At 41.8% G+C, this 239,228-nt stretch overlaps 2 protein-coding genes and 1 long non-coding RNA gene across 14 annotated transcripts; 2 read left to right on the top strand and 1 right to left on the bottom strand.

Annotated features, from left to right (window-relative positions):
• The first annotated feature begins 2,626 nt into the window (after positions 1 to 2,626).
• On the top strand, positions 2,627 to 86,839 carry LOC149305094 (ribosomal protein S6 kinase 2 alpha). Of its 5 annotated transcripts, XM_089478197.1 has the most exons (24): positions 2,627 to 2,811; positions 22,987 to 23,031; positions 53,203 to 53,263; positions 55,537 to 55,601; positions 60,817 to 60,933; positions 62,429 to 62,510; positions 62,888 to 62,968; positions 64,762 to 64,841; positions 66,674 to 66,780; positions 68,788 to 68,825; positions 69,015 to 69,157; positions 71,942 to 72,012; positions 72,656 to 72,744; positions 74,031 to 74,095; positions 74,504 to 74,606; positions 76,022 to 76,149; positions 76,752 to 76,877; positions 77,558 to 77,647; positions 78,360 to 78,518; positions 79,596 to 79,757; positions 81,422 to 81,498; positions 83,793 to 83,910; positions 84,224 to 84,361; positions 85,193 to 86,839. In XM_089478197.1, the coding sequence occupies exons 1-24, from the start codon at positions 2,737 to 2,739 to the stop codon at positions 85,313 to 85,315; spliced, it is 2,343 nt and encodes a 780-aa protein (XP_089334323.1). In that variant the 5' UTR covers positions 2,627 to 2,736; the 3' UTR covers positions 85,316 to 86,839. The 5 variants fall into 5 exon arrangements, with proteins under 5 accessions (XP_089334323.1, XP_089334320.1, XP_089334319.1 ...); XM_089478194.1 differs by lacking the exon at positions 55,537 to 55,601 and having other exon boundaries at positions 53,203 to 53,256; positions 60,820 to 60,933; XM_089478193.1 differs by lacking the exon at positions 55,537 to 55,601 and having other exon boundaries at positions 53,203 to 53,256.
• Positions 73,266 to 82,059, bottom strand: LOC149305095 (uncharacterized). Its single transcript, XR_016271805.1, has 3 exons — positions 81,752 to 82,059; positions 76,746 to 76,837; positions 73,266 to 73,434 (listed from the first exon to the last, which is right to left on the bottom strand). It is a non-coding gene; the product is annotated as an uncharacterized LOC149305095 (long non-coding RNA).
• An 18,925-nt stretch (positions 86,840 to 105,764) lies between the features above and the next one.
• Positions 105,765 to 236,051, top strand: ARID1A (AT-rich interaction domain 1A). Of its 8 annotated transcripts, none has more exons than XM_089479309.1 (24): positions 105,765 to 106,869; positions 110,165 to 110,243; positions 110,384 to 110,540; positions 111,971 to 112,055; positions 113,505 to 113,579; positions 177,266 to 177,478; positions 177,958 to 178,425; positions 181,010 to 181,123; positions 209,521 to 209,761; positions 211,070 to 211,159; positions 211,775 to 211,942; positions 212,863 to 213,178; positions 214,174 to 214,319; positions 214,414 to 214,523; positions 219,529 to 219,738; positions 220,337 to 220,541; positions 225,009 to 225,141; positions 225,274 to 225,446; positions 225,620 to 225,761; positions 226,261 to 226,386; positions 226,492 to 226,588; positions 228,342 to 229,215; positions 229,597 to 229,727; positions 233,004 to 236,051. In XM_089479309.1, the coding sequence occupies exons 6-24, from the start codon at positions 177,278 to 177,280 to the stop codon at positions 234,741 to 234,743; spliced, it is 5,685 nt and encodes a 1,894-aa protein (XP_089335435.1). In that variant the 5' UTR covers positions 105,765 to 106,869; positions 110,165 to 110,243; positions 110,384 to 110,540; positions 111,971 to 112,055; positions 113,505 to 113,579; positions 177,266 to 177,277; the 3' UTR covers positions 234,744 to 236,051. The 8 variants fall into 8 exon arrangements, with proteins under 8 accessions (XP_089335435.1, XP_089335438.1, XP_089335440.1 ...); XM_089479312.1 differs by having other exon boundaries at positions 110,131 to 110,243; XM_089479314.1 differs by lacking the exon at positions 110,165 to 110,243.
• Positions 236,052 to 239,228: the final 3,177 nt, after the last annotated feature.

Below are 239,228 nucleotides of genomic sequence, written 5' to 3'. Positions count from 1 at the left end.
CACACTGGAGGACCTAGAGATTCCTAGATGAAACACTTGCCCCCCAGGAGGTAGTATTGACAGCTTTGAGAGGGAACTTTGAAGTTTGCAGAAGTCTGTGAATACATCAGAAAAAGAAACCTGAAAGGGACATTCCTCAGACATTTTACTGACAAGCCCAAGCACTCTGCACTGCAACGTTTTACTGCAGCCATTTCTTCTGTATGAAATTTCCTCTGTATGAAGGTATGTGCCATAGCCACTCACTTTTCTTCATTCTTATTTATTAAGAATATTTTCCAATGTGTCTTCATTAATAATATTAAAAGTCAAAAAATTCAATAAAACAAAATCACAGTAACGAAACCATTTGAGAAGCAGCAGAACAAAATGGAACGTACTAATCAACACGACCAAAACTTAAAACGCCTGGATAAACGCCAAGGTTTTACCCTGGGGCCAAAAAGCATTGCAACCCTTGCATCAGTTCAAACTTAATAACAGCAGCAGTAATATCTATTTAAAATGTTTCAACGCTGTCTTTCATTTAATGGTTATATACACCGTAATCGATGGAACAAGTAGGCTCTGCGTTCTGCCAAGATCCTGTTCCCCTTTTGCAAAAGCTTTCCTTAGCAGTCAGCCCAAGTAGCGCCAAGGCAATTATGATATTTGCCAGGGTACAGTCCAGTTGTTCCCATCCATACCAATCCCATTATCCTCTGTGCAGGAGGAGATGATGGGAGCTGTAGTCCAACACGGCCGGGAGAGCGCCAGGTTGAAGGAGAAGCTTACATAATCGTCTGTTGTTTATTGACTGTTTACTTGCTTGATCTTCCCGGCGCTGGGCTGTTTAAATATTTGAAGGGATGTCATATTGTGGAGGGAGCAAGCTTGTTTTCTGCTGCTCCAGAGACTAGGACCCGGAGCAATGGATGCAAGCTGCAGGAAAAGAGATTCCACCTCAACATTAGGAGGACCATCCTGACAGTAAGGACTGTTCGACAGTGGAACAAACTCCCTTGGAGTGTAGTGGAATCTCCCTCCTTGGAGGTCTTTAAACAGAGGCTGGATGGCCATCTGTCAGGGATGCTTTGATTGAGAGTTCCTGCATGGCAGAATGGGGTTGGACTGGATGGCCCTTGCGGTTTCTTCTAGCTCTATGATTCTATGATCTATGATTCTATGAAAGAAGTGCATTACGATTTCACTTGAATTAAGCCTCAAAGGCTTTAATTCTCCATTATTATTGTCAAGCACACTGTGAATGTGCCACTTTCCTAGATATGAAATGCTTTGAGATGAACAAGCGAATGGCTGTGTATACTTGTGTATAAGTCTAGAAACTGTAGTCAAAAAGATTGACCCAAAAGACCTGACCTGACTTATCTATGGGTTCAGTGTAAGTACTGTACTTTAGCTCCTATTTAAAAAGGTGAAAGGCAAGAGTGCAATCTGTCCTGGAAGCCCTGACCTCCTTCCGCTCTCATCTTCAGTATGATCCCATAAAGTCATGCCTGCTGGTCTTTTGTAAGTTCTTTGACATTGTTTTCCTTTGGTTCAAGCCCTTTGTTGCACACCCCTAAGTCTTACCCCCGACTTATCCAAGGCTCATATCAAAGAAGCCAGCATAGCTTTGAAAGCTTGCGTCGTGGATTTTTTGGGGGCATTTTGGTTGGTCTCATAAAGGTATCACTTTTTTGTTGAGGGTTCTGGAGCTGCCCTTAGGGAACCTTGGAGGTGGCTGCCTCATCCCTCTGCCAGTCGATTAATCGCTTTCTTAGCCCCCAAAATAACCTCAAAGGGCGGAGAGTCAGTTTCACCATGGTTTTGCCCCTATGGGCCCTTTGAGAACCAGGATAGTCCTCCTTTAAAAAAAACACACAACAAAAACAGGAGTCTTCATCTGTGGTGAAGAAGCCGGTGTAGCTCTGAAAGCTTGTAAGATGGGTTTTTGTGCCTTTTAGTTGGTCTTATCAAGGTATCCATATTTTGTGGGACCCTTTTCATACCGCTAAGGGTCATGGAGATGCATTGAGCCCCAGGAAACTTTGGAGGTAGCACCCCTACCACACCCTTCTGCCAATCGATCAATCAATCAATCAATCAAAATAATCTCAAAGGGTGGAGGGTTAGTTTCATCATGGCTTTGCCCCTCCGGGTCATCTGAGGACCAGGAGAATAATCAATCAATCGGTTACTGTCATCACTTTGTTGTCCCCAAAATAACTTCGAGGACTGGTGATTGCAGTCCATTTCTGGGTCATTCGAGGACCAGGAGAGGCCTCCTTTAAAACACACACACACACAAAACAGAAGTCTGTGACGAAGAAGCCGGTGTAGCACTGAAAGCTTGCAGGATGGATTTTTTGTGTATTTTAGTTGGTCTTATAAAGGTATCCCTTTCGGAGGGAAGGAGGAGGGTTTAAAATAGCCCCGCCCAGGGGGAGGGTTGGAGGAGCCTAAGGCCTGCCCGCGGCGTCCGATTGGCCGCTTGGGTTTGCGGGGCGGGGAGAGGGCGGGGAAACCCCGCCCTCTCCCCGCCCCGCAAACCCGAGCGGCCAATCGAACGCCGCGGGCAGGCCTTAGGCTCCTCCCCCTCTGCTTCCCCGCGCGAACTGGGCACCAGACGCCGCAGGCGGTCGAAGAGGAAGGTTCTCCGCCTGTCCTCCGCGGAGCAAAACACAGCCTGGGCTCTTGGTGCAGTTTCTCCCCTTAGGAGCCCTCCAGCAACTGGGCTTCTTCGCCTTCTTCGCGATGCCTCTCGCCCAGCTGGGAGCCGAGCCTTGGCCCGATGTGGAGCTGGTCGACATGGAGCTGGACGCGGCGGAGGTGAGCCTTAGCAGGGGCCCCCGGATGGGAAGGGCGAAGGCGGGGGGACCTGGGTCTTCTTCTCCCTTGGCTCAGGGCAGACAAGGCGGAGGTCCCTCTGGGAGGAAGAAGAGAAGGAGGCTCCTCCAGGGTTGGTCTGCAGTAAATAGCAGCAGCAGCAGCAGCAAGGCGAGGATCCGCACTGCTTTTGCCTTGTCGCGGGATCATCGCGGGGCAGTTGCGGGTTGGAAGGAGGGAAGAAGCAGCGAAGGGGTTTCTCTCTCTCTTTTTCCCTATTCAAACCTCTGTTGCCCTTGGCTGCAAAAAGAATCCCCCTGTTGCTCCCCCATTTATATGTTTATACAGTATTATATATATGTGTGTGCGTGCGTGTGTGTATAAGCATTCAACTATATATATATGTATGTATGTATGTATGTATAAACATATTGATAAATACTCAAATTAGAATGACATACTGGGTCTCCCTCTCAATATATATATATATACACACTTAGACTTATAAACACTCAACCCAGAATGACATACTGGGGTCTCTCTCTATATCTATCTATCTATCTATCTATCTATCTATCTAGTATATATACATAAATATATAAACATATATTTATTAACGTTCAAATCAGAATTACACACTGAGTCTCTCTCTCTCTCTCTCTCTCTCTCTCTATATATATATATATATATATATTACTATATATATATACACACACACACACACATAAATATATAAATGTATTGATAAATACTCAGAATGACATACTGGGTCTCCCTCTCAATACATATCTATATATATTTAGACTTATAAACACTCAACCCAGAATGACATACTGGGGTCTCTCTATATCTATATCTATATCTATCTATCTATCTAAGTATATATACATAAATACATAAACATATATTTATAAACACTCAACTCAGAATGACACACTGGGTCTCTCTCTCTCTTTAAATATATAAATATATAAACATATATATTTGAATAAATATGAAAATACATACACATATATACGTGTGTTTATTTATACATATATGTATATATATATATGTATATATGTATGTATATATTTAAACAGGCAGAGAAACACACACACACACACGTATGTATGTATGTATATATTTGTTGTTGTGTGACTTATGGGGACCCTAAGGCAAACCTATCCTGGGGTTTTCTTGGCAAGATTTGTTCAGAGGAAGTTTGCCATTGCCTTCCCCTGAGGCTGAGAGAGTGTGACTTCTTGCCCACTGGGTTTTCATTGCCGAGCCGGGAATCAAACCCTGGTCTCCAGTTTCGTAGTCCAACATTGAAACCAGTATGTCATGCTGGGGGTCTCTCTCTCTCTCTCTATACACACACACACACACACACACACACACACACAGAGTGTGTGTGTGTGTGTGTGTGTGTGTGTGTATATATATATATATATATATATTCCCATATGATTTAATGTTTAGGATTCTTGGTTGAGAAAGCAGCATTAAAAGGAACTGTCCCAGGCAGCTTCCTCTCCTCCCCAATTGAAGAAACCTGATCCTCAGCATTGATCCGATCAATATGTGTTGCAAAGAACTGCACCAGACTCTCTCCTTCCTCTGTAATGGTTCTGGCCTCCTTCCTTTCTGTTTTCCTTCCTCCTTTGGTTTGGAGAAGGTTTGAGTAACATGGGCTGCATCCACACTGCAGAAAATAATCCAGGTTGACATTGCTTTAACTGCCCTGGCTCCATGTGGCGCCAGAGCTGACAGAGAAGGCTAAAATGTGTCACCAAACTACAAGTCCCAGGATTCCATAGGATCCACTTAAAGTAGTTTCGGATTGCATTATTTCTGCAGTGTAGATGCAACCGCAGTTATTCTTGTTAAGAAAAAGAGAGGAAGGTTGCGAATGTTGTTGTTATATGCCTTCAAGTTGTTTCCAACTCATGGCAACCCTTATTGGGGTTTTCTTGGCAAGAATTGTTCAGAAGAGGTTTGCCATTGCCTTCCCTTGAGGCTGAGAGAGTGTGACTTGGCCAGGGTCACCCAGCAGGTTTGTAGTTTGATACTACTTGAACTACCAAGGCGCTATCCTACAAAATCCTGGGATTTCTAGGTTAGGGAGCCACCAGCAGTCGTTGGCAGTGAAGGCTCAAGACAGTGTAAAACTACAAATCTCAGCAGACCCTAGGATGCAGCTGTGACCCTTAAAAGTAATGCCAAGTCTGCATTACTTCTGCAGTGTGGACACACTCTTGGTTATTCTTGTTCAGAAGTATGTTAGAGATGCTTATATTGGGTTTTATTCCTCCTGCCTTGGAAATGAGGCATTTAGTGCCATCCAGGGATTTTGATTTGCGGTGCCAAGATGGTGATGGTTGTGACCTCAAGGGATGGCATCCTTATGGGTTTTGCATCTGGGCTCGGCCTGGAGAGATGGAAGGCCAAGCTTCTCCAGGGACTGAGTTATTTTAAGGACAGGACTCATTCTTGGATCAAATGTCTGCAAAATTTGTGGCTTCTCGCTTGTGATCCCGCTTCTTTAACTCTTGGAACAGCTTCCTGCTAAGAGCTGGTATGAATTCACAAGGTATGTGGAGAAGGTGAGTGAGGAATTGGGATTAGGAAAGGTCACAGAGATAACTCATATAAAGTACATGCAAGCGGAAGATACAATCCTGTGTATTTTGCCTCATTGAACAAACCGACACTTGGCAGTGTGTGTGTATACGGGAAAGAAAGAAAAAAGGAATGAGAGTGACTGGGTGTGTTAGAGAACCCCTGTGAAAGTGGCGTGAATGCACCACACTTTAAAGGTCTTTCAGCAACTGTAGTGTGAGTTGTGGGGGACAGAATTGGTGTAGTAATTTGTGTGTTGGACTAGGAACTCTGGGAAACTCTGGGTTCAAATCCTTGCTCATATCCCACTGGCTGACCTTAGGCAAGTCACACTCGGTTCAGCCTCAGAGGAAGGCAGTGGCAAACCTTCTCTGAATCATTCTCACTACGCTACTGGAAAATTGGAGTTGTGTTGGCGCATAACAGCAATTGCAACTGCAGTGCCAGGTGTCCTGTGGAACTCAGGAGGGGAAACTACAGCTTTCTCCCTCCTCCTCCTCCTGCCTTTGTGAGGACCAGAGAAAGCCTGCCATGCTGATTATGCCATTCACACTGGCTTCTCTCAGCTGCCAGGGGGGGGATTGGCATCCGTAGAATAACCCACATGTTTTACATTTGTAAGCGTTAGAAACCCTATATCAGGTGTAGGGAACCTGTAATTCACCAGACAATGGTTCCCATCATCCCCAGTTGGACATCTTGGCTAGAGTACAAGGGAGCTGGATTCCAATAGCCATGGGTTCCTTGGGTTGCCCAAAACAGTGTTCCAGTTTCTGTTAATTAGGGTTTTTATGGGACTTTGGAAAGACTTGGCACAAGGAAAGCCGTGACTAGTAGCATAGGCTGTTGTTGTTGTTGTGTTTAATTATTATCAAACAAAACCCAAAGGACCCTATGTAGGGAGATCTTGTAGCAGCTTTGAGACTAACTGAAATGAAGAAGTTGACAGCATGAGCTTTCATAGGCTTCACTCTACTTCCTCCGATGCTTTATTAACTCTTAGGTTAAGAGTTAAATGCCCGAAGGAGCATTTAGTTAGCGGAGGACTGGGAATTGTGTCACTTTCCAGATGTGACTGGATTGCCACTCCCATCAGCCCAGGCAGCAGCAAGAAATGCTGGGAGTTGCAGTTCAACAACATACCCATTAGCAGCTAGATAAAGCATGTTGATGCATAATATCCACAACTGCATAACCAAATGCTTTCACTGTTCCCTCAGCATGGAAATGCTGATGTGAGTTTATGTCACTTATTTATAGCTCTGTGCTTTTATTCCAGAAGTGGGCAATTTGTGTTCCTCCAGATATTCTTAGACTGCACCTTCCAATACCTTTCACCGTTAACTGTGCTGGCTAGGGGCTGATGGGTGCTGCAGTCCATCAGTAACTGGAAGGCTCACTGTTCTGTTTGATGATTTCTCATATCAGAAGAGTACAAAGGAGGGCAATGTCACAAGGTTGTTCTGTTCATTAACTAACTGATTTAATGTCTTGCATGCCAGTCACAGTTCATGTGCTGTGAACTCCAGTTCTGTCAGGAATGCTTTTACAAACCTGCAGGGCACAAAACATTTATTTAAATGTTTATATCCAGTATCATGACTGGAAAAAATAGCATAGAAGAAATATTTTTAACCATACCTTGCTTGCAGATGTGGGTAAAAAGCATTAGGAAGCAAAGACTTTAATAAAAAGTGCCAGTGTTGGTGCCAGTTAGGCCTCTAAGGAAGGATGTTCAACAACAACGGGTGCCATAGCAGAAAAGACCCTCTTCCGCAGTGTGCCACCTCCTTGGGCAAGTCACATGCTCTCAGCCTCAGGGGAATGCAACGTCAAACCTCCTGTGAACAGTTCTTGCCAAGAAAACCCCATGATAGGTTCACTTAGGGTTGCCATAAATTAGGACCAACTTGAAAGCACACATACACATGCGCCTACATACAAAATAATTTATTTTGAAATGCCCTTCTTTTGTAAAGTATTGTGTGTGTGGACACATTCCTGCATGCACATGCGCACCAGTGCTAGCCCTTGATCTGTTTAAATGGCACCAGTACTTTCTGTGTCTTAATGTTTGTTCTCAACAGCCGGTTGGTTCAACACAATAAAAGAGTGTTTAAATCTGTTAGATAAAGAGGGAAAGAAAAAACAGGTCTCTCACTCCCCACCACCACCTTCTACTCCTTCCATTTTCTCCCTTCAAAAGCACTAGTTCCCATGGGGTTTCCTCTGATTCTTTTCTTTCCGTCAAAAGAAGAATGTTGCGTCATTATGGAAATAACTCAGTACCTTGAAACACTGTTAAATTGGAAGTTAAGACTCAGATTTTGTTGCTGTGTATTTTTAATTTTTTGAAAAGTATTCCAAAGGGTTGGACCCATCCTTAGGCTGAGTATGGGGCCCTTTCACACTACTTGAGTATAGCATTAAGTATAGCATTTCATGGGGGGGGGGGTTGCAGTTTTGGGAAGGGTACTTTGAATTCTCTGCCAAAGAGCTCTAGTGCCTCATTGAACTGCAAACCCCAGGATTCCATAAGAAGTAGCTAAATATATTCAAGAGTAGCCATGTTGGCCATGCATCAAAATTCAACAAAATCCTCAAGCAGCGATATCATTATTGGCCCAACTCCAAAGCATAAAGTACATTATGAAAGCTTTCAAAGCTTCACTAGCTTCTTCAGTTGGGCAAAGATGTTAAAAAGGCAGCAGTGGCTGCATCCACACTGCAGAAATAATCCAAGTTGACATAACTTTAACTGCCGCGGCTCAATACTATGGAATGTTGGGAATTGTAGTTCTGTGAGGCATTTAGCCTTCTCTCTCAGAGAGCTCTGGTGCCACAGTAAACTGCAAATGTCAGGATTCCTTATCTTTGAGCCATGGCAGCTCAATTGGAGTCAAACCAGATTGTTTCTGCAGCGTGAACACAGCCAATAGTTGCAGGCCTATATTCTGTCTGAGATTCTGTAGCTATGGAAGTTAAAGTGGAATCACAGTGCTATAATTGTCATGTGAAAGGATCTGTGCTTAAGGATAGGGTCCCTTCTATAGTCCGAGATGCTTTTCAGAATAGAGAGTAACATCCCTGCTCCGTACTGGGAGTACACTTAAATTCCTCAGTCACTACTCAAAGAAACACCATATTGTCTCACCATATGACATGGGAATGGTAGCTCTATTCCCTGTTAGGGACAAGATGAAAACTGGCAGTTTGCCTAGTATGTGATGTGTAAGAGAAGCCAGTGCTATTGTATTGTCTGTACTGTGACAAATAACAGGTGTGGGATTAGCTGGACATTTGAAGCATTGTGCAATCGATAGTAGAATTTATAGACTGCAGATTGTAAGCATCATTTTTTCCAGTGCCCCCCACATGTAATAAGCTAGGATATCAAGCAGAGGGCTATGGCCCCATATAGACAGGCCAAAATAAAGCTGCTTTGGGACACTTTGGAAGTATGCTGTTTAAATGATGCATGATTCCTAAGAGTCGGGAAGCTGCCCTAAAGCTGTGCTCTAGTCCTTAAGACTGGATCATGGCTTTGGTGTAGCTTCCGGACTCTTAGGACACATGCATCAGTTAAACAGCATATCTCCAAAGTGACCCGAAGCAGCTTTATTTTGACCTGTCTGTATGGGGCCTATGTTAGATAATGCTTACTCTCCCTGATGTGCTAATGTCCGAATGCTCCTTCAGGTGCATGGGTATGCAGAATTATTCCTGTATATAGCTGACTGGCATAGCGAAAGCTGGGGACCCTTCCTTTTGATATGTGAGTACAGATCCAGGTTTTCCAACCCATGTGTGTTGTGTGTCTTCAAGTCATTTTTGACTTATGGCAACCTTATCACAGTGTTTTCTCGGCAGGTTTCTTCAGAGGGGGTTTGCCATTGCCATCCTCTGAGGCTGAGAGACTGTGACTTGCCCAAGGTTACCTAGTGGGGTTTTCATGCCCAAGTGGGGATTTGAACCCTGCTCTCCATAGTCCAATGCTCAAACCATTCTGCCACATTGGCTTGTAAAAAATCATGGGGTTTTCTTGGCAAGATTTGTTCAGAGGAAGTTTGCCATTGCCTTCCTCTGAGAGCATGTGACTTGCCCAATCTACTAAGAGTTCAAACATTTTGGGTTGCAAGGTGGAAACTATTTTATCACATGAGTCTGGAAAACAAAGGTGTTTAGCTCTCCAAACTATTAAAAACCTCAAATGTAATTTCCTGCCTCCTTCAACTTACATGGCCCTTTATAACTCCATCCTCATCCCATTTCCGAACAAATCTCTTCATCATCTGAATGGCCTTCCCTTTTATTCCATTAGGCTTTGTGTTTGGCTAGGTAGCTCCTTTCTCTGCACGCCAGCCATGCTCTCTGCATAGGCCAGAGCATCAAGTAACGTTGTATATGAGGCCAGTGTGTGGGAAGGACACAGGGGCAAGCAACTGCAGAGAGAACTTGTGTGTTATTCACATCAGATCAGTCAGGATGCTGCCAGGGACCAAGCGTAGTAAATTGGTGCCTTTGTTGATTTGATCCAGCAGTTTAGTTGCATGCAGGTGGCCCTGGGTTCTACCTTTGGTTTCTCTACTTTAAAAATATTGGGCATCAGTTGAGGGGAAAAGATATATTTTAACAATAACTTATTTGTTTTAATTTGTAGGTTACCTTAAGTCCAGGTTTGGGGGAAAACAGGTTATAAATAAAGATGGTAGTGTTGGAAGATGACGATAATGTTCATGATAACCTGGGGAGTCTGGCAGTTGGAAGCCGCCAGTGTTACACAAACTCAAAATATGTTGGCCTTCAACTCCCAGGACCCACATGTGACCCTAGCCATTGGAAAAGATGAGGGTTATAATCTAACACATGTTCCAGACACTAAATTTGGGGTGGCTGATATAGACTTTTCTGGGTAGACCTGCATTCTTATTGTGGCAAATGCTGATGATCGCTTTTAAGTGGGGTGGCTGGCAGCTTTGCTGTTCTTCTGGCTTTGTTTTGCTCTTGTTATCGAGAGTTGCATTCTAATAACCAGAAGAAAGGTTAATGAGAGTCTCTGTGACACACAGCTTTTGTCAGGGCTGGGATTTATTCATTAATCCTGCAGGACAGGCAGCCAGGTGCTTTCTACTGGCTATGGGCTTGGATATTTGAGCACTGTAGCTCAGCTGCCTCTCGTAGACTTCAGTAGGCTGATGGGAAGCTATTGGAGTTTGTATTTTATGGAGGTTCATAAAGATAGATATTGTAGTATTGCCTTTGCATTTAGGCTCTCTGAAACTAACTGTGGTATCATCATAGTGATATGGAGTTTCTCGCAATCCAAAAAGCAAGTAATCGATTGTCTAGCCTTCTCCTCCTGGCAAATAGGCGCCTGCATGATGGAAGATCACTAGCCAGGTACCATCTTGTTTTATCCCAAGGACTCTTGTTGGGGGCAGGGTTGTTGCATCAAGAAGATTCAGTCTAATGGTATTTCTCATGACAGGAGATTTAAGAAGTGACCAAACATCTCCTGATACAACTTTGGAAATACTAGTTCTGCCTGACATAATATTTCATGTCCATGTCTTCTATCTTTTGCTTTCAACAAAATTGTGAAACAGAAGTAGAACTTGTTCAGAGCATCACAAAGCTGTGAGCAGGTCTCTTTTCCAGGTTTTTCTTATTGTTCCAAGTTGCACTTTTATTCCCCATTATCCCCCTGCTAGTTCCATTTCCCCTTCTATGGTACACGCCTGTGTGCCCGCCTTCACACATTATAGAATAATGAAAGTTCTTGATCTTGGGGCATATCTCTTCTACCGTCTCTATGCCTTTCATATTTCTGTAACTGTTGTAGGTTTCCCCCAAAGTATTCTAAGCATTGCAATTGGAGGTTGCTGAAATGTTGGCATTGCAGTTCCCACCTGCTTTTTTTAGAACTGTGTTTCCCACAGTTCCTTGTCCACAGGGTATGATCAGTTTCCGCCTGGGCTACAGATATGCCCTCTCCATAAACTCTTAACAAAAGCCTCAAACCACTTAAGAGAAGGCTATCATGCTCCATGCGTGACACTAATACTGAACCAGCATATCACCCAGCCACACAGAGGGTGTTTGAGTATAACTGGTTCCCTTAGGCTCTCTGCATGTGGTATGTTGTGATCTGGATTACCGGAGTTAACTTGGTTTGTGTGGGTAGGGCTGATAGATGGATAATCCTGCTTTAGAGTGGGTGTTAGTGACCTTCTGATCCTTTCCAGACAAGAAAATCCTGCGATTGTCCTATACATGGAACTCTTCCTTTGTCCTGGGACAATTTGTGTCTTTTTTTTTTAATGAATGTTCAGGTTGATAAAAGAAGGGAGTAGTCTAATCTGTCTGTATTCACTCCAAAAGCAGAGGAGCCCAGCTGAGAAAATTTGATGAAGTTATAGTCCCAAAAAGTAACTTTTCCAAGCTCTGGTGGAAACAATAGAAAGACTTGGGGGCATAAATATTTGCCTTTTAGTAGTTCATCAAACAGTTTTGTGAACAAGTCTACAAAACAGTAACTTCTGTGGGCCGTTTCAATGCACAGCTATTTTCTAGGCTGAAAATGTGTTTGCAGGATTGTTTTGTGTCCAGCTGTTTACATGGTTAGCATGTTTAGTTGCTTGCCTACTCTTAGTACTTTTATTTCTTTTTTAACCCTATGCCACATATAGAATGCTATAATCAAAACATACATACAATGCAAAATATATATCTGGCAGAAGTTAATCATAGAATCATGCTGGAGGACCTACAAATGCCTAGAGCAGTGTTTTCTCTAGGAGCATCTAGGTTTTCCAGCACGACTCGGCCAACTTCTGGCAGAGTTTCACTGAAGGGCCTAAAGACTCCTAGAGAGAACATATTAATCAAACCACAAATAATCAAATCTGCAAAAGTCAAACCTGTAAATGTGGAGAGCCAACTGCATGTTTTGATTATAGTGTTCTATATGTTGTATACAGTTTAAATATACAGTATTAGTCTATTTACAGTGTACAAATCACTTGTTTTTGGTTTTGGTACCTGTGGTGCTTTCTCTGTTGTGATTCTTCACCAATACTGGTCTTTTTTGTTGTTTCTGTTGGCTCTATACCTTGTTTGTGGCTTCCCACTGAGCTTATCTAGATGGCCTTTGCAGTAGTAGAAGGCTGGACTAGGTTAAGTCTTTTATTAAGTGGAAATTGTTTTATGTTCTTAAGCTGCTGAGAACCAACAGTGGCAGGTTCTTCTCTTCGATTTCTGGCCTAGATCCTCTCCCATTGTGACAAAACCCATTTCAATACTGGGACCAGCTCTGAACTAAGACAGTGTAAGGATTTACTAGGCTGGTAGTCCTTAAAAACATAGGGAACTCGTAAGATTTGGCTACCGTCACAATACATATTTTGTGTGACTAGAACAAAAACTCTGACCAGCTGCTTGAATTGTGAGTTAGCATATGGCTCAGTATGGCAAAAGCATTGCTACGTTTAAATCTCTGCCAACGTATGCATTACAGTAACAATAATTGATCTAATATGTGTTTGTTCTCTCTCCTCTCATCCATCTGTCTCCTTGCTAGAGCTCCTCTGTTTGTCGGACAGAAATCTAATGGATACAGTATTCCTAGTTACTGTGTCTCCATGCTGCATAAAGCATGACCTTATACATTTCTGCCTTTAATGCACCTGACAGGGACACAGGTGTTTTTACCATGAAAACAGTATCAGTGGAATAAGTATGGTACTCTGGGACTCTTGCCACAAAGCTCTTTAAAAGGTCTTCTCAAACCTTGGGGTGACTGAGTCACAAGGCATGGGGTGCTATCGTGATTGCATAGTTGGGCGCAGGAGGAAATGTTATGTTTGCGTTTCTCAAGCTGTGCAAGTGTTAGTATCTTAATTTTAGTGATTAATCACAGTATGTGTCTGTGTGTGTTTCCAACTTTAAGGATTATAGCTCCTGGTCCTATTTGCATGGCTGATATCCAGAGAAGAACTTAAGAGTTAGAAGAGACCACAAGGGCCAAAGTGCCATGCAGGAACCCATTGCTAAAGCACCTGTGAGTGGTGGCCACCTGCTTTCTGTTTTAAAACTTCCAACGAAAGAAAATCTGCAACCTTTTCTGACAATGCTATTCTACTTACTGTCAATCAGCCCTTGGAGACAAACAGTCACATTAATCTGTTGCAGATGTCTGCTGCAAAAGCAGAAAAAAGCTTTAATTTTTATTTCCCCTGCTTTCTTTCCCTTCTCGTGCATGCTAAATTTTTTGCTTGTGACTATTTTTCCTTCCGGTACTGTTTGCTCACAATGCCTGTCCATAAATCTTGCTTGGTTAAAATAAAAAGCTACACGTGTGTGCATGTGCGCGCATCGTATACACACATGCCCAAAGAGCGAGCATAACAAAAATGTTATGAACTCATACCTCCTAGCCCATGTTTCCCGGTTGTCCTCTTATGAGATCATCACGACTGCATAGAAAGATGATCGGTGGCATTCAAAACGCAGCAGACATCTTTTGGACATTGTATGGTTGTGGTTAGTGCTGAACTAGGATTAGAGGGAGACCTGGGTGCAAATCCCTTGTGATCCATGTCTTCACTGTATAACCTGCCCCTACCCTACACTTCAGAGTCATTGTAAGGATGTAAAATAAGGGGAGAGTCCTGTGTACCACCCTCAATTACAAGATAAGAGATGCAACTAATAATAAATTATTGTCCACTTGTGTCTAGTGACTCTTCTCCCAATGCCTGCAGTATCTGGAGCAGCTCTTCCTTACAGCTATAAACTCCAAACCCTGCAGTGGCTACATGACAGAGCTGTACATTGCTCTAGCTGTGCTGTTTATGTTGTTGTGCTAGAATCTCCTCTTCTCTTCGCACCAGGCTGTAGAAATTTGAAGCTCCCCACAAAAGGCAAGAAAGTCTTAAGATCCAGCAGGCCAAAGCATCCTGTTTACTCAGAAGTACGTCTTGCCATGTTCAGTGGACGTACTTGGAGGCAAGTGTGCATAGGACTGCAACCTCTTGAGGCTGAAACACCAAGTTAGGAGATTCATGTAGTGCAATTCTTGCTGGGTTTTACTATTCAGACTTGATGGGTTGCAAGCCTGGTTGAGCTGTGTGTGCTTTTTAAATCAAATTACAGTGTGCATAAATAACCAGCCAGTGTGGTGTAGTGGTTTGAGCATTGGAATACAACCCTGGAGGACAGGGTTTGAATTCTTTCTTGGCCATGGAAACCCACTGGGTCACCTTGGGCCAATGGTTCTCAACCTTCCTAATGCCGCGACCCTTTAATACAGTTTCTCATGTTGTGGTGACCCCAACCATACAATTATTTTCATTGCTGCATGCAAATATATGTTTTCCGGTGGTCTTAGGTGACCCCTGTGAAAGGGTCGTTCGACCCCCAGAGGGGTCCCGACCCACAGGTTGGGAACCACTGCCTTGGGCAAATAACACTTTCTCAGCCTCAGAATAAGACAAAGACAACACCCCTCTGAACAAATCTTTCCAAGAAAACCCCATTATAGGGTTGCCTTGGGGCTGCCATAAATTGGAAATGACTTGAAGGCACACAACAACAGAAAACCAGTATGTTGAGGAAAAGACTAAGACTCTTCATCTTTACTTTGTATATGCAGTTGTTTTTAAATTAAAACCCACAGAGGTATTTCCTCTCCGCCACCATTCCTCTGTTGGTCCAAATGGTAGAGCCCATTAAGAACTGCTTTTCATGAATCCTCCAACCATGTTTCAGCTCACTGTCCAGTCATGTATAACAAGTTTGAGATTTATTTCCAGATTCATGGTGGGTCGGGTTGGTCTGTAATAACTTTTCAGTGACATGTCCAAAATATGTGTCTTCGCGCATGCCTTCAAATCACCTGTCAACCTATGCCGACTCCATGAATTTCATACCTTGGATTAAAATGGGATTGCTATAAACATTGTAAGCTGGCCTATACATTGAAGGAAAAGGCGCAGTTCAGGTTTCACTTGGCAGATTTTGTATTATGTTGGAGATCCCCAAGTTGTTCAGTCTGAATCCTGGAATTGTTCTCATTAGCTCTGTGTGTTCCTCCTGTGTTCCCCCCCCCCCCAAAACCACTGTTTAAGAGTTTCCAGTGCTAATGAATTCAGACTTTCATGCCAAGAGGTACACAGGAGCGTAGGACCCTTTAGTGACAACAGCAGGAGCAAAACAGTGGCAAAACACAGTACAATGAACTGCAGTCAACTTGGTTATAGCCATGCTTTCTAAAGGGCTATACCCCTGTGAGGCGGATTTGCTGCAGGGAACCCATTCAGAGTTGAGAGATTGACTGATCATTGTATATTTGCCACCCTCATTGTATAATTAATTTGAATTTTGCTGTCTCCAAAAAGGTTTCATTTATGTATCGGTGAAGAAACCAAGGGTGGGAATTGCATTGAGTTTCTCCCCAGGGTTACTAAACAACATTGAAACTTTGCTGGTACTTTATTATGCTAACATAACAGCAGTGTAGCTGATGTAAATGTAACACAACCAAGCGTGAGCTGGAATGTTCAAGCTGTATTTCATGAAATACACAATCCTTATGCTTCTCTTTATTTTAAAGTGTCTTTAGTCACAGCGGTGTACTGAAAGAGGTCTCCCATACTGTAGAAAGTGGAGGTTTTTGCCAAGGTGGCTTTGCAGGTTCGTCCTCATTCAGGGGTTCTTAAAGGCCCATTTAAAGAGTTGGAATATAATGAGTAGTCAACATTTTCAATTGCAGAGTTGTGCATTTTTTAATGAGGAGCTTGGTTTCTTATATCCCACCATCCCCATGAAAAGATCCGTGTGGCTTCGAAGGAAATGAGACATAATTCCTGAGCAGTTGCCCTACATTTATCATTGAAATGAACAGAAGTCTTGTGTACCTTTTAAAGATGTAACAGCTTTACTGCTGCATAATTTCAGAGATGCAGCCATGTTAATTTATCACATGGACCACAAGGTGTTTTCTGGCTATAGTAAATATGTTAGTCTTGTAAGGTTCAATACAACTCTGTGTGTATGTGAGTGTGTGGTTGCTACAACAGGATTGCACATAGAACCTTCTCCAGTTATAATAAGCAAAAACTCTTATAGAGGTGGGCAAACCTAACCTCTCTTGACAGGGAATTCCAAACTTTTGAGGTGGCCACCAATACATCTCCCTCTTGCTTCCCTACCAGTTATATCTCACTTGGCAGCAAGACTAAGAGAAAAGCTGTATCTCTTGAATTTTTTTGCCATTGAGCAAGAAGTTGAATTTGCTTTAGTTTCCTGGTGGATTGTAGATTCACTCTAGTTTCCTGGTGGATTGTGTCCTGTGATGGAGGGGAGATCTCCTCCCACCAACATTTTGTGGCTAGTTCCCCTGACTGTTATGCTCCCATTTTCTCTGCTTCTTGCATGCCTCTCCTTGCCATGAATCTTCTGAGCTCAGCTAAGGCTAGAGGACTGATGCCTCTTAACAGTGGTAGTGATCTGGTTTCACATTTCCTGCGATCGAAGCCATAAGTCTCCTCTTTGCTCCGCTTCAGGACTTGCCTTGGTCACGATGGTTCACTTTTGCAGGTTGCGTTCTGTCTGCACAGAGGATTATGTGGAATTAAAGGGCTTTAACAAGCAGCTGCCTCCAGATAAACATCTTCTCTTAGTGCAGCAGCCTCAGGTGAGAAGTTATATAACCAACCAGGCTTAGTTTGATAATTGAAAAGGTACATATTCTAGCTTGAAGAGAAAAGGAGGAGGGTAGCTGTTGGAAAAAGGCAGTTTGATAATTGAAAAGGTACATATTCTAGCTTGAAGAGAAAAGGAGGAGGGTAGCTGTTGGAAAAAGGCAGTTACTGTGAGGATGGCATAGGGATCTTTTGTTGGCCAAGCTGCTTTCTTAAAATTGTGAGTTAGCCAGAATAAACTAAATTAAAATCTGAATTACAGATAATGAGATCCCCAGTTTGAATGTCGCCTTTGCCACAGATTTTTAGAAAGGCGCACTTTCCTAGTCTCTGTGTCCTCTCCCTGTTTGCAATGTGTGGATAAACAATACTGATCTACCTTACAGGGTTGATGTAATGATTAAAGCTAGATCATACATCCAAAGGGCTTTGAATACTTTAATAATGAGCTGTACACATGCTTATTATTAAAGATATTGCGTTCAGCCCGTCCTGCCCCCATTTTTCTAAATATCTGTGCTGAAATGACGATGATGACTAGACAGTAAAGACAGTGAGACAATCTCTAGGATATCTCCCTCTGCCTCATGTATTACTAAACAATGGTTAATTGTGTAGTGAGTCTTAACACAATAAATGGTGGTAGATATTTGTCGTTCCCACTTGTACAGGGGAGGTATTGGACAAAGTCCCACACGATTGGTCCCACCCTTTTGATAAAGTGAGGCACTGGGATGCCAGATTGCAATACTGTACTTTGACACACTTTTTCTCAGGACAAAAGGGAGGAATCTCAGGCAAGAGTGCTGTCTTGAAAGGCATGCATGCGTATATATTTTTCTAGCTCCTTGATATTTTTTGTTTGCATAGTGTACTGTGTGGTTGATGCCTACTTTATTATGTTTGATGACATGGAGGGTGCCCCCTTGTATAATCACCATGGTAACATCACCAAGGCCCGCCTTTTGTGACATCACAAGGGATCATCCTTTCCTTTCATGTTTTGGTCCAAAAATCCCAAAGCCAGGGAGAGTCTTGGCCTGGTAACCCTAGTGAATGAGCTGGTTTTGGGTGCCATAAAAGGACAATACATTGATTGATTATAATTACATGCCGTGTTATTATGGGGATAAAAATGGTGAAGAAGACTATATACACACCTTGGAAGAAAGGCAGGATATAAATATTGCTAATTAAAACTGTTGTGGTTTGGCCATTGGACTATGGCTCTGGGGACCAGGTTTAAATCCCTGTTCAGCTATGGAAACCGACTGGGTCTCCTTGGGCAAGTCTCACTCTCTTAGCCTCAGAGGGGAAGGCAAAGGAAAAACCCCTCTGAACTCAATGACAGGGTTGTCTTAGGGTTGCTGTGATTTGGAAACAACTTGAAGGCACACAACAAAAACAATTGGAGCTATAAGATTTTGAACTGTAGGAACACCTCTTTGGTTTTGCCAGTTTGAGGAGCAGACAAACAACCACAGAAGAAGAAAATTTCAACATTAGCATCAGCATCCAACCAGAGAAAATTACTTTGTCTCCACTATGATCTCCGCAGTGTTGAGCAGACATAATGTACTCATTGCCGTAAAAACAATTGAAAAAAGGAAACCATGATCAGGGATTGTTATGATTTGACACTGCTCATAGTCTTACATAAAAGTCTGACTTTTAATGCAGTTCTTGGAAATCATTTTGAGGCAGCAAATATATGAGCATCTTCTTATACATCCGAAACATTTTGCATTTCAACCAGCTTCTTTAATTCTGCTGCTGGCATTCTAAAGAAGATAATATTTGTTTCTAAATCTTGCTGCTGAGATCAAGGGTTATTCAGGCTTCAAGTGGTTTAACTTAACATTTGTTACCCTTGATCTCAGCAACAAAAGCTGGAGGTGGGATTTGCAAGGGCTGAGTGGGTGGTTTGCACTCTTGTCGGTGGAGTGGATAAGGAGGCAAGAACTAGATGAAAATCCAAGTGGATTTAAAAAAAAACAACCATGATTCAATTTGTTCTCCTTGTTGACTTTGTACCTCTGGATCGCGGGGCAAAGATCCAGCTGACAAAACTCCCTCTTAAAATGGTTTCCTGTAACTACCTGTGAGACACACCCCAGCCAAGATTAGTCCTGGCTGAGTCATCTTTGCAATGATATGCAATGTTATTAACTCTTTCTCTTCGACAGTGTGGAAGGAGCTTGCTCTGAACACCTTGTGTGCCTCCAAGTAATTTCCGATTTATGGCAACCCTAAGGCAAAATTACCACGGGGTTTCCTTGGCAAGTTCTTCAGAAAGGGTTTTCCACTGCCATCCTCTGAGGCTGAGAGTGTGTGACTTGCCCAAGGTCACCCAGTGGGTTTCCATGGCCGAGCAGGGATTCGAACCCTGCTCTCCAGGGTCATAGTCCAATGTTCAAACCAATACACCACACTGGCTCTCTTCTGAATATTATAGTGATGCCTTCAGGTAGCACTGTAGCGCAATGGTATTAGGACTCCATGTTTTCCCTTGATTATACTGTACACTCATCCCTCCATAGTTGCGGCTTTGATATTTGTGGATTTGATTATTCACGGATTTGATTGATCTGTTATCTCTGGGAATATCTAGGTCCCTCAGTGCAACCAAAAGAGATTCCTAGAGAGAATACTGTACTGGCATTTGTAGCTCCTCCTGTGCAGTTCTATGGTCAGTGTCTGTCAGACGTTGACCTCAGAGTTGCACTGGAGGACTTAGAGATTCCTAGAGAGGTGTTCTCTCAGGCAAAAACATGGTGTTTTTGTTATTTGCAGTTTTTCCGTATTCACGGGGTCTTATATTCAGAAGAGAGCCCCTAACGAATATGGGGGGATAAGTGTGTATTGCTTTAGAAGCACATACTGGGTGCTTTGCACTCTGTAGGTAGAGTGGATAGTAGTGCACTTTCTTCTTCGTGGTCTCTGCGAATGCTCACAAATGGGTTATCCTGCGCAGTAAGCTTCGGGATCTTGGCAACAGTTGGGCTGCCATCCAATTGCTTTGACCCTCGAGAGTCAGGGACCAACAAGGTTCACCATAGGACTGAGAATGAAGTCGAATGATCACTCCAAGCCATATAATAACACTTCCTCAGAAGTACCATGGCCCTTAGCCAGGCATGAGAGCAAGGCGAGCGGCCATGGCACGAGTTCTCCTCAGCAAAAAGAGTGGCTCTACCCAAGCTGGGAAGCATGGCTAGTGATGCTTTTATAACTTTCCCTCAGAAATAAGAGGTTTAAAATGCGCCAGTGAGGTGGGCGCCATTTTAAAATTTCCCTCTGAAGAGTGCAAGGGGACTTCGCTAAGTGCGAGAGTGAGGCGGGTGCCAGTATAAAAACAAATTCCTCAGGAGTAAAAAGGGACTTTATCTAGCGCGCCACTCCTCAGACAACAAAGGGCGAAGGCAAGGCAAGCCGCCACTCAAACAACTTTACGTCAGAATTTAAATTAACATTTGCATGCGCAGATTCAAACAGCTTAAAACACTTTAAAACGGTAAAAAAGGCTAAAACATGTTAATTTAAAACGCTAAAGAGGTTAACAAGGCTAGGAGTAGGATTTAGGGTGCGATCATTTGTGTGTATTTGCAGGTGACCACTCAAAGAAATACAGTTACAGGTAAGCAACCTGTCCTTCTCTGTTTTAGGAGAGGGCAATAAAGATGTTCTGTAGCTCTAATGTCATTGCTGAGCCAGTGTGATGTCGTGATTTGAGTCCTGAGCTACGACCCTGGAGACCAGGGTTTGAACCCCGCTCAGCCATGGAAACATGCTTGGTGACCTGGGATGGCCAAGAAGACAAACAAATGGGTTCTAGAACAGATAAAGCCTGAATTGTCCCTGGAAGCCAAGATGACTAAATTGAGGCTGTTGTACTTTGGCCCCCTTCATAAGAAGGCACGAATAATTAGAAAAGACAATAATGCTTGTAAAATTAGAAGATAGGATGCCCGCGTGCCAAATGGTTAGACTCAGGGAGGTCACAAGCCTGAAACTGCAGGAACTGGGCAGAGCAGTTTTGGACAGGGAGATGCCTCATCCGCAGGTTCACTGTGAGTCAATGACTAGAGGGCAGTTAACCACAACAGCCATAAAATGGTGTCTCTTATGTAAAATGGTGAAATCAAGGTTTGCTTTTTTGAATTTGTATTTTTTCTAAATATTTCCAAGCCATGAATGGTTGAAACATTAGATATGGAGGGCCAGGTGTACAGTCAGCCCTCCTTATCCATTGACTTTTTATCATGGATTTAAGCATCCACAGATTGAAATTATAAATTCCAAATAGCAAAACTTGATTTTCCATTTTATATAAGGGACACCATTTTGCTCTGCCATTATATTTAATGGGACTTGAGCATCCATGAATTTTGTTATCCATGGGGAGCCCTGGAACCAAACCCCAGCAAATAAGAAGGACCCCACTGTACTTGCTTTTACAGGAATCAGTTCCTTGTGCTTTTGAGTCTGGGTATAGTTCTGTACTTGGAAGATTAGGATCTTAAAGCAGTGACTCACACAGAGATCTAGCATGAGCACTTGAAAGCTCCTTTCAGCCCAGCATAGCCATTTGATTATCTCTCTTATATGCATCTGACGGAAAGGACTACAGTCTGTGAAAACTTATGTGAAACGGAACTTGTTGTTCTTAAGGTGCCACTAGACTCTTTGAACAGATCTTGTTAACACATCAGAGAACAATGCCATGTTCTGATTTTGGATAACTGCCTGTTCTAGGACAATATAGTATCTGCCTTGTCAAAACACAGTGACTCTCTGCATTGTTTGCACATAAGAATGACTCAGATCACAGCATGAACAAGCATCATGTTGGTGCATGTATCATGTTTGTTCCTGCTTCACCTGGTGAGTAAGAAATTGAAAAAAGGAATAGCTTTATGTAAGATCCAAACCGGAGACTTATCTAGCACAACATGCCAGGATTTGTAAGCCCACCTTATAGTGTGTTTCTGTTTTATGGATCCTGGCTTAGTGGGATGCAATAAACATATCTCATGGGTTTTGTATTTTGTGCTATGCTACCTGTTACCTGTTTATATATAGAGAGGGATACATATGTCAGTATGAAGCTTGCTGGCACTGTAGTTTAATAAACCTAAATCTTAGTTTGTTGTTACATGGAAATCTGGCTAGTAGTACTTTTAAAAATAAAGTAGTGTGGTAGGTTAGGAAGCAGGAGTTCATTCTGTGTGCTTCTTTTGTTTTACATCAAGGTGTAGTTTTGAGATTAATCCATATAAATATTTTCTTGCTGTAAATATTGTAATTTAAATTCTATGATGATGTAGATATTTCTAAAATTTGTGTTATTCATTTGTTGTGAAAAATATCTCGATCTCTGTATTAGTCTATATTATGCATTCTTATTAAATTGTACTGTGTGTATAGATCAAATAAAAATAACTCTATAAAGAAAGGTATCGTGCCACCAGAGATTATAGTCAAAATGATGAGAGAATGGCACATCTTACTTCCGAAGAGAGCCACTGAACTTTTGGGGCTTTTATCAGGTATCAGGCCAGCATGGTGTAGTGGTTTAGTGTTGGACTTTGACTTTGGAGACCATGGTTTGAATCCCTGCTCAGCCATGAAGCTCACTGGGCAATTCAATGCTCTCAGCCTCAGGGGAAGGCAATGGCAAATCTCCTTAGAACAAATCTTGCCAAGAAAGCTCCATGATAGGGCACCTTAGCATCGCCATAAGTCAGAAACACAACAACAACAACAGGCCAGTAAAGGTATAAACATCAAGCATTGCTTAAGCTGCTGCTGTTTTGAGTTAGGCACCCTTGGTTATATTGCTAATGGGATGTTGGCTCTTTTTGTTTTCCAGAATGGACAAGCTGCTCCAGAAGAAAGAAAAGATGCTCTGTCAAAGGTAAGACCCCAGATGAAACTTTCTTCTGGTCTTAATTATACTTCATTTCCTATGAACTGTAGTCTATTTACCTTGCCTGTCTGGGGTAGATTTTAAAATGTTATGTATATATGCATACATGTTCAAGTATTTTGGATTACAGCTCCCTTCAACCCTGGATAGCATAGCCAGTAGTTAGAGAGGGGGAGATAAATATGTGAAACATCTGTTTAAAAGTTGGTTCTTACATTCCTGTAGGACATATTTGCAGTGCTAGGAGTGATAGAGAAAGAAGCCAAACTAGGGGGAGTAGATAATACTCCAGAGGACAGGATCAAAATTCAAGATGACCTGAATAGACTAGAAAGCTGGGCCAAAGCTAACAAAATGAAATTCAACATGGAGAAATGTAAGGTACTGCACTTAGGGAGGAAAAATGAAATGCACAGATATAGGATGGGCGACACCTGGCTGAATGAAACTACATGTGAAAGGGATCTGGGAGTCCAAGTGGACCACAAGTTGAACATGAGTCAACAGTGCAATGCAGCAGCTAAAAAGGCCAATGCAATTTTAGGCTGCATCAATAAAAGTATAGTGTCTAGATCAAGGGAAGTAATAGTGCCACTATATTCTACTCTGGTCAGGCCCCACCTGGAATATTGTGTCTAGTTCTGGGCACCACAGTTTAAAAAGGACATTGAGAAACTGGAGCATGTCCAAAGGAGAGCAACTAAAATGGTGAAGGGTCTGGAAGCCATGCCCTCTGAGGAACGACTTAGGGAGCTGGGGATGTTTAGCCTGGAGAAGAGAAGGTTAAGAGGTGATATGATAGCCCTGTTTAAATATTTGAAGGGATGTCATATTGAGGAGGGAGCAAGCTTGTTTTCTGCTGCTCCAGAGAACAGGACCCACAACAATGGATGCAAGCTCCAGGGAAAGAGCTTCCACCTCAATGTTAGGAGGAACGTCCTGACAGTAAGGGCTGTTCGACAGTGGAACACACTCCCTCGGATTGTAGTGGAATCTCCCTCCTTGGAGGTCTTTAAACAGAGGCTGGATGGACATCTGTCGGGGATGCTTTGATTTGGATTTCCTGCATGACAGGAGGTTGGCCTGGATGGCCCTTGTGGTCTCTTCCAACTCTATGATTCTTTTATTCTATAAGCCTGCATATTCTGACAACAAAATCCTTTTCTAAGGGAGAGATCTTATGTAGCCTAAATTACACCACCTATAGCAATGCTTCTAAAATACTTATCCTTCTGATGTTTATGAGTTCAGCTCCCAGAATTCATGACAGTTGGACGTGATGGCCAGGGATTCTGGGGTTTGAAGTCCCAAAGGCCGAAGGACCTAGCTTTGGAAAGTGCTAATCTACAGCACTACAGGGAGGAGAAAGATTGGGGAATATCAAAGTTCAAAGTTGTAATGGGAAAATGTTCTAAAGAGGTGGTCCTTTTCCCACCCAGCAAACAACCCTGTGAAGACTGAGCATACTCAGTGGGCATGAGATGCTGCTGGTTGACTCTTGTGTGTGGTGTTGGTGGAATGGAGTCTCTTGGTTTCTTGAAGGAGAGCATGGCTAGCAGTTGTGAACAGGCACATTCACACAGCAACATTTTGTTGAGGTCCCATTGGTGTACATTTGTTGCTGTTTTATACCACTTGTATATAGAATGAATCTCCCTTATCCAAAATGCTTGGGACCAGAAGTATTTTGGATTTTGTAGCTTTTCAGGTTTTGCAATATTTGAGTATCCATAAGGCGATATCTTGGAGATGGGACCCAAGTCTAAATGTAAAATGTGTTAATGTTTCATATATATAACCTATACAAATAACCTGAAGGTAATTTCATACAAAATATTTTTAATAATAATAATAATAATAATTTCTATTTATATAGCCTGCCTCTCCCTATGGATTGAGGTGGGAGAACAGCACATATATAATGTTACACATAGTTAAAATACATTCTCATTATACAAAGCAAAATTTAAAAACACATTAAAATACCTGTACATGTGCAATATCAAAATCTGTTTCCGAGTGGAGTATCATCTTAAGCTGTTAAAGCAGGTCTGGGGGGTAGGCTTTAATACTTTTGTGCGTGAAACAAAGTTTGTGTACAATGAACTACCAGAAAAAAGGTGTCACTAGCTCAGTCACCCATGTGGACAATTTTGGAATACAGTGGTACCCCGGGATACGAATTGATCGCGTTACGAAATTTCCGGGGTACGAAAAAGTTAGATTGGAAAAAACTGTTCCGGGTTACGAAAGATTTTTCGGGTTACGAAATTCATTTCGGCGCGAAATTCAAATCCGAAGCGCGGCTAGCGGCTTTCCAGTGCTAACGGAAAGCCTTTTCGGGTTGCGAAATATATCGGGTTACGAACGGCGCCGCGGAACGAATTAATTTCGTAACCCGAGGTAGCACTGTATTTTGGATTTTGGAATTCTGGATAAGGGAGACCCAACCTGTATATTTGTGGCATATGGGAATCTCACAATGACAAGAGACACAAGTTGTTCTGTGGATACTGAGGACATGGACTAGTGCTTGATCTAGAGATATATACCATGTACCAAAACATAATCCACTGGGAAAACTTTAAATAATGAAAGTTGATGGACTCAATAATCCCATGAACTGAACAAGATTTATTACATATTTTTACTTTGGATAACAATACCTTGGTGGGTTTAGTGTCCCTGTAGTTCAATGTTCCAAATGAGTTGGACTGCAGTTCTCATCACCCCCAGCCAGCATAGCCAATGGTTGTGTTAGTTGGAAACGATAGAAATTGTGGCCCAGCACATCTAACAGGCGGCAGTTTGGGGAATGCTACTGTTGCTTCTTACAAATCAGAAGGTTTTTAAATATTCTGCAGTCTGAACACAACTTAATGTAAGCTAAGCACTGGTCTTTTTTCTTGGCTCAAATTGCTTCCCTGATTCAGGCGTTCAGATTACTTTCAGTCTTCTGGAAAGGAAGGGGGTGGCAGAAGGGGAGATCAGAGACGGTGAGTTGCAGTATACAGCGCATTGGATTTGCTGAGAATTTGGGTTGCGAAACAGATTCTATTTTTTTGCGATAGAGTAGATAAAATATTTTGCTCCTTGCCCTGCAGCAGCTGTGCTAAGTATTGTTTTTTGTTCTTCCTCAGTATTAGTAACAACAGTGTGACTTCTGTGTACCAGTATCCCATCTTTTAAAGTACTGTTGGGTTAGTAGGAATTAATTTTTAAGGTTGAGTGTTATACAGGCTCTCCACTTTTGCAGATTTGATTATTCACATATATGATTAATATGTGCTCTCAAAATTTCTAGGTCCTCCAACACAATTCTGTCTGAAGTTGATCATAGAGTTGTGCTGGAGGACCTAGAGATTCCTAGAGAGATGTTCTTTCAGGTTAAAAAATGTGTTTTTTATTTGCTGTTTCCCCACTTCCACTGGATCCGGTGCCCCTAACCCACAAATGAGGAGGGCCATTGTATTTCTGAGTCTCTAAAAGTCTTCATCTTTGTAACTTTCTTCCAGAAACTTTGGATTACTGAGTGTTGCAAGACACTGCGTGATGTGAACAGAGTACGCATGCTTCTCCTGAGTCAGATTCAAAACAGGGTTTTAATATAAAGGACAACATTTATGATTTTTCATCCTCAGTTCAGTCCCCCTTTCTTTAAGGAAAAAGATAACCCAGGACAAGAAAAGCCCAGGCAACTCTTCTGGCCTGTTAGACAAAGATCCTTTCACTTCTTCTTCCAGTGCTCAGGAATGTGATAAAAAGATACAGAAGCTAAAAGAAGATTTTGGAGCTGAGGGTGGAATTGTTGGACTGACCTTTGCATTGTGGTTCTAGGGACCAAATCTGGGGCAGTCTGCATGCCAAACGAGTGCCCTGCCAGGAACCTGGCAGGGCACTTGCTTGGCATGCAGATTGCCCCAGTTTGAGTCTCTAGCATTTACAGTTAATGAAAAGGATCAGAGATCCAACATTATATGTTAGTGGGTTGGATGTTTGGCTAGAACTCCAAGAGAACAGGGTTAGAGTCCCACACAGCCATGGTGGGAAACCTAATGGGTGACTTCAGGCAAGTCACATTCTCTCAGCCTTGGAAGAAGACAGTGACAAACCTCCTCTGAATAAATCTTTGCCAAAAAAATTCTGTGGTAAGGATGCCATAAAACGAATGGAAGAGCATAGCACTAGCAATCTGGTGATAAGGAAGATCTGCTGTAGTTTTTGGTGGGTCTTTCGGGCTATGTGGCTGGGTTCTGGAAGAGCTTATTCCTCACGTTTGACAACACGGCCACATAGTCTGAAAAACCCACAAAAAACTATGGATGCTGGCTGTGAAAGCCTTTGACTTCACATTGTAAATCTGCTGCTTGGGAGCTTAGAGAGGAAACCATTTTGGCTGCATCTACACTGCAGAATTAATGCAATGTGACACAGCTTTAGCTGCTGTGGCTCAATACTGTGAAATTCTGGGCTTTGTTTGTTGTGACACCAGAACTCTCTGACAGAGAAGGCTAAATAGCTCGCAAAGCTACAAATCTCAGAGTTCCATGGCAGTTAAACCAATGTCAAACTGCATTAATTCTGCAGTGTAGATGCCACCATTGTGTACGATGGAGCAAGGGACTAATGTGGCACAAGTCAGCATCCCAGGATGGCTCTACAGGTTGGATGTACAGATTTGCCTTTCGTTGGGGAAGGGTTTTCTGTCTCTCTTAAACTGCAGCCAAAGCACAATTCCTGCTGACAGAAGGTTAAGCAGTTCCCAGCTGTATGATTCTGTGTTCATATCAGATGGCTGCTCTAATCTCAGCTATTAAAAACAAAAAGTTTATAAAGCCTTTCTGAAAGCTTCTTTGAAAACAGCTGGTTTTCTCTAGAAATGAGGTGGTGGTTCAGAAATGTCTCAATATATTCTAGTTACCTTGGCTTTGTTGCTACATCCCTGTGGCTGACAGGCTCAGCCAGCTTGCCTCCTGTTTAGGTAGCTTGGAGCTATATGGCACGCATGTCAATCAGGAGCTGTCATCAATTAAATGAATAGCAAAAAATTAATGGCTTGCTGTTGAAACCACCACTGCTGCTTGTTATGACACTTCAGTTTCTCCTTTAATCTTGTTTTGCTTTTTAAAAAAGATCCTGAACAGGGTGGAAAGAGTGCATCCTCCAGATTTTGTTGGATTGCAGCTCCCATCAACCCCAGGCAGCATAGTATACTGAATGGCAGAGGATGATGGGAGATTTGGTCCAGTAATCTCTGAAGGGCCACAAATTATCTTTCTTTTCCTTATACTTGAGGCCAATCCCATTTTAAGATACCAGCACTGGGATGTGAAAAATCTATAGAACTTAACTCACTGATTTACACCTTGAATCTCTTTCCATTTCCTTTGTCCATATCGGATCATAAAAAATGTGTGAAGCTTGACTGTGCATTTTTCAAAAGTAGAATGCATATTTTTCATGCCATTTTTCCGTGTGTCTGCCTTTTCCAAACAACATTTTGATGTACAAAGTACATTGCAAGTTTGAACATGTACAGACTTCAGGTCACAGATGGCATTCGTTTGGTTCCAGGAAGTGCAAACAGGATAATTTTTACAGTTTTTTGTGGGGTTTTTGGGCAATGTGGCCATGTTCTAGAAGAGTTTCTTCCTGACGTTTCGCCAGCATCTGTGGCCACATAGCCCGAACAACCCACAAAAAACTATGGATGCCGGCCATGGAAGCCTTCGACTTCACACAGGATAAATTTTGATTGGAAACAAGCAAATTACTTTTCTTATCCATTTTCACATAGTTATCAGATTTGAACTCAGCCTATTCCCCAGTCTCATGTGCCTGTTAGGGAATTCCCTTGGGAAACTTCCCTTGAAGGAAGGAAATTCCAGGCCATGTTGCCTTGCTACCGAATACTCCTTTTTCTTCTCATAGAGTGAAGAACAAAGAGGAAAGTAAGTTCATAGACTGGTTACACTTCAAAAGCTTTGAGACGTGATCCAGACCTTCTTGTGGCATTAAGTTTGATCATTTGCTTTCACATTCTGGTTAGAAACTACTCTCCAGGTTGCAAGCCATTCCGTCTGAGTTCTTTTTTAACTAGAGTTATCAAAGAATGAACCCTGGACCTTTCTTCATGCATAGCGCATGATTTTTCCACTGAGCTGCAGTTGACCCATGGTCACACTATTTGATTCAACGAGCCAGTTAAATAAAGTTAAGGAGAACTAATGTGTACCATGATACCTTAAGTATATGGCACTCTCAGAAACATTGGGGCCAAGAAGAACACTTAGATAAATACTCTGTCATCTGCGTCTCCATCCTGTTTTGCAGAGTACCAGGAGCAGCAGTGGTAGGGAATGCAAATCTAAAAAAAAAAATCACGATAAACATGTTATAGAAGTGATAAAATATTTCAATCTCTCACTTGCTACAATAGTGTGCATCTAACAAATACTGTACTTGAAAAGCACCAGATCCTGTCTGATGTTGGAAGCTAACCAGGGTCAGTCTGGTTTAGTACTTGAATGAGAGACTGCCAATGAATACTCAGAATACTTCTGAGGAAGGAACTGGCAAAGCCACCTCTGAGTATTCCTTGCCTAAGAAAACCCTATGAAATTCATGGGGTCGCCATAACTCAAAAGGCAACTTGAAGATACATGTAGACACACAACGAAGCATCGGTTTTGCTTTCACATTGGTGTGATCTCAAGCACGTGCGTCTGTTCCTCCCAGAGCTCTTCACCATCCTGTGCCAAGGATGGGCTAATGGCAAACACTTCAGTGCTATTAAACAAATATATCAGTTCTGCTCTCTTTGTGCTCGAGTCTCCAATTAATAATTGAATAAGGATCTGTTTTCAGAGTGCTGCATTCCTCATAACCAGCCTCGCTTTTTTCTAGTGTTGTGGAAATAGCTTAGTTGCACAACTGGCATGCCTCGCGGCTGTTCCCGAAAGCATTCCAAACTTCTGGTCTTGCTTTTGTAAAAGAAGCATCCTCATGTTCTTTGTCCCTAACCCTCTGCTCTAATAAAAGTTAGGAGCAAACGCATGATGCATTTTCTCAAACAACTGTTAGCCAGTGTCCATACTGGTTCCAACTAATGGTCCATTTAAGGAAGATTCTGGTTTTCTTCAGTTTATTCCGGACGCTTTGTGGCCACTTACTTATCACATCGCTTTTTGCAATATTCAACCCAAGAATACCTGCTGTTAGAGGCAGGCGGCATCTTCCTTCCTGTCTCCTTCCCTATTGTTTTGGCAGTTATTACATCACAGTATCTGTTAATCAAGACATGATGTGATATACTGTTTCAGTATCACCATATCCAGTAATATTTTAATATGTTGTTTCCTGATGTGTATTCTTGGGCTGTTTCGAGTAGAAGTACATCATGTGCATTAGAACAATATACAGCCAGGCTTAGCAGCTGGGGATATCTTTAGTTTCTAGTTAACTTGTTTTCAGTTGCAAAATTCAAAAACAAACCACAAATCACTTGTTATTGACTCATATGCTAGTAAGTTCTACAGATGATATGTATGCTAATTTTAAAAAATGGCCACAGATTTGCATAGGTAAACATGATTCAATCTGTAGACTTCAGTGAGAGCTAAATACAGGGTAACGCTAGACTGCAGTTTGTTGATTTGTGGGTAAAAATATTGTTGTGTGCCTTTCAAATCTTTTCTGACTCTGAGGCGAATCTTTCGTAGGGTTTTCTTGGCAAAATTTGTTCAGAGAGAGTTTGGCATTGATTCCCCAAGGCTGAGAGAGTGTGACTTACCCAAGGTAACCTATTGGGTTTCCATGGATGAGTGGGGATTCGAACCCTGATCTCCATAATCCATCTTAATAAAACTGAGATACTTTTTGGAGAGCAACCCATGTCTTCAATTGGATGCAATCCTCAACAGATTTGCCACAGTAGGGACAGGGAACACAAAAGCCTGTAGTTCCCGTTATTCCCCACCATTGGCTGTACTGGTTAGGGCTGATGGGAGTTGCAGTCTCAGAAGATCTGTGTGGCCACATAGTAAGCAGTACTCTAGAACCTTTGGAAACACTGGCATTTGCTTCCAAGAAGACATGCCTACAGTTGCAAATCTTTTCTCATTTGATCCAGAAGGGAAGCGTGCCTTTTACCCCTCGGTCAACTGTAAATTCTGTCCTCTTGCATTTAGTCACCAGTCAAAGGTGCTGATATTGATATTGATAATTCTTGACAGAAGCAAATGAGGTTGCTATGAGATGTTTTCTGTCTTGGAAGAACCGCCTTAGCTCGAGTTGGTGTTGCTGTGTAAATAGGGTGGTGGTTGGAGAACAGACTTGACCTTCGTACCTTTTATGTGGCCTTATACATTGTGTGCTAAAGGCACTTCACATTGCTTAAGAGGCTATGCTTTCCTCAAAAAGTGGCTTCTTCCTGTGTTGCAAAATCAATATGTCTCTTCTCTAGTCACCCCCTTGAGATGTCTCTTCTCCATCATTCCCCCACTATACAGACAGCAGTGAGGCTTTCTAGTTTGTCATTATAGTCCTAGAATAAAATAAGAACCGAGAATTAACTATAAGCAAATAACGGCTTTGCATTCCTGCTTTATCCAAGAATTAATGAGGCAGATTTAGGCAAAGGGATCATGCATGTATCCCTTAGGGGTGCAGGACCTCCATGCAAATGGTAAAACTGCATATAAAAATAAAAGATCACACTTTTTTTTTACTGTAGAGAACTTCTCTCTAGGAATCTCTAGGTCTTCCCACGCAGCTCTGATGTTGGCATCTGGCAGACACTGACCATAGAATCCCACTGGAGGGTCTACAAATGTCCATAAAATCTGCAACAGTAAAGGTTGCAAATGTGGGGGACCAGTGCAGTTTGACACCACTTTAAGTGCTGCAGCTCTGTCCTATGGAACCCTGGGGTTTGTAGTTTTACAGCATCTTCATCCTTCTCTGTCTCAGAGTGTTGGTGCTTGGCAGATAAAGCATTGCCAGACTGCATTATTTCTTCAGAGTAGATGCACTGTTAAGGCTCCCTTCTCTTCCTCTCTTTGCTGCAGCCTGTTGGAAGAGTTGTTCTCTGCTGAGAGAAGGATGAAAGGCTGGTTTCCTTTTTAGGGGGAAATAATTTTTCACCAGTTTTTAAAAACAAACCAGCCACACAGTTCATTAAACAGTACACTAATTGAGCTTATTTTTATTTCTTGAGTGACTGATTTACTTGGCAAAACAGGGTTGGCAGAAAGAAAAGAATTTTATCCCAAGGAGGCTTTGAAGGAAATAAGTCAAGCTTTGTTGGAACTGTTCTTAAAATTGGTCAGTGTCTCAAATAAATAAAACAAATAAGGGTCCCTCAAGGTTTGCAAATGCATGTGTTTTAACGACATACCAAACTGGTTTAAAATGTCCTTGCTGCTGGATTCATTGTTTAAGGTTTGTGGTTATAGCAATCTTCCTGTGTGTGGAATATTTACACATCCTGGGAGCGTCTCCTGATATGCTGGTGCTTAATATTTGTTTTACTGACTTGCAAGCTAATGTGCAGCAAAATGCCAAATGAAACATATATATAAAACCCAAACCTGAATGACTGAGCATGTAACAACCTGTATGGAAAGATAGCCCAAAAAGATAGACAATAGTACGGCTCCTTTTAAAAGGTCAGGTCAGTGACAATCTAAATCATCTTTGTTCATGTAGATCAAGCAAAGCCTCAGCCAGCACAGTTACATGAATGTTGTATTCAAAACCATAAACGATATTATCCCAGGGTCTGAGGATGGGATGGGATGGGATATTCTGGTATTGCAAATTCTAAATATTTGGCTCTTTAAAAAAGGAATCTTGTCTTGGAGCAGAGCATCTGTAACCCATGTCTAAGGTCCCAGGTGCAATCCCAGACATATCTAGTTTTTAAAAGGAGAAACAGGTAATAGGTGATGGGGAGGACTTGTGCCTAGAAAGCAGCTGCCAGTCAGAGGAGACAAATAGTCTGACCAGACATAAGCAATTTCCTGTGGTTTTTGAAATCTAAATGGCATGATGATTGGTTTTTTGCCCCCAGTCTCTAATTCTTAGACACACTGCCGTCATGTTTCCAAGCTTGTCTGCTGCTCAGTAGTTTGGGACAGAAATAAGTGCCTTTGTTCGATACCACTTTTTAAATAGTGTTCCCAGAAACCTTTCAAACGTACATTTCCTTGATTTGTGGCTGCATGGTTTCTAGCAGCTATTGAGTACTGAATTGTTCTCTTTTTTGTATGAGCTGGACTATGGCTGCATCTGCAGTGCAGAATCTGGTTTGACACCACTTTAACTGCCATGGTTCAGTGCTACAAAATTCTGGGAATTATAGTTAGTTGTGGCACCAGAATTCCATTGCATTGAGCCATGACAATGCAAAGTGGTGTCAACCCAAAATACTTTTGCCATACGGATGTAGCCTATGACTCCAGATTGTTAGTCCTACTTTTGAGTGTAGCTACTTACCAGTTTTGGGAATTGTTCTAACATGCATGAAGTGCAAAAGGTAAACTGACAGGTTGCAGAGCATCTGCAGATTTCTGGGCTAGCTGGAATTTTGGTGATACTTTTGAGTACATACTTGGGATCACCAAACAAAGCCAAGATATACATGTTAATATTAAGAGAACATGTTTATCATCTCTTACTTTATAAGTTTAAAAACACACTGGTAGACCTAAGAATTAAAAGTGGAGTATGCAAGCCTGAAATTGATCCACTCCTTGTCTAGTCCATGAGGAGGTGCTATTTGATGTTGTTTGTTTAGGTGGTGGTGGTGGTAGTAGGGTTTATTAGTAGTAGTACCTGTAATAGCAGTAGCACAGGTTGAGTATCCCTTATTGGAAATACTTGGGACCAGAAGTGTTTTGGATTTTGGAATATTTGCGTATGTTTGTTTTTGTCGTATTCAACTGGCCATATCTTTTGGAACAGCCTGTTTTGGTTCCTCAGGTAGAAAAAGCTGAGTGTTGAATTGTCCTTGCATAGCAGCCAACAGGCAGAAATAGGGCACTGCTGTGTGTCTGTACTAGACTTGGTGACTCTTTCATTATCTGATGGCAAAACAAGGCAGGGCTTTGTCTAAACAGGTATTTGTACCTTGGTTATTTCAGTGGTTTTGTTGGACTGAAAGAGAAACCATAGAGCCTTTTATGCGAAACTGATATATGCAACCTTTTCCAGGCAGTAGATTTGGGAATGCCACCAGGCTTATAAATGGTCAGTTATTTGGCTAATTATTTCCAATTAATTGTTTGGACTGTCTCTGCTTCAGGCACTGAGACATTTGAAGGCGCCTCTGGATTGCATATTATTAGTGTTGAATAAAAACGTTGATGAAACTTGTTGAGTTGCCCTTCTTTTTGTGGAGTAGGAGCCGCTCTCTGTTCTTTCCATGTTATTACTGCCTCCAATACCAAAGTTAAAGAAATGATGCCCAGGTACATGTCCATTTTGTTAACTGAGGTATAGTGCGCCCGCGTTATACACAGCTTTGAGCATTATGTCCAAAGCCGTGCGGGAGCGTGTGGGGTGCAAGGGACGGTGTGTGTACCCTGTCGCGTGCACGAGGCCCATTCACTTGAACGGGGCTTGAGCATGTGCATTATTTGGCTTATGCGGGGGGTCTGGAACAGATCCCCTGCGTAAGCCAAGGGCGCACTGTACATGTGTTTTGGAAATATACCAATAGAAGGAAGCCAGTTCAACTCCTAGAAGACAAAAATGAATAAGCAAACATTATGGCCTATATCCAGTTGTTAGTCCCAACTAGAGGAGACTCCCCCCCCCAATTGTTTTTTTAAAATGTTATCAAATTCCCATTGATTCAATGCACCTACCCTCATTGGTCTAATAATCAGATGCAAGCTATAGCTGAAGCTCAGAACAAGAACTTAAAGATGGCAGGCCTCTCCATCTTTAATAAGGCAGGACAAGCTTTGCTGTTGTTGTTTCCGATTTATGGCAACCCGAAAGCAAACCTATTGCAGAGTTTTCTTTGCAAAACTTGCTCTGAGGGAATTGAATTTGTTCATTGAGGCAGTGGCATCTGTAGGGTGCAAGTAACTCATAGTGACACACACACACACCATTGACCTCCTTCCATACTACACCACACAGAATCCTCAGTCATTTTTTTGCACTAGCGTTACTCGTAAACTGCAATGTTCATATATCACTGATTGTAACAGTAATAGTGGTGATGTGAACAATTAAAAACATTAAAATTATACCTTTAAGCTTCAAGATCGTACGCACAGCCTAAATGTATTTACATGCACATAGTTTTGTGTGGTTGAAGGAAAAATGTGATGAGCTGTGATGTTTTTAAAAGAAAATTTAAAGAGAATAAAAATTTAAATTTAAAAAACACAGTCAGGGACCTCTCCTTTCTCCTCCCACTGAATCTTGCCCCACTTATATTATGTCTTCAAGCATCTCAAAGGGATACAAGTGAACACTGGAGCCCATTTGTGCCAAAAGGCAGGTGGTGTCAACCCACCTTAGGGTGCCACCTGGTGTGATCTGCACCCCCAGCACTCCCCTTGTGATGCCCCTGAATTGAGGTATACCTATATTCCTTCCATCTCTCCCTCCCTTTCTCCTATCTTCCTCTCTATCTTCTTTTCTTGCATGATTTGCGTCTTTTCTCAGCACCAAACACTGATGTCTGTTTAAACAACCAATGATGGAGTGCTCTTGGGATTTTGAATTGGAAGCAGTCAAGTTTTAAATCTCTCCAGTGTACACACAGAGTATTTATGCCCCCTTCAGTTTTGTGGAGTTAGTGCAACAGTTAGCTGTTTGGGAAAGACTCTGGAAAACAGAACTTGTGCTTCTTTCATTGGTGTGTAGAGAAGACCCTCTCCAAGAAGTAATGTTTTTGATCTTTTGGAGGAAGAATGTGACATCTGTACCATCAAATGCAGCCTGATGTCACCTGGGACACCAATTTTTTTTATTAATAATAATATAATCTACATAAAATAATATTGAAAAAATGTTTTTTACATAGTATTTCACATACAGTATGTAATAAATCACATTAATTATCCATTCTTAATTGCCTTATCTGAATCTTATTCATGTTGAACCATTTAATATTAACTAAATATTAGTATCGTTTTTGAGCATGCTCTCAGATGATCTACTACTGCCTTTTTATTGTGACATCCAGCTCTGGGAAATATAAAAACATTCAAAGGATAGGCGTGTTTTATAAATAGGAACATTGAATTTTTCAGCTGTTTGAGAAAGAGTGGAAAGCGTTGATTGAATATATGAAAAATATGGGCGGTTCTGTTATAGTTTTGGATTTTTAGAATAATGATACATAGAGAGAATTTGTCTAAGAGGCATTTCTATTTTTAAAAACAGGATTTAGCTGAATATTTTGTACATTAGGATAATATGATTATAAGATCATAAGCAAGTTACATAAGACTACTGTAAGTATTATATCAATCTTAGAATAAGTTAAAGAGAGTTAGGTAACAGTGTAAATGAACCAAAGTCAGTATACTGGAAGTCGTTATTTCCCTATCTGGTGTTTAGTGTGTAATATGGTTTTTCTGGGTTTTAGTGTGTGTGTGTGTGTGTTTTTTGTAGGGTTTTTGTTTAGTCTTTTTGTGTTCTTTCTTGTATGTTTTTAGATACGGGAAAATAGCTATTTGAAGATGTTTATTAGGTTACTTTGAGTATTGTTACTATTATACTATAATTATAATACTATTATACTATTATAATGGTACTATTACTGTATTACTAGGTTACCTTGGGTGTGTATAATTAGGGCGCCTTACAGACGGGCCTAAGCGGTGCCGTCGTTGCGCCAGGAATATGCGCGAGGGGCGGCGCTTCCGGACGCGCCTTGCCCCTCACACATATTCCGTACGGCAAGATGGCAGCGCCCTATACAGACGGGCGCCGCCATCTTGACTTAACGGACGCACAGCGTCCGGACGTCTAAACCCGGGAGAGCCATCGTGAGTGCGCACTTTCGCACTTGCGGCGGCTCTTCCGGGTTGCCGGAAGGAGTGCGATTTCTGCACTCCTTTTTTGCAGCGCGGGGGAGTCGCGCAGTTTGGCTGCAGCGGCTCCCCCACGCTGCAACCGGCAGCGGCCCAAGACCGCCCCTTTTGGGCGGTCTGTAACGGGCCTAGGTTATGTTAGTTTGATTACTTTAATAAAAATATCATTTTTTAAAAAAGATTTGCACAGTGCTGTACATACAAACAATAAAATAGATAAGAGTAAACCTGCCCATGGCATACAATCTAAGAAATTAGGAGGAACTTCCTGACAGTAAGGGCTGTTCGACAATGGAACACACTTCCTCGGAGGTCTTCAAACGGAGGCTGGATGGCCATCTGTCGGGGATGCTTTGATCTGGATTTCCTGCATGGCAGGGGGTTGGACTGGATGGCCCTTGCAGTCTCTTCCAACTCTATGGTTCTATGATTCTATGAAATAATAGCATAATACATAACAATACAGGAAAGGCTTCAATAAAACAGGCAACAAATTAAAAATGTCAAATAGCAAATAATAGTCACACAATATATATCATGAGGGTGGTGAGTGTTCTTCCTCGCAGGGAGAAAAATGTTTCCCTGTGAACTGAAAATGGCACATTAAGAAAGGAAACGCTTATGATAGAACCAGCTTTTTAGTTTTTATGGAAAGTTTTGAAATATGTGCCCACCCCATTCTTCCACCGCCTTATTCTTCTGACTGTGTTGACTTGGCCAAACTTTCTGAGCAGCATCAGAGACTCATCTGGTCCATGGAATGTGAAACTTCTGAAATCCTTAAAATGAAGCAGAAGATGTAAAGTTTGGCTTCAGTAGGTGGCTTCATCATTTCCTGCTATGGTTATTTGCTAACCTGAAACTGAATCTCTGTCATCATGTGGCTTTAAACACTTCTGCCTTCCCCCAGTGGAATGGTCTTCTGAGGAAGTAACTCCGCCAACCCTCCTTTCTGTAAGTGTTGAAACGTCACCACATCTATAAGTACATTCAGGTTGCCTGTCGACTTATGGCAACCCCATGACTTTCATAGGATTTTCCAGTTCTTTTCTCTGAAATCTAGCCTACAGCACCTGGTCGTCATTGGCAGTCTCTCATTGAAGTACTGACCACTTCGCTTGGAGGCATTTCTAGAAAGCTGCTGATTTCTCTGCTCTTGATCAGTTCGGAGTCTGCCTTTTCATTGCTGATAGGCTAGTGCCTATCAATATGCCAGCGAATATGGAAAACAAAACGCTAGCCAACAGACTGGAAATGCTCAATATACGTTTTCATTGACAAAGAAGACACGAAGGACTACAGCAACTATAGGACCATAGCAAAAACTCCAGGCGGTTTTTAATCATGAACTTTAAACATGAGTTTTATATTTAATTATTGCCCTACGTATTGTAATATAAATATTGCGTAGAGATGCAGCTTAATATGTGTATGCTATGTAATGATTGTGTTTTTAACTATGTTGTAACCTGCCTCGAGCCGTGAGGAGAGGCAGGTAAGAAATAAAATGATCTTTATTATTGTTATTAATTTCCCAAGCAAGCAAAAGTATGCTTAAAATTCTGCAACATACACTCCAATCACATATGGAGAGAGAAATCCCAAAATGTGCCAAGCACTGCCGTTGCTGATCCCAGATCAGTCACCTGCACTTCTAGTTTCCCCTTTCTACGAGACTTTGCCACTGCCAATATCGTCTTTAGCAACTGGCAATGTTTATTTGCAGTCTCCTGGACTTCACACCTTCAGGAACAGAGTTTCCTTCCTGTGACAACTTTATCTTCCGTGTAATGGGAGACTGCACCATACATAACACTTCTGTCCATTTGGGAAGCATGGCCTGCCTTTGTGCAGAACGATCCACAACTGCCATCCTCTGTGGGCCAGAGTCTTAGTTTCATTTAGATCAAGATGGACAGATTGTAGCCATTGGCAAGATGGACTAGGGCTGAGGAAAACTGCAATTCTGCAATCAGGGACGTAGCTAGGATTTTGGGAAGGGGGGGGGGGGTCCAGACTAAGTGCCACCATTATAATGGGGCTTGAGTGTGGGGGCGCAGCAGCACACACCATTCATTTTTCTAATGGAAGGGGGGGTCCGGACCCCAAGAACCCCCCCCCTTGGCTCCGTCCTTGCTGCAATATGTGGAGGGTCACACCTTGCCCTCCCATGATGGAAAGATGAAGAAAGATGACCAAATATCTCAAAAGGAGAAAGAAAAGGATGACCAGACTTCTTAGTTGGCGTTTATAAAGTTCTGAACAAACACTTTGCGCACTTTGTGGTCTTGGAGCTTTGGTGTTCACCCACATCCCATTATTATTATTATTATTATTATTATTATTATTATTATTATTATTGCTTGGAAACTTAATCTCAAACTACTAGTCCCTGGGCCAGCATTACCATTGCCCATGTTGGCTGAGGCATTTTGAGAGTCTCCACTACTCCAAGAAGGGTATGGTTCTTTTTTTAATAAGAGTTAAGTACAGTACTTGCATTGGCCTGTGGGTAAGTTGACCCAGGTTTTTTAGCTTGATTTTTTGACTAAAATTTCTAGACTTATACATGAGTATATAGACTGCACTTTGAGAGTGAGAGAGAGTACTTTGCCCATCTTATGTCTCTTGTTGGCCAACCAAGATAGATGTAAACGTATGCAAGCAATGAGGTTATGGACCATTCTTCTGCAGGAAGAATTATATCAGGACACAGAGGCCTGTTACAGACTGCCAAAATAAAGCTGCTTCGGGTCTCTTTGGAAGTATGCTGTTTAAATGATGCATGCATTCGAAGAATCCGGAAGCTGCACCAAAGCTGCACTCCAGTGCTTAGGAATGGAGTGTGGCTTTGGCGCGACCTCCGGACTCTTAGGACCCATGCATCATTTAAATAGCATACCTCCAAGGAGACCTGAAGCAGCTTTATTTTGGCAGTCTGTAACAGGAGAGAGAGAGATTCGAAAAGTCATTACTAACCAGATGGGTTAATAACACCAACTCTAAGCCTGGCAGCTGTTTCAGTTTAACTGTAGATGGATGGGTGAGAAGTGAGAGAGCAATTGTGAGAAGGCAAGTAGACACCATTATGTATACACCACCATCTCCCTAGCCAACATGCCTAACATATTGCTCGCCCCTTGAGAGTGGCTGTACTAAAGCTACTCACACTACACAAGCATTTATATCAATTGAGCCCTAGTTGCACAGCATCTTTGCACAATCTGTAGACCAGTGCAAGGAAGTTGCTTGAGTTTTCGGTATTAAACAGCAGTTCTACTAGCTTTTGGCCTGTCTTTAGACAGGATGGGCTCTGCCATTAGGCAGAGTGTGGCAACTGCCTCGGGCTGCAGGTTTTGGCTGTTGTAAAAGGACAGCAGAGTGTTCATTTATTATTATTATATTTGTCAGATTTTCTGCCTCAGGCACCAACCTAATTTTGCTAGGTAATATGCAGCTTGACTCTTCGTGTGTGTTTGTGTGTAGCATCTCCTGCTCTGCCTCAGGCAGTGAAGAGTTTTCAACTGGTCCTCCCCTTGGAAGAGTTGATAGTTCTGTTTAGGAATACAAAATCCAACCGGGGGAGTTTTTGTTTTTGAAAATGGAAATATAGATACCATCTGATCAACCAAAGAAGCCTAGGGGATTTGTCCCATGTGAAAGTAACCTGTGACACAATTTTAGCAAATTTCTCAAAACCGGATCAGGTCATCTGTGTGTGTGTGTTGCTAGTAACTTGTGATGAAATTCCCCATGCCATCAGTTGTTTCCATGCCTCCACTTTTTAACAAGCAGTTAGTTATGATACTAATAATTTCACTTCTGCACATAAATAGTTGTGAAATAAGCATATGATGCTAGCGGCTAAGGCTGCTCTTAAAGTCCAACAAACCATGAAAACTTGCCAATGGCTCTTTTTATAGCTACCTTTTTAATTAACCTAAAGAGTAATTGCCACATGAAAAGTGCAGGTTGATTTTGTTAAGTATCCTGGTTTAAGAGGGAAGGGCTCAATCCTTACTCCCCACATTATAATCCTAATGTAATCCCCCTCCATTAATACTGTGTGTGTGTTGTTTGTCTTCAAGTCGTTTCCAGCTTATGGCAACCCTAATGCGAACTTATCACAGGTTTTATTGGCAAGTTTTCCAAAGAGGGATTGCCATTGCCATTTTTGAGGCTGAGAGAGTGTGACTTGCCCAAGGTCACCCAGTGGGTTATCCTGGCCAAGCGGGGATTTGAACCCTGCTCTCTAGAGTCATAGTGCAGTGCTCAAACCACTATACCATGTTATTCTATTGAGTTTTAAAAGGACTTGCTTGTGACATAGTCCTTACGTTGTGTCCATTACTGGTCCTCTCTTTCCCTCTGTTCTGCAACTGCCCTTATTTCCTAGCATTATTTCTTTAGACTAGTTATGTAGAAATTACCGTCTGGATAATTCTCAGGCTTCTCAAAGGTTTAACAATTATGCAATGGAAATGTTGGTTAGCCATGGACACATTCCCTGAAATGTAACTTGTTTCATCTCTACAGACCTTCCTTTGCAATGCTGAGATGCCAGAAATTTCTCTGAAGAGATGTTTCAACTCACTGACAGTTAATACATTTTCCGCCAGCATCTTCCCAAATTGACTGTTAAAGAACCCCAATGTGTTGCAATATGGAACGTGTTTACAGAAGGCTGAAATTTTGCAGCGCAAGCTCACTGGCTTGCACTGTGCCAAATGTGCTGATTGTACATAAACACACTCTATCATTTGGCAAAATAAAGCCAAGCACTGTCATGTACGAACTATATATACAGACATGCCTAAAACACTTGCTGTGTAAACAGTAAAATGTAAGGGAGACACAGGGAATCCAAAAAAGTAACTTTTCCAAGCTCTGGTGTACTTTCTGTATCTGCCACTTGAGGCTGTAGTGTCCATCGATCTGATGGAGCCAGCTGCAGTTTACAAAAGCTTATGCCAAATCAAACTTGTTAGTATGGAAGATGCCATTGGATTCTTTGTTGTATTTGTTGCGATAGACTGAAAATGCAATTGTAATTCACCAAGAGGGCTGAGGACCAGCTTTTCTGACCCTAGACCATCTGAACCTGTTTTGAATCCAAACCCCTTTCAGCCTAGAAAAGCTGAACATTACCGATGAATGCATTGAGCGGCATAGTGGGCAGGGTGACCATAGGGCCTCTTTTTCCTGGACATGTCTACATTTCAACCTAATGTCCAGGGATCTGGAGGATTTGCAAAATGTCCTCTATTTTGAACCATAAAAACTGTCCTTGTGACATCTCAGCAGGCAAGCGAGAAGTACTGTAGCTCAACAGATTTATTACTGTCATGGGTGCTGCAAAGGGCTTCTTAGTTGCAGGCTGCAGAGAAGACTGTCGCTGACCATGTGGAAGCACTGTTGAAGCACATCAGCAACACCAAGGGGAAGGGGGGGGGCAAAGTGTGCAATTTGGGTTGTGAAAGAAGCAGGAAGGATGAGAGAGCAAGTGGGAAAACTACAATAATTTAAATGTGGATTTAGTCAAGATTTTGTTACTAGTAAAGTAACAAGCATTTATTTTGTTCAGCGTTCTATAAGTAAGTATATTGCAAGCCAACAAAGCATTTTAATGAGTAAGTGTCAATGTCCTATGTGGAGAATTTGAATTTGGAACATGGTGAACTACAAAAAGATTGTGTAGGGAAGAGCCGGTTGGAGTAACTGAACCAAAATGACAGGTCCCAATGGTTTTGGTCCGTGTGTGTGCGCACACGCGCACGCACATAGAATTTTGGCAAAGCCAAAATGTGGTGTAGTGGTTTGAGTATTGGCGTATGACCCCCAATGCTCAAATAACTCCAATGACAGGGTTCTAAGTTTGGCCATGTCACACACTCTCAGCCTCAGAGAACGGCATAGGCAAACCCCCTCTGAAAGCTCTATGATAGAGTCACCTTAGGGTTGCCATAAGTCGGAAACAACGTGAAGCCACATAACAACGAAGTCGCCAGTCCCTTCCCTAGAGCATAGAAGAGGTTGCAGCAAAGCATGTAGAGACAGGAAGAAGTGCAGTCCTGGCTATATTAGAGTAAGACAGGCGTGTGTCATCCTGGAAGTGCAACCCTTGTTCTAGAACATACTGAACTAGATGGAACAATCGTCTGGCTTAGTTTAAGGCAGCTTTCACTGCTTAAAAATGCCTGGAAGAATTAAAAGCCTTTTTTCCTGGCACCCAGAAGAAAGTAATGTTGGTGTCAGATGAGCTTTCGTGAGGAGGGCATTCTCTCATCTGTGAATCACGGTGGAAAATGGCATTTCTCCTTTGTCCTCCTGCATCCTGCCATCTGCAGAGGAGAGCGTAGCAGGGATGGCCTCCGCAGATTCCCTTAAGAGTGTAGGCAGGTTGGTATGAGAAACGGTGCTCCTTCAATTACTGCCACAATGAGACCAAGCGACGATGGAGGGAGGGAGCTCATGTGAACATTTTTAGCATGCAAGCTTTGGAGTGGGGCCAGAAGTCTAGCACATAGCATAAAGACAGCTGCTGTTTTGGAGTGGCTTCATCATACCAGCAGCTTCCTGTTTATGAAATGCTGATCTGTGCTTTCACCCTGGTTGTAACTAATACTGTTTTCGCCACCTAATCTACAGAGTATATATGATCTTGATACACAATGGTGGCTGATTTTGCTTTTCTCTCACCTGCTGGGAATGTCACGGTGCCCCAGAGTTGCCCAGGGCCATCAGCCTATCAACTTCCATCGTAGCACAAAGGGCATTGTGCCCAAGCTGGGGGTAAAAAAGGGAATGGAGTACATTTTGGCAGCATTCTTAGCACACAATAAAGCCATCATACATCTAATCCACTGTGAGCTGAAGCCAGTTCTTTTTCCATTAAATCCAATTCTGAATTGCTGTGGAGGGTTATTTAGTAAGAACCAGCTTAGATATTGTGTCTTTATCCTCTTGTTGCACAGTTGGTGTCAGAACAGAGCAAATGGGGCCCCAGAATATAAGTAGTCAATGTGGCCAGATTTATGCATTTCGATCTAGATGGCCAGATTTATGCATTTTGATCTAGATGTGGTATCCTCTTTTCCTCTGTTTTAAAGAGGATTCTGTGTATTTGGGTTGAGCATTGTTTGTTGGATTTATACTTTGCCCTTTTTCCAAAGAATATAATGCAAAAGTACTAGCTTGTCAAAACCTGTGGTGTTTGTGTTTTGTGTGCCTTCAAGTTGTGTCTGGCTTATGGTGACCCCCCCCCCCCCAAGGCCACCATGGACTGGGGTTTATGGGGTTTTCTGAAGATTTGTTCAGAGGAGGTTTGCCATTGTCATCCCCTGAGGCTGAGAGCATGTGACTTTGCCCAAGGTCACCCAACTGAGCAGGAATTGAACCCTAGTCTGCTGGTGAACGAAGTTGGGACCTCTCATAATTATGTTTGTATATATGCAACACACATATGCAGTACAAATTGTATATGTATTATATTGTGTGTGTGTATACAGTATACACACACACACACACACACACACACATATATATATATAGTGTGTGTGTGTGTGTGTAATATTTATATTAAATGTATTTGTATATATTATATATGTTCATAAAAATTACATGCTCCACTGCACTTTAGACTCATAGTAGACTCTCACTTTTCCTCCAGGGAACTCCAGAGGTATACATAGTTAACCCATGACAGTCCTTACAACTACCATGTGGGACAGGTTAGGCCAGCATAGAGGTGGGTAACTGCCAAGGGTCATAGGGCCACATTGTACTCTCCATTCATTTTTGCAGAGGTCAGTGGATCTTCTTTGCAGTCCATGTGCATGAACAGGGTACACCTTGCGACATTTCCCTGTGGCTTTACAGTATGAGGAGAAGATCAGTTGTGGTCCCTCTTTTTCAGGGAAGCTTCTTACCTTTTCCTTTGAGGAACCCAGGCAACCGCAGAGTTCTCTGGAATTCAGTTTGAAAACCCCCTACACTGCTGCTGTCAAGTTGTGGGTGATTCTTGAGATAACATCAGATGTTGAAGGAGCTTGTGGATGGCTTTATTTTCCATATCTAAATGTGAGGTACATTTATGAGTTAGTCTTGTGGTCATACGTTTCCTTTTGAGCCATCTATGGGTTGCCATATTGCCCAGTTAGGTCAGCCTCTGAGCAAGGTTTTCATAATAAAGAAGTCAACATTTTAACTGACCATGAGTATATGTTTCTTGATTTGGAATTGATATTAAACCTAGAATTTCATTTCAGCTTCCCGTTGCCTCTGCCGAGAGCCAACATCATATAGTAGTTTAAGCGTTGGTCTTGGATTCTGGGAGACCAGGGTTTAAATCCCTGCTCAGCGATGCAAACTCATCTAACCAAGTCACACTCTCTCAGCTTAAGAAGAAGGCAGTGGCAAACATCCTTTGGATAAACCTTGTTTGTTTGAAATTTGTGACACTGCCAGCCTGTTCCAAAGTTACTCCTGCATATACAGTGATTTCAGTGCCACCAGCTGATCTGCTAGGATCTTTGGTTCTAAATGCTAACAAGAAAAAAATGCCTTGCTTTGTCACATCACATCCAGCATCCAAGTTCCAGCAACCGACAGCCAGGCATCTAGGCCAAGAGAGTAGCATTTAACCCTGGTTTCCTATTGCTACTACTACTCAGCAATAAACTGTGTCTGTCCATACATGTCAGATCTATTCAGTTATCCTTCTGATTACTGTTGATGGACCTACCCTTTGTCAAAAAAATTAAGAAGCAATAGCTGCCTCTTGTGCATTGCCTCAAGATGGAGGAGGTCATTCACAGAAATGACACTTTCCCCCTCCACATTTTAATTTTTTCTTTAAATTTTTTGAAGTCCACTTGAGATCAGAGATGGAACATATAATAACTCCTCCTAATAAAATAGTCTGATGGTAAGTGTTGACAGAAATGGAATCAAATACAGCTTTTGAGACACAAAAAAGATGTTGTGGGGATATTTAAAAGAGTAAATTATTTCAGACTGAGCATGCTGGTTTTCTGCTGAAGAGAAAACTAGAAAGATTTATGGTCAGGATGGAATTCCCAGTAGGTGCCTATTTTAGAGGAGGAAATTAATAACAGGTGTACTGACACACTGGGAGAATGGCTGTCTATGCTGCAACATTTTGTGGCAGATTTCATCTCTTTTTTCATGTCGGGATGCAACCTCAAACACTACTTCATGGACAAGAATACAAATAATGTTTTTGTGGGCATCCTCTAAATGGAAGTGCATGAGGATCCTTGTTGATGTTGCTGCGTGCCTTTTAAGTCAATTCTAACTTCTGGCGACCTAAAGCAAACCTGTCACAGGATTTTCTGGGGCTGTGAGTGTGTGACTTGCCCAAGGTCACCCAGTGAGTTTCCATAGCTGGATGGGAAATGAAAACCTGGCCTCCAGAGTTGTAGTCTAACACTCAAACCATTACATCACACTGGCTCTTGTTAGGATTCTACCAGAAGTCGTGTGTAGAGTTTGAAAAAGTTACTCTTTCGGATCCAGTTCTCCCAATTTTCCAGCCACTAGGGAGATTCTGGGAGTTGTAGTCCAAACAAAGTACAGTCAGCCCTCCTTATCCATGGATTTTTTAATCCATGGATTCAAGCATCCACAGCTTGAAAATATTGAGAAAAAAGTGTAAATTCCAAATAGCAAAGCTTGATTTTCCATTTTATATAAGAGGCGCCATTTTGCTATGCCATTGTATTGAACAGGACTTGAGCGGGGGACGGCGGGAGGTGTTCGGGAGTCCTAGAACCAAATCCCAGCACATATCAAGGGCCCACTGTAATGTTTCCAAGCTCTGGCCCTGTGTCCCTTAAACACACCCACCCCGCCACTACCTATCTGATTCATCAGCTGTGTCTCTGTGCAATGCTCTTTGTGGTTTATCAGTGGGGAAATTACACAGCTTCCTTTGCTAAAAGTTCCAGAGTATGACCAATTGACACAGAGCTGCTGGCGGGGAACAATCCTGCTCTGGGGAGGGTGACCGATAGGCGATGGTGGGAGCAGCTCCCAAACAGCTGTGGAGATGATGATGAGGCTTCTATTTCGCACCAAGGCAAGTGCAACAGTCCTTTGCCCTTGGCTTAGCTTGTCCATGCATGCTTCCTTGCTATGGGCTGTGCAGCCTCCTGGCCCATGTGAGATCACCAGCAGCGTGTGGGGTGTGAAGAGTCAGCGCTGTGGGATGAGCAAAGAGGAGGTTAGCAAAGCATAGTCAGGATTGTGGCCAAACCATAGAGCATGAAGAAATTGATTGATTTATTCATTCGTTTATTTGGAGTATAAATTGCCCAGAAATCCCCTAACATGGGCCATCCCAGAAATCTTGCCAAAAGGAACATAACATTCCCAATGTCTGTGAAGCTGGAGAGAATGGAAGAGGAAGAAAATTATGAAGATTGCAATGTGTGCCTTCTGGTTTTAGCAAGGCTCTACAAACCATAGAGTTGTAGAAAGTTACTTTCTACAAGTGCAGACTCTTTGTTCCAAATTTGCCTGTTCGAACTGACCGTGGTTGTTCGCGCTGCTTGGCAGGAAGAAAGATTGAACTCTGGGTTGTTTGGAGGACCAAGCAGTGATAAAGCTATATAAGGCTGCATTTTGATGTGAAAAAAAAAGAGATGAAATCTGCTATGAAATGTTGCAGCATAGATAGCCTTTCTCCCAGTGTCAGTACTCCTGCCATCCATTTCCCTCTGCACCAAGTAAAGGCAGTATTTTGGCACAAAAGTATAGCATACAAACTGGCTTTTGTCTGATTTGCCACAGAAACTGAAATGTCTTGGAGAGGGACATTCGGCCTTGATAGCAGTCCCTGTGGTAGAACCAGAAGTATTGACTAGGGCACAGGTCCCCAAACTTTGATTCTCCAGATGTTTTGCACTTCAGTTCTCAGAAGTCCCAGTCAGCTTGGCGAACAATCAGGAATTCTGCGAGCCGTGGTCCAAAACATCTGGAGGACCAAAGTTTGGGAACCACAGGACTAAGGGTTACATTGGTGTGATGGAATGACGAAGAAAGAAAGGTTCCTTACTGGTTGCTCTGTAGCCTGAACAGAAAAGGTACTTTCCATGACTATGTTTCCCAGAGTCCCTTATCCAACTTGGCTTATTAACCACTCTGGAAATTAAAGTTGGGAGAAAAAACTTTTCACAACTTGGAGCCACAATATGGGCCGGGTAGATCGGGGTTTTTTTGCAACGTTGGCCTGTTACAGACAGCCAAAATAAAGCTGCTTCGAGTCACAGTGGAGGTATGGTGTTTCAATGATGCATGCGTCCTAAGAGTCCAGAGGCCACACCAAAGCCACGCTCCAGCCCTTAGGGCTGGAGCGTGGCTTTGGTGCAACTTCTGGACTCTTAGGACGCATGCATCATTGAAACACCATACCTCCACTGTGACTCGAAGCAGCTTTATTTTGGCTGTCTGTAACAGGCCTTAGGATCTTTTCAGTGGTACAATTCAGCTTTGAAACTCCCATCCCTATGTGTGTTTGCATGATGACAAGATCAGTTTCTCCTGTGCATAGATGGAAATCATTTTCTGTGGTTGCTGGACTTGGCTTTTAATTCCTTTTAGATCTTCCTTTTTTATAAAAAATTTTTACTGCTGCTTTAATAATTCCATCTTAAATAGACGGCATTTGAATTGATTACTGCATATTTTAGTATATTAATTTAAATGTTTTTAGCTGCCTTCAGGACACTGTTTCGGAAAGGCCAAATAAAATGTTCTATTAAGGAGCTGAAATATGAGCCTGTTGTGTTTTCTAATGGTAATTGCAAAGTAGTGATAATTCCACTGCCGGTACCTTTACCTAGATCCTCTGTAACCTTGTTGATGGTTAGAGCGGAAAGGTGGCATGCCCTGTTTGGCTTATACTTTATTTTGGTCTCTTGAAGGATTGTGGAACTATTATTTCTCTGTATTTCCTGTAGATGCATGCAAAGGCTAAGGGCAGGATTTCTGTAAGGCATTTCTAAAAACCACAAAACCCCATGTTTTGAATATTTGTGTAGGCAGCTAAGGAAGAGCCTTAAAGGACAGGAAAGAAAGGAGGGTCTCTGAACCTAGGGGTGTATATCTTCACTGATTTTGTTCTCATAGGCAAGAACAAACAGGTTTGCTCTGTGCTGAAGAATTATAAGAGCTCTTATAGATTTTTAATTATTTTCTCCTTATTTTTGAACTTTTTTAAAAAAAATCCTGTTTTGTGCATAAAACCATTTTTGCACCCGTTTTGCACAAAAAACCAAGGTGTTTTTTCACAATGGAATTTTCCATTTTAAACAAATCCCAAAACATTTTAAGAAACCCAATCTTGTTACATTTGGCACTTTTCTTGGTGGGACATCTCAGGCTGCATCAGCAGTGCAAGAAATAATCTGGTTTGATACTGTTTTAACTGTTCATGGCAATCAGGGCCGACAATCCAGAAGTAGCTATTACAGGTTGAGCCTTCCTTATCCAAAATGCTTGGGACCAGAAGCATTTTGGATTTTGGAGCCTGGGGGGTACAGCTTCCAGAAGCCATGCCCAGGCGCCCAGGAACAGGGCAACTATCACATTGGTGTAATGTGCTAGTGTGGCTTAGTGGTTTGAATGTTGGACTATGTATGACTCTGGAGACTAGGTCTTGAGTCCCAACTTGACCATAAAACCCACTGGGTGACCTTGGGCAAATCACTCCCTCAGCCTCAGGGGAAGGAATTGGCAAACTTCCTCTGAACAAATCTTGCTAAGAAAGCTCCATGATAGGGTCCCCTTAGAGTCACCATAAATTGGAAACGACTTCAATGCATACAACAACAATCCATATTCTCCTCCCAATCCCCACTGTTAGACATAGCTTAGTTCTCTTACATATGCTATCATTTGTGTTGTAAAATGTGTAGTTCCTTTTCAGTTGTGGACCTCCTATAACCAGAAAAGGGCAGTTGGTTTGTTTATAAACTATTACATTTATATGCTAGTGATTTAAAAATTCACAAAGAGCTCTGTATCCCTGGATTCTGCATCCACAGATATTAATTCATCCACGACTTGGAAAAAAAAAAAAAAATATATATATATATATATATATATATTCCAAAAAACAAACCTTGATCTCCTCCAATGATCTTAAGGCATGGCTCTTCTCCACCCTCTTTTTCCTAACTACAACAATCCAGTGAGATATGTCTGTTATTGACTGGCCCAAAGTCAAACAGTAGGTTTCATGGATCAGTAGAACCTTGAATATAGGTCTCCCCACATACTAATTGTTGCTGTTGTTGTTATTGTTGTTGTTATCCTTCCCACTACTTTATTAGGATGGCATTGATCCACATTGTGTTTTAGAGTACCATAGGATCAGTGTGATAAACTGGTTAGAATGTTGGATTGAGACTGTGAAGACTTCCACACTATACAGTTATAGCGCTATGATTCCACTCCAACCTCCATGGCTGCATATTGTGGAATCTTGGGATTTGCTGATCCATTTTACAGAAGATATCAGGGACTCAACTGAGAGTAAATGCAGGCAAAGTCCCATCACTGCAGTTCAAAGCTGTTCATGCAAAGGTTGAAAGGAGAACAAATGAATGGTATTAATTGGGGATTAATCTTTGTTGGGAATGCATGCCAAAGAGGAGTGAACCAAAGGCTTAAGAAAAGAGGCAAGTTTTGGGGAGCGATCCTTTATTGGATGCGAGTACCTCTTCATAACCAGTCTTGGAAGGAATTCCTAATTTCTATGCCAATAGAGCTGGGCACCAGGGATTTCAGGCAGGTTTCTAATTGATTGTGGCTTCGCCTTTTTCTTCTCCATCTCACCCGCCAATGCCAACAGAATAGATTAGTGACAGGTTTCAATTTGGTCAAGCGCTGATAGTGTGTGTATGGAGGGGGGCATTTTGTATATATCCATACTGTCAAAAGAGCAGCTGCCAATGCTTAAATATAGGCACAGTACCAGGAAATTTGACATCCTTAGAGGCTATGCAATTGATCACTTATCTGTGGTCTGCTTCTTTAGAATAGAAAGTGTTACAGCTGACTGAGGTGTGATATCACCAGCACCACTGCTAGCACAGCATATAGATTTGCAGCTCACAATGTTAAGTTTCTCCTGCCCTTCTATTGTCCTTTCCCCCCTGTTCTTAGTTCTTCTCCAAGTTATGGATGACAAGCAGGGAGGAAGGATCTATCTGCTAAATGCATATGGTAACTTTAAACATCTCTTGATCTTTAATTTTTCCCAATGGATAAAGATACCTGTATTTTGAGGTTTCATTTTCTCAAGGTGTGATGCTGTCTGTATTGTGTGTGTGTGGTGCTTTCTTTCCTGGGCTTAAGCTTGCTTGGCTCTATCAAGATCCACAGTGCTTTTCAGAGTATAAAAGTTCAGGTCCTTGCCCCAAGGAAGTTAAAATCTAAATTTTAAAACAGCAGAAACATCAGCTGGGAAGGAGGGGGAAGCTAAATTTAGTTGTTAATCTCAACTAGTGTAGACCTGTTGAATCAAAGAAACTCATATAAGTGTTAATTTATCAAATTCCCACCATTTTTTTGGGTCCAGTCTTATCGGGAAAAAGGTTTTGATTTAGGCCAGAGAGGTAGTCTGTGGTTATTCCATTGAATGCATTCAGACCTAATTATCAGTTCGGTCAGACCAAAGTATGAGGATCAAGATTGTGTCGAAGACTTCATGGAAGAGCTGGATTTTGACCAAGTATTTGAAGAAAAAGCCATGGACATTGATGTTCCTCAAAGGCAGTTGTGGTAGTGGTGGTGGTTATTTTATTTACTCATATCCACCTTTCTCCCAATATAGGGACTCAAAGCAGCTAACAGCAAATTTAAAACAGCACAATTTTAAAACAGCACGAAAGCATTTTAAAAGTATAAATGTGAAGTTTAAAAAAGCAATTAAACAATCTAAAATTGCACGTTAAATATATTAAGATGTGTTAAAAACTATGTTCAGCAGCAAGAGAGAGAGAGAGAGAACTTATTATTCAAGACTATTTATTTCTGTTTAAATATGCATATTCGTTTAAAAAAATCTGGGTTTCCCCAAAATGTTCAATTTGGCCGGGAGGAGATTTGAATCCATGAGGATTCGTTTTAAAAGAGGTTAAAATTCTTGTCCGCTGTAAGCATTGGAAAGGCGGGAGGAACAGTGAAAAGCACTGGAACAAAAGTAGTTTATTGGGGTTAAGAACTGGAGGAGCATGTTCAAACAGAGCTGTGTTTAGCTCTCTAGTGCTTTCTAAGGCTGTCGATACTGGTACCCAAAAGCACCTAAATTCTGCAAGCTTGCCTATGACATATATTTAATGCACTGTTGCTCAGTGCTTTCTGTTTCCAGGATTCAAACCAGAGCTTGGAAAGTAATGTGATCAAAGTAGCCAAACTATTCCTGCAATTCATTACTTTTCTGGATAATGAATGGTAATGCTCTTAACTTTCTAAAAGTAAAACAATATGTATACCATTTATTTATTACTCCTCAAAAGTTTTTGAGGGATTTAGGGCTATTTAAGGTGAGGGCTGTTTAGTTCTTTTAAAAAAGCAATTTAAAGGTAGTGCATTAGCAACGTGCTACTGAAAGGTAAACTACTGATTTCCTTTCAAGTAAAGAGTAATGATTAACACAACAAATCACACATTCACACTCAGTATTGCAAAACAGTAATGGGAATGAATGACTACTCTCTTCTTACCTGCTCCAAAAGATTTTTCCAAGCTCTGATTTAAACCGATTTTGGAATAGAAGAGAATGGCAGAGAGAAATTTAATCCCCTCTCCAATTTGTTCTGTCACTATAGTATGTACTAGAAGCTTTACTTGAAAAATTGGAAGACTAAAATATGATATATTGTACATATCCTACTACAATATTACAAGTTCTGAAGATATGGTAACTGATAATCTTGCACATATTGTACTTTTTCTGAGTGGCAATTTAGCAGTGCCCACAAATAACATTTGCTCTTCAGATGAAAACTTGAGGAAAGTGGTGTTTGAATATTCATTGGCATTGCAATACTAATTTTTGTTTATTCTGCAGGCAAAACAGGAACCCACTTGGATAGAGAAAGACTCTGTGAACACTGCTGATAAGGTAAAAGATACATCATTGCAGCACCCCTGCTCTCTTTTTTCACATCCTCACCTTTTTTGTATGTCATAAACTGATGCTGAGAGGGCGGTTGTTTGTTTCTATTCAGGGTTTGAACTGAATTAATGTAGGCTGTGTATCATTCAGAAGTCTGTGCTGTTAACTCACTCTGAACCTAAGCCTGGAAGTGCCAAAACTGGTTACTTCAGCATAGAAACTAGGAGAGAGGTTGTCATTGATTGCCAAAAAATTTACCAGGGTACATCAGACCCAAATGCAAGGATGGTTGAGGTTCCTTTTTCCTCTCAGAGGGTTACAGCTACCATCTATTCACATTTCTGTTTCTGTGGCCTGTTACAGACTGCCAAAATAAAGCTGCTTCGGGTCTCTTTGGAGGTATGCTATTTAAGGTATGCATATTGAGGAGGGAACAAGCTTGTTTTCTTCTGCTCCAGAGAACAGAACCCGGAACAATGGATGCAAGCTACAGGAAAAGAGATTCCACCTCAACATTAGGAGGAACCTCCTGACAGTAAGGGCTGTTCGAGAGTGGAATGCACTCCCTCGGAGGGTGATAGAGTCTCCTTCCTTGGAGGTCTTTAAACAGAGGCTGGATGGCCATCTGTCAGGGATGCTTTGATTTGGATTTCCTGCATGGCAGGGGGTTGGACTGGATGGCCCTAGTGGTCTCTTCCAACTCTATGATTCTATGATTCTATGAAATGATGCATGGGTCCAAAGAGTCCGGAGTTCGCGCCAAAGCCACACTCCATTCCTAAGCACTGGAGTGCAGCTTTAGTGCAGCTTTCGGATTCTTAGGATGCATGCATCATTTAAACAGCATACCTCCAAAGAGACCCGAAGCAGCTTTAGTTTGGCAGTCTGTAACAGGCCTATGACTGAAGCAGGTAGCAAAACAGCTGATGAATACTTAACAGTTTTCTCAAAATTCTTGTCATTGTGTGCTTGGCTCAGCTGCCAAAATGGAGACATTAGGATGCTAGACAGGAGAAAATTGAAGCCAATTGAGAATTAACATGGGGGAAACCACATCCAGGTGCCAGACAAATTCCAACTTTGTGCTCCTCTTCACTGGCTTATGAATGTCAACTAATGGATTGGTTGAAAGTAGAATAAAAGAAACAGTCAAATCAAGAGGGAGGTGATGCTGTGGGTGACTGATCCTCTAGCTAGCTGATACCATACGAAACTGGCTCAGAGTTCATTTGAAGGCTCCTTGTGTGTATGTGTGTATTATCAATGAGAAAAACATAGCTTTCTTCCCCCATTACACATCCATACAGATGCATCAAGTAGAGCTTGTTCCACGCTGTGAATAGATTTCTCCCTGCTAACCTGAAGTAAATGGGAAAGTGTCACAATGGGCCGCTGAGAAACATTTTCAAGGTTATGTTGTGTTGTAGCTTTATTTGCAAGCTTCTACAGTTAGAAAGACTAGATTTGTTTTTTAAAAAACTTCTACGCCTCATTTTCACTCATGTGTTGTAAGCGGTAGAGAAACAGAATTGGAGATATGGGAGTAATGAACATTTTATAAGGCACATACATAAACCTATGCAAGAGAGGGATTTTCCTACTTTATGGGAGTTGTCATGGGATCAGCACATCTAGGGCTCTTTGGTTGTTGGAAGAAGCACTTTCTACTTTTCTTCTCTCTCGCTAATGCTTTTCTAACTACAGTAGTTTTCCCCATGTGAAATGCAGACCTACTGGTCATGACAACTGCAGAAGTTGGGTACTTCTGCATGATGTCTTTCTTTCTTGTTTTTGGTAACAACTACAATCTGTCTCTGCTGTGAAACTGAAATTGTTTCCACACTGATGGAAAAGAAATAAGATTTATGTCTTATAGACATTTTTTTAATGCCATAACACATGCCCTGTAGAGTTTAGGAGAAAGGTTTGGCTTTGAACAGCAAAAGTGAAACTGGGCTACAAAGTTTTTAAAGTGGGCTTTTACCACAAGTGTTTTGCTTCAAGGGAGGACAGGAAGCTCTTTTTTCAAGCTGCAGTACTTTTAAACCTGCACTGCCCCATCACTTCCGTTTGGTTTGGCTTTTGCCACCTGTGTTGGTGACTAGTCCTCTACGAAACAGAGCGTGCTCCAGCTGATAGTGTGCCTACGGAGATCAGCCATGGTCCCTTAGGGAACCCAGAAGACCTTTCAGTTTGAGATGTGCCACTTTGGCTGGAATGGGATAATGGATGTGGCTAAGAAACCCAAGCTTCCTCGCATCTTTGCCTTTCTGGCTCTGTGGCTACATGGGAAGCGCCGTGCGGAGCCCTGCAGCCTGACTCTGCTTTCTCCAAACAGTATCAGCGACATGGTCAGTACTAAAGAAGGGCCCATCTGCTTTGGCTGTGCTTGCTTGCTTGTAGCTTGTAGCAGAGAAGTAACTTCATGGGTTAGTAGTAGGTTTCTCTTCCCATCTCTTGGACAGTTCTTGTTCTCACCGGAACTGAAGATATTAGGAAAATGCCCTGTGTTCTCCTCATTTGTTGAGCCAGTGGAGAGCAGGGAAAGGACCAGAATTTAAAGAACTTTTCTAAGCTGAAGTCCAAAGATGTAGTCTTGGAGGCACATGCTGCAGCCACTTTACTGGAGCTCAACAAGTCTGGATGGGAACTAGCTAGCAAACCCAGCAGATACCACTTTGAATTCTGTAGACTAAAGGAGGGGCAGAAACAGAAATAATAAATAACCTACTTTCTTTGCCTCATATGCTAGAGTTTGCATGGACAAGCTCCTTCTTGTTTGTGCAAACCAATGTGAAAATTCAGTGCTTCAAATACCTTAAGTAGTCAGGGCACCTGAAAAATATTCACTAATCCTTTCCAATGTTACAAATAGACACCTCTGGCCAGGATGCTGTGATAGCAGTAAAATGTCACTTGATTTCCTGGAATCTAGAATTGTTTTCATTTGCATCTGTTACCTCCAGGTGTTCATAAGTAGTTTCAACCTCTTTAAACAAGGGAGCTTTGGGAGGCCAGAGAGAGAGAGACTAGGAAGAGCAGACTTTAGGTTTGTAGTAGGTAATTTGCTGCTGCTGCTGCTGTTGCTTTTACTTGAACTGCAAGCTCACCAGCTTGAACCAGGTACAAAAGACAAACACCTAGTGCTGAAGAATTCTGAGCTAAGGGACTTGTTTTGAGTAGCAGAACCAAGGAGCCAGCAGCATATAATGGTTTGAGCACTGGACTATGATTCTGGAGACCAGGATTCAATTCCCCGCACGGCCATGGAAACCCACTAGTTGATCTTAGGCAAGTCACACACTCTCAGCCCCAGAAATCCCTGTGATAGGGTCACCTAAGAGTCGCAACAAATTGCACAACAGCAACAACAATCAAAACTGGATGAAGTGTATCATCCTTCCATACAAAGGTCCACACTTATCACCATTCTGCAACTATTTAATATAATGAAGGCAGGCTGAGAGGCCTTTTGTTCCTTCTGCTGTTAACAGTTGAGAGTCAAACATCCTTTCCCGTCTGTTTCAAATCATTCAGAGATCCACCAGTAGATTGCCCACCTCTGACTTGGTGCCCTGGATCTGCTCTTAGGTTATTTCCAAGAGGCAGCATGTGACCTAAGGGTAAATGATAAAGAACCTATACACACAGGTCTATGTTCAGTTTGCAGCATCTCCAAAGGGAGTGGGAAAGTTACCTGCCTGAAACCCTGCAAAACTGCTGCCAGTCAATGTAGGCACTACAGAGTTGTGTGGACCAGTGGGCTGCCTTACATGGTAGGTTCCTTTGATATAGGCTTTGTGACTTCCAGTTTTTGCAGATTTTTATTTAAAAGTATGAATCTCAAACAGAGTAGAAAAGAGAAACCTTTTGCCCTTCAGAGGTTCTGGATAATATTTCTGACAACCCCATCCAAGTAAAAAAAGCTGGAGCTTTTAGAAGCTGAAGCACAAAATATTCAGAGGATCAAACTTTCCCCACTCCTCTTTTAAGAAGTGTGTTCTTTTTTCCTCTTATACCTGCCACAACTGGCTAATATGAAATGATGCATTTAATAGGCTATCATGGGTACAATTTCTGTATTTCCTCAGTTCACTTCAAAGGCAATATTTTATCAAATTCACTGTTGGCTCTGACATTCACTTGCTGATCACTGAGTACAGATGAATCAAGCGATGTACATGAGTGTCTGAAATGATATGGATTGTCCTACAACTACAGAACCGATCTGGGAAACACATCCACTGTGCTAGGTAGCTTGGGGAGAAGACCACTGTCACTCTGACGGGAGCAGCTTTTGCTAAGCTTGGTGGCATCTTCTGGCTTTGTGGCTTCAACCTCACTCAACATGACCAGTGATCAGGGACAGTGGAAGCTTTAATCCCAACCATTTAGAGGGTCCATCTGCTTCAGGAAGCTTGGACTAAATATTACTTAAAGAGCTCATAGAGTCATAGAATCATAGTTGGATTGGGCCACAAAGGCCTGAAAGATGCATGTCCAACTTCTGTTTAAAGACTTCCAAAGAAAGAGAGTCCACCATCTTCTGAGACAATTTATTTCACTGTCAAACAGCTTCTACGGTTAAGAAGTTCTTCCTAGTGTTTAGGCAAAATCTCTTTCCTGGTAATTTGAATCTATTGGTTCATGATCTAGTCTCTGGAGCAGCAGCAAACAAGCTATGTCTTCTACGTGACAGATTTAAAGATAGCTATCATGTCAATCTTCTTTTCTCCAAAATAAACATACCCAGCTCTCTCAGTCATTCCTCCTAAGGCTTGGTTTCCTAAACCTTTGATCATCTTAGTTGTCCTTCCCTGGATGTGTTCCAGATAGGCAAGTACATAAGCCCTTGGTTCCAGGATCCCCTGTGGATACCAAAATCTGTGGATGCTCCAAATCCCATTAAATACAATAGCATAATAAAATGGTGCCCCTTATATAAAATAGCAAAATCAAGCTTTGCTTTTTGGAAGTTACATTTTAAAAAATATTTTCAAGCCATGGATAAAAAAAATCCATGGATATGGAGGGCTGACGGTAGTTTGATTTTTCTGTATAAGACAGCTCAGATGGTGGTTGAAGGGAGATGAGACAAATTCATGGAGGATGTCTGTGAATGCCTATCTGCTGCTTCCAGGATCAAATGCCAGTTGATGAGTAGCAACAAGGGGAAAAGGATAGAGCCTTCCTGTCCTGTTTGTGGGGTTCCCAGAGGCATCTGGCTGATCAGTGTGGGAGGTGAGATGATAGAGTAGGTGGGACTTTGCTCTGATCCAACAAAGCTGCTCTTATGTTCATTCTGCTATTTTCCCTTTTCCTTTTTATAAGGCTGTCTCTCTGAGTGAATGTGACTTCTGGGACTACTTACTCAATTTTCTTGATGCAGAATGTGTGTCTTTCTCTCTGGCTGAATGAAGCATGTTTCAGCCCATGCCAGATGCAGGGAGTTGGCATTTGCTCAGTCTTTCCCCAGAGTGAGGAGGAGAGGTTGTGGGGAGGGGTGTTGAGACTGCCAAAAGGCATGGGGACTCCTGCTTCTACAGAATGGCTCACAAAGCTAAACAGATGGCATGGGGGGCCCAGAGGGGTGGGATGGGGTGTCTAGCTTCTTGATGTGCCAGCCGCACCAACTGTGTTAGGCAACAAATCGGGGTGTTTGTCATGGCATGGGGGGGTAATTGTGGTGGCACAAACATTCACACTCCTTGCCACCTGCCAAAGAAAGTCGTGGCAGTCAATGGCAAAATGTACCACAGCTTTTGATATTGTGGGAAGAGGGGGGGGGAGAGACAGAAAGATTGAAGAGAGTAGGAGGCACATATGGTATTGGATGAAAACAGCAAATGTTTGCAAGCCACAAAGCTGGTGTCTTGAAAGCTTTCCTGCTGTCAGGAGCACGACACTGGGGTGAAATTAAGGATATTGTGGCCTCTTTAGACTAACACATTTGCTGGAGTCCAGCCTTCTATGGGCAGAGTCCTCCCATCTGTAAAGGATAAAATTGGCATATATACACACACACCAGAAAATGAGGCCAGAGAATCCAACAATGAAAGGACAGTCATATTGTTATGCAGAGTACAAATGCAAATAGGGTCCTGTTGGCATGCAAGCAGGGGCTTCGACTGAGTCTCAGCCAAAAGGCTGTGAGAGTAGACCGTATACGGTGAACTCTGGTTCTGTAGCAGAATAAGGGACTCATGAGCTCCCTTGGAAATGCCTGCCCCTTCCATGATGACTGCAGCATAAAGTGAATACTTGCAGCAGTATTACATCTGAATGCCAGGTTGCTTGGGCACAATGATTGCTGCTACTGGCTGGTTACCACTACTCAGGACCAAGGATGGGTGAGAATTTCATCTCACTCTTTTGTTGATAAGAATTCGCCAAAATTTGCAAATGTCATTACATCTGGATGGAAAGACTTTAAGAATATAAATACTGGGATGTGGGAAAAACTGAAACTGACAGATTTGTTCATCCAGGCCCCAGGCTTTCAGTTCTTGATTTATAATTTGCCCAGGTTGGAATCCCTGAATATTCAACCATAATAGTGCTGAATTACACCTGCCTGCCTGCCTGCCTTCCCTCTTTTCCCTTATCTTTTAACACCTGTGTGGCAAGCAGGTACCACATGGTTTTCTTCATGCTGGGAATAGTTATACCATTTGAATTGGGCAGGTGCAAAAGCGGGATAATTTTGTTTCAGCTCATTTTTGAAGAATTTCCAAAATTTCTTTTGAAAGTCAGAATTTCACAGGGCTATCAAAGATTGAGATCAGTCAAAATGGACTTTATTGCTACCTGCATTGACATATATTGGGTGGGCAAAGTCTCTATATATTTTTATTGTTGTAACCCGCCTGGATTCCTTGTGATGGGGTGGGCTTTAAATAAATAAATTATTATTATTATTATTATTATTATTATTATTATTATTATTATTGATCCATGGGATTCCACAAAACCTGTTCAGCAGATCCCTATGCCCCTCATCCTCCAAAATTATTTTCTAGCCCCAAATGATCAACCACAAGCCCATAAGCCTCCCAGTGAGCTCAGTTGGCCATTTCAAGAGAGCTCTTCAGCTTATTTTGAGCCTGTGGGAGGTATTTTCGAGAACAGAAGTGGCAAGCTGGGTGCAGCACTTCAGTGCAGGAAACTGAAGAAATGCTAAATAAAACTTCTTGCAAAAACTACTCCTCTCGACTGTATTGCCATTAAAGGAGAGTGTATGCTCCTGCAGCCACCGGCACCAACACTATTATCTTCTCCATATTGTAAATGTAACATACATCTTGTCTCTTGAATGTAATCAAGTTTTCCTAAAAACCTAAAGCACAGCATGTGCAAATACCACTTCAGTGCAGGACATTTGCTAGATGTATACAGGCAGGTTTGATTTTTGAACTCAGTGTCTCAATGCCTTCTTAAGTTGCTGAGAGGTTGAACTTGTTTCAAAACCAATGAGGCATATTTGGGTGTGTTGTTGTTGAAATCACAGGTGATCCTTCTGCTTTGAGCCTGTATGTTGTGCTAACACTGTGATCACTTTTTCCCCAGAAGGAAGGCTCTGTCCAAGAATACACCATCACATACCTTGTGAAAGAAGGGTCTGAGAAGGCTCATCCATCACAGTTTGAGCTGCTTAAAGTCCTGGGACAGGGTTCTTTTGGCAAAGTGAGTTCACCTTTTCATAGATTTATACCTTTTAAGTCTTTAATTTGTGGCCTCACACCTTTTTCCTTTTATGTATAACCACTGAAGGCCACCATCTTCATTCTGAAGAGATAAATATAAAATAAGAGTACTTCTGGGTGTATACAGTGGAACTTGCCCTCTACACAATTCATGCTTAGAGCTAAGAAGCAGGTGGCACAGTTTCTTGATAGGGAAGCAAAAGTGGATGCATTGCTATAAAAAGGTACTTTAAAAATCCCTTCCCATTTCCCCAGGCATTCTTAGGACTGGACAGAAGCAGAAGTTGTCTTTTTAAACTTAAAGTACCCAACATCCCTTCACAGTACAGTATTTGAAAAGCAAAAGTCCAAAACTACTTTCCTCTCTCCTCATTTAAAACTCTGAAAACTCTTGTACCATTGATAAACCTTATGCCCAGACTCTGCATGTGACTGTGGGCTAGCCCTGTTCCTTCAGATAGTGAAGTGGCAGGCATCAGATCTGAGAGACAGGACATGGTGTGCTTGGACCATGGGAAATGTTAGTCCTTTTTGGACTACAACTCTACTAGCCATGCTGGCCAGGGGATTCTGGGAATTGTACTCTTTAAAAAGTAACTTTCTCCAGCTCAGAGTGTGGGTGTCTCCAAATAACTTGTCCTCCCCCCCCCCACAACCTTACAACAATCAATCCAGAGAACGCAGGCCCAATCCCTGATTCTGCTGCAAATTATCCTGACAATATACAGCCATTTCAGCACCAAAATCACATTATACAGTACCATCCTTAAAATGGATTTTAAAAACTCACCTTTTGCTCCAATTCTTCTCAGAAAATCCATGTGCCACCCACTGTCATGGGTATGCGTCTCTCCCTCTCAAATCAGAACAAGGTGTCCCGCTACGTGATTGATGCCAGGCATCTCATTTCCAGCCTCAGAGGGAGTGACTTGTGCCAGCAGCAGTGGGCAGCATATTGGAACACGCATATGAACAACTGCCAGACAACACTGGAGTGCCCAAGTAACATGGATTTCAGGGCAGCTTTTGAACCAGAATACTCCAGGCTGCTCCTAGAATATTCTGGCTTGTGCAGATGCGTCCAGAGTGTGCCTCATGCTTTGTTTTCCCCATCCTAAACTAGCTTGCCACCTTCCAGTGTGGTGGAAAATGCTGTTCTGACAAAAAGTTCTTCTGTCAGTCTGTTTAGTTTCTCAGTGTGGGATGGGGCTTCTGCAGCTCATGAAATTCCAGGTAGAAACCTCAAGACAAGTTGGAACGTATTATAGTATTGGTGAAATACACAAAATGAATCGGGAGGGTAGAGAAAAGGTCTCTGTGTGTTTTTATTTAAGATAGCAGCTATAATTAAAAGAAGCAATTGGCCTGAAGTCACCAAGACATGGTTAAAGATGTCTTCTTCTCTACAAACCCTCTTGTTTGTTTCTTTAATTTATATTCTTCTAAGTCTCTTTTCTGGTGTGGCGTCTGTACAGGTCTTCCTTGTCCGAAAAATCACTCCGCCAGACAATGGGCACCTCTATGCCATGAAAGTCCTGAAGAAAGCAACTCTGAAAGGTAAGGAAGCACCACACATTAGGGACATAAAGGCAGTTGTGGCATGGGGGATAGATTTTTAGTGGCACACCATCCTTGGCATAATTCTCTTCCTTCCCAGACATCTTCCTGAATGATAAATTAATGGAGCACTTGAGCAGGGGAGTATTGATTAGTTTTAAATAAAATATTGGCCTGTGTAGTTTGTGGGTGGATAACATCTGGCCCTCCAGATGTTAAACTGAAATATGCATCAATTCAAGGCAGTATAATTTGGCCAATGACATTAGTAGGGCCATAGGTTGCCCACTTTGCTGTAGCTAGTGCCAGCCTCTTATACTACTGTAACTACTATTATGGCTTCCCTTCCTAAGTTCTGTTGTATTTTTTGTTGACAGTACGTGACCGCGTGAGGACAAAAATGGAAAGGGACATCCTAGTGGAAGTAAACCACCCATTCATTGTGAAACTCCATTATGGTGAGTGTTCCAGTTCATTTTCCTTCATCTTGTGCCGAATGGTCAAGATGGCACCCAGGCAATCTCTTTTAACTTGAATTGCATAAGAAAAATAATACTTTATTGCTGTCTAAAAGAATTGTCTTAAATACTACAAGCAAAAACATAGTCCACCTTTACATAGCACAATGAACAAGCCAGCATGCTGGTACAATATCCTTGCTCTAACTTGCCTCCTGTTGGAAGGCAGGACCAGCTTAACAAATCAGCGTCCACTCATGGTTTGTTTATTGTAACATTTGAACTAGGAACTCTAGTTTGTCTCCACTCCCCACCCAGCCTGGCCTAGCCATATTTTTTTCTTGAATTATTTTGGCTTGTCTGAGGAGAAGACAATCTTTGGCTTCCACATCAAACCCGTGGTTGGGAAATGCACCCATCATGGCGATTTTAATGGTCCCAACCTGCCCGCCCCACCCCCCAGGTTCTGATACCAGCATTTTTGCCCCAAACACCATCTAGGGGGCTTGGGGAAAATTAGCCAAATGTTGGGACTGTTTTAAGCTGAGAAGAGGCATTTCTTGTTGTAATAAAGGCCTCTTCTGACCGTAAAATGCCCCTGTGAAGAGAAACAAGCAAGCTTAGCAAAAATGGCTTTAGAGGCATTTTTTTTTGTTGGGGTGCTGCCCTCCAGTGTTCCCTTGGGAGCGAATCTGACCACTGCACTAAACAAATGTCAGATGTTTACTAGCTCACATGGATGCTACCTTCATGTGTTGCAAGAATGTGCCCAAGAAGCTTTCAGTGCAAAACTAAAAGTTTTCAAGCACAAGTTAACATCTTATGCTTGAAACTGAAGGAAGAGCTCCATGTTCCAATAACTGCTGCTAAAGTGCCAACTTTGTATCAAAATCTTTCCCTCCTTCTTCGTGATGTGCAGTTAAGCTTGCCCATATCCTGGCAATATGATGTTGTACCTTGTCACATCACACCAACCAACAAAATAGAGCAGGAGGCAAGGAACCTATCCTTGATACCAACTTTGTGGGGCAAGTTCTATTGTACACCACAGAGGAGGAGAACTTGACAAAAGGATGCCACTTCTCATAGTAGCTGCACATTTATTGTGAGGTCCAGCTCCATCCTAACAGAAGTACAAAGAGTCAGTATAATGTAGCATTTGGGTTACGATTTAGCATACCCAGGTTCAGTTCCCCATTTCGTCAAGTTCCATAGGTAACCAACTCTCAGCCTGGCCTCACTCACTAGATGCTCTTGAGAATAAAATTGAGGAAAAGCCATATGTACCATTTTGAGCTACTTGGAAAAAAGGGGGAGTTGCAAATGTTACACGTTCCATTAATCCATGGTGAACAAGCTATGAACATATAATGGGGAAGGGCTGGCATTAGGCTGGTTACCAGGTAAACATGGTTAACAAATTTAAGAGCCAGCCTCAGTACATCCCCTTCTTAGAGCAATTTCCTTTCCTCCTGAATAAAGCAATGTTTTGATAGCTAAGAAGTCCCATAATTCAAGATCTGAACTCTACGTCAAACCCCTGTTTTGAAACCTTGTTAAATCACATTCATGGAGGACCCTGGCCCTCCAGGAAGAAGGGGACCTTCCTTTTTGGCCACATTGTTTGGAAATTGTGTGAGTTGTTAATCTGACTCATTTGGAGGACCCTCCATTGAGGTTGTCATAGTGTATGCCTTAGCTTCCAGTGAACACTTGAATGTCATTTAGGTTAGCTTCTGTCACTGGCAGATCAGAGAAGAACACAGATTTCTGTTCTGTTCATTGCATTTCAGCTTTCCAGACAGAGGGGAAATTGTATCTCATCCTTGACTTCCTCAGAGGGGGAGACCTCTTCATGCGCCTTTCCAAAGAGGTGAGTATATCTGGTTTGCATGCTATTGGTTTGCGTAAGGATGGGTGCTGCAGGAAGGAATTACACTGGGATGGGGGGCTGTGTGCATTGTGTGATGTTGTCAGGATACAAACAGCCAGCCCAGCTCTCCTCCTGGAGAAAGCTACTGTGATACCCATGGTAAGGGTATCAGTCAGCTGTCTAAATGAATTTTTCAATGGCTGCATATTTCTGATAGTCAAACTTTCCTAAATTCCCTAAATATATTATGAGTTTTTATTTTGATATCAGAGTCTATGTCAGTAAGTTTCTGCTAACTGACTTCATCCAGACTTTCTGCCAGCTCCATAACTCTGACTCCACAGCCGTGGTTGTGAGAATTGTCTAGCAACATAACTTCACCTCTCCTTTTACTTCTCTAGTCTCTCCTCTGTATAAATGTTTATTGTAACTTCTGTGGGAACAGAGATCTGTTATTTTGGGACTATTTGGAACTGGATTAAAACCCAGTTGTAGCAGGAGCCCAGAATCTTAACACAGTCAATTTATGTGCATTGTGAATACACACATGTCTGCAGCACTTCTACAATTGCACCACACAGTCACACAAAACTGACAAAAATTTACAAAATTTGACAAATCTAAATTTGCCTTATAATGATGAAAAACTCATGTTATAGCCCTTCAGTTATGAAAGATAAAATTGAAAGATTTAGGGGCTGAAGAAGATTTGCCCTTTATGATCAAACTAAGTTAGGAGGGGGATTGCAAGACGTTATGTAACTCTTTAGGGGGAATGACAGATTTGCAAATATTGTTCTCTGCATTCCAGATGTGTTTAAGACATTATTTGTCCTATATTTGCTATTTCTTATAATTAATTTCTTCTAATCCATCCTCTTCAAAACTCCAGTTTCCAAGCTTTGGTCCTTATTTAGTGCAAACTTCTGGGCTTCAGTGAAAAATGCTTTTACAATGAGACAAGAAGCCTACAGTGATCAGAGTTTTATCTGTAACCATGGCTAGGTCCATATACCAATAAGCCAACTGCCTTTCTCTGTGAAACAAAACAAGAGAGTTGCAAAACCATGGCCTACTCTTAATTGCTCTTGTGGGTCTCCTGTTGCACCATGTCTACTCTTAAGCAAAATGACTGCTTGCTGCCTTGGAGAATATGGGGGTGGCAGAAAGGCAGGAAGCACAAAGAGGCTCTGATGGGGTAACAGGAAACTTCTGTGAGAGCAAGGAAGCATGTGAGGTTGGTTGAACAGCTACCTGGTTATCTTCTAAAGAGGAAGATTCCAAATCTATTCTACCCTTTCTTAGCCCTCACCCCAGCTGCTTTGCAACTCCTAAGTCTCCTCCCAAAACTGATGCATTTATGAGAACGTCTTTGCAGAAGAAAGGCAAGTATCCTAGGTCTATTTAATAAAGTAGATGGGGAAGAATATCTGACAGTGCTGTGTGTGTTCGAACAATTCATTCTGAGAATGGCTGCCAGAGCATAGGACCAAATTCTGTGGTAGGAAGAATAGGTTATGCAAATGTCTCATCTATTTCTCCAGATTCTGCTTTGAAACCTCATCCTAAAAAAAATGTGGAGTGATTTCACAGGTTCTGTACTTGAAAACCCAACAGGCCTCTTCAGAGATTTGCTCAGCCATTTCTTCTGAAGTCCAGAAACCTCCTTTCTGAATAAAAACCTACACAGCTAAATCTCAAGTCACAGAAATGAATCTGGATGATCAAAGTTCCTTCCCTACTAAGTAATGTTAAGAAATGCATGGAAAACACACAATCTTGCCATTGCTTTCTGCATTGTATGACCTCTGTTTGTTCTCTGTCCCTCTCAGGTAATGTTCACTGAGGAAGATGTGAAGTTCTACCTTGCAGAGTTGGCATTGGGCCTCGGCCACTTGCACCGTCTGGGAATTGTGTACAGGGATCTTAAACCAGAGAAGTATGCAAAGCTCAAAGGTTTCAGGGTTATTTGTGGGCTTCTTTCAGGGTGTATTCCTGAATGGTTGAGATGTGTATTGGCATTTGGCCCATGGGGTGAATCAAGGCCATTAACTGTTCCAAGTGGAACATACTACTTCTGGGGGCACATTGAGGGTGGAGGGCAATGGGATAATACTCTATACACTGTCTTTCCTTGACCTTGCTCCATGTTGTAGCCTGCCATAGTGTTCTGTCTTCTATACAGCCGAAAAGTGGCTGAAATCCATTCCTGGGTGAAAGGATCAAGCTGACTTTTTGTCTAACTCAGCACAGAAGTTGGGAGAGTTACATTTTTGGACTTCAGTGCCCAGATTTGTAGACTATAATGCCACTGGCTATGCTAGTGAGGAACCATGGGCATTGTAGCCCCCCAAAGTAACTTGTCCAGGCTCTCAACTTGTGCAGATAGAAGCTCACCTCTGCAAATATGTACAAGAAATAGCCAGCCTGCACTTTGGGAGTAACAGTACTACCTTATATGGGAGATTGGGGTAGCCATTACAAACCTGTTGTGGTCCACCTGTCCTTGTAAAGATCACTGAACACAGATCACAGTCTTTGGTAAATTCTCTCACATGGTGCCCCACTGGTTAGGACATGCTTCTTTCTGTCCCAAAGCAACATATATATACACTCTCACTCTCTCTCTCTCTCTCTCTCTCTCTCTCTCTCTCTCTATATATATATATATATATATATATATATATATATACATATATACATATACACACACACACACACTCTCTCTCTCTCTCTCTCTCTCTCTCTCTCTCTCTCTCTCTCTCACTCTCTCAATGGACAGGTGACCTGCCTTGATATAAGGAAGACTATTTTATTTATTTCTTTGTGTGTGTGTATGTGTCTTCCTTATATCAAGGCAGGTCACCTGTCCATTGAGTTCATTAATGTCTGCTCTGACTTGTTTTTTCAAGTCTCAGGCAGAAGTCTTTCCTATCACTGTTACTGAATCTTTTAAACTAGTATTGCTAGAGACTGAAACTAGGATTGCCAGGTGTACCTTATTATAAGGCATGTCTTTATTTGAGGACTGGAATTATTTGTGTCCCTTATATAGGCTGAACAAGTTGCCAAAACTCCCATATTTTGGGCTTGCGGGATTGAGGAGAGGAACAGATGTTCTGTAAATATAACCAAATCTTATATTTAGATTACTGGTACTTTAAATTTAATCATAGTTGTCAAGCATTTTTTTTCTTTGTAGGTTATGATTAAAACAGACTCAGGAATGTTGATGCATGCAGAAAAAAGAGATTTTCATAAAGTACATCATAATGTAACTTACATTTGGAGAATGTGGGCAATATGTTAATTTTACCAAGACGTTCATCACTACATTAATAGAAATCAGTGCTTTTATTTAATACCTAGGTAGAAAGTAACACTGTTAATAGCTACTTCGTGTCAATTCGGCATCATGAATTTTAAGTGTCTCTTATTGCTGTTTTGAAAATTTGACAACCATAATTGAAACTGAGGACTGGAACCTGGCTCCCTGCAAACCATGTGCTTTTCTGCAGAGTCATACAGTTGGCCCTTCTTATACACAGATTTTTTATGCACAGATTCAAGCATACACAGATTGAAAATGTTCAAAAATGTATAAATTTCAAAGATCAAACCTTGATTTTTCCAATTTTTATAAGGGACACCATTTTGCTATGTCATTATATTGAATGGGACTTGAGCATCCACAGATTTTGTTATCCATGGGGGATCTTGGAACCAAACCCCAGCGGATAACAAGGGTCCACTGTACCACCACCGTTAAGACTTGGAGCAAAAATTAAAATCAGAGCAAAGGAAATCATTTGACATGATCTCTGGTGTCTGAATTTTGTCTTGCAAGCCAGTTTATCCAACTATAATCTGTCTGCGTGTGTTCTAGTTGTATATTTTATTCCTGTTTCTGCACGTTATATGCTCTGTCTCTCTCTTTTCCTCATAGTATTCTCCTGGATGACGAAGGGCATATCAAACTTACAGGTACAATGTCCCTTACGTTTGGTGGTGGTGGTTGTTGTTAGTTTTTTCCTATACCTTTGTTCTGAATACCCTTTTTATTTTGTCATTGTTGAGCAGATAGGTTATTGAATTTTACTCTCTTTTGGTTCCCTTCATTCCCTTTCTCTTTCTACCCACCCCAACTCCTCCAATGTCTTCCCCCTTTTGTAGACTTTGGTTTGAGCAAAGAAGCCATTGATCATGAGAAAAAGGCATATTCTTTCTGTGGGACTGTGGAGTACATGGCTCCGGAAGTGGTGAATCGCCAAGGCCACACTCAGAGTGCTGACTGGTGGTCATATGGGGTATTAATGGTATGCCTGGGTTTTCTTTTTTAAATACTGCTTCCCAGCTCTCAGGGTAGCTATTACACTGACATAGAAAAACATCAGAACATCTCAATTAAATAGAAGCAGCCAGCGTCCTATCAGATTAAAAACCACAAATCTAAAAGGTCCCAACAAATCTAAAACTCCTTCCTTGTGCCAAGAAAGCATTGTTTTTGGCACAAGGCAAACTTTTGTGGGGGGAGCATTCCAGAAGTGTTAATGTTGTCAATGAGAAGTCCCTGCATTGGATCACTAGCCCACATCTCCAGAATCATGTTATCTGAAAAAGGGGATCCATTTGAGTGATCAAAGCTATTCTGGCACCAAACCAGATTGAAAAAGATCCAAGTAATCAAATGAAAGGGGGGTTGTGCACCACTCTAGAAATTTCTCTTTGATGGCACTGCAAGGATGGTGTGATGGCAGAGAAGAATTACTTCTTTGCCATACTGTGGATTCTAAAATTAGCTCTTATATCTCCTCAGACTTCTTCTTGAAGTCTTTTGCCACTTCTATCTTTCTCTTTGTACACAAACCTCTAGAGCCAAACAGATACAAACAAGGGAGAGGAATTTCTTGTGCATAACTATCCAACTCAGTTTTGCATTCCACAGCAAGACCTAGACATCAAAAGAAAGGTTGTTCATTCCAACCCCAAATACCTCAAAAGAGCCCTTAGGAAACCAATAGGAGCCACTGGCCTTCAAGATGGACCTCTTGATCACTTGCACACCAGTCTTATATCCTAAGTTACTCTACTTAGTTGTCTCACCATGATAAAATGTTTGGAGAAAATTGTTATGCAACCAGATCATGGTCTTTCTGCCTAGATTGTAACACTGGCACCACAGTGCAACCTCTGGCGCATGTCAGGCCAGTGACAACTTGGGAGAGCCCAATGGTGATTGTGAAGTTCTGAAGGGCCTCCAACAAATAATTCTCACCATGGATCTTGCGGTCCCCTAGAAGAATCCGTCTAGGAACCTCAGACCCAAATCTGAGATCACTTCCATCCATTCAAGTGGGAGGCTCTTAAGAAGTATTTGGAACCTTGCCTTTGGCTGTGTGAAAGCTACCTGTGATGGAAGTAAAGATGGGTGTTTGCTGAGTCAGTGCTGCCATCTTGTGGCAATTAATATTTAAAATCTGTCTGGCTTTCCAAAGACAAAATGGGGTAAAAACAAGAAGGCAGCGTCCTGCAGGTCCAGTGTTTCATTTGAATGCTGGACTGTGGCTCCGGAAACCAGTGTTCAAATCCCTGCTTGCCTATGGAAACCTACGAGTGATCATGGACAAGTCACACCATCTCAACTTGAGAGGAAGGCAATGGCAAACCTCCTCTGAAGAATTTCTGCCTAGGAAACCCCATGGTAGGTTCACCTTAAGATTGCCATTCATCAGAAATGACTTGAAGGCACACAACAACAAGAACAATGGGTCCTACATTGTTCTCATGGAGCAGAGGCTGATCTAAATGCAGGCTGTGTTATTTTCAGATAGTAGAGGCAGAGGGCAAGCAGCAGTGGCTGTGGGACCTTGATGCCTGAGCAGGTGAGCAGCTCCTGTATCTCAGTCGTAATCCTCAAGCTCACCCTTAGGAAAAGTGCAGAGCAGCTACATCTGCTACTTGCTGCCAATTGCCCAAACCAATCTGGATGGTAGTAGTAGTTTCTAGCAGTGCCTTGCTCCTCAAAGTCAGGCAGTGGTGATTGCTATTCTTACTCATTAGGATTGGGTCAGGACTTGTCTCTGGTGGGCCTTCCTGGCACATGAGGACCCCAGCAGCTGACCAGTGATATCAGTCCCTTGACCAAGATCTGCTGAAAGTGTGATGCACACCCACATTGCCTTTTACGCCAGTCTCGTGGCTTTCAAGTTTGCTCTTTTGTTTACAGTACATTGAAACTTAAAAAATGAAACAGACATGGACAACTTTAGAGAAATTTTGGTTTATTTTCTTTTGTCATATGAATCCAAACTAGGATCCTAGAAAGCAAACTACAACTTCTCATGGGTGTATTTGGAACAGTGCCTCTGTCTAGTAGAGAAATGCTCATGAAGTGAACTCCTTCACTACTCTACAACATTTCTTCCAACTCTGTTGTTATTGTTGTTACTATATTTATTTATATCCTGCTTTTCCCCCCAAATTGGGACACAAAGCAGCTTGCAGATTAAAAAACAATACAATTAAAGATATACAAAAGAGAGCATTAAAGTAGTATAGTATTAATATATATTACTTATTAGAAGAATAAAATACAATTTAAAAGCTAAAAAGCATTTAAAACAGTACATATTAAAACAGTTAAAAATACCAAAGCACATGAAAACAATAAAAACAAAAATATAACATTTATTTTATGCTATGTTATGTGTTTATGTGTTTTGGTCTATATGGAATCTTTTCTTCCAAATGAAAAAAAACAACAACAAATAAATGAGAAATCAAGTACAGTTACTTGTAAACATTCTGTAGTCCTGGATTAATAATGTGGGGAGCAAATTGCAAAGAGTCATTATGATAGAGTCAGTTGGCCCATTGCTTCTGCTGTTAAAGATTTTTAAATTTTATGTGTTGCTTCTGGATTCAACCCAGGGCTCTCAACATGCATTACGGTAAAATATACATAAAATAGTAACACTTTTAAAATAAGTAAAAGTAGCACTATTAAAGTTTACAAAATTAGAATAAAATCAACAGACTGAGAGTTGCCTCCAGATCCTCTGGTCCATACATGTGATATTCTTGTTTGCTGTTCATTGCAGTTTGAGATGCTGACGGGGGCCCTGCCTTTCCAAGGGAAGGACCGAAAAGAGACTATGACTCTCATTCTCAAGTAAGACTTCACCGCTTTTCAGCCTGTTGACCTGGAGGAGGGTTGCCCTGGGATAAACCACTACTAAAAGACAACATTTGCTAGGAGACTTCTTTCAAAAGGAAGCAAAAATTAAGAGGGGACAGATGAGTTTTTCTCCAGTGCCTCCACATTGGTTTGTGTTCCTGTGATATTGTATTTTCCCCCCACTTGGGAATTTTACTGTATTTTCTGGCCTTTTTGAATTCCTGTAAACCCCACTGAGTTTGCCCTAACCATTAGATAGACAAAATATAAAGGTTTGTTGCCAAGTGTGGTCACAGATGTTGTTCATCCAAACTCTCCTCTGAATTGGACAATTGGATCACATAACATTGGGGTGGGAGAGATGAATTATGTCTATAACCTGCCACTTGCTGGTGCCTGTTCCATACTTCTTGAAAGTCATATAGTGCTGGAGGAACAATTATAAATACTTTTGCTATTTCAACAAGCCTGACTTGTGTTGTGCAAATGCTTGTATCCATACTATGAAAAACAAAACTGCAGAGCGTTCTGGCATGCTCAGAAGCTGGAGGTGCTGCAGTGTCTTGGTTTCGTTCTCAGTGACTCACAGCTAGTTGCATAGTATATATCTATGTCTGTATATTTGCATTATGTTTAGAGCAAAGCTGGGCATGCCCCAATTCCTGAGCTCTGAAGCACAGAGTCTCCTGCGAGCCCTTTTCAAGAGGAACCCAGCCAACAGGTTAGGTAAGATGATGCCCTGATACACTTTGTGCCTGAGCATGTCTGCAACACAAAAACAACCACAGATGTGAAGTCAGATGCATGTTGCATCATCTATCTATCTATCTATCTATCTATCTATCTATCTATCTATCTATCTAAATATAATTACTTTTATTAATTTCATTATTAAAAGTTGAGAAATCAGATTCTTGAATTACAAATGCATATTTAGATATAGATTACTTCCTTCTCTCGAAAATCTGTTGCTAGTTAATTCAAAAAGGCTTTCATTTCTGTTTTTGTACTTGAACCGCTACCTATATACAAATTCTCCTACCTGTCAAAATATACGTCATATTAGAACATCCATTGTGTAACAGTACATACAACTAATACTGGTCTTCTACATATTGATTATTGAAATTTCTATCTGTTACTTTCATAAGACTAATTCTACATTTTTATAAATCCAAACATATAATACATCAAGTTTGTAAGAATGTAGTGATAATAAAGTTATCATTAATCATTAAATCCCATAGTGTATATGTCACCCCCTCTTTGGCTTAAGTAAGTTATTAAAGGTTCCCATTCTTCAATAAATTGTTTCATTGATCCTTGACTCTCCAACAGAAGTTCTGAAGATGGCAGCTAGCTTAGCTGACTTCCAAGAGATAGATGGATGGATAGATGGGATAAATCATGGAACTCCTGTTAGTCAAGAACAGAATTTGGAAAAGTTAATTTGCCAGACAAGCCCATGGCAGGTGGCCATGCTGACTGCAGGATTCTGCAAGTTGTCATTGAAAATGTAATTTTTCCAAGATACAACCATAGCAAAACTGAGCCTCCAGGCTCAGACATATATCTGCAAATCAATTTCAAAGGGACAAGTAGCAAAGGATGCCTATTGCCACTGAGCTCTGTTTTTGAGCTCCTGGGAAGCATCTGCTGGATTGGATAGTCTTTGTCAGCAAAGCTTCTCTTGTACACAGTGGACTCATTCTTAGCTTTTGGTATTTCAAAAGGCATTGCTCACACACTTTCTTGCAACCATAGGAACTAAGAATTCTACACACAGTTCCTTCTCTTCTCAGTGAAGCCGAGCTTTTCAAGATGCTGAATCCCACCACCCCAATGTATAAAGCTTTGTTGTGGTGGGTGGGTGTTGGTTTGTTTTTTGTTGGTTTGTTTGTTTTTATTTGTGTGGCCTTACAATGTATGTGTCACTCTGAGCATGTTAGTTTCCTCCTGTGATCTATAGAGTATGTAGAAGCAGTACAAAATAGTGTATCTTAATCTTGCAGGGTCTGGTCCTGATGGTGTTGAGGAAATCAAGCGTCACCCTTTTTATTCCACCATTGACTGGAATGTGAGTATAGGTCTTTTCCTACTACTTAGATATTAAGTCCTGCAACATCTGTAGCTGGCTGTAGTACAGGCACAACTTTGGATGAGTTTGTCACAGCTCTCTCAAACCTGGTTCTTCTGCTGTGCTGGACTGCAGTTACCAAAATCCCCACTTACCCCAAGATATATGGGCTGGGGGATTCTCTGTGTTACAGTCCAACATGTGGAGGGACCCACGAGTATTCCATTCTGTACGCTTCTTCCTGAAGTGTACCACTTCAGTGATATCTAGGCCTCTAGTTGGATTTTTATTGAACTGTTCTCCATTTGGAATTCCTAGTTCATCTTTGTTTGCATATTTCAGGAGTATTTTCCCTTATCTGGTAAGTTGGGCTCATCTATCCTTTCTGTATTATTTTTCATTTTGCAGAAGCTCTTTCGCCGCGAAATCAAGCCGCCTTTCAAACCCGCTGTGGGTCGTCCTGATGACACCTTCTACTTTGACAAAGAGTTTACCTCCCGCACACCAAAAGGTCTGCATTTATTTTACTTCTCCAGAAAATAATTTTATAACACTAACTTGGCTTAATTTTGCCTAACCATGATATTTGGATATAAGGGGATGTGATGGGGTAGACAGAACATTGATCTGGATCAATTAGTAGCTTTTTGGATGATTTAGCATTAATTGACAAGGATTTCTGACACCTGGTTCACAACGTCAACAACTCAAGTCAACACACATGCACATACACGTACATCCTTAAATTAGTCTGTTAGAATCTCCTACCTATTGTTATTTGGAGCTTTAAACTAAAATATGGCAGCTGTATTTTATATGGTCCAGCATATGGCTCATGGAGAAGTGTGCATGTAATTGACAACATGCTCTGGGGGGCCATTTTGCATCTTATTTCACCTGTCACCTTCAGACCCCCAGGCACAGTTTGTGCCTGGATCTGATTGCCAGACATCAGACTTCTAGTTGAAAACCAAGGAGATCCCAAAAGCCTGAAGTCTACCCATGCCTGTCATGAAATATAAAATCAGCCATGGACTTGATTTATTAGAACAGTCACTTTTGTATCCAAGTAAAATCAGAGTTGATATCCACAGCAAACAATTCTTGAATCTTTTGTACTTTTCCCCTTAGAGGCATGATAGAATCATATGCTTTGTATCTGGCTGCCAGTTTAGGAACTTCCCTATACATTTTCCCAATATGAAAACTTACCTGTAAGTGAGGGAAAGGCAGCCAGATTTGAGTATTGGACTAGGGCTCGAGAAGACCAGGGTTCAAATCCTGACTTGGCCATGGAAACCCACTGGATGACCTTGAGCACTCTCTCAGCCTTAGAGGAAGGCAATAGCAAACTACTTGGAAGAAATCTTGCCAAGAAAACCCTGAGATAGGGTTGGCATAAGTCAGAGTTGAAAGCGCGTAACAACAGCAAATGTTATGGAAGAGGTATTAGGTTAGCCTTCTTACAAAATAAATATGCTGGGATATCTAAAGTAACTTTTTATGTAGGGGAAGTTTTAAGTTATTCACTTTCCCCCTCTCCCCAGAGCCTGAAATGATACAGGTGGCAAAAGCTGTGCCGTGTGAGTGCCTCAGTCATTTCTTTCTGCTGCAAGGCCTTCTACCACTTCAACCTTTTTGCAGGGATGGGCAACCTGTGACATCCCAGATGTTGCTGAAACTCCAGCTGCCATTAGCTCCAGAGTGATGGGAGCTGTAGTCCAGCATCAACTAGTGAGCTATAGGTTCCTCACCCCCACCCTATTTTCTGTGGATTGTATTTTCTTGTTGGGTCTTACGTTGGGTCTTACCTTGCACTTAACAGAACTGTCTCAGTTTTTGAAAGAGTCTAACAAATGGTCACCTGCTAACAAGCTGCTCTCACAATATGGTTTCTTTTTGCCTTTTTTGCCTGTCCTGTTCCAGATTCCCCTGGGATTCCACCTAGTGCAGGGGCCCATCAGCTCTTCCGAGGCTTCAGTTTTGTGGCTACTGGCATGATAGAGGATGAGAAGGCCAAATCGCCACCAGTGCCTTTACATTCTGTAGTACTGGTAAGAAGAAGCATGAAGAATGCCTGAAAGCATCTTGAAAGCTACATTGCTCCCTCTGTTTGAATTAGAGTCAGGCTTAATTGATGGCTGTCTTTCCAAATGTTTTCAATTTTGCACATTTCCAAAGCATGATAGATAGTACTGTAACTTTTGAAAGCAATACAAGCTTTTTGGGGTTAGAGACCAGTTCATCAGGTGTAAGTTACCTGTTAGGTTAGTGAGCTTGCATACACAATCTTCTGCCATGTTAAGAATCTGTCATAAAATTGCTTGGTTTATACCCTATATCGAGAGCTACAGATTTTAAGACTCATTTGCAGACCATCAGTAAAGCAGTTTCTAGCCTTTGCCAAAAGCACTGTTCATCCTTGAGAGGGAATATTTATGCCAAGGAGGTGGCCTTCATTCAAAGAAGTGTTCAGTGGTTTGTTAAACAAACTTGTCTTGTGGTCTTGAGCTGTATCTCCCACTTATAAGCAATTGCTGTTTGGAAAAAGAGACACAGAACACTTTCAAACACCTCTGCCTCAGCCTCTTCCTAGTGTGTGCCAGTGATGCAATCTCTGTTCCCCACATTCTGTTCTCCTTCTATTTACCTGTAGCAACTGCATGGCAAGAATCTCCAGTTCAGTGACGGTTACATTGTGAAGGAGGCCATCGGTGTCGGTTCCTATTCAGTGTGCAAGCGCTGCATTCACAAGACAACAAACACAGAATATGCTGTCAAGGTTGGAGCCTTTCTCTTTTGCTCTGTCTGTAAATAGTGGGTTTTTTAATGTAGTAATTAAAGAGTATTAATATGGAGCAGGGACAAGGCTGACATTGGACACATAGCAAAGTGCCACCTGTTAATGTTGACCTTCAGAGTCCCAGTGGGATTTTATTTAATTTGCTTCATTTGATTTCTACACTGTCCTTCTTCATAGAAGATCAGGGCAGTTATTCATCTATATAGAAGCACACAATTAAAATCACAAATTGCATATAGCTATAAGCGCCAGCAAGATAGCAGTGTTAACGCTGTTGCAGTAGGAACAACAGAGTCTAACGCCTCTTTAAAGGCTGACAAGTTTTATTTGGCATAAAATTTCATTGACAACAGCCTGAAAAATAATAAACATATGTCAGCTGGTTTTCGTGTTTGTTTGTTTTTCATAATAGGACCTTGGGCCTGAGAAAACACAATGTAGTAGTTGAGCAAGCTCTGAAGGCCCTGTTTTCAAATCTTGTCACCACTAGGCTTTGATTAAGTAGCCTCAAGCTACTTCCTGATGTCTTGGCTTTAGTCTCTAGCTGTAGTAAGGGAATGATGCTGAGCTAACCTGCTCAGACTGCTGAAAGATTGAGGCACTTCCTCAAATACTAAATTGGTGTTGCTTTATAGTAATAAGCAATGTATGTTTTTCAGGTCATTGACAAGAGTAAGCGAGATCCCTCAGAGGAGATTGAGATACTCCTACGGTACGGACAGCACCCAAATATCATCACACTGAAGGATGTGAGTGTAATAGTAGATAGGATTAATCAGCTCCTCATGCTTGTCAGGACAAAACCATTCTGAAAATGCAAGGAAGGCTTTGTTCACTAATGGCTTTGTGTATGTGTCTATATATATATATATATATATATATATATATATATGAAAAAAATTGTGAAGAAGGAACATGTGACAAGGAGGAAAATTCACTCCCTGACTGATTATATTGAGCATAGATGTGGCTTGCAAGATTCCTAAAATTTCTACAGCGAGACACATGCCTGTTATGAAACAGCTATAGATTTTCTTCTTACTCCACCTGTAGAGTGTCATAAAATGAGAGTGTGGTGGTGGAGATGCAACAGTCAACAAATAAGCAGTCACAGTCTGTGACAAAATGACCCTCTGCTTATAAGGTCCTAGAATGGAGCAGCCCCACCTTTGGCTGTGATGCAGGTCATCAATGATCCATCAGAGTGCTGATGGAGAAAGAGAAATTGGTCTTGTGAACATCACAAATTGGATGTTGCATGTGCTTGTGCTCTCAGGTTTCCAAAGGTTATGCCCAGCGCTACATTTTGCATTGCAGCACTGTGCCCTGTGTGGTTTCCTGCCTTTGCATGCAAAAATGTTACTGCAGATTTAAATGCCAATGTTTATCCTTGTATGTAGTTTGAGGAGTGTAGCTTAAGTAACAGCCTTTCAAAGCTACCCATAAACCTCCCTTTGGCAGGTGTATGATGATGGCAAGCATGTTTATCTGGTGACGGAGTTAATGAGAGGTGGGGAGCTGCTGGACAGAATCCTCAAGCAGAAGTGTTTCTCTGAAAGAGAGGCCAGCTCTGTCCTACACACGATTTGTAAGACTGCGGAATACCTTCATTCCCAAGGGGTGAGTATGAGATGCTGAGAAACATGCCAAGCCTTTAGGCAAGTGTACTGCTCAGGAGAGGGAGGGGATGTGACATTTCTACAACTGACACAGGTGCTCCTGTGCAACACTTTACCTGTAGCAAAGCGAGGTGAATCACCTGTCATGTGCACATATCTCAGCCTTTTCCCTTGCAAGCTATTAAGCCATCTTTTAAGCAGTCCATTAATGCTGTTACTGTGTTTTAGTTTTCCTTGGATTATCCCATGCTTCAAATAAAATTCTCCAGAAATTCCCGTGTACAACCAATCCAATAAACACAGAGACATTGCTAATTCATTGAGAATGGCTTTCCCTGTGTCTCATGCAGCAAGAACACTTGGAGAAGACTCTCCAAGTAACATAGTTCTGAGCATTCAGCAAATCACAATACATGACTGGTGGGACTGTAGTCATTTTGGTTGGTCAGAAGTTGTGTGCGACTGGCATAGGGCAACAGCCTTTTATTTTGCCACTACAGAGTTTTCTGTTTGGATGGCAAGCAGCCCAAGACTACTGATAACCTGAGCTTAACTGCCAAGCTTTAAGAACAGCTCCAGAGGCTTTGCTCTTGTCCTGTTTTTTTTAAGATTAGACAAATTAGACAAAGGGACACCTAGGACATATCCAATAGTAGTACTGACATTCAGAAAAACATCCCTGGAGAGATCAGGGAGGATCCATTTCTTTCTGCCTTTAATTGAAGGTTTTATTTAAATGAGATTTGTAGTATCTTATTATCTCCTGCTTTTTAGAATTGCAGAGTTTTCCTCTAATTTTATTGCTGCTGGTTTTTGTGGGGTGGGGGAGGGAGGTTATCTTGTGCTTTATGTCCATAAGCTACTCTTGATATTTGATAAGAAAAATTGGATATAAATAAGTAGCACAAGGTCTATGGTAGGAGCTATTGACCTAAATTCTGTTGTTTGTCTTGACTAGAGTAGACCCATTTTACCTTTGTGTTGACTCACCATTTAACAATTCATTACATGGATCTACTCTAGTTGAAACTAACCAACAGGAGTGGGATGACCTGTGGTTTCTGGTGTTGCTTCGCAGGTGGTTCACAGAGACTTGAAACCTAGCAACATTCTCTACGTAGATGAGTCTGGAAATCCAGAGTCCATTCGTATTTGTGACTTTGGCTTTGCCAAGCAGCTGAGAGCAGACAATGGGCTCCTCATGACTCCCTGCTATACTGCCAACTTTGTGGCTCCAGAGGTTAGTAGCACATGAGCCTAGCTGAGTCTGCTGTGATGAAATGCCTACTGTGGTTCATACAATGACCTAACTCTACTGCTTTCACCCATTTCATATAGTGTATGGTTTTGGCAAGCAGATTTCTAAGAGACCACTTCAGCATGAGTTTTGACAAAGAAAAAAAAAAAGGGGGGGGGACATTTTTCCAAGCTGGAAGTGAATTTTTGTGATCACCTTTCATGCTGTGTGGCTGGCTTCCATCTGTGGCACAGCAGCCACCACATGAGGGAAGAACTTCTCTGAGTTGTTAAAACTAGTGATTCTCAGAATGTGTTGAGGTTTATACATATAAAAATTGTGGACTGAAAAGCATGATGCATGGGGAGGCAATGTGATTAATTGGCCCACATTCCTTGAATGGCCTGGAGATGGACTCATTCAAGGGACTGAACCTGGGACATTCATCCCATGAGGGGGGCAGCAGTGGTGGGTGGAGGGCTGTTGGCCTATCCTGAGCCTAGTGACACAAGCTTCAGGTAGCTTCCATTTGCCTCTCCTGGGGTGGGCAGACCTGACCTCTACTTTGTTTTTTACTAGTCCCTCAGATCATGAGGTTCAGTAGACTCCACTGCCCTTCCTGCCATCGTTTGCACCTCATTCTGATCAGCACTCTTCTGTAAGAAAATCTGCTTGAAACATGCAATACGTCAATAACTGAAAGTCAACAAATACTTGGTGATCTAGTGCAGAACTCTAATAGTCTACTGGTAGATTCTGGTCAACCTCCTGCCCTCCTGTGGCATATCTAACCCTCTGTTTACATCATGTGGAATAGCCAAGACCACAAGCCTAAAATTCAATGTTGAGGAGGAACAAAATGATGATAAATGGGTGATATGACAGTGGCAAGGGAGGGAGGGAAGTGCAAAGAATATTCTTTGTGTGTGAGATCAGATCCTCTAAAGAGAAGTCTGTTGAGTACTCTGTGGTTCTCGGTTACTTTCAGTTGGTGTGTGAATCTCTTTTTTTCTCTTATCTCCACTACCAAAAAGAGGAGCTCTATTCCCTTTTCCTTAAGAAATGGACAGTATGTGCATGCAAACAATCATTTATAGGCAAATCTTGGGCCATTTGCTAAATAGATTCACACGTAGTTTGGTTCCAAGGAATGGACCACAAATGGTTCCTTTTGTAGTAAAGAAAATCACAAATCTATAAAACCCTGGATCGTATCATAACTCCTGCATTGCAGATAATATAGCAGAATTGTCCTCACTACATAACCTGATGGTGATATGTATGCCGTACTTGGCAAATATAACCAAAGCTTGCTGTGAGCACCATTGGCAGTCCAAGCTGGGCACAGCATAACTGTTACCCTTTCTATCTGGTGACATAGTGTGGAGAATTGTTCTCTAAGGTTCAACTGTGTGGCACACGAATTTCTAAATTTCACTGGATTAGTGCTTTTTTGTGTGTTTTCAACCATCTTGTTTCATTTATAGTGTTAAATAACTAAAAGCAGGTGAATCTCATTTAAATGCTTATTTTGAGCACTTTCCTTTTAAGAGTCCAGCTCAATATCCAGCTCAACTTTTCTGCTACTTCTTGACTAATATTGTCATTCTTGTGGGTAATACTCAGATTTATTCTTCTCTCTCTCTCTCTCTCTCTCTCTCATCTAGGTTTTAAAACGTCAAGGCTATGATGAGGCCTGTGATATCTGGAGTTTAGGGATCCTTCTCTACACAATGTTGGCAGGGTAGGTACTGGCGTGCTTTTTTTTTTAGTTAAAAGTAGAGTTCCAGCCCTCCGTGCTTGTTGCATTTGCACCCTACATTTCATGCAAGATCTGAGGGGACACACTTGGCCTGCATAGTTTCAGCACAGTTGCAGCAGTAGGGCAAAGCCTAGCAGTTCACAAAGAAGGAATAGTTGAAATAGATTCTCCGTCCTGCAAAAGCAATGGAAAGGATGCCACACCCTTAGGTCAGGTGTCCCAAAATGGCACTTACCGCTAGATGGCAGCAGTTTCTATTGAGTCCACAGAGGAGGTTTCTTCTCCTCCTTTTTCCTGAGAGCATCATTACAGAGAAAAACGTGGAGCCAAAAGGGAATCCCAGTTAGCCTAGGAAGATGCAAAGGACAGTGATGTCAGAAATGTTTTGTATGAGTAAGGGAGCAACCAGAAATATCAAACAAATCTTGGGAAGAGGCAGGATTCCCCAGTGGCAGCAGGTGGGCATATCTATGATTTTTGGGCAGTGTTCATTGGTGACGATAGTGGATCATGTGGTGATGTTAGTGGACCATTCAGAGAAATGAGGCAATGTAGCTAACAGCTATATAATATAGCTATATAACAATAGGTCTTAGGCTATGTTGCCTCCCTGAATCTTACATGGTCCACTAATGTCACCACTGAACACTGCCCAAAAACACAGATCATAAATTATCCTACCATAGTTGAAAAATATTCTGAAGGGTTTTTTAATGACACCTCAGAATAGGTTTTAGTGGCTCTTATGTGGCACGCAGGTGAGGTTGCATGCAGTACAGAGCAAGGGCCATGTAGATTAAGTGATTAGAGCAGCATCCTTCAAATCTTTCCTAGTGCATCTGCCCCAGTATTGTCCAAAGGCAGTCTTCAGCAATTACTTGGCCAGCATTAATTGAAAACAACAGACAGTCTGACAGTATTTGGGATTCTTTTAATGTTGATGCTTATAAAAAATCTTCACCATACAACATCCACATTTGACAGTTTTGGAGAAGTCCCTTTAAAGTGGAGCATCATTTCTGTAGTAATTAGTCTCAATGCTAAAATGCATGTCTGCTTGCTTGCTATTCTGTTATGCCTCCCCTGGGCTGTATCTATTTGTTGCGCCTGCCAGTTTCATTATGTGTGTCATCTTCAGGTGATAAAAAAATAAAATTATTTGGGGCAGGGAGAAATTATTAGTTCAGAAGGGCGAATGTTTGATTACCCTTACATAATAAATGGCCAGTTTCATGTTGATGTTACTGATATGTACACGGATATGATATTGATATGAACAATCTAGGATCAGACTATCCAAGGCCTTCTCTGTATTACCCTGCACATTCAGTGAGATCTCCAAATTTGGACCTTATGGTTCCATCATCTCCATATGTATGTCTAATAGAAATGAAAAGGGTCTTTTTGGTGGTGCCACTTAACCTTTCAAATCCTCTTCATCTGTCCCAGTACTGGCTACTCTAGTTGGTAGTAGCACTCTTGGAGACTCAGGAAAAGGTCTTCTCATCACCTGCTATTTCCCTTTTTAGCTGGACATGTCACACATTGAACACACAAAGCATGTATTCTGTTACTGGGCTGTGCTTCTGTCATTCCCCTTCATTGGCAAAGAGCAGATCTATCTGGAGTGACCTTTTACGTACTATCGTTAATACTAATTTTTGTTCTCACAAATATATACCATCTTTAAAAGTACATGCTATTCAGAACCACTGATTCCTTTTCAATTCAGCAAAGCCAGAATTTTCTGTATGGCTACTACTAATAACAGCCAACACAAACCATGTATTTCTTAAAGAATTAGGAAATGCTTGTAATTTTCAAAACTGCTATTAATCCATTATAGTTAAGAACTGTAAATCTGTAGGGCTATAATGAACCTTAGGGTCAGTCAGGCCAGCCCTATCCCCTGCAGCAAAATCTTGCATTTCTGACCAGTATTTAACAGACTAAACTGTATGATTCAGCTTTATAATAGGGTGCACTGCCCTATTGCACAGTCATAATTATAATGAACTATGAAATCTTCCAAGTACAGAATCTTTGTCTGTCTGTCTCCCAACAATCCCAACTTTTCAATTTTTAAAGTACAACTTTGAGGGGGGGAGACTTTAAAATTAAACAAATTCTTTTGATCTAACAGATTTACTGCAATAAAAGGAGGTGATAGCGGAAGTTTTCCTTGCTGTACTTCCACCCTGTCTTCCATCCTGCTTTTAATCTATCGGATATTGTGGTGTTAACAGTTTTAAAATATTTAGAAATGCCTCTCACAGGTACACTCCATTTGCAAATGGGCCCAGTGACACCCCTGAGGAAATCCTTACTCGGATAGGTGGGGGAAAATTTTCGCTCAAAGGAGGGAATTGGGACACAGTTTCTGATGCAGCCAAGGTAAGGCTTTCATATTTTAAATTCATATCAAAGATGGGAGGTTGATTTTGTCAGCAAGCCCCCCCCCCCCCCGATAAATTCTTAGGCATAGTTTAAGAAAGCAACAAAGATTACTCTTTTAAAGTGGAGAGAGGTTTGCTCAAAGTATAACTGTTTCCAGACAACCTAGGTCAGAGTGTGAGACCAGATGTCAAATACATTATAGCCAATGTCTTTTTAACAATCTGTACAGTCTTCATCCCAAGCCGAAGTTCCAAAAACCTGTGTGCAGAAAAAGAGTCATACAGCAGCTATCTTTCAATGCTTATTGTAGGACCTGGTATCAAAGATGCTCCATATTGATCCTCATCAGCGCCTGACAGCCAGGCAAGTCCTCCAACACCCGTGGATTACTCAGAAAGACAGGTTGCCCCAGAGCCAGCTGAGTCACCAAGATGTGCAGCTTGTGAAGGTACCAAACCTATGGTTGGAATAGGGGTTTGCATGTCTCCTTATTATAGAGAACATACTGGCTATGGGGAAGGGGGGACTGTTATCTTCCCCTATATGTTGATGCTCCAGAAACCTAGACAATGGCTTAGGTCCTTAGTGGAGATTTTGTTCACTAAGATTCTTAGCTGTCCCCTGGAAACACACTGGTATAGTTAGTATAGGAAAGTATGGTATCCCCTTGTTTGCATAGCTACTCTCTCCTGGAGCCAACAAGTACCTAAGTACACCAAGGATGCAAGAATACACAGGACAGTGACTTTCTCCATAACCACAATCCTTTTGGAATAATGGCTGCTAGGTTCTCACTTTCAAAAGCTAGGCATTAGGGCTGTTTTGTAATTACGTGGCCTTGCTGCCAAAATTTACATTCAACAGAGAGGTGTTGTTGTTGTTTGTCTCTTCAAATCATTTCTGACTACCCTAAAGTGACTCTATCATGGAGTTTTCCTGGCAAGATTTGTTCAGAGGTTTTTCATTGCCTTCTTCTGAGGCTGAGAGCATGTGACTTGCCCAAGGACCCCCAGTGGGTTTCATGGCTGAGCTGGGAATCAAACTCTTGTCTCCATAGTCCAGTGCTCAAACTACTATGACATGCTGGTTCCCTGCTAAGATGTGTGCATATGCAGACATACAGCATGCACGTTAAATCATGTTTAGAGATGCATCTAGAAATCAAGGGGTGAATGTCCCTTGCTGTGCTTTCTTTCTTAATATGACCTGTGGCAGGGCTGCCTTCAGTATATGTGCGTGCCTTTTGAGGAAACACTACTGGCTCTTCTCTCTCTCCTAGGGTGCCATGGCTGCCACGTACTCCGCGTTGAACAACTCCAAGCCAGGTCCCCAGCTGAAGCCCATTGAGTCCTCCTTCCTAGCACAGAGGCGGGTCAAGAAGCTCCCATCTACCACACTGTGACATGGAAATGCTGGGGGCTTCCAAAACCCCCAACCAGGGCTGCTCCTCTGACAAGCTTCCTTGGATTTCCATGGGAACAGGAAGATGTTGTCCCAGCAAGACACCATTTTGAGGCACATCCTCGAATATGTATCAAGGCCAAGTGCATTCGGAAAGACTAGCTCTTGCTCTCCCCATGAATTCCTCTTTTTTGTTTTTGTTTTCAGTGTACAGAGAGATTATTTGTAAAGGGATCTATATAGTGTATCTTGAGAAGCTGAACACACATCAGTCCACAGTTTGTTGCCATGACATAGCCAGTCTTTTCTGCCTACAGACAGGCAAGCTTTGGACAAATTGATGGCTCTGAAATCCTAACCTGGTAAAGCTGGATCATGTTCTGCTTTTCCCTCTTGCCAGTCATCCTAACAGAGGCTTTTTCTTTTTTTACAGGATCTCCCCCCCCCCCCTTTCTACAGATGCTCTCTCTTTTACCTAATCTATGAGATCTGGTATGCGCAAGGTTCTTTAATTTCATGTTCCCAATCTTCCAAGCCATGCAACTGCAATCCAAGAGGACTTTGAACAAATATATATTTTCTTTAGCCATCCTACCCCTCTTTGGACGTCACACTGTCATGGACATCCCCACTTGCAGCGCTGGGATTATTAATCATTTTCCATCTCTTTGAATGCAGTTGATTCTTAGACTTCTGCCAGACCATAGCTAGCTTTTGAACATGCAATGAGCTTATAAGAAAACTGTTTCCCCATGGGGAGATGTTCGGTTTTCTAGGTGGGAGAAGTGTCTTTTGTTTTGAAAACAAACTATGTCAAACAGCACAAGTCAGAGCCTCATCATGTGATGTGCAAAAAATCAGCTTGGCTCTGTCTCTTTTTTTATTTAACTGATTTTGTGTCTGGTAACTCAGGGTTTCTGTCTGAATTTTCAAATAAAACGTCATGCAGTTGGAGTTGTTTTTACTAATGGACCCCATACTCTCCACTCCATCCCTGTTGTGCTTTTGATGTGGTGGTCCAGTTCTCTTACAAAGGAGGAGAATGAAGGGATCCACAGAGCTTGGGGGAAAATTGGGTATTTATGCTATTGTAAACTCACTTACACTCATGTAAAGGTGCATTGTGATGTTGAACGATACGTGTATTCTCGAAAGGGGAGCAAAGATATAACTATGTCTTCAAGATTGTTGTGAAAATGGAGCCTGCAGCATGGCTATTTCACAACCATCCTGATGCACATAGGGAAATGGGAACCCTTGTTGCACAATGGGACATCTTGCCCATAACTTGTTGGTTGTTATGTGCCTTCAAGTTATTTCCAATTTACTATGACCCTAAAGCAAACCTATCATGAGGTTTTCTTGGCAAGTTTCTTCAGAGGGGGTTTGCCCTTGGCATTTTCTGAGGTCTATGACTTGCCCAAGGTCACCCAGTGAGTTTATATGGCTGAGAGATTTGAACCCTGGTCTCCAGAGTCATAGTCCAATGCTCAAACCAATACACCATACTGGCTCTGTTGCATATCATCACAATTCACTACAGTGGTTACATATCATGTTAGCAATGCAGCTCATGCATCGTAAAGTTACGCTTTGAAATCTATGGTGCAGAATCTCAGCCATTATCTTAGGCTTCACTTGGTGGACCTTATTGGAAAGGCAGAATTAAAAAATGGTTTCCAGGTCTGGGAAATAAAAGGCCTTTCACAGGTCTACATTGCAAGGTAATGAGGAAGAAGTGAATGCACCAGTGTTACAGGCTGCAGGCAAGGGCTGTCCTCATCCTGCTGGTACACACACACCCAACTTGGACCAAAGTTGGCCGGTGCACAAATGTTAAGAAATAAATGGAAAGTATGAACTGCAACATAAAAAGATCTATAAAGATAATGTTTCTGTCTGTTGCTGCATCATGTGAAAAATAGCTGGATGGATTTTCCCCACATCTGGAAGGTATGTTTGAGATGACCTTACTATATTGTCATACATGATATGTATGAAAATCACTTTGGGGGACCTTGGAGGCAACTCTTTCTCACTCGTGGAAGAGTAATAATGGCATATCATTTGAAAGAATTCAACAAGCCCAATAATTTTTTTTGAACTTGTGATGTAAAGCTGCATTTTAAGCATCATGCATAAAATGATAGATGGGTTTTCACCAAATTTGAAGGGAATGTTTGGGATGGTCTGACTTAACATATAGGTTATGTGGCATATATAAAATTCATTTGCTGAGCTGGATAGCACTCTAACTTTTTCATTCATACAGAGTAGTGTGTTGAACAGATGACTAGATGAATGCTGTCTCAGGGGCAGATTGATGCGTAACATGAGGAATGTTTGAACGCTGAAAGACGCAGGCACTCTTTCTTCAGAGGTGTTTAAACTAAATTATCATTAAGAATGGTTAATGATTCTCTTGAACAACATTAGGTACAACAGCTAGCAATGAATAACCACTATCATAGCTGCAAATGAAAGATGGTCAGAATCCGGCCTGTATCCAAAACAACATACCAGTACCTGCATTGTTTGTACATGGCATCAACCTAGCATATTGATTTATTCCGGTTATAAAACTGTATTCTTAGCTCTTTAGGCATGCACCCATTTTACCTCTTCTTTAAAATGTATTCTGAATTTAAAATGTATCTTGAAAGTTTTTCTTGTTACAAAGCTATTAACTAAAGAGGGGTGGCAGCACCGCTACATTTCCATTTCTTTCTGAGGACACCTGCTCCCTTCACCCCATCAATCCAGTGGCTGGTCTGTCTCAATTATGTCAATTAGAGATGCAATGCTGCCTTAGTGAAATTAGCTTTTTTCCCTCCCTGGATAGAAATGGAATCTGAACTGCACATGGCTATCAGACTGCTTTTTGTTGGTCTGCAGATTAGAAAATTAGTTCCCATGGAGCCAACAGAAGACATTGATGGTTGAAAAGTAACAAGCCCTTTTTTAAAAGTTTCTTAAGGTTTTCAAGTCCAGGTACACTAGTAGCTTTTGTATGTAACTATTACTCTGTTGCTGTAATCCAGTTATGCACACCTTCAGCATTTTCTATATTAGTGCTTAGATTCACAGCAAGACCTATTTCCAGTGAGTGTTCTACTGTCTTTTATATTCGTATTTATTTACCCGTTCTCTCTCTGCTCCAACTCACCAGTCAATGCCGCATGTTCACCAATATTCAAACTGGCTGCTAGGCTACAAAACAGACATTAATCACATTATACCAAGGCGATCAACAAAGTAAACAAATTGCAGAATAATTATGCAAAAGATGTGCAGACACATTTCAATGTATTAGAGAAGATAAATGCCATTGACCTTTTTTTTAACACGGGCAACAAAGAGAGTGGTTCTATAGATCTCACTAGCTTGCTATTCTGCCTGTAGCAGGGATGGTATCATAGCTATTAAGATGTAGAGCTCTGGACTTCACAGAGTGGACTGAAGGATCAGCACCATGGGTTGTTTTAGCCATAGTCCTTCAACATGATATGCCTCCTCTGAGTTGATTTACAAATAAATTAAATTGATCCTCAGACCAACAACAGATGGCACAATAGTAGATCTCAAATTTTGGTGTTTGAATATTGGTGATTTATGTAGTGTGCCTTCAAGTCACCTGCCGACTTATGGCGACCCCATTAATTCCATAGGGTTTTCTTAGTCAAGGAATTCTCAGAGGTGGTTTTACCAGTTCCTTCCTCTGAAATATAGCCTTAGGTAAGGCATACTCAAAGGTGGTTTTGCCAGTTCCTTCCTCTGACATATATAGTGATGGTAGTCAATTATTTTTCTGCATGTTCTGAATGCAGGATAACATCAACTGGAGCTGGGTCTCATATCTTCCAGCCATGTTGGGCTAAGGAGATAGATGAGACACAATTATGGGGTACCAGCAACAGAGCTAATTCAAGAAGTAATTTGTAAGTCATTTGAAGGAATGCTAGGAGTAAAAAGTCTTGCTGATGGTCCTGTTGTACATAATACATAAAAGCAGTAATTCAGCAACTGAGAGAAATATTACTTAGTCACAAATAATGTAAATTAAATAAGGTTTCTTCAGAATGTTACAGATGTGTTTTCTAATGACCCTAAGAAAATACTAGTTGTTCAAAGAGCAAAAGGACAGAGTAGGGCAAGCCACATTAGTTCCACTACCGTAAGTAATTGATAGTCTGTATCTCAAGATCTGTTCACAAAGATTTTTATGTTATCTAACCAAACAAAATGTAGTGGAAATGGGGCAAGAAATGTGAGAATGCTTTACAATTAGAAAGAGAGGGAAAAGCAGCATGATTAATGGCATATTTTTCATTCTCAACATGCATGGAAGAGCCATAGCAAAATTTATAGCATAACAAACTACATTTAAATTCCTTTTTTAAACTCAGTTATTAAAATTGTGGGAGTCTTGTACTGTTTTGTATCTGACCCCCTATATTGTTTGTTATCCATCTAAGCTCCAAAATGAAGGCAATTTAAAAGTCTAATAGATTAATATCATACAAGGTAGTTCATAAGATCAGGTGGGAATTAGCTGCCCCAGATGTTGCACTTTAATTCCCAGAAGTACTATCCCATGTAAACAATGATGAGGAATGCTGGGAGCTACAGTCCATTCACATTTTGTGGGTTGCAAATATTCTAAAATCCAAAATGCTTCTGGCTCCAAGCGTATTGGATAAGGCAGACTCGACCTGTGTATTATGTAGAAAAGCACACCAATGGTAGTGTAGTCTAGGAATAGTCTCATGTTCTAGATTTTTTTTTCTTCCTATGTGTGACATCTTCGTTTTCTTAAAGGAATGTGAGTTTGCAAGCTAGGATAGATTACATCGTTTTGTTCAATACAGTTACCTGGATGCTTCAAGCAACAAAAAGTGTGAGCATTTTTCACAAGCAACAGGATAAATTTAAGTCTGAAGAAAACAGGATGAACTGAGAAACAGAGCTTTAGATAGAAGAGAAGTTTGGTGTTGAAGAACTGGACAAAGGTAAATAGAGAGATAAATAGTATGAAGCTGCTATGATTATATATATGAACTGGATTGCAAAATTAGTTGAATAATCCAGATCTTGGTCTGAGGCTCTACATACACATTTAATTAAGTTGTTCATTGTCCATTATAGAGTATGGTGCAGACTCCTGAATTATCTATGTATCTTTTATCATCTGGCAAACTTGCCCCTAGAGATAAGAACATTTCTTACTCACGCCACTAAGAAGAATTTTCTTACTCCAGGACAGCACATTATGATTACTTTGTGATGAGACAGGGGTGAGCTATAGGAACATTATCTCATCCTGTTCCTTAACAGACTGCCTCAGAGACATACAAGTCCCCTTACAATCCCACTTAAAACTCCTTGCCTCTCCAGCCCTAACGTTCTGGTTCCATCTTCATTGTTGGTAATACTTGGAAAAATTATTATTTAAGAAAAAAAGTGTTGATTTAAAAATGCATTGCCCTATTCAGAGCCAGTGTGGCACAATGCGTTGAGTGTTGGACTACTACTCTGTAGACCAGGGTTCAATTCCCAGCTCGGCCATAAAACCCACTGGGGCCTGTTACAGACTGCCAAAATAAAGCTGCTTCGGGTCTCTTTGGAGATATGCTATTTAAATGATACATGGGTCCTAAGAGTCCGGAGGTCGCACCAAAGCCACACTCCATTCCTAAGCACTGGAGTGCAGCTTTGGTGCTGCTTCCGGATTCTTAGGACCCATGCATAATTTAAATAGCATATCTCCAAAGAGACCCAAAGCAGCTTTATTTTGGCAGTCTGGAACAGGCCTGGGTGACTATAGTTTTTGTGGGTTTTTTGGGCTATGTGGCCATGTTCTAGAAGAGTTTTATTTCTGACATTTTGCCAGCACCTGTGGCTGGCATCTTCATGCATTCTCTGAAGATGCCACCTACAGATGCTGGCAAAATGTCAGAAATAAAACTCTTCTAGAACATGCCACATAGCCCGAAAAAACCACATAAAACTATGGATGCCGGCCATGAAAGCCCATTGGGGAGCCTTCAACTTCCCACACTGTCTCTGGCTTGAAGGCACACAACAAATTGCCCTATTTACTTGTGTGGCTTACATTTTTTCTCTTTAAACAACATAGCAAGTGTTCCCTCCATGTAAAACCATGAGGCTAGACAGCTACACCCCTGACCTGATGTCTGACAATTTTCTGGTTTTAAATTGGAGAGAAAACGAAATTAGCCAATTAATTGTTTGCTCTGTTTTTGCTAGGTGTTGTGTCAGCTGCCTTAAGCTTAGCAGCCAATTGAAAGCCCAACTGGAGCCATCCCATTGAGGAGGTGGAGCTCTGCGTTGAGATTTGCTATCCGCAGAATGTCAATCACATTAATTTTAAATTACTTCTGTACAGCCTGCTGTCAAAATGATTAAAGCATGAAGGAGAAAGCAGAGAGAGACACATTTACCTTGCAATTACAACAAGGACATTTTTTAAAAAAACTTTTCTTTAGCTTCCAAACTTGTGGAAACCTTAAAATATTTGTCCTCTACAGACATTTATGAGATATCTAATATCAAACCAAGTTAGATAACATACTCTATTATTAAATATTGCTATAGAAAGACGAACATGACATCTGCTTGGGTTTTCCACATTGAATGGAACATGGGAAAAACAAATAAATTAAATGCCTTGTCTCCTACCTGTATCTTAGGAGCATTAGTCAGGGTGAGCGTTCAGGATTCATTTGGCCCAGTTTAAAAAAAGATGGAAACTTAGCATGTGAGGTCTTTTGAGCATCAATTGTCCCATTTTCAGTCATGCTCCTGCAACTCTTCTCCCTAAATGCAAGGCTGCTTTAAGTACTTGAAAGGAGACCTCCCCCCCCCCCCCCCCCGCTTCTCAAGACCAAGTTGTAATCCTCTCCTTAATCCTTGTTTTTCAGCAGATGTCATGTGTCCCATGGACTAGGATAAAAAGGTTTGTTAACTGGACTACATGTGTACTAAGTTTATTTCTTACTGCTTTCAGAAGGCCTGCAATGATTCTGTGAGCAAATACAGAGTGTTGGCAAAAGGGTACGGGATGTAAATACTAGAGAACACATTACAAGGCGACAGCAAACCTGTAATGGCAGCACGTAACTGTATGTGGTGAAAACGTCCCCATTCCTGCACAAGAAAGAGGCATCAACCAATTGGGTTGAATCAGGCTCAGTCCTACTGTGAGACAGTTTGCAGCAATTTCTTCATATACCTGATGTCCAGTAGTATGGAGGATAGTGGTGGCATCCATCACCACTGCCACCTGTGTATAAGGATAGAAATGTATATTTCAGGCAACTTGTCTTCCATCTTCTAAACCAGTGATTCCCAAAGTGGGCTGTATGCCCCCCAGGGGCGGTGGGAAGCTCCAGGGAGAGCAGTGAGGAGAAAGGGGGTGGCAGGGGGCCTTCAGCCATGTATTGATGTGAAAGAAATACAAGGACAGCGAGCAGCCTTTAGGATTCTGATAGGGATGGAGGTTGCATTAAATGTCTTCTCAGGGCCCCTTAAAACCACAATGCAGCCTCGCTGATCATTTTGTGAGGTGGTGCCTCCCGCTCTTTGCCTGCCCACATGCACTCACACCCTTAGCTGCATCTTTCACTGGTGGTGGCAGTGGCAGATGGTAAACTTGCAAGGCTTGGGCACAGGACATTGCTTCTGTGGCTCGGAAGGGCAAACACACCAGCTGCGCCCTCTCCACCCCAACGAAGAAGGACTGAGAGTCCTTCCTCACTAGCGAGAAGCTTCTCCCTTTGCACGTGGTCACCTTGGGAGCAACAACCGAGCAGCTGGCTGAGCAGTGACCAAGTGGCCTCTTGCCGGAAAGGAAGCATGAATGAGAACAACTTCTTGGTTGCTATTCATCCAGCTGTTCAGTTGCTGCTCCCAGGGTGACCAGGTACAAAGTGACTGGTTATTTTGAATTTTCAGTAGATCTACTATCAAGAAATATGCATATGGGAGAGAGCAGGGTTGTTATCCAAGATAAATGGGAGAGTTGTGCCAGTGGCATCACTAGAATCATAGGATTGTAGAGTTGGAAGAGACCACAAGGGCCTTCCAGTCCAACCCTCTGCCATGCAGGAAATCACAATCAAAGGGTGATTGTGTTGGGTTGGTGTCACCTAGTGTGAGGGGGCGAGTGAACTGCCTGCCCACCCACACCCTGGCCAGACCACACCACCCCCAAGGCCTTCAAAGTACTGCGTGGCAGCTGCCGCATGGGACTCTGAAGGCACTGCCACACACACCTAGAAGCCACTGTTACTGAGGGAGTGGTGGGGTGGCCTCCAGAGATCCTATTTATGGTCCGGTGCAGTCGTTGGCCAAGTAGGAAAGCACCAGTAGCCATGCCAGTCCCACTGGGATATCACGCATTGAAGTCCGCATCCCTTCACCTTCCTATTGACTCCACTGGCAGTAGCTGGAAACAGTTCGGGGGCCACTGCCCTAAGCCTACCCACAGGTGAAGTAGAGAATGCTGTCTCATTATCAGTGCTGGAGTAAGACTCAGTTACCAGTCCAGTTGTCATGCACCATCTTGTCTTCTGTCTTGGGCAACAAAATGTCTTGGGACAGCCCTTGGGAGAGCCCTAAGGTTAGCAGAAGTACAAAGTACCTTTGGGGAGGGGGACATGCAAAAGAGAGAGGCTAAATCCCCCAAACAGCCTGTTTAGGAGTCAGCATGCTGTAACATTTTGTTGCAAGCCTCTCTCCTTTTTTTTTTACATCTCTGACATCTTCAGTTAAATTAACTCAGCTCTCAGGACTGAGATAATTCCTTCAGACCCCTGAGTCAGCATACAGAGTAATGAGCCAGATGGACCATTGGAGCGGATTGGTATAACACAGCTCTTCACACTTGAAAGAAAGATGGTGTTACAAATACATGTGTGTCTGTGATTTTGCATAGCCTGCCGACTTATGGCGACTCCATTAACTTCCTAGGGTTTTCTTAGGCAAGGAATATTCAAGAGGTGTTTTTGCAAGTTCCTTCCTCTGAAATGTAGCCTATAGCATCTGGAATTACATACCAATCCTAAACTCCAGTATAATTTAGAACTTGCAATAGAAACACTACATTTAATCCTTTCTACAATTTATCTTTCGTTTAACACTAAAAGTGTATCAGTCTCTATTAAACGGGAATTTTTTGAAGCAGATGCATAGAACCCTGCTGGCACCTGTGTTAGCTTAATGTCTCCCTTTGTCAGCATCAGAACAAACGGAAGAGCATTGATAATGAACCTATTTTAAGTCAATGAAGAAACAAACAATGTTGGAGTCTGGTAGCATTCTTTTCCTTTCGTAATAGCCGTAACAGAACAGGAAGGGAGCAGAAGAAAGAAGATTTGGAAAGGTTTTATAAAATTAGTGCTTCTTAATGGATTTTCCTCACCACCTTCTAGAACAGGCCAGAAATCAAAGTGTTCTGAATGTCAGTGTTGGAGATCTATGGAACAACTGATTTATTTTTACATATAAAGATATATTATTTTGTCTTATTAAAATCTGTAATGGTCCATATGTCTTCATTTTATTTATTTCTATCATTTATATTCTCCTTTAAAAAATCCAAAGCATTTTAGAAGTGCTCAGTACCACTTCTTTCTTTCTGGGGTATGTGGTTCCAATCTTAGTACTGTACCATTAAGCAGAGTGAAGCAACTGCCTCAGCCATTTGGGGTATGGACAGTTATTTGTTACTGTACTTTTAGGAATAGGAAGAGGCACTTGTACAGTTTTCTGCCTCATCTGCAAACATAACTTTGCTGACTTTGGGTGTTATGCTCCCTGAATTAGGTTCACGCTGTAACTTATTCAGTAAAAAATCTACCCACTGTATACTAGACACTACAACATCCATTTAACAAAGGTCTGAGTAACCTGGCCAACTGCTGGCATTGTAATTACCTAATGTGTCTTCCAAATACATAATTTGGTTGTGTCCAATTATGGCTCCTTTTGAGAATGAGGTTATCATTCATATCAATCTTGTGTTGGTGGGAAAATTGCAGATGTGCCTATGCTTTTAAATATTTGCCTGCTTCTTGGAATTTAACCACTGGTTAGCAAAAACTCTGCATGCTGTTTTGGTGGCTAAGAGATTCATGTGACAACACTGGAAAGGCAAATGCCTGCCTCCTGATAGTCAAGGGGACTGAGGACCTCACAACCTTTTCAACATTTGAATTATTATTTTTTTGTGAGTATTTTGGGCTATGTGGCCCAGTCTGCGGTGTATCTCCTGGTCCTTGATTCGTGGATGGCTATCTGTCAGGGGTGGTTTGATTGTGATTTACTGCATGGCAGGGGATTGGGCCGGATGGTCTTCGTTGTCTTTGCCAGCTCTATGGTTCTATGACTTGGATTCTGATGGAGTCCCCTTCTTTGGAGATTTTAAACAAAGGCTTGATGGCTTATCTGTTGGGGGTGCTTTGATTGTGAGTTCCTGCATGGCAGAAAGGAGTCAGACTGGATGGCCCTTGGGGTCTCTTCCAACTTTATAATTCTATGACGGAGTGTGGTGCATTCTCAACAGTGACATTTAAAATCAAACAAAAACACATTAATAATACTCATTCAATTTCATTTTATTTCATTTTGCTATTATACATTTAATTATCTAAAAATTATACAATCATTCAAATTAATTTTTAAAACTACTAACGAATAGCTAAGAACTAATTGGTCGAGTCAGTCTTCGGATCATCCCGTTTCATTGTAAAGTCGAAGGCTTTCATGGCCGGCATCCATAGTTTTTTGTGGGTTTTTCGGGCTATGTGGCCATGTTCCAGAAAAGTTTCTTCCTGATGTTTTGCCGGCATCTGTGGCTGGCGAAATGTCAGGAAGAAACTTTTCTGGAACATGGCCACACAGCCTGAAAAACCCACAAAAAAACCCAGTTTCATGATCTTTTAAATTTCATCCTTCCAACCTACCTTTCCCGGTACTTTTACCTTCCTTATACTATTCAAAATCTTCGCCTACTTGCTCAAACATTCTGTATCGTACAGTCACCCTCCTTTTTCACATATCTGTTCCAGATCCCTTTGTAAAAATGGCTTTAATATAGGTGCATGGCTGCAGGAGAGCAAGTGTGCTTTGGGCATGTGCTCGATTATTTCCCCCTTGTGCATAAGTAAGGGACGCAAGTTCCAAAACTGCGAGAACAGAGGGAGGACTGTATTCCCAATAAGCCAATCCTTGAATCTATAGTGATACCCTTCTTTCTTTTCTACAGTCGCCTCTCCGAACTCATGGATCTGGGACCCGCAACCTTGAAAATCCACAGAGGGGCAACCTCCACTATTTTTAATGGGATGTGCCCCCCATGCGCCCCATTCAAACCTATGGGGCTTGAATATGTGTGAGCCTCTTTTTTTCGCAGGGGTGTGTGTCCAGAATGGATCTCTGCGAAAGCAAAGGGCCAACTGTATTCCTTTCTGTCTTCATTGCAAAATCGATTCCGATCCGCATCTGGGTCGCACTCGCTCGGTTTATCGATTTATCCAAAAAGATGTGGGGGAGGAATCAACTGCAGATTAAATGGATCTAGCGCATGGGTCCCCCCATCCAAATTGGTTCAAGTGCAAACCTGGGTCATTTAAACCGCTTTCAATATGCGTGAGCCTGTTTTCGCGGGGTGTCCAGAACGGATCCCCATGAAAGCAGAGGGCCAACTGCATTTCTTTCTTTATTACGAAATTGATTCCGATCTGCGTCTGGTTCGCACTTGCGCAGTTTATCGGTTTATCCAAAAAGATAATAATGGGGGGGGGGGAATAAGCCACGGGTTAAATGGGTCTAGCGCATGGTCCCACTGAAATGATTTGGTTCAAATGCGAACCAGGGTCATTTAAACCGCTTCGAGATGACTTGCAAACCGGTTTAAAACCTAATGGGAATGAGGAAAGGCCTAGTAGTGTAGTCTTTCCCTCCTCTTCCTCCTCCTCCTCCTTCCCCAATCCTCCCAGAGAGGCATTTGCAAGGCTGGGCGCCAGGAGGCAGCAGAGGGAGAGTTTTCCTCCTCCTCTCTGCAGTCGGGCCGTTTTTCCCTCCCGATTGTGCTAAACGCTTCTGTACCAATGTTTCCATTTACAAACCCTGCCTCCCATCCCCCAGCCTGCCTGCCTGCCTCCCTCCTTTCCTTCCAGCGCCTCAGCTCTGCTGCTGCTGCTGCCATTAACCCTCTGCAGCTCCGCCATGGAGCCTCTCTTTCCCCACCTCCTCCTCCTCCTCCTCCTCCCAGCTGACATGCAGCTTGGCAATGGGATAAATTGAAGGTCTCTGAAAGGAGAATGAGGAGGGGAAGGGGAAAAAGAAGAAGGGGGAAATAAAAGAGAGACTCTAGCAGTAGTAGTAGTAGTAGTGTGTGTGAGGAGAATGGTTCCCTACAGTCACAAAATACAATGTGAAATAAAGGCAAGCACACACAAATGGGAGTTTGACACTAAAAGGGGTTGTTGTTTTTCTCTCTCTCTTCCTCTTGATAATTACTTTGAAGAATAAAATAATAATGCACTTTTCCCCCCCTCAAACCTCAGAGAGGATAAATGAACTCTCCTCTTTTTAAGGATAGGGAATGTTTTAAAGGAAAGCTGACTTTGGGGGGGAAAGAGAAAAACCACCCTCCTCTTTCCTCCTCCTTTCCTTAATATGGAAAAAGTTAAGATTTCTCCCGAGCAACCACGAGTTTGTTTGTTTGTTTGTTTGTTTATTCTGGTGGGCTTCCTCTTTAAAGAGCAATACAATGTGAGGGAATGGAGTTTTTGGAGTCGGATAACCTTGTTATTTAATAGGGTCAGGACGCCTCAACTCCTTGCCTTCTGAGGGTTTTTATGTCAATTTGTAAAGTAGAAGAAGGCTTTCATGGCCGGCATCCATGGCTTTTTTTGTGGGCTTTTCAGGCTATGTGGCCATGTTCTAGAAGAGTTTATTCCTGATGTAGCTGGCAAATTAGATGCTTCTGTACCAATTTTATGTCAAGTTTGTGAAGTCGAAGGCTTTCAGGGCCGGCATCCATAGCTTTTTTGTGAGAGCGTTTTTTGGTCTATGTGTTGTTCAACCCACAAAAAAGCATTATTATTATTATTATTGTCATTATTATTATTATTTTCTTATATCCAATCTTTCTCTCAATATAGGGACTCAGGTTTCCTCATTTTTAGGGCCAAAACTGTGGGGGGAAACTAGAGTTGTGTGCCTTTTGTGTTCTCTTAAGGGACTGAGAGGAAAAACCTTGTATTTTTTTAGGTCAAGTGGGTATCCGTACCCTGTTTCACATTTAATAGTGGTGTGTTTTGGGGGTATTTCTTTGGATAACTTTTGAAGTTGTATATTTTTTAGATCAAGTGGGTATCCATACCCTGTTTCACATTTAACAGTGTTGTGTTTGGGGGGGCATTTCTTTGGATAACATTGTCGACTTTGGAGTTGTGTATTTTTTTAGGTCAAGTGGGTATCTGTACTGGGGGGGTATTTCTTTGGATACCATTGTCGACTTTGGAGTTGTGTATTTTTTAAGTCAAGTGGGTATCTGTACCCCGTTTAAGAGTGTTGTGTTTGGGGGGGTATTTCTTTGGATAACATTGTCGACTTTGGAGTTGTGTATTTTTTAAGTCAAGTGGGTATCTGTACCCTGTTTCACATTTAACAGCGTTGTGTTTGGGGGGGGGCATTTCTTTGGATAACATTGTCGACTTTGGAGTTGTGTATTTTTTTAGGTCAAGTGGGTATCTGTACCCCGTTTCATTTAAGAGTGTTGTGTTTGGGGGGGGGGGTATTTCTTTGGATAACATTGTCGACTTTGGAGTTGTGTATTTTTTTAGGTCAAGTGGGTATCTGTACCCTGTTTCACATTTAAGAGTGTCGTGTTTTGGGGGGCATTTCTTTGGATAACTTTGGAGTTGTGTATTTTTTAGGTCAGGTAGCTGTCTGTGCCCTGCTGCTTCACATTTAATAGTGTCGATGTTATTTTCCTTGGGTAACATTGTTGACTTTGGAGCTCTTCTTCTGACTGCCCTCTGGGCTCGGCCTCGCCTTTTACCTGACTGACTTCCCGCCTCTCCTGCCTCCCTCCCTCCCCCTCCCTCCCTCCCCTGAATCATGGAGGACGTCCTCCATCCCGGGCGCCCCGCCCGCTCCTAAGCGGGAGTTTCCAGGAAGCAGCGCCGCCGCCGCCGCCGCCGAGCAGAGCCGCAGTATCGCCCAGCCGCCCTCTTTCCCTGAAACCCCTCCGCCGGCCGAGGCTGTGGCAACCAACCACGTCAAGTAGTCCCTGGCTCCCAAGTTTCTTTTACTCTTCCCCCTCAAAACCCTCGCCCTTTCCTGACAGGATTGGGACGGGTTTAGGTCACGAGCCGTGTTTAAAGCGAGCTTGGGCCGGCGCTCGTGTTAAAAAACGTACACATAGGTGTGTGGTGTGACTGAGGGGAGGAGAAAAAGATCCGGCCGCGGCGGAGGCGGAGGAAGCAGCAGCAGAGCAGCACACTGAGGCGAAAGGAGAAGTGTGTGCGAGAGAGAGAGAGGGAGGGAGAGTCGAAGAGCTAGTTGAGCGAGAGGAGGAGGAGGAGGGGAGCAGCGAGCGGGAAAACGCGGTTCGGAGCCGGGAACAGCAGCCTGCCTTCCCTCCTCCCTCCCCCAGCCCCACTCCCTCGCCGGGGGCGCTTCTCTCTCAGTTTCGCCGGCGCCAGGCTCGCCTCAGACGCCCAGCGAATGGGAGGAAAGGGGGCGCAGGCTCCCCAGGATTCCTTGGGCCTGAGGAAATAAAGGGGGAAAGTCGCCTATATATGTGCCACACACACAATCTCTCTCACATCCCTGCCCAGGAGTCCTTGGGCCTGAGAAATAATGGGGGAAAGTCCCCTATATATGTGCCACACACACAATCTCTCACATCCCTGCCCAGGAGTCCTTGGGCCTGAGGAAATAATGGGGGAAAGTCCCCTATATATGTGCCACACACACAATCTCTCACATCCCTGCCCAGGAGTCCTTGGGCCTGAGGAAATAAAGGGGGAAAGTCGCCTATATACGTCGTGCCATACACACAATCTCTCTCACATCCCTGCCCAGAAGTCCTTGGGCCTGAGGAAATAAAGGGGGAAAGTCGCCTATATACGTCGTGCCACACACACAATCTCTCTCACATCCCTGCCCAGGAGTCCTTGGGCCTGCGGGAATAAAAGGGAAAAGTCACCTATATACGTGTCTTGTTTCATGCATACAGTTACCACACACTCAACCTCTCTCCTATTTCTGCCCAGGAGTCCTTGGGCCCTCAAAATAAAGGGGGAAAGTCGTGTCTATAGGCGCTTATTTAAGGCAGACAATGACTACACACTCACAATCTCTCATCTATGACCAGGATTCCTTGGGCCTGAGAAAATAAAGGGGAAAAGTCATCTATATGTGCCTGTTTTAGGCAAACAATCACAAACACACTCCGGATGATGATAACAACAACATTTATTTATACTCTGCCTGTCCAGTGAAGGGAGAAAAGGGGGCACAGATTCCCCAGGGTTCCTTGGACCCACAAAAATAAAGGGGAAAAGTCATCTATATGTGCCTGTTTTAGTCAGACAACCACACACTCAATAATAATAATAAATTATTATGAGAGTGTGTGTGTGATTGCCTGCCTGAAACAGGCACATATACATAGATGACTTTTCCCTTGGACCCACAAAAATAAAGGGGAAAAGTCATCTATATGTGCCTGTTTCAGGCAATTGCCACACACACATACACTGTGTATGCCTCAGTTTTCAGTCAGGAAAACTCTTTTTCGCATCTTTATTGTCTGGTTGACGAGGGATGTTTGCGTATTTATTGACTGGTTGTATTTATACCCTTCTCTTCAGCCACAAAGGCTCTTACATATAAATATGTGTCAGTCCCACACAGTTCTAAACTCTCCTCAAGATGAAGAAGGCCTTTGGAGGGTGGCTTGAAACAAGGAAATGGAGGGGTCACATAACAAACACACATATTTTGTTAGGTTAACAATATGTAATCCGCTCTGAGGGTCTTTGTGGTTGAAGAAGGGGGGTATAAATATAAATTAAATAAAATGTGAGTGTGAGAGAGAGAGCTGGTGTAGCGGTTTGAGTGTTGGACTATGACTGGAAAAAGGGTTCAAATCTTGGCTGGAGCAAGTCACACTCTCTCAGCCTCAGGACAGCAAGCACAAACCCTCCTCTGAAGGGACTTGCCAAGAAAACTCTGTGCCTGAGGGTCGCCATAAGTCCAAAATGACTTGAAGGCACAGCAACAACAACAACACACACACACACACACACACACTGTATATACACATATATGTGTGTGACTTTGGAGACATAGCCGTGTTAGTCTGGAAAATCACTATGCAAAGGGATCTTGTGCCACCTTTTGAGAGTTAACTGAGAGAAATAAGCCGGTAGCATGAGCTTTTTCTGTTTCCACACCGCAATTAAAGCAAAGCTCTGGTGCCACAACAAATTGCCGTTTCCAGAATCCCATAGCATGGACCCATGGCAGTTAAAGTGTTGTCAAACCAGATTATTTTTGCTGTGCGGATGCAGCCAGGAAGGGAGGGCGGCGAGGGGGAAGCAGCAAACCCTGGCTGCAGTTAAGGACTGGGCCGTGTTTGAGGGGGAAAGATGGAAACAGGAGCCTTTCGAAAGATGTGTTGAACTCCTCCAAATCCAGACACTACTTTCTCCTGAATATGATCTTGAATGTCTGCTGTTCTGGCCCCTGGTTTTCCCAGAGTGAAAGACTCAAGTGGAAATGTTGAAGTATAGCGCCTTGGAAAAGCTCACACTGAAAGGACATTGGTGGATATTTCAGGAGGAAGAAGAAGTGGGTTGGATTTTATGTTATTTATTTATTTTTAACTGAGGCGGATTTTCGGCAAAGAGGGCCAGCAACATGAGCTTTTCCCTTCTTCCTTTGGACTCACTTCTCCTATAAAACAGAGAGAGGCAGTCTAATGGCTCTGAAACATCCTCTTCCCCTCAGTCACCAACAACAGTAACAAAAACAACAACAAACTAGGCCAGAGACCTTCCTTAGGCTCACTATTTTCCCCTTGTATCCTGGCTTGTGATAAGGAGAAGAGGTGCAGGAAAAAAGGCTTTGCCAAACCTCTTTCTGTTTACACAACTAGTGGTTAGAAGAGGCCTGTTGCTGAGGGGAAATGGCTGCCCTGCCTAGTGGAAGGACTTTCTTGGAGACAGGGCTCCTTCGACCACATATTCATAGGACAAAACACCTAAAAAATGGAACATTCATGAAAACCGGAGGAAAGGACAAAACAAAAGCTAAAATCACGCCTACAAATAACAATCTAGGCTCCTCAGTCGTGCTCAAAATGGAGGTCGTTTTGGAATTCCTCCTGGAGAGAAGGTTGAAATGGAGGACATGTCCTGGAAAAGGAGCTTGTGTGTCTGTGTTTTGGGTCCAAAAACACACTGCGAAAATAATCCAGTTTGAGACTGCTTTAACTGCCCTAGGGGATTATGGGAACTGTAGTTTATTATGGCACCAGAGCTCTCTGACAGAGAAGGCTATGAATGCCTCACAAAACTAGTTCCCAGAAGCCCTAGCATTGAGCCAGGGCAGTGAAAGCGGTCTCAAACTGGATTATTTCTGCAGTGTGTTTTGGACCTTGGTTGTGTGTTTGTGAATTTGGCCCCCACACCTTTCCTGATAATTCTTGAAATTATTAACAGCTTGTTTACATTTTCTTGGGGCAATATCTTGGGTGAGTCACACTCTCTCAGCCTCAGAGGAAGGCCATGACAAACCCAATCTGAAACAAAATCTCGTCAAGAAAACAAAACCCCATGACAGCTTTGCCTTAGGTTTGAAACAACTTGAATGCGCACAACAAACAATGCTTAATGTGGCGGAGCCTTGGGCTCTTGAGAGCCGGTGTGGTGCAGTGGTTTGAGCAGTGAACTGCAACTCAAGAGTGGGGTTCGAAACCTTGGACGGCCATGGAAATCCACCTTGAGTATGTCACATTCTCTCAGCCTCAGAGGAGAGCGAAGGCAAACTGCTTCTGAACAAATCTTGAAGAAACAACAAACTTGAAGATGTGCAACAAATGGAGTAGTTAATATGGTGCAGCCATGAGCTCTTGAGAGCCAGTGTGATGTAGTGGATTGAACATTGGACCATGAAGTCCAGAATTCAAAACCCTGCTCAGCCATGGTAATTCACCTTGGGCAAGTCACATTGTCTCAGCTTCAAAGGAAGGCAAAGACAAACCCCCTCTGAACAAATCTTGACAAGAAAACCCAGTGATAGGTTTGCTTTAGGGTCGCCATAAGTCGGAAACCACTTGAAGGCACACAACAAGAACAACAACAACAACAACACAGACTCTTCACCCTTCCAAACAAGTTTATTTTGGTTAATTTTGCAAGAGAGGGTCTATGCCTTTCATGCTTTACCAAATTCAGATAGACAAGATTAATCATGTAATAATAATACGATTTTATAATAATAATAATAATAACATGATTTATTTATATTTCACCTTTTCCTTGCAGAATCAAAGCAGATTACAAAGCAAGGTATCAAAAATACAAAGTACACCCCCCATCAAATACATCACAGCAATATTATAACAATAAAGTAATTATACCAAAAATAAATAAATAAAAATAAAGAATACAAAGTACAAGATCCAAAATACATAGCATAATAATGGAGGCATAACGTACTATAATAATTTAAAGGGCAATCCCCAGCACTTCCCTGGCATAGCTAAAATATACAGTTTCATAGGATCCTTCATTTGCGCAAACCATACTCTGCCAGAACTGGAACGTAAAGCACTTAGAACAAAATAAAGCCCTTAGAACTCCTTAAAAATATGTATCTTGGGGACTGAACTCTTTCGAAGAAAACAATTTTCTGCTACTTTTGTCGACTTGGCGTGTTATCCTCATTCACGCTAAACTATGGCCTGTTACAGACAGGCCAAAATAAAGCTGCTTCGAGTCACTTTGGAGGTATGGTATTTCAATGATGCATGAGTCCTAAGAGTCCAAAAGCCACACCAAAGCTGCACTCCAGTCCTTAGGAGCGGAGCGTGGCTTTGGTGCAGCTTTTGGACTCTTAGGACGCATGCATCATTGAAATACCATACCTCCAAAGTGACTCGAAGCAGCTTTATTTTGGCCTGTCTGTAACAGGCCTATATCTCACATAAGAATTGTGTTGAGCCCGCTGCCTATATAGTTCTTTGCAACCAGACTCCCAAATCCTAACTCTGGATTTCTACCAGAGCTTCACATCCACCAATTAAGCTCACTTGGAGTCAGGGGCAAAAACTGATCATTCTGAAGGCTTGTTTTCTACAGATTCAATTTCTACATCCCAGTTACCCAGTGTTCTTATTAACCCTGAGAAAGAGGGCAAAAGAACCCCCTAAGTATTCTCCAGCTTATATTCTTGCTGGGGGTTTCCCCCCTCTCATCCCATTTGTAAACTACAAAGGCTTCACATCCTCCTGTTAATGCTGCTGAACACAGCAGAGAGGACTGGGGAGAATTCACAGGCCTTGCTCTGCTTCTTCCCCACCCCCACCATTATCCCCATCCCCCTTTTAAGGCTCCCACAACTTGCATCCTTCCCATTAACACTGAAAGGGGGAAATACAAGCAGCTCTGGTAGGTCTGCCCCTGCTTTTTCCCTGCATTTCTCTGCTCTTGTACCAAACAAAACTCAGATACACAACCCTGCCTGAATACAAAACCCACAGCCGGCTTTGTTGTTGCATCTAGGAGAAGACCTTGCAACTTCTCAGCTCTACTGAAAACAAAAACACAACTGCTTACACTTCTTCTTCTTCTTCTTATAATTATTATTATATTTATTTGTATCCCGCTCTTGTCCCCGAACTGGACCTCAAAGCGGCTCAACAATATTAAAAGAGCAAGACTTTTCTTCCAAGTAATCTCCCATTGTTCTAATTCTTAGGGGTATCCTATATTTTGTGGCTGACTATTCATAAAGACCCATGTAACATATTTAAATATAGTGATGGAGTTTAATCCAGAAACATACCTCTTAAATAATTCGGAACCTAAAATTGAAAATATGAAAAGAACAATACAATTAAAAACATAGAAAAAAGGGGTGTGTTAAAAAGGGAATTGAATTATTACAGTATTGAAACAGATAGATATTGGAAGAATAAGATGTGTTGAAAGGGAATTAAATTATTACGATATTGAAATATAGATAGCTATGAAAAGAATAAAATGCGAAAAGAGGGGCGTTAAAAAGGAATTAAGTTGTCACAATATTAAAAAAGGTAACTGTTAAAAGAATAAAATAAATTGTAAAACTGTTTAAAACAGTATCTATATGTTTATACTGTATAGTAAAGTATATACAGTATATTACTTTATACTTATATAACTGTGATTTTTTTTAATGTGAGCCGCCTTGAGTCCCACTTTTGGGAAAAGGGTGGGATATAATAATAATAATAATAATAATAATAATAATAATAATAAATGTGTAGGTATTAATAGGTATTTATTTCTCATACGATTGTTAATATTAGTCGCCCAGATATGCCATCATTTAAGAGCTTGTCAGACACCCATCATCTCTAAAAAGTTCAGTCTTTGTCATTGCATTTGCGGTTTCTACTTGAACACACAACGCTTATTTTTAACCCTTTCTTTTAAAAACAGTGAGTTTAGAAATAGGCCTTTTGTTTGTTAATCTTTTTTGTTATGTTTTTATTGTCCCCTTCCCTGATTGTCTTGAAGCATAGAAGTGTATTTCACCACTGATTCAAATTATATAGTGTATGTAGAGACTTTTAGTCTCAAAGGTGCTGCGAGATCTCTCTCCATATTGATTCTATGGACTAACAGGGCTATAGCTTTAAATGGTATAGGAGTTAATTAAGTCTTTGCATGTTATGCATGCGTTAGCTAGAGAGAACGTTTAACCAGTTTTGCTGTCTCAGTCCAGCCAAATTGCAACCAGAAATGGTGAAGTGGAAGATTCCTTTCATGCCATCAAGAATTGCATATTTAAATAAGTGGCACCAGTGTATTTTTCTACCCCTTATACTTATTGGGGTTGCACTTCTGTGTCCACTTACTTGGGAGAGAGGTCCAAACCACACTGCAGAAATAATCCAGTTTGAGACCACTTTAACTGACCTGGCTGAGTGCTATTGAATCCTGGGAGTTGTAGTTGGTTGTGGCACCAGAGCTCTCAGAGAGAGAAGGCCAAATGCCTCACAAAACTACAGTTCCCAGAATTGCCTAGCAGTTAAAGCAGTCTCAAACTGGACTATTTCTGGGCCTAAGTGTCAATGGAAGTCAGTGTGGCTTCTGGTGAGACACACAGGGTTACACTGTAAAACACTCTGAATAAATGAATACTACAAGTGAGTTGCTATTTTCAAGAATACACAACCCATGTGAAAGTCTCCAAGACCAAAGTGAGAAAAGTAGTGTTGCTTCTGTATCCAGAAACAGAAAGGTGAGTAGAAAAGCCATGTATTTAATTAATAATAAGTTTTTAATGTACATGGGATGCCTCGTGTACAAAAGGCAGAAACATACCTATTGCACTTATGCTAAATTGCCATTCACAATTCAGTAAAATGCTGCCACTAAATGTTGAAGAAAAAAGCTGAAAATCACCATCCATTATTCCTCCTTCCTCATTTTGTGCTTTGGAGGAGAGAAAGAAACAGTTGCCTAATTTATTAAATCCCAATTTCTCATTTGTTCACCTCCAAATCCTTGTCACCCTTTCCATCTCCCTTATGAACTTTTTGTGTGTGTGCATATGTGCCTTCATGTTGCATATCAACTTATGGTGACCCCAGGAATTTCGTAGGGTTTTCTTAGTCAAGGGCCTGTTACAGATTGCCAAAATAAAGCTGCTTGGGGTCTCTTTGGAGGTATGCTATTTAAATGATGCATGGGTCCTAAGAGTCCGGAGGTCGCGCCAAAGCCACACTCCATTCCTAAGCACTGGAGTGCAGCTTTGGTGCAGCATCCGGATTCTTAGGATGCATGCATCATTTAAACAGCATACCTCCAAAGAGACCCGAAGCAGCTTTATTTTGGCAATCTGTAACAGGCCTCGGAATCCTCAGAGGTGATTTTGCCAATTCCTTCCTCTAAAATTTAGCATATATCACCTGGTATTCGTCGATGGTCCTCCATCCAAGTATTTATCTCGACCCTTTCAGCTTACTGATTCTCATGTGCAGCCCCCCAAAATTTCCAGGGTTTGTTCTGATCTATACAGAAATCCAGTTGGCTGTGTCTGCAGAAATAATCTGACAAAGCTCTGGTGCCACAACAAACTACAGTTCCCAGAATTCCACAGCATGGAGCTATGGCAGTTAAAGTGGAGTCAAACTGGATTATTTCTGCAGTATGTAGCCAACTGTACTTCAGTAAAAAAAAAGCAAAAAGTTCCAACTGTACATTTTTTACTAGGGCAAAATGTGCATGGCAAGAGGATCTATTGCTGTTGGGCACATTTTGGCACACCTAAAGTGATGTGACGCCTGGCCACCATTTTGCTGATTTTCACCTGATTTTTCAAATCTGTTTTGTGCTTTGGGGAGATTTGGAGGGTCAGGGGAACAAACTACTTTATTTTGTTCAAAAAACATGGGGCTTTGGGGGATTTCAGGGCTGTACTTTGGGGTCCCAGGGGCTGCATGGGAGGTCCATGGCCTACATTTTGAGACCCCTGCTGTAGGTAGATGTCAACACAGGAACCTCAAGTTGCTTTTGTTGACAAGATCAGCAATGGGGAAAGGCAAGGTCCCTGCCACTACTCTATAACTAAAGCAGCATTTCTCAACCTGAGGGTTGCAACCCTTTTGGGGGTTGAATAACCCTTTCACAGGGGTCATCTAAGACCATTGGAAAACACATATTTCCAATGGTCTTAGGAACCGAGATGAAAATAATTTTATGGTTGGGGGTGGTCACCACAACATGAGGAACTGTATTAAAGGGTCGCAGCATTAGGAAGATTGAGAACCACTGGACTAAAGGATCTGGTGCATATTCTGTCTCTCTCAGAACCAGTGTGAAGTGAATAGACAGAAACATTAATTGTTCACTTTTCAGCAAAATATCTTCAGTAATATTAATTCCTTTCAGAGATGCAGCCATGTTAGTTTGTTGTAGCAGCTTAAAGACTACGGGTAAATTATTATAGCATATGTCTATGAACTGGCATCTATTTAATAAGATGAAGAGTAGCTGAAAACTCATACTTATATTACAGTTTCTTCATCTTGACAGTATCTTAATTCTTGTAACTATTGAGTAGTTGGTGCCACTTGTACGAAATAGGTTGCAGTCCTCTAGTCATACAGTTGTCCCTCCATGTTTGGAGGTTGAGCACTTGCAGATTTGGTTATTTGTGGGTTACTGTATTTGCCACCTCATCTGCTGCTGCCCTATACACAACTGACAAAATATGTTCTCTCTAGGCATTTCTATGTAGGTTGACCACAGAATCATGCTGAAGGACCTAGAAATGCCTAGAGAAGTGTGCTCTCAGGTACATGGTTTTTCCACTTTCATGGGGATCCAGCACCCCTAATCCCTGCAAAAGTTGAGGGACAACTGTATAGGCTCAGTACCAACCAAGTTTGATGACCCCTGATCATGTTATAAACCATTATGAATTTTAAAAAATACCAGTGTAATGTAACTGTGAAAAGATTGGGACTCGTTTTCTGAATAAGTACTTCTAGAGTAGCCTTACATTGCAGTTTTAGGTATTTTTGCGAATGTAGGTTAATGTTTGTGAAGCACTTTAAGGTAATAATACTGAGCAATATTTATGAAGTACCAAGGAGAATAGGCACTGCCTAAGACCTGTAGTCATAGTAAGTCCCTAATAACCATTTAACTCTTTCAGACAAGCTGAGTTTCCTGCTTCCATGCAAGTGTCTGTAGAACGGTAGACATAGGCCTGTTACAGACTGCCAAAATAAAGCTGCTTCGTGTCTCTTTGGAGGTATGCTATTTAAATGATGCATGGGTCCTAAGAGTCTGGAGGTCGAGCCAAAGCCACACTCCATTCCTAAGTTCTGGAGTGCAACTTTGGTGCAGCTTCCGGATTCTTAGGGTGCATGCATCATTTAAACAGCATACCTCCAAAGAGACCCGAAGCAGCTTTATTTTGGCAGTCTGTAACAGGCCTTAGTAAAAAGTAAGCTCTACTAAACAGACCAGGACCTACTCATGAGTAGAATGATGAACCAGGCAAAACTTATATATGAAAGTATCCTGCAAGGAGCTGTTTTTTTGTTTTTAAGGCCTACTTTACTTTTTGACTAATGTAGTTTATATTAATGCATTGTTTGCAACTCATGCTTATATTATAGCTTTTTTTCTATATCATGACAGTTTCTTAATTGTCACATTTCTTGCTGGAAGAAATCAGCTCCAGAGCAATCTTGGATGGAGGCCAAAGACTTGTCTTTTTCAAAATGTGTTCCCCTCCAGAACAATATAAGGAAAACAAAAGATCCTCTGGCTTATCAGAGACTATTAATACTTTTAATGCGTTCTGATGAATTTTTACTATTGTTCTTAGAGATCCGAGTGTGTTTCAAAAATAGGTAGTGTGCTATAATTACATTTGTAGAAATACCACAAATAAAGCACTGCACACAAATAGGCAAAATGTTATTTTAAAAGAATATAAGAGAGTCAGAGAAATGCACATGTGAACAGGTGGCTCAATAGAAACTAGCCTTTGCCCTATCTTCTCTCCCATTTACGCCTAGATAAAGAGGAATGTGCATGACTCCAAATCAGGAGGGCTGCAGAGATTGCAAATGAAGCACAAAAAAGGCAGGGTAGTAGGTAAGAATCCAGGAGGAAGAATCAGCTGATAAGAATTATGAGGGAATAATTGAATAGCAAGGCAAAGGGAGAGTAGGGGAAACTTTTAATTCTTTATGTGGCGTAAGATGCAGGTTTTATATGCTCCCATTCTATTTTAGGGTTTCCAATTTCTTCATGAAACAACATCCAGTGGACATAGCAGCTGAAAAAAGCCTGAAGATGACAAAATAGGATACAGTAGAAGCTAAGAAAATTGTTGGAGATTATAAAGAGAATAGCTGGAGTCAAAAGCACAAACAAAAGAGTTCAGGTCAGGTCAGTTTATTGCATAATAGCTAACCAGGCTTTTTACATCTAGACTAAGAGGACGACCAAAAAACCCACCACAGATTGAGAACAATTATTTGAAAGGAAAGACGATAAATGAAACATGCAAAGAACAATTAGAAAGAAGAATACCAAGAGAAAAACTGAACCCCAACAGGAAAGCAAAGTTGAGAAGAACTTCCGCACTGGCGGAAACTATAAATAATAGAGAGCCCAATTGAGATCTGTGTAATGGAAGACAAGAGCAGAGGAGGAGGATAAAATAAGAGAATGGCTATGAACTTGGTAAAGACGCGTGGGACAAAAATGTTTAAAGTTTTGATTAACGCTTTTAAAATGGACCAGCACATTCAAAAGCCAGATCGGAGAGACTGAAGAAGAGAATTAAAACACAGAATGTGAAGATACAACTTTTTAAACGTTGCCCAAGGAGCTTAGATACTGTGAGGTGTAGGGAGACTAATACATTTTGGGGGGGGAAAGGATAACTTGCTTAAAATAAAATGGTAAACGACAGAACAGAAGACTAGAAGAGGAAAAATAATAAAACAAATAGAGATAAGCATACAATAAGGGATAAGATCAAGACACTAAGACTATTGACTAAGAAGATAAATGTTGGATAGTAAAATGGGGTGAACAGAAAGGCAACTGAAGAAGAAGCAGGAGAAGATCAGGAATGTTATAGAAGAATGCAAAGTCCAACGAGAATAAATTACGGTAACTGGAAACCCATGAGGAATCATAGGATTAGGGAGGATGAAGAAGATGCTAAAATAATACAACTTCTTTGTCTCAAACCAAAAGATAAAAGCCCTCTCAAACCCCTTTATTATAGGTATTTACTATTACTAAATACCTATAATAAAGGGGTTTGAGAGGGCTTTTATCTTTTGGTTTGAGACTAGTGTGCTGACTTTATTTTGAGATGCATAGGATTTTATTGATTTTACATTTATTAAATACACATAAACAAATATTTGCACCATTCAATTAATCTAACATAAAACCTTATAGTTAAATGCAAAAGCTCATATGGTCAAAACTCCAAGATTGCAAATCTTTGTTATGTCTTCCTCTACTAGCCATTATTACTAACCAGTATTGCCATAGGATGCCCCTGTCATGTTCATATACCTGCTGGTTTTCCCAGACTGACATTAACACACTATTAGTTGACTTTCTCAGGATCCATGCTGCCTGGCATTATGATCCTCCCTAATGCAGATACAATACAGAATATGGCCCCTGTACCTTTACATTAATGTGTTTTTAGTAAGTATATCTTGCGTTATGTTTGTTATCTATAAAAGAATTACAAGTACAGGAACCCTGTCTTCTTTTTCATCTTTTTCATTTTCAATACTGTTCATACTCTTGTTTTGTGAATAGTAATACCTTTGTATGTTCAATGACAGGCTGACTGCAAGGAGAATGTAGTTACCATATTTCATAGGACAAAATTTTAGAAGACTTGACAGTGCAGTCCAAGTTTATTTGGAGGTAAGTTTACTTCTTATGCTATCTTAGATCTCATACTAGCAGAAAGATGGGATATAAACTAAATTAATAAATACGTTTACAGAATTAAACAGGGCCAAATAAGTCTATTCAAGACTGTAGTCCAAATCATCTGTCTCTAAGATCAGTGCTGACCATGTATCGGTTGTCCTTTTAAGCTTCAAATTATTCAGTTACGAGACATAAATGAGAAAATAATTAAGGGAAGTAGATTAGGGTTGCAGAGGTATACTGGTTTAATTTTGGGATATATTGAAGAATTTAAAAAGTCTTAACTTACCAAAAAGTTATAATTAAGATAGGAAAGCAAATACCATTTGTCCTTCAAAATTTGCAGACAAAAATATAATTGGTTATTTAAATAAAATTACAGGTCTACAACATAGTCTAATTCAGTCATCCCCAGACTGTGCCCTTTAAGAGATTTTGGACTTCACCTCCCAGAAGCCTCAGCCATGTTGACCAATAGTGTGGGATTCTGGGAGCTGAAGTCCAAAATCCCTTAAAGAGCACAGTTTGGGGGCCACAGGATGGAGGCAGGAAATATATTGCTCATTTCAAATATGAAAGGTAAGGTATGGAAATGGTACTGGGCCCTTTACTTTAGAACAGATTAGTTTTAATTTTGAGTGTTAATGGAAACAGGGAAGTGCTACAGACAAATGGAAATTGTTATATAAGATGTTTAAAAAGTTATTTCATGCATCCTTAAATAGGTTTTTTTCCTCACAAAATCCAGTTCAGGTGATATTTCACTCCAGTCCCTTTGGAGAAAATTTATCATACCTTTTTTATGGCATCAGGTCATACAGAGAAGGGGTAATATATTAAAGTAATATGCACAAATACAACCACTTTGGCTAGCAAGATTTAATATAATAAAAAATATAATCAAGTGTGATACCTCACTTATGCCTAAAAATATTGTTGTGGGATTGTTGTTGTTGTGTACCTTCAAGTGTTTCTGACTTATGTCAGTATTACCCGGTTTTCTTTGCAAGATTTATTCAGATGTGCTTTGCTGTCTTCTGAGGCAGGGAGCGTGTAACTTGCCCAAGGTGGGTTTCCATGACCAAGCAGGGTTTCGAACACTGTTTTCCAGAGTCGTAGTCCATGCTCAAACCATTACACCACACTAGCTATCTCTGTTGTTGGATATTTGAACAGAAATGTAATGTGGAAGCTATCGAATTTGCTACTTGTTTGTTTGACCAGAGCTCTTATGAGGAAGGATTGATATAAATAACAAGGATATTTATCTCAAATTTTTATTGGGAAAAATGTTTTGTGATTCCATGGAATACATATTAATCAAGACAATATGTACCTTTATGTACTCTTCTAACTTGCTAGATGTTAATCTAAAAAATGTATTTTTTTCCATTTTGTATTATATTGTATTGTAATTCTATTGTTCTTATGTTAAAATAGTGCTGTTGATATAAAAAGCAAAGAAAATCAGGAGTGGAACAAAACTAAAGAGGAGGAATCAGAAAAACACCAAATGTAAGTAAGTCTGTTCCAAATGTATTATATAAATATTTGTAAGCTGTCAATGATAACAGTAAGTTGGCTATAGTCATATGTTGTGGTTGTGTGCCTTCAAGTTATTTCTGACTTATGGTGATCCTAAAGCATGTGAGAGTATGTGACAAGGTCACCCACTGGATTTTTATGGCCCAGTGGAAAATTCTACCCTAGTCTCTAGAATTGTAGTCCAATGCTCAAACCACTACACCACGCTGGCTCTCAGAGTCATGTTTAGTACCCTTGAAATACTGGCCTAAACCTGCTTGTTACTCTTCCCAGCTAGAACAGTTCTACTGAAGCAGCTGAGTTAATTTAAGTCTCGACTTACCAGGTTCACACTGAGTCAGTCAGTATATCTCAGTTGAGATTAGCAATTAGATTTAGCCAGGTGATACAACTATAGTGTGACAGAGGCCTGAAACACAAACAAAAAAGAGTGGCTTCCAGCCGCTTTGGGGATCTAACAGACACACTCTGTCACAGATGGTGCATGACCCTGGATCGACCGGAAGCTGCTGCATGGCCACCTAAGGTAGCCCAAAGCTGGTCAGAAGAGGAGCGGTAAAAAGCCACTCCTTACTGGTGGCCAATTCATGGCTGTGATAGTGGCTGGCTTTGGGACTGTGGCGTCTGGTCACTATGGTCCGCAGCAATTGAGGGCTGACCGGGGCTGCTTGAACCCTAAGCTAGCCTGGATCCAATTCAGTTAATTGATTTTTAAAAGAGCAGTTATAGTCCACATGTGTACATACAGTGTCTCAGCCTGGACATCATAACAAACTATTATTTGTGCTAAGCATTGTGATGCATCCATACTATGGTTTGAGCTTCCAGATACATAGCAGGCAAACCATGGGGTAGAGCTATTTATACCATTTAAGTATAGCTTGCATTAACGTGAATGGCTGATTCCCTCATATACAAATCAATTATTTAGCTTGTTTCCTTTAATGGGCTGAAGTGAGGCCTGTGCAGCAAAGTATAAGAAACCTAGATGTGACAGGCTGAAATCCTAAAAATGCAAAATCATTCCGTACTTTGATCAAAAGGAAAAATCATCTGAAGAGACAGAATAAGCCTAAATCCATTGTAATGTATAAGAAGAAGAACATAGGAATGTTCAGACAAATTCTACATATACAGGGTAGAAAAATAACAGGGATCAATACTACACTGATTTCAGTTATTTGAGGTACCTTTGGGTTTCTTCAACTGTTGCCTAGGCTCAAATGTAATAAGAAGAAGCGTCACTGCTGAGTTCTCCAAGTACTGTCTGACACAGGGAATTTGCTGAGCATGCTTGCATTCTAGGGATAAGTCAACCCAGCGACTATTCAGTCTGCATTTTATGCTTCTTTGCAGTCTTGTGACCTGGTTGGATTTTTCAGGGGGGAAAACTTTATGTTTTGGTATTGCTTCATTAGATTAATTCATCTTGTTTGTGCTACCTAATGCTGGTTTGTAACATGATGGATTAATTGAAATCAAAGCAATTTAAATAATTGATTTTAATCAGATCCTCCATTTCTACTTCTGTTACATTTGGATGAAGGGAATTCTCTCTGGCAGACATAACCATTATACGTAATATGTTGACTGAGTAATAAAAAGAGCTTCTGCGTTGCATTTAGAATTATTGTCACATAGCAATCATAATTAACTATATTTCAGAATTAAACAGTTGAATGTGTTGTTATTAATACAATTTTCAGTAAGTGTTAAAGAATGGTCAATTATGAGTATATGTTAAATATCCAGATGAAAGCACTGATATTATCAAAGCAAATATTTGTTCATATCTGTTGACAGATATTAAATCAATAGTAATAAGTGGAAATTTCAATCCAATTTTGCTTTGTTTCTTTAAATAAAATGTTTCTGTACCATCTTCCAATAGAAACTTTCCAAGGTGAGTTACAACATAGTTTAAAACAAGTGAAGCAGGTAAGAGTAGCAGCATTTTTTGCTAGCACTGGTGAGCCTTAGAAGCCATTTAAAAATCACTAACTGAGCAAACTTTTAGAGATAGGTAGGTCCCACTGATTTAATTACTGCTTACTCATAGGAAAGCATGTTTAGGATTGTATCCTAAACCACTGAAACCTAATCTCATGTAATTAAACAAAAAACCCAAACCTTACACTATTAGTATCATGAACTATTTTCCTATCCCACAGAGAATTCCAGTGGATTACATGTTATACATAAATCCTAGAATAATTGGGAGTTTATACTTCCTGAATACTCAGAACCAGAAAACACAATATGGTTTTAAACAACTAGCACACATCTTGTCTTTGGCTGTGTGAGAAAGCACCCAATGGCAAATATCAAATATGCTGAGGGATATTTTTTTGGCAATTTGGGGACATAATTTACTGCTGTACAGGTAACAATGTCCAACAAAGAATCAATTGTAAGGCTACTGCCGTGGAAATTTTGCAACAAAAAGTGCATCTGTGGAAATATTTGGGATCTGGGTCCTAAAAACTGTTCAGAATTCCAGGATGTCAGAATTATTTCCTCCTGCCCCATCCCTAAATAGAGAGAGAGAGAGAGAGAGAGATTAAAAAGTCAAACCTCTTGTCAGCTGGGCAATTAAGCAGAGGGGGTTCCAGCACTGAAGTGTTCCTCCAAAGTAGACCCTATTTCTGGTAACTGTCCAACTCACCTTAGAACAAAGGTGATTGTTATAATAGGCTGCATTCACACTGGAGAAATAACCCGGTTTGGCTCCGCTTTAACTGCCCTGGCTCAAGGCTCTGCTCTGGGCCCCACAACAAACTCCAACTCCCAGAATTCCATAGCCTTGAGCCAGGGCAGTTAAAGCGGAGCCAAACTGGGTTATTTCTTCAGTGTGGATGCAGCTTCTAACAGGCAAGCTCAGTTGCGAGCAACCCTTCTTGGTTTTAGGACATCTGGGGGTTTTGAAGTGAAACTGAAATCAAAATTGTAAATTAAACGGAGACCAGTCAGACAGTGTGGCCTTTTTCAAACATTGCAGTCTCAAGGTAATACTATCATTTAATGGCCAGAGAGCATGAGGTGTGCCCATGCGCACTCTCCTGACCTGTTCACTTTCCTCCTCCCCACACAAACCTGCTTTTGCACAATTTTGCAAACCTGATTTGTTAAACCACAGTTTCTGATTATGCCCAAACTGATCAGCTCTTTTAATCATCCTTTTTCTCACCAGGATATTAAACTATTATGCTGGAGTATAAGAAGTGATTAAATCTGGTTTTTTCAGTTTGGGTACCACTCAGTGTATTATTTAATATGCCAGATTCAAAGCGCCGAAATTGGGCACATGATGAGAATGACAAAGAGGGACTATGTGGGCACACAACTCACTCTTGGATCAAAACATTGTGGTTTATTGGTTCATAACCCATCATGTGTGAATCAAGCCTAATTATTATCTTCTGGAGTTAGGACTGCAAATGCCATGGTCTGTGAGCTGTTTTGTTTTCAAAAATATAATGCCTGAATTTTCCCACAGCATTAAATGTTTTGCTTGGTACACAACCTATTTGACATGTTACCTGATGTTGCATTTATATGACTTTATATATTAAACCTTTAAATGATTAATTATACCTTTCCAGTCCTATTCGGTGCATGTTTATTTGTACATAAGTCCTGCTATGTCCAGTGTGGCTTTATGGTGTGCATACGGTTGTATCCTTAGAAGTGTTTGTATGAAAAGTATATTACGTATAAAGAGTACTGTAATCAACACCGTTAATATCCAAAACAACAAGTTATTCTTGTTCTTTATATTTTTTCTTAACAATATCCAGTTTAAATCTTTTTCAATTTCAATTTATTTAAATTTTACCAAGAAAAAAAGCCACATTTACTTACAAGCTCTCTCTATAAATTGTTGCCTAACTGAAAAATATTACACTATGACTACCACTATATAGTTTTACTTCTGTCAGGTCTGAAATGTCTATAGTTCATATTATAGTCTTGTCTTGTTTCTGGATTTCCCGTGGGCATCTGGTTGAGCGCTGTGGGAAGAGTTTGCTGGACTAAAATGGCGCTCTTGGCTATTCTTATATACAATAATAAGCAACATGGCAGAGGAAATAATCTGTATGCATTGTAGTTTACTGCAGCCCAAATAATGTAGCATTGACTCATACATGTTCTCTTACTTTGTATCTACATGCAGTTACCTTTATATGTTTATGATTTTAAAGTTACCAGTCTTTAAAGAAACTATTCTGAACTAGGTTATAAAGTAACAGAAAGGTAGTCTTCTGGTTTTGCCATTTTAGTTCATGTCTGGTATCTTTAGAAATCTGGGTATGACCAGCTGGTCAGCATTAGCTAGGTAAAATGGGGTGTAATTTGTCATAGTGCTGCAGAAATATACACTTGTTCCTCCGTATTCACTAGGGTTAGGGGCACAAGACCCCCGTGAATATGGAAAAACCGCAAATAATAAAAACACCATGTTTTTACCTGAGAAGACACCTCTCTAGGAATCTCTGGGTCCTCCAGGGCAACTCTGTGGTCAACATCCGACAGACACTGGCCATAGAGTTGCACTGGAGGACCTAGATATTTCTAGAGAGAACATATTAATCAAATCCGTGAATAATCAAACCCGCAAATATCAAAGCCGCAAATATGGAGGGATGAGTGTGTGTGTGTGTGTGTGTGTGTGTGTGTTTTTCTTCTTCGTGGTCTCTGCGAATCATACAAATGGGTTGTATTGTGCCTGCGCAGTGCTGCTCAGAAACTTCTGGAATCACTGGGTAAAGTTAACTTTGCAACTTTTAGCAACTTTTTGGTGGTAGCTCCGCCCACCCATTATAAGTACCCTACGTTCCCGCTCATTCCCCAGTTCCTTCTTTCCACCACATTAGCTGCTTGAGGAACTTCGCTTGTTGACTCTGCTTGTTCACTGGTAAAACCTGACCTCGGACCATTTGACCACTCTCCATTCTTGCGTGTATTTGACCTCGGACTGTCTGACTATCCTCAATCTGACCTCCACCCGATATTGGTGGCCATTCAGCTTCCCTCGACTTCAATTTGGATTCTGTCCCGACCAAAGATGTCGCCAGCGCTTTTCAAAAAGTGTGACGTCTGTAGGGGTAAAATCCCCAGCCAGGACCCGCACTCTTCTTGCCTCCTTTGCCTGGGCGAGGCCCATATTCCAAAGAATTGTGCCCTCTGCAAGTCCCTAACCCCTCAAGGAAGAATCGGGACTCTCATCTTAAGGCAGCTCTGTACAGCCAGGTACTCTTGCCTCCTCCGGTCTATCGTCCCATCTTGCCCCTTGCAGCACCTGGATCGGTACCTGCGACCTCGGCCACTGTGGCCCAGAGTTCTACTTCCGAGCCTAGTGCCCCCGTCCCTTCGAGGGACATAAGGCCGCAAGCTACACCAAACAAGCCCAAGTCGAAGCCCTCTAAGAGGGACAAGTGTCAGCATAAGGATTTGGGCTCCAAGAAGTTGGGTTCGGCTCACAAGGATTCGAGTTCCCAAAAGGACCCAGGCTTGAAGTCCTCCAGAAAAAGGCCTTCAGATCCTAATGAAGCATCTCCGCATGACTCTTCCAAGAAGGCACATTTGAAGTCTCCCGAGGGCTCTAGGTCAATGTCCAGGGACCACAGAATGCCCATTGAGCCCAACAAGACCACCTCAGTACTGGTTCCCACGGAGGCCAGTCGGGACCATCGTACTCCTGCTCCAGAGAGGCCTTCGGTGCCGGTCATTCCAGAGGCCTATCGTGACCATCGTTCTCCTGCTCCAGCTTCAGTTTCCTCTCTGCCTGCCACTGTGTCATTTCTTCCAGTGCTGGATGACGACATTCAGGTCCTTGACTGTCCCCGTAGGACCCCTTCAAAGGAACGCCGTTCCCCTACTCCGGTTCCTCAAGTTGTCCTCACTCAGGCCGTTGTTCATCAGCCTCCTCATCACCAGGAACATGAAGACTCTGATCTTTTCTATGACAGCGAGACTGACAGGTATTATGTGGCCATCAGTCCCAAATCCGTCCGTTGCTACCTCACTTCATCTGCCTCATCCAAGCCCAAGCTGAGGCCACCATCGAAGTCTTCTTCGGCCCCCCAGGAGCTCCTGGTACCGTTGTCGCAAGCTTTGGTACCAACGTTTCAACCCACTTTTGCCGTCACCCCCTGAAATGTACCATCCGACACCAGTGGTGTTTCAGACTCTGATCATGAAGGTTCCGTCCAACGGTTCCCCCGAGCCTCCCTTCAAGACTCTGGATCCTCGGATGAGGCCCGACACCAATCACCCCAAGAGTTCTTTCAGCCCTGGTTATCTTCACCTACTGACGATGTTCGTTTCTTTGCGGAACACATCATCAAGATGGGTAATGCCCTAGACCTACAAATTACCCATACCAAAGATGATGCCGCTGACCTGGTGGAGAGACGAATTCATGGGAAGGTTCCCACTCCACCATCCATCCCACTGCTGCCATCTTTGGAGCGTATTGCCAAACGCTCTTGGGACACTCTGGCTTCTGTTGCTCCCACCACCAGAAAAATTGAATCCTTATATAGGATTACTCTGTCATCATCGTCCTGGCTCTTCTCTCATCCTAGGCAGAACTCTGCCATAGCGGAAGGCTCCCAACAAACTTTCACCCTGAAAACTTCTACTTCTCCGGTCGACAGAGAAGCTAAGAAAATTGATGGACTTGCCAAGAAAGTCTTCTCGTCATCAGTGCTGGGATTTAAAGTTTCTAATTACAACGCCTGCATGGGGGCATATGACCAATGCCTAATGGAGCGGATCTCGCCGGTTATCCCACATATACCGGACGAGTCCCAGAGAGTGCTGACGGAGATCAGAGATGAAGCACACTCCATAGGCAGCTGGTTCATTACTTCAGTCCGTCACTCCATGGACTGTTCTGCTAAATCCATGGCAGCAGCTATAGCATTAAGGAGGCACGCTTGGCTGCGCTCATCTGACCTTAATCAGAACGTGAAGGCCACGATCGAAGACATGCTCTTCGATGAAGCGGGGCTGTTCAACAAAGAAACAGATGAGTGCCTCAATTTTAAATACAGGATGAAGGCCGCAGCCAAAAAAAATGGTATGTCTGCACCTTCCCAATCTTCGTCTCATCGGCGTTTTGGGGGCCAATGCCATTGGTATGACCAGGGACAGCAGTCCTTCCAGCAAGACCGCCCCTACCAGCAAGATCATCAGAGGCAGCGCTACTCATCTTAGTCCTCTTCTTCGTCTGGTCGCTGCCAGCCCCCTGCTCGGTACCGAAAGGGCCAGCGCAAGCAGGGTACCGACCAGGGCAAGAGGAGGTCCTGAATGATGGCTGCGTGTTCCGTTGTCCTCCCCGGCCCTCTCCTTTTTCTGGACATCTTGAGGCCCTTTGCTAACACCTGGGCTTCAATAACATCCGACTCGTGGATTCTTGACATCATCTGTAGGGGTTATGCCCTCGAGTTTGAAGAGCTCCCACCAACAGGAACTGTCCTTGCCACCACCCCCCCACCTCCCTCAGACACACTTCTCGACGAAGTACGCACTTTGCTGGCAAAGGGCACCATTTTGCCTTAGGACTCTTCACAAATCCCTAGGGCCTTCTTCTCTAGGTATCGTACTGTCCTCAAGGCCGATGGTGGCATTAGGCCAATTTTAGACTTAAGACTTCTTAACTCTTATTTAGTCTACCGACGGTTCCATATAGTAACCCTTGTATCTATTTTGCCTCTGCTACACCAGGGCCTGTGGTTTGTGACCATCAACTTGAAGTACGCGTACTTCCACATGGGGATTCGGGAGAGTCATTGAAGATTCCTGGCCTTTGCCATCGGTCCAGACATGTATCATTACAACGTCCTTCCCTTTGGCCTCTCCACGGCCCCGAGAGTCTTCACCAAGTGCATGGCTCCAGTCATTGCCTATCTTTACCAAAGAGGCTTCAGTCTTCCTGTACCTAGACGATTGGCTCTTCGCCACCCCATCCGCCGACGAGCTCCGAAGAGAGGTCGATTTCGCCTTGGCTCTCCTGGCTTCCCTCGGCCTCGTGGTCTCCCTAACCATGGATGCCTTGATGGAGGGCTGGGGAGCCCACATGTCAGGGCTCTTTATCAAGGACAAATGGTCCCCAGAAGAGTGGGTTCTCCACATAAATGCCCTTGAAATGCTGGCAGTGTAAGAGGCCTTGAGAGCTTTCGAAATAATTCTCTCCAACAAGGTAGTTCTGTTGCAGATGGACAACACCACTGTCATGTACTACCCCAACAAACAAGGTGGCACCAGGTCCAGAACCCTGCTCAACATCACACTTGGGATTTGGGACTGGTGCATCCCGAGAGGGATTCTTCTCCAAGCAATCCACCTGCCGGGAGACGAGAACGACTTGGCCGACCAGCTCAGCAGGTCCTCCTCCATCTCTCACGAGTGGAGGCTCCATCCCGAGACAGTCCGCGATCTCTTCAGTCAGTGGGACAGCCCCCAGATCGACCTCTTCGTGACCACTCGCAACAGCCACTGTCCCCAGTTCTGTTCCTGAGCGTGCAACGAGAATTCCCTCAGAGACGTGTTCAGCTTCGTTTGGTCAGGAGAGATGCTGTACACCTTCCCTCCGTTTCCACTGATCACCAGAGTGGTGTCCAAGATGACACAGGACCGCTCGGATGCCATCCTGATCACTCCCTGGTGGCCAAGACAGCCGTGGTTTCCATCCCTGATAATAATAATAATGATAATTTGTTTTATTTATATACCGCTATTCCAAAGATCATAGCGGTGAACAGCAAGTAAGCTAATAAGCTAATTAGCAAGTAAGCTGATCCACCTCTGCAAAAGAGACTTCCTTCGCCTTGAGTTCTGGCCAGACCTCCTCACTCTCCAGTGCGGCCGGATTCGGCACCCGGACATCATGGACCTGCCATTGGTGGCATGGAGGATCCGTCCCTAGCCTTGCTGCCTCCCTCAGTATGGACGGTGATTTTGGCTGCCCAAAAACTGGTCACCAAGAAGTCCTACGCTTCCAAATGGAAGAAGTATTTGGCTTTCCTCTCTGTGAGAGACCTCTCTCCATCTTAAGTGCCGACACCTCTTGTGCTGGAGTTTCTGATGGCACTTTTGGATTCGGGGCTGTGCCTCACTTCCATCAAGTGCTATCTTTCTGCCATCTGCTCCCATTTTCAATTTCATGGCAAACCTTCATTTTTCAGGGACCCTCTTGTGAAGAGTTTCCTGAAAGGTTGCAACAACCTTTACCCGCTGGTCTCAGTACCGACACCAGCTTGGAGCTTGGACGCTGTGCTGTCTGCTCTTCAATCCAAGCCCTTTGAACCCATGGCCACAACGGACTTGAGACTTTTGACTTGGAAGTCAGCCTTTCTTGTGGCCATCACCTCTGCCCGCCGTGTGGGTGAACTCTGTGCCTTGTGAAGGGACCAGCCTTTCCTTAGGTTCCATAAGGATAAGGTTGTCCTCCATACCGACATTACCTTCTTGCCTAAGGTGGTGTCTGCCTTTCATATGTGTCAGGACATTGTTTTGCTGACCCTGGCCTCGAACCCTACTACTGATGCCAAACACAGTTTGCACACCTTGGACGTTCGGAGGGCTTTGGCCTTCTATTTGGACAGAACTACGGGTTCAAGCTGTTCCGAGAGACTCTTCCAATGTTACTTGAAACCTAAGATGGGGCTGCCTGTGTCTTCACAGAGACTCTCGAAGTGGGTGGCCAGTACCATCCATCTCTGCTATGAACTGGAATCCTCATTACCTTCTGGTCCCCTTCCAGGCACTATTCACAGTTCTGTTTTTGGTGTTGAAAGTTCTTAATTGTTTGAGGTCATTATTGCTTTTCTCAATATCTGTCTTCAGATACACTGCAGATATCCTTCTCCAAATATACTTACCTACGGTGGCTAGCTAATAGGGAATTGGTGGAATTTCAACTAGGGAATACTTTTCTAAATAGAAGATCATCATATTGTTGCCCACTTTATTGTTCTAATACAACGTAAAGGCTTACTTTTCTCAATGCTTTAAAAAGTTGTTTTAGTGCATTGGAGGGATTTAATTATGCCTTTAGATATTTCTGTTTTCATGTGTAGTTATGTGGATAGCTACACGTGCAGCAAGTACAAGTTGGTTGCCCTGCTGGAAGAGAAGAAACAGTAACTTGAGGCCTATCAATCTACTTTTCAGCATATTAGGGAGCATGAAGTTTTCTTGAAGAGAGCAGAACATACTGTCCTGGATGAGAATCACACAGGGGATGTCTCTCAGGTCAGTTCCCCAAAATAGGAGAAATTTAGAGGAATGTGACACATAGAAGGAGGAGGACCAGGGACCATCCTGTGAATTTGGAGTGATAGAATCGATCTGAAGCTCCCTCCCTTATCAGTGATGATGAGGAGCAGCAACAAGAGAAACAGTCAGTGTTCAGAGAATATGCAGGTGACTTTGGAGGTTTCAGGATGTGGAATGGCTCCAGCAATCCTCAGAGGAGATGTATGGTGGTGGTAGGGAATTATTCCTAATTTCAGTTGGGTTGCCATGAGCAACAAGGTGCTTGGTTCCTCAACAGGAAAATCCAACTCGTGCTCTTCTGCTGCAGTTCATAGCTGGTTGTTCCAGCTCATATTGATGGTACACACAAATGCAAAAGTTGGTGTGAGAAAGTGCAGTGACTGACCCACAATACATTTGTTTGTTTGTTTGTTTACACTTCTCCATCCTCTTAGGATGGGCAGAAGATGGATTGGAACCTACTGATTGATCTGAGAGTGATTGGCTGTAGATCAGTAAAAGTTTCTTACTTACAGTAGTTTAACAACAGAAACAAAAAGGCTTTTGCTAGACTGCAAATCAGGGAGTGTTGAGAAAAAGAAGAGTAGATGTATTTGTGGAAAGATTTCTGTACAGAATCCAGTTATGGTACCAAAACCAAATTAATATATTGAGTATGTGCTCTGGGGTTCCTTATTTTACAATCTGATGTCTGTCTTTTTGAGCCACTGTTTTCCAGATGGCTCTGGTTGGTGGACCTTGGGATTAGCAGATTTCATAAATCTCTCTTTCACACTGCATAATTATAGCACATGTATACATCTTTGAATGCCATGGCTCCATCATATGGAATCTTAAGATCTGTGGTTTTGAGAGGCATTTAGATTTATCTGCCAGAGCTCTAGCGTCTCACCAAACTGCAAATTCCAAGATTCAGTGGAAGCAGCCAAGATAATTTAAGTGGTCTCAAAGTGCTACAGTTGTGTGCAGTGAAAGAGACCAGAGGTAAAGTCCCCCCATTCCAGACTTTCATACCAAAATCTAAGTTGTATAATCCCAAATCATTACATTTCACAGAACACTATATAAAAATATTACATAATGCTAATGATTTAGGAGCTAAAACCTTGTGTAAGGAAGGATAGTTTATTATTATTATTATTATTATTATTATTATTATTATTAACCTTTATTTATGAAGCGCTGTAAATTTACACAGCGCTGTACATGCAATCTTTTTAGTTAGACGGATCCCTGCCCTCAGGCTTACAATCTAGAAAGACATGACACAGAAGGAGAAGGGAGTGGTGGAGGGAAAGGGTAAGAGGTCCAGCAGTTCCTCTCTACCTCCAAGGCCTGGACCAAGGCAGATGGACTGGAGGGAGGGCTTGGCTTCATAATGGATGGTTAATCATTTTCCAGGGAAAATACATACTCTCAAGTAGGATAATGCATATACAGTACATAGCAATACAGGAAATGGTTTGATAAACAGGCACCAAAAGAACATCAAATAGTAAGCGACAATTATGCAATGCCTGGGAAGGCTTCTCTGAACAGGATGGTTTTCAACTCCGTTTTGAAGCTGGTTAAAGAAGTGATGGCTCTTGCTTGTGGGGGAAGAAGGTTCCAGGAGTGAGGGGCAGCAAGTGAAAAGGGGCGAATCCGGGATGGGGCAGAGGAAATCCTGGGCTGAGACAGCAGACCTTGACTACCAGAACGGAGGGCCCTGGTGGGAAGGTGAGGAGAAAGAAGGTCTGATAAGTAAGGAGGGGCCAGTCCATGGAGGGCTTTAAATGTCGACAGCAGGAGCTTATACTGAATGCGGAAAGGGAGGGGGAGCCAGTGAAGGGATGCCAACACAGGAGAGATATGGTCAGAGCGGTGGGTGGAAGTGATAATGCGTGCAGCTGAATGCTGAACAGAGATTAAAGGACAGAGGTGAGAAAGAGGAAGCCCAGCCAGGAGGACGTTACAGTAATCAAGTCGTGAGATCACTAGGGCATGGACCAGGATCTTGGCAGTAGAGGCAGAGAGATATGGTCGGATTTTGGCAATATTGTACAAAAAGAATCTACAAGCCTTGGCTGTGGTCTGGATCTGAGGGATACACGACAGAGAAGAGTCAAAGATAAAACCAAGACTGCGGGCTTGCTGGACTGGTTGAATGGAAATGTTGTCCACAGAGACAGAAAAGGAGTGTTGAAGGGTGGGCTTACGAGGAAAGACAAGAAGCTCCGTCTTGGACATGTTGAGCTTCAAACACCGATGGCGCATCCACTGCGAGACAGCTGTGAGGCAAGACGAAACTTGCTGTTCAAGCCTTGGAGAAAGGTCAGGGGCGGAAAGATACAGTTGGGTGTCATCGGCATACAGATGGTAGGAAAAGCCAAAAGAGCTAATGAGTTTTCCTAAGGACAGTGTGTAGAGAGAAAACAGAAGGGGACCCAGAACAGAGCCCTGGGGAACTCCAACAGATAAGGGAACAGGAGAAGAAGTCTGACCGCCAGCCACCACTGCAAAAGATCTGCCAGACAAGTAAGATCTAAACCAGTCGAGAACAGAGTCTGAGAACCCAAGGTCAGAAAGTATATTAACTAGAAGAGAGTGATCAACGGTGTCAAAGGCTGCAGACAGATCAAGAAGGATGAGAACATAGTAAAGGCCATTAGCCTTGGCCTGTAAAAGGTCATTCGAGATCTTAGTGAGAGCTGTCTCAGTAGAATGCCTTGGGCGGAAACCAGACTGAAAGGGATCGAGGATGGAGTTGGCTTCAAGAAACTCAAGACAGCGAGAATAAACAACCCGTTCCAAAACCTTAGAAAGAAAAAGAAGAAGAGAAATCGGACGATAGCTAGACAAAGAGGAGGGGTCGAGAGAAGGTTTTTTCAGAATTGGGGAAATGAGAGCATGTTTGAAGTCCAAAGGGAAGGAGCCTGTAGAGAGAGGGAGATTGAAGATATGGAGAAGCGAGGGCAGAAAGGAGGGAGCTATAGAGATTAAAAGACGAGTAGGAATTGGATCAAGAAAACAGGTTGCAGGTTTGGAAGAGTTCAGAAGTGTAGAGAGTTCATCCAAAGAGGCAGGAGGAAACACAGAAAATTTGTTAGGCGAGGGCGATAAAAGATTAAGAGCAGAAGAAGAATCAGGAGGGACTAGTTTAACCCTAGCCATGCTTGCTCATTTTGTTCTGAAACCATTTTTATGTTTGCTGCTTGTTGGACCCCAGAAGATATTCTGACTGAGATGATACTAGTCTTGACGGCCATTTTCTCCAGAGGACTGATGGCACCAGTTGAACAAAGCACTTTGATTCTCATAACTAGTGATTTCCCCTTACAGAATCTCATATATGACATTTGTATCACCTGAGCAAGTGTGGTCATTGATAGAAAACACATTTAGCAAGGTGTTACTGTAGTTGCTGTTCTAGGATATTGACTTGGCCCTCTTGTCCTTGTCTTAACATTTTGTGTGTGCATACTTTCAGTTTACATGTCCTTAGAGCCTTTATCTATACACACAAACTTTTATAACAAAACTTTCCACCTTCAAATAATAGGCTTTAACAATGAAGAAAATGATGGATGTTTAACTAACATGTACTTACAGAAGACCTAACAGATCTAGTATAGTAGGAAATGCCGCTATAAATCCTCAGTTCTGATCCATTTGCATTACATGAACATTTCCTGTTTGAATGCAATTGCATGCTGCTATAACACAGTCCTAAAAATGTTAATTCAGAAGTAGGTCCTGATGAATTTAGTGGCATTTATTTTATATTACGTAAGCACACAGTTGCGGTACCAATGAAATAAAGCAGGATTTCTCTTCATAGTAATACTCCATTCCTATTAGCTCCTTGTCCATATTTTCTGTCTGCTTCATTTTGTTTGGAAAATGGTAGTGTAGAATGTGTTTGGTGTAACCTTAATCCTGACCAGCATCTGGGCTCTGTTTAAAAAAAGAAGAAGAAGCTTCTAACAGAGGCTTCTGTATACATTTGCATGCCTAAAGCCTGAAATATTTAAATGCAAAAGAAAATAATGTTTTATTTTGTTATAAAACAAATAATATAGTCAGATTCGATTATCTTATTGCAGTAATTTGTATGAGTTATGTTGATATAATTCCCCTTGCCGATCACATCAGGGGTTAAAAAAATGGGCATTTCCACATGCGGTGCTGATTGCGGTCCTATGCATATTAAGACCCATTGAAGACAGATGAAATTCTTTTCCAGTGAAGGTGCACAGGATTGCACTGGTCACTTCATCTTTTTACACAAGTTCTTTGGCATTGTTTTCCTTTGCTTCACTCTTTAGATCCTTTGTTACATGCCCCTAAGTTTTACCCTTGACCTATCCATGGATCATATCAAAATCCATAATTTTGGCCCAAAAATCTGTCCTTCGTTTATACATGAGGTTGACTTATCATTGTGTATATAGGTTAAGCTGAAGGGCTTTGAACACTTTAAAAGTGTTGTGTGTGTTTGTGTGCATGCACACCTTCAGTTTCCCTGTTGACTTGTGGTGACCCCATGAATTTTATAGGGGTTTCTTAGGCAAAGAATACTCAGTAGTGTATACATTATTATTTGCAGACCAGCAACTTACCAAGCACCAAACATGCAGTTGATGTTCATTTATGGTATAGCATCCAGACATTGTTCTAAAGGAAGTTGTTCTGTTTTATTGCTATGAGATACAATTCTTCCCTATTTAGCAGGGAAGTGTGATTTGAAGTGCTGTCTAGAAAGTGTCTGTGCAAATGTTATGAACACTATAATGTATATGCATGTACCAATATTGATGATGAATAACACAGTTCCTCCTACTGAGAGTCTAAATGGGGACTTCCATTAGTATTCAAACTAAAGGCAAATGTGGAAAAGGAAGCCTCTTGACTGTTTTGCATCTCTCCCACAACAATGTGCCTTCATACACCTCACAACATACACTCTGTCCTCAACATATTTTCTGCAAGATCATAGCCCAACTTGAATGGGCTATAATCTTGCAGAATGGCAGAAAATTCTGATATAAAGTTTCCAAAGAACAAGATAGAAAATTAAATAAATTTCAGTTTTCATAAGCACTGAACAAGTGAAATGCAATAACTGGCATGCTTTGAACTTATCATCTGGATAAGCTCTGTTGAGGGCAATCCTGTACTTACATTATGCCAAGACTGAAGTTCTTCAGTTAATTTTATTACTGTATTATTATCATTATTATTTCACCACTACACTGGTGGAATGGTGGTTGTTATCTTGTATATTTCATGTCCATCAGCCCAAAAGGGGGAGGGCAAAACACAAAGGTAGAAAATAGAAATATGACAAAATTGTAGCATTCATGAAGAACTGTGCTGTGATTATGCCTGTATGTATCCTATGTGCAGAAACAGTTACTTAACTCACAAAGAGAAGGATATATTTTAGCACATACTGTAACCCTGTGTCACCATGTCTGCTCTACTACTAGCTAGAGTGAGACAGCCACAACAAGCAGCTGATGTGGGTGTCACAATGAGCAGCAACTACTTATTTTATTATTGTTGGATCTTTAAGGCCAACAAAGGGACAAATACTTGTGGAATTACCCACCTCAAGTGTAATGACAACTAGGGGCTCCCATGTCAGTGGGGGAGTAAAGCCACTCTAGGCTTTTGACTTAATGTTACTATAGCTGTTTTGTTGATAGTGCTCAACATTCAGACTAAACTCTGGGCCAGATTCACTGCCCCATACATGAAAGCTGTCAGCAGCCACTGCCTACGTGTCAAAATAACTTGACTTACTGTTAGTACCGTGCATCTCAACTTGAAAGAAGGGCTTTATTTGATACTCTACCTCACATTGAAATATATGCACCAACCCATTATTGTGGTGATCTAGAATGATAGCCAAGTCAACCTCCTCCAGGAGAAATTACAGTGAACATACTAGATACCAATGGAAAAGGCCATTATTTACTCGACTTGCCACTTGTGGCTACAGCAGGGTTGGGAAAACTGTGGACCTCCACTTGTTGGATTTCAGCTTCCACAAGCACTGGTTATTGACTATGCTGTCTGGGACTGATGTGACTTAGACTTCTACTGCTAAAGGCAGGTCAAGAAATACTTCCAAACAGTGTATTTGATCTTTGAGGTCAGTGACACTGGTAAATCAGTATTTCTCAGCTGATGCCCTCCAGGTATGATTCACTTGCTTTGAACTATCATTAACCAACCAGCATGGGCAAGTACACGCAAGAGATTGCTGGCCAAACTAGCTGGGAAATATTGAGAGGTACAGTCCCATATGTGTGGCAAAGGCAGTTCAGGACCACCAAAATAGTTTCCATTTGTCTTTTCATCTTAACTTGTTTCATCTGCCACTACAGAAGCATTGTTAAGAACCCCGTTCCTTGGATTGTCAGGCTTTGTTGGCCAATTCAGGCCTATATATTTTTAGCTTTGATGGTTGTTGGTGGTGCTGGCATCTGAAGCTGCACTTACTCTTCAGGCTATTTCTTCTTCTTTCATGAAGTGCATTACATGTGGCACTAGGATCCCAAAACAGGATGGATACTTTAAGTGCCTTGTATGCCTTGGCAAAGCTGATGTAGTAGCCTCTTGTGCCCAATGTGCCATCTTTATGCCTTAGTCCAGATGGAATAGAGAGTTGTGTCTGAAAGCACTCTTGTACGAATGGCCTCTCAGGCCTTACATACCGTTTACTCAGCCTTTGGGATAGGTCAGTATGGAACCAACATAGAGCATCAACATCAAAGTCGATCTCCACTTCAACCTCCATCCTGTCATCTGTTTGCCCTGCTTTCAGGGGTTCACAGGCAGAGTTGGTATTCATATCATCTAGGACCTCACAGGCCCATTCTGATAATATGGTAGTATGTCAACATCTGTTTACACCTAGCCATTCACTAGAGGTTGAATTAGAGGCAACAACTCCCTCCTGCCATGACCTCTTTTCAAGTTACTGTCAAGATCATTTCTTTACAAGAGCCTTCCTCTTCTGCTCAGTCAACCCCTAGTGCACTGAAGGCCACAGGATCCACTGCCTCCAGAAGTCCTTCCTCCTCAGGTGTTGGAGTTCTCATGTTACTCCGAATCTGTCAAGGTGGTTTCAGCCATTTGCCCACACATTGAAAATGTGTTGGAGGATGAGATTCTGGATCCTTCCCCTATAGTGCAGGTCTTGATTACACTTCTCCTGGACAGCCCCCTTCTTCAGGTATGTCTGCAGCTAGACCTTAAGCTCCCCTACCATCTTTACCACATGGGTGGTAACATCAGTCTCGATCTGGGCCATCTACTACTACTGATTTTGACTCATCCTTGAGTTTAAGGCACAATTCCAGGGGACATCATCAGTCTCAACACTCTCGGTATTGTGGCCATTAGTATCATAGGCATCATTAGAGGAGTCATTTGAGATCAAGACTCCCTCATGAAGTGGCTCACCATCCCAAGGGATGTTTAGTACTCTCTGAGGTGGTGGTTGAATGCAGCCAATGTCCACAGCAGGATGCTCTTGTTTCCTCATCCTCAGGCACTTGTCACAAGGGATGTTTCAACAATGGTATGGAGAACCATCTTGATAACTTCTTCTTGCAAGGTCACTGGAGGAAAAAGTCTTCCCAGATGAATGCCCTGGAATTGTTAACAGTGCAGAAGGCATTCTGTTCCTTTGAAATTCTCTTGCAAGACAAAGAAGTGCTGACCAACAACACTATGGTCATTTACTACGTCAACAAGCAAGGAGGTACGCAATGCATGTTGCTTCTTTGGCTTATGCAACAACTCTGGGACTGGTGTATTGACAGGAACATCATAGTCATGGTGGTCCATCTCCTTGCAAACGAGAACATCCTCACAGACATGCTCATCAGGATATCAAATTTGTCAAATGAATGGATGCTTCAACCTGGCATCTTGATATTGAACGTCCATCATTGGGGCACTCTAATTCTAGACTTCTCCATGTCAGAGGTGAATGCTCAGTGCGGAGAGTTTTGCTCCCAGACACATCATGGAAGGTCACATGGAGATGCCTTCTTTTTTCATTGGGGAGGTGTCACTGTGTACGTTTTTTGTCTCTTCCCTCAACTAATGAGGATAATAGCCAAATTCTACTGGGACAGAGCAACTTGCATCCTGATTACACTGTGGTGACCCCAGCAGCCATGGTTTGTTCTTCTCCTTCATCTGTCTCGAATGGTCTACATTTAACTTCCATGTAAAGTGGATCTCCTCATCCTGTACTGAGGCCAGGTCAGGCATCCCAACCTTGACACCCTCAAATTCATGGCATGGAGGATTGTTCGGTAAGTTATCACAGCCATTCACCTATCCTCCACCAGATCCTTGTACTCTACCAAGTGAAGGACATTTCAGGACTTATTGGCACTACTTCACGTCTCTTTCAAAGCTGATATCAGACATGTTCTGGATTTCCTTCTTACATTGTCTTTCAGGGGCTTGTCACTGTCACTGATCTGGCGTTACCTCACAACAATTTCTGTGAACTTTCAGCTGCTCAGGAAGTCTTCCTGCTTCCTTGATCCTCCTGTGAAGATGTTCTTGAAAGGGTATAAGAACCTCCATCCTCCAATGTTGGGCCCAGCGATACATTGGAGCCTGGATATCCTCTCGGCCTAGCTTTGTGGGAAGCCATTTGAGCCTATGGTTTCCTGCAATCCCCAGTTCCTGCTTTGACTGTTTTTCTGATCATGAGCATGTGTGCCAGATGGGCTGGGCCTCTGTGTGTGGACCATCCAGAACTTCCATTCTTCCATCGCGATCGAGTTGCGCTGAGGCTTGACATTGCCTTTCTGCTGAAGATAGTGTCTGCCTTGTCAACCAGGTCATTATACTCCCAGCTTTCAAGCAGAACCCGACTTCTGCATTTGAGAGGAGGCTGCACTGTCTTGACATGCAGAGGGCCTTGGCTTTCTACATTGACAAGATGGCACCTTTTCTGACTTCACAAAAGATCTTCGTCTGATACTCTTCACCGAAGGAAACTGCCTTCATTACAGTGCATCTCAACATGGATGGTGTTGACCATCTATTTCACCTATGAACTGGCTCAAAAGGACCCTATGGCTCGAATTTGAGCCCATTGTATGTGGGCTACTGCCGTGTCTTCAGCTTTCCTGGCCAGTGCACCACTTGAGGACATTTGTCTGGTGGCTACTTGGTCGCAGCCAATTACTTTTATCTCTTACTATGTTGTAGCTTCAAGTTCTCAAGCTCACACTGCTTTCGATAGGTCTGCACTTCTTTCTTCCATTACTTGATTGTAGTATTACCCTTCCTTCAGGGTAATTCTGCCTTCTGCACTTTGATTCTGTATTGTGTACTGATGTTTCAGATCTCTGTTATCTGAAATTTGTTATGTACTGATATTGCCTTGCATTGGTATCGGGGTGTTATGCTTATGTTTGATGTTTCACGTTTGTTTCATGTTTAGTAAACTTCTCTTTTATTTGCAAGGACATTCATGCCTCCTTCTTGTGTGGCTTGCTAGTCTCCCATTTGTATGAGTCACAGAGGAGGATGGAGGACAGGTTGCATACCTGTAACTATAGTTCTTCAAGTGGACATCTGTGAACCCACACAACTTCACTCATCCTCCCCTTGTCATGTCCTGCCTGTCCTTTGGATTCCTGCATCCGTATGCAATAGAACTGGCGGATTTGCTGAGAGGCCCTTTACAAAGAGGCACTGGAGGTGGGCAGTGTTACTACCAAAAAGTTTATGTAATACTCTAGAAGGTTCTGATTTATGCCCTGGCATAGGCTGTATGAGTTCACAGATGACCGCATGAAGAACTAGTTACAGATATGCAATCTGTCCTTTCTTTTCTATTTCACCTTTGCTTCAGGAACAATAATAGCATTTTTTTTTTTTTGCTTTATATGTTGATGATATGTAAATAATTATACAATATACAGCATTTTTAAAACGTTAAAACTAAAAATCTATTGGCTTTATTCCCATGGCTTCTGATTCCCAACACACCTTGGTTTGCTCTTGTTATCCATTGTCCAAGTCTGACTTTCAATTTCCTATGGTAGTTCAATGAGACATTCTTGTGTAATTAAAAAAATCAGGGCCAGCCAAAGGCATTTTGATGCCTGAGGCAGAAGAAAGTATACATAGTACTACCTTCATCCAGTAAAGTTGGTTTTGCATTTAAGAAATATCATTTTAAAGTGCCTCTCCCCCTCCCTTGCATAAATTATAATTATAATGAATTACATTACTAACAATTAATTGGCCTTCCATGGCACCTAAAATTTGCATCATAAGACAGCTGCCTTGCTGTGCTTAATGGTAGAGCAAGTCCTCTTTTTCTGTTTTTTTCATTCATTTTAAATAGACATTCAGTTATTCATGTTTTTAATCCAATTCCTTATTTCAGGGAACTAGGAAATAGTTAATTGTGGATTTTTGTTTGAAGGACAAGATTTTTATTCCTTTTAAAGGCCTGAAATTTATATGCTAAAACGAGACACTGTTCAGCAGACCAGCCTATCACTTTCCTTCTAAGAATCTGTTCCATGACCATCACATAAAATATTGTGAAGAACTTCCAACAGGAAATTATTTTCAGCCAAAATTTGCTAGGGTTTAGTCCCAGAAACTGTTTTCAATTTGATGGCTCAATCTCTGAAGATGCAAAGTGGGATATTTAATGCATTGATTTGCATAGGGGTATCTCCAGCTGACATATAATGCTATATACCAATGTGATGATGTAGTGTAGTGGCTAGACTGGGTATGGAAAACTGGCATCATATCCCCACTCAAACATGCAATTAACTACAGGGCATTGGGGTTAATATCTTAGCCTAACCCACCTCACAGATTGATTGTGAGGATAAAATAAGAATAACCTATGTATTATAAGCATTAACTCTTTGGAGAGAGAGTAGAGAATAAATATGCTATAAAACTCTGCTTTGTAAGTATTAGTATCAAGAATTAAATTACATAGGGAGGATGGGTGGAGGATGGGACCCTGAAGGGCAGACTCCTTGGCATCCCGATTTGTGGAAAATCGGAGAACACAACATTTACTTCTGTGGAAGTGGCAAGGAACTATTTAGTTAGAGGCATCACAGGTATTTGTTAGCTGGTTGTTAGTTTCAAAGATGCTAGACGTAACTGTTTTGTAACTGCAACTTCTTAATCTAATACCCTGGAGAAGTGACCCAAACTGTATAATTCCTTACTATCCTGATGTAATTCTTCTTATTTAGATGACAACCTTCCTCTTTATCAACCCCTTCTTTCCATTCTCATTCATGCCCTACTCGCTCACTGTGCTTTTGGGATTTCCTATTTCCCCAATAGGAAGGATGGAAAGGACTCTGGTGAAAGTCAAAGTTGGATAAAGGGGCAAAAGGGACCGCTTGGTGACATCCAGCCCTGTTGCCAACCAGGGCTGCCCAGAAAGAAGGAGTGGTCGCAGATACTCAACAATTACTCGAGGGTGTGGGAAAGGGAGAAGATCCCTTAACCTTTTAAAAAATATATCTTACATAATTTTAGCTATCTTTGGCTGATAGAAAAGACAGTGGGTTTTGAAAGCAATTATATTTTACAACTTCTTTTTTGCCAAATCATGGAATCACCACAGTGTGTGCTTTTGTTACATTTTGTTATAGAGACTGGCAAACATGGGATCACTCTGAATGTGCAACTTGGAAAGGTTACTTTTTAGACAACAGCACTTAGGTTTCCTTAGCCAACATGGTTGGTGGTTCTATGTTGCCTCCCAAAAGTAACTTTTCCAGGCTCTGCCATATGTGTGTGGAATAACATACAGTAATTCCTGTATACGTGAGTTAGAGACTCAAGACCTTCTTGTTTCGGCAAGACTTCCCCGATGTTCCTTGATATGTACTGTATTATTGACTGCTCTCAGCTAGCCTGGATTTGATGTAATGGTTTTAATTTGTATAACTGTAATGTTTTTATTGAAGTTTTATTTATGTATTGCAATTTTTAGTCTGTATTCTGTATTTTGTCATTGCAATACTTACTTGTACACTGCTTTGATCACTGCGGAAAAGCGGTTTATAAATAAAACTTATTATTATTTATTATCATTACGTTTCAATATTGGGAAAAGACACAGAGCTCTCACAGGGTGGGGACTGTGCGCTACCCAGATGTGTTTGAACTGTAACTTCCAACATCCTTGGCCAGCATAGCTAATGGCAAAGAATTCTGGGATTTGCTGTCCAATAGACCCTGAAGGGCCACAAAATTCCCACCCCTAACGCAAATGGTTTGGCTTTCATAAAAGCTTCAGATACAATTTGTTAATCTTTTTTCCTGTAGAACTAGTAGCTTTTTCTCTGTGTTTATTACATACTTACATACATATTTTCTTTAAGAAGGCTGAAGTGATGTTTGGTGCGCCTTTCTGTGCATGTATGGGTATACCTTAGTTTAAAAAGTAGATGTGTTCTAGGCATTCCTTTAACAGAAACTTTGGTACCAGAGGCAGAAATAACACAGAAAGATTATGCATCTGAGGAAGGGGACTGAAGTCTACAAAAGCTCATGCTGCCAACTTCTTTATTTCAATTAGTCTCAAAGGTGCTACAAGATCTCTCTACATATTGTTTCAGTAGACTTTTTATTCAGAACTAAAGATACAAACATGTGAAATTAAACAACCAAGTTGACCATTGCATGAGTAAACAAAAACATTAGATCTTCTAGAGATCACTTCAAAGCTTCTTCAAAGATGAGTCCAGGAATGATTTTTTTGTTCCTTTTACCAGCCCTCCACTTTTCTAATCATTTCCATACATGTGGCATGTATATGTGTGATTGAAAAATGTGTGTGCAATGAAACACAATCAGTGTTGTTTATGAGAGCACAGTATGCAGTGTGGGCTGGGCTTTTTCCACATTGTCTTCTGTTCAGTTGGATCTGTTTATACAGTGTTCCAAAAGCAACGCTCGAGAAGGAAGCAAAAGTGAGCCAACCTGCTGGTGTCCAGATCAGATACTGAGCTAACAATAAGTGTTGGAGGAGAACGGGATACTGTGGCATAAGATCATCCTGCATCCCGCATCCCATTCCCTCAATAGAGGAATTTTGGCCTTCCCTAACTGCTTCTATTAATGTGGGGAGCAGAACTTTTCTGGTATTGAAGGAAGACCTGTGCCCCCCTCCTCCCCCAAAAAAAGGACTGATTTGAGCTGTGGTGCTGGAGAAGAGTGCTGAAGATCCCATGGACAGCCAAAAGGACAAACAAATGGGTCCTAGAATAGATCAAGCCAGAAATCTCCCTGGAAACCAAAATGACAAAACTTAGGCTGTCGTACTTTGGACATATCATGAGAAGGAAGAACTCACTAGAAAAAACAATAAAGCTGGGAAAGGTGGAGGGAAGTAGAAAAGGAAGAAGGTTGCATGCTAGATGGATGGAGGTTATTAAGGAGGTCACAAGTATGAGTTTGTAGGAACTAAGCAGAGCAGTGGAGGACAGAGGGTCTTGTAGATACCTCCTCCACAGGGTTGCCATGGGTTGAGATTGGCTCGAAGGTGGTTAACAACACCACCACCAACAACAAAAAGAATAAATTGATGTAAAAGTATTTTGTTCAATAATTGCCGCCCTGAGGTCGAATGTAGACTTCAATAATTTGTAAGATGTAAGTACTCCTTTATTTTTTAACTGTAAACTGTAAGTATTCCTTTATATATATATTTTTACTGTAACTTCTTAAGGTTCTATAAGATAGTTTGTTCTTTTTGCTACAACAGACTAGTAGGCTATCTCTACCCCATCCCAAAATGTATCTCCTTTTTTTTTCTTGTGGTAAATTTTATAGTGTAAACATGCCATGGTTGATGATCTCCATCTGGGCATGGACAGGGGTAGCGTGTCCCTGTTAGTGCTCTTAGACATCTCAGCTGCTTTCGATACCATTGACCATGGTATCCTTCTGGAACGCCTGATGGAGTTAGGAATCGGAGGCACTGCGCTCCAGTGGTTCCGTTCCTACCTCTCGGGCAGATTCCAGATGGTGCAGCTGGGGGACGTGTGCTCTGACAAGAGGGCACTTACATCTGGTGTCCCTCAAGGGGCCATTCTGTCCCCCATGCTATTTAACATTTACATGAAACCGCTGGGAGAGATCATCCGGAGACACGGGGCGCGGTGTTATCAGTACAGTGGAGCCTCGGGTTACGAAAATAATCCGTTCCGCGGCCGCTTTCGTAACCCGAACGGCTTTCGCAAGCCGAATCCCCATAGCCGCTAATGGGGAAAAGCCGCGATTTGGTGTAAAATCGCGGCGAAAAGCACCAAAAGTTTTTTCGGGACCCGAAAAAACGTTCGTAACCCGGATCAATAATTTCCAATTGGATTTTTTCGGGTCCCGAAAAATTCGTAACCCGGGTATTTCGTATCCCGAGGTTCCACTGTACACTGATGACACCCAAATATATTTATCTGTGTCTCCGACTGATGCAGTGACCAGGGATGGCATCTCTCCTCTGGATGCCTGTCTGGAGTCGGTAATGGGCTGGATGAGGGAAAACAGACTCAGTTTGAATCCAGAGAAAACGGAAGTGCTTGTGATAGGTTCCCCAGGCCCGGGGATGGTTATTTGTCCACCTGTCCTGAACGGGATCACACTCCCCGTGAAGGACTCAGTTCGCAGTCTGGGGGTGCTCCTTGACTCGTCGCTCCACCTTACATCTCAGGTGGATGCGATGGCCAGGAACACCTGTTATCAGCTTCGGCTGATACGCCAGCTGCAACCCTACCTGGGCCGGGGGGACCTTGAAACGGTGGTAAATGCTCTGGTGACCTCTCGGTTGGATTTCTGTAATGCGCTCTACATGGGGCAGCCCTTGTACCACTCTCGGAAGCTACAACTGGTTCAGAACATGGCAGACAGACTGGTCTCTGGATCCTCCAGGGTCAGCCATATAACACCTGTGCTTAAAGATCTTCATTGGCTGCCCATTCGCTTCCGGGTGCAATACAAGGTGTTGGTTATTACCTATAAAGCCCTAAATGGCTTGGGCCCAGGGTACTTGGAGGACCACCTCTCTCCATACAATCCGCCCCGCACACTCAGGTCGGCTGGGAAGCAACTGCTGAGAGTTCCAGAAGCTAGATATTCTAACACCGCACAGAGGGCCTTTTCGATCTTGGCTCCTAAGCTCTGGAACTTGCTTCCCGGCGAGCTCTGCTCGGCCTCCTCCCTTGACCAATTTAAAAAGGGGCTAAAAACATATCTTTTTCAGCAGACATACCCCTAATGCCCCAATGTAGCTCCTGCTCTCCCCTTCTGCTGCTTTACTGGTGCTAGTTGGAAATTGCTATGTGTATTTTTAACTGTATAATTGTACTTTGATTGCTGCTTTTATGTGTTATGTGACGGCACAATTTATTTATTGGAACCCGCCTTGATCCTTGGAAAGGCAGGCTAGAAATAAAGTATTTATTTATTTATTTATTTATTTGGGTCAGGAACAACATATAATGCAAATGCACAATTTGTAAAGCACACTTCATGCTGATGGTGCCTATGATTAATGTCATACATAAGCAATACATTAGAGCAGGGTTTCTCATCCAGAGTTCCCCAGAACCCTAGGCTCTGTGAGAGGTCACTAGGAATTACATGAGAGATTGTGATTTAAAAAAAAAAACTTTTTTGAGCTACAAATATAATTTTTATGCAGGAGTTCTCTGGAACCTCCTTCCAGAGGAAGTAGTGCGGCATGGGATCCTCTGGGGCATTGTGGGAAACGTTTTACTAGTGGCTAGTAGCTGCATCATGTGGGCAACCCAAGGTGGGTGACAATCCCATGGGACAGAACCACTTGAATCTGGCAGTTGCTTAAGATGACTGCATTCTGATGCCAGCCAAGCCTTTGCGATGGTTCCAGTTTCTAACAAGTTGAAATCCAGGGACAACTTTAAATAAGTCTAAACTTGAAGGCCAAGCTTTAGAAAACATTTTCTATCTGATGATAAATGGATGTTAATTAATGTTGGCTGAAACCTATCTCAAAGAAGCTAAGAGGCCATTCTAAACTCTTAATGAGAGTTCTCAAAATGAAATAGTGGAATTCCTGATCTGGGCAATGGTTTCATAAACCTTCAGCCAGCATTCTAGTACATAAATCTTCTCGTCTATTAAAGTACCATCAGCATTAGGAAAAAGATGATATCTAGGGACAATGCATGTGTGTGTGTGTGTGTGTAGACACTGGTAATAAAGCAAAAATTATCTTTAATTCATTCAGCCTAGATGTACTTTTATCATTCAGAATATCTCTCAGCTCTGATCTTGGTTCCATGTTTTCTATTCTGCTCGAGTTTCCCATACTGTGAAATGTCAGACTTGCCCCTTCTCCCCATTCTCCTTCATTCTAGATCTAGTTACTGAACAACCACACACACACTTGTTCATTGATATTATTAGTATGCTAAATTAAAACATCAGAACTATGTAGAGGTCAGAAAACCAGCACATTCAAAGAAGAAGAAGAAGAAGGTCTCGCACTCTTGGCACAGTGGCTGTTCTCTTACTTTCCAAGCTCCTTTCAGTTTGCATTCCCCTTTTGAGCCCCTGCAGGTCGAGAATTATATTACAGGAACTGAATGTGCCCTGCTGCCGCAGGCTCCTCTTCCGTCTTTCTCTGTGCGGCTCTAGTTCATGTTTTGCAGTTCACAGGCAAGGGCTGGTAAAATAATAGATTTCCTTGACTCAGTCCACTTTCTTGTCTTTTAATATGCAGCCCAAAGTTTGTGGAACTCACTGTACAATCATAGTCAAACCTCAGTGCCCAGGCTTAGCAGCCTCCTGGGGCCTTCTCTTGTTGCATTCCCCCCAAAAACAGGTTCACTTTAATGGGCATCATGTTGGCAGTTTAAAAATCCATGCCATTCTTTGAGCATTGCAGCTTGTGCTCATCAAATGGATTGCTACCTTATGCTTAACTCCACATCAGTGTTCACTGTGAACATTTTCTCACCATGTTTCTCTCCCCGCACCCAGCCCCATTGTGTCAGTGCTGGGTGTGGGGCAGAGCTGGTTGGAACTTAGCAACAATGTCAGCCCAAGTATTGCAGCTGCTGTTGTCCAATCAAGAGCTCAGCACACTCCATATTATTTGGGAATGATTTTGATAATAGTCTAACCTTGGGAGGATGGGATGCAGGAATATAATACTTTCTAATTTAAAACAGCAGAGGGATGATACGCAAAAGAAAGGGCAAAAAGTGTCAGCACAAGCCTAACAGGCTGCGTATTTACCATTTTTGTCTCAAAACTACTTAGATTGATAAAGTAGCCCAACCTTGTCTAGACTCCATTCCACATTTTGTTATTGACTGTATTAATTATAAATAATAGATGGGTCTCCTGTTCTTGGTTTTGTGGTGTCTCCCAGTGCTGTGCATTTGAGTAAGAACAAGGGAAGCACTCCCTTTGCTTCAGTGTGTGCATTTCCCTCCCTCCTCCTTTTCTTTCCTTCTTTGCTCTTGCTTTCAACCTTGGGAACATTTATTGCTGAAATTTCACCCTGTTCCTGTAGAAAAATCCACGCCAGGTTTGCAGACTGTTGAGAGCCAGGGATAATGATAAGGGATGGATGTGTGTGTGTGTGTATGTGTGTGTGTGTGTTCAGGCAGGCGCACATGCGCACTGCATGAGGAAGAGCGCGTGTCCCAATCCCGTTTCCATGTCAACGATTCAGTCCACATTTGCCATTGCACAGTTGGCAAAACGTGTTTTATGGGAGAAACCCTATTCCTCTCTGCTTTAGCACCCTAATCTATACCAGGTTTCCTAAACTGCCTTGGTGCTATGTTAAATGGCAGGACCACTTTCATGAAACTCCACTTAATAGGAGCCAACCTAGTGGTGGTGGCCTGCACTGCCATCTGGGAGACTTAAGCTAACTGAACCGTGGTATCAAAGCAAGTAGGAGCTGGCACTGGTTGTGGAGGCCATGTGCTCAGTACCTAGTAAAAAGAGAAGCGAGAGAGAGAAGCACAGCCACACGAATGAGAAAACTATCCTGTTAACAGAGGAGGAGCTGGCTCATTCCAGCTCCCACACCCCATCCACTTTTAAGCTTCTAGTCAGTACATTTTGTTGATTTAATTGGAATACTTACATGCCAACTTTAGTCAGAACTGACTCCGTTGCAGTTTCCAGCAGTGTAAAACTACCAGCATGCAGCTGAAATACAACACACCAAGAGAGTCATAGCTTAACAACAACAACAACAACAAAGCACACAAAAGAGGCCAGGTTAAATTTCTAATATCTCCCACCCATATTGGAGACTACTGGTCTTAAACTGGTGGGTTATGGTCCACTCCTGGGCTTGAGCCTAACCTAAGCTCGGTTGAACCAGGAGCACTACCAACATACAAATATATTGTTAAAAATAAACGAATGGGTCTGCAAATAAATACATATGGAGGAAAAATTAAATGGACCTGTAAGCCAACTTGGTGTATAGGATCATAGAATCATAGAGTTGGAAGAGACACAAGGACCATCCAGTCAAACCCCCAATTGTAGCTTCTTTCTCCCACAAGACAAAGCAAACCAAAAACAGTGTGGTAGAATTGCTGGTATCAGATTAGTAGTGGAGAAACCTTGATTGAAATACCATCTCAGCTGGGTTCACTGTGTGACCTTGGACGAGTTACTGTTTGGGCCTAGCCTGGTGCAGGGGCAGGTGGTTCTTCCGTTGTTAACTGCCTTCAAGTTTACTTTGACCTATAGCGACCCTATGAATTGAGAGACTTCCAAGTCACCCTGTCCTCTATTACCTGCTCAGGTCTTACAGACTCATGGCCCTGACTTCCCTGATTGAATCTGTCTATCTGGTATTCACTCTTCTTCTTTTCCTGCTCTTTACCAAGCATTATCATCTTTTCTAGTGAGCCCTTTCTTCTCGTGATATGGCCAAAGTACAACAACCTCAGTTTAGTTAGCTTTGCTTCTGGGGAGAGTTCAGGCCTGATTTGTTCTAAGACCCATCAATTTGTCTTTTTAGCAGTCCAGGGTATTTACAGAATTCTTCTCCAGCACTACATCTCAAATGAGTTTATTTTCTTCCCATCAGCTTTTTTCACTGTCCAGCTTTCACCACCATACGTTGAAATGGGGAATATTGTGGCATGGACCATCCTAACTTTAGTATTCAGTGATATGCTTTCAGAATCTTGTCTATTTTGTTCTTAGCTACCTTTCCAACTCCACGTTTTCTTCTGATTTATTGACTGTAGTCTCTGCTTTGATTGATGGTTGTGTCCAAATATGGAAAATCCTTAACTATTTCAATATCTTCATCATCTAAGCTGAAGTTGTGTAGGTTGTGTGTGGTTATTATTTTTGTTTCTTTAATGTTCAGCTGTAAACCTGCCTTTGAGTTTTCTGCAAGTTAGAAGGATAAATCTCTTTCTGTTTCTCTCCTCCTCCTTTATTTATAATGGGGATAAAGAGCTATGTAGCTATCTTGAGCTCCTTGGAGGAAATTTACAATATAAATGAAATAAACAAGTAAATACTAGGGTAAGGCCATTGCTCAGTGTTTGGTTAACTTGCTTTGCATGTAGAAGATCTCAGATTTTGTCCTAGATTCAACCTTTACTGGCTAATGATGGAAAAGACCTCTGTCAGAGTATACCTCTTCCTTGGGTTTTATGGGGCCAATTATATACTCATCTTTCCACATTCACAGGGCAACTCTGTGGTCGACATATGCCAAACATGGACCATAGCACAGAGAAAGGAAAAAGGCTCCACCACTCAAATGGAGATGGCTACACACCGGCGGCCTCAGAGCATGGAGGAGCTACAAATGCCTCCCGGAGTGTTCTCTCTTGGACTCTCTCGGTCCTTCAGTGTGACTTTTGGTTAAAGTTCACCATGGAGTTGCGCTGGAGCACCTAGATATTCCTAGGGAGAACATATTAATAAAGTCTGTGAACAATCAAATCCACAAACGTGGAGGGACGAGTGTAAATCCAATGGCAGTGGCTCAGTATTCAAATATCAATCAATATTCTAACAGCAACAATGTAACATATTTTTATATTGAAACCAGTATATATAGCCTCTCAAAGTTCCACCTTCCCCACAAAGTTCCAGCACTGCAGTAATCTTTGTACTCAGCAGTATTAGTAAACAACCTCAAAGCCCTAAATTAAAAAGCAAAATAAGATACAAACAATGCACAATCCACTTTAGGGAATTTACCTTTCCATTCTCTCCTAGATCCATACATTGAAATCGTATTATCTAATTCCAGGAGAGAAGGGCCCAACTCCTATCTCCGGCAAATACTGACCTTCTCCCTTCCAGTTCTGTCTCCACACTAAGCCCCTTCCTTGGAGTTCCTTCACTCCTTGGGCCAAACCAATAATTCATAGGGGTTACACTAGCAAAACAGAGCATTACAGAGGCATAAATCCCCAAGTGGGTTCCAGACCAAATTTTCAGCACTTAAAAGATAACAATGGGCCGGTTGGGATGTCCATAATGCCCCTTGCTGGCATGTCTTCTTTTGAAATCTGATTACATCCTGAGCGTTACAAACAAGCATTGGAAAGTTATACTCACAGATTGCATTTTCATATGGACCACTACAGACTTAATTAAATCAAATTAAATTATGCCATGGAGTGTAGCTTTAGGGATGGTGAAGTCATTGCCCCCCCTACATAAGAATTCTGTCCCTCCTTTTAAATTTCCTCACATTTCTAGTATCCTAGGTGGTGAAACATTTAAAATTATCCACACCTAGAACTTTTTATATCTACTTTGTTTCCATTCCCTTGGTCAATTTGCCTGTCTCTTTTCTTTTAATGCATAAACTGTATCTAAAGCTCTATGGCAATTTTAAGTTACTGCAATGCAAGAAATTTGGAGACAGGAGGAAATTTCCCCTAACGTTGCCTGTCCTTTGTCACTACTGCACCCAAGATCTATTCTCATTCTCATCCTCTCACAGAGCACTTTCAACATTTACAAAAGTTTAAGGCTTTCATGGCCAGCATCCACAGTTTTTTGTGGGTTTTTGGGGCTATGTGACCATGTTCTAGAAGAGTTTCTTCCTGACGTTTCGCCAGCATCTGTGGCTGCCATCTTGAGAGAATTACAAAAGTTTGTTGCGCCTCGTGTGAATCAGCCTGGTGCTTTTTAATGCTTTTTCTCCACTTATCATCCTTGCCCCTTACTCTATGCAGGCTCATCTCCACTTCCAGTGTTTCCCTTTTGGGCTCACCCTTCTCTCCTAGAATTGACTGTTGTTAAAAAACCTTTTCCAGTTTTACAAAAGCCTCTCTGTTCCCTTGTCTTATGTTAGTCTCCACAGTCCAACCCCAGTGCTGTTCACCAGCTTTTTCCCCTCTCTACAACTTTAGCCTTGTTACCAGCACTATGATCCTAACAGAACTGCCCCAAGATATTAGGCTTAGAAAGAACAGCAAATTATCCCTCCTCTCCTTCCCCTTCCAGCCAAGGTTAGGCATGGTATTCTGGAGCCTGAACAGTAATATCCCACAACTGTCTCTTCTTTATTAATATAACTGCCTGACCCAAATAATCGACAATATGCTTTTCTGGACAGGATCTAGCATTCTAACTGTACCATTGTGATAGCTTGCATCAAGGTAGGAAGTTTCAGTGGCCTTAAACAAAGTTGTTGGTCAGTCCTTCTTAAGCTGATGTGGGAGGTTGGTAGGGTTTTTCCCCCCTCAGTGTGTCAGGTACCAGCACTATATCTATACCCACTGACTACAAGTGTTTCTTTCTTTCATGGAAACACTCCGCAGACGAACAGCTAAGACTAGCAGCTAAGACTGGCACTAGTCCATGGACCACCACTTTCAGAAGCCAATAGGGAAATTAAATAGTAATAGAATCATGTGTCCATCATTTAGACTGAACATACATCCTTAGTGATAAAATATACAGTAACTGTTCTTGAGGTCTATTCTTTAACCTTTCACAGCTCAGTAAGCTTTCTGAAGTGCAAATAAATTATTTTCTAGTGCCCACAAATATTTGTGGTGTGATGCACTGTTTAAGTCAGAGGTGGCCAACTTGTAGCCCTCTAAATATTTTACTGTGGTTCCCATCATTCCTCACAATAGATTATGCTCACCAGGGCCGGCAGGAGGTGTAGTCAAACAATATGTGGCATTCACATATTCCTCATCCCTCATTTCAAACCTTCCAGCGTTTCGCAGAACCTGAAACATGCCATCAATCTTCAAGGACGAAAGCAGAGATGGGAATTGTGTATCCCTCTAAAAGCTGAATTGCAGCCCCCATTATTCCTTAACATTGGCTACGTTGGCTAAGGCTGCTGGGAGTGGCAGGCCAACAACATCTGGAGGGCTCTGTGATTCTGATCCCTGAGCTAGAATTTGTTTCTGCATTTTGTCTACTCTCTAAATCTGATAAACAGTTTTTGATGGAAGACTGATTCCTAGGGTAGCACAAAAGTTACATTTGCTACAAAGATAAGATACAAAGATATTTGCGTTTCTGTGTATTTGTGACTGGCAGTTTCTTCAGCTGTCTGCCACAGTGTTGATATTTCATATGCTCCAACTGACTTGATTTAGCAGGGGCAATTACAGTTAACCCTCTGCTGTCCCACTTTCTCAGCTGCTTTTATAATGCCCCGCATTCTTTTTCCTCCTCCCACATTCCACTTGTATTCTTAGCTTACTTCAGTTGCTGCAAACAAAGTTCAGACCAAAAAAGGTAGTTTGTACTCAGCTAACTCAGTTGGAAGGAGAGAAGTAGATGGAGTCTTGCCCTTCCAAGTTCATTTACTGCTGGGCTTTCCTAAATTAAGTAAATACAGTACATTCCAGGATTTCTTTAAAATAGTTGCTTGTATGTTCTTCCCCATTAATAACTTTTGCCCTCTTGTTGCCTGGCCATACCTTTTGACAATACAGTGGAACCTCGCCATAGGCGGGCGCGCCATACGCGGCCTTGAGGATACGCGCTCAAGCCGCGGCGTGCGCGCAGGGCGGAAGTGGTGGTGCGTCCCATTCAGTTGAATGGGCATGTGCGCCTGTTGCGCCGCACGCGCGCCCGTTGCACCCCGCGCACCTCCGCGCCACCATGCACGAGCCCCATTGTTTACAATGGGGCTCGAGCATAGGCGGAAATCACCATACGTGGCGAGATCCGGACTGGATCCCCCGCGTATGGCGAGGTTCCACTGTACTCTGGTATTGGTCAGTCACATATCTCTCTGTTTTCATCTGTGAAATGTTGAATGGTGTATCTGCAAAATGAGGCCTTGAAAGGAACAAAGCTGGTATGGAATAGGCCTGCCACCTAGTTAAATCATTCCTAGTTCTTGGCTAATGCCTCTGTCATTGCCCACCATCCCTGTGTCCATATCAATGTCTACTATTCATGATGGCTTCATTTTACTTCTAGGATGCCTTTGCATATCACTTACTGGCAAAATAACAGTGACAGAAGCTAGTGTCCTCATGTCCTGTGGGTTTATGTTCAGCCACCATAAATGTTCAGATACTGGACTAGATGATGGAGCTTTGGTCTGATATCTAATAGGACTCTGCTTATACTCTTAGACTTTATTACATTTAAAAACATGTTTATTTTTAAGTGGATGAGCACTCCTTTGCTGTTCTTCTCAAGCATATGATTTGTCATGAAGCTACGTGAAAACCATTGCAAATGACTAGAAAGTGTCCATCATTTCCCTTCCTGCAATGATACTGGTGTGTTTCTTTTTTAGTTTTTAAAGACCATGCAGTCCCATTATTGCAGTGAAAGACTGGCTGGGGTTGGAGTGACAGTCTTGTTTGAATACAACATAATGGCCCATTAAATTGAAATGAACAGAAGGTAAATGAAAATTCAGGATACGGTGTACAGTTGTACAGATGTTGGCCTACTGAAATTGAAAAAGAAAAAGGGTGGTCAACAGACTTGACGCTTAAAAAAGGGGACACTTGTGTTAGATGATTAAAAGGTTGTGGGTTCAAGAATAGTTGAATCTTTGAGATTATTGGCCAGCTTTATGGTATACCAAATACGTTAACAGTACAACACAAAGGTTAAGTGTAATTTACTAGTACCTAACTGTAGGATGAACTTCCAGGAACAGCTGAGGAGAAAACCATTAACAGAATTGGTTGAGCATGTGAGGGATGCTCACTACATTTGCCTGTCGCACTTAAGGCACAGTATATGTTAGACATGCTACTTTAGCCATACATTGTTTGTGGCTGAAATCATATCTTGTTTTTCTTGTTTCTAAACTCCCGAAAAAACTGTACCAAGAAAACCCTGTGATAGGGTTACCTTAAAGGTAAAGGCTTCCCATTGACATGAATATCTAGTCACAACTAACTGTAGGGTTACCTTAGGGTCATCCTAAGTTGGAAACGACTTGAAGGTACAACAACACACCAACAGTTTATCTCCCATCTCTTTCATAACCTTCTATTTTATGCTGGGCAGTTGAGGGAAAAGGACAGGGAGAAGCCACATTTCTCAGTTCAAATGTAAGGACAAGCCATGGTTGAAACATTCTAGAGTCCATAGTTCTTGTGGGGTTTTGGGGCATGTTCTAGAAGAGTCTATTCCTGGCGTGAAGTTGAAGGCTTTCATGGCCGGCGTCCATCGTTTTTTGTGGGCTTTCCAGGCTATGTAGCCATGTTCTAGAAGAGTTAATTCCTGATGTTTTGCCAGCATCCCTGGATGGCATCTTCGGAGACATCTTCTGTGCCAGCCACAGATGCTGGTGACATGTCTTCGACTTCCCATACTCCTTATTTTGGCATCTGGCTGGCCAGCAAACCATGGTTTGTATTAATCTGAACCACAAACTAGAATACAACAACCAGTTTACCATTATATGTGAGCGTTGTATGTTGTGTGAACATTATATATGTTGTGTGAAAATGGCTCACTATTCCTTTGAAGTCCTTTCTGGGAATGGCCATGATTGAAAGGGATTTGTAGAGGGCTAAGGAAACGTTTGATTAAGGAGATCTGATGGATGGATCGTATTCTCCCGTTACATTTCACATCCGTTTCTGCTTAAGTCGGCTTGGCTAGATACCTTGGTGCTGCATGGTTCGTGTTGGTCATTTTATACTTGCTTGCGCCATCTTTAGAGGAGACAAAAGGTATCATTGTTGAATTTCTGTGGCAAGAGATGAGGAAAGGGCCGTGGGGGTTTTTGGTCTTTCAGTGCCAAATAGGACTGGTGTCATCATACAGTGTGCCATTTGCTACTGCGAACATGGAGAGAAATTCTGGGGGAGTGTTGGATATAAAGGCTCATAGTTGCTGATGGTTAGTTAGTAGACAGAGTAACATGGCTATATCTTTGAATTCTACCATGATGGTTAGTTTGTTGAAGAAAGATGAGCGCACAGTATAGCCCGATATATGGCAAAGACTTGAGAGGCAATGAAGCTTATTTAGTTGATAAAATAAGCCACACTGTACACATAGTAACTTTAAAGTAGCGTGTGAACTGTGGTTTGGGGTAGTGGAGCAGCATTTGCTCTTCAGAGCGCATTGTGTCTTTGGTCTAGCCCTGAAACTCTTGATTCCTAGGCTTGGATGGAGCAACAGACTGGGGCTGTCAAAGGCCAAAGAGGGATGATGATGATGATGATGATGAGCCATTTGTCACATCTAGATTTCTTGGGTGGAAACAGTCAGGGGACTCAGCAGTGGGAGCCCTCCTCCTCCTCTGAGGAGCCCAGCCCCTTGAAGTTGGCTTAGAAGGGCTCCCTTGCAGAAATCTATGGCGCCATCCACACTGGAGAAAGAAATGACCTGCTTGGACACCTCTTTCTCTGCTCTGGCTCAGTGCTGTGGGATTCTGGGATTTGGAGGTTGTAGAGTCATTCAGCCTGGCCTTTCAGAGTGCCACTTTCACTGCCTTGGCTCAGTGCTATGGAATTCTGGGTACTGGAGTTTGTGGTGGCCCCAGAGTGAAGAACCCCAGTTCCCATAACACTGAGCCAGGGCAGTGAAAGCGGTGTCAAACCGGATTATTTCTCCAGTGTGGATTCTGCCTATGTAAAACACACCAGTTTCACAACTATCTAGATAGATAGCTAGTTATAGGAGTAGCCTTGTTGCCCTTTAAAGCCGGCGGCGTGGAAGTTGTGATCTCTCTTCCTTCCCTTCCTTTTCCTCCTTCCTGCCTTCCTGCAAGGCCGGCCGGGGGAGCCTTTGTGCTCCGCAGATGGAGGGAGAGGCTCCGGTCCTTTCCCAAGTGGCGGGAATCCCTCGCGACGCCTCTTCCTTCCTTCCTCCCCAAACTTCGCTGCCTTTGGCTCAGGCAGAGAGAGACAGCAGCAGCAGCAGCTTCCTTTTGTGGCTCCCTCCCTCCCTCGCTCCGTTCCAGAGAGGAGGAGGGGAAGGGAGTCCAGGCCGGGTCTTGCGTGCGCCCGGGCAGCCTCTCCATCTCCTCCGCTCGGGCTCCGGCGTCCAGGGCCTCCTTTGTCAGGAGGGGGAGGGGGCAGGGAGAGGAGGAGGAGGAGGAGAGGCGCTCGCTGGCTCCGCTCCGCTCCATCCGGAGTCCAGTCCGGGTTTGGCATGCTGCCGGGGGCGCTGGGTAAAGATGGCAGTGCTGAGCCTCGTGTCGGAGTGAGCAGGAGAGAGCCGGAGAGGCGCCGCTGCCGCCGAGTCGCCTTTGGCCCCGAGAAGAGGGGAGGCTCCCCCGGGTCCTTGCTCTCGGGCCCCTTCCCTCCTCGCCCCTGCTCCTGCTCCCAGGCCGGGCTCCCTTCCTGCCCCCTCCCCCTCTCCCCTCCTCCTCCTCCTCCTCCTCCTCCTCCTCCTTTCCTCCTCCTCTTCTCTCTCCTCCTCCTCCTCCCTTCTTTCTTCGCCGACTGCAACCGAGGCAGGCGGCAGAGTGGGGCCAGGCCCCTCGGAGCCGCTTGGGCAGGAATGAGAGCCCCTTGTCCCGCTTGAGCCCAGAAGAGGAGGAAGGAAGGAAGGAAGGAAGGAGGAGGAGGAGGAGAAGGACCGGTAAGGCCTTGTGCCGGCAGGCCGGCCGAGGAGGCGGAGGAGGACTGGAGGGGGGGATCATGGCCGCTCAGGTGGCCAACAACGCCGCCAACGCCAACCCCGCCGGCAGCCTGGGCGCTCCCCCGGTGCCCTCCTCCGAGTTGAAGAAAGCCGAGCAGCAGCAGCAGCAGCAAAGGGACTGTGCGCCGGAGGAAGCGGCGGCCACGGAGGCGTCGTCGGACCGCAGCCTCGGAGAGAAGCCGTCGGAGAGCGAAGGGGCTGCTGCTCCGCCGGCGCCGGGGAAGGAGCTGCAGGACGGGCCCGGCGAGAGCAATGGCGGGGGCGCCGGGGAGGCCGAGCTGAAGAGCCCCAACGGCAACCCGGGGCCTAGGCCTTTATCCGCGCTGAACAATAACCTCCCGGAGCCCGGAGGAGGAGGAGGGAACGGCAGCAATAGCAGCAGCAGCAGCAGCAGCAGCGACGGGGTGGGGACGCCTCCGCAGCAGCAGCAGCCTCAGCCTCCTTCTCAGCCGCCTCCGCCGCCCTCGCTGTCCCACCCGGCCTCCTCCTCCTCCGCCGCCGCCTCGGCCTTGCCCCCTCCGGGCTACGGCTTCGGGCAGCCCTACGGCCGAGGAGGGGCCCTCGCGGCCGCCGCCGCCGCCGCTGCTGCTGCTGCCGCGGCGGCTTTCCACCAACATGGCGGACAACAAAGCCCTGGCATGGCAGCGCTGCAGAGCGGGGGCCTGGAGCAGACCTACCCGGGGCCCTCCGCTGGGGCCCCTGCCCCCGGCCCTCCTCCTCCTCCTCCGCCTCCCCCGCAGAACTCCCACGGAGGAGGAGGAGGAGGAGCGGAGCACGGCTTCCCCAACCACCAGTACAACAACTACTACCCGGCCTCCTCGGCCTCGGCCGCCTCCTCGGGGGCGCGCGGCACCGTGGTCGGCGCTGCCTACCAGCCTCCCGCCCCGCAGGCCTACGCCCTGAGCTCCCCTCGCAGCCCCGCGCAGGCCGGGGTCAAGCCCCCCGGGGCCGCCTTCCAGCAGCAGCAGCAGCAGCAGCAACGCTTCGTGGGCATGGGGCCTTCTTCTTCCTCCTCCTCGTCGTCCTCCTCCTCCTCGTCCTCCACTCCGCAGCCCACCTCCACCCCGACGCTGAACCAGCTGCTCACCTCGCCCAGCTCCGCCCGGGGCTACCAGGGCTACCCGGGGGCCGACTACGGGAGCGGGCCCCAGGACGGAGGAGCCAAGGCCCCGACGGCGGCGGCGGCGGTAGCAGCGGTGGACCTTGCTTCCCAGTATCCGGGGGCCTCTGGCCAGGGCTGGGCGGCAGCGGCAGCGGCGGCCGCCGGAGGGCAACAAAGGAGCCACCACGCGCCCATGAGCCCCGGGAGCAGCGGGGCAGGAGCCGGAGGGCAGCCGCTCGCCAGGAGCCAGCAGGTAAAGAGGGAGGGGACGGGGCTGGGGCCCGGGAGGCCCTCTCTGGGCCCGGGAGGCCCTCCGTGGCGCGGGGCTGGCCCTGGGCTCCTGGCGAGGGAGGCTGCCATTGTCTGCCTCTTTCCTCTCTGCCTCTCTAAAATGGCTGCCTTGCCTTGCCTTGCCTTGCCTTCCTCTGCCAGCCTTTTGTGCTCAGCTCTGGAGGAGAGAGAGGAAGGGCAGAGCCCTGCCTGGGTCCGGGCGAAGAGGCTGGGGAAGAAGGGGCTCTGGGGGCATCTCTGGGGGCGGGAGGGGTTGGGGGCCCAGGCAGCTGCAGGGCGAGGGGCGGGTGGCTGCTCCCTTTGTCAGCCAGGGCTCTGTGGGGAGAGGCTTGGGGTGGGTGCCCCACTCTTCCCGGCGGGGCCTGGGCCCCGGAGCCTCCGTGGGGCAAGGCGAGGGCGGGCGGGCGAGGGAGCCCTCTGCCCGGCCTGCTCTGGCCCTGGCTGTCCGGAGCCATTTTCTGAGCAGCCCTTCTGGCTTGCCCTCCTCCTCCCCTCGGAAGAGGCTGGTAAACAGCCGGGCGATCGGAGCAGTGAGTGCAGATTGCTTTGGTTTGGGATTTGAATTATGGAGGTAAAATCCTTCTGTCAAAGCCAGGAGACAGTTGGTCTTAGGTTGACATCCTATCTGTGATCTGATTGGCTCCCCATCTCCTGCTCTTGGCCATTTATAATTGCCTCTGATGTAATGGTACAACAATCCTGATGAGCTCATAAACTTTTACACTCTGCCTCTTCCTCACCAGACAAGGACCCAGCAGCATCTCCCACTTTGCTGCTCCCCGGCCTTAAAACAGGGCATTAAAGGAATTAAAATCACATTACATTTCCCAGCCCAAATTGGCTGTGACCTTGAGGAGGAGGAGGTTCAGCAGGAGCCAGATCCACAGACAGACAGACAGACAGACAGCCTGCCTTCCCATCATGGCTTTGTGCCTGGAACAAAAGAGGCAGCCAGGGCATTCTGTGGCACCTTGGGCTTATTTGGCTGGCTATGCCTTAGGCAGCCTAGAGCAGGTTCTCTAGGGCCCCCAAAGGCAACAACCAGGCGCTTTTCCCCAGCCAGACCAGTTTGTTTCTCTTGGCTTTGAGACTTTTCCTGAGGTATCCCTGATTTCTCTCAAGTTTGTCAGGGTTCATCTCTTTCCAGCATTTGGAAACCTGAGCTGCAGAAACACAGTACACACATTACACGTCTTCCTTAAATTTTGCCACCTGGACACTCCTTTGTGTTTTAGGCGGCGATTAAATGGAACGCTTCTCATAAAGGGGAAAGAGGTGAAACATTTTAATATAAAGCCAGTTAATTTGAAATACACATTTGCTGAAACAATAAGGGGTAAAGAATTAAGGGGTCTGGAGATTAGGGGTATTTATCTGATGGAGCTGATATTGGTCAGCACATATATAGTTATGAAACAGTACTGGGTAAGGAATAAAGGGATCTAATAGCTATTTTATGTGATGGAGATAATATTGGTCAGCAAGTATACACCTTAACTACCTTTGGAATATAAAATAGCTTTGTTTAAAAGAAAGAGTACTAACAAAGACATAGTTGCGTTTTGGTCACTTACAGTGGTTTTATACATCAAACATCACTGGAGATATCTCATGGGTTTTCTATGTTCTGCCAGGTTCCTATGTATTCTAGGCCAGGACTTGTGATACCTCACTATTTCGTTCCTCTGTATCTTATCACCAGAAGCTGTTCAGTCACCAAACTGAATCAAAGTGGCTATATTCTGAATCAGTGGCCTGATACAGACAGCCAAAATAAAGCTGCTTCGAGTCACATTGGAGGTATGATGTTTCAATGATACATGCATCCTAAGAATCCAGAAGCCGCACTAAAGCCATGCTCCAGTCCTAAGGACTGGCATGCAGCTTTCGTGCAGCTTCCAGACTCTTAGGACACACGCATCATTGAAACACCATACCTCCAATGTGACTCGAAGCAGCTTTATTTTGGCTGTCTGTATAGGGCCAGTGTGTTTTCCTTCCATTTCTATTTCCAGGCCCACTTTTGTTTTCATATTATCTGCAATGCTGTCCCTGTGTACAGCAGTAACAATAAGAGAGGCCTCTGCCCCAAGGAGTTTGCAGTTCTAGCCTATGAAATTGAGGCAATGGAAAGATAATGGCTGTTGAACTAATTCTGCTATAGTTGGTTTCTAGAATCTCTTTCACCCTTTTTCTCTACGCAGGACAAGGTGCAACAATGATCTATGTACGCAGGCATATAATTTAGCAATATTCTCACACTGCCAGGTCATCCAAGTCAGGGACACTCCACAGGAACAACTATCTGATTGATTCATGCTTAGTTACCTATTACACTTTTAATTATACAAAGTCTCTTAGGTGCAAACAGTATCCTTTAAAAAATGGAAATACTTGAAGAAGCGCTCCATATTGATTCACACATCATGTTGCCGGCCTCATTATGTTACATTAACTTGGATTACCCTGTAGCAGTATTGTATCCTGTTCATGGTTAAAGCTAGTTATAGTGTCCTACCTTCTGAGTGAGGAAATGGTAACTACGTTGCAGTCCGTTAACATAGCATAGCTAGTACAGGGTGTCCAAAAATTACAGTTGAAATTGTGAATATACCTTTTGGACACCTTGTATATGTGTTGAAATTGGTAAGTAAAATTGTCTCTTTAATACAGACGTTACTTCTTTTTAATTCAGACATTATTAGAGTTTTGTAATATTTTGGTCCAAAGTTGACAAGTGAAACTTCCTGTGGATCTTACGCTCCAGGTGTTAAGGGTCTGGGTTGTGGAGTGAAGAATGCAGAAATGAAATACATTAATTCCTGTTTCTTTTAGTATTCTGTTTTATTATAGGGTTCCCACTGCTACATTTGACAGACTGTGGCCTGTTACAGACTGCCAGAATAAAGCTGCTTTGGGTCTCTTTGGAGGTATGCTATTTAAATGATGCATGCATCCCAAGAATCCGGAAGCTGCACCAAAGCTGCACTCCGGTGCTTAGGAATGGAGTGTGGCTTTGGCGCGACCTCCGGACTCTTAGGACCCATGCATCATTTAAATAGCATACCTCCAAAGAGACCCGAAGCAGCTTTATTTTGGCAGTCTGGAACAGGCCTATATTCCTAAACAAAGTTAAAAGGGAGCAAGGCCCATAGAATGAGTGCAATTTCATAACTATGTTAACTCAGAAGGTTTGTGTTGATCATTTGTAGTCCACCTTTCTGACTTCAAATAGGCCAAGGCTGATCCCTTTTGGGCCACTATCCCAGCAGTATGTTACCACTTGTTATCTGTTCAATATCTTAGGAAGAGGTAACTATATCTTTGAAGTAAACCAACAGAACTTTAAAAATGTAGCTTACAAAATCACCGCAGCTTTGAAGAAGAACCTTTTCAGGGATATCATACTGTAATATTTGTCGATTTTTAGGATAAATGAGATACTTCTTTGCGTATTTATGACACTTCTGACCTGAAAACATCAAACTGTGTAAAGAACACAGTTTCTGGTTTGGAGCACAGGGTGGAAATTTAGACTTCTTTATCAATTCTGAGAGGCTGGCTTAGCATTTGTAGGGCATCTAGGGGGAAAACATGGAAATGGGGGATGGCACCGCAATAGCCATGTAGTGTAAAGGAGCCTACTCTAGCTTGGACCATCTAATATCTTGAAGTACAAATCCCAGCAGCAATAGCCAAAATAGCCAATAGTCAGGGTCTGCTACCCTTTAGGTTTATGCTCTCTGTATAGTTTAATAGAGGAATTCAAATGGATCTCCCCAAACTAATGGTTAGATTTTCAGTTAATAGTCAGCGGGTATATTTGGAAGTTGGCTTAAGTTTCTGCTCTTGTCAAACATTTTGTGTAGGTTTCTTTCTGTTTGTCAAGGTTTTTTTATAAAGTGGCAAGATGTATTTTGGCCTCCACTTTCTATTCACATGTTGAGGGTGAGGCTAAAGTTAACCTAGTGATAAACTAAGTTTTGGGATATTAGGATGTGACATTCAGACTTACGTTAACACCGACTCTGTGCTGCCAATGAGTTGTGATAACTTTGGAATCAAACATTGTGCCTAACTACTAGTTGGCTTTTTATCACCTCTTTTGTTACTCATTTCGACTGCTTTGGATTTTACCTGCATACTGCTTGGAAAGTGGCATCACTGCTGCTGGACTTCAGAGGTGTTTGTATGACTTAATGGGTTTATATAACTATGTTTAATGGGCTCAGCTTTGTACAGGAGATGGTCCTGAACAGGTGAAGATTAGGTGTTCACCTTTCTATGGACATGAACAGTGCGGAGCAATGTATATCTAAGTTTCCATCTTGTTTAAATATTTTGAAACTTGAAAAGGAAGAGGGTGCTTGATGAAATTTGACTGTTCTTGATGTCCCAGTGATCATGTTGTCTATGGAATATATAGCTTACATTACAAAGACATAGCCGTATTAGTCTGGAAAATCAATATAGAAAAGGATCTTGTGTAGCACCTTTGTGACTAACTGAAAGAAAGAAGCTGGTAGTATGAACTTTCATAGACTTTAGTCTACTTCCCCATGCAGCTGAGGAAGTAGGCTCAAATCTATGAAATCTCATGCTACCAGCTTCTTTCTATCAGTTAGTCTCTAAGGTGCCACAAGATCCCTTTGCATAGCTTACCTTAGTTTATAATGATATGAGGCTATGTGTACTGAAGCATGGGAGCTATTCTGCCCTAGGATTTTTAAAACTAAAATTGGAGAAGACAAATATCCATTTCAGGAAAATTATTTGAGATCCCTCAGGATAGAATTAGAGTATTAAAAGACAGTGATTAAACATATATTGACAAAATAGCATTGTTTTGTAGAATTATCCAAGTCATTTTGCCCCTGGGATTGTCAGTTCAAGACCTCAGTTGGAAATAAGAAAGAGATAGTGGGTGTAGTGGTTTGAGCCCTGGACTACCACTCTGGAGACCAGGGTTCGAATCCCTGTTCAGTCATAGAAACTCACTGTGAGACCTTGGGCAAGTCACACTCTCTCAGCCTCAGGGGGAAGGCAAATATCCTCTGAATGAATCTTGCCAAGAAAACCCTGTAATAGATACACAGGGTTTCCCTAGTCACAAACATCTTGAAGGCACATAACAGCCACATGCCTTCAACTTGGTGAACTGTTTTACAGGGACAAATGTCTTCTATGGAGTGTTGGACAATTTCTCCAGCATCTAGAGTTCTATATATGGAATACTACATGTTTGGAGAGTAGCATCCAATGTACAGTTCTCTCAGCATGTTGTAGCTTGTCATTTTCATGAAGGAGTTTAATATCCTGGACACATTCAAAATACCACAGTCTACATTCAGATTTGACATTAAAACACGCTTTGTAAAGCAAAATTGGGAGTTTCCTAGAAAAGTATTGTTTGACGACCTAATTGCTCCCTTTAAAGCAAGTCAGTGTTTCATTGTTTTGTATTACCAATCTGCACACTCTGTGTGTTTTCCATTTTTCTTTATTGGAGGCTAACCTGTGTCTGTTCTGCAAAGAAAAGTGGGTTATACGTTTTATTAAAACCATGATTTGGTGCTGCATGTGAACGCATCACATACTGTTGAACCAGACCAGTCATTCACTGCAAATTGAGTTGAAGCTGATTCTCAAATCATTGTTTGCTAATTGTGGCTTGTTGCCTCTGAAGTCACAAACCACAGTTCTGCTTCTAGGCTGCTGCACTTGCAGAAAGGAGTTACTTTTGGAGTTTAGGAAATGGGAGTGCAAGCTGTTGGAAGAAGAATGCAGAGCAGCAGGTCTAAGGCATGGTTTGCCTGCTCTGCATCTGGAAGCTCAAGCCATGTGGCAGGTCCTTGTAAGCAAAACTGTGGTTTGTTATGGTCACCAAACTGAATCAGGGTGGCTATATTCTGAATCAGTGTATAACTTTAAAGTTTTCATTCCTTTTCAAGTGATACAGAGATTTTTTTTAATGAATGCTTTTTGTTTCTTATTCTTTTAATCATTCAGTTACAGGTATACCTGTTCCTGTAACCATCGGAGCCCAGACACTTGTTTTTAGCAGGTTTGGACTTCGATAAGTACTCATACTGCATATTGTTCATCCTGAATTAGCTTGTTCACCATAAGAGTAAAAGGTAGTGAAATCTGAATGTGGCGTTCTGCAAGTTCCAGAGTTACAGTTGTTGTTGGCTATTTCCTCTTCCCTTTGCTAATTTATACACTTACTCTTTTAGTAATGATATTATGCTAGTTTTTAAAATCAAGTTATATACTGAGGAGCCAATAAGACTGCTACTTTATGAACCATTTCTGGTAGTTCTGCCAGTCTCCTGCCAATTCTCTAAACTAATCAGTTTCTTTCCGCTGTCATTTCAGTGGTGTCTCGAACATCTCTTTTTAAAAATGTAATGTTCAGTGGTAATACTGTAATAGCTCATTCGTAAATTGTGCCCTGTGGGGTGAGATCTCTCTGGCATCAGAAATTTTTAAATCTGGTAGAAAAGAAGAGACCCACCTAAATTTTTAAAGCTTCTGGGAACCAAGTTTAAAAAAAATAGTCTTATTCTAATTACCGTTCTAGATATGAGTTTAAGGACTTTCAGTCCTCAGGTTCAAGAAGCTTCTGCCTCAAACAAAAGCATTTAATGTAATAGTTTACTTGCAGAATTCTAATCAAAAAGTGAGACTCTGAGATGAGGAGATGGTCTTAGTTGCTCCTTCATATTTTAAAAACCTGTAGTATCTTAATGAAATTATAGAAATATTAATAATACTGTAATGTTATAGTTTTTGGTCGGTGTCTTACTGAAGATGCAGTCTCAATAGTTATCAAATGTGTAGTACACTTTTCCCTCCATATTCACTAGGGTTAGGGGCACAAGACTCCCATGAATATGGAAAAACCGCAAATAACAAAAACACCATGTTTTTACCTAATGGGATACCTCTCTAGGAATCTCTAGGTCCTCCAGTGCAACTCTGCAGTCAACATCCAACAAACACTGACCATAGAACTGCACTGGAGGAGCTACAAATGTCGACTAGAGTATTCTCTCTAGGAATCTCTAGTTCTTTCAGTGCAATTTTTGGTGGAAGTTGACTATAGAGATGCACTGGAGGACCTAGATATTCCTAGAGAGAACATATTAATCAAATCTGTTAATAATCAAATCCACAAATATCAAAGCCGCAAATATGGAGGGATGAGTGTATATCGATTAAGATTTCAAGCATGAATTTGTTCCTTCATTCCCTCATCTTTTTGGTACATAACCATGATGCATGTATTGTACTCATCCCAGCAGTTTGTCACCTTGATGAGTTCAGTTATTGTGGCCCAAACATTTTTTTAGCAGTGGTGCAGGTAGAATACTCTTCATCAATGGTGGCAGTTGTAAAGAAGAGGGAGCCCATGACATAGCTCTGATCCTACATCCCTAAGAAGATTTCGGATGTTGTATTAACATCTTGGAAAAGGAAGAGAGTGGGGATTCTGTGCAGACATCTCTTTTGAGATTTTGAATCTCATTCTGAATATTTAAGATACAGCTGGGAAACCTCTATAAACTGGAAGATTTATTTTAAGGTAGTTGATGTGCCACATATGACTTGCACTGGCACACATAAGATAGGCTAGTAATGGACTCACTTGTAAGGTGGGGAAAGTACATTTCCTCTTTCCAAAATCTACAAGAGAGACACATTAGGTTGGGAATTGGTTCCACCTCGGGAATTGAAATGGAAAACTCTGAGTGCCCAGGGATGTCTAAATACCATGTTTGGTCAGGGCTCTGTTCCCATCTTCACGTTTTCATTGATGGTTGTACACTCTTAGTGATCTGTTATGGGTCTTCCAGTATCTGGTAGTTTTTACTAGTTTTACACCTGTTGGGAAAATAGATTCTCCTGATACTTAACCTTCTTCATTAATTGTCAACTTATACCAACTAGAGAAATATTGTTAGCAGGTGCATTCATTGTGAATTAATTCCATTTTAAACCTGATGATGCTAATTTTGATGAGCAACCCTTTTTTTAAAAAAAGAAGGAAGTGGGTCCTTCTATTAAAATTAAAAAAAAACCACATTTTTTTCTTTATAATGCCATTTTTTAAATTGTTCTTGTCTAGTCAACATCTGACTGTTTTACTTTACTTGGTCCTGAGTTCCACATGGTGCCATTCGGTGTACTGAATTCATTTATGTCCGTTGTATTTATTGTCAGATGTAGTACGAAGGACGTTGGGGGTGGAGAGAGAGAATCTTACGTTTATTCCTGCATAATGAATGGAATATGAATGGTCCGTTGTTTATGTATAAGCCTATCTTCTATGATACACCACATTCATGAAGTGACTTTCATAGGATATCCTGCCCAACTAAGAAGCCAGTTAAAATTACAGTTAAACAACAAAGAAACAGAAACACACCGTGAAAAGCCATTGGATCCCAGTGGACTCTGTTCTAGGAGAGTTACAAATAGCGCACCAAACAAAATGGTTGAAAGGTACTTTGAGCCACTGATGCCACATAAGTGTGAATCTACTACTTTGAATCTGCTTTCTGAAAACACCACCACTTGTGGAAGTGGTGGAAAATGGTAAAAGGTCAAATAAAATAGCTACCCAGATGCCTTTGCTGTTCTAAAATTAACACTGTGAATGAACTGAGGACCCTAAGTTTACTGTTTATGTATCTTTTTCTTTTAGTTTTGCATTTAGAGGTCAATATGGATACTTGTGTGGACGAGACTGTACTATCCAAACAAAAAGAAGCAAGAGGCATCTTGCTTGTGGAAATAGAAGTTTGCGTTAAATGGTCAAGGGAGGATTCTTGAAGAGAGGACTAGTGCTTAGTAGCCATACTTAGTAGCCATGGACTAGCAACTGTTGGACTAAAGTCAGTTAGGAGGGAGAATCAGAATGGTGTATCTGGAAATAGGGTAGCTGAGTAACTGGAGCCCTCAACAGGAGCACTCCACCATTCGTTGCGGGTTCCCCTTGTATAACTCAAAATCGCGCCGGCTGGTTTTGTTTGAATGTTAAGTTTCAAAGTATCTGATCAATATAAAGGGTGTTTACTGAGCAGGTGGCCTTCTCAGTTCAGAACTAGTGCATGAAGCTAATGAAGTGGTTAGGCTTTGCTTGTGTGATACGAATGTATGGATTGCACTTTCCTTACTCCCCCTTCCCCTGTTCATAAGTGACATTTTAATTGCTTTGTGTTCCAACAGTTCATAAATAGCAATTTTAAGCAATCAAAACTTTGAATCAGAGTTAGATAAAGCAGTTTTATGCCAGTAGCCTTCGCACAGCTCAGCCAAACAGAACTCTTCAACATTACAGAGCTGTATGTTCGTCATCAGATAGCATTTCGATAGAAGTGTTGGGTTTGTGGCTTTTTGCCAGTGAAAGCTTACTCTGGATTAGTAGTTTTTGTATTTTGTTCCTCTTGCATACTTCTTCCACATAAAGAGAAACTGGAAACCCAGAGGTTTTAACTTGCCCAGCAGCGTGGCTGTGTGAGTCTGTACAACAGCTGGAAATAAACGCTCAGCTCTTTGATTTCTAGGTTTCTGCCTTAACTACAAGGTCATTTCTCCTGCTCTACAAGGCAGCGCTCATTTCTTTCTTTATGCTCTGTGTTTGAAGTAATAGTGCCCAAACTTGCCTTGTGAGGCACGCAAAGGGAGGAATAAGCACCAGCAGGGCTGGAACAGGAAGAACTGCTTCTCTCAGGATTAATGTATTGCTTGTTTCAAAAAGGCATAGTGATCTGCCCATGTGATATAATTAGGTATGGGCTGGGGAGGGACTTACATTATTTCTCTGTGCACCTGGACTTGCAGGTCTCGGCATTGCTCAGCACTTTAGCAGTGTAACTTTGGTGAAGAACACAGCTTTTGCCCTAAGAGGAATCATGTACCTTTGTGTTTCCAAGAGTGAAATGGTGTATAATGGTGTAAATAGAACCTCCTAGCAAGACGTTGACAATGTATTTCCTTTTTCAATACTCATGTATCCTAATTGGAACCTTTAGTCACAGGCATTTCCCCCCAAAATTGAATCCAAGCCCTATTGGTCTGACTTCGGGTGAGTTTTTATTGATGTGTTTAGACCAACACTGAGATTAACATGTAAATTACTTCCACTCAACCAAGGGTCACACTGTGTGTGTGTGTGTGTGTGTGTACACACACACCACTCTCTTCCGTGCCAGCATTCTCTGAAAATGCCAGTCACAGATACTGACGAAATGTCAGGAATAAACTGTTCCAGAACACTGCCACATAGCCCGAAAACCCCACAAAAAACTATAGTTTATATGATATTGGCTGGTCCTCTGAAAAGCTAAAGGTGTGGTTTAGGAGGTTCCAGTCAGCAGTAATCTGCAGGAGGTTAATAAATATTGTTGAGATGGGAGTGCCTGTTAAATATTGGATAAAAACTCTGTTCTTGGGCAACTTGGATGCAGATGTTTGTTCACCAAGCATATTAATAATCACTGTTACTTTTTTCATGTCTCCTGAGTGAGCTGAGATATTCAGTAGTAGTACTGCATGCTGAATAATGGCTGGACAACCTTTTCTTTGTACATATTGCCTTCATAAGTCCATATTGACTCTTTCCTAGGAGATCTGTTGAGTGGGAGTAATGAAAAAAGAGGATGGAATAAATGATCTGTATGACCGTTGAGGGGGGGACACTGTCTTGGAAAAACACAAAGTGCTTCAGACTTTCCAGACAGTGAAAGTAAGCTTGAGCCTAACTCTTGTAGCTTCCCTGTAGAGTGCTTTCTTTATTGTGTAGCATTCCATAAATGTTCATATGACAGTATTTTAACGATAAGGAAAATAGTATGGTACTTTGCAGGCCTTTTCTCCACTAATTGTGTCAAAATTACATTAGATCATAATTTGAAATTAATAATGCACTAATTACATCTGTTGCAACACATGGATTTCTGATTGAAAACCCCGTGATAGGTGCTTCTTGTATATTTATATACACCTTCAGGTTGGCTGTTGACTTATGGCGACCCCTTGAAGTTCATAGAGTTTTCTTAGGCAAGGAATACTTAGAAGTGATATTGTTGGCTCCTTCCTTAGAAATAAAGCCCACAGCACCCAAGTCACCATAAGCCAGAAATGACTTGAAGGCACACAACTACAGGTACAACCAACATCCATGTAAACACATGAAAAATATTCAGAAACAAAGTGCTGATAGGTTACTGGGTAGAACAATGGTTTCCTGTGAATGAGGAGTAAATATGTATATTAGGTAGAACTGTAACTATTCATAATCTGAAAGCTTTGCAATTTGCCATAAAAACAGATGTGGAACATCACTGGCTCAATGGAAAAACTAGGCATAGCGTAGCCTATCCTGGAGATGGAATGGATCTCATTGGCCTCATGGCAGTATATGGCTCCATCCTATGTTTTTTTGCATTTAGTTAAGGAGGAACTTCCAACAAAACATTGCAATCTGAGGTGCTCCTGTTCAATGTTTTAAGTGTCAGCTGTACTTTCATCAGTACTGAATTCCACTCCTTTCATGCTGCTGCTGTTGTGCGCCTCCAAGTCATATTTGACATAGGTTCATCACATCGTAGGGTTTTCTTGGCACAATTTGTTCAGAGGAGGTTTGCCCTTCACTTTTTCATTGGTATTCTGTGGTCACTGAGTGCACTTGGTCTTCACTGGGCTTTTTGGGGGGAGAGGGTTCCCTTTTAGAGGCTTTTTTGGTGGTAATGCTGTGGATCTCAGTCCCTTCAAACCACCTGTGTAGATGGTGCCATCTTGGCTATGCAAGTAATTAATCACTGAACATCACAGATAGAGAGTATTGGGATGAACTACTTTATTTAAACATTTAACCTAAAAAGGCAAATACTGAATTTCTCCTGATTTGGTGTAGTATGGAACCAATTATGAAGTGAAGAAGGTATTGCATGGAGGGTACATCTTGCAGTAAAAGAAAGAAAGTACAGACTATATTGCTCATGGGTCCTAATTACAGATGTTGTTTTGGATGTGGTGGTGGTTCATGGTACAGACATTTGTTTGTGTGCCTTTAAGTTGTTTCTGGGTTATGGCAGCCATGGAGCATCGTGGACTATTGTCTGTGGAAGACTAATTTATTGTGGTATGAGACAAAAGCAGGCTTTGCTGGATGGACAGAGCTGTTGGGTATATATCATGACACAACTGTGACCAGTTGAGTGGACATCTTGGGCATGGGGAGGGGTTACTAGGCCCTTCATTACATTCACAGTGGTTGCTGAAGGAGCTTATTGCCTTCCTAACAACTTCCAGAAATTGTGTGATAAATCCTAGCTATTCATGGTGGCCTTTTTTCATACTTTTTTTGTAAATCATGCTCTATCGGTAATGGTTGATAAATTGTGGTTGCAAAAGGCTGCAGGACTGTATGCTTTGAGTAGCTTTAAGAGAAGTAACTGGAATTTGTTAACTTGATGTAAATAATTAAAGAGGAAATACTAAGATGTATTTGGCCCCCTCTAGAACAGGAGTTTAACTATTAAAAATGATTTGTTCACATTTTATTTGGTAAACGTTTCCAAAGGTTTTGGGTAAGCAACAGCTAACTTTTTACACACTCTGTACTTCCTTATCTGTATCATACAGTCATCTCTTGCACAGTGCTTTCTGGTTGTTTTTTGTTTTCACATTGGGTCACTTTAGCCCATTTTACAGAGACCCCTTTTCATTATTTCATTAACTGTTATAATTATTGAGTTCTGATGAATACTTTCTCTGAAACCCATTTACTCGCTGGTTGTGAACTTAAGATGAACAGAGAACTTAGGATGCATCGCCTGGCAGTCCAGTATGGAAAAATGTTCTCAAAAAATCTTAGCATAGTTAATGTCTGTGTATAAAAGTATCCTATACATTTCTACCTTTACAATAAGGCAGTGCTCCAAAAGAAATTTATTAATTACCATAGTTTGGTAAGCAACTCTATAAGACTTGTCTTCCACTCAATCTGGAATATAACTAGAATGGTTTTTGATGAGTTGTAAGAATTATTGAAATGTATGTGAAGCCTTGTGGATTGCCTACAGAGGTATGGTTTTAGGGCTATCTAGGTCAACACCACCAAGAAAGCATTATTTTTAATGGATACTAGCTCTTCTTGCTGCTTTTTAGGTTAACTATATTTTAGCATGTCTCCCAAATCTGACCAGTAGGTTTGCTTGAAAGAAGGCAGCTTTGCAATGTATGATTTGAAATTGTCTTGATTCAGATAAACTTAAGACCAGCTTCAGTCTATTTGCCTGTGGATGACAAAAAGTTGTTGATAACAAAATGAAAGTGAAAGCTTTTGAACTCTATTTCTTGTAGGAGAATTGTGTGTGTGTGTATGTGTGTGTGTGTGTGTGTGTGTATGAGAGGGAGAGAGAGAGACCAGCAGATGTGATAAACCATGGTCATCTTGACATCTGAAAACAACCATTACATACTGTCCAGTAAAAAAGCTGTTACTAGATAGCCAAGATTTCAGAAGAACAATGGGAGGGCTTTACTTCAGGATGTGCCATCGTAAAAATAAATTCTATTACTACGTATGATTTCTTGCTTTACTTGTTCTTAAACTACTGAAAGATTTGCAGCATCAGCTGTTCCTCCTTTCCCCCTGGCACTGGCATAATGGGAATTCAGATATCTATTCATCTGCAGACAGGACTCTCTCCTTCCTTTCTTTCTTCCTTCTCTCCCTCCCTGAGCAGCGCCTTACTTTTATAAGCAACCCAGTTAGTCCATCTGTTTGGACATACAGTTGACTGGTGCACACTTCTTGCCACAGCTACTGTATGCATGTATCTAGCAGTATGCTGCTTTGACATATATGAAGAAGGATGTCTGTTAAAATTTTCTCCATTCTTTATGTCGCTTATTCCATGTAGAATTTTCCAGGAGTAATACATACCCAAGCTTTGAAGATAAGGGAGTTAAATGAACTCTTAAGGTGGCACCTGCATGTCACAGTTGCAAGTCATTTGGAGTTAGATTCTCCTCACTTTCCTGCCCTTGTATCAGTTATTTACTTCAGGAATTGAATTGTGATCTGTAACCTGGACAGTAAAAGTTAGACTGGACCTTGACCACCTTAACTAGTGATGTCTCTGTTTTGCTACAGGGAATAGAGCTTACTTCCAGATTTTCCTCTATCAAATGGGAATAGGAAAGTAGCTAAAGCCTTATAGCATTTCATGGAGGAGCTGGTCACCTCCCTGTTGATAAAAGCAGCCCATTTCTGAGGTTTGCTTTCTCTGCCCTATGACTTTTGAGAGAGGGCTAGAGCTATGGTATTGAGTGTGCATGCAGTGCTTTGTGTCCTGTCCATTAAGGGCCACTGGTATAGCTTCATGTTGACTCTGCAGGGTGTTAGTTTGAAATTTAGGGGCTCTTGAGAAGAACCACTAGTGATCAGGAAATAAAGAAAGTAAAGAACTTTAAGGGAAGTTGGATTGAACTCGGCATATTTGGCTCACAAAGGGGAGTGAGCATTTCAAGTGTCGTTTGAAACATTTACATAAATACAAGATAATAGCTCTCAGAAAAGGGAGTGTTTGGATCTCTAGTACATTATCAAGATCAGAAGGGATCTGGTACCTTTCAGGGTATTTTCTGGGTAGCTGCTACTTGCCATCAAGCCAGCTTCAACTTTGGTGAGTATGAAAAAGAGATCTCCATGGCTTCAGGTTATCAACAGCTCTGCTTAGGTCTTGCAAACTCAGACATCGCTGCTTTGACTGAGTCAATCTATCTGTAAAAGTTTAGTCATTTTGTTTTTTAGGGTTTTGTTTCTTTGGTTTCCATGCTTGATTTGCTCTCAGACTTATTTATTTGTCTTTTTGGCAGTGTACAGTATCCATAGAACACTCCTGTAGGGCCGCATTTTAGATGAGTTGATTTTCTTCACGATAGCTTTCTTCACTGTTAAGCTTTTAGAACCACACATAGAAATCAGGAGCACTAAGGCCAAGATGATTCTGACATTGGTGATTAGTGATAAATCTTTACATTTGATCAGTTCTGTTATTCAAGACAAACATCTAGGCTCCAAATTATTTTGTTTCTATGTCTTTTGTACTTGCCATTGGTTGGTGGCTCACAGGATTCCAATAAGAAAGTAGATTTGGTAAGCCTTATCTACCCTATTCCTAGATTTCTTTCTCTACAGCTACCAGAACTATCTCAGCGCTCTCCAAGATGTCTTCAATACATTGCTCCAATGTATAACCAGATCAACCAACCTTTACCTCAGAACTGTTGCATATGTTTTTCATACTTTTCAAAAGGCATAAGAGCATTTCCTAAGTATTACTGGTATACATTTAATTGCTTTGCAACCTTCAGTATTCCTTTTGTAGGGCTTAACTCTTTTTTTTTTATTGCTCCTTTGTATTATTTCATTTCTGCCCATCATCACCTTCATGACAGACCATGATTTTTGGAATATCTTTCTCTGAAGCGTTCGTACCCCGCTATTGGTAGCTTCATTGCTTACATTATCACAGTCTTTGGCTCCTGCTTTCTTTCTGCTGACTTTACGTAGCATCTTGTGAATTGATTTCACTTGTTAGTTACTCTGTCAAACTTGGCTTCTCTAAGACTACTTGTCTGACTTTCTGCTTAGACCATTCTCATCTTGGAGAATTCTCAGGGACAAAACTACTTACTGAGGCTCAAGAATACCTAGCCCTCCATATGTTTTGGCCTGCAGCACAGCTAATTATAAAGGATTATGAGAATTGTAGTTCAAAACATTTGGTGTTGCACTTTTAGATTCAGTAGTCTTCAATTCCTATCCCTTGCACTTTGGATTAGTTGGTACCCTTTTTGCCATTTGTCCATGAATTTTATGGCAGGCATGTAGCCCCCCTCTGTCTCCCCTGCCCTGCAAGGTGTGCAAAGGGATTTTAAAGTTAGCTAAAACTCTGTTTTAATTGTATACATGCTCCCATTATTTTGGCTAGAGAACATGATCCCTGGCACTTACCTTCTAGCCTTCCTCAATTACACTTCTGCTTCTTCACTTTCTTCAGTGGTTCTTTCCCCAAGAGTGATAAAGCTGAAGCAGTTTAGAAAAAAACGAGGAGTCTCTTTTATCTTAGTTCCTGGTAATTTGAGGATTTCACTTTTGTGTCTTGGCATCCTGAGGTTTTATGGTTGGGACGCAATGATGAGAAGCAATTGCAGCTTAAGGTACAGACGAGGAAACGTGGGGTTTCATATACTTGCTAATTTGAGTTGTGATGTTGTTTGAGTAACAACTAAATACCTTCTTCTGTGTTAAGTTTTTTTATTGTAAATTCTGGTTGAAGTTCAACTGTAGTCATTTGAAAGACTTTTGGTTAATCATCCTGGTTTAAAATTGTTTGTCTAGACAGATATCCCAGACTTACTCATTAGACAGGAAGATATTGCAAATGGATACTGCATATTTTATCAACAAACTCACCTTGCTATAGTTTAACATGATATTGATCACTCTTATATTATCTATGGAACCTTCTCAATAAAACTAACACTGGTATTACATGTGTCTTACACAAAATGTGCATTGGTGACTATATTCACTGTGGTCAAAGACAAATAATGTTTTGCCACTGATAAAGAGCCATTTACATGTATGTGCTGGAAGATTCATCATCTCCCAAATTCTTACTCAATTAATTGACATAATTTGGAAAACCTCATCCGCTTTCTAACACTTGTCATCCTATAAGGAGCTGTTTAATGGCATTACAGACCAGGCAGATAGGTATTTTAAAAATTAAGAAAAAGTCAAATGCTGAGCAATTTGTGTGCAATAAGAAAATTCTTTGGAATGTTTGAGGAAGAGCATGGCACTCCCACAAAAGTGGCCCTAAGAGTGAGAAGGGTTTTGAGGTGCTGTGAAATCTTTCAAGCAAATCTATAGTAGTGCCTAGGGTGTGGGGAATGAGAGGGGGCTTCATGTTTCATATTCTCTTGTACAGTGCTAGAAACCTTTCCAGTTAATACTTAAAAGTTGTAGGCAGTGTTGCCCCTTTGGGGGGATAGTATTTGAGCACATGTGCTTTGTCTCCATAAAAATACTTTCATTGGAAACATTGTTGTGGTTGTGCCACAGGCTGAACAATCAAGTTTTGTCTAAAAATGGCACTTAGGTTGGAAATGCTTTGTGTCTGAATTAAAGGGAATTGTCATAATCATATTAGGACATTTAAACATGTGTCTTCAAGGTGTTTTGCTTTGCATCTCACCAGCTCCAACCAGGATGGCAAATACTGAGAAGTAAAAAGAACTATAAATCAAATATCAGAAGGGCGCTAGGTTGCTTACCCCAAGTTACATATTCATCTTTACCAAGACACATGTGTTGAATAACCATGAAAGAATGTAGAAATTGTGGAAGTCTTCACTGTGTTGGCCTTTTTAATCTTAGTACACAAAATGGTCAAGTCACACTGTCAGGAAGGCAAATCTGAACAAATTTTGTCAAGAAAACTCTGTGATGGGTTTGCCGTAGGGTTGTCGTAGTTGGAAACTATTGAAGGCACACAACAGCAGTACAAAATGGTGGAATATTTTTAGGTTGGCTGTTGGGGCCTTTTGCTTCTGAAAATAAGACTACCCTTTTCTGCTTGTATTGATAAGTGGAATTTTGGATAGCTTATAACTTGTAGTTTCCCCCAAGGGCAGATAGAAATATAGTACTTAATGATTCATCTTATGGAACATGTGGGGTGTAGTTTTACTTTGCAGATGAAGAACTTAGTTGAAATAGTGAGTTTCTGCAAGCTCCCCAGTGAGTTGACACTGAACTATGGCCTGTTACAGACAGGCCAAAATAAAGCTGCTTCGAGTCACTTTGGAGGTATGGTATTTCAATGATGCATGTGTCCTAAGAATCCAAAAGTCGCACCAAAGCCACGCTCCGGTCCTAAGGACTGGAGTGCAGCTTTGGTGTGGCTTTTGGACTCTTAGGACTCATGCATCATTGAAATACCATACCTCCAAAGTGACTCGAAGCAGCTTTATTTTGGCCTGTCTGTAACAGGCCTAAGATTTGCTGGCTGCTTCATTTAAAACTTGAGGTAGATTTTTTTGTTACTTTGAAAGTTCTCCCCAGCACATACATACAAGTGGTTCAATGTATATACAGGAAGAATGCATACAGCTTAAATCTTTCATGGAGTGTTAGAAGTGTGTGTTGGACTTGTTTTGATTCTTCATTCAACCATGTAAAGGAAAACCATACAGGATAAGAGATGCCACTTTAAATATTATGACGGTAAGAGCTGTTCAGCAATGGAATATGGTGGAGTTGTCTTATTCAGACATTTTAAAAAGAGGCTGGATTGCCCTCCGCTGGGAGTGCTTTGATTGTGTATTCTTGCATGGCAGGGAGTTGGACTGGATGGCCCTTGGGGTCTCTTCCAATTCTGTGATTCATGAATCTTGCTGGGTGACCTTAACCCAATCTCTCTCAGACAAATGTATGTCAAGCCTGAGTGATTTCTTCCCTTGAGAAATTCTGCAGTTCCTGTTTGTATAGCATATAGCTCTGTCTTTTGAGGAAATTCCAAACATACTCCAAAAATCCCAAGGAGGAAAAAACAATACTGGATTCCACAAAACAGAATAGTCTTTTAAGTGTTAGGAACAATTCACTGAAATAGAGTTTCATGCAGTGGGATCTTAGTATCCATTGGGTTTTGGTTCCAGGACCTCCCATGGATACCAACATCCAAGGGTGCTGAGGTTCCATTAAATACAATGGCATAATAAAATGGTGTTCCTTGTATAAAATGGCAAAATCAGGGCTTGTTTACTGAAGTTTATATATTTTTAAAATATTTTCAAGCCATGGATGGTTTTGAGAAAGGACCTATAGGCCTGTTACAGACTGCCAGAATAAAGCTGCTTCGGGTCTCTTTGGAGGTATGCTATTTAAATGATGCATGCATCCTAAGAATCCGGAAGCTGCACCAAAGCTGCACTCCAGTGCTTAGGAATGGAGTCTGGCTTTGGCACGACCTCCGGACTCATAGGACCCATGCATCATTTAAACAGCATACCTCCAAAGAGACCCGAAGCAGCTTTATTTTGGCAGTCTGTAACAGGCCATAGTGCCTTTTCAAAAAGACTCAGGTTTCAAAGCAAATTGGGACTGTTATTGGCAAAAAAGTATTTATTACAACTGAAAGATAATCCACATTTACATGACATTCTAGGCTTCAAACCTGTAAGCTTTTCTTGAGAGTACGATCCTTAAGGTTTCATTTGGTCATAATAAGAGACTGTGGAATAACATGAAAAGTGAGCCACTGGTTTTTGCCCTCCTCCTTTACCATTCCTGCTTGTGGTTGTGCTAGAGGTAGAGGTCAGAAGCTTCCTTTTCGGTTTTAGTTTTTAAGGACAGATGTGACACCTGAATCTAGACACATTGTCTTTTAAAATTAACTATGCTTTGCTTGAAACTTGTAGTTTATAACGTGGAGTTGCTCCAAAGAAACCACAGAGACGTTTTAAAGCACAGTTTAAGCCAGTCTTCTCCAATTTGGTATTCTAAAATGTATTGGATTACATCTTCTACTGTTCACAGTTGCAGATGGAAGCATTGGATTGGGAAAGCAGGTATAGATTTTGGACATAATGCTGAAACACATACTCATCTAAAATTCAGGTGGAGCTTGGAAGATCTCTTCCTTGAATGCCCTGAGGAGGAATGAGGTAGAATGGGGGTATATAAGAGTCTAGCTGTACTTTCATGATACTAACACATTATGACTGGGCTTAGCCAGTCATTCCTCTCCCCCTCCCCCCCCAATAATGGTGTAATTTGAAAACCTTTCTATTTAAAAGGGGGTGACTAGCAGCCCCATGAATGAAACAGTTAGTCCTCCCTGTTTCCAAATTATTCAACTTTGCTGGGTCATTTCTTGAAGATCAGGCAGAGGCAGAGTTTTTAAAGTAAAGGTATGGTGCTTGTAATACGGAGGAGACAGCAGTGTGAGCCTGAGACAAGCGGGTGGCGGCAATGGCAGTGTAGGGAGGGAAATCTCATTTCTTCCTTTCATTTGTCCATGATCCCATCTGGCTTCAGTGGTGGGGAGCTGATGGAAGTTGCATCTGTGCATTTGCCAAGCTGCATTAAATCGGTGTGTTGTTGGTGAGCGTTTTCATCGGTTTGGTGGCTTCCAGGTCCCAGGGGCTCTGCAGGGTCTGTCCTGTTGACTAGCTTGAGTGTGCAGGGCCCTATAGAAGAAACTACAGGAACAGCTGCTGCCTCTCCTAGAATTGCACTGGAAGCAGTCTTGCTGCCTTTGTACAGGAGACCAGCCACCGAACAATAGTTTGTGCTTCCAAGGCCATGTGGAGAGTCACGTGAGCCGTTTGCTGTTGCTGCTTGGGGTCCTTATCCATCTGTTCTCTCTCCGCTCTTTCTGGGTTATCAGGCGCAGGTCCAAGTTCTCTCAAGCAGCCAGCCTCCTGGTCAGAGATTACGAGTGCTAACCTTCCTGGCAGGGGTGGTGTGGCTTTGCTTTTATGCAGATTAGCCATGTGCTTCTCACTTCAAGGCGTTCAGAGGAAAAGACATTTCCTGTGTTTAGCTCTCAGTGGGTGGTTCCTGGCTTTACAGTACAGGGACTGTAGGGTTGGGGCCTATGAACTGAGAGCAGGCTGAGGAAGGATTACAGTACACTGCCCCCCTTCCCATTCCACCTCCGCTGCTACGTCACCACAACACAACCATTCGTGCTCTCATAGTGTTGGTGTCATTCATTCAGTGCCAAGATTGCTTTAAAAAATTCCCTTGGCCCCAGTTCAAACAGGAGTACAGCTGGGATGTGTTAGATTTTAGGCAGTCTGCCCTCAATTTGAGATGAGTTATAAATAGCTGCACTGACTTCCTTAACTAGCACACTCTGAGGTAAAATGCAGGTTAATTACTGTGGGAATCAATTAGGGCTTCTCCGTTAAAGAGCCAGCGAGGCTCTTTTTAAAATATAATCATTTATTTTTTATTATAAGTCAGATGACAGATCTGCTGAGGAATAAATTCCAGACTTTAGGTAGGTTGTTAGTTTTCTTGGTAATTCAAGGAATCTGATTCTACTTTATGTGTGTGCATGTGTGTATGCACACATGAATGTTGGCATGCATGCACACTTTCTTTAAAAGTGCTACAGAATTTTTGTTTCCTATCCCTGTTAATACAATTATGGTAAGTGCAGTAAGAACAAAAAAGAGGTGCATGGTGGTACCTTTTTACTTTATTTTACTATCAGATACAGAGTTTGTAATATGCTTTATAGCAGGGATTCCCAGTCTTTTTGACTCATGGAGCACAGGATGGGAACCGCTGCTTTATAGCATAGTTTTGCATCCAAAAAAGCCCAATTATTTTGAGACCACACAGGATCCCTTAAAGCAGTGGTACCAGTTCTATACGGCCAGACAGCCGTAGACTATTTTTGGGATTGCTATGCAAATGTTGACTGAGGGTGGCAAATTAAGTAACGTCAACTTGCCCTGGAGAAAGCCAGAGTACATAAGAGTGAAGGACAGAATCTCCCTTAGCATGATGCTGTTAGCACATGTTTTGGGATAACTTTTAGGTGTCTTTCAAAGATGAGATGTCTGGTTACACCTCTACATGAATGTCTCACCACAGGTGAAGTTGAATGTACTCTTGTGCTTTAAGATTTCCAATATATGTTGAGTCTCTCTTATACGAAATGCTTGGGACCAGAAGAATTTGGGCTCCCCCCTCCCGATTTTGCAATATTTTCATATGTATAATGAGATACCTCGGGGATGGGACCCAAGTCCAAGCATGCCATTCATTTCTGTATTGTATACACCTTATACACATAATCCAGAGGTAATTTTAAACACAATATTTTAAATAGTTTTGTGCATGGAAGTTTGCATACACTTTACCATCAAAATGCAAAGGTGTCACTGTCTCAGCTATCCATGAAAAAGTTTTGGATCTTGAGTCTTTTGGCTTTTGGAATTCAGGATAAAGGAGACTCAACCTATAGTGCTTGCCAGTTAATAAACTGGCCCTGAGAAGCATCAGAGTCATTCATGTTCACCTAGAAAAGTTGTGTTTAGAAAGTTGTCCCTTTAGGATGTTAAACCCATGCTATTCCATTTGCTTAAGTGTTTAAAGTGCATTGGGTAGGATAATGCTACTCTTGAAATGTGAAGTCTCTCTCTTTTATCTGCAGACAAAGTGACTTTTCATAGGTTATCAATATTTTCGGGGGCAGCTTTCCTTGACCTGGCAATGTCCAGATGTTTTGAAATGTCACCTTTGCCATCCGTGGTCAGTGCAGCCAATTCCCCAAATCTCTTATCCAGATGCTTTTGGGGGCACTCTAACGTTGTTGCTTCAGTAACACAACTTTTCATTTTTGGGAAAGCGAAAGAACTTAATGCCCTGGATGGAATTTGAGTGTGAGGTTGATGGACTAGTTAGGACATATTAGGTCAGCAGCTGTTTGTTGAAAAAGTGCAAGTAGAGTAACTCCAAATATTTTTATGGTAGCCAGGAGCTCTCACTAGCTCTGGCCTGGCTTTTTCTAAAGTAGGGTGAAGCCAGCAGCTCTGAGATTGCTTCCAGTCTCTTTGAACGTAGGTGAGTTTGTAAGTGGGGTCGAAATAGGGTTTCAGTGATCAAGGAGCAGTGCTTTTCTCTGTTTTGTCTGTCTATGGAAGGGCCTCTGGCTTTTGAAGTGTAATCATGGTAATCTATTCCTGTGGTTTCCGCTTTGAAAGGATTTCCCTTGTGTCAGTCCACAAAAGAATTTTCAGCTCATTGCAGCCAAAACTTGGCATTTCCTTATTTAATCCTGAAGTATCTGTTCAAAAGGACCAGTATCATACACACCCCCATAGTTGCTTTAATTTGAATATTATCAGAGATCATGTTTAAATTCTGACAGCTGTTCTTCACATCAGTGGTCAGCAACATGCATTTATTTCAGACTTGGCATTTTTGAAAATGGATTAGTGAGTACAAGTGAGTGAGGTATTGTGACAGAAGTTCCGGAAAACAGGCAAAACATTTTATTGTTCAAATAAGAGTCAAGCCTTTTAACCCTGGGAATTTCTTTGGTCCTTTCTCCTCTGTCACTTCCTCAGTTAAAACAAAACTTGCCTATTATGAGGCAAGGTGTAATTGGGTTGAGGTATTTTATACTGTGAGGCATCTGTTTAACCTGCAAGAGCAACCCTGGCATCTTAATGTGACTTCTGGTTCCGTACCCGGGGCTTTTCGTCAGGTTGAAAATTGTGCTGTTTTTTGTCGTTTGATATGCAGACTTGTGTCATTTTTTGTAGTGACTGAGAAAAGCATAAATATCGGAGGGAACATTGCAACACTATTGTCAGTTTGTCATTTTATACAACTCTGAATGTTGGTAAAATGGGGATGTTTGCATCTGCTTCATAGAAAAGAAGATTAAACTCTTAAGAAGGTTTTTCTAGAAGCCTGGGAATAATGGGTGGCTTGATTGACCATAGTTGCTAGATGTTGGTGGTAGCCAAGATTCAGAAAGCATAATTTTGCTTTAGGATTTCTTCTGATTCTACTCTGGATTTATGTTCATCCTGTAAGCTCCTTCTCTACTGCAAAGTGTGACTTTATTTAAAACACATGGGGTTGGGAGCCAGGGTCTACTTTCTGCTTGTGGAGCTCACAGAAGGTCCATTTGTAGGGTCCTGCACACCATATTCTTTCCTATAGAAGTGTCCTGATCTTCTGTTCATTGTTTTTAGGGGTCATAGGGACTGCTGTGGAAAGGAAAGCATAAGGAAGCATGTTTCTGCCAGCTCAGTTGCAGGTTCCTAAATCGGCTGATGACCTAATTCAGAGTGGACAACTGTGGTCCTCCAGATGGTCTTGGATGATAGCTTCCTTAATCCATTATCATTGACTATGTTTGCTGTAGCTGATGGGAGTTGCAGACTAGTGGCAGCACAGTTGCTCACAATTTAATGATACCTCTTATAGCTTATGTGAGGAAGATAGATTCTGTGTAAAACACTGAAGAAAACCTGGGCAGTTATAAAAGGAGTAGGATATTTGCTTTTGATTCAGGTGAAGATACTCCCTTGCAACTCTTGACTGTTACTTTACAGGATTTTAAGCTTTGGAGTGATGTATTAGTACAAAGTAGTTTAATATAGGAGAGCCAGTGTAGTGTAGTATAGTGTATGGTTTGAGTACTGGACTACAACTCTGGAAGCCTGTGTTTGAATCCCAGCTCAGCCATGGAAACCCACTGGGAGACCTTGGGCAAGTCACATTTTCTCAGCCTCAGAGAAAGGCAAGAGAAATACCCTCTGAACAAAATTAGCCAAGAAAAAGAAGCATACTAGGTTCACCTTAGGGTCACCATAAGTTGAAAACAACCTGAAGGCACACAGCAGATTTAATATAGGCATTGTGGTTTCTTGGCCAGTCTGCTTTCCCTTATGGGATACAGCTGCTTTCTGTGTCTCAGGAAGTTCCTTGTCTAAAAACGTGAATTTTTTAAATATCCAAGATAACATACTCTAGAGGTGTACACTTTTTCCAGAGCGTGAGTAGTAATGTAGTATGATGTTTATTCCTTAGGTGACTAAGTGTTGGCTCTCCTTTTGCTTCCTTAGCTTCGTAGTGAATTTTAATTCATTTGCAGCCCCTTTTCATGGTAAAAAGCCTTTGTGTCTGTCTTGTTTTAAAAGTTAGTCCTTTCTGAGTAAAAGATGGTATTCAAGTAGTTCTGAATGGCCATGGAATATTTTGTAACAATATTGAAATTTTATTTCCTAGCCATCCAGCCCTATGGATCAGATGGGGAAGATGAGGCCTCAGCCTTATGGAGGAAACAACCTATACACACAACAGCAGGGAACTCAGTCAGGGCAACCGCAAGGCCATGGATATCCAGGGCAGCCATACGGGCCTCAGACTCCCCAGAGATATCCAATGGGAAATCTAAGCAGGACGCAAGCTACAATGGGTGGTGTCTCTTATGCACAGCAGGTAAGATGACATGAGTACCTTTAAAAGTGTACTTCTCATAGGAGTTATGCTTTCTTTCAAAAATTCTTTAAAACTCAGTTCCTGTATTTTGTGAAGAAACTTTGAAATTAGTGACTCCTTCCTATTATAATGGACAAATATTCTGAAGTTCTGTTATAATGTACTGGTGCTAGGTCAGTCTCCTGTAATCTGCTGCCTTTTGTGTATGTGGACTTCATCATCTGCCATGCACAACCAGCACCTGAAGGGCATCAGGTTGAGGAATGCTGTATTACCTAAACAACTTAAGTTATTTAGATGTTGATTTTTGTACAGTATTTTAACAAACAGTTAGAGGGTTTTTTGTTTGTTTTTTGTAACAGTAACCTAAATCTTCCAGGTACGAATAAATTGTCAGGTGCTTCTCTCTGAGCTCTAGTTCTTTGTCTAATACCTTCTTGATCTCCTGCTAATTAAGTTTCTTTGCTTCCTTTGTGTAGATTCCTCCATATGCACAGCAAGGTCCTAGTGGATATGGGCAACAGAGCCAGACTCCCTATTACAACCAGCAGAGTCCTCATCCGCAGCAGCAGCAGCCTTCCTATGCCCAGCAACCGCCGTCACAGACCCCACATGCTCAGCCTTCTTATCAGCAACAACAAACTCAGTCTCAGCCCCCACAGCTTCAGTCATCCCAGCCCCCTTACTCTCAGCAGCAATCACAGCCACCACATCAGCAGTCTCCATCTCCGTATCCTCAGCAGCCAACCACTGCCCAGCAGCAGCATCCACAGAGTCAGCCTCCCTATTCTCAGCAGCAGTCTCAGTCACCCTACCAGCAGCAGCAACAACAGCAGCAAGCTCAGCAGTCTGCTACCTCTGCGCTTTCCCAGCAGTCGGCATCCTATTCTCAGTCACAGTCACAGCAGCAGTCGGCATATTCTCAGCAGCGCTTCCCACCTCCACAGGTAGGATGTCTTCCATGTGATGCCCTGTTCTGTCATTACAGTCCTCAGAACAAATTAGTTTTGCCTCTTGGTGCAATAATAATAATAATAATAATAATAAATGTTACTTGTATACCGCTTTTCCAAAGATCAAAGCGGTTTACAGTCAATAAAGCCAAGTACATAAAACCAAGTACAACACATCTCATAAAAATCCATATTACAAATATACAGTATATATTAACACTAATTGTTACAAAAGTCCAGTTAAGAAACATTTCCAGTGTGTGTAGACTTCTTTTACTTTTCTAGTGTAGAAGTAAGGAAAAAGGCAGAATAGTAAGGGGCAAGTGATCCCCTCCCCAACCAAAATAAATGTTTAAGAACATAGCTGTGAACAGATGGGTTGGGCCTCAAAACATGTGTCCTACTAAGCCAAAATAGCTCTTAGACACTTGGACATTTAGTAAAGAATCTGTTGCTGGAAAAAACAGAGCTTGGAAATGTTTTTTGGTACAGTTCTTGGTATCACTTAAGTCATCATGGTCAGTTGTTGAAGGATTCTGGAACTTAGAGTCAAAAGCTAACCTTTCCAAGATCTGGCAGAAACTTGGAAGATCTCAAGAATGTGGGAAATCAAAGCACAGGAATGGGTTGGATTATTTCATGCATGCCTCAGAGGATCTTGAGATAGCATACATGGTTCTTCCCCTTCTGATATTCCATTATCACAGTGACCTGAGAGGGTAGTGGCTTATTACTAGCCCTGACACCTATGCTTGACACTCTTCCCAATACAGCATACTAGCTCTCAAAGATAGAACTTAAAAATGTATGAAATTCAAATCGAAACAACTGTACGAAAAACAAACAATAATATAATAACATAGATTTATTTGTATCCCGCCCAATCATGGGGAATCCGGGCGGCTAACAACAGTAAAAAAGATACAATACAAAAAATTACAATAAGATAGAAATTAACCCCTTCCCAATCCCCTGACCAGTACAAAACAACAATAAACAAATTAAATAAAGTAGCAATCAAACAAAACATAAACATTAAAATCAAATAAGAGTTCATAAATAATCCCTTTCCCAGTCCCTCAATGCAAATTCAAATCAAACCTAGAAGGTCTGTGCCCATCTTCTGAGCCCTTTTGTTTTGAGCTCCCTGTGTGCATTTTGTGACAAGCAGGACAGCTTCTGCAACCTTGCTGATCTAACAAGACTAACACCCAGTACAAAATCATTTAGCATTCACCATGTCTTCATTTTAAGGTGAAGGGAATGGCTAGATGTGAGCAGTGTGCTATGTCCACCTTATCTTACTGCCAAGAGAGGGATTGCAATATAGGCCAGCAAAACAGCTGCCTGAATGCTCACCACATTTCCAGACAGTAAGAAACAGCAGACTGGTTCTGAAGGCTACTACCCTCTTTGTATTTTTCCTTGTCTCTTTGTCAGAGACACAGAAATGCAGGGAAGTGTTGAAGAGACACAGCTGTATTGTTCAGCAGGTAACAGAGAAAAGGATTTAGTTGGCTAACTGAATATAGAAGCAGGTGATAGTAGCTTTAAGTCAAAAGGCAAGTATAAAGTATTCCACCCCATCCTAGTTTCCTTTATTTGCAGTACAATTGTGGTTTGTTGGCTGCAGCTTGGGTGGTTTGCTCTGGGGGTGCATGACTGGGGCATTTCATAAAACCTGAAGCTGTAGCATTCATTTAAAGTTGTGAAAGTTCTTATAAGATCATCACTGTTGTGAGACATAAGATAAGCTCTTGAAATTTTAGTTTATAATGTGAAAGCAGCAGTTTACAGTTTGTTGACTCTTGTAACAAAAGTACAGCGATCATTTGGGACAGTTGATTAGACTCGAATACAGTTAGTCCTCCACATTTATGGCTTTGACTTTTGCAGATTTGATTATTTGTGGAATTGATTAACATATTCTCTCTAGGAATCTCTAGGTCTTCCAGTGGAACTCTGCTGGAAATTGACATAGAGTTGCACTGAAGTACTTTCGAGATTGCTAGAGAAAACATCTCTCTAGGCATTTGTAGGTCCTCCAGTGTGATTCTGTGGTCAACTTCTGGCAGATGTTGACCATAGAGTTGCACTGGAGGACCTAGAGATTCCTAGAGAGATGCTCTCTCAGATTATTAAAAACATAGTGGTTTTTTTATTTGCTGTTTTTCTGCTTCCTTGGCGGTGCTGTACCTCGAACCCCAGAGAATGTGGCGGGACACTGTACATAGTGCAGATGTACATACAGGTAGCCAGCACAATGTAGAGGTTTGAGTGTTGCCCTAGGACTCCAGGAGATCAGGGTTTGAATTCCTACTTGAACATAAAAAAACAACTGGGTGGCCTTGGTCAAGTCACATTCTCTGAGCCTCAGAGGAGGGCAATGGCGAACCACTTCTGAACAAATCCTGCCAAGAAAACACTATGATAGGGTTGATGTAGGGTTGCATTATGTTCCAAATGACTCGAAGGCACACAACAGTATAGATAATGTCACTTATCTCTCAGTATACTAAATCGTTATTATAATGATGATGATATATTTTTTCATTTTATTTGAATTTTTGAATTCTAGGAGTTATCGCAAGACTCATTTGGGTCCCAAGCATCATCTGCTGCCTCAATGGCTTCCAGTAAAGGGCAGGAAGATGTGAATTTAAATCTTCAGTCAAGACCCTCTAGCTTGCCGGTGAGTTTTCAGAAAGGTTTGGGAATGAGATACTGAACCACAATAGGATACTTATTGTGTCTAGATTATTGCAGATTGAAATAGGAAAGGAGTCCCTCTGTGTTAATATGGATCTCTGAAAACTCAATTCTAAAGAACATTCCAGAATACAAGTCATAGTTCCACATAGACTACAATATAATCCCTAAAGGGAGATATAGAGTATGTGTTGAATTTCTAACTTTGTTATTTCTTTTTCTTGTAAACACAGTCAACTCATACTATATAATGGTGAAAATGCTTGTGTAAAAATGTGCTGTTGATTTACCTTCTATTATAGATTGAATCTCCCTTATCCAAAATACGTGTGTTTTGGATTTTGGATTTTTTTCAGATATTGGGATATTTGTGTATACATGTATGATAAGTCTAAGTCTAAACATTAAACTAAGTCTAAACATTAATTTCATATATGTATCATATACACTTAATACACATAGCCTGAAAGTAATTTTATACATAATATTTAAATACTTTTGTGGAGCAAGCAAAGTTTGTGTCAATGAACCATTAGAAAGCAAAGGTGTCACTATCTCAGCCACCCATGTGGATATCTTTTTGGATATTTTGGAGTATTTCGGATTTTGGAATTCCAGATCAGAGAGACCCACCCTGTACATCTCAAACAGTGGATAAAGTCAGAAAAGCTGACCTGATTTTCTGCAGATGAGGCTAACATTCTACCTTCAGATGCTGGTCAGCTGTTGCCTCTAAGCCTTGGGTGTTCTCTTGCCCTTCATTAGATCATTTACAATATGGCTTTAGTTAAACTCTGGTCTTCTGTGTGATATGGAGGTTGGGATCTGATTTTTAGTAGTGATCCAGTTCGTTGTTGGTACTCACCAGCTTGCAGTAACTGGTGTGATGATGGACCTTACATACAGCTGCCTATTTAGGGCCGTTACTATATCTTGTGTGTCTCGTGAGAATAATTAGTAGGCTAATGTCTTCATACATATAGCTCTTCCCTGTTCCCAAAAGGCCAGGCTTTTTTGTAGTGTTTGGAAAAACTATTTAATGCCTTGGCTCAGTGCCATGTCTCTTCTCAAGAGGCTGCCCACACGAGGCTCAAAGGGGAGTTTGAGCTGCTGACCTAGAATTGGTCACTTCCACTTTTGCTGGAGTGTTTGGCGTTCAGAGTAATGTGTCTTTGAAATCTAGATGAATAGATCTTTCATGAATGCAAAAGAGTTTGATGTATGACAGACATTTCACTTGCTTACATGTTTGTAAGATTTATTAGGTACCTTTTTGAAGAGATAGTCATCATGTATTGGTTCAATAAATGTCTTGCAGATAAAATGTATACTTTCTTGTTAGTGTTGAATGTTTTTTCCTCCCCTACCCCAAGATGATGCAGGTTGCAGAGTCAAATCGTTGCTGTTTTTAACAGCCGTCAAGTCAACTGACTTGTGGCAGACCTATGAATGACTTATGGGAGCCTCCAAGTTACATAGCAGCAGCCCCAGGGATGTGGCTTCCTTGATTGAGTCTATCCATCTGGAATGTGGTCTTCATCTCTTCCTACTGCCTTCTACCTTGCCAGGCATATTCTCTTTTCTAGGGAGTCATGTCTTCTCGTGATATGGCCAAAGTAGGACAATCTCAGTTTAATCATCGTGACTTCTAGAGAGAGTTCAGGCTTTATTTGCTCTAGGGCCCATTTATTTGTCTTTTTAGGAGCCCATGGTATCTGCAGAACTCTTCTTGATCACCATTTGAAATGAATTGATTTTTTCCTGTCAGCTTTCTTCACTGTCCAGCTTTTCACAGCCATACCTAGAAATGGAAAATAAGATGGGGAATACTGTGGCATGGACAATCCTGACTTTAGTAGTTAATATCTTGACTCTTCAGGATCTTATCTAGTTTCTTCATAGCTGCCCTTCCAAGTCCTAATCTTTTTATAATTTCTTAACTGCAATCTCTATTCTGATTAATGACTGAATGAAGGTATGGAAAATCTTGAACTAGTTGAATGTCTTTATCGTCTAGTTCATAGTTTGCTTTAAAGTTATATAAATCATCTGTGGTCATTATTTTTGCTTTCTTAATTTTCAACTGTAAATTTGCCTTTGCACTTTCTTCCTTGACTTTCTTTGATAATTGTTCCAAGACTTTGTTATATTCTGCTAGTTGTATGGGGTCATTTTCATATCTTAAAATTGTTGGTGTTCCTTCCTCCAATTTCCATGCCTTATTCCTCTAATTCTGCTTTACATACGATCACGTTCAGTGTACAAGTTAAACAAATAGGAATATAAAATGCAGCCTTGCCTGACTTCCTTGCCAATTGGAAACAATTCAGTTTCTACATATTCTGTCCTAACAATAGTCTCTTGTCCTGAGTTCAGGTTATGCATCAGAACAAGAAAATATTGTGGCACACCCATAAATGCAATAGTCCTGTGTCTGCTACAATCCCTGATGACCCCTTTCTTGGGCATTTTTGGGCCATTGTTTTGTTTTCTGTATTTGTTGACATATTTTAGAACTGGAGTAGAGTAGATACTGTCTCTGCTGCTTGAAGCAGCTCTGTCTGTTCCTGGTGATTTGTTTCTACCAAGTGCTCTTGACTGCAGCTTCCACTTTTGTTTCTAAAACTGGAGGTTCATCTTCACATAGTTCTTCCTTAAATGAATGTGTCACCTTTTCATCTCTTTTATATTGTATGTTTCCATTGTCTTTTTATTTCTGCTTGGTTATCTAATGTATTCCCCTGCAATTCTTAGAGCATTCCCACTCTTGGTTTAAATTTCCCTTTGATTTCTCATATCTTGTTGATAAAGTCTCTTGTTCTTCCTTTTTTGTTTTCCTCTTAGTTTCTCTGCATTGATCATTATAGTATTTCTCCTTGTCCCTGCTCACAAGTCGTTGGAAAAGTTGCTTTCAGGGTTCTAACTCTATTTCTGTCACCTTAAATTTCGCTTATTGTCTCTCCTTCACTACTTGAAGAGTTTCATCTGTCATCCATTGAGGCTTCACTTCCTTTTTGGCTGCAGATAGTGTTGTTTTGCATTCCACTGGCTCCTAATCAAAAACGCTTAATAGTGCAAATCTATTTTTCATATTATCTTTAAATTCTACATGGGTGTTCTTCAGGTTGCATTTCAACATGATGGTTGGTTTACTGTTCTTGATTCTTATTTTTGCTATTAGTGGTTCATAGTCTTTACAACAATTTACTCTTGGTCTTGTTTTTGCATTGAGAATAAAGCTCCTCCATCTTCTGCTTCCAACTTGCTTATGTTATGCCTCTCCTCACTATAAATGCCCTCCTATTTCTTTGAAAGGCCTCTTAACCATGTGACCAAGACTTGAGCAGATAGAAACCTGTAAAAATTGTAAAGTTTCATTTTTATTAGCGATAGATTGGCATTTTCAATGGTTTGTTTTGACAAACCTTGGTAGCCACTTGTATTCCCCCAGGTCAGCAGTCTTCAACCTTTTTGGATTTTGGTTCCTTCCCAAATGCCACTCAAATAGATAGCCACAGGTTTGGTCTGCCTTTAGTAGCTAAGTCACATGTCTGCTTGCTAGGTTTCTGAGACCCCCCCCAATATTCCATGCATATCTGCACAGAACTCATTCCTACTGCGTACGGTCATTCCCACTGTTTTTGCTTCCAGATAGTTGCAGACCAGTGTGTACTTATGTATAAATCAGTTCTGCAGACTTTATTGAAACTGAAGTCTGCACAGATATGAATAGGACTGTGCTGTTGATCCCTAATATCATGCTTTGTTTTTTATGAGAATTTGGGACAGTGCCCTGCTTTTCTTCCCCTGTTCTAAATCTAACACTGGAAATGTGTATCAAAGGATCTTGGAAGCAAAATAAAATTGTGAGGACCTTCTACCTCTGATTCAAGACTTGGGGCTTGTTGTGGCACTAGGCAGCTGATGCACGTCTGGCTCTTAAGTCTCCTTTTTGCATGACAAATGTACACATTCAATTGCTTCCGTAGCCCATCACTCAGATGGCCAACTCCAGTATTGTCTCCAGAGCCAGAGATGGAAAGGTGGGCCTTGCTGCTCTTCTGAAGTTTCTGAAATCCCACACAACTGATGGCTCTCTTTCATAGTTTCAGTTTGCTCCCCTCACCACTTGGGAACTGTCCCCTCCCCAATTCCAATCTGCGGGGGGGGGGGGGGAGGTGATGGTCTTGACCAAGTTATCATGGCAAACAAGATTGTGGAATTAGGCATGTGAGAGCCACTTCTACTCTTTGTCTTGCATGTCCAGCTTGCTTTCTGGCCTTTCTTACTCCCTTAATCCATTTCTTTAAATCTAATAGGAAAAGTTCCAAAAAAAGAGGTTTGTGTTGACCCACTTGAGGTCAGGGCATGACCCTCTAATTGAAGGCCTCTGGTCTAATGTGAGCATCTAATTTCCTGAGGGCACCAGTTAATCTGTAGATCTTTTGTTCTGGACGGCTTCATGTGTAGATGTTCCATTTATGAAAGGCCACTGTTCCCTCTCCCCTTCATCCCTAGGTAGGTATTCTGAACCCTTAGTGTGAGTAAAGGGAATACTGTTTGATTGCTGTAGTGTTAAAAATAAATAAGCAAAAAGAAATCACATGAAGGTCAATCTTCAATGCTCCCTATTCTGGAACTTGGAAATACCTCTATCTCCTTTCCAAGCTGGAACTTTTAAAAAGGGCTTTTTAATCACATACAGTGAATTTGTCTAGTTTCTCATGCACAGACTATAGTGACTAATACTTTAGCACTGCTTCCATCCCCTTTGGAGAGGCACCTTTTTTATGTTGGCATCTTCTCCTTCCCATATTCTAAGTAAAAAGGTCAGATGCTCTCATTTCTGATGTTATGTGGAAATCAAGACAGGAAAAAGTCAGTATTATCCTGTCTTTGAGATTCACTGAACATGCAATGTCAGACTTGTAATTAAGGCCACAAAAATTACTAGCCCATCTTCTTGGCTGGTTTTTGGTACCAGTTTACAAATCAGTTCACTGACTGATTGCTGAAGGCAATTCTGACTTGCCACAAGTGATAGGTAAGTTCATGAGCATCATGTGTTCACAAGGGCATGCAGGAAGGTGTTCTTGGTAGCTAGCTCTCAATTATGGAACTTCCCCTCATTGGAGGCAGACAACAACTCAAAGAGAAATATGTCAAGGTGTAGTTATTATGTCTGGCTTTGGGGATTCAGAGTGATGTTGAGTGTAGTGTAAAGGTGCAGCATTTTCAGTAAATGTTAATCTGGAGGCACTTTACCACCCCTCACCTCCCACTCCCAATTGATCAATTCTGAGCCTTTGGGATAGGAGGAGTCTGCGTTTAATTGAAATAGTAAATAGGTAGGGTGACTTGTGTACTGCAACATTTTTCATTTCTATTGTCAAATAGCATTGCATGGGATGTGGCCTTGATTTACAGGCTGTGTTCAGTATCCCTTGCACAGTTGTGAGACGTTGGATCTATTCACTAGGCATGAAATGTGCTGTCTCCTCTTAGCTCTGCTCAGTTACATTGAATGGTGCAGTATAGATGTTGTAGAGGCACTATTGAAATAAGCACTAGGAGAGATTCATCATCTGATGTTGGGGAAGACTGTATGCCAGCAATTCAGGGATCCTTAGGGCCAAAATACAATTTCATGGTTGTGATTAGAATCGAATATTTTGTAATTTACTGTTTTGTTTTACTTTGTGTGTGTGTGTGTGTGTCTTCCTTGGGAAAAAATTCAGTATTGAATTCAGTGTACAGTTACTGCTATTTAAAGCTCTGGGTTTTCTGATGGGTCTTTCTAATGAATGTACCAGCAACCCAGTCTACTTTACCTAAAGCAACCTATTCTCTCCAGATGTTCGGTATTACAACATCCAAAATCTTGACTACGAATAGCAGTTGATGGGTTTGATGGGAGTTATAATCTGAAACATTTGGAGGATACCATGTTGGCCCATCCAGTTTCTGAGTAGTATCTCTGAGTTGGATTTTACACACATGTGTCTAGTTGGCCTGATTGATGTTGATTTTGTTCTAGGATCACCAGCCTCTTGACTAGTGAGTAATGAGATCAATAGTTAGTACATATATAATAACTTACTGTAATACACATGTACTAAATATTGGGAGCAAAAATACAAGGCCTAGAGTGCTACACTGTAGAAATCTGCACTGTACAGTTTGACACCACTTAAGTGCTGTAGCCCCATCCTATGGAATCCTGGGATTTGTAGTCTTATAAGGACTTTAGCCTTCTCTGCCAAAGAGTGCTGGTGCCTCACCAAATTAAAAACCCCAGGATTCTGTATGATGAAACCAAGGCAGTTAAAATGGTATCAAACTGCATTTTTTTCTACAGTGTAGGTGCAACCCTAGTCTTGAATTAATTTGCTACAATTCAAAATTTAGGTTCAAAAAGTCTTTGCTTTGATGTCAGTAATAAGGAACTGTCTCCTAAGTGGGCATCTTGAGACAACAATTCTATTATAAATGATCAGATGAGCAAGTTATTTGAATAAAGAGGAAGAGCCCTCTCCTCCCTCCTTCCAACTGTCATCTTCTGGCCTGGGAGGGAGTGAAAGGACAGGCCCAACGCCTTCGGGCCCAGCCTCGATTAAGAAACAGAGCCCTCCCTCCAGTCCATCTGCCTTGGTCCAGGGAGAGAAGAATGCTGGACCTGACCCCCCCCCCCCCCACCACCATTCCCTTCTCCTTTTGTGTCTGTCTTTTTAGATTGTAAGCCTGAGGGCAGGGAACCGTCTATTATCCCCTCTGTTGTAAGCCACCTGGATTCCCAGTGATTGGATGGCATATAAATAAATCCTATTATTATTATTATTATTATTAAGTTGGACAAGTCATGTAGTCCACCCCAACTGTGGGCTATGCCATCTATGGATTTTAGTAAATCTGGATAGCAAGCTCCCCTGACTTCAATGGCCACATGTGTATGCAGTCCCGGCAGAGCGGCCATGCACATGCACACCACCATTAAATACCATGGGACGTGAGGTATCATGGTTTTGCTATCCATGGAGGAGTGGAATGGCAACCCTGCAGATCAAAATGGCCCTCCCTCCCTCTCTCTGTGTATCATGTTTGTGCTCTTCCTCCTGCCTTAATCCTTACAACAGCCCTGCAAGGTAAATGAAGATCATTTATTTGTTTTATTTATTTATATCCCACCTTTTTCCCAGTATGGGTCTCAAGGCAGTATACACATCTTAAATAAGGCGGTCAATACAAAAGTTAAAATACAATTAAACCAATTTTTATTTAAAACAGAGTTAAAAACACACGCTAACAGTTTTAAAAGATAGAAATTCTTCTACACCATCACCAAATGTCTCCTTAAATAAAAAAAGGTTTTCCCTTGCTGGTGGAAGGAGAGCAGGAAAGGACCAACTAGAACCCATTGAAGGGAGCGCTACAGCCTGGGAGCAGCCACAGAGAAGCCTCTCTCTCATTGTCTCTTGAGTCCTCATAAGTCACACCTGCAAAGGTAGTGAGAGAAAGCTTTCCACTACAGACCTTAATGCACTTGTTGGTTTATATATTACACTGATCTGTAATATGGGGATAACAATAATTGCTTGTCTAAGGCTTCCCATTGAGGCTGGGGTGTAAGGTGAGCTACAGAATCCCAACTCTTGCTTGTAATAGCCGTTTGTGTGTGGTTGCTAAGACATTACTGATACTGTCATGTTGTTGGGACAAAATGTCAGCCTCTTTATTTAACTCACATAATTTTGTTTTCTGTGAATCATCTCACATTTCTTTCTCACTTGCTCTTCTTCTGATGTCTCTAATTTGCAGAGGCATAGGAAGATCCATTTAGTCTACTACTGTAGCTACTGAATAGATAATCTCCCTTTTCAATGCTGAAATCATAAGAGTGAGCAGGCTCTCCTACTAAGGCATGGCCTAAACTGTTTAAAAAATGGAATGTAATTCTGAGGAAATGCTTCTGATAATGCAGATGGAATTTGGATGTGCTAACTTGATACAACCATCAGTTAAAATGTTACCTGTTCTGACTTCAGGGCTGCACTGGCTCTGTTACTAATAGTTTTTAAAACACCATTGTTTTCAGACAATTTCCCTATATAATCACTTGTAAAAAATAGGCTGAAGCTAGTTCAAATCTGTTTACACTAGAATGGCACTAAATATCTTCCATATAGGAGGAGCAAAGTATTTTTTTTTATAAATATAAGCACATACAACATCTATACAACAACTCACATTACATATAACAAATAACAATTCAATCCCCCACCCCCCATAACCAGCCCCCATCACTCTCATAATCATACCTTCCTTCTTCCTTCCATACCTTCAATCATTCGACAAATTAAAAGCAAACCCAAACCGTTTCATTTTCTTACTGTTTCCTTTCTACTTTTCCTTCTTTATTTACTTTAAATATCTGTAATTTCCAATTATCTATTTGACGCAATAACTTGTATATCCGTAATGCCCAATAGCTTAGTTGTGATATTTACCTAAACTGTCTTTTCTTATTTTATTTTATTTTATTTTCCTTTAAGGAAATTATTATGTGAATTTAATTGGATATACGTAATCAGTTCTCTTTCAAGAAGCCCTTGTCAATTTTATTTTGGATATTTGGCCATTTCTCAGAAATATAATCAATAATTCTTTCCCAGTCTTCTTTTTCTATATTGCCTTCCTTCCTTTCCTGATCTGAGTGATATCGAGTGTTTCCTCTGTCCTCCAATTTTTTTGATGCCAAATCCGTTTCCATCAAATCCAATAGTTTTAAAACCCATTCTTCCATTCCAATTTCTTTACTAACTTTCCAATATCTGGCATACACTAATCGTGCTGCAGTCAACATATAGAAAATTATTCTTCCGTGTTTCCCTTCGGTTTCATCTGATATCATATTTAACAGAAGGATCTCTGGTTTAAGACTTAAGTTTAACTTGCCAATTTCCTGTATTCCATTTCTAATGATTATCCAAAATCTCTTAGCTTCTTCACACTCCCACCACATGTGAAAGAAGGTTCCCTTTTCATTTTTACATTTCCAACACCGATTTAGTCCATTTCCATATATTCTTACCAATTTATCTGGTGATAAATGCCATCTGTAAATAATCTTAGAATAGTTTTCTCTAATATCTTGACAGGTGGTAGAATATTTAAGTCTTACTTTCCAAGATTTTTCCCACTGTGACAAGTCCAAAGCTTTTTTACAGTCTACTGCCCATCTTATCATATTATCTTTTATGATTTCCTTTTCCAACCAGTATTCTAACAGTTTCTTGTATATAGCCGATAAAGCACCCGACTTTTTCCCCTTTAACATAGTTTTCTCTAATTCCGTTGTTTTCCCTGTAAATCCTAGGGTTTTTTTTTATCTTCTCTGAATTTTGATTTGATTTGATGATACAGAAACCAATCACAATTATGGCCCTCTTCCCTTAATTGTTCCAAAGGTTTTAAAACAAAATCATCCTTTTTCTTAACTAGTATATCTTCGTATGTCATCCATTTCTGTTCATCCGGTAGATTTTTCAAAGGGTCAAATATCGCTTCTTGGGAGGAAAGCCACAAGGGGTTTTTCATACTAATCCATCTCCTATATTTGGTCCAAATTCTATAAATTGATGAGGAGGAGCAAAGTATAAGCGATTTGAATTTAAGTATTGTGTGGAGAGTTTTGGGTAAAATGCTTCTTGTTTCTTCCCCTTAATGGTTTTTGGGGTAGGGTGACTTATTAGTCAATATTTGTAGTGGGTTTCTTTTCCCCATTCAAGTTTGGAAGCTGAACATCTGAACACGTAGATAGCTGTACTACACTTTAAGGCCAATAGTTAGTTTGGGAAGTTGAATTTTGAGGGAACGCAGGAAATGTATTGGTGGTGTTTATCGGTTAAATGAAATCTGAATTCTCCCATGGCAAAATTGCAGCCTGGCTAAAAATGGTGGTGTAAGCCCCTCTGTTTCATTGGCCTAAAGACACTTCCTAAACTAGTACCCTCCAAATATGTTGGACTACAGTTAGTCCTTTGTTCTTCAGGGATGAACAGAGCTGTAATGGAGGGTGCCAGTTTGAGGATGGCTGTGGTAACTATTGGATCTGTACTTAGCCTGCAGTGATACACTGACATTGTGACAATACACAAATGCAGGAATTTTGATATTTACATATGATCCACAACAACTGTGCACCTCTGCTACCAATTGTTATATATGGAGCAGCTCTCATGGTTGCAATGTGTACAGTTCAAAGACATAGCCGCGTTAGTCTGGAAAAGCAGTGCGAAGGGATCTTGTAGAACCTTTGAGAATAACTGAAAGAAAGAAGATGATAGCATGAGTTTTTGTAGACTTGAGCCAACTTCCTCAGATTCCCCATGCATCTGAGGAAATTGGCTCAAGTCTACAAAAGTCATGCTTCCAGCTTCTTTTCCCAGTTAGTCTCAAAGGTGCTTCAAGATCCCTTTGCAATGTGTACAGTTGACTCTGCACCAAAATAAAGAAGAAAATCCCCCAAAATGGTTTCTATAGGGTGTGGAGAGCATTTCTAACATGTTTGGGGGCCTAAGGGCCCCTGCAAGAATATTTTTTCCCATAATTTTTTTTTTGTCTCAGAATACTGTCTAAGGGGCATGGGAGGCATTTTAGAACGGCATAGGGGTGGTGGACTGCACCCATTTATTTTGCACAAAAGCCCTTTTTTAAATATAGGAGGTGATTTCTGCTCCCTTTTGTGGAACAAAGGGCCTCTCTTTGGCCTTAAATGGCCTAGAAACATGGTTATACTGTTCTCTAGAGGCATTTGGGGGCAAAAAATTCGAATTTTGTGGAGGTGGGCACTGTGTGTGAGATACAGCCCTCTGAGGTCCCTTGGGGACCAATGTGCTCCCCTAGGGCTAGCTTTCACAGTTGTGCAGCCATCCTTGTTGTGCAGGTTCTGAAGCCTGCCTCTGGTAAGCAATGATATAGTATGGCACCATGAGGAGCTAGTGTTTATGCATGCCTTTCAGCAGCTCACAGTACAATTGCAGGCTATTTTTCTACGCAAAGAGAAGAACTGGAGTGGAATTTATGGCTAGTGACCTCAGCTCCCTGCTTTAATCATAGCTTGCCTTAGGCTCTATATTTTCTGGGTCTCTGTGCCTCAAGATGCTGCTGGATTTTGATGGATATCTTGAGGTAATCACATTTGCATATCAACCTTTCTTTAATCTTCAGTTGCTGTGGTAAAAGGATTTGTGCAAATAAGTCTCCTATATGTCCTATACAGGCTTTGGTTTGTTCCTTGGTGTACAGTTGGGAATATGGGCCATAACTTTGTTCTTTACCAAGGAGCAAAACACTATCTTGGATGAGAGAGACTTTGACTTATGATAAGCACCTTTTGCAGACTGTATTCCCCCCCCCCCAAGAAATGATACATGAGTTAATCTCTTTTCCAGATGCTGAAGTGGCAGTGGAGACTCTTTACTAAGATAAACCCCATGGTAATAAAGAATAGTATATGTATGTTGAAGTGTCTTGTAATAGTATTTGAAGTGTAGTAAGAATTCCTGGCCGCCCAGTCTATGGAAGTCTATGGAAGCCTAGAACCCATAAGTGATTGTGTCTGTTTGTTCAACTTATGGCTTGATTCTCTGCCAAAAGGTTCATGAAGCAAATAACAAAAAGGTAAGTAACCAGGATATAAAAAAAGTAAATTGTCATTTCTAACTAGAATGGAACTGTTCAGTCAGTGGAACTTACATATGAGTCTTGATCTTGAGTTACCAAGTTCCTATAGATTCAGTTATTCTGCACACCAAAAGCTTTGGAGTAATACAGTAGGCCCTTCTTATAAACAGATTTTTTATACACAGATTCAAGCATCCATGGTTTGAAAATGTTCAAAAAAGTATAAATTTCAAATATCAAACCTCGATTTTCCATTTTTTATAAGGGACACCATTTTGCTATGTCATTATATTTAATGGGACTTGAGCATGCACGGATTTTGTTATAAATGGAGGATCTTGGAACCAAACCCCAGCGTATAACAAGGGTCCACTGTACTCCCATGTGCCTCAGCTAGTTTAAATCATTGACACATCGAATAGTGACCCGCCTCACCTACATTTTAGCAGATTGAGAATATGAAGGAGAAGTTGTTTCAGTTGTGTAGTTCCTTTCACCACTACCCCTCACTTCTTACACCAATTAATTATATGAGTAAATAACAAAACAAAACAAAAATAGGTCTGTAGGGCTACATTGCGAAATATGGAGAACTAGTATAAATAACATAGACTGTATATGTGCATAACTTTGCAGTCATAATTCTGCTTATTATGTGAAGGAGCAGTGGAATATACAGGGCTTTAAATTTCTACTCTGACCAGTGGAAAATTCAACTGCTCATCTAGCTCCTGAGATTTTCAGCCAGGTATTTGCTTAATCACTTTCCATCTTTCCACTATTGCAAGGATTCAGTGCTTTCCCTTTTTTAAATAACGGTGTATCTGAAGACTTCCATCATGTATCCCATTGCACAGTTAATATTGCATAGAGTCAGGGTGCTATACTCAGCTCTGGAAATACAAAGTGGCATCATATCCTAGCCATAAATATCCTTAATCGTTGGCTACCAGTGGTTACCCAAGAGACTTTCTCAGGTTCAAGGCCAGAGATTAGCAGTCCACCCACACTAACCAGGCTTGTTTTAAACAAAGCTGCTGTTCTAGATGTCTCTGGAAAGGGCAGTTGGTGAGGGAGATTTGTTTTTTGTCTGAAAAATGGTGGATAGGGATTGTGGGGATGAAGGGGGGGCTTTGATGGTTGTTAAAAAGGCGTGGGAAGGCTATGGACAGTAGCAGGACATGCACTCCACCCATGTGAAAGCCATACCAACATGTTGGGTTGGGCTTGAGGAGCCTTGCTTTTTATACATTTATATTAGAGCTGCAAATTGTATAGGTTGCCCAGGCTATGTGAACAGAAGAGGCTTCTTTTAGTGTGATTTTGTGTCCTCACATTTCCTCAGTTCATGGTGTGGAACTGGGCCCAGCAATTCATAAATTCATGGAGAAATAATATTTGCTTGCTAATTATAACTTGTCTAGGCATAGCTGCAAATGGTCCCAGAGTACACAGTGCCAGAGATCCATATGGCGCTTGAAGGATCAGTGCCTCCCAAATTGTTCTGGCAGAAAGGTTCCTGCAAGGCCTGGCTGTTGAATGACTCTGCTCATTTGCATGGACGGATTAATACCAAAACAAACTCTGCATGTGACCGCTTGTATTCTATTTTTGTTTCCCTGGCAGCCAAGTCCTTCCTGAGCTTAAAATTGGAGCCGGGGGAGAGACCCCCAAATAGCCGAGGTGCATCCGAACAGTGTGTCCTCACCCCAGGAGCAGTTCTCTTGCTGGGAATATCCACGTCATTCCAGGGACATGATTTGTGGGCAGAACCTGCTTCTTGGAACTGATCTGCTGTTTGTTCATGTGGCACTCCCCTGGCTCCCACTTCTGAATTAAGCAAGGCTAACCTGGTGCTCAGAAGGAAATTCCCCACCCCCCTTGGCTGTGTCAGTCATGGCTGTTCGCAGCAGCACAAGCAGCAAGGAATGCTGTGTGCTCGATTTCTCTCTGAAGGGGCAGCCAATCGGCGCCTGCCTTATAAATCATGCTGCTCTGAGCCACTGATGCAGTTTGCTTTCCCTGTGCTTCGTGCAGGAGGCTGTGTTTGCAGCAGATCACTCTATGCTCGATCCAGGGCCCGTTTCCTGTTTCTATTCTAGTCATTGGTGGCTCGGCATAGCTTCCTGCCTGTATACGTTACAGATTCCCCTGATGGGAGCTTTTGTTTTCTTAGGAACAATTTCGGTTAGAAAATTAACTGAAATGTGAAGCCAGCTGCAACTTGGAAAGGAACAGATTAGACAACAGGCCACATGCTCTCTAAGCAGCGCTGCCCTTTCTTTCTTGTTCTGCTTTAAGCCCATCTTCTGTAAGCAGGGCAGGCTAGTATATAATTGGAAAAACTGCTAGGGGATACCTAGGTCTGCTTAGATTCCCAAGAGTGGCTCTTTTTAAAACCCTGTAGAAACCATTGAGTTGGAAGAGCCATGGTGACATTGTTGCTTGTTCTGTAGAAATAAATGAAATCAGGGCACTGCAACTGGGTTTGGTTGCAATAACTCTGGAATAACCTGGGTGAAAGGAGAAAGAATGTGTGAAAGAGGTAGATAAAAATCTATTTTTAAAGTGGGCTTTCTGAACACTTAATAAGGTCTGTGGGTGATGTACCAAAATTGATCCAAATAAACACAAGGGCACAGTTTTGAGAACTGCAGTTGAAATCTTAGAAACAAAAGAATGAAGCACCATCAGGCAGCATGGAACATTGTATGGAACAAAACAGTCTTTCCTTCCAGTGTAAAACACAATCCAATCTCTTTTGGAAGAAGTCCCTCAGTCAGGCTGTTAGTTGTGTGTATGTGTCCTCAAGTTGTGTGTTGATGTATAGCAGCCCTGTGAATGTTGGAGGTTTCTGCTGCTACTGAAAAGGCCTATTTTGGGTGTCCATAAGCTGTTCTCCCTAAATGATGGGGGAAAGAACAAGATCTCTATAGGAGATCACTAATTGTGGACGGTTTCATAAAGGATGAGGCAATCCTTCAGATATCTTAGCCCCAAACATTCTGCAGTTTATAGGTCAGTCAATCATTATTTGTGCCTGACAATAAATGACAAACCAATGAAGTTTATCCAGAAGTACATTATGGTTTGCCAAACATGTGACTGACCTAAATCTGGTTGCCACATTTTATATTAGTTTAAATTTCTGAAGATGTTTAAAAAGCAGTCCTGCACGGAATGATGGGCACTAATGAAAGCAGGAGGCAGTTAAGCTATGATCACATAGCCACTTATATCCCCAAGAAAGGGACAGAGTTGACAAGTTGATACTGGAGAAAGGCACTCCCAGCCACTGCTGCCACCTGACCATTGCTGGAATCTGGAATTCTCCCAACCTTCTACCTCGTCTTTCAAAGAGCTGCTGTGTCCAGAATGGGATGTGTTCTTAAATCCAGATTAAAGTGTCTGTTGATCAAAATGATTTCTGGATTAAGATTTAGTCCATTTACCAATCTGCAGTCTTTTGGTTTAAGATTTTTACAAACTGTATATTGATTGGACTTTACTCACAAACATCTGTTCGACCAGCATCATGTAGATGTCAGTCAGTACAGAGGACAAATAGGTTTCTGGGGTAGCCCACAAACTAAAGACTATGAAGCCAAGTAGTGTCCTCCATTTGTTTTGGACTACAGATCCCAGAAGACAGTCAATTTGGCCAATAGTCATGAATTATGGTAGCTGAAGTCCAAAATATCTGGAGGACCAAAGGTTGGGACCCACTGCATTAGTGGCCTCTACCATTTTTATTATGATAAGAAAACCAAGGTAGAAGGAAATATAAATGATGGTGAAAACCAGGAGGGTGTGTAGTCTTTCTTTCTTTAGGTGTTTACTTCATTTCAACTATCTAAAGATCTCAGAGGAAAGTCTTCAGTCGTGATAGATTAAAAGTTGGTCTCGTGTGCAGGTGGAGTTTAAAGATTGATGCCACATCTTAAAAGAACAAATGCTAGAGTAGTGCAGTTCTAGAGGATTTTGATTAATCTCTTTTTTAATATGTTCTCCAGAGGCTGACTTTTGGAACATGAACGCTTCGTGCCGAATTGGGGCTTAGAGCTGGCTCTTTCTTTTGGTGAAGAATCCTGGGAAGGATAAGGGAATATATGTACAGTATAATGATTTTTTATGAAAACCTGATCACTAGCATGATGTTGATGGTGCCTTCTCTGGACCAAGAATTGAAGATGCCCATAAAACTTGGGATGGCAAAAAGTGACATAACTGTAGTTGAGGTATCTAGCCACCTTTGACCTTCTCTGGCTAATTATTGGCTTGGCATGTGTCAGTGAGCAGCATTGGGCTGGTTACCATAGTTACATTGAGGATGCCTTGGGAATATGGTTACTGCTTCTCAACTAACCTGTTTCATGAATGGCAGCAGCTTAAGTGCACGATTTTTAGTCCTGAGGCTTTGGAAGATCCATCTAGTCACATCAGACACAGAGGCATGATCCTTCAATACCAAACATGTTTTGGTATTCTGTTAGCGTAGCAGAATGCCCGCTAGTGAATGGAAAGCAGGTGCAAATGTACATAATCCAGTCCAACTAAAATGGAAGAGACAAACAAGGAAGTAGGCACATTATTCCAAGCACTTCTGGGGGAAGAAGCCGCATGTCTTCCACCTCTGTTAACATGGATAAACCATGCATCATTCTTCTTGAAATTATGTGTTAGTGATCTGTTAGGTACCACAGTTATTTGACACTGCTGGGATACTCCAGTGTTTATGGTAGTTTTGGTCTGTTCAAAGTAGTCTAAACCTCAGTGAAGAGTAACATAGGCATTCCTAAACAAGCACACTGCCAGTTGAATGGTGATGACTATTCATAAGTAAAAAGAGGTAGCCCCATCCAGTAAAATCACATATCGTTACAATAATTTAACTAAACATAAAGCAATACTAGCTAAAAATATTTCACTTTCAGTATCAATAATAAATGAAAATGGATTTATAAAGAGGCAAGGGGGTTAGCAGATTTTACGATATAATGTGAAAGTAAAACAACGAGGGGGAAAGAAGGAAACTCAGAAGAATATTTGAGAATTTGCATGGTCTGCAGTTTACTTCCACTCTAGATATGGATATTATTAGTAGTCAATGCTGGGGGCTTGTCCTCTGACAGTTTAAATGGTTATGAAATGGTAGTGAAGGAGGTGTTGGCCTTAGAGGGCAGGTACATTGAGGTTTAGTAGTGCAACACATGCACTGTGATATTTTCCCAAAAGTCTCCATTTATGTTGAATAGTCAAGGCGGGGTACAGACCGACCAGAAGAGGCGCCTCCTCGGCCCCGCTCCCTGCTGCGCAGCTGGGCCACAGCTAAGCAGCAGAAAAGGAGCTCAAAAAAGCAGCTCCTTTTTGCTGTGCCGCAAAGCGCCATATACATCGCAGTTGAGCAGCTCTGTATGGAAGCTGCGCACCTGTGACGTAACAGTTATGTGCACCTTGTGTAAGGTGCTGCATAATGGCGGCGTGTGCACGGTGTGCTAGGGTTGTGGGGTGTGTACATGCACCACCCCGAGGCAACCCTAGCTCGTCGTGGACGCTCTACAAAGGGCCCGTCTGGAGAGGGCCAATGACTAAAAGGTTTGAGCAGAGCAATGACATCCCCCCCCCCTTAATAATTTTTGATTTAGAAAACTTCTGGTTTTCCATAAAACAGTGAAAGGGTTTTTTTATATAAGAAATACCAATAAAATCACCATAAAACCCAGTAAAGAGCAGTGTAAAATACAAGGCCAGTAGACTCTGCAAACCTCAGCAAATACCCTGACAAAAAAGTTTTCACTTGAAAGTGGAAACTATACGGTGGGGGGGGGGGGGTAACCTGATTTCCTTTAGAGGGGAGAGACAGTTCTGTAGAGTGGACCAACGCAATGGAAAAGCCCGAAAACCCCACAAAAACCTACAATGGAAAAGCTTTATTCTAGGTTTTCTTAGTTCTAGCTCATGTAAATGGGAAAACAAGCTATTGCCAGACATCCTTGAAGTTACACATTTTCGAAGTCCGAAGTATTTTATGTTGCCCAGAGGTATCAGTAGACCATCATCTACCTTCTGCACACTTGTGTTCTAAACTATGGTGGGTTGGGTTCAACGTGAGTTTCATTCACCAGCATTTTTTATTGAACCATGGATGAGCCAGTTCTGTGTTTTAAGGCTAGATTGGTTTTTGCTCCAAGCATTAATTAGACCTAGGCTGAAACAACCAGGAGGACTAGCTAAACCTTTTGAGTTTTTTGGAATCCTATAGGATTCCTAAGTTTCCAGTACTGACCTGACAAAGTAATTACATGAATCATGTCTTGGAGAGAACTCTTGAGCAGCTGTATGCATGTCAGGTGCAAACACAATGTAATGACTTTATAATATTTGCCAATATTTAATTTTTTTCATCATTCCTTTGGAAAGGAAATGCTAGAAAAAGGAAGTGTTCTCTGGACAGGAGAATGGGAAGATGCTTCACTTCTTGTCTTCAACTCCAATCTCAGGGACACATCCTGTTGGCTGTACAAATCAGAAGCATTTTACTTTGTATGTTGTCCAAACCTGGTATCTTAGTGTGTTGTTCATTTTCAAGCCAGAATTTTAAAGCCAAGAACATACCATGATTACTGATCTTGGCTTGCAAATGGCACAACAGATTAAGATCTAAAGTTTGAAAGACACATTAGGTAAACCATGTCTAGTTTGCTTAGCGAGTCATGTAATGGGAGAAGCTAAACAGGAATGAATGGGCTGCATGGACAGACTTCAGTCTCATTCATATTAAGATGTTATACTGGCTGTAAATAATTGTGACAATAACTGCTCAGTTTGAGGAACAGACTAGAGTCCATTTTGTTGAATGTATCAGAAGTAGAATTTAGAGAGTGGAAGCAAAGGAGTGTGTATCTTCTTATGCATCTCCATGTGTATATGTTTGTTGGTAGGAAGATAGAATATGATAACAGATGAAAGAGATGAGGATTAGACTTCAGAAGAAATTGCAATTCCATTTTGAGTGGAAAAAATGTGCAATATTTCCACTCAGCCATATTTAACAATATTGATTATGTATTGTCCTAAAATAAAAATGCTCTGGTGATATCTCTATGTGAAATGACTGTGACTGCCACCACAGTGTGCAAGCCAGTTGTGTGAGTGAGAACATGGTTACCCACCATACTTTTTCCCTACCAGGTCTGCCTGGTTAGTATTAGTAGCAGTCAAGCAACTTTGGTATGGTTTAGAGAATCAGTCACAAAGATACTTTGGGCTGAGGGAAGGAACAACCAACCAACCAGATGCTTTTATCTTTTTCTAACCTGTACCAGGATTGTGAAAGAATTGAATTTTATCACTTGTGGCCTAATCAAGGTATAAGGGTTTATATAACATATATACAAATTTAGAATAACATTTTATGCGTCGGCTGAAGTAGTCTCTAGTCTGTGAAAGCTTAATGCCATTCTTCATGAGTTGGCCATGAAAGTGTCACAAATTCCTTTTGTTGTGCGTGTGTTTTTATACAGACCTGTATAGTACCCTGTTGTAAATTTGGCAATGTGTGTGCTTAGTGCCATTGGGCTAGTACTGCCTCTTTGCTTTGAGCGGTGGAGCGGTGCACCTGCTTCTTTTGGGGTGGGTAGCTATAGTGCTACCTCCTGAGAGTAGAGTTGCTGGCACTGTGGAGGATGTCAATGAGTGATTTGGAGATAGTGCCGATCGGGCATAAACTGAATTTCTGGCAGTCCATTTCAGAATGTCACAAAGGCCATTTTGGTAAGTGCTGCTACTGGAACCAGGCATTTAACTGTTCCTGGCAGAGCAGAATCAACATACTGAAAAAGCTGTAAATCATGTGCCTTCCACTTTACCTGTATTGCCCTACTTTGTGATTAGCCGTTTAAAATAAGAACCCTTGAAGGGTTAAGTAGAAACCAGCCTTGGACAGATGGTTGATCCATTCCCAGCATTCCCTAAGGGGGAGGAGCGCTGGTTCTCTGGCATGGTGGGTTTTTCCTCCTGTGACATCTTGTTGAACACATGAATCAGGTTGCTTTCCCCCCTTACTTTTTCCCTTCAACCACAGACTAAGCATTGCTCTTTGAAAGGAAGGGAAAGGACCTGAGACTTGCCAGCCTCTACTTACTGCTCAAGCTTTGGGAATGTTTTTAATAGGTACTTCTTGAGAAAAAACTGGGGAGGGGAGGAACAGGGAGAGGAGGTGGAATGGTGTTGAGTAGAAGCAGTGGATGTGATTAACGCGCCTACTGAGCAGATCTGTAGGAGTGGAGGAGTATCGACCTCTGAAAAATCAATGGCTGCTGCAGTAGCAGTGCTGGCTGCCTCCTCCTTTTTTTCAAGGTCTTTAGTTGAAGGAGGGTGGCAAACCCAGCAGCCCTTCTCCCTTCCCTTTCCTGCACCTAGTTTCCCCAAAAGGGCTGAAGGACCCATTCGTTCCGTCCCTTTTCCCTACAATAATTTGCTTAGATGGGTTATTTTTTACAATTATAGTGAAATTTCTCTTGTGTGACATGCACACATACACACACACACAACAAGCTCCTCCTCCTCAGCGCCTCTTTTCCAAGCCCTTCTTTCCTGCACTGCAGATACAGCAAGCAGATCCTACCAGTTTTGTCTAAACCCAGTCCAGGAGAAGGAGAACTTGCTTCTTCTTTTCCAGCCCCAAAACCCTTGTTCTGATTTCCATCCTGAAGCAATCAATGTCTGTACAGATACACTATAGAGAAGCTGGAAACCCCTATTGGGAAGGAGGAGAAATGAGATCTCCTATCGAAGGAGAGAGAATGAATGTATATCCTCCTTTAATCATTTCTGTGTTCCCTTTCCTTTTTTTAAAAAAGATAATTTTAATGCATAAACATGTTGGAAACAGGAGTGCTCTGCATATTACTACTTTATGCAATGTATAGGCCTTTTTTAAACCTTCAAAAGCAGTGTACATTTTAAGGAGTAACCCACCTTCTTTCACATGGTTCTTGTTCACATAAGCAAACCTGCTTATTTATTGTACAATGGTATATTGGAAAACTGGGAGTGTGGTTGCATAGAGATACAGGATGCAGGAGGAGAATACACATTAAATTATTGAGATGTGAGTTGTATGGTTAGAGTAGGCAACTTACTTGACAGAGAGAGGCACCAGTACAGTCACCCCTCCATTTTCACGGGGGATCCATTCCGCCCCCGCCCCCATGAAAATGGAAACCCACCGATATTTAAGCCTTGTTAGCTTGAATAGCAGCGTGCCCCATTTTAAGTCCTTCCGTTTGCCATTCATGAATAAGCGAGGGACGTCTGTGCAAAAGGAGGGATGACTAATTTATAACTTCACATAATTAGTAATTCTGCATATTGTGTTAATAAATATAATGGATATTAGACTAAACATGCTAAGATAGAGTGACATAGTAGTAATAGTTGTTGTTGTACACTGACCAGTATAAAATAGAATAATAAAATAGTAAAATAATAAGTACAATACAATTGCCATAATAATTTTGAATCCTTATCTGAAAATGATCACCTTTGAAGATAATCAAGAGTTAAAGGGCTCAAATGCATTTATTTTATTTTTCTGTGTTGTCTTTTTCATCAGGTAGCACAGTTGCTATTGTATATGCCACAGGCATGAAACCTAGGCATTTTAATTTAAGAAATATACAGAATTCTTAATATAAAAAGTTGCTGGTGATGCTACTGATAGCATTCTTTTGTCAGACGTCCTCCCCCTGTTAGTTCAAAATGTTGCCTTCTTTACTAAAGCTATGGAAAGCATTTTGCTTTAAAAAAATGATTTTAGATAAGAGACACCAGTTGTCTCCAATTGTATTTCCACCTTTATGATCCAGTATGCATCTACTTTTAAAACCTTTTTAGGTATTAGCATTTTAGCTTGTACAGCGAACCCTTGCCTTATGCGGGGATCCATTCCGGACACCCCCCCCCCCCGCGTAAGGCTAATTCCGCATATGCTGGAGCCCCATTCATTTGAATGGAGCTCATGCGCGGGAGTGCATGGGGCGCCACGGGCATGTGCCCCATTCATTTGAATAGGACACACCACCCCTTGAGCCCCGCATGCTCCCCACAGCTTGAGTGCGTACGCTCAAGTCTGCCTAAAGCGCACCCTCGTATAACATGGGCACACTGTACAGTACATAGCTTCCATCACTACTAAAAGTAAAATGGTAATAAGTTTTCCTCTAGCAGTGAGGGAATAATAATTTTGCCAGCAGAAACTCTGGTCCTTATACTTAATAACCAAAACATTTCTGATCTAAAATTGGCAGCAGAAGCAAGATTACATTAGTGGCTCTCTCTCATGTTTATACGACTTGGCTTGAGGAAAACACATGTGCCAAGCTTTAAAAGCATCATGAATGGGCCTCTAGTTGACATGGAACATGAGTGCCTATTTGCCTGACAGCCTCTTGAAGAAGAAGAGAGGAAATGAATGATTTGATCTATACCATAGCTATTGTAATAGTTAGGTTGTTGGGGAAGTTGAGGGTGTATGTATACACATGCATGCACGTGCATCCTCTTCAAATATTTCCATACAGTAAAGGGTCCACAGTTTATAGTATCTTTGATAAGCAAGCCAAAAATTATCATCAGTATGGCCTGGCTCCTCTCTTGCAGGCTTGATGGTTCTTGAGCATCTGTTGAGAAATCTCCCTCTCCCCCAGGTGGGCTGCATGCTGGCGTGGCAGTTACTCAATGGAGGTGCTTTGAGTGTTTCTGCTGCTGGGCATGGAAGCACCCAGCACAATTATTCTGTGCCAAGGAAGGAGGAGGTTTGCAAGTTTGGCTCTGTGGATAACATATTTCCAAGGGTCTGGGCCTACACAGATGCCAGATACCTGACCCTAGGCCTGTAGGGGGGCAGGCATGATGAATGAGAATATGGAAGTTTGCATTTTAGTTGTAGCTAATTTGGTATTATGCACCTGGAGCTAGCTTTATTTCATGTAGTACATTTCCTGCTATTTAAATCCTTTTTTCTCACCTCTTGAATCCTAATATGGATATAGCCCACACAACGCACATACAGTCATGGATGTATAGTCTTGTGTGTGCTATATAACTTAAAGGTGAAGGAATAGATTTGAATAGATGTAAATGCCAGATGTCAGTGTCATATGTTCCATGACTTATGTACCACCTGGCTGCTAATTCTACTCCATCCTGTACTGTTTGGAAGCATTGGTAGTGAAATATTATCTAATATATGCAAGATCTGTTCACAAGTTACCTAAGTGACCATTAAAAAATTATGCCAGTACTAACCAAATATTGGCTACTTAGGTTAAGGATGGACAAATTCTAAGTGTGAGGTAGTTGCATTGGTGTTCTCCCAACCCACTGGCATTAGCATGGGTTTGTGTGTGCACTTTTAAAAAACAAACAAACTGTTTTTTAATGCCCTTGCTACAACAATGCCAAAAAAGTCAACAACTGTAGAATCTGTCTTCCCACAAAATAGCGGGAAGGGAGGATATGATCCATAGGTTGCATATTGCTCCCGCCTGTCATAGAATATGATAATATAGGTTGCTGGATCTCAAAGCATACCATTAAAATAGAGTGATGTCTGCATCATTACAAGATACGATGGGCACCGTTCCATTCTTGCATATCCAGATATATTTGAGTATATTGTGGTTCTGTTAGAACTATAAGTTGAACTGAATATATTGTGATCATTTTCCCCTCTTTGCAGCAGGGAGCCAAAAACAGCCCAAATAGTAGAATTTTAATTAGTCTAACAATTTAAGAAAATCTGACACCTAATAATAATAATAATAATAATAATAATAATAATAATGCTGGAGTTGGTACAGTTCATAATAGTTCCATTTAAAGATTGAGTTGGGGGAGCATGGAGAGTGAGTGCACCTAACAATATGTTCTAAGACTTTTCAGCTGTTTAGCATTTGGCTTTATTGGGAATGTTAGTTGCATCTTGTAGGCAGCCTTACTAATCCCTCCCTTTTGGGGGGAGGCTGTTTGATTGCAGGCATGGTTTTGTTTTGGTGTGACAAGGTGGTGTTGGCAGCTGATTCTCTATTCACCAGCAGCACGAACAAAACTCCTGCTGGCATAAGGTTGAATTGGGCAACCAATCGCAGCTGGAACGGTTATAGTTTCGGAGTCCCTGTGGGCTTCCGCTATCAGGTCACATCCCAAAATAACACTGGGCAGTATTTCAAGTGAAGAAACGAAGGCTTTGGGGTTGCAGCCAGCTTGGAGTGTGAGATTTTTCTGTGAAATACTTGGAATCCCTCCAACATTTTTGATCTGCATGGCAGATGAGCAATAAAATGCATAAAAACACACACACATTGGAAACACGTGAGGAAATTATCCAGACCAAGACGTTTCCTTCATGCTGGCAGAGTTACTGCTCTTGATTTGCACCTCCTGTTTTCTTTTGCCTTATTGGATGTATTCAAAGAAGAAGAGAAATACTGTTCAACACGGATGCTATAGTATTCAGGATTTCTCCAGCAACCCTATCCATCTGATCCTGTATAGGACATCCATCCACTTATCTCCACTCCTTAACTATGTTTATTGTACAATCTTATTGTTAACAACTATCGTATGATGATAGAGCTTGTTTTCAATCTGATGTTATTATTGTTGTGGTATTTTATTGATTGTATCTGTATGTATTTTATTAGGTTGTAATCTCACCTCATTCCGCAGGTAGAGACAGGAAATATAAATACATTTATCATTATCATCATCATCATCATCATCATCATCCATGATCTTTCCAATTCGCACCTGGGGGGGGTGGGGGGGTTCTGGAACTGATCTCCCATGAATTGGGAGGAACAAGTATATGTATTTTCAGAGGTGGTATGAAACTGCTGTATACTGGGAGCAAATGGAATGGCCATCCCATCCATTTGCTCCCAGTATACAGTACATTGACACAGTACATTTTCTTGCTTAGATTCACTTAGGCAATATTTACAGAATTATGTATCCAGTCCCTCTTAATAAAATGGGCCGTTTCAGTACAAAAGGTTACCCAGCCACTTAGGTGTGGATCTATTATGTAGGTCCTCACCACTGGGATTGGGTGGAGGGTCTCATTCTTTAGCATAAATGCATGCTGTCAGTCCCCATTCATTTGGTTAGTTCATTCAAGTCAGGCAGCAGTAGTCCTCCAAGAGTGTCGGGCCTACAGCTCCCATAAGCACCAGATAGCATAGCTCACGATAAGAAATTAGGAGCTGTAGTCCAAAAACATGTGGAGGAACACAGCTGAATACCACTGATTTAAAGGTTACCCCATATACACAGAGACCACTTATGGATAGTAGGCCCAGATCATATAACCTTAAGAATGAGACAAAAATCTATCCAGAGAAGATTGGGTGCTTGGCTAAGCAACCTTTTATAGGGGTTAGTTACTCACTTGTACACGCAAAGAATATATGATTAGTCTCATTGCTCTTTTCTCATCATACTGCACAAACTTGCATCCTGCGATGGCATCAGCTAACAAATTCATGACCGAATGTGCAGTCAAGCCTTGGCAGACTTTGATCTGTCCTTTTAAAACGAAGTCCCGCATGAAACTCAGGAGCTCTGGATAGAGATGAAACCAAGTAGTTTATTTTGGTTTAACAGCCAAAAAGACCTACGTAATTCCCTGGATAGTACAAAATTGCCACTAGACTAGTGCCATGAAAAAACAATGCAGTGATACCTTTGCTGGATTAGTAGGCACATCTGGAATTTTGAGGCAGTGTCATGGGTGCCATCACAAAATGGCTGCTTTGAGGGGTGCCTGTTCACAAAATGGCTGCTGCAGTGGATGCAGTCACAGAACACTTCAGAAAGGGAAGAAGCTGAATGCACTGTGCTGTAAAACCAAGCATATGACTTGCAGCCATCTATAGTTTTAAGAATATTACTGGGTCTGCCTGGAACCCAGAGGTGTGCTAGGGAAAGAAAGTGAAGCTGGGTTGCTATAAGCTTAGTACCTAGGTTTTGAGGCGCCCAGGATAAAAATCGGGCAGAGATCTTGGTGAATGTCACAGGAGGTATTTGCTGCTGCTGCATCCCTCCAATACTATACAGTGTGCAGACTGGCTGAGTTTGGCCTGATATTTTGAGTGCTAGTGAATAAGAGTTCTTAGACCTTTGCTAAATGCTGCCTTAGTCTAGACTGAACACTTAGTTTTCCACCATAAATGTGCTCATCAGTCGAAAGATCATAATTTTGCACACAATCAGATTTTTCATTGCAAGCGCTTTGCTATAAGTCCCACGTTCTTAGTACTATTCCTGTTCTGGAAAGATGCTTTGGTGGTTTTGGAATTAGGGACACCACTGCTACCCTTCATACTTTCAAAGCACATGGTCTCTGGAGTCCAGATAAACAAACCACTCACTTGCTCATCCTAAAAATCAGATGGAGTACTGTTGTATTTTTTTGAGCATTCAGTGTGGATCTCTTTAGCAACCCTGTCCTTCCCACTACAAGCTTGCCTTTCCTTCCAGTATCCACCTTTGGGGGGGGGGGTTCTTCTGGTGAAGGGAACAGGCAAGAACCTGTTCTTCTCTCTTCTTTCAGCTCAGATTGAAAGGAGATAGGGGACAGATAAGGGACAAGAACCCTGTTTAAAACTTAGGCCTGTTACAGACTGCCAAAATAAAGCGGCTTCGGGTCTCTTTGGAGGTATGCTATTTAAATGATGCATGCATCCTAAGAATCCGGAAGCTGCACCAAAAGCTGCACTCTGGTGCTTATGAATGGAGTGTGGCTTTGGTGCGACCTCCGGACTCTTAGAACCCATGCATCATTTAAATAGCATACCTCCAAAGAGACCCGAAGCAGCTTTATTTTGGCAGTCTGTAACAGGCCTTAGTCCACTTAAGGAAGAACAAGATCGGTTTTTGTGAAATTTCAGGTGGAAGAGGGTCTTACATTTTTTGTCCTCTTCCCCTTGGAATGGGTTTCAGAAGTTCATCACATCCCTGTGCTTGCAGCTCATGCTTGCCATGTAACTTCAAGTTCTCTTAGATGTTCACTGACATTACATCCTGTTTCTAAGATTTATGTGTTCATTTGGCTTTTCACCAAATTATAAATAGACTTGTATAATATGAAGAGCTTTCTCTAGCCTATAAAGCATGTTGTGAATATGCCTTTTTAAACATATTGACTCTTCCTTTGTGAGGTCCGTTAACTGTAACTCCCAGAGTAGTAGTGATTATTTTAAAAGGTGGTTCAGGATTCAAGGTGCCTCATGGAATTCTTATAGTAATAATAACAATGGTCCTGAACAGAAAAGATAACAAGAATAAATAAAATGAATATTATCAGTTATGTGGGTCCACAGCTGATCATACAAACTAGTTTGCATCATTCTGATTAACCAGTTCCAAGGGGGAGATTTATGTGAAGCAGAAAAACAAATGGGTTTGGCATATTTGCAATTTAGAGAATGGTTCATTCAGAGTGAAGAGGAAATTGGAAGAATGTTCTTCACACAGCAGACCAGTTGTGTTGCTGTGTAGTGGAGGGGAATACAAGTAAAATCTTATTAAAAGCGCTTGGAGATTTCTGGTGGAAATTAGTAGTAGAAGATAGAAAGTTAGTAGGAACTGGTTTTTTATAGGACGTACACAGGGCCGGCTCATCCATATAGGCGAACTAGACGTACACAGGGCCAGCTCATCCATATAGGTGAACTAGGCAGCTGCCTAGGGTGGCAAAATTTAGAGGTGGCTTTTTATGTATAATTTTTTGGCTTTTGACTAATTCTCAGTACTATGAGTATACTACCTAAGTTTTATGTCATGTTTAGCTTTAACAAACGAAACAGTGGAAATCAAAGGGTGAAAATAATTATGAGGAGCGACAGGGTGCCAAAATATGTCTCGCCTAGGGTGGTCAAATACCTAGAGCCAGCCCTGGACGTACATGTTTTAGAGTGATAGTATAGAAATAAAACAGTACAACATGTAATTTGAACCAATTTATAAAGGATCAAAACCTTAGTGCCATTTTGTTTGGAATCAGTTGGTACTCTCTTTTAAGGATGTCACCAGATCATAGTCAGAAGGGGCATAGTGTACTGTGGGTTTTTCTCTACATTCCCAGATCTTCAACCTATTATGCAAAGATATGGCCAAAAATATGTTGTTTTGTTTGGTGTAGAGTATCTTGCTAAAGAAAAGTGATTGCAAATCTTAAGCAGCTATCAGCTCTTAATCAAAAGGATGAGTTGGGGCTGATCAGAGACATATAACATTTTTTCAGACTCTTTCCAGATCTGCTTGGTCTTGTTTAAGTCACTGAAGCAATTGCAGAAGTTGCTTATTTCAAGGTTTTATTTCATTTTTATTTGCTCTTAACAAAGTTTAACAACTAGGGGAAAATATCAGTACTGTATATTTTTCAGTTCTTTGGATATTTATGAAGCATTTCACTCTCTGCAATTCTTCAAAGGGTGGACAGGCCAAAATCTAGTGGTGACTTTCCCCTGGAGCTATGTTGTATCCTTCCTAATTTAGAGTAAAGTAAGTCTCTTATCTAGAAGGAAAACCCTATAAAGTTCATAGTAGTTGTTTGGTGTGTGGTAGCAATCCCAGTCTCTCTTTCTCTTCTTGTAGTGACATACTTGACTGTGTGTCTTTGTCTCTCCATAGGATCTCTCTGGTTCAATAGATGACCTACCTATGGGTACAGAAGGAGCACTGAGTCCTGGCGTAAGCACATCAGGGATTTCCAGCAGCCAAGGAGAACAGAGTAATCCAGCTCAGTCTCCTTTCTCTCCACATACCTCTCCTCACTTGCCAGGTATTAGAGGACCTTCCCCATCACCAGTGGGATCTCCTGCAAGTGTTGCTCAGTCACGCTCTGGCCCACTCTCTCCTGCTGCAGTACCAGGTAAAACATTTTGTGTGTATGACACAAAGCTTGGAAAGAGTTATATTTTTGAAATATCACTCCCAGAACCACCACCCCCAGGCTAGCATGCCCAGTGGCAGTCTGGCTGGCTGGATTCTGGACAATGTAGTCTAAAAATGTACATTTTCATTCCATGCCACACCTTTATTAAGAATGGCCACTTATTTCAGGGAACTAGTGAAGAAAATGGTCAGGGGCATATTGAACCATTGAAGGCCTTGGAGGACTGCCTCCTGCCATTCCCCCCCCCCCCCCCCGATGTTTTTGGCCCAGAAGAAGCCTATTCTAAAACAGGAAGCCAACTTAAATTTCACTTCCTATTTTTAAAAAAGGTCTCTCTAGCACTTAAACGAATGGTGTGGGGAAATGTGGCAAAAATTGCCCCCAAGCAATTGGAAGGAGGCATTTTGCCCAAAGTTTGTGGGCAGCTGACTCTCAAATATGGAGGAAATTACATGTATTCCATGTGCTGCACTTTCCTCACTCCCTGGTTAGAGTATCACACTAGAAGGGGAAAGATCTAAACTTGAATCTGTACCTAGCCACAAAGATTGATTGGCAGTCTTTGGCCAGTCAGTATTTCTGAGACCAGACCTGTCTCGTGGGTTTCTGTAAGAATAAAAAACAAAGTGGGGGGACACTTCTTGGAGAAAAGGGAGGATCTAAATGTAATAAATAAAGCTAACAATAAATGACAACAAGATATATGGGTTCAGATTGCTTCAGGAGCCCTGGTGGCGCAGTGGTTAAATGCCTGTACTGCAACCACTCGCTCAAAACCACAAGGTTGCGAGTTCAAGACCAGCAAAAGGGCTCAAGCTTGACTCAGGCTTGCATCCTTCTGAGTTTGCTAAAATGAGTACCCAGATTGTTGGGGGCAAATTAGCTTACAGTTGTAAACCGCTTAGACATTGCTTAAGTGGTATGAAGCGGTACATAAATGAAGCTTGTTTGTTGTTTTGTACTTATCTACTTTCTGAACTTTTTGGATTAGCTTCATCACTCACTTTTGCTTCACTGTTTGCAAATGAGACTCATAATGCTGTATGGATAAGTGAAAAAAATGGGGGGCTTACAGTATAAGTACTTTTAATTTTAAGAGTGAAGCAGGCTATAAATTTGTGTGCCTGTATGTGTGTGTATTTCTCTTCCTGTACGGTTTAGGTCTTAGTGTGAGATGTTGTTGTATGCCTTCAAATTGTTTCTGACTTATGGTGACCCTATCATGGAGTTTTCATAGGATCTTAATTATTTGGAAATGTATTTAAAATGTTGTTTGTGGCACAGGCAACCAGATGCCACCTCGACCACCAAGTGGCCAGTCAGACAGCATCTTGCATACCTCCATGAATCAGTCAACCATAGCCCCAGATAGAGGTGAGTGTTCAGTTACCATCAGTGAGACTGTTTACATGTAAAAACCATAAAGTGCTGTGATTGAACATTACCTCTTAGCAGTCAGTGGCAAGATGACAGTGTGGGCATAAACGCTTGGTTCAGTTAGCTCTTGCTTATCTTTTGAATAAGATCTTGAATTAAATATTTTGTTTGCACAAAATGGTTGAAAGACTCCCGAGGGTACCTTTATGGTGCACTCTGAATTTCAACCAGTTCTTTAAAAAACTAGAAGCAGGCAAGATTTCTAGATTCTCTCTGAAGTAGGGCAAAGAGGGGGGAAACTCTTGGGAAGAATCTAATACTTTGTGTGTCTGTCTCAGTAAGCTCATCATGACTCAGGTAACTTAACAATCATCACAGAGATCTTATGGTGACAGCTACAGAACGCTGCTGTGGCAAGCCATAGTTCTCCTAAAAATAGAGTTTGAACTTGGAATTGCAACTGAATTTTTAAAGCTACTGATACGAAAGCTTCAGAAAGAATGTCATTTGTTTAGATTAGAATTTACATTTTCTATTGCTTGTACGCTTGTAGGTGTGTTCTGCATAACCTAATAGTATAACAAAATCTCTTTACATTTATTATTTCATTAGGTTATATACAGAGGAATCCACAGATGCCTCAGTATAATTCTCCTCAGCCTGGGTCTGCCTTATCTCCCCGCCAGTCTTCTGGAGGACAGATGCATGCTGGAATGGGACCTTACCAACAAAATTCCATGGGCAGTTACGGACCTCAGGGGGCTCAGTATGGTCCTCAAGGTGAGGGCATTAATTTGGTTACTTGTAAAACGTAGAAGCACAAGCATGTCTTACACTCTGCTAGGTGTTAACGGGTGGGAATCATTCAGTCGTCCAGACATTGGTGGACTGCAGTTCCCAGAATTCTTTCCCATTGACCAAGTTCAGTCAGGAACTTAAGAATACTGTTCAAGAATTACCACAGGTTGAAAGTTTGGGTAAAACTATAAGCAGTTCAAAGAGGTAGCTGCCTTAATCTGTTTTATCATGAAAAGGAAAGGATAGTAGTACCTTTGAGACTAATCAGGAAGAAGACATTCCTAGCATATGTTCTCACAGACAGAGTCTACTGCATCAGATGCAGACACGAAGCTGTGTCTGATCTAAGATGGAAGCAAAAGCTTTTGAACTCCACCTTGAGGCCATGGTGGAAGAGAGGGAATTGGGGCTAGGGTCTTCCTGAGGGTTTTTTGTGTTTTGTTCTTATAATGCTATATAGATAATATAGTATAGTATAGTATATAGCATATTTTAGCTGTAGGTTTTGGGAGCCAAGGGGAGTTGTGCTCTGTCTTGCTCTCTGAGCTCTCCTCTACTTTTAATTATACATCAAAACATGTAACCAGGCTAGTTTGTTAGTTCAGGGACTGGCCAAATAATATCTATTGTTAGATCTTTATGTTTAGTCTTTGTCGGTGATTCTGATTAACTCACACATGAGATCTCTGTTGAAAGATGATTTGCAATTTGCATACTTCTTTCAGGTTGATATCACAATATTGCTTATGTGAAATCAACATTCTGATTCTTAGTGCTTGGGAGAGTCAAAATTCTCCTTTATATACAGTACCTTTTTAAAATTCACAGGTTGAATTTGTAAAAGAAATGAATGGCCAGAATATTATTCAGTGTTGTTGATCATTGTGCCATTTTCTTTTTAGGTGGATATCCAAGGCAGCCAAACTACAATCCTATGCCCAATGCAAATTATCCCAACCCAGGAATGGGAGGAACCATGAACCCCATGGGAGCAGGGAGTCAAATCCATGGTCAGACTGGTGTACCACCCTATCCTGGGCTTCCCCCAGGGAGAGGTTTGACACACCCTGCCATGGGGAATAGGCCCTATGGACCCAACATGGCAAACATGCCTCCCCAAGTAGGAACTGGAATGTGTCCTCCACCAGGTGGCAGAAAAGCACAAGAAGCTGCTGCTGCTGCTATGCATGCTGCTGCTGTCAACTCAATCCAGAACAGGTGAGCCTTGTGCATGCAAATGTGTAGTTGATGTGTACCACCAAAGATCTTCCCAAATCTAAGATAAATCTGTTAGTTACCTCTCACAAGCAGAGAAAATGCAATGAGTGGAGTGAGTAGAGCTCATTCACATCTTAGGCATGTAAAAGAATAAAGGCAGGCACATTGTGATCATCTTTAAGATCCCAAGTGTGCAAAAATATACCAGATTTTGGGGTAGGTGTGAGTGGCAGCTTCCTGTCAACCAAACAAAGTGGAGTGAAGAGTCTCTTAATTCAGACAGTGGCATCAAATAGTTGAACCAATGCAAATGGAGGGTGAAATGGTGTTTTAGCCGTCTGTATCTTGATGCATCTGAGCAATACTGTGTTATGACGAGGTTAGACATTTCAGGATCTCCTAATGATTTCTTGCACCTGCCTAATCCCTTTTCTGAATTGGTGTCTGTATTTGTGGGAGGCAGAATACATGTAGGATTACCTATTTATTATCTCCAGTTCTGTTAGGATCCCCCCCAGCATGTATCTGCCACCTTGATTCCTGTGCTGGAAGAAAGGCCATACATTTAAACATAAACTAGCCCAGAAGAGCCAGTAAACATACTGCATAGCTTTTACGTCTGTCTTTTTGTTGTACATACAACATACTCAGTGAAATATTAAACAGTATTGAAAGGCTCGGGGAGAGAGGACTGTGCCAGTAGACCACTTGAGATTTCTAATCTTAAACCATGAAGGAGAGAACTGTGGTTGCCACAGTAGTCAAGATCTCAACCTCTTTTTAAACTTGCAGATCAGACAGTAACGAGTGGGGATTATTGAGAAAGGTTTTCTTGTTAGTTTATTGGTTTCTGCATGAAATTGAATTTAAAAAAAAACCTCGATTGAACTTGCTAAATATGCTTCAGCAGTGTACACAGATATTATTGTTACATAATCATGTTGGTAGCATATGCACATGGTCAGGTATTACTAATAAAGGCATGTTGTTTTTAGGCCATCTGGTTACCCCCATATTAATCAAGGAGGAATGATGGGAACTGGACCTCCCTATGGCCAAGGAATTAATAGCATGGCTGGCATGCTCAATCCCCAGGGCCCACCATATCAAATGGGTGGGAATATGGCAAACAACTCTGCAGGTAAGATATACTGTACCCAGTACTCACTCAGATACCTTGGGTTTTGAGATGACACAGTGAAAAGTCTTCTAATATTGATTGCTTGATTCTCTAGGGATGGCTGCAAGTCCTGAGATGATGGGACTTGGGGATGTTAAACTAACACCTGCAGCAAAAATGAACAATAAGGCAGATGGAATACCAAAAGCTGAGTCCAAGTCAAAGGTAAAAATATGAAAACATTTGTACCAAATTTTAGAGAAACATAATCCTTGATTTCTAAACAGTGTAAACATTTATTGATACTTAAGACTTGAATCTTATTGGTAGTCCAAAGTAAACCCATTGAGATAGTTGTTGAATGGTGACTCCGCAGTTATGTAAATCCCATTGAGTGTGTCTACTCTTATTGGGACTATTAGTAGGGTTCAGGCTAATATAATTAGATTATGTTGAAAGAGCAAGACTTCTTTGTTTCTTACTTCCCGCACCCTATTATTGGCTGTTGAAAAAACATCTCTTGGTAAAGCTTCTGGTAACATAGCACTGTCAAATTTGTATGATTACCATATGAGGTCCTTGTTCATGAAGTTGCGACAATGTCTAAAAATAAGGAGAGGATTCTTTGAAACAAATAAGTACTGTGCCTGCTTAACATTCTCCCTTATTGCTTACTGTTTGTTGTACCTCTGCTTGGGGTTCACTTCCAGTAAATCATGACCTTGGGACATGTGGAGCTATATGAATACATACAACTTTTGACGCCAAAGATGTTCATTTCCACTTTGAAATTGGTTTCTGTGGAAATTTTGAGGTCTGTAAAGCCATGAAGCATCTTAGCCATCTAGTCTCTATTTCGTGTGTGTAGAGAATCCAACCATGTGCCAACTTACACCATATCTGTGTTTAGAAGTGAACAAAACTGTCTTCCCAGTTGTGGGACACAGCAAAGTTATCTCCCATAAGACTTTGCAGTAGTAGAACATGCAGTAATAACATGAGTGCCTAATATTTCAGCTCTGGATGGAAAAATTTCTGTAATGGAGTTTTATTTAAAGAGTGAAAAACTAAAATTTTTAGAGCTTTGTGAACAGTGTTCCTTTCTCTTTTCTTTTTAAAAAATACTGACATTTTCATCAAGTTTCTCAGTGCCAACCTTGTTAGCGATGGCTGATTTTGCTTCAAATTATGATGTTATTGTACTACAGTGTAGGCAGCATTGTACACAGGGCAGTTAAAGACATGGTTTCAAAACCTAGTTAACTGAGAACCATGGTTAATCTGAATTGCAATGAATACTTAATTGGGGTTAAGGCTTGAGGAGGGAATTGGCTTAAAAGCGAATAGAGAGCGTGCAGATTTTGGCTTTTTCACATCAGCTTTGGCAGATATCTGGATCTTAATAATTTTCATTTCTTCAGGGTTGCTTAAGAGCAACCTATATGTAAAGACAGAACATGGTGCAATGATTTGAGCATTGGACTATAACTCTAGATACCAGGTTTTGAATCCCTGCTCAACCATGGAAACCTATTTGATGACCTTGGGTAAGTCAGACTTTCCTAGACTCAGAGAGAGGCAAAGGCAAACCCCTCTGAAGAAATCATATCAGGAAAACCCTATGATAGGTTCATCTTAGGTTCACCATACATTGGAAGTGATTTGAAGGCACGCAACAGCAATACATGTAAGGTTAACAGCTAGAATTATATTAATTCTCTTGCATGGATAATTGCCTTGCCTTGCCAAGAATATTGATAAAAGACATTGGAAGATGCATTTGAGTGTAATAATCAATTATGTCCCGAAACAGGTAGGCCGAAGAGATGGGTGCAAGGCGACATTGGTGCCATTCAGCAACCACACACACCTGATCCCAATCTGGGCCACTGCCACGGTCCTGAACAGGGCTGTAGGAAGGAGCAGATTCTTTCCGCTCCTTCTTGGCCTGGTTCTTTTCAGATAATGCGGGTTTGGCGCAGCTTCCAGTTGCATTCAGGATGTGTGCCATCTGAACACTACACCCCGAATGTGGCCAGAATCCGTGTCATTTGACCCACGTGTTTTGGGCCTGTGTCAAATATGGGAGCAATCAGACAGTTTCAGGTGTAAAAACCTAGCAGAATTGATCCCCCCCCCCAACTTTGTTACCAGTGTGCATGTTTAGTGGCAATAATGTAGACTTATTTCAGCTGCCTACTTTCTCTAAATGTACAAATAGAAGAAATGTAGTCATGCTCTTTCTGTCTTAAATAAGGAGCTCCCCTGTTTCTATATGAGAATACAATTTCACAGATGTTGTTCCTTTGCCCTTCACATTTCCTCAGAGCAAGATACTGGCCAAGCTAAGCAAGAAAGCTTCATTGATATTGGCTAGGCTAGCTCAGATCAGTTTTCAACTCAGTTGCAAATAAGCATCATCTTTTCAAACTAAAAACTCTCCTTAGACTTCAGTTACCTAGCACCCATAAGCCTTCCACCCAGACTGCAATTCAGAGTGCCAGAGGATGGAGAGATCCTGATTATAAATTAATTTTTCTATTTCTTTTCATTTCTGTGCCACCTTTCTCCCAGAAAGGACTTGGGACAGCTCACAAATAAAACCATGTTACAATTGTACAATAAAAAACTTATAACATGCATCATACAATCTGAATTTGAATTTTGCATTTGATTGTAAAGTCTAGGTAAATGTACTATTGCCTTGAATAAGGGTGGGAATTATGTGGCCCTTCAGATACTACTGAACAATATACTTTGTTAAACAGAAAGCAGTGTAAAGCACAGTTATTTGAGAATGGTGCTCACACTTTTACTTCTGTATTAAAATACAAACTTGCTCAGTTAGGAGTCTGTTCTCTTCCTCTGAGTGTCACTGGCAAAACATTTTGAGGGGATTGCTTGCAAAACTATCCTCTGTACATCTTTTTATTTTATTTTATTGTTTTGATATTTTCTACCTCTCCTGAATTATGGCATCTCAGAGCATGTGGTGCTTGTCTCTTTACTGTTTATATTTTATTATATGTCAGCTTCCAGTGCAGTAAGCTCACCTCAGAAAATGTAGGTTTGATACTGAAGATTGCTCTTAGACATCATAGACCATAGCATCTTAGTTATGCTGAAAGTTGTATCAACGGAAATTTAAATTGAACTTTGCCCAATTTAATGAGAGACTTTACTTCTTGGTATACTCGTCTCTGTGGCTTATGAAAGAAAAGTCACTAGTGAGTTTTGAGTTTCCTTCTACAAAGATTAAACAATTCTTCAGCTTTCCTGCATCCTCTGAAATGTTGTTTCTTTAACATTCTCCATTTTGTCTTTCAACATCTGTACAGAAAGTATCACCTACTAAAGCTTATCTTGTTGACCTGGGGGCTCACTTATTGCATGCAAACTGTAGCCAGCAGAACTTGGAAATAAATAGTTACACTTAGTGTTGCGGTACACTAAGCATGACATATCTGTAATCTGCTTTATTTGCAGTACTTGAATATAATATCTGATGCAGAGGTTACCGATTTATTTAGTATGCACCATATACATACACATAAATCCTTCTATTTATTGAAAATATTTCTGTGCTGCCTCTTGTTCTCTCCTTGCCTGCTGTATCCACAGTTTATCCACGGGGCATATGTCACCTGCGGTATAAAGTGTAACGTAAGATGGCAGGTACATATCTTTGACAGCACACCCTGACAGCAAAGCTCCTGGGGCCACCTGCTTGTCTTCTGAAGAATGGAAACAACCAAGAGACTCCAGCGATGAAACTGGGCAGATTCATATGGGAGGAAGCTTTCCTTCCGATACCCTAGCTACAGACTGTGCATGGCCTTATAAGCATATTGTTTATTGATTAACCCTTAGGCCATATCACAAAGCAGATAAAACACACTATAAAATTCTACAGAGGGTCTATAGAAATTTAAAAAGCTAAGTATAATAAATCTAAAGTATGAATAAAATACCGTACAGATCCCATCTGAATGCCATACAATTTAACTACAAAACCCATAAATGAAACAAAATTATAAAATTTCATTATAAAAATCTATATAAAGGATTCAAAGTACAAAAATGGGTAAAATGGCAGGAGGGAATACAGCTTTAAAATGATAGTACATAAAACAGTTGCACATCAAAATTCCTCATCACCTCTACAGTTTACCCCAATTGTCCCCACGTATCTAGCTCTCAACTATATTACTTTACATAGAAACCGAGCTGTGGTAATAGATATTTTTGAATCTTGACCACTCATGAAGTATGAAGTTCTAACATGGGTATCCCAGAACATTGATCGTTTGATATAGGGACCAAGATACTGGTCTCTTTCCTGTTGGTACAAATCACACTTGAATAGAATATGAGCTAAGTCTTCAATCTCTCGGTCTCCACAAATACAAGTTCACTCATCGTAAGGAATACCATTAAATCTACCATATCTTACTATTGTGTCAAGCTGATCAAATCTAGCTTGAGTAAATGCTTCTTTCAGGTATTTTGGCATTTGTATTTTTAGATAGTTAGCAAAGTGTTACAAGGAGTATGTAGGACTGTTGGCATATGGACTGTAGAATCTTTCATTTCAGATGGCAAATCATTAATATACAAATTAAATAACAAGGGAGCTAATAAGCACCCACGTCTTACCCCTTTGTATGTATCAATTGTATTTGTCATGGCTCCGTTTAATCCAAATCTCACTCTCAAACAGGTGCCTGTATAAAGATTAATAACAACAATCACAATTCAATTTTAAGGTCAATCAGTTATAAGCAAAACAAGCATTTTAAAATGTGTCTCGAAACAAATTCATAAGTATCAACTGATTCCTTAGATTTAACAACTCATGCTTGTTAACCTGGTCCTTGTGTTTTGTGCTAATGGAAGTTTCTAAAGAGTTTTCAGAGGCAGCACCACATACAGTGCATTCCAATAATTGAGCCTAGCTGTTAAAGAAAATGTAGAATACTGTGTCCTCTCTGGAATGGATCCAATTTGTAATGATTATAAATGCTATTTCGATTTCCACAGTAGTCTTGAAGTGATGTAGAGTGTGTTTCAACACTTTGCTCATATGTATAAACCTTTATCAGGATGGGGAAAGCTATTTTATTTCTTCCCCTTTTTATGCCTTATGTAACAATCGCAAAATATATTGCCTTTCTTGTGCTTTAAATTGCTGTTTGATTCTCTAGTCTGCTTCTTCCTCTTTTTCCCCTAGAAATCTAATTCCTCCACTACTACAAATGAGAAGATTACTAAACTATATGAGCTTGGTGGTGAACCAGAAAGAAAGATGTGGGTAGATCGCTATTTGGCCTTCACTGAAGAGAAAGCAATGGGCATGACCAATCTTCCCGCTGTGGGCCGGAAACCCCTAGACCTGTACCGTCTCTATGTCTCCGTGAAGGAGATTGGAGGGCTAACTCAAGTGAGTGAACAGTAGTGGGGGAACAGTTAGATCACATTTAAGAAATATGCTTGTATTTGGTAGTGACGCCTTTCTGGAACCCCTTTTAAGGTGATGTTCAAAATGCATATAGCTTCACAACCCAGGTCTGATACACATAAACACACCTAACTCCTAAATTCCCAGTACTCATAAGCAAAATGTTTAAAGATAGTTGAAAGTAGTTTCTAAACTATCTTCAACTATCTTTAATAATAAACATTTGCTTCTTTTTGTAATGTTCTTAATCAATATCCTGTTCCTCTGGCATCCTTTCATCCAGCTCAGGAAGACATCTGTATGTATTATTTACTACAAACTCACCTAGGTTTTACTATTGGTGATGTGGCTTGTCTTGAACTTGGAATTGTTTTGTATTTGCTTATCCTCTGAGAGCAACAGCTACATTGCATACTGGTTCTTTTTAATCTATTATTAGAAGACACTGTGCTGATTTACAGTGGAGCTTTCTTGCTTTCCTGAAACCTTATCGGAATGCCTGTTCCTTTTCCTGTAATTTTTCTTTCAAAAGGGATCTGTGTCTTGGATTTAAAAAATTGGCCCTTTTGGCTTTGTGCAGGTTAACAAAAACAAGAAATGGCGTGAGTTAGCAACCAATTTGAATGTGGGCACTTCTAGCAGTGCAGCTAGTTCCCTGAAGAAGCAGTACATCCAGTGTCTCTATGCCTTTGAGTGCAAGATTGAGCGAGGCGAAGATCCTCCCCCAGACATCTTTGCAACCGATTCAAAGAAATCACAACCCAAAATACAACCTCCATCGCCAGGTGAGTTAAGTTTGACTGCTGAAAACAATTATTTATTGAGTCTGCCCTACTAGAACAGTATGTAGATAAGTATCTAATAGACCAGGCTTTCTGATATGGGAGACTGTTTTTTAAAAAACAAACATACCAAGGACTGGTACCATATTTGTGCCCATTGGTTTAATAATAATAAATAATAATAAAATTTATTTATATCCTGCCTCTCTGCAAAATGCAACTGGAAATTTCCTACAGACCCACAGCCAATGATTCACGGACTGAAACTGGTCCATGGACCACTACTCTGTAGCACTGCAGTAGAGCATTATCTGTTTGAAGAGATCCACAAATGCTCAACCAGCACCTTACTTCAGCTAGGCATTAGAACTGTGCCAATTCCAGTGATTCATTTTTAAAGACACATTTTCAGATTAATTTTCTGTGTAGCCTTCCTTTGTTCTACAAAACTATTTGTAATGAGGTTTGTGATATTTAAGAGTATTGATGAAGACTGTGTGTGGCTTCTCATTGCTCTAGACAGAGTAGCTATTTCCAGAAAAGAGTGAAGTACTGAGACTGAACACTGCAACAGAGGCAAATGGCAAAGCAAGTGAAATTGCTTTCTTTTCTATGTTTACCTTCAGGTAAAGAAATAGTTTGTGCTTTATCTAGAATATGATATGAGGCAGAAAATTAAGACTAATAAGTTGAGATATTTTGAAAGTTACCTAAAGTGGTGATAGATGATGCTTTTAACTAGTTGATCCAGCTAGGCACATAAACCTGCCTTGTTTGTGTACCCTTGTACTCATAACAGCAAAGTGCAGCCACCCAGCTGTTTACCTTCTAACAGCTGGGATTATTAATTTATTTAAGAATATTTTTATACTACAGTACTTTCAATTTATAATAAAAATTCCAAATCCGATTACAATAAGAAGAGCTAAATAAATATAATTAAAATAATTACTACCCCCAAAAGAAGAAACAAGAACACATTTCATTGTGCTCCCCAGGGGTAATAGGTATGGATATCAAGGACTGCCAGAATAAATAACAAGTGGGTCTAAGAGCAAATTAAGCCCGAACTCTCCCTAGATTTCAGACTGGCCAAAATGAGGCTTTTGTACTTGAGACATAGAAAATACAATAATGGCCTGTTACCGACTGCCAAAATAAAGCTGCTTCGGGTCTCTTTGGAGGTATGCTATTTAAATGATGTATGGGTCCTAAGAATCCAGAAGCTGCACCAAAGCTGCCCTCCAGTGCTTAGGAACGGAGTGTGGCTTTGGCGTGACCTCCAGACTCTTAGGACCCATGCATCATTTAAATAGCATACCTCCAAAGAGACCCAAAGCAGCTTTATTTTGGCAGTCTGTAACAGGCCAGTGTTTGGTAAAGTGAGATGCAGTAGGAAAAGAGGACAGTCTCATTACAGGTGGATGGACTCAACCAAGGAAGCCATGGAACTAGAGATGGAAAGGCCTGGGAGGAAAAACAGAAAAAATTAGGAAAAAACCAGATGAATATGACACCGATAAAGCCTGTAGAGTAGCCATGTGCTTCTTCCTTCCTAGATGAAGCAAATAGTGAGGAGACTTAAAATCTCCTAGCACCCAACTGGGGTAGAACCTTGCCATATACAGAGTACTTGGTCTTGCATATTGTTCACTTTGTCTAATATTGTATTTTTCTAGTTCGCATTAACTCTCAGGGTGTCAAGCAGCCCTAAGAGCCAATTTCCACAGCGCTACTTAGAGATACTGGGGTTTGAGTCTGAGACTGGAATGAAACCCTTTGAGCTTTCCCACTGACTCATAGCCCCTAGTTGAGGATGACTCTGCCTCTTTAAACAGTTACATTTTTGTTACTGAATGCAGTAGATGGGATTTGAAAAGGATATCACCATTTGGAATTTGTTTCCCCACTAGCTGGTCTGATATCCAGGAATTGGAAGAGGAGGTGGCTGGAATTAGGTGCAACAAAGCCCCTATCTTTATGTTTGCTGCAGTGTACCCTTTTTCTTGAGCAAGCCAATGGATTCCATACCATTTGCTCTTTTATAGTGTGAGAATCCATTTCATATTCAAATGCTTTGCTATGCCTGAGTAAATTTTAGTTCAGGGGAAACTTGGCAATAGCACCATTTTGGCTTGCGAAACTGAGCACTACTGCAGGTCCTCTAACTAGTAATTTTAAAAGGTGCAGCGGTCTTCTGAGGAAGTATCTGATACTAGATCTCCACTTCTACACCATATTGAGTGAGGCATATAAATGTTGTGGCTGATTTTTTCCCCTTTATCTGTGTGTGTGTGTGTGTGTGGATTTGTAAAGCCATCTTAGGAAAGTTTATTCGATGGATGGAAGTATGTATTAATAAATACATTTCACCCAAGAGCAGTAACTCAGTTTTCTTGTGTGAAGTAACACCAATACTAGAGGCAGGGAACTATTATCTAGAATAGTCCATGAAAACCTCTGCTAGAATATAGTCTTAAAAGTAAAAGGAACTCACCCTTTCACTCTTGCTGAAAAAGAAGCTACTCTAGTACTGTGGAGGTTGTTATTCCTTCAAAATGACTGCAACTTTGAACATGGTCTCTTTTGGATTCGGATGGACCATAACAGTCCATCTCTTCCCATTTAAAATATTTTGTCTTGTTTATGCTGTTCCCATTGAAAGGCCCCTTATTTGGTAGGGTCATCCTTTGTGTATTGTATGTAAAGAGATCTTGTAGCACCTTTGAATCAAACTAAAGAAAGAAGTTGGCAGCCTGAGTTTCAATAGACTTAAGTCTCCTTCTTCAGATGCATTTGGTCCGAATGCATCTGAGGAAGTAGAGTTAAGTCTACAAAAGCTCAGCCTGCCAACTTCTTTCTTTAGTTCATCTCAAAGGTGCTACAAGATCTCTCTACATACTATTGTACAGACTAACACTGCTGTATCTTTGAATACTACTTTAGTATTGTGTTACACCTGAATGAAGCATGTGATTGATAGTTTTGGGGAAGAAGCCAGGGTTCCCTGCAGAGCTGGTTAGCAAAAATCCCCAAATTTGTGTCTGTCTGTGTCTGTGTCCTGGGGCCTTGGTTTGCTTTGCCACCTTCCAAAGCTCTGCTAGGTTGGCTCCCTGTACAGTATTACACATGTTACGTCTTGTACAGTAGACACTTCCTCCTGGACTGTTACGGTGTGAGTTTTCTCTCCCTTCCCTCACTCCATTACCGCCACCCATTTCACTTTTCCCCTCCCCTCCGGCTCCTGGTTATGAATGAATGAATGGCAACATGTGCCCTGGGAAGTGCAGCCAGTGAGGCTCGAATTCACAGTGTATGGAATTGGCACCCCTCCAGCAGTTTGTAAATTTGTGAGTTGGGAGGGATGGCGGGGGGTGGGGACGGAACAACAAATGGGAGTGACACACGGGGGAATGTCTCGAAGGCTCTTCCTGCTGATGTCAGTGTATTAGAATGCAGCGGAGACTTTGCTTGTTGGATTCCCAGGGGAACGGAATGGAGCTGAAAGGCTAATGAATGGGGAGCGGGGGGCAGGGGAGGGCTTGTGAATGAAGCTCCCCGCTGGGCCTGCCTCTGCCCTTCCTTCTCAGGAGATGTCCCCAGACTGGGAGGGAGCCCAGAGAGAGGGTGCCAGGAAGGTGGGGCGTAAACAAACATGACCCGCATGTGACCTCCAGCGGATTTTAATGAATAGCTGAAATGACTCATCAACTTGCAAGGCTTGGGCAAGGGATATCAGTGCCGAAAATGGCAACGAATGGACAGCTTAATTAAGAGCTTGGCTCTTCCTAGTTGCTAGGCGTTGAGTGACCTGAGAGATGGCACCACCAGAGAGACTGGGGCACTGAAGCGCTCAGTGTGCGCCACAGCTGGCTCCTTCTTTGCTGTATCACACAAAGTATCCAAGAGCTTTGGGTCGGACAGACAGTGGAATCACTTGAGTTATTATGATTGCTCCTGCCCAGGAGAGGTTAGCTGGGGCTTTACGTGATGGGACCTGTGGAGGTGGTGACGTACGTTGTGCTTTTTAAATTGTAAAGTGGTACCAAAAGATGAACTTGACTCAAAGTATTGCCTGCTGTCAATTTTCTCTTCTTCACCTTGTTAAAGGTAGAGGTACCAAATTGCCTGCCTCTACAGATAGCAGAATGTTGCTTCTCCTTGGAGAATACTGCTTTGGGCATAGCATTGCCTTGAGTCAAAGTATTTTTCAATTAAGTTTAGGAACATCTGGTTGTACACAAATAAAATTTATTATTATTATTACATGCACGTACAGATGAGAAATTGTGTAGAAAAGAGAAGGTTCAAACACTGCTATGCATCGACAGAGGGACTGTGCTGCAGGGTTTATTCTAGTGTACTCACATGGCCACTATGATTTGGAGCTACATTGTCAAGACCTTTGAGGTTTTCCATTATAACAACTGTATTTACAATAAAGCTGATGCATCTGTTTCCCCCTTACAGCGGGTTCAGGCTCCATGCAAGGTCCTCAGACACCTCAGTCCACCAGTAGCTCCATGGCTGAAGGAGGAGACCTGAAGCCCCCAACTCCTGCATCTACACCACACAGTCAGATGCCCCCTTTGCAAGGCATCAGGTATTGTACAATTCCTTTCTGCTACCAATAAACATTTTAACATGTACTGGGTTAAGTGATAACTTTGTTAACAGATGGCTTGGGTCACAATATTGTACAACGTTAAAACAGTTTTTTCTTTTCTTGGATCAGGAGTAACTCGGTAGGCCTTCAGGACACATTCCCTGATGGCAGTGACCCTACTTTCCAGAAGAGAAACTCCATGACTCCAAACCCAGGGTACCAGCCCAGCATGAATACGTCCGACATGATGGGCCGTATGTCTTATGAGCCAAATAAGGATCCCTATGGCACTATGAGAAAAGGTGACAACATTTTTCATACTGTATTAAATGTACCAAGGCTTATAAGTCTATGAAAGCAAATTTGACAATATATATTTATTTGTACAGTGTAGCTTCAGATTTGTTCAAATTTCTTTTGCATGGTTTATGAATCTTGAACTCGGATCATTATTTCTTCTTCCTCTCCGTTTCAGGAAGCGATCCCTTCATGTCCTCAGGACAGGGCCCCAACACTGGTATGGGTGATCCTTATAACCGTGCTACAGGTCCAGGGATGAGTAACATGGCCATGGGGCAAAGGCAACATTATCCTTATGGTCCTTATGACAGAGTGAGGTGAGTGTGTATGAAGATAGATTGCTTTTGCACTTCTGTATCAAGTGATTCTTTGTTATGCAGATATCTTTATCTTATGTTCATTTATGGACATAGTCTCCACCCTCAAATTCAGACACCTGTGCTTGTGACTAGCGAGTATTGTGATGGGGCAGGATGGTGAAAAGAGGAGTGACATGGGTGAGCAAAATTTTGAAAGAATGCACTGATAGACTAGTATGACTTCAGGCTATAAAGGTGAGGGTGATAACTGGCTTCTCTTTCCTGAACTGCAGCTGTTTACATGAATGCCACCAAGATAGGCCAGAGAAGGACTATTGGAAAATGTATTGAAAAATTCTAAGAAATCTGTGCATACACATACTTGTAAAAGAGAGTGTGGTCTGGGTTTAACCAAGAGCTCAGCAACTTACATGTGTACTTCTGTCAGATCGGTTTGTAATTTCAGTAAGGGGGGACCAGAATGATTTCTTAGACAAGTATGCTCGGCTTCCTATAGGACTGAAGCAGGATTGGGACCTGAGGCAAATTTAGGAACCGGAACTCCCCAGCCCAACATCATGCCTTCCACTCCTGATTCAGGGATGTACTCTCCTAGCCGCTACCCTCAACAGTCACAGCAGCGGTAGGTTCCAGCATGACTCTTCTGTGATAACAACACTGTCTCTTCAGTTAGTAAATTTTGTGGTATTCTGGGAGGGAAATTAATAATATGATCCTTTTCCTGCAGACATGATTCCTATGGCAATCAATTTCCCACTCAAGGTACATCCTCTGGCAGTCCATTTCCAAGCCAGCAAACTACGCTTTATCAGCCACAACAGCAGGTGAGCCTCCCTGGTTTTGAAGTTTGACGGAGGGCTGGTCTACATATTTAAAATACTCCTCATTCCAGGCAAATAGAATGTGATTCAGCCACATGCAATTCGTAGGGGGTTGGGCTTTTTGAATCTGCCCCCCTGCCTCCACGGAAAAACTCCATGAGAAAAGGCTTTGTGGTTTTTACCAACATATCTGTTGAAATTCACAGAAATGCACATCTGTTTCAAATGCATTCAAATGGCTGTATATTTTTGGAAGAGGGAGGGTGAATAGATGTGAAAATTTGCACAGTAAAGTGAACGCAATTAATTGTTAATGTGAATGTGCAAAAATGTGCACCAATTTGCATAGTACACCTATGTGTAGACTAGCCCAGAGTATGATGGGTGTGACCTGTGAGAAGTCATAGAAAGCAAGGAAGTAACGTGTGGTGACAGTGTGAGTCTGGCTTAGTTTAGCTACATGAAGTCAAGGGGTGACATGGACCAAGGAAGGCTGCACCCCCACATCAAAAATAAATAATTAAAAAATGGCCCCTACTTGCATGGGAGGCGGTGGGAGGCAATTTAATGTGGCTTTGCCTGACTTGTTCTGATGAGGGAACAAATGCATTAGTGCTAAATAATTCGTACTAGACTTTAACTGCCATGGCTCTATGCTATGGAATTCTGGGTTTTGTAGTTTTGTGAGATGTTTAGCCTTTACTCTGAAAGAGCTCCGATGCCACAACAAAGTATAAATCCTGGGATTCCAAGATTCCATAACACTGAGCCATGAAAGTTAAAATGGTGTCAGACTGGATTATTTCTGCCATGCAGATGCAGGCTTAGTCTAAAGATATTCAGTGTAGGTTACATTCCCCTTATGAACATATAGAGAACTCAGCTTCTCAGTGTCTTAATATATATCTCATTTCCATGTCATTTTGTGTGAGGTTCTCTTTCACCTGTGGTAGAATACATGTTTTTTTTTTTATTTTTACCTTTAAATACAGAATATAATCGTGTAGCACTTGAATTTGAGTATATGTACAATTGCAAAACCTGGTCTGTAGCCAATAAATAAATAAATCAGCATTTGACTTTTCACAGAGCTTTGTCTTCAGCATTTATTATAGGAAGACACCTGAAGGTTGAATGGTTAATAGTAATAAAACACATAGTGCAGGCTTACTTTGCAATAGTGCCTTTCTCTCCAGCTGTTGTTTTTGATATAATCAGCACATACTTGTCACAGATACCTTGGCACATATCAGTTGTTTGAAGCCTTGCAGCTGTGGTCATGGTTGTCAATTATTAAGGTGAGGAAGGCTTTTGAAAACAAGCTTCATACATTAAACTGCAAAACTTGCATCTAGTTTCCAGTACTAGTTTATATACAGGGAGGATAAGATGAATTTTGTACAATAAATACCATGGCCCTCTTTAAAGTACATTACAGCAAGAGGAGGAAGTGAAACAAGATAGATTTCAATGTGCTTTATTGACAACCCTTTCCAGTTTGGACCATTTCTATGAAATTTATTTAAAACATTTCTATCTTGCTCTTAAGGCACAAAAGCATCCAAAATCTCCCAAGTATCAGGCCATCACTATCCACCAGATGATCCTTTGGAGAAGGATAAGATTAAATGTGTGGGGCTCTTAATTCACTGTTTATGTGCACTTTCTGGCTGTAAACCTTCTCAAAAATAGAGTTGCCTTATTTTATTTTACCTTATCTCATTTTATTTTGTTTTGCTTTTTACTTTCATTTCAGAATTACAAGCGACCAATGGATGGTAATTATGGGCCCCCAGCCAAACGACACGAAACAGAGATGTACAATGTACCATACAGTGCAGGCCAGGGACAAACCCAGCAACAACTGCCTCCAGCACAGACCCAACCAGCTAGCCAGCAGCAAACTGCTCAGCCTTCCCCTCAGCAAGAAATCTATAACCAGTATTCGAATACATACTCTGCCACAGACCGCCGACCTCCTGCTGGGCCACAGAACCAGTTCCCATTCCAGTTTGGCAGAGAGAGAGTCTCTGCTCCCCCAGGTGCCAGCACACAGCAGAGCATGCCTCCTCAGATGATGGGTGGCCCCATACAGTCTACTCCAGAGGGCCCACAGCAGGGCACCATGTGGCAAGGGCGTAATGAGATGGGTTACAGCTACCCCAACCGACAGAATACTGGCTCTGCGACGCAAGGGCCTGCGTATCATGCAGTGAATCGAACAGATGAAATGCTACATCCGGATCAGCGGGGTAATCATGAGGGACCATGGCCTTCACATAGCAACCGCCAGCCTCCTTATGGGCCCTCTGCCCCTGTGCCCCCAATGACGAGACCGCCCCAGCCCAACTATCAGACCCCACCGAGCATGCAGAATCACATTCCTCAGGTATCTAGTCCAGCACCTCTTCCCAGGCCGGTGGAAAACCGCACTTCTCCAAGTAAATCTCCGTTCCTGCACTCAGGAATGAAAATGCAGAAGGCAGGGCCTCCTGTTCCTGCCTCACATATAACGCCAGCAGCTGTACAGCCTCCTATGATACGACGGGACATCACATTCCCACCTGGGTCAGTGGAAGCTACGCACCCTGTGCTGAAGCAGCGACGCCGCTTAACTACAAAAGATATTGGTAATTCAGTTTTTATTCCCCTTGTATTGGTGGAAGGGGCGGTGTCTCCCAACTCACAAATCATCCTGTGATGCATTCTATCCAGGGAAAGGATTCTCAACATTTGCTTAGAAAACAGTGTTTTGCTATGGCAATCTAGTCTCTCTAAAAATGCTGGGTGACCATCTGCAAATACATTCAGTAGCAATTAATAGAAGCTGTGTATTGGTATGTTGGGGGTTTGTGGGAGAGATCTCGTCAACTGCTAATGCAAAATATAGCTTGTCCACCCAATCCTATGAACTCATTTTTGCCTTTTGTAAAATTTGGAAAGCTGGATTCAGAGCAGTTTTGTTTCATTGTGGGAGCTAATGAGCACCAAATGGGTTTTGTACATTGCAGGAACTCCTGAAGCATGGAGAGTAATGATGTCTCTGAAGTCAGGATTGCTGGCTGAAAGTACGTGGGCCTTAGATACAATAAACATCCTTCTGTATGATGACAACAGCATAATGACCTTCAACCTCAGCCAGGTATGTTGGTATCATCTGGAAACAGGGCTTTGAAATAAGGAAACTGAAGTTGCATGATGCAGACACTTTATTAAAGTAAAATACCTCTCATGTATAGATTGCGGGTATTCTGTGCATTTTGGATTTCAGTACTTTGATAACAATTTAAAGAGACAAAGAAGCTTAACGCCCAAAGGTGGTGGTAAAATTTCCAGTGATTTGGCCTTCGAATTTCTCCACCTGGTTTCTTTGTCCCTGTGTATGAGTAGAACAAACAAAACAAGTTATGCAAAGTAAATGAATCTGAGAAAATTTGCATTTGTTGATCTTTGGGTTCAACTTTTATCTATATAGAATCTTAAAGGTTGGGTGTAATATTACCTAAGGCCTCTGGTATTTGGACTTGCTATTTAGTAATCACATTTCATATGTAAAGCAACTAGACAACTCATGCTTGGTTGTCCTATCTGGGAAAACATAATTATTTTACCCCTTCAAAGACTTTAACATTTATTATGGCATTAACCCATAAAATCAACTGTCCACGTTATCAGAAGCACCTGATGAAGTGGACTCTTGCCCATGAAAGCTTAAGCCATATTACAGTGATGTTAATCCTAAAATACTAAATGTCTCTTTACTGGTTTGGATGCTGAAAAACCCATTAGAAGCTGTCTGATTTATGACAGTTCCCCCTAAATTACCTTGGGATATAAGGAGGATTCATGCAAGCAATTACCTTCTTACCATCCTGTTTACCGTATATATTCGACTATAAGTCGACCTCATGTTTAAGTCAAGGACAAGTTTTGGGGTCGAAAGTATGGATTTTGATATGACCCGTGGATAAGTTGAGGGTAAAATCTAGGAGCATGTAACAAAGGATCTAAAGGATAATGCAAAATAAAACAATGCCAAAGAACTTACAAAATTCTACATGTATACAGCACCTATATTGACCTGTGAATAAGTCTACTCAGGTTTTTTGGGTCAATATTTTGACTAAAATTTCTAGACTTATACATGAGTATAATATACATTTTATTTTATTTTAGATTGGTATTTTAGCAAGCTGATTTCCATAAACTGGGTTGCATCTAAGTTGCACATTTGATTTGACCTTTGTGGACAACTCCTCTCTACCAAAGAAAGTTTAAATGCAATAAATTGGTGCTCTCAAGCAGAAAGTTTATTTTAATATAGCCAGTGAGCTTCAACGTGTAGCCTTGTGGCTTGGCTCAAATGTTACACCAGAAAATGATTGCTATTACAATCCTGGAGTGAAGCTTCGCTCACCCCTTCTCTCACTTGCTAGCATTCCCTCATTCCCTGTTTGCCATTATTTTGGGCTGACAAAAGATTAGTTTGCCCATGCTTTGAAAACCATGATCAAAATAACTGGTTTCCAAGGCAGTCCCAAACCAGGATTATAAAAAAAGCAAACGTTTACTGATTTGCAATACATGTGAAACAGTATTTTGCCAGCTGGGATGTAATGGTAAGATGTGGTTTGGCACAATTTAGGGAGATGAAGAGATAGGGATGTGAAGGCTCAAGGAGGGAGGGAATGGAAAGGTTGAGGAAAAGAGTGGGGTGGATCCCCTTTCCCCCCAAAAAAACTCTTATAGGGGATTTTTTTTAGACGGGGAATGGATCATGGAATATATTCTTACAAAATGAGGAATAAAATGTGAAAAACAAGTTTTCATGTATGGTATTTATTCTTCCCATGTTATTTTAAAAAATCTGGAGCAAGTAGACTTTCATGTAAGAATGTCTACAGCTGTGTGACTCAAAAGGATGGACAGAAGACTGGTGTCAGTGTATGAGCCATAGGCTGGCAATCCACAATGAGTTTCCAGAAAAGGGGTGTGGGTTGTATCCAGTGGGCATGAATACTGGTCTCTGGTGCATTGGGGGGGGGGGGGAGATGCTATTTCCCTAACACTGGTGTACAGGATCATACTATTTTAATTTCTGGCAATGATTTCCTTTTCTTAGTTCTTTTTAAAGGCATGATTGCTTTATGTTGCTTGGCATTACGAGTATCAAAAAAGAAAAACTAATTTTCTATGTTTTACTAATGTTGATTCCCCCCCTTTATGTTCCTACTTTCATTTGATTTTCATCAACTGGCAAGACCAAAGAGGTTTTTCCCAGTTCAATACCTTGTAGAAAAAATAAAATGGGAAAAAAAAATTGAAGTTGTAATTATTTTCTGAATAAACTGTACTTTTAACATGCCAAACATAATTTTATGCCAGACAAGTTATGTGTAACATATTTTATGTTCTTAAAGTACAAAAATGACTTGGAGTCATTGAGTCTGTAAAAGACTTATTACCCTTGGGACCTCCCTTTTCATCTCCATGTGGATGTCACGCACCGCCCCCCATTCGATATAGTATATGAATAAAAATATTTTGTTTATTTAGTGTGCGTACTTTCAGTCACACATTCATGTTTATTCATAATTTAACATTTTATAAGGAAATAATATCATTCAAAGTAGAATAGTTTTATTTAAATAAATTAAAGTATTTATTAATTCATTCATTTATTGCACTTGTATCCCATCTTTCTCCCAAAATGGGTGTCAAGGCAGCCTTCTTATTCCACTGATCTATTACATTTGATACAGCTCCGTTAATGTAAATTTCTGTATAAGATGATGTGAGATATTCTTGCCCTCCCAAAAACTGTAAATTTAAACACATTGGACACACAACATATTTCTCTTTAAAAAGTACTTTTTGAGAACCAGTATGAAGCTTTGACTGTTTGTTTGTACTGCCCTAATGTTTATCTGAACATCTCAAGCTTCCATTTCCTGAGTCACAGCTTTGATCTGACTGGTAGCAGTTTTCCAGTGCCTCAGGCAGCAAAGAGGTGTTTTGTGGCTCTGCCACCAAGATCCTTTCATCAGAATGCTAGGGATGAAAGTGGAACCTTTTATATGGAAAGCATGTTTCCTGCTAGACAGTTATGACCACCATTCCCAGTATCTTGAATTCATTTTCTCACTAAGCATTAGTTCAATAAGTGAATTTTCTTATGTATTACCTTTGATATACACAGAAATTTCTTGAAAAGCACTGAATGGTAATCTGGAAAATGAAAAAGGGAATGATAATTTTAGTAAAAAGAAAAAGAAAAGTAACCCTCTGAGCGTTGGAGGCTCTGGGAATCTAGTAACAGTCAGCTGAATTTTCTTTCACGTCTTTCTTTGGATCTCTCTACATACTTATCTCGATCAGGCTAATCTTTATTTGATCTCATGTTCTTTTGCCTTTGCAGCTTCCAGGGTTGTTGGAGCTACTGGTGGAATATTTCAGACGCTGCCTAATTGAAATCTTTGGAATCCTGAAGGAATATGAGGTGGGAGATCCAGGTCAAAAAACACTATTGGATCCTGATAGGATCAACAAGTCTTCGAGTCCTCCTCCTGAGGAAGGAGAGAAACAAGAGCCACGAAGTACTAACTGTGAGGAAGAAGAAGAACAGGAGGAGGAAGAAGAGGAAGGGGAGGAGGAGGCTGCCTTTGCAAATAAAGCCACAGCACCTCTTGAGAACTCTGAAGAAAAGCTAGTGAGCAAATTTGACAAACTTCCTGTCAAGATAGTGCAGAAGAATGACCCATTTGTGGTAGATTATTCAGGCAAACTTGGTCGGGTTCAGGAGTTTGAGAGTGGGTTGCTGCACTGGCGGATTGGTGGGGGAGACACCACTGAACACATTCAGACCCACTTTGAAAGCAAAATGGAGCTGTCGTTGACTCACAAACGAGCATCCTGCAACTCTGTTTTGTTGCGAAAACGTTCTGTCACTGAGGGTAACCCAGTCGCCCGAGAGGGAGAGTCTCCACCATCTGATGGTCCTCCAGAGAAAAGGATAACAGCCACCATGGATGACATGCTTTCAGCACGGCCGGGCTCCCTGGCAGAGGAAGAGGAGGTGGTAAAACATGTGGAGACAACAAAAGAGGGTGGTAAATTTCCCTTTGGCATTAATCCAGCTCAGAGCCACCGAAACATTAAAATCCTGGAGGATGAACCTCACAGTAAGGATGAGACACCACTCTGCACACTTCTAGACTGGCAGGACTCATTGTCTAAACGCTGCATCTGTGTGTCGAACATCATCAGGAGTTTATCATTTGTGCCAGGCAATGATTTTGAGATGTCTAAACACCCTGGTTTGCTGCTGATCCTAGGGAAACTGATTCTCCTGCACCATAAGCATCCAGAACGCAAACAGGCACCACTGACATATGAGAAGGAAGAGGAACAGGACCAAGGAGTGAGCTGCAACAAAGTGGAGTGGTGGTGGGACTGCTTGGAGATGCTACGTGAAAACACTTTGGTCACGCTGGCCAACATCTCTGGCCAGTTGGATCTTTCGCCGTACCCAGAGAGCATCTGTTTGCCCATCTTGGATGGACTCCTCCATTGGGCCGTGTGTCCTTCAGCAGAAGCCCAAGATCCTTTCCCAACCCTAGGCCCTAATGCTGTCCTCTCCCCTCAGAGACTGGTTTTGGAAACCCTCAGCAAACTCAGCATCCAGGACAACAATGTGGATTTGATTCTTGCAACGCCACCCTTTAGTCGCTTGGAGAAACTCTACGGCACCATGGTGCGTTTCCTTAGTGACCGAAAGAACCCAGTGTGTCGGGAGATGGCTGTGGTACTACTGGCCAACTTGGCGCAGGGCGACAGCTTGGCAGCTAGAGCCATTGCTGTACAGAAAGGCAGCATTGGCAACTTGTTAGGCTTCTTGGAGGACAGCCTGGCGGCCACTCAGTTCCAACAGAGTCAAGCCAGTTTGATGCACATGCAAAATGCTCCCTTTGAGCCAACCAGTGTGGACATGATGCGTCGGGCAGCCCGGGCGCTGCTTGCCCTGGCCAAAGTGGACGAGAACCACTCTGAGTTCACATTATATGAGTCACGGCTGTTGGACATCTCCGTGTCACCTCTGATGAACTCCTTGGTTTCACAAGTTATTTGTGATGTACTGTTTTTAATTGGCCAGTCATGACAGCCGTGGGATGCCTATACCCCCCGTGTGCGTGTGTGTGAGTGGAGGACTTAGAAACTGATTGTTGCCCTTTATTTATGCAAAACCACCTCAGAATCCACTGTCTGCCCTGCGCTGTCCTGCTTCTACCTTGGGGAAAAGATGTTCCCCCTTCCCTCACCTCTGCCCTTCAGATCTGTCCTAACCCCATTCAAGGAGACAAAGCTCTGCCTACATTAAAAAAAAAGACTTTTTTTATTTTAACCAAAGTTGCTGTCGTTTACAGTGAGTTTGGGGAAAACAACTTTGTCCTGTTATCGCATCAACAGGCGCTACTTTCATAACTGTTTTTAATGGTAAACTCTGAAGGACAAAAAAAAGTGACTGCTGAACTCTTGTGTGGTTTATCGTTGTACATTCACAATCTTGCAGGAACCAAGAAGCTACCAGTTGTTAACAGACCTTGTCCAATGGAGGCCTGTGCAGTAGAGTGTAGAACTTCATGTACTGTACACCTTAAACTGTAAACATACTGTAATAATGTCTCACATTGAAGAAGAAAAAAAGCTGGATCAGCAGCAAGCTGTAGTTTTTAAAAATGTTTTTAGTTAATGTTGAGGAGAAAAAAGGCTTTTCCCCCAAAGTATCATGTGTGAACCTACAACACCCTGACCTCTTTCTCTCTTCCTCCTTGATTGTATGAATAACCCTGAGATCACCTCTTAGAACTGGTTTTAACCTTTAGCTGCAGCCTAACAGCTGCCACGTGTGTATATATATATGACGTTGTACATTGCACATGCCCTCCTTGCAGTTTTGTTCCCCCTTTCCCTGCCACCCCTTTATAGTATGACGAGTTAAACAAGTTGATGACCTGCAAAAGCGAGACACCAATTATTTAATCTCTTGCCAGACATCTCTCTCTCTCTTTCTTTCTTTCTTTCTTTCTTTCTTTCTTTCTTTCTTTCTTTCTCTGTCTCTCTCTCAATTTCTTTCTTTCTCTCTCTCTCTTTCTCTTTCTCTCTGGAGGATGCTGTACAGGTCTCTATGTATAAAGTCATTGCTGTCTCAGCAGCCAATCAACTTATAGTTTTATTTTTCCTGGGGTTTTTTGTTTTTTGTTTTTCTTTCTAATCGAGGTGTGAAAAAGTTCTAGGTTCAGTTGAAGTTCCTGATGAAGAAACACAATTGAGATTTTTCAGTGATGAATTCTGCATATTTGTATTTCAGACGATGTAGCTAAAAAAACTTGATGTAAATTCCTCCCTTTTTTCCTTTTTTGGCTTAATGAATATCATTTATTCAGTATGAAATCTTTATACTATATGTTCCACGTGTTAAGAATAAATGTACATTAAATCTTGGTAAGATGTTTGTGAGGGTTTTCATTTTGAATGGCCACATAAGGACATATTTGGACCTCCAGTTACCAAACATAATCTAGAATCCAGTGTCACCACTGCAGCCTGTAGCATGATCTGCATTCAAAGATGCACTATTCCAGCACTATGCAGCTTCCATATAGAATAGCAACATTGTGTAACACACATCAATGGCTGGGCGATGTGCCGTGCATAGCTGCAGTGTGCCATGCACAGTTCCAGTCTGTAATACTACTTTATGCATAACTCCGCTTCTGCCACTGTCAGCAGAATGCATTCCCCCCCCCCCCCAACACATGTAGTCTGACTTAAGCATGTGTATGTCACTAATGGGATGCCAACCATAGTGTCTTACTCAGGATTGACTGTAAATTGTACCCTAGGTAAAATTACTCTTGGAATAAAGGAGAAAACACTGATTTTTTTCCTAGCAAAGTTTAAAGGAATTTTGTTTTGAATTCAGGGGGGACATATTTCTTAATTTTGGAGCAGTGCTTGTACTTAAGAATTTATGAGTCCATTTTGATATCTACAGATGTTAATAGGGATTGTGTGCGGTGACAGAAAATACATTATGGCATGGAGCAATTTATTTGGGGTGTGCTCAGTGGCCTGCCTCAGCTCAAGAGGCTGGACTATAAGTTTTTTCAGTCCTGTTATTCTGTAAGATGTCAGTTTCTTTGAATTAGTAAGAAGTGACAATAGCCCACTTTAGTAGAGCTAAGATCTACAGCTACGGTAAATAATGCAACCATTGAAGTCAGGGGAGCTTGCTTTCCAGATTTACTAAAATCCATAGATGGCATAGCCCACAGTTGGGGCAGACTACATGACTTGTCCAAAATAATAATAATAATAATAATAATAATAATAATAATAATAGGATTTATTTATATGCCGCCCAATCACTGGGAATCCGGGCGGCTTACAACAGAGGGGCTAATAGATGGTTCATTTTGCTCAATGTGTTGCTGAAGTCAGAAGTAGCAGAGCTCTGCATTGAGAGCTTGGATGGTAAAAATAGGATAAGATAAATCAGTGTTCTTACAAATCCAGCAACCTAACATTTAAGAGACAGAGGAAGGTTAACTGGGAGATTCAAAAAGAATGGTGCAAAACTGAATAAGAACACTTGTACTTCAGCACCATTCTTTTTGAATAACCCTGTACATGTATGAAGAAGTGACTTAATGAAGGCTTCTTGGGGATCCTCTGTCACCAACATTAATCTACCAATTTTTAACACACAATATTCACCCAACTGTATGTACCTTTCAGCTTGGAATGTCCTATATGTGTATATGTATATGTGTCAAATCTTCACTCCATCCCTATATCTCTTTTGGCAATCTGGCACTTCAGGTGAATTTAGTGTTCATCTAGATTTGTATCTGGCCTTACCACCAAGAAGGTGTGCAAGGCAACTAACAACAAAATAAAATACAGAGTAAGAATTTTCCTCAATTCTGGAACAAAGTCACAGGAAAAAAAAAGTGCCAAACTGCAGAATTATAGTAGTCACACCTGTCTCATTGAAACCCATGTGAACATTGTGAATAAGGTCAGTGGGAGTAATTAAAGTCAATGGGAGCTGAGTGCAGTTAATGTAGTGTGGATCATCCAACTTAGCATATTTTAAGTTGTTAGACTTCCTGAGAGGCTGCTCTCTGAAGAATGTGGTAGACATTATTTTAAATTGGTTTCCTCAACTCACATCTCTCCAGATACTCTGGACTACAGCTTCCATTATCCCTCACTACGCTCGCTGCTGCTAATGAGAATCAAAAACCTCTGGAGGGACCCAGGTTGGAGACGCTTTCCCTAAATAAATACATAAATAGAATATAGTGTTGCTTTGGAGGCAGATAATTCTTACCTCAAAAAATTGGAAATTAAAGCCTTGTATAAAAAAGAAAACAAAACTAAAACTAAAAAAACCTCAATGGAGACTGTAAAAGCCTTTTTGTGAGAAAAGTGAAGGAAGTTTAATGTGCATAGATCATGTTTGCATCCTTCTTTTCTCAGGAGCAGTGGGAATTATTTCAACCTTCTAGCAATCTTCAGCCTCTTCAGTCTTGTCAGTTACAGACGATTGCTGTAGAACTGGAAGACCCCGCCTAGATTAGACCAAAGACCTGTTGAGGTTAGACCCTGTTTCCCCACAGTGGCCAGTCTTAATGCTTGTGAAAAGCCAGCAAGGAAACGGTGGTGATGTACTTTCAAAATGACTCCCAACTGATGGCAAACCTGTCCTGGCATTTTCTTGGCAAGATGTATTCAGAGGAGGTTTGCCATTGCTGTCCTCTAAGGCAAAGAGAATGTGACTTGTCCACGATCAACCATTGGGTTACCATGTCCAAGTGGGGACTTGGTCTCCTAATTTCATAGAATCATAGAATAATAGAGTTGGAAGAGACCGCAAGGGCCATCCAGTCCAACCCCATTCTGCCATGCAGGAAATCCAAATCAAAGCATCCCCAACAGATGGCCATCCAGCCTCTGTTTAAAGACCTCCAAAGAGGGAGATGCCACTACACTCCGAGGGAGTGTGTTTCAGTGTCGGAACACTGGTCACATCTCTCCAGGATGAAAAGGAGCCATTGTTGAGCACCCTTTGGCTTCGGTCAGTTTGTTCCACTGTCGAACAGCCCTTACTGTCAGGAAGTACCTCCTAATGTTGAGCTGGAATCTCTTTTCCTGCAGTTTGCATCCATTGCTCCGGGTCCTAGTCTCTGGAGCAGCAGAAAACAAGCTTGCTCCCTCCTCAATATGACATCCCTTCAAATATTTAAACAGGGATAGAATCCTAGTCCACCATTCAAAACCACTAAACTGTACCATCCCTCAAGTAGGAGACATGGGGAACAGCCTTCTTGTGCTGCCATTTCCCAGCGACTTATACAGAGGCCTACTGTCTGATTTTGGAATCAGCAGTATTGGCATCATAACAAGTAGCCATCAGTAGACATAAGCTTCCTGAAATTGGTTATTTCTTTTAAATATATTTAAACTGTTGGCAGCAGTCCATAAATTTACTTTCAGTTTGTGTGAAGAAAGAATCCCTCCTGCAATTACATAAGCCATCCAGCAAACCACTGAATTTGAATCTAGGTCTCCTTTTCAT

This window comes from Sceloporus occidentalis, unplaced genomic scaffold (assembly GCF_023333645.1).
Source record: "Sceloporus occidentalis isolate IW3139 unplaced genomic scaffold, rSceOcc1.0.p SCAF_13, whole genome shotgun sequence".
Taxonomy (NCBI): domain Eukaryota; kingdom Metazoa; phylum Chordata; class Lepidosauria; order Squamata; family Phrynosomatidae; genus Sceloporus; species Sceloporus occidentalis.
This window is presented reverse-complemented; position numbering and strand designations above follow the sequence as displayed.

Bases quoted from the DNA above. Each gene is read 5' to 3' on its own strand.
- LOC149305094 (XM_089478197.1), top strand. From the start codon at position 2,737: ATGCCTCTCGCCCAGCTGGGAGCCGAGCCTTGGCCCGATGTGGAGCTG. The intron at 55,602-60,816 runs GTCAGTACTAAA...CTTTTTCCCCAG, and splicing joins CAAACAGTATCAGCGACATG to AAGGAAGGCTCTGTCCAAGA. The intron at 76,150-76,751 runs GTAAGAAGAAGC...ATTTACCTGTAG, and splicing joins CTTTACATTCTGTAGTACTG to CAACTGCATGGCAAGAATCT.
- ARID1A (XM_089479307.1), top strand. From the start codon at position 151,016: ATGGCCGCTCAGGTGGCCAACAACGCCGCCAACGCCAACCCCGCCGGC. The intron at 152,372-177,265 runs GTAAAGAGGGAG...TTTATTTCCTAG, and splicing joins CGCTCGCCAGGAGCCAGCAG to CCATCCAGCCCTATGGATCA. The intron at 177,479-177,957 runs GTAAGATGACAT...TCCTTTGTGTAG, and splicing joins GTGTCTCTTATGCACAGCAG to ATTCCTCCATATGCACAGCA.